The sequence below is a fragment of the Oryctolagus cuniculus genome, chromosome 7 (genome assembly GCF_964237555.1).
Source record: "Oryctolagus cuniculus chromosome 7, mOryCun1.1, whole genome shotgun sequence".
Classification (NCBI taxonomy): Eukaryota; Metazoa; Chordata; class Mammalia; order Lagomorpha; family Leporidae; genus Oryctolagus; species Oryctolagus cuniculus.
This window is the reverse complement of record NC_091438.1, coordinates 8,724,146-8,971,858: the sequence shown is the minus strand read 5'-3', so window position 1 is coordinate 8,971,858 and position 247,713 is coordinate 8,724,146. Positions and strand designations below refer to the sequence as shown.

The window sequence follows — 247,713 nt, the reverse complement described above, 5'->3', positions numbered from 1 at the left end:
AATTCTGCATTTCAGATTTTCTAGGCTCCTGTTGGTTTAGCTGCATCGTGAGTCAGTGCCTGGGTTTGATGCCTGGCCCCAGTTGATTCCACCTTCCTGTGTGCTCCCTGGGAAGCAGCAGGCGATGGCTCAGAGTTGGGTCACTGCTCCCTTGTGGCAGGCCTGGGTGGAGTTCCTGGCTCCCATCTTCTCCCCCTCCCCGGCCACTGCCGTCATTTGGGGAGTTAACTCTTTCTCCCCATCTCTCTGCCTCTCAAGTAAATAAATATTTCACAGAAATAAAAAATGCATCCACACAGTGGCCACCAATGGCCTCAGACTCTCCCGAGGGCAAGTGTTCTCGCGATCTTGGCTGTACTGGGTTTTGAAGTAAATGTAATGTCTGCTTTTCTGAAATGGTATTCACATGGTTGTTTTAAAACGTAATTTACTTCCAAAGAATTTCAAGCTTACAGGAAGCTTAGAGTGGTAACACAAAGTACCCCAACCCTTCCCTGAGATTCCCCAACAGTTACTGCTTTGCCGTATTCACACCTGCACAGGAAACACTCCATTGTATTTTACCCCAAACCCAGGTAAGCATCACTTCACCCCCAACCAGGACATCTACATGATTCCGACATAATAATCCAGGGGCTGCTGGTTTCATGTTGCTGTTATGGCGTGGATTATTACATCTCTGCAAGAGGTGTGTATCTGTCATTTTTTTTTTCATTGTGATATTATGCCCTTGATTTGGTAGTGGATTGGGGGTTGGTTTGGGATGGGGCTAATTTTAGGATATTGGGAACATAACGGTTAGAGTGATAAATTTAGGGCTTAGGAATTAGGATTTACAGAATAGGAGTTGGGGGTTTGGGTTGTAGATTAGGAGCTAAGAGTGAAGAATTGTGGTTAGGTGGCTAGAGTTGGAGAGAGTTAGGGTTAGAGCTGGGGTAAGGGTAGAGGTTACAGATTTGGGGAGGATCACAGTTAGGGTTGTACAGGTTCATTATAGGCAGTATACACGGCCCCCTTGAAACATGAATCAGGAGATAATGTTTTTGTTTGTTTTAAAGATTTATTTATTTATTTGAAAGTCACAGTTATACAGAGAGAGAAGGAGAGGCAGAGAGAAAGAGAGGTCTTCCATTTGTTGGTTCACTCCCCAAATGGCCACAACAGCTAGCACTGGGCCAATCCAAAGCCAGGAGTCAGGAGCTTCTTCCGGGTCTCCCACGTGGGTGCAGGGGCCTAAGAACTTGGGCCATCTTCTACTGCTTTCCCAGGAAACAGCAGAGAGCTGGATCGGAAGTGGAGCAGCCAGGACTCGAATCTGTGCCCATATGGGATGCTGGCATTGCAGGCAGTGGCTTTATCCGCTGCGTCAGCGCCAGCCCAAGAATGCTTTAAAGATGCCTTCTACTCTGTGTCTTCCTAGTGACCAGAACTCGTGGAGCTGTGGCTTCTGCAGGAGACTAGGTCTCCTTGGCCCTGTGCAGTCATTTCTTACCACTGTTTACAGGGACTCAGGACAGTGTCGAAGCCTCTTAAAGGCGTAAATCAGCATGCTTCTCACAGGCTGTGCTGCGCCCCGTGCTTCCTTGGTGAAGCGAGGGCTCTGCCACCCGTGGGATCTGTGATGAGCTTCTCCGAGGCCCTTCCCCACGCTCCCAGGAGTCTACACCTCACACCACTGACAGCATTTGAGGCCTCTTGAAAGCATGACAGCACACGGTTCTTAAAATATGCCCGTGCACAGATATCCTAGCAAACCGTGCACTTTGTCAGCCGCCAGTTCTGTGACGAGGTCTCTTTCAGGGTGCTGTCCAGGAATGCACGTGTGCACAGACAGCTCTGAGAAACATGGGTCAGAGCACACTTCTCCAGAGATACCGTGTGCACCGCACACGCGAGCTTAAATCTTCACCGGACTGTGAGTTCTGGAAGGAGGTCACCACCCCTGCTCCTTTGCTACCATTTCTTAGCACCGGGTACAGAGACCTAAGTTGTGTTAGAGACCTCTGGAGAGTAAGCATCAGAGCTTGTGTTGTCTCCCCCAGATCCATGCAGGTGTCCACGCTCAGAGGCCTCCGTCGCGGTGGTTGATGGATTGAGGGTTGAGGTCTGATGTCATCATGGCGTCTGAGATGGCTCTGGCCGGGGGTTCTTTAGGTCATTGTGGGGGTGGGCCTTCGGAGGGTGGTTCTCACCAGACGGCTGATTACTTGAGTTCACGTTCTGCCCCGCTGTTCTCTGCAGCCTGGCTCATGTCGGATCTTTCCTCTGTGCCGGCCTTGGAAAGCTGTCACCGGACACCAGCTGGTGGGGCCGCCTGAGGCTGCACTGCCCAACTGCAAAGCTGAAATGAGCCTTTTCTTTTCCAATTCGCTTCTCTCGGGCATTTTAGTTACAGTAACAGAAAGTGGACTAATAAAGAAAATTGGTGCTGAGAAGTGGGGTCGGTGCCACTCTCTATGGCTGAAGCTGGAGAGGGGCCGGTGGTGCTGGTTTGCTGGGGAGGTGGGCCACCTGGAGGAGCAGGCTAGGTGTTCCGGAAGGTTCTCACAGGGGCTCAGAGCGCCAGCTGGCAAACTTGGGAACGGAACAGACCATGCTGATGAGGTTTCCAATGGAAAGGAGGACCCTGTTGGGAACTGGACTAAAGGACACCCATGTCACGTGGTGATAAAGAGCCTGGCCGTACTGCATCCCTGTCCTGAGACGTGGGAATATGAACTTTGGACTCACCCTGACCCAAACTGCTGACCCAGGCCTTCAGCCTCCTCAGACCCCTTGTGGGTTTTCATTCCAGACCACTACAATGAAGTCTCACATTATTATTTCAGTTTCCCAATGCATGTAAATTATATTTAGACTATCTTGTAGATCATTAAGTATGCAATAGCATTATTCTAAAAAAACAAAAACCCAACATGTGTATTTTTTTTTAATTTTAAAAATACTTCATTGCAAAAACATGCTGGTGATCACTTTACTTTTCAGGGAGCTCTTATCTCAGTGTCGCCAGCTGTTAATTGATCAGGGCGACGGTTGCTGAAATGTGGCGTAGTTGTGGAAAGTCATTAGAACAGCAGCGAAGCTGGTCACGCCACTTGTCTTCCTCTTTCCAAGTGTGTCTCTACAGCACGCACTGCTGATGGCATTTTACCCACAGTAAACTTCTTTCAGAATTAGAGCCTGGGCCCGCTCACCCTGAGGCTGCTGGGTCAGCTAAGCTTGTCCTGCTCAAATCCGTGTCGTCATTCCAGTGTCCACAGCTGCTTCAACAGCAGTGGCTGCCACCTCAGGACTCCGCCTCTTTGCTCACCTACAAGGGAGGCTGAACCCCAGTACTCAGACATGTGACATGAAGTTCCTTTTTTTTTTTATGATTTATTTATTTGAAAGAGTTACACAGAGAGAGGAGAGACAGAGAGAGAGAGAGAGAGAGAGAGAGAGAGAGAGGTCTTCCATCTGATGGTTCACTCCCCAGATGGCCACAACAGCTGGAGCTGTGCTGATTAGGAGCCAGGAGCCAGGAGCTTCTTCCAGGTCTCCCACATGGGTGCAGGGGCCCAAGGACTTGGGCCATCTTCTACTGCTTTCCCAGGCCATAGCAGAGAGCTGGATCGGAAGTGGAGCAGCCAGGACTCGAACCTGTGCCCATATGGGATGCCAGCACTGCAGGCCGGGGCATTAACCCTGTGTGCCACAGCACCAGCCCTGACTTGAGTTCTTAACTGGTGTTTTAACTGCTAGGATAAGTGCCTGCCCTGTTTTGCTTTTTTTGTCACCTGTGTGTTTACTGGAGTGGTCATCTCGGACTCCCCTGCCCAGGTGTCCAAAGTGAGTCCAGCCGAGGTCTCACGGCTGCCTCCTCTTCCTGAAGCCCTCAGGGAGGGAGGGCCACATCCCTGAGCTCCGAGGCAGGAGCCACCCCTCCCCATGGCTCCTGCAGGAGGCCCCTTCCTCTTCAGCCTGGACTGTACACTAACGCCCCCAGCCCCCTTACAAAGTCCACAAGAGGCAGGCGGAATCGCACATGGCACCGTCTCACTCACACAGGTGGGCGTCTGTAGGACGACACCCAGTATCCCGACCCACAGCAGGGCCCGACGAGAGCTCCCAGGATGCCCAAGCCACGAGCGGCCATGCTGACCAGAAGGGAGGGGCCACAGATACTCATCCCATAGGGGAGGGGAGGCAGGCCCACACTGGGCCACCTGTTCTGCCAGTGTGCTGTGTTTCTAAGCCTGCGCCTGGGCAGGCTGCCCCTCGCCGTCCTCACGCTGGGTGCGCGCGCATGCATTCACGCACTCGTTCATGATGTATTTGGTTCCTGCTCACCGCCAGGCCCTGGCTTCATGATGGTTTCCCATGGGAGCCCCAGCCGAGGAATCCCTGCCTCGTCAGTTCATCCACACCCGACCCAGCACCATGCGCTGCACTCACACTTGGGATTACCCTCCAGCCTGCGATCCGTGAGGACCCTGGGCCAGATGCACCAAGCACTCAATGTGATGCCGGATAAAATACTGTGGAGGTGAAGGGATGGGCAAAGTTCGCCAAGGCCAGGGCTCCATGGCGCCCCCCAGAGGCGGACACAGTTGCTCCTGGGGACACCTGGACCTCGGGAATGGGCGTCTCTGGGGAATGGTACACAGGGTCCCCCGGCTGGCAGTTCCCAGGGGCCCAAGGGAACCTGTCACTCCTTGGCTCATCGACACTGATCTTCAGTTTTTGGAACCTGGCAGGATTTCACGACAGGAGAGCACAGTGATGAGAAACGTAATCTTTATCTGAAAGGCGGGAATTGAGTCAAAGACAGGACAATGTGGAAGCCCAAGGTGTGGAGGAGGCTGCCCAGTGGCCAGGGCCTGGGGCAGCAGGAAGCAGGACAGTGGCGGTGCCCACCTCTGCCGCCGTCCCCCACCCCCTGTGGTCACCACGCTTCCTCTGAGTGACCTGGAAAGAACCCGTCTCCGTGGAAGCGGCAGGCAGACCTAGGTTCTCCTCCTTCAGTCAGATCTGGGGCAAGGCGCGGCCTCTGTTCCTAGCCAGACACTTGGCACCTAACAGCAGGGACGCTGGGCTGCAGAAGCTGCAGGGGGTGCGCCTCCCCCTGGGAGCCTACCCGGGGTCACGGTGAGATGCTGCTGCCGCTGCCGCTGCCGCTGATGGTGCTGTGAGAACCCATGCAGAGTTTTGCCTTAATATGCATTTCCCATGAACCTTTTGAAGGGCCCATGCACACATTTTGTGGGTAGGAGCAGGGTGTTCTCTTTCTTTGAAATGGTTGTATTCTAACCTGACCAGCTATAACTTGAGAAAGACACAGTAATTTACAAACCTAGAATTGGCTACCTGTTATGTAGCTGTCATGAGAACTATGTTTTCACAGAAGGATCAGAAAGACAGGACCAGCATCTTGGCCCCGCAGGTTAAGGCTCTGTGAACGGAGCCCAACTGCTCTGCTCTGATCCAGCTCCCTGCTAATGCATCTGGGAAACAGTGGAAGAGGCCAAGTGCTTGGGCTCCTGCACCCATGTGCGAGACCTGGATGGAGCTGCAGCCAGTGGGGAGTCAATCAGCAGATGGAAGACTTTCTGTGTTACTCTTTCAAAAAATGTATTTTTTTAAAGAAAATATAACCATTCAAATGAGACCTCAATTATACTTCATTAAGTAAACCGTAAGATTACAAGGACAGGTTTTGGTATCAGAAAAAATCTTGGCCAGTGCTGCGGCTCACTAGGCTAATCTTCCACCTGCGGTGCTGGCACACCAGGTTCTAGTCCCGGTCAGGGCGCCAGATTCTGTCCTGGTTGCCCCTCTTCCCGTCCAGCTCTCTGCCATGGCCCGGGAGTGCAGTGGAGGATGGCCCAAGTGCTTGGGCCCTGCACCCCATGGGAGACCAGGAGAAGCACCTGGCTCCTGCCTTCGGATCAGTGCGGTGCACCAGCCGCAGCGGCCATTGGGGGGTGAACCAACGGCAAAAGGAAGACCTTTCTCTGTCTTTCTAACTGTCCACTCTGCCTGTTAAAAAAATTTTTTTTAAATCTTAAACATAGAGTAATGTATTCATGAGTCTTTTAAAGAAAACTTCTTTATTTTAAAGTCAGAATTACAGGGAGGGAGAGGGACAGGGAGACAGAGAATGGATGAATGGATGGATATTCCATTCACTGGTTTACTCTCCAATAATGGAAACAGCCATGGCAGTGCCAGGCCAAAGCCAGGAACTTCTTCCAGGTCTCCCACATGGGTGCAGGGGCCCAAGCACGTAGGCCGTCTTCTCTGCTTTCCCAGGTGCATTAGCAGGGAGCGAGCAGCCGGGACTTGACCTGGGAACCATGTGGGATGCTAGTGCTGCAGCCGGTGGCTTTACCTGCTATGCCACAACGCTGGACCCAGTAGCAGAAAACTCTGACACAGGGCAGTGGCTTCTGATAGGTAGATCAGAAAAAAGTGTCCCATTTCCTTTCTTGTCGTTGTAAAACCGATGCTGAAATTAAAACTACTAAGGTAATGCCAAGCCTGATAGGAGCTCAATAAACACACACTGAATTAACCTTTTACACACACAAGAACCCCCAGGCCCGACCCGCTTAGCTTTGGAGATCCGGTGAGCTGGGGCGCATTCAGGGCGGCGTGGCCTCAGAAAGGCAGACTTAGCCCTGCATCTCACACACCCGGCAGCGGCACCAAGAGACTGATGTGCTGGCGTTTCTTTCGGATGTGTGTGTCTACGTTCATACATGAGACAGGGCCTTCGTTTACGGTGTTAGCTTTGTCCAGGCTGGCACTAGGCTTATGCTGGTTCTATGAAATGAATACCAGTTTTTGTTGTTGCTGTTCTGCTTGGGAACAGATTATGTAGTATAATTATGATGAGTTTTTAAAGATTTAAAAGAATTTTTACCAAAAGGGGGAAAAATATAACAACTCCACAATCCCCCTAAAGGAAAATGTGGAAAATTAGAAAAAGAAATGAATTGGGAAGTATCACATTGGTCATTATTCTCATAAGCTTAAAAAAGATTTAATAGAAATTACCCATATAAAGATACAGGACACTAAAAGCCCTAAGATGCTGGATATGCCTAAGATGGCAAAAAAAGGAGAGTGGTCTCCTAGAATCCCACCTGCTCAGGGTCTTTGTCTCTTGATAGACAAACTGAACTGATTCATGAATCCCTGTGCAACCGAGATGCTGTAGGCATTGTCAGACTGTAGACAGGGGTGTTGAGTTATCTGGTGACTCATACATGTGCACAGCCCAACCTGACATTTGTGTGGGAATGCCTTAATTAGCATGTTCAGACTTAGGCGACAAAGAAAGAGGGTGAGGACCAGAGCTTGTGGTACTGAAAATGAAAGGCCCTCGTGCTTTAGACAGCAAATGATGTTTTCCTTTGTGTATTCAATCTTAGCCTCCCCCTCATATTTTCCCTCAATAAACATAAAGCTTAATACTTAATCATTAATCCAGGAAGTCCTGCAGAAACTACCACAGAGTTCCACAGTGGTAACAAGTGCCCAGCCCTCCTTCATGGAGCTGGAACTACTGTTTCATCTACTTGAGATTCTCTGTGAGGATTAAAAAAAAAAAAAAAAGGCTTATTGCATCAGTCCCATTGCTTTCATGTCATACCTCATATTTACCTGAAGAACAAGGTCACTTACAGTTATTTTTAACTTAGTAAAAGTTTTTTTAAAAAATTCACCATTGTAGTCTGTTGTTCTAAACCCACATACAAGTTAGCACCATGGGGAGCTGTGTTCAGAGAGCCAAGACACCCAGAAGGGAAGCACAGTCACACAGACCATTCACCAGTGACAAAGGAGCCAGAAGACTGTTGGAAAACAGAGAGCTTGTAATAATGAAAAAAGGACAGTTTTGTAACCAATCACTTATTTGCTTTTAAAAACACATAACCACATTAACTTTTTGCTTTGTACAACCATCTAGAAACTATAAAACAGTACCACATTGTGCATTGAACTACTTATCAAGAAGGGAAGTCCACATGGCATAAGAATTCTACCCATATAAGGAGGAAAAAGGAGACAGCTAATAGCATAGTCACAGATACAACAGGAATCCAAGCAAGTGTCAATTCTCTGACGTCACCTTTTCCATTTACCAGAGTGGAGAGTAAGAAAGCAAGGAAGGAGAACGGGAGAGGAAGAAGCATCCAGAGGACTAACCACAATCGAGTTACTCCTGAGAGCACGGCTCAGGGTTCATAAAACAGCATCGTTTGTTGGGGAGCAGGGTGAGGGGAACAGAAGTGGAGGGAGGGAGTCCGAAAAGAAAAACATGTCTCACCCCATTCCCCTCCTCAGTATTCTTCATTAATACAAGGGTCTGTGCTAATCCTGAAAACGGCAAAAAATTAATCTTCACAATGTGATAAAGTTTAAGAGTTCTGTTCTTTTTTCAACTGAAACATGAGTTTCTCACAGTTTTACTTCACAGTTCAAAAGAATAACAATTATCGTGAACAGTGACTTTGGGATTTCTCACGATCGTTCTCCCTACTCCCAGCACGCTGGTGTGGCTCCAGGACGTGAAGGCAGGGCCCTCAGAGACAGTGATTAGGAAGCCTGCTCCTCCCTGAAGTCCACGTCCTGCCACAGGCTCGTGGCGGGACACAGCAAAGGACAGAGGACGAAGCACAGCAGCAGAGTGGACGTCCATCAGGCGGACCGTGTCACTAGCAGACACACGGAATCCAAGGCAAACAACAGATGATTTTTGATTGTCCTCTTAAGTTGATGGCACCAGACACTGATTCAATAATAAAACAAACCAAAGGTGTATGACAAGGAAACCCACTTCAGTGGAAAATGAGTATAATGGTTCTCCTCACTTCAGGGGAAACTTTGATTTTGTCTCTCTTACTTCTTCTCCCTCCATAATTAAGCAAATATATTCTGGAAGGTTGCTTCTGAGGGCAACTCCGTATCAGAGTCTGGACAATTCACACAAGAATTATTACGAGCCACACCAGTCAACAGCCTCCCTTCCGCTCCCCAGCCTCTTGTATCGCTGAACCTAAACTCCAAATCTTCTTCACATTTGTAAGCGGAGCGTGGTGAAGGCTGGTTGAATGGTTGGTCTGGAACACTGAAAAGCACAAACTCCTTTAGCTCTACCCAGCTCTACCCCACATGACCATAGGCTCTAGCGTTGTCTAGACTTACAATGCAATGTAAAATTCTGAGAAATTTTAAGACTCCCTATCAAGACTAACGTCCGAAATGCAGAGAATTACAGTTTTCAACTCTTCTTGCTTTAGTTAATGATCAAATGCAAGAAAAATTTAGACCAGCCAGAAAAAAAATGAACCAAACTGATAAATGGGATTCATTCTTCTCAGGACTGCTGTCTTCACCTGGTCACCACAGCCCTTATCTATGACACTGATTTCTCAGTAAACTTGACAGAAGTATGGTGATTTCTGTTATTGAGGGAGCCATACAATCAAAATGACATTTTTAATCTGAGAAATTATCTTTTCAAGATTTGATTATGTTAGATAGGAAGAAAATACTTGTTTTTTGAGAGGGATAGGCAGATTTCATGGAAACTATTAAAATCCAGTAAGAGAAAACAGTACCAGCAATCTGAAATGTTTAGGAAGCAAAATGAAATGATTTCTAAGAATCCCAATTCTTCGACTGAAGGAATACTATGGGTATTATTTTCCAATAAGAAATAGGATTTTTTTCTAAATTCTTTACATTAGAAATAAAGTCTTCTGGTCACGGCTTAGAAAATCGCATTTGGGAACTGTTTTCTGAGTAATGCAACGTTGAAGGGGGAAAATAAGAACAAAAGACAGGTCTCTCCTACCTGAGGATCCCCCTTCTATCCTTCTAGAAGTTCACATGCTTTCCTAACCGCTCTGCTGGGCTCCTCAGCTCCAGTCTTCTTGCTGTTCTCTAACAGCCCCCAAATCACTTTTCTTTCACTCAGTGTCTGTTCATCTCCTGCCTGTCTGACCCAGGACTAGGTTACTTGTTCCTATTTCCTTGCTTGTTAGTTCACCTGTGCAGAACTGGATGCACTGCCTTCTCTAGTTACTTGGAGTGTGGAAAGACACCCGACTCAGTAAGTCACTTCCAGTAAAACTCAGCTCAAATTGCAGTACTCTCACATTTGCAATACTGGGAAGTCAGGGGTCCTGGGAGCCAGATCCCTTTCTCTTTCTCGAAGGATCTGAACAGGTTGCTGGTCACAGTGTGACTCCTGAACTGGAAGGCGGGCAAGTTGCTTAAGGAGCCTAATGACAGAATGCTTGAAAACCAAGTTGCACATGGATTTTCAATGTTTTTCCAATCTTACAAATGACCTTCCTGCATTATAACCCAATTCATGATGCCTTCATCTTGATTGTTTCATGATCTTTCTTTATGAGGTCGCTAATTGATTCGTCATGATATAGGCAGTCTTAAATACAGGAGGCATTTGTACATGAAGAGCAGACTCACTTTTGTCTTCTAGTTCTCTACACGTATCAATGTTTTCCATATTACTAGAAAATGAAAAATAAATTTTATCCTCTTGGGAGTATTTCAACTTCTACTAAGAAGTTAAAGTGAGTGATTCTTGAATACAAATAAAACTGGAGTTTCTAAATCCAGAATCAGATGAAGTTTTACCTTCAGTGTGGTTGATATTCCTTTAAAGTGACTCTGTGACTCTCATTTCTGAGAGCTCTATTGAGACTCAGTGCATGGAAGACTCCAATAAAACCTCAGGTGGGACCCAGCATTCACAACTGCTAGGTGTTATAAAGCTGAGGAGATAAATATGTTCACTGCTTTGTTCGATGGAAAAAGTTTAAATGTATACTGTTTCTCAAATGTTTTCTATAAGAAAAAGCCCTCTTTTTTCTTTGTAACTTTAAGAACATACAGCTGTGCGTTTAAATATGTGTTTGAGTATCTTTCATGGTCAACTAAAAGTTACAGGAGTCTCATTTTTTAACAGAATATGCCAGCAGGAAAACATCAGAAAAGGAATACATCCCATTGTAGTCTCTATGGAAAGTTAATACTGATAAGGACCTAGAATCGTAGCAGGTGAAAAAGGTCAAAGTGCCATAGGACACAAGGATGTAAAAGCACTGGGGAGTTCAAACATCAGATGCCAACTGTAGGATTCTGAATGTTTCACCTCACAGAGCCACCAATGAGGCTGACAGTTCAAATGGCTCTGGATACATATCAGTGTCACCAATTTTATTTGCATAAGAAATGACTGACCCACTGGACTTCTCTGTACAACTCAGGAATAAAAGGTCACTGCTATTTCGTGACAGACCAGTGAACTTTCCCTCATAGTTCTGAAGTACAAAAACTAGAATAGTTAAGGAAAAAAGAAAAAAGAACCTAAAAAGGAATAATGCAATCTTTAATCTGCCATGGGTCACTAAATTGTTACCACTGATTATTATAAATGACTCAATTTATTTAAACAACAAAAAAAAGAGTAAACGTTTCCCCTTCAGTTTTGGGCCAAGGAATATATGCTTGGCAAAATACAAAAAAGCAACAGAAGTTACCAAAGTGTTATGATTTTTTCAAAAACAAAAAAACACAAAAACCTCAATTCAGAAAGGGAACAAATTTTGGAAGTTTGTCAGAATAAAGAAATAAGTAACCCCTTTAAAAAGAAACTACCTGTCAGTTAATTGGTAGAGTTTTGGTAGTAACAGTCACTTTAATATAATCTGGAGTTATGACAGGGACGTAGTAAGACTTGGATCCAAGGGGGAAGAGCTCATGAGAAGAGGGGTGTGTTAGAGGGCAGTGACCACAAGGTTGAAGATTACGCAAGTGCTAACGGCTGTCCCTTCACTGCTTCCTTCCTCCCTTTAAAATCAAGCTGAAAATGACAGAGGTAAATTTACTTTCATGCATCTACTGATTTAATTCTGGAATATTCATCTGGGTCAGGAAAGTAAAACCCCTTACGGCTTTCGGGCTCATTTGGATGACTTAGAAACTAAGGAAATAAATGAAACAAAAAAAAAAATGGGAATTGTATAGTCTAAAATTTCTAGGCAATATACCTTCTATGTATAACCAAGTTTAGACACTCAATATTTTTAAAAAGTAGATTTTTTTTTAAGCACGGAAGGCAGGAAATGTAACGTTCGCCCTTTAAAACTGCTGAGGGAAATGGCTGTCAAAATCTTTTATACCAGGGTAACTAAGGAGTAATGATAATTTGTTCTATGTGCTCAAAAACCCAACTTCCCCACAACAGACTTAATTTGATCAAATTCTGGCTTTACGTGGTTGAACACAGAAGAAAGACTGACCAACTGGGGGTGTGGAGAGTCTCTAAAGTAGCTAGTTTCTAATTCGGAGTTAGTAAAGATTACACTCTAATTCCCCAGTGAATTTATAACTTCTGTTGTTACAGTTGTAATACGGGCAAATGTATTGCACATCTGTGTCAGAACCTCTTATAAATCTCAGTTGGCGGTGTGGGTAAGTGTGGGATGCTCAGTCATGAAAGATGCTCAGGACTCTAAAGTAGCAACAACTAAAAAGTGAATAATGAAACTTTGGCTTAAAATAAAAGCGCTCAACACGTGAAACCGGTGCAAACTGTCTCCTGAGAGCGGTGCGCGGGCTGACCCCAGCGATGTCATCCAGCATCAGTCCCCGTTTCCTCTGCCATCGTCTTCACTGCAGTGACAGCATTCTCTTACGGTCAAGTTTATAAATAATGAGAGAACTGTACGTAACAAATACATCATATTTCCCACCCACCCAGCACCCCTCCCCAAAATAAGAAAAGTTACATCAAATGAAAAAGTAGCTTCGTGAATGAAGGCACTGCTCTAAGCTGCTCTTTTCCTGCAAGTGCAGCCAGTGCCTTTGCGCTGGGTATGAAGGAAAGGAAATAATTCTCCACAGAAACTGACAAAAATTTAAAAAACCAATGTCCGGTTTCAACCAGTCAAAACCGGACCAAGCGGAAGCCGAGACATCTCGGTACCATCCCATCAGAGGGTCCTTGCAGTGCCTGATCTTCATCGTGGTCGGTATCTGTGTCCTTGTGATTGTAAACAATCCATGAGAGACTGTTTTTGTTCCTTAAAATGTCCTCTGATTGGCAAAATGAAGTATTTGTTTTAAAAATAGAAAATTAAAATTAAACCAGAAGAAAAGAAAAGAAACACAGTGAGCCTGTTTGGAGTCCACAGGATCCGATCTGGGAGAGCTCGGAAGTGTGTGAGGCGATTTCTCCGGTTTTCAGCTGGGAAGGTAGTAGAGGTTGCGTTGGTCGAGGAAAGAAGTGTCGAGTAGGAAAACCCAGAATGTTAGTCTAGACGTCGGAGAAGTCAAGTGTTAGCTTCGTCGTCTGTGTCTTCTATCAATACCTTCGTGTCGCGAGCCTTGGATCTGGCGATAACGGGGAGAAAGCACATTACTAAGACAAGCACATGCATGGCACTAGGTGCATTTCTGATCTTACCACTGTTAAGCACATGTCCTAAACTGGACTACTCCTGGCGTTGTATACTCGATTTCAGGTGACACTGGAAAAATACTAGCAAAGCAGCATGCAACCAGAGGAAAGTAAACAAACAAAACAAGCTCGGAGCAGGGCCAGGTCCTGCAGAAAGGAGAGACCTGAGCCTGAGCACTGACTGACTTTATGGGCATCTCTTTTCCCTGCAAGCACCCATTTCCACCTCTGCAAAGCAGTGCCCCCAACATCCATTTCACTGAATTTAGTAAATGTGCTGCCGAAGCGAGCGCTCTATTTCACTTAGTACCATTGCACCTCATGGAGATGGTCTGCATACCAAGTGAGAAAACGGATATAAAAAGCATCAACAACATACCAAAGAAATAAAAGAAATTGTCATGGAGAGGGAAGAAATACTGTTTCTCCTACTAAAACTAGGAGAATTGGCCAGCAGAAAGTATGACCTGAGGAGAGGCATGCCTTGCTTGTCTTCCAGTCACTGACACAGGATCACACGGAACAGGGAGGTTCCGCGAGAGAAGCAGCTACAAAGAGCGGCTGATGTGGCAGGGAGGGATGCTTCAGCTCAGTGTCAGCTCTCTACCACCACAACTCTACAAAGATAAAGCCGGGGGTCTCACAGAATGATACATCTGTTTAGGAGGGGTCTCACAGAATAACACATCTATTTAGGATGTTGTAGTGGACAAAACAATGGGATTGGGTAACAACTATTTTGCAGGGTGGGCACCTGAGACACCCACATCCCCTATCAGAGAGCTGGCTCCAGTCCCAGTCACCCTGCTTCCAAACCAGTTTCCTGCTAACACAACCTGGGAGGCAGGCGGCAGATGATGCCTCAGCCACACGCAGGTGAGACCCAGATGGAGTTCTGGGCTCGCGGCTTCGGCCTGGCCCAGCCCTGGCTCCTGCAGGCATCTGGGGAAGGACCCTGAGGATGTAAGATCTCTCCTCTGCCTTTGCCTTTCAGGTGGGTGAAAATAAATAAAAATCAACAACACGATGAAATATTCTGCTACTCATGTGCACTATGAAGTGGAAGTAGTATGTGGTGAAACAGGAATTGCCACTCCTACTTGACCTGACTTTTGGAAAGGTTAAGGATGTACTAAAGGTTGCACGAGTCATACAGCTGGTACTCAAAGTCGGATGTTGCTTTAGATACCTTCTCCCTCTGTTGTATGTGACATGCTCCATTACAGAAATCTTCCTCTGGCTGGAAGTCTAGTCTCCCAGCGTTTTTCCACTAAACACCTGAAACTGAACACAAAACCCTCCTGCCCAAAGCCTCCTTGTTTCTAAGCCGAAATAGTGTGTGTGTAGATTGCCCTCTGCTGGTGAAAGGAGACAAGGGCCCCCACACAGCCTCTCTTCAGCCGCTCATGGCACCGGCCTCAAGCTACGTGTCTTCAGCACAGCAGAGCAATGCTTGGTTCTGATGCTCCTCCCACTGCCTGCAGGCCACCCTTGCTCCTTTCCTTACTCTTTTTCCTCTTCCCAGGACTAAGTTCCTTGCTCTGTTTCTTTCTTCAGAAGGAGACAAGCTTCAGCAAATTCTATTCCTATTTCCCTAAATCCTGTGAGTTACCGTCACCTTCTCCTGTTTTTTTTATTTCCTCTAAAATGTCTCCTTACATTGCGCTTAGTCTGTTTTTTTTTTCTTTTTTTTTTTAAGCATTTGTTTCGAATCTTCACTGTCACATACTGACAAACACTGCACAGCCTTCCACTTGGGTTTCTGGCCTTTGGGTTCCCCTTTCCTAATATATCCTGCACAGTTCCACTAACTGTTCCTAATAAACTACTTTGATGCTGTCATTCTTTGATGAACAGAAATACCTGTGAATCCTTCCTACCTGTAAGATCAAGCTCGCACGTCTCAGCTTTTTATAACTGGACTCTCTCTATTCAGCTAAATTTTGGTCATTACATTTCTAAACTCTTTTTCTTTCTGCCACTCTTTTCCACTTTTATGTCTTTTATTGTGTCTCCAGTCTACTCAAACATTCCCTTATCATTAAGAGAACTTGTTTGACTTAAGTCTCCTTCATTCCAATGTACTGTTCTCAAATTTCAAATGCAGCCATGAAATATTCTACATGTATTAATACTTTTAGAAGCATACAAAATCAGTAACATAAAAATACTGTTAAAATATCACTGTAGGTATTTAGTAAAAAGATAGAAATAACATCATATTTATTAAGCCCTTTCTGTGAAAGAACTAGTGTAAGTCTCATGTAATAAGCATTTAATTTACTTAACCATCCTATGAGTAAGAACCATATTAATTCCAAGCCGGCACCGCGGCTCAATTGGCTAATCCTCCGCCTGTGGCGCTGGCACCCCGGGTTCTAGTCCCAGTTGGGGCGTCAGGTACTAGTCCCGGTTGCTCCTCTTCCAGTCCAGCTCTCTGCTGTGGCCCAGGAGGGCAGTGGAGGATGGCCCAGGTCCTTGGGCCCTGCACCCGCATGGGAGACCAGGAGGAAGTACCCAGCTCCTGGCTTCAGATCGGCGCAGCGCCAGCCGTAGCGGCCATTAGGGGGGTGAACCTACGCAAAGACGACTTTTCTCTCTGTCTCTCCCTTACTGTCTAACTCACTCACTCTGTCTCTCTCTTTCTCTCTCTCTCACTAACTCTGCTGGGCAAAAATAAATAAATAAAAATTTAATTCCAATTCACAGATAAGGGATAAAATACAGAAATTAAGTAATCTGGTAAAGGTTATATGGATGATTATAAAGTCATATGCAAGTTATAAGATTATATAAGGCTATGAGGTTACAAGGTTATATAGATGGTTATACCGATTTCTAAAGCTTATAAATTTAGAATTATCTGCATATAAAATATACTGAAGACTCAAGGAAACAATTCTCCAACAAGACTTTTTCCCATTGTACCTACAATGCCAAATTAGTAAGTATGTATTAATGACATTTATTTTATGTACTCATTAAGATATTCTTGCAAGACTAGTACCAAGATCAGAAATATACCCATTTAAAAATTTTATTCAGGCAAAAACATTTATTTTTATTTGTTTTCTGAACCATCCACTGGTTCCAAATTCTGCAACATCCGGGACTGGGTCAGGCTGAACCAGGGAGCCAGGAATTTTGTCTGGGTCTCTCCCATGGGTGCAGGGTCCCAAGAAATTGGGCCATCTTTTGACCACTTTCCCAGGTGCATTAGTGGGGAGCTGGAGCAGAAGTGGAGCAACCGGGAATCGAGCTGGGGCACATGTGGGATGCAGTACTGCAGATGGCAGCTTGACTTGCTGTGCCACAGTGCCAGCCCCAAGCAGGAACATTTAAAATGCTGTCTACTCTCAGAACAAAATTTTAAGTGAACAGTATGATACTGTCCAGTGTAGACACAATGATGGAAGCACATCTCCACAACCTGTCACTCCTAGTTGGAACTTAATGCTTGCCTGTCATCTCATCCTCACTTCCCCTCCCTTCAGTGTGTAATAACCACCAGTCTGCTCCCTGATTCTAGGAGTTTCACTATTTTAAAATTCCTCATGTAACTGGAGTCATTATTTGCCCTTCCATTATCCATACTCACTAAATGTTCAGATTTAAGAAAAAAAAGATATTCTCTAGGTTGGATCCATATGAAATTACAGTTTACTATTACTTTCTATAGCTGGAAAATAGTTGAATATCAGCAGTTTATTTGGTCTAACTTGATAAGCTTCCTAGGATAAATGTTACACGATGCTAAAGCCCAAAGGACATACGCCCTAACGAAGCGGAAGCCGTACGTACTGAGAGGCGAGGCGAGGCCGGCGCAGGGATATGCTCTGGTTGTACTTCCATGACCGGTTCTTCTGCCGGTTCCGTACCCCATCTTCCTGGTCCATCATCTGCTCCAGGAGCGTCTGATCGTCTGCATTCAGAGGGGCCACAGAGATGTCCCGCACAGCACGGAACTCACCACAGTTATTCAGATGTTCGTTCTCCAGGCGAAAGAAATTCCACACAAAACGCCTGAGCAAGATGGGGCACAGCACACAGATTACTTGTAAAATCTGGACATAACATTACTACCTATAACCTACCCAAATACCAAGTGTCCACTCATGGAAACAAAAATGAGGAATTAAAGGCTAGGTTATTAAAATAAATCAGGGGAAAGCGGTGTAGGGGTTGGTGGGGAAGCAAACAAGAAAGGACTCCTGAATGCAGTGTTTGAAGGCTCATTCTCCCACTCTGTTCAACACATATTTACTGAATGTCTACTGTAAGGAGGAAATGCAATGGAGAAAGCAGATAAAGCCCAAGTTCTGGCGGCAGAGACAGCAAAGCAGTGGGCGATGACAGACACTATGAGGCACATCAGGACGAGGGACCGAGCAGTCTCCAGAGTGGCTGGTCTTGGGGACGATGATGCTGTGACCCAAGATCAGAGGACAGCGTGGTTTCTGTGGATGGAGCTACTTGTCAGACATTCCGCGGAGAATTCAGTAAACAGGAACACATGAGTCTGCAGTGCAAGGGTGCAGGGTTGGAAATGGCTAAAGACAGTATTTCAAATCACCGTTTAGGATCACTGTAACTGGAGGAGGGATCAGAGACTAAGGAGTAAACCCTGGAAGACCCCAAAACTCACAGTCTGCTAAGAAAAGAAGGACCAGTAAAGGGATTGAGGGAGACTAGTACATGAGACAAACAATGTAAAGCAAACGCCTGGGGAGAAGTACAGAGAACTGAGCATGAGATTTAGCATAGCAGAGAGGCAACAGGGTCTAAGAGCACATAATCTAAGGCAATATAATCTCAGATCATGGCCCCACCTCTTACTAGCTGCAATGGCCTTGGATGAGTTACTCAGCCTGTGCTTCAGTCATCAGTCAAAGGCATAATAACAGTACCTATCTCAAGATGACTGTGGATTCATAAATAAGTGTAAGGAGCTTAGGACAGTCCTAGATACAGTGTTTTCTGCTATTGCTATTATTATTACAGATAATTAGCAAAACTTTCAGTTGCATTAAAGAGAATGGGGGGTGGGGCAGCGCTGTGGCATTGCAGGTTAAGCAATGTTCACATCCCATATGGGTTCCAATTTGAGACCCAGCTGCTCCACGTCCGATCCAGCTCTCTGCTATGGCCTGGGAAAGCAGTAGAAGATGGCCCCTATTGCTTGGGCCCCTGCACCCGCGTGGGAGACATGGAAGAATCTCCTGGCTTTGAATCGGCCCAGCACCAGCTGTTGCCCCATTTGGGGAACGAACCAGTGGATAGAAGATCTATAAGAGACAGCAGAAAGAAGCGCAATCATTGCAAGGGGACAGTAGAGTCAAGGAGATCTTAAAAAATGGGTGAGAGAACTTGGATTCTATTATTAAGCAAATGAATTTTTTTTAGAAACAGTATGAGTAAAAAAGAATGGAATTTTTAACTAGAATTTTTTTCTTTTCTAAGTTTATGAAGCAGCACATAGGAAAGAGAGAGAACTGGCTGGGGGGAGGTGGTGCAGGGATGGTGCCAGAGTCAGGCAGAGTAAGTGAGCTGACCAGATGGTCTGGAGACATTTCTGATCACTCTATCTTTCAGGTCTACCTTGCTGTTTCTAGCAGCTATGTTATTGGACTGGGAAGTGTTTGTTCATCCTCACTCAGAGGAATGCTGTGTACCTATCTGAAAATATCCTTGTATCGTCTCATCTGTGAGAGAGATTTTCCCTGGGTAGAGTTCCAGGTAGGCAGCTAGTTTCTCTGAAGACTTCATTTGAATGAATTCTCACTTTAATTGCTGGCGCTGAGAAGTCAGCTGTCAGTCTGCCACTTTTCTGAAGGCAATCCTTTGTATTTTAAATAAACATTTTAATTGAAGAATGGCATTAAATGTAGAAAAGCATGCGAATCCTAAGTGTACAGTTTAGTTGTCAGAAACTGATCACACTGTGTAATTATCATCCAGAGATACAAAGCCCATCATCACGTCCTGTAGTCACCTTTAGGACCGACTCTAATGTTCACTTCTGGAGAGTTTATTAATTGGCCTTTCATATTTAGCTCTGCCATCCATCTAAAAACAGGTTCACATACATTAAAGGTAGGATTCATTTTTCTTCTCTATATGGATACACAGTTGACTCATCTATTAAAATGCCTCTAGGGCTGGCACTGTGACATGGTGGCCTAGGACACTGCCTGTGGCATTGGCATTCCATATGGGCACTAGTTCGAGTCCTGGCTGCTTCTCTTCCAATCCAGCTCTCTGCTGTGGCCTGGGAAAGCAGTGGAAGATGGCCCAAGTGTTTGGGTCCCTGTATCTGGAGGAAGCTCCTGGCTCCTGGCTTCAGATTGGCTCAGCTCCAGCCATTGTGGGCATCTGGGGAGTGAACCAGTGGATGGAAAACCTTTCTGTCTCTCCCTCTGTCTGTAACTTTACTTCTCAAATAAATAAATAAAATCTTTAAAATAAACAAATAAAACATCTCTATTCCTCCACTGTTACATAATTATCTTTGACATAAATATATATCTGGATCTGTTTCTAGACTTCTTCATCTGTTCCAGTGGACTATTTGTCTAGCCTTATATTATCATTTTTTAAAATTTACTTCTTTGAGAGGCAGAGTGAGAGAGAGAGAGGAGAGACATTTTCAATCTGCTGGTTCATTCCCCAAATGGTTGCAGTGGCCAGGTCTATCTAGCAGAGGCGGAAGCCAGGAGCCAGGAACTCCATCCTGACTGCCTACAAGGGTGCCAGGGGCTCAGGCAGTTGGGCCATCTTCCACTGCCTTTCCAGGTGCATTAGCAGGAAGCTAGATTGGAAGTGGAACAGCCTGGACAAAACCAGTATCAGCACCACGATAGGGATGCCATTGTCACAGCAGCAGCTTACCCCCTGGACCACAACGCCTACTTCCATAACGTCTTACTTCAAAAAGTTCAAGTTCATAGAAAATGGAATTAAAATGTATTTATTGTGTTGCAAAAATTTTTGGAAATCCACAAAAAGTTTTTACACAAAATGCATCTTCTATGAATTCTTCTATGAACTTTCCTTATTTCACGAACCACACTTGCAGTACGATGTAAAACAGCCATGGTAACAGAGCTCATCCTTGTCTCATGGATGACCTTGAGGGAAAACTTACAGTATTTAACTGCTGAATACGATCAAGATTATGTTTGTTTGCTTTTTTTACAGAAAATACCTATTTTTCTCAGGAGCAGATACTGTTAGCAATTATCTTTTCTACATATATTATACTTCCCTGTTTCCCTTTTATTCAGTTAATGTGGTTAAGTTATACATACTGATTTTTGGATGTTAACCTTATCGTTTCTAAAATGAACCTGATTTGTGATATATTACCCTTTTTATATACTGTTGGACTAATCAGCTAATATTTTGCTCAGGATTTTTGCAACTCTATACATGAAACAGCTTGATGATTTCTGGCATCTTTGTAGATTCAGAAATCACAGTCATGCTGGTTGCATAAAACAAACTAGGAAGCACTCTCTTTATTGTCCTTTTGTCCTTTCTCTTTAGAAATTTTATATAAAATTGATAATATTCTTTCCTTGAAAATTTGGAAGAATTCCCTGGACCTAGAATGTTCTTTGTGGGAAGTATTTTAATATGGATTTAATTATTTTAACAGAAGCTTATCAGATTTTCTATTTCTTCATTACAGGTTTCGGTAAGCTGTGCTTTTTATAGTTTTTTCATTTTATTGAGATTTTTAAATTTACTGGCATAACGTTGAACATAAGACTCATTGTCTTATTTCTTAAAAAAATCTCTAGGATTTCTGATATTTGTAATTTGTGCCTTCTTTCCTTTTTAGTTTGATCAGTCTAACCAAGCACTTTAAAAATCTATTTATATTTTTAAGCTTTATTTATTTATTTGACAGGCAGAGTTACAGATAGAGAGAAGGAGAGACAGAGAGTGAGGTCTTCCCTCTGCTGGTCCACTCCTCAAATGGCCCAAAGGCAGGAGCTGGGCCGATCTGAAGCCAGGAGCCAGGAGCTTCATCCGGGTCTCCCATGCAGGTGCAGGGGTCCAAGCCCTTGGGCCATGTTCCACTGCTTTCGCAGGCCATAAACAGCTAGCTAGATTGGAAGAGCAACAGCCAGGACATGAACCAGTGCCCAGATGGGATGCTGGCACTGCAGGTGGACATTTAACCGACTGTACCACAGTGCCACCCCCCACAACCAAGCATTTTATCAGTAATATTAGTCTTTTTAAAAAATTAACTTTGGCTTTGTTAATATTTTCTAACTTTGTTTTCTATTTCTTTAGTTTCTGTTTTTGTATTTCCTTCCTCCCACTTTGCTTTGGGTTTGATTTACAGTTTTTAGATTTTTTTCTAACTTACTGAGTTATACACTTAAAAAAATGTATTTGTTATTTGAAAAACAGAGTAACAGAGAGACAGGCAGAGACACAAACAGAATGATCTCCCAACTGCTGCTTCAATTCCCAAAAGGCCACAACAGCCAGGGCTGGACCAGGCAAAAGCCAGGAACTCCATCAGGGTCTCCCACATGGTGGCAGGACCCAAGCACTTGGGTAATCTTCCATTGCTTTCCCAGGGAGAGTAGCAGAGACTTGGATAGGAAACAGCAGCCAGGACTTGAACCAGCACTCCAATATGGGATGCCAGTGTCAAGTGGTGGCTTTACCTGCTGCTCCACAACACCAGCAAAATCTTCCATTACAATTGCAAATTCAGCTTCTGGCCTAACTCAGAGACATAGTAGTGTTCAGGAGCTTTGAGGAGCTTGGCCAAGTGGGCCTCATGCCGGCAGGCTGGCATGATTGTACACGTCGTTGATCAGAACAGGGTTTTGATTGATGGTCCCTGCACTCAGAGAAGATAGGTCACGCCTTTCAAATGCATGCCGCTGACTGACTTTATTCTCAAGTTTCCACACAGTGCCCTCCCAGAAATATATCCAGAGCGCCTGAAAGAAGGCAGGCATCAATACAAAGTGGGCCAAGGAGACTGAAGCCAGAGAAAGGAGAGCCAGGAGGACCAATCTTGACTGTTTTCAAGTCATGAAGGCAAAGGGGCTACCCTGTCAGATGCTTGATGCTCTGAGAATTCTGAAACCACTTTATCAGCATTTTTGTTGGCTTCACTGGGCTGAATAATTCGGACTACCAAACTGTAAAAACTGATTTTCAAGAGATTTTAATTTCTGTTCTAAATTAAGCTTTTTTACCTCCCAATGTTTACTTACCACCTTTCCAACGGAGCCCAATTCTAAAAAAGCATATAAATCACCATCAATAGCTATTTTAACTTTGTTGGTTTTTAAAAAAGATTTATTTATTTGAAAGGCAGAATTATAGAGAAGGAGGGAGGGAGGGAAGGAGAAAAGAAAGCGAGAACTCTACCCTCTGCTGGTTTATCCCTCAAAAGGCCACAATGGCTGGAGATGGACCAGACGGAAACCAGGAGCCAGGAACTCCATCTGGGTCTCCCATTTGGGTGGCAGGGACCCAAGTGCGTCGCCTATCTCCCACTGTCCTCCCTGGCGCATCAGCAGGGAGAGGTTTCAGAAGCAGAGCAGCCAGGACTCAGCCCAGCTTCCACTCTACCACAATGCCAGTCCCCGTTGTACTGTGTAAGAAATAACCTCTCAGTCCCTCAAGTAGGATGTTCCATCTCTGGGACTGACAGAAATTTGGGAAAAGCTGGAAAATCTAAGCGTTGCAAGTATGAAGGTATTTTAAAAGGCTTGTGGAAAATGGCATTAAAGATCAGGGTATTTTGGTGCAAAATAATTTTTTTTTAAATATTTTTATTTATTTATTCAACAGGTAGAGTTACAGACAGTGAGAGAGAGACAGAGAGAAAAGTCTTCCTTCCGTTGGTTCACTCCCCAAATGGCCGCAACGGCAGGTACTGTGCCGATCCGAAGCCAGGAGCCAAAAATAATTTTGAAATATGCTCCACAGATGCGTCCTTGTATCTCCATCCCCCTAGCCATGGTCCTTGCTGCAGCCCAATCCAACACGCCAAGTAATTGAGCAGAATATTCCTTTTTAACCTTCCAAGAATTCTGGTTAAGAGTTCTGGGGCCGGCATTGTGGTGTCGCTTGTAAAGCCAATGGCTACAATGCCAGTATGCCGTATGGACACCAACTCAAGTCCCTGCTGCTCCACTTCCAATCCAGCTCTATGCTAATGCTCCTGGGAAAGCAGTAGAAGACGGCTCAACTGCTTGGGCCCCTGCTCCATGTGGGAGACGTGGAAGAAGCTCCTTGCTCCTGGCTTCAGTCTGGCCTAGCCCTTGCCTTTGAGCCATCTGGGGAGTGAACCAGCATATGGAAGATCAATCTCTCTCTGTGTCTCTGCCTCTCTCTTTCAAATTAATAAAAAATACATCTTTTTTTTTTTAAAGAAAAAGAAATCTATGCATATGGAGGGTCTTCAAAATGTTGAACATGTATTATGAAAAAACTATATATAGATTCCAAAAATTTTGTATAACAATATACACGTATTTTTTAATTCCACTTTTCCACATTTGTAATTACCCTTGTGTGTTATCATAAACTAATCTGTAAGTACTATGGCATCATTCAGGTAAGAAGAATCTTTGATAAACTTTTCAGCAATTTGCTCACCGGAAAACCTCAAGGGGTGCAAAGACAGTGGCAATGATGTCTCCAGAATGAGGCAACAGAGTTGTGGAGGTGATGGAGATCTGGATGGTCCAGGCAAAGCGCAGTATCACATCCTCTATGATGGCACAGTAGTAGTAGGCCTGAGGAATGACAAACAGATTCAGTAGGCTCCTGACCACACTTCTCAAAAATAAGTGCTTCTATCACCAGGATTCACAAATTTCTCACCAATAAGCATAGGTTCAAGAGGAAAAAGATACACATTTCATTTGGGGGAGTACATAACTATATTTTAAGAATATTTCCAGGGCTGGTACTGTGGTAAAGCCGCCGCCTACAGTGCCAGCATCCCATATGGGTGCTGGGCCCACGTCCACTTCCATTCCAGCTCTCTGCTATGGCCTGGGAAAGCAGAGAAGATGGCTCAAGTCCTTGGGCCCCTGCACCCACGTGGGTGACCCGGCAGAAGCTCCTGGCTCCTCACTTCGGATTGGTGCAGCTCTGGCCATTATGGCCATCTGGGGAGTGAGCCAGCAGATGGAAGATTTCTCTCTCTCTCTGCCTCTCTTTCTCTTTCTGTGTAACTCTTTCAAATAAATAAATAAATCTTATTTAAAAAAATATTTGCACCAATTTCATTTTTTCTGAAATGGTACAATATTCAAAATGAAGTATTACTGAATTTGAGTGATCTTTAACAAATACACTTCATTCCCTTATTTTAATATGAGGCTCTCCTCTAGGCCCCAGAAATTATGAGCCAGATGGGATCACGGACTGAAACATATTCTAACAGGTATATGATAGCTAATGACTAAAGAGCTAACATTAGAAAAGATAAGCAGACCAACTGGGGAGTGAACCATCGGATGGAAGACCTCTCTCTCTCTCCGCCTCTTCTCTCTTTGTGTAACTCTGACTCTCAAGTAAAAAATAAATAAATCTTTAAAAAAAAAAGAAAAGATAAGCAGATTTATTAACTGTGCTATTTGCACTTATTTATTTATTTCATCTGAAAGGTAGAAAGACAGAAAGAGGGTTCTTCCATCTGCTGGTTCATTCCTGGAATGCCCACAGCAACCAGGGCTGGACCAGGCTAAGCTAGGAGTCTGGAAGTCTATTCAAGTCTTCCAAGTGCGGGGCAAGAACCCAAGACCTTGGGTCATCAGCGGCTGCCTCCCAAGAGCATTTGCACAGAGCTGGACTGGAAGCAGAGGCAGGACTCCATCCCAGGCCCTCTGATACAGGATGCAGTGTCCCAGGAAGGGCCTTAACGTGCTGTGCCAGAACACCTGCTTCTTGCCTTGCTTCCTGACATCAGTGAATGAAATAAAGTGTGGCTATCGCACACGGTTGAACTTAGGAATGTTCTATTTTCGCTAGCGGAAGACGGTGCTCAACTCATACCTCCAGGTAAGAGTACAGACAATTTAGGAGTTGAGTTTTAGCTATTGCAAGTTTGAAGTACATAAGCTGCCAGCAGACCAGAACTGCAATGCATGGTTTTGTTTGTCTAACCTCTAGGAAATCAGCTTTCTAAATATATGTATTTAAAGTTTGTGATATCTTTTTGGAACCAGAATATTTGTGTATTAAGCCATAACACTGGTTTTATTTAAACTAATTTAACAAAGCAGTACTAATCACCGTTAGAGGGCTATTAATTTTTTAAAAAGTAGCCCCTTTACTACTTTCTCTTTTATTCCTAAGAGACAAAAAATTTCACTGTATTTCTTCTGCTTTTTATCCTCTATTTTTAAATAAGATATGCATGCTACTCTATCTTGTAGTCAATTTTAAACATTATCTATTGACTTCTTATTATAATATATTTTATTAGGGTTACTAAGAAGGTTTTAAGACATTGATCAATCTTCCTGTTCCGGTCTGCATCCTCCTAATATGATGATAATGCAATTTTTTCATAAATCCACACTCAATGTACTTATTATTAGGCCTAAACATGCTTTTAACAGTCAGTCTAGGGGCTGGTGCTGTGGAACAGTGAGTAAAGCCTCTGCCTCTGATGTCAGCATCCTAGATGGGCGCCACTTTGAGTTCTGGCTCTTCCGCTTCCAGTCCAACTCTCTACTAATGGCTGGGACGGCCGTGGAGGATAGCCCAGGTGCTTGGGCCCCTTTACTGACAGGAGAGATCTGGATGAAGTTCCTGGCTCCTGGCTTTGGCCTGGCCTAGCCTGGGACATTGTGGCCAAATATTTGGGGAGTGACCCAGTAGATCTCTAACTCTTTCAAATACATAAATAAATCATAAAAAAAGTAGTCTGTGGTTGACGGATGTGGGAATTGATATAGAAAAGTGAAGTTTGAATATGGAGATAATAAAAATGGTTCCTACACCTGGAATGTCCTGCTCAAAATTATGCATATTTCGGCCGGCGCCGCGGCTCAGTAGGCTAATCCTCCGCCTAGCGGCGCCGGCACACCGGGTTCTAGTCCCGGTCGGGGCGCCGGATTCTGTCCCGGTTGCCCCTCTTCCAGGCCAGCCCTCTGCTGTGGCCAGGGAGTGCAGTGGAGGATGGCCCAGGTGCTTGGGCCCTGCACCCCATGGGAGACCAGGAAAAGCACCTGGCTCCTGGCTCCTGCCATCGGATCAGCGCGGTGCGCCGGCCGCAGCGCGCCGGCCGCGGCGGCCATTGGAGGGTGAACCAACGGCAAAGGAAGACCTTTCTCTCTGTCTCTCTCTCTCACTGTCCACTCTGCCTGTCAAAAAAAAAAAAATAAAATAAAATAAAATAAAATAAAAAAATAAAAAAAAAAAATTATGCATATTTAGTCACTAAGAACTGTTGTTGTTGCTTTTTTTCTTTTTAAAAAAGATTTTATTAATGGCTACAACACAAGTGGGACTGGGCCAGGCTAAAGCCAGGAGCCTGGAATTACATCTGGGTCTCTCACATGAGTGGCAGGGGTCCAACCACTTGGGCCATCTTTCACTGCTTTCCTAGGCACAACAGCGGGAAGCTGGATCAGAAATGGAGCAGCTGTGATTCACATAGAGAATTCCAGTGTTGCAGGCAGTGGCTTAACTCGTTTTTCCACAACATCGGCCCCCAGTAACTGATTTTAAGGTTTATATGGCTGTGCTCTTAATTTTTATTTATTCAAAAGGTGTTAAGACAAAAAGAAGAGACAGCTTCTGCTGGTTCTGTCCTCAAATACCAGCACCAACTGAGGCTGGGCCAGCATGAAGCCAGGAGTCTGGAACTCCACCTGGGTTTCCCCTCTGAGTGGCAGAGACCAAACTACTTGGCTATCACCTGCTGCCTCCTCGGGTGCACATTAGCAGGAAGTTGGAAACGGGAGCACAGCTAGGACTTGAGCCTGGGCACTCCAATGGAGGATGTTAAGTATCCTACCAGTGCACCAAATGCCCACCCAATGTGTTCCTTTTTTTTTTTTTTTTTTGACAGGCAGAGTGGACAGTGAGAGAGAGAGAGACAGAAAGGTCTTACTTTACCGTTGGTTCACCCTCCAATGGCTGCTGCGGCAGCGCACTGTGATGATCTGAAGCCAGGAGCCAGGTGCTTCTCCTGGTCTCCCATGGGGTGCAGGGCCCAAGCACTTGGGCCATCCTCCACTGCACTCCCGGGCCACAGCAGAGAGCTGGCCTGGAAGAGGAGCAACCAGGACAGAATCCAGCGCCCCGACCAGGACTAGAACCCAGGGTGCCAGTGCTGCAGGCAGAGGATTAGCCTATTGAGCCATGGTGCCGGCCTAATGTGTTCTTAATTTTTAATGAAGGTCCACTGGATTTCAGGAATACTTTTCAAGCTTAAATGAATCTTATTCCAATATTTGCCTTTTTAAAATAAAAAGGGAGCTGGCACTGTGGCACAGTAGGTAAAGCCTCTTTGTCTGTGATGCCAGGATCCCCTATGGGTGCCAGTTCTAGCCCTGGCTGCTCCACTTCGGACCCAGCTCCCTGCTAATGCACTTGAGCAAAGCAGTGGAAGACGGCCCAAGCGCCTGGGCCCTTGCCACTCACACCAGATACCTGGATGGAGTTCCAGGCTCATGGCTTGCCTGGCCCAGCCCCACCTTTGTAGCCATTTGGGGAGCAAACCAGTGGATGGAAGATTTCTCTTTCTCTCTGTAACTCTGCCTTTCAAATAAATAAATAAATCTTTAAAAAATAATAAAATAAAGTAAAAAGAAGGCCAAGGTTGTGGTGCAACAGGTGCTTATGATGTCAGCATCCTGTATCAGAGTACCAGTCTGAGTCCCGGCTGCTCTACTTCAGATCCAGCTTCCTGCTAATGCCCCTGGGAAGACAGCTGAAGATGGCCCAAGTACTTGGGTTCCTGACACCCACATGGGAGAAACAGATGGGGTTACCGGCTCCTAGCTTCAGCCTGGCCCAGTTCCGGCTATTACAACCATCTCTCGCTCTCCTCTCTGTCACTCTGCCTTTCAAAAAATAAAACAATGAAAAGAGGTGTGGTGATCCAGAAAATTCTTCTTATAAATTTGCAAATTGGCCACCGCCGTGGCTCACTAGGCTAATCCTCCGCCTAGCGGCGCCGGCACACCAGGTTCTAGTCCAGTCGGGGCGCCGGACTCTGTCCCGGTTGCCCCTCTTCCAGGCCAGCTCTCTGCTGTGGCCAGGGAGCGCAGTGGAGGATGGCCCAGGTGCTTGGCCCTGCACCCCATGGGAGACCAGGAAAAGCACCTGGCTCCTGGCTCCTGCCATCGGATCAGCGCGCTGCGCTGGCCGCAGCGCGCCGGCTGCGGCGGCCATTGGAGGGTGAACCAACGGCAAAGGAAGACCTTTCTCTCTGTCTCTCTCTCTCACTGTCCACTCTGCCTGTCAAAAAAAAAAAAAAAATTGCAAATTATAATGTGGGAAAACATATACTTTATATTGTAGGGTCATAAAAGTATGTAATAACAAAGAGACTGGTTAAAGCTTCTATTCATTAATTTGATTACATGGAAGCCAGTAAGTTAGAACTGCTTAAAAGGGGGAATGGAGTAGCATTTCTGTAAAGCTACACACGGTTCCTCCGTGCAGTCCCCGTGCAGGAAGCGTGTGTCCCAGCTCTCACTGAGACAAGAGCAACACGAGCAGCTGGACGGCACACAGTCTGGTAAGCACAAAGGGCCTGCTTCATCTCACCTGTGACCACTATCTCCAATGACTGATTTTCTTCTCAAATGGGCTTCATAAAAATGTGTACTGTCTTGGTCATATAGTCTAAGTGTTCACACTGGGATTATTACATAATGTAAGTAAAAGATCATTAACAAGGAGTGCCCCCATCTCCCTCTTCATTTGCTTACCTGAAGTGACTCTACGTATCAGTCAGCACTCTCCTCTGTCTTCAGTGCTCACACTTGCAAATAGCCTCTCCTACTCAGCAATATTCTCACACTTTACCAAATATATTTTTAAGGATTTGCAGTATTTTGAGAAACTGTAAAATATGATTTATCCAATCTATATCTTCCTTCCTTATCATAGAATTTTAGAACTGAGAAAAAAAATTGGAAGATAATCTAATCTAACACCCTTACCTTATAAAAGAGAATTCACTGTAGTATGAGTGCCTAAAGCTAAATGGCTAGTTAGAGGGAGAGCTAGAATCAGAATTCACATATCAGGATTCTCAGTCTGTTGTTCAATTTCCTTTAAGGTCTAATCAGGGCATTCATCCTTAACTAAAACATTTGTGTAAAGATACTTTTGGTCTTTTGACTTTTTAACTTGGCCTCTCACTTTTTTATTCATGTATACAAAATCCTTAAAATAATTTCTGAATAAGTATCTACATTTTCTCATTGAATTGGCATTTGATTATAACACTGGTTGAAATAAATCAAAGTGGAAGGCTTTTTTTCTGATGCACCCAGCTTGAGTCAGGCACTTCCTTACTTCTGTGAATTCATAATACTGCTCATTCAGCCAAAATATTTAGTCATTCATTTCATTAAGTGTACTACATATCAGGAACTACGACGGACAGTGATAGATATGGACATCTGAACAGATAATTATAAAATAACGTAATGACTGCAGAGTTTATGTAGGGTAAAAAAGGATAGGGACTAATGGCCAAGCATGACAGGAAAAATCAAGGCTTCTTAGGGAGAGTACCACAAACTGGAGAAACAGGCGTTTACACAAAGGAGGGAATGCCATGCTCAAAAATAAATCACTGTTATTTTTCTGTTGGGTTGTTTATAACACTGTGTAGTAATTTATTTAAATTATCTATTTAGATTATAGTTTAAGGTCTCCCTGGGACTTTTTTTTTTATCTCCTGTAAAGCCTAACATATAGTAAATACCTAATACATTTTTGTTGACTGAACAAATTAGTACTTTGGGTAATTAGTGTTCTATTTATATTGGGTTAATATAAGTAGAGGTTGAATCTGTATTGCAGTAAGATTTAGTCAGTGATACAAGTAACTTTAATCAAACACAAACATTCCTTGCACATACTTTTTGGGGGTACACAATCTCCTCCCGGAGAAAAGTGTTTTCTCCAGCATTCTTATCAAAGAGACCCCAGTCCATCTTCAGATCCCAGATGAGGGTATAGCAGGAACTGATGATACAAAAGACAATCCACAGGTAGAAGAACACCATGGTGTCTGAGTGACCTCGTTCTGAAGAAAGAAAAGGGAAAAGAGGCAATTATTAGACTTAAGTAAAATTCTTCATCAAATAAAACTAATTGAAAAACAGACTCTTCTCAGAGCTGCATAGAGAAAGAGGATCTTTAAAGACATTTTTAAAGGATCACTGTCTAAAAAGGTTAAATAATAAAGATGATTCCCCAAAGTCCAAACTGATCCTCAAATATTTGTTGAGTACAAAATATTTGTACAAATGTGCATTTGGAGTTTTGGAGTCTTCACTCTAAATACATAAAAGTTCAAATAATTGTGATAGTTTTACTTTTTTTTTAAGATGTATTTATTTATTTGAAAAACAGAGTTATAAAGAAGCAGAGAGAGAGAGAGAAAGAGGTCTTCCATCCACCGGTTCACTCCTCAAATGGCTGCAGTGGCCAGATGTGGGCTGACCCAAAGCCATGAGCCAGGCACTTCTTCTAGGTGTGCCACGAGAGTGCTGGGGCCCAAGGACTTGGGCCATCTTCTACTGCTTCCCTAGGCCATAGCAGAGGGCTGGATTGGTAGTGGAGCAACCGGGACTCAAACCAGTGCTCATATGGGATGCCAGTACTGTAGGCAGTGGCTTTACCCACTATGTGAAAGCACAGGTCCCAAGTTTTGTTTGTTTTTTTAAAGACTGATTTATTTATCTGAAAGTCAGAGTTAGAGAGAGAGAGAGAGAGAGAGAGATCTTTGACATGCTGGTTCACTCCCCAGATGGTCCCAATGACCAGGACTGAGTCAGGCACTTCATCTGGGTATTCCACAAGGGTGGCAGGGGTCCAAACACGAGTCATCTTCCGCTGCTTTTCCCAGGCCATTAGCAGGCAGCTGGATTGGAAGTGGAAAGGCCGGGACTTGAACCAGTGCCCATATGGGATGCTGGTGTCACAGGCAGCAGCTTTACCTGCTATGCCACAATGTATGTCCTTTTTTTCTCTTTTTTTAAAAGTTTTATTTATTTATTTTGAAAGTAAGAGTTACAAAGAGGGAGAGAGAGACAGAGAGGGAGAGAGCGAGTTTCCATCTGCTGGTTCACTCCCCAGATGATCACAGTGGCCAGTGCTTAGCCAGGCTAAGGTCAGGAGCCAGGAGTTCTTCTGGGTCTCCCACGTGGTAGGTCCCAAGGACTTGGGCATCTTCCACTGCTTTCCCCAGGCCATTAGCAGGGAGCTGGATGAGAAATGGAGCAGCTGCGAAGAAATCAGCGCCCATATGGGATGCTAGTGTCACAGCCAGTGGCTTTACCCACTAACCAACACCGGCCCCTGGAGGTTTGAATATTATGTAAAAACATGTCATTTTAATTTTTGGCCATCAGGTGGCAGCTTAGGGTAAAAGATGAAAAAAAGAAAAATCCCTGAAAAACCACTAACAAGGAATGTGCTATATTTGTTTAAGAAATCTTGGATTGCTTTTAATTTAAAACATTTCCTTCATACATTTGGATCTTGTTAATACTCACTGTGAAGGCAGTCTAGATAAAATGATAGAAAGTAACAGATTGATGAGGAATTTACCCTTAAAGAGTATATGAAAGCAAATGGCTCTCAATTCACAAAGCAAATCATGATTATTTTTGCTTCTTTGAGAGAGTACCTGTTGATATAAAAGTCTAATTTGACTTAGTAGTGGCAATATAATAAGCTCGTCTTATGTTGAGAATATCATAAAGTGCACTGAAATCAGAATAAAACAATTTGCAAATATAACTGTACAATTTAATGTTTTTCACTCTTATGGAAAATATTCTCTAATAAAATTATTCTTTGGTAAGTTCCAGAGTCATGAACAATGATGTATGTGTGCTACAGGTGCAGGATACTGGTATATAAGCGCTAATATGGTTCTGAGTCACCAGGAAAAAGGCACAAAGTATCTAATTCAAAACAAGTTTAAATTTTGGTCTGCTTCCCAAAGGTACAGACAGCAACAGAAGGTATTATCCATAGTCCTTCCTATTAAAATAAACAAATGCTGACAGTCACCTTCAGGTTATTAATATGCTAAGTACAGTATGATTCCAAGGCCCCATCAGAAATTTATAACCTAGTGAATGAAACAAAATTTAGTTATTGACAATAAGTTTGAGGTCACAATGAAGTAAAACGAAGTGCTATGAGAACATCAAGAAATGGGAATGTTTCCCACAGTGGGAACTAAGAGGAAACAGCATCTTAGTTATTTCTAGAAAAATAAATAAGTAGTACTGCAAAATCAGGCAGATGAGGGATGTCACTACGGCTGAAGGAAGGTAAGGAGACAGCATGGGGCACAGGAAAGCACAAGGTGTTTTGAGAAGCTACAAGTCATCTACAGTTAAAATAGGTGACATACAGAGAATGTAAGGAAATCAGTATGATTTGAAATGAGGCTAGAAAAGACATTGCAAAGTCTGACTATACAGTGCCTGCTTATACCTTAGGATCAGATCTGTATTTAGAAACTAGGTATTGGCTGATTTGTCAAATTTTCAGAAATTCTGGAAACTTGTTACAGTCATTAATGAAATTAAATTACATAAATTTACACTTAGCTATATTAAAAACAAAGTATTAAAACTCATCACTTCCTAATTATTTTGGTATGTATCTTTTCCCAACTCCATATTCAATGTTGCTGTCTTTATAGCTTAACATAGACTATGCTGGAAATTATTTACACCACTGGAATCTGCAAACACTACAAGTCAGGGCGCTCCATCCCTACACTCCACTTAAGACCTGGTTTGTTAAACATATCAGTGCATGACTGTTTAGCTTCTTTTCTTAGAAGGTTAGTAGTAGAAAAAAGAAACTGGTATTTTAAAAGGGTGCACAAGTGACTCTAACTGACAGCCCAGCTTGTATATACACATATTTTCAGGTTTAAACTATTTCCACAAACTCTTTTCTTCAGTAAAAGCAAATTGGGGCTAGTGCTGTGGTGTAGAGGGTAAAGCCACTGCCTACAGTGCCGGTATCCCATATGGGCACCAGTTCCAGACCCAGCTGCTCCATTTCCAATTCAGTTCCCTCCTAATGGCCTAGGAAAGCAGCAGAGGATGGCCCAAGTGCTTGGGACCCTGCACCCATGTGGGAGACCAGGAAGAAGCTGCAGCCATTATGGCCATGTGGGGAGTGAGCCACTGGATTGAACATCTCCCTCTCCCTCTCCCTACCTGTAACTCTACCTCTCAAATAAATCAATCTTTTTTGCTAAAAAAAAAAAAGCAAATTGGGTTGAACATTTATAATGAAATACTGTGTCATATGAATTATCAGTTTAAAAGTTCTCTATCTCAGTACAGTCGGATGTGTTCTGACATATTTTTATTTCATTTTGTCCTCAGATTCAGAGTGTACCTAAGCAGTACCATTCAGAAGTACCTAGCATCATGGTCTCATTTAAAAAGTCGCTGTACACTCACCTAGTAAGGTTTAATAAAGCAAATTCAGCAACTCAGTAAAACTCACTTCTCTCATATTCCCAAAACAAGACCACTCAGAAATGAAGACAAGCAATGTAACTGTGAATTATACTAGTAGCTTTCTTAAAACTGGAAGCTTAGTATGTGTTAAGTACTTTACACATATTATTTAATTTAATTTCCCCAACAGTAAGATTTTATTTTAAATGCGAGTAAAAGTGAGACTATGAGAAGAGTAATAGACACATTTAGTAGGAGTAGCAAAATGAGTATATCTCAAGTGACTACAGTAATCAAGTTTTATTACTGAAAGCTAATTTTCTTTCCTTCTTTACTAATTACTAAGAAATGATCACGTATAAATTATTTTATAAAAAGCAAAAAAGTTAAATAAAAAGGGAATTAATAATTGAACTAAAAGCAATGTGCTCATTTTCAGGTATCTCTTCTGAGATATAAATGTAATTCCTGTCCTTGGAGTGTAACTGTTAAAATGGCATAGTGGATGAAGCATCTCCCTCTTTTCTAAGTCTATGCTATTTCTGTGAAGTGTCTATGAGACACACATGAGGATTCAGCATATTTTAAACAAACATATTCTTTCAGAGTATTTCAGAGAAGAGTAATATTTACCTTATGGACCTTCTGAAACAATTCTTAGTATATATCTGGTCTATGAATGCTGCATTTTGGTCTCAATTAATTACCACCCTTATTTGATCTTTCTTATTTCCCAAATGAAGAATGTCTCTCCTTGAAGTCATCTGCCTTCATTGGTATTCAGGAGATGCACTGGAAAGATTTTTATTACTTTAGGCAAGCAATTATATTTTATTCTCTCTTGGTTAGTCCTGGTAGCCCACTTCCGTGATGTTCAGAATCACAGAAAATGAAGTCACTGCTATTCTATGCTAAGGTTTTCTCTTTTATATACCTGCCACACTAGATGCATAACACATAATAGAAATATTTATGGTATTTACCATTACACACACAAAAAAAAACTAAAAAAGTAAAAATAAATTTCTCATACAGCTTTATATCCACAGCCATTGCAGCAATAATAAAGCAAAATAATATGTCAGGAAAACTCCTATGTGAGAAACCAGAAAAAATTACATGTTGAAATTATTGTGAATTAAGTTTTAGGAAGGATATTTTCTATAAGAAAAAAGTGACACCATGTGAAGAGAGAAAATGAACAGTTTTCTTTTCATCTAAAGTCTTTTCAGTCTAATAATATTTTACTAGTTCTTAATCTGAAATTAAGTAGGAAAACAAACAAAATAGATTGAACAAAGCCCAAACCTGTAGAGGTAAGCTTAACTATAACCAAGCTTAATATCTAGCAAATTCTAACTCTATTCCTAAAACCTAAAAAAAAAATTAACCACTGAATTATGAGATTAATACTGTTCTCTGAGCAATGAATGGATATACAGACAGTATCTGACTTCTGCTGGTTTGATTAAATGATTTTCTGACTCCACGGTGAAAAAGCCATCCGCATCCAGTAGGCAGTCGTGCTTCAAATGCGAATCTTGAGCGTCCCCTGGTCAGCGAAGGCAGTGCGATACTGTGCTGAATACATGTCAGTGCATTAGTTATTGCTGGGCAGGGGCAGGGAGCGGCAGCTCTTAGCCACACACTCACGAGGGGAACAATCCACACTCTTCTGTGTGCCGTGTTGCTAAGCCAGGACGTGTGGTAAATTAGATGTATGGGATGCACGTTTTAAAAAATTTACTTATTTATTTGAAAGGCTGAGTTACAGGGGGCAGGGTGTGAGTGGGTAGGGATCTTCCAGCCATTGATTCACTCCCCAAATGGCTCTAACAGCTGCAGCTGGGCAAATCTGAAGCCAGGAGCCAGGAGCTTCTTCCCGGTCTCCCACGTGGGTGCAGGGGCCCAAGCACTTGGGCTATCTGCTGCTGCTTTCCTGGGTACATTAGCAGAGCTGGATCAGAAGTGGAGCAGCTGGGAACTGAACCAGTGCCCATATGGGATGCCTGTGCGGCACACGGTGGTTTAATTCCCTATGCCACGGAACTGGCTCCTGGAATGCACTTCTGATTCAGCATATTTTTAATATTCGAAGGGTTTATCTTACATAAGTTTAATATCTATGAATATTCCCCCTGATTTTTAGACTATTTCAGGCAGACAGGATAGATATTATTTCCATTTTACAGTTAAAGAAACTGAAATTCAGAGAGCCAGTTAATAAGTAGAAAGATAACTGGGTTTGAAGGTAGGCTATTTGGGTTTGAATCCAAACTCTGCTTCTTCTCAATTTGTGACTACTGAAGATGTCATACTCTTAAAATGACTGAGACAAAAACAGAACTCATTAGACCTAAGGATAGACAGGGAAACCAGAAATAGGAATCCTCATCCAAGAACTTCTCATACTAGACACAACTGTTTCTCTATTTCAACTGAAAAATGAAAAACAGTTCCATAAAACCATTGAGTAACAGTAAAAGTATTTCTAAGACAGTGTGGAAAAGTGAAATGTAAAAACTACACATATGTTACTGTTCATACTGTATATAAAATTACACTTATAGAAACAGACAAGAAGAGGTTATCTCACATGAGGGAAGTTAATATTAAAGGAATTCAGTTTAAACTTCAGGTATTTCTGTATTATTTGAAGTTCACCTTTGTAGTGATACATATCTATCGATATTTTGCTTATATAATTAAAAAAAGACAAAAAGAATAGGCTAAGGAAAACATTGTTAGAGTGGTTACATCTTAAATGATTTAAATAACCATTTATTGTTGCTATGTTATTTTTACAATAAAAAATACTATACTAAAATTCTGTTATTCATTCAACAAATATTTACTGAACACATACTATGAGCTGCATTATTTGTTATACAGATATAATACTTTAGATTAGCTCCCAGGAAAAATTTGCTTGTCCATATGTTCAAACACACACCAACTGTCTACTGGATAACCAGGTATATTACAGGGATTGGCTGAAGCTTCACCAAGTGCTAAGTCTAAAAAGGAGAGAGAAAGTAGACCAGAAATGTACAACTGTAAAGTCATACGGTGAGAAACAATCAGAGATCAGGCTTTTGGGAGAAGTGCCCAGGAAAAGTCCCCTGGGGGTACTGGTTGGGCTGAGTCTTGAAAGGGCTACAGTTAAACTGTAAAGGCTTAAGGGGAAAAGAGAAACATTCTGACCAGAGTATAAACCATAAATTCATTCAACAAATGAGTACTTGCTACTTAGCAGGTATTATTCTAGGTACCAGGTACACAGCAGTGAATCTTACTAACAGACATACAGATTTCCTGCCTCAGTGAGCTTACTATTAGTGGGGGTAGACACTTAGCAGATATACAAATAAGCAAGATGGTTTCAGACAGTGAAAAGCACCATGAAGAAAATGGGATGGGGTGATATGACAGACTTAGAGAATTCCTTTAGATAGTATTCAGGGAGAGAAGTTCTCAAAGTTGGTAACTGGGTAATGCTAAGGAAGCAGCCACATGCAAAGCTGAAGAGTTACACTGGAGACATTTGAAAATTTCCCAGGGTGGGTATTCACGTGCTGTGAGTTAAGCCATCACTCGGGGCGCTCACATCCCATATCAGTGAGCTCATCTGAGTCCTGGCTCCCCAGCTTTCAATCCAGCTTCCTGCCAGTGTACATGGAAAGGCAGTGGATGATGGGCCAAATGCTTGGGTCTCTGACATCCATGCAAGAGATCCAAGTGGAGTTCCTGGCTCCTAGCTTTGGCCTGGCTCAGCCCTAGCTGTTGCATCCATTTGGGAAGTGAACCAGCAGATGGAAGACTGATATTCTCTCTCTCTCTCTTTCTGTCTCCCTCCTCATATCTCTGGAACCACAAAAAGTAAGAAAAACTGCTTCTATGAAAAGGACAAGGATACAATGAGAAATAGGAAGTCTTCTATCTATGAAAGGAATCACAGCACGTTTGACTAAACATGGCTGCATTTATCTTTCCCAGACCAAGATCCAAAGATATGAAGCTCTCTTTCATGTTACACATCTTATTCCTTTAAAAGTAAAGATTCTGGGGCAGGCGTTGTGGCATACTTGTTAAACCACCACCACTTGGATGTCTGCATCCCAAGGAGAACCCGGGATTGAGTCTGCCTCTGCTTCAGATCCGAGTTCTTCCTAATGTACCTGGGAAGCAGCACATAACATGTAATTATTTGGGCTGCTGCTACCCACATGGGAAACTCAGATGAAATCCCTGGCTCCTGGCTTCAGCCCGGCCCAGCCCTGGCTTTGCAGACATCTGGGGAGTGAACCAGTAGATAGATGGAAGATCTTTCACTCTGCCTTTCAAAAAATAAAAGTATAAATTCTAATCCTATATTTGTATATGATTTCAAGATTTGTGACTATGTTGCTTAAAATTTTTATTCATTTATTTTCATTTTCTCTGAAAGGCAGAAAGACAGAGATCTTCCATGTACTGGTTTACACAGTGTCCTCAAGACCCAGAGCTAAGCAAGCCAAAGCCTTCACCTGCTGCCGTCCAGTGTGCATGCACTCTAGCAGGAAGCCTCATCAGAAGCAGGAGAGCCAGGACTTGAATCAGGCACTCTGATGTGGCATGTGGGCATCCCAGCAGCAAGCCAAGCACTGCACCAAATGCCTGCCTCTGTACATATGCTTTATCATCTTATAAAATCATTGTGACCACAGGAATGGACATAGGACAAACTACTGTTTGAGAAGCAGAAATGAGAAAAGGAAAGCAGACAAACCAGATGGCTAACTGAGGATAACAAAGTCTTTTTAGGGGCTGGCGCCGCGGCTCAATAGGCTAATCCTCCACCTTGCGGCGCCGGCACACCGGGTTCTAGTCCCGGTCGGGGCGCCGGATTCTGTCCCAGTTGCCCCTCTTCCAGGCCAGCTCTCTGCTGTGGCCCGGGAGTGCAGTGGAGGATGGCCCAAGTCCTTGGGCCCTGCACCCCATGGGAGACCAGGAGAAGCACCTGGCTCCTGCCATCGGATCAGTGTGGTGCGCCAGCCGCGGCGGCCATTGGAGGGTGAACCAACGGCAAAGGAAGACCTTTCTCTCTGTCTCTCTCTCTCACTGTCCACTCTGCCTGTCAAAACAAACAAACAAACAAAAACAAAGTCTTTTTAGGGTATGAGACTCTTTGTTTTCAATGTATATCCCTCCCAAGGACACAATGTTATTGGGTGGAGGCACTCATACATACACACACCCACATGCAGCTCCCATCCGCTGGTTTGCTCCCCCAAATGCCCACAACACCTGGAACTGTCCCAGGTTGAAGCCAGCAGCCCAGAACTCAGTCCAGGTATTTCATGTGGGTGGCAGGAGCTGGAGTTGGTTATTGAAGCCAGGCATCTTAATCAGAGTCCTAACTGCTAGGCCAAATCCCATTCTAAGGTAGGAGACCAATAAGCAACTATACAGGCTAGAAGGAGCCAGAAATGACAAAGTGTTTAAAGGTTTAAGGAAGATAAGGGATGAATGCCAGAGCAAGATTCTGAGATAGGAGGAAATGAGGTCGGAACTTCGAAGGAAGGGCACTTTGTTACTCAAAGCTGGGGAGAATGGAATGAGAAGGGGTTTAGATTAAATAACTGTGCAGGTAGAAGGTAGCTCAAGGAAAATGGGCTCAACTTTCTCAAGAAAGTAAGACACGAGATGGTCTATAAGAATAAAAAGGAAAAGGGAGGGGCCAGCACTATAGCATAGTGGGTAAAGCTGCCGCCTGCAGTGCTGGCATCCCATGTGCTGCTGCACTTCCAATCCAGCTCTCTGCTATGGCCTGGGAAAGCAGTAGAAGATGGCCCAAGTCTTTGGGCCCCTGCCCCTGTGTGGGAGACCTGGAAGAAGCTCCTGCTTTGGATGGGCACAGCTCCAGCCATTGTGGCCATTGCGGGAGTGAACCAGCAGATGGGAGATTCTCTCTGACTCTGCCTCTCAAATAAACAAATAAAATCTTAAAAAAAAAAAAAAGAGGGAAAGGCAGAGTTGAACTTGAAGGAAGCAATGAAAGTTATAAAAGGCCCTTTCAAGTTAACATTCCTGAGGCTCATAAAAATAGCATATGCTGACAAAGGACAAAATCACATATGTATGTTTAGAAAGAAGTTAAGCTCTCCCTCTGTTGCAGTTGATTTCTCAACAATGTTGCAGTGGATTCGTTTCTGAGAGGAGGAACCTGGTGGGGGCAAGAGGCGCGGAGTCACCACACAGACCCCGGGAGTCCCGGGAAAGCAGGCCTGAGGCGAGCAGCCCAGAGACTCGGTTATTGGAGTTAAAACAACAGCTGAAATAGCCAAGACCAGCCAATCCGGTCAAGGGGCAGTCTATGCCCCAACCAATCACAGCCTGTTGCCAGGTAGTTTCCAAAGCCATCCCATCACAGCCTGTTGCCAGTCAGGCTCTTGTGGCCAGGCAGTTTCTGAAACCATCCAATCACGGCCTGCCGTCAGTCAGGCTCTGTTGTCATGTGGTTTCTGAAGCCATCCAATCACAGCCTGCTGCCAGGCAGTTTCTGTTGTTAGCGGCCATCTTGGCATGACCTTTTCACCTCAGTGGCCATCTTGGCATGAACTTTCACCTCATTCCACCACATCCCTCCTATGAAATTCTTTTCATTTTGCTTGTGCTTCCATTGTTTTTTATTATGTGTACAAACATATTTTTCTTTTTCCTTTAAGACTTTTTTTTTTTTTTGGACAGGCAGAGTTAGACAGAGAGAGAGAGACAGAGAGAGAGAGAAAGGTCTTCCTTTTTCTGTTGGTTCACCCCCTAAGTGGCTGCTACGGCCAGTGTGTTGCGGCTGGCGCGCTGCCCCAATCCAAAGCCAGGAGCCAGGTGCTTCTCCTGGTCTCCCATGGGGTGCAGGGCCCAAGCACTTGGGCCATCCACCACTGCACTCCCAGGCCACAGCAGAGAGCTGGACTGGAAGAGGAGCAACCGGGACAGAATCCAGCGCCCTGACCAGGACTAGAACCTGGGGTGCCAGCGCCTCAGGTGGAGGATTAGCCTAGTGAGCCACGGCACCAGCCTCCTTTAAGACTTTTAAAATGAACTTACAGTAGAGCAAACTGTGTGTGTGTATTTATCTTTTCCACAAAACTGTATTGTCTTTCAGGGAAAGTTGTCATATCAGCATTTTTCTAGTGCATGCTCACTATGATATACACAGTAGAGGCTTAATATTTGCAAAAGTGAATTGAGGGAAAAAGCTGTGCCTTCCTCATTCTTGCATTTTCTGCACACCTATCACCTAACAAACATTTGGGGAATGCAACATAGTTTTTGGGCCACCTACACATATGTGTCCCTGAAAACATATATAAAGTTGAACATGAAAAAGTCAATTAACAGATTTATAATATATTGTTTCCTGAAAGCTAAAAATAAATAAAAGGAAACCCTTTATTATACCTTCCTTTGTGGTTCAGGCACAGTTTTTGATGACATATTTCTGGCATTCTTTGTTTTTTCCCTTTAGAACAAAACACAGCTGAACTCTTTAAATCCAATGTGTGTCATATTGATACTTAACAAGCTGCTGCTTTCTGTATAATTAATGATTTCCATCCTTAACTATGTAAGATTTATGAGGCATTTAAAAAATTTTGTGTAGCATCATTTATACTTCTCACTCATTTCAAGAAACATAGACAAAATACAATAAAATACTCAAATAATCACACAAACACACTAGTATTTGTGACAAAGGAGGAAATGCTGCCAAAGCTCACTGTTAGCAGCTGGTGCGATCATGCAAAAGCAGGAAATGTTCTGAATCCAAAAGATGATTAAGACGTGTGTGTTTATATGTCTACAGTCTCATAACATAATACCCAAGCTGTTCAGATTTCAATAGAAAATCAGTCACACAAATAACCAGGACAATTTCATGCTGAATAGAAAGAGATAATCAATAGGTATCAAAACTGAGATGACAGAGATGTTAGAATTATTGGGCAAAGATTTTAAGGCAGCCAAGATAGAAATGCCTCTGCAAACAGTCTCAGCAAAGAAGCAGGAGACAATAAGAAGAACCAAATAACCAAATGGGAATGTGAGAACTGAAAAATACAATAACTGAAATACAAGTTCAGCAGACAGTGTTAATAGCAGAATAGAGACGACAGGGAATGAAACAGCAAACTGGAAGACAGAACAACAAAAACTATGCAATTTGAACAACAGAGAGAAAACAGATTGAACAAGAAAATGGACTGAAACTCAAGGATCTGTGAAACCATCAAAAAGGGAAGAATCAGAGAGAGTATCAGAAGCAGTAATGATTGAAAACTCCCCTAAACTGGCAAAAGACACAAATCTCCAGACTCAAGAAGCTGAGTAAGCTTCCAGCAGAACCATCTCCAAGAAACCCACGGCAAAACACATTGTGCTGGACTTCTGAAAAAGACTAAGAAAAAAATCTTAGATCTGTCTCTCTCTCCTTCTTTCTCTGCTGTTGGTCTGCCTTTCAAATAAGTAAATATAAATATTTTTAAAAAGAAAAAATAAGGGCCGGCGCTGTGGCTCAATAGGCTAATCCTCCACCTAGCAGTGCCGGCACACCGGGTTCTAGTCCCGGTCGGGGCGCCGGATTCTGTCCCGGTTGCCCCTCTTCCAGGCCAGCTCTCTGCTGTGGCCCGGGAGTGCAGTGGAGGATGGCCCAAGTGCTTGGGCCCTGCACCCCATGGGAGACCAGGAGAAGCACCTGGCTCCTGCCTTCGGATCAGCGCAGTGCGCCGGCCGCAGCGCGCCAGCCGTGGCGGCCGTTGGAGGGTGAACCAACGGCAAAGGAAGACCTTTCTCTCTGTCTCCCTCTCTCACTATCCACTCTTCCTGTCAAAAAAGAAAAAAAAAAAGAAAGAAAAGAAAAAAGAAAACAAACCTTAAAAGCAGCTGGGAATATAATTACCGCTTCCTTGTCAAGGGGAAGCAACCTGACTGGGAGTGGATTTCACAGCAGGAATCCTCTGGGGGCTGGCAGGTTAAGTAACTGCCTGTGATGCAGATATCCAGTATGGGCACTGGTTTGTGTTCCAGCTGCTCCACTTCTGATCTGGTTCCCTGCTAATGGCCTGGGAAAGCAGCGAAAAATGATCCAAGTGCATAGGCCCCTGCCACCCATGTGGGAGACCTAGAAGAAGCTCCTGGTAGTGCTTGATGGCCCAAGTACCTGGGTTCTTGCAACCCATGTATAACACATCAAACCTGAAAAAGCCATCTGAAACAATTCTTTTACATTTGTGTTTATTCATTTGAGAGGCAGAGAAAGAGAGGAGCGCTCATTTACTAGTTCACTTCCCAAATGCTTGCATTGGCTGGGATGGCACTGGGGCTGAAGCCAGAAGCTGGAAAATCAATCCAGGTAACCTAAAAAGGTGGCAGGAAACTAACCAATGAGCCATCACCTCTGCTTCCTAGGACCAACATATTTTAAAGATGTATTTATTCGAAAGGCATAGTTATTACAGAGAGGCAGAGGTACAGAGAGAAAAGTTTTCCATCCCACCCGCTGGTTCACTGCCCAGATGGCCACAACGGCTGGAGCTGCACTGATCTGAAGCCAGGCCAGAAGCTTCTTCCAGGTCTCCCACACAGGTGCAGGGGCCCAAAGACTTGGGCCATCTTCTACTGCTTTCCCAGGCCATAGCAGAGAGCTGGATCAGAAGAGGAGCAGCTGGAACTAGAACCAGTGCCCATATGGGATGCCAGCACTGCAGGTGGGATTTAACATACAGTTTTCCTTAGGTCTTCATGGTTTTTAAGAAATTATTTTGTTATTTTCTCATTTTAATGGAGAAGGAGAGGGATTAGAGGAGACATTCCATCTGTTGGTTCAGTCTCCAAATGGCCACAACAGTCAGGGATGGGCCAGGCTAAAGCCAGGAATCTGAAACTCCATCTTGGTCTCCAACATGGGTGGCAGGAACCTAAGCACTTAGGCTATCATCTGCTGCCTTCCAGGTGCATTGGCAGAAGCTGGGTTGGAGGTGGTGCAGCTGGGACTTGAGCCAGCTCTAATATGTGATGTGGGTGTTCCAAGTAGCAGTTTAAGTCAACTGCACCACAACACCCATCCCTGGAACCATTCTTAACCTCAGAGTGGAACAGCCCCAGGCTGTGAAGACTTTCTATACAAACCTTTACATGACACTTTTTCTTTCAAAGTTGGTATTTGAAGAAATAAATTCTGTATTATCCCAAACTTACCAAAAGGATCAAAGTCAAATGCTCTAGGAACCACCTCATGAATTGCAATAACAACCTACTTTGAGATTTAATTAAACATAAAAAATTTAAATTGTCTTTTGATGGAGAGAAATATAAAATCTTTGCTCCGAGGGAATTTTTAGGTTCCCTTTCTTGACATGGTGTGGGCAGACCTCTATTAGAGCAATGACTTCTCATCTGTCCGTGCCCTGCTTCCTCATACCTCCCTAAGGAATTTTACCCTTAATTACTGAAAACCTCCTTGTATCACTATTATCAGGTAACATGCTCAAGATTCACTGATCCAAACCCATGCTCATCTGGCAGGCTTACTGCCTCTCTACCACTCATAACTTGACTGTCTAAGGTCTTCCCAACAGTATGACAGGAGGCAGCAAGCCATCGAATAGATGCCAAAATGTGAGGAGCTTAATAGCATGCTTTCTTTCTACTTTGGAGTGGGGAAAAAAAAAAAAAAAGGAATGAATTCAGAAACTAAGAATACTAGTTTTGCTACTTACTATCATGTGACTGGGCAAGCAAAGTGAGAATATCTCTTCTACTTTCAGAATTCATACCAGTTTCTAAATGAAAATCTATCTGTCAACATGTGATATATTTGCAAATAATTCTATTAGAACAATAGAATGTAAAGATCTGAAGGGGGCAGGGCCAGTGTGGTGGCATAGCAGGTAAAGTCATGGCCTGTGATTCCAGCATCCCATGTGGGCTCCAGTTCCTGTCTCGGGTGCTCCACTTCTCATCTAGCTCCTTGCTAATGTGGCTGAAAAAGCACACACAGCCCAACTGTTTGAGCCCCTGCCACCCACACGAGAGACCCAAATAAAGCTCCTGGCTCCTGGCTTCTGGTTTTGGCCTGGCCCAGCGCTGGCCACTGTGGCCTTGTGGGGAGTCATCCAGTGAATAGAAGATCTCTCTCTCTCTAATTCTTGACTTTCAAAATAAATAAATAAATAAATCCTTAAAAAAAAAAAAAAGCTGAAAGGGCTTCAGAAAGTCTAGTCCAACCCATTTTTGTTTTGTTAAAAATGAAAATGACTTTTTCCCTAATATAAAGGAGAGTAAATCTGTATGCTTTGCATAAAAAACTGATAAATAGGTAAAGTAAGAACGTCAAATTATAAAAGCTGAAATGTTTTTATTAATTTTTTATTTATTTCTTTAAAAAGCACTTTTTTTATTTGACAAGTAGTAGAACAGAATGGGAGGGAAGGGAGAGGGAGTGAGACTAAGGGAGGAAGACAGAATATCTCCTATCTGCCACTTCACTTCCCAAGTGTTTGTAACAACCACAGCTGGGTCAGGCCACAGCCAGGAGCTGGGAACTCAATCTGGATATCCAACATGAGTGGCAGGGATCCAGTTTGCACCTGCTGCCTCCCAGGGTGCACATTAGCAGGAAGCTAGAATTAGGAGTAGTACTATGATGTAAACTCATGTACTTTGACATGGGATGTAGATGTCCGAAGTGGCATCTATACTGCTGTGCCAAATGCTTATCACCTGAAAAATTTTAATATCCTTATTTTCTTTTCATTTTCTAATGTAATAATAATGGTAAGAAAAATGACAGGGGCCAGCACTGTGGCGTAGTGGTAAAGCCGCTGCCTGCAGTGCCGACATCCCATGTGGGCGCTGGTTCGAGACCCAGCTGCTCCACTTCCGATCCAGCTCTCTGCTATGGCCTGGGAAAGCAGTAGAAGATGGCCCAAGTCCTTGGGCCCCTGCACTCATGTGGGAGGCCTAGAGGAATCTCCTGGCTCCTGGCTTCAGATCAGCCCAGCTCTGGCTGATGCAGCCATTTGGGGAGTGAACCAACGGATAGAATACCTTTCTCTCTCTCTCTCTCTCTCTACCCTCCCCTTCCTCCCTCCCTCCCTCTGCCTCTGCCTCTCTGTAACGCTCTTTCAAATAAATAAATAAATCTTAAAAAAAAAAACCATAAAAATGACAAATAGCGATGGCTGTAGACATCCTTAAGTTAGTCTAGATTTTAACAGAATGCCTGAGTTTGCCCTTAATCATGATTCTAGCTGTTGGTCTAAGACATAAACTGATAAATATGTACTTGTGTGTGGTACCTGGGGTGTGTGTGTGTGCGTGTGTGTATATACATACATACATATATATATGGAAAGTTACTTACTTGAAAAGCAGAGTGACAGAGATGGGGGTGAGGGAGACAGAAAGAGTGAGGGAGAGAGGGAGTGGGAGAGGGAAAGAGAAAGACAGAGAACTTCCATCCATTGGGTTCAATCCCTAAATGCTCGTACCATCTAGGGTTGGGTCAGCCTGAAGCTAGGAGCCAGAAACTCCATTTGGATCTCGCACATGAGTGGCAGGGGCCCAAGTACATAGGTCATTATAAACTGCTTTCCCATGTACGTTAACAGGGAGTTAGATTGTAAGCAGAGCACCTGGGACTTGAACTGGCACTCCACTAAGGAATGCCAGCATTCTAAGGGGCAGGTTAACCTGCTACGCCACAATGCTGGCCCCAGTATTTGCTATATTTAAGGAGTATTCTTACATTCTTCAAACAATTAACAAACATTTTCTTGGCATCTAATGAGATGCCACATTTTTTTTTCTTTCAGAAGTATACTTATATGGTAAAATCCATTAAAAATATTTATTTGAAAGTCAGAGATACAGAGAGAAGGAGAGACAGAGATATAGATCTTCTATCCACTGGTTCACTCCTCAGATGGTCACAATGGCTAGCACTGGGCCGGGCCAAAATCAGGAGCTTCATCAGGGTCTCCCACGTGGGTGCAGGGGCCCAACCACTTGGGCTATCTTATGCTGCTTTCCCAGTCACATTATCAGGGAGCTGAGTTGGAAGTGGAGCAGCCGGGACTCAAACTGGTGCCCATGTGGGATGCCAGCATCATCAGCAGTGTTTAACTCGCTACACCACAATGGTGGCCTCAAAATCCAATTTTTAAGGCTTTCCTAATATTTAACCATTTTTATATTCCTAACATACTTCAGACATGTCATGTTACTTTTTTACTACACTACATGGTTCTGCTTAACTAAAAATTTTTCTATGAATACAAGGAATCTTCAAAAAGTTTACAGAGAATTCACAACAAATGTGAATAATTTAATGACTATGCTAACTCCATTTTCCATTGTTTTGAAGTATCCTCACATTTGTAAGTAATACTAGATTGTGGTTTTATTGAGTATGATCTTCTTAAGAAATACTTTGTGTGTTTGTGTGTGGTTTTGTAAAAAGAGGTAAGATGTTTCCTTATTACGTTTTTGAGCAGCTTAAATGGCAGGAACTATTCTTTGCCATTTTGGAAGGTATCACAAAGCTTAACTTGAGAACTCTTTTTGGCCATTTGACACACTGAAGACAACTTTCCTTATTCCCTCAACAGCTGTTAGTCTATAATTTAGATTTTCTGTGTCTCCTTGCATTATTTTGTCAATTTATAGCTTCCTGAAAATAAAATCCAGATGTTTACTCAGAATTATTTTGAATCACTCCCCCTCTGTGGTTACACATATGAGCTTTCACTATGTACATGTTCATCACAGATCATGGAGAGCACATCAACAAATTACCACCAGTTTTCACACGCTTCCATAATTGAATACTCACAATAAGCTTACAAGGTAGGAACTGTTACCTCAGTTTTACTAACGTTTAACTCAAAGTCTAGTCACTTTCTCAGGGTTACATAATTAGTAAGTGGCTATGTTCACTGGTATTAATCTGCCTGATTCCAAAGTCCGTGTTCTTGCTGCCAACACGGGAAGTTCCTTTCATTAAGACTGTGTCCTCAGGTCTCCTGGCACAGAACTTGGTTACACTGAGCTGAGGGAGATAGCTGGCTCTCCGGGTAAAGAAATTCCACTTTCTGCAAAAGTAAGTTCAATGGGAGGCCTTAAAAACGGATTTCAAATATCAAACTTTTTTTTCAGTTGAGGAAGGAAACAGAATTAGTCCATCCGTAAGTGAGAAGGAAGACGACTACATAAAGGTCCTTGACTCTGACCAACTATTTTTTAGTGATGCAGTGATTCATCTTTTTATATGAGCTATGAAATGTGATGTGAGCACTCACTGTTCCACTCTGTTTGGCAGATACTCATTTCCTGTGAGAAGACTTCCTGGTGAGTTGCAAAAAGTCCAATTATGCCTTTAAAAGAAATATGCTCTTGGGTATTATTCAGAGGCAACTAAAAAGTATATTTATTTAGAGAGAGCCCTGTACATGCTACATATCAATAAGATATTTAAATCAGAGGTAGATGTTTTAATTTTCCCTTCTATCTATTAGCAGCACTACTTTTGCAATAAATAAAAGAATATTAGTTGTAGTATAAAAAATTTCTTTGTTGTAAAAATTTTCATGTACCTTTGTACTTTCCCCAAGACAAATTTTTTGGCACCTGTAATGATTTTTACTGTCCTGTCTGATCGTTGTGGTTTTGTTTACTACCATCTTAACAGTGCATTACTGGGAGCAGCTTAGAGCTTTCATTAAACTTAGAAGGCATGAATTCTAGCTTTGTCACCTACTAGTTACTTGATTTCGGAACTATGCACTCTGTATTCTGATTCATATCCTAGGTTTTTCAGCTTCCTAGCTGTATGACTGTAGCAGGTAACTCAACCAGTTTTCAATTTCTTCACCTGAAAAATGAAGATCCATTGGTTAGCTATGACAAAGACTCAATGTTTGACTTAACTCCAGTTATACTCCTGCAAGACCTCTAGACCCCAACTCTGGACTCACCCAGTTGCAGCAAGAATCTTGTACCCAGCTTACAGAGAATCAATCACCTTTGATATCTGATGACCTTAGTCTGCCTTCAACAAGAATCCCTCCTTACCCCTCATGTTTCCTTGTAGTCATTTTCCATCTACTGACTGCCACTGTGTTCCCTGGCTGTAAGTTACCTCTTGTTCAGGCTGTACTAAGAATTGAGCTCAGTTCTAATATGGAGATCACTTTTTCCCAACTTCATACTTCTTTAATAAAATGCCTTTTTAACTTCTGTCCATCTTTGGCTTTAATGCTTTTTAGGGTTGTTGTGAGCATTAAATGAATTATCACATGTTAAAAGTTTAAAAGTGTCTGATCCACAGAAGTATTCAGTAAATATTAGATTTCAATAATATTATTAATTATTAATCTTTATTATTTGTAGGCTTTGTGTTACTTTTGAGAAACAACTGTATAATATTTCACTTGCCACACAGTTATTTTAAGTAAGATAGTTCCTATTAGTTGGACACTTATAGATTTGATTTTTAGTATATTACATGGAGATACACTCATTCCTGCCCACTACTCTACTTAGGAAAAAGCTATGGAAAGAGAGATACTAGGTCAGAAGGTACAAATGATTTTAGAATTCTTAACAGAAATATCAAATTGCTTACCAATTTATGCTCTATCAGCAGAATGAGAGTTCATCTCTCCATATCGATGCCAGCAACAAGCATCATCATTTGGTTGACTAATTTTTTTAATGTTTATTTTCCTCTACTTGAATGGCAAAGTGACAGGGGTAGGGGAGCGGGGTTGTCGAAGTCTTCCATCAGTGTTCACTCTGCAAATGCCCACAATTGCTAGGAGCCCAGAACTTCATCATGGTCTCTCACAGGGATGGAGGGGCCCAGGCACTTGAGTGATCATCTGCTGACTCCCAGGAAGCAGAAGTGCTAGGGCTCAAAGTGTGCACTGGTATGGGATATACATGTCCCAAGTAGGCTGCTGCGCTACGATGCCAACCCTGACTTAACATTTTTCATTTCTATTAGTCATGTTTATTTACTATGCAAAATTAGCTCTTCATGTCCTTTGCCTATTAAAAGAAATCAGTTTTTGGGGCCGGTGCTGTGGCGTAGTGGGTAAAGCCGCCACCTGCAGTGCCAGCATCTCATATGGGTGCCGGTTCAAGTCCCGGCTGCTCCACTTCAGATCCAGCTCTCTGCTATGGCCTGGGAAAGCAGTGGACAATGGCCCAAGTGCTTGGGCCCCTGCACCCGTGTGGAAGACCTGGAAGAAGCTCCTGGTTCCTGGCTTCAGATCAGCGAAGCTCTGGCCGTTGTGGCCAATTAGGGAATGAACCAGTGGAAGGAAGACCTCCCTCCCTCCCTCCCTCCCTTCCTCTCTTTCTCTCTCTCTCTCTCTCTGCCTCTCCTTCTCTCTCTGTGTAACTCTTTCAAATAAATAAATAAATCTTTTTTAAAAAATCAGTTTAAATTGTTTCCTGATTATAAACCAAAAAAAAAATTCACTTCCTTTCTGCCTATCCTTGCTTCCATGATATGAGTAATATATTTTGTGCAAATATTTTTGAAATCCATGCATATATATTATGAAAAATCCATGCATATATATTTCATGAAAAATCTGTGCATGAATTTAAAATATTTTTTGCAATAAACTTATTTTTAATTCTATTTTTCATGAATTTTTTTGAAGTACCCTTTTACCCTTTTATGCCCCAGTGATGTTGGGTTTGGTATACTGTATGGCTTCAGGATGGAAAGACTCTCTTTAGGTCTATACATGTGACTTGCTTTGGGTCAACAAGAGGCCAGAAGATTTAAAGCAAGTAGAGGCTTAAACTGTATTTATGCAACAGCATTTGGTTTTCTCAGTGCCACGTGAAGTGCCCCTGGGTAAATGCTACTCCTTCAGAAGAGGCCTCAAGACAAACACACAGAGACCAGGCCCAAAACCAACCCACAGTGAGCGCCAAGCCCAGCCGAAACATCAGGCTGCCGCAGTGCTGCTCAAATGAACCCTGGCTAGTTCTGTCAATGCCCAGCTGACCTGCAGACACATAAGAGAATAAATCAGAGTTGTTTTAAGCTAATTCCGAGTTGGTTTCTTATGTACCGATAGCTGATGAGTCCACTTGAGAGTATTATAAAACCCTGAAGGAAAGAGATTCACATAATAACCTTATATTTCTATTATATATAATAATCTATTATTATTCCCAGGAGTACCATATACAGCACTTAGCAGGAATTCACAGCCTTATAGTAAATGTCTTCATTTTCTTTTCTTTTCTTTTCTTTTCTTTTCTTTTCTTTTCTTTTCTTTTCTTTTCTTTTTTTTTGCTGGAAATTCTTATAGACACAGCAATGTTCCTGGATGTTTATACTTTTACCAATAACATTTTCATGAAAAATTATATGCAACATAAGTATACAAATTAAAAACTATTTTTAAGCAATTGTTTTTAAATTTCTTTATAATTAGAGAAATTGTTTTAAAAACTGAATTCACAGATAATTCTCTACTTTGCTCATTTTTTTGTCTTTTTACCTTTTTATTCTGTTTTAAACCTTTATTTAATAAATACAAATTTTGAAAGTACAGCTTTTGAGCCGGCGCCGCGGCTCACTAGGCTAATCCTCTGCCTTGTGGCGCCGGCACACAGGGTTCTAGTCCCGATCGGGGCACCGGATTCTGTCCCGGTTGTCCCTCTTCCAGGCCAGCTCTCTGCTATGGCCCGGGAGTGCAGTGGAGGATGGCCCAAGTGCTTGGGCCCTGCACCCCATGGGAGACCAGGAGAAGCACCTGGCTCCTGCCTTCGGAACAACGCGGTGCGCCGGCTGCAGCGTGCCGGCCACGGCGGCCACTGGAGGGTGAACCAATGGCAAAAGGAAGACCTTTCTCTCTCCTCTCTCTCTCTCACTGTCCACTCTGCCTGTCCCTGTCCAAAAAAAAAAAAGAAAGAAAGAAAGAAAAGAAAAGTACAACTTTTGGATTATAGTAGTTTTTCCCCCTATAATGATCCTCCCACTTGCAAACCATCCCATCTCCTACTCCCTATCCCATCCCATTTTTCATCAAGATTCATTTGTAATTATCTTTATATACAGAAGATCAACTTAGTATATACTAAGTAAAGATTTCAACAGTTTGCACCCACACAGACACACAAGGTATAAAGTACTGTTTGAATACTAATTTTACCGTTAATTCACATAGTTCAACACATTAAGGACAGAGATTCTACATGGGGAGCAAGTGCACAGTGACTCCTGTTGTTGATTAACAATTGACACTCTTATTTATGATGTCAGTAATCACCCAAGGCTCTTGTCATGAGCTGCCAAGGCTATGGAAGCCTCTTGAGTTCAAAAATTCTGACTTTATTTAGACAAGGCCATAATCAAAGTGGAAGTTCTCTCCTCCCTTCAGAGAAAGGTACCTCCTTTTTTGATGGCCCATTCTTTCCACTGGGATCTCCCTCACATTTCCCTTTCTTTTAGGTGTTTGTTTGTTTGTTGTTGTGTTTTTTTGTTTTTTTTTTTTTTTTTTTTTTTTTGCCACAGTGTCTTGGCTTTCCATGCCTGAGAAACTCTCATGGGCTTTTTAGCCAGATCCGAATGCCTTAAGGGCTGACTCTGAGGCCAGAGTGGCATCTGCCATTCTACGAGTCTGCTGTGTATCCCGCTTCCCATGTTGGATCATTCTCTCCTTTTTAATTCTATCATCAACTTTGCTCATTTTAAACATCATATATTCTCTCCTAACTTATAAGAAATAAAATGGTATAGACTGATTATAAACTTTTGTGCATGAATGTTTCCAAAGAAAAATAATTTGTATAGTAGTGTTAATGACATCTATCTGTTATAAGAGTAATTAAGAAAATACAGAAGCCACCACCTGTAACACCAGCATCCCATATGGATGCCGGTTCATGTCCTGGTTGTCCCACTTCCCATCCAGATCTCTGCTAATGCACCTGGGAAGGCAGTGGAAGATGGCCCAAGTACATGGGCCCCAACCACCCACATGGGAAACTTGGAGGAGTTCCAGTCTCCTGGCTTTGGCCTGGCCTAGTCTTGGACATTGCAGCCATTTGAGGAGTGAACCAGGGAATGGAAGACTGGTACTTTCTCTCTCTCTCTCTCTAACTCTACCTTTTAAATAAATCTTCAAAAAAAATACAGATGACTAATGAAAGATAATAAAAACAGCTCAGGGTGTGAGCATATGTGTCCTTTTTCTTAGCCATTTCTTTAAGTAACAAAGAAGATAAAAGGAAGCTTAATTTATAAGTTATAATTAATATTTTAAAGCAATTTAAGATAAAATTATAAAAGCACTTAGAATTAGTACGATGTGAAGTAGATAAAAATCAATCATTAAATATTTGTTAAATTAAAGTAAAATTAATAATCAAATAATAAAAAACTATCCTATGTGTGTTATGTAGCCTTATGGCATTAGCAAGTGGTGAGCCAATACATCAACATGAATTATAAGTGAATTTCTTTTCTGCAGTATTAGCCTAGGGAAATCAGAGCAGAATGTATCAAGTTCAAAAGGGTTAAAGATTCAAGCTACTTTCAGTAAACCAAGAACAAGAACATTTATCCAAATGAGTGTTTTTTAAATTTTGTGTATATATTTTTTAAAAAATGAAAACTTCCCTAGAGAATTTACAAAATACTTACTATTTCTACTGTAACATAATGAGACTAATATTTGTTAATTCTGGCGAAACAGGCTATTATTCAGAGTAGAAAAAAGGCAGCAAACCAGCCCCAACCTGGAGAGGAAGCGCTCCAGAACTGAGTGTGCTAATGGAAACAATGAAACGACGACTGCGACGCAGGCACCGAACCACTGCCAAGGAGGCCGGCGCAGGCACCGAACCACTGCCAAGGAGGCACTGAACCACTGCCGGCGCAGGCACTGAACCACTGCCAAGGAGGCACTGAACCACTGCCGGCGCAGGCACTGAACCACTGCCGACGCAGGCACTGAACCACTGCCGGCGCAGGCACTGAACCACTGCCAAGGAGGCCGGCGCAGGCACCGAACCACTGCCAAGGAGGCACTGAACCACTGCCGGCGCAGGCACTGAACCACTGCCGACGCAGGCACTGAACCACTGCCGGCGCAGGCACTGAACCACTGCCGGCGCAGGCACTGAACCACTGCCGACGCAGGCACCGAACCACTGCCGAGGAATCCCCGTCAGAGGCACAGCACCCCTGGGAGAAGGTTAAAACAGGAGAAGATCAAGAAGGGACCTGGATGCTGGAAAGCCATCGCCACACAGATTAAATAATCTCAACTTTAAGTGTGCAGAGAAAATCTCTTTTTTCTAAACGTTTAATAACAAATGGTAATAATAATAATAATAATAATAATAAAAGAAGTCTCGGGTAAAGTATTTTAAAGTTTTTTCCCTCCCTTCAGAAAATTGCATAGAGCTAAATTCACTAAGAATTTATGAGTACTTTAAAACAGAAAATGTAATGAAGTGCTTTCCCTCAATGACCCGTTAGGAAGGAAACATAATGGCCTTTTCTGTGATTGTACCCCCCATAGGCTTTTCCTCACCAAAGCCAAGAAACCTCAAGGACACACAGAAACCATTTAGAACACTCTGCTGCCTCCTCCAGTCCCAGTTCCTACAAGACATTTGCAAGGAATCAGCTTCAAATTCAGTTATATAATAAAACATGAATTTTTAAAATACAGAGGTTGGACACTAGCTAAATTCTTTTGTTTCTAAAAGGAATTATGGAAATAAAATACAATGAAATATTTCAAATTGAGTTTTAGACCAACAAGTGAGCACTGACTGGAATGCTACCATACTCCCTAAATATTATCACACTCCCCAAAATGGTCTACCTAAACTCCTCCCTCACCTTCTAAATGATTCTAAGTGCATAATTAACTCTTATTTCCCATTTTTACAAAGCATGTGGAAAAACTATAAGACATAACCTGTGAAATAAACTTGAAAATTTCCCTAATATAATGCTGTTACTATGGTAACCTTTGCAGGTTGTTTTTGAAAAGACTCAGGTCTCTGAGTCTGAATAATATCATGCTACCTTGTCACATTTTACTCTTTCTTCCTTATAAAACCTTTGCAATAGCACACACACATTTAACAGAACAGTGTCTACCCAATTAACCACACTGAATGTATTCTTTTAACTCAATGATTATTTCTATAGTTTGTTTCCCGATGCCTCTTCTCTTGGAATATTGTCCAAGAATACAACAGAAATCATGATCATCACTCAATGTCAAATTTTCTGTCAATGGCCTTTCTGAAGTGTCTTTCTAATTTTCCCCATTTTAGGCATTTTGGCAAAAATATTTAGTGACATAAAATACTTAATATGTAGCAAATATAAAAAGTATTTTTTAAAAACAACAACCACACTTCTTTCTGATACTTGCCTTGAGAAAACCCCTACCCAAGGTAATCCTAAGGGTTTCCCTTAAAAAAGACTCTCTCTAGTGGAAGGTGTACATACAGCGAGAGCTACAATGGGAACTCTATTTCATTTCATCATAAATTCCATTTATGTAACACGTTAGCTTTTCTAAGAAGATTTACTGTACACTCTCGTACTTAATCCTGGCAATACACCTGTGAAGTGAACAGAATAGATAGGATAACTTCCACTTCAAAGATGTATCTTTTGGGGGCACTAGGCTGAAGAAGAGAACTGGTATACAGTGTCACTACCACCACTCACAAATTACATGGCAGTGAGCAAGGCATACAAAGGGATAAACAGAATCCTAAATTTAAACAAGAAGCTACAGTCTAGATTTAACCTCAGAGATGTCTTCTCCCAGCCGAGTAGAAAGCCTAAGAGGCCGGGTTAGAGACTTGTGTTCTTTCTGTACCCTGCCTATCTTCTTTATAACTAGATTTTAATGCCGCCTTTAAAAAAAAAAAAAAAGTAGTAGAAACAAAATTACATCTAAATGCATAGTTTTGTAGCATTGTTTTGCCTTGTTGTCAACCAATTAATAACTCAGTACCTTTTTACTTGTCTGTGCATTCCCTACTAGATTAAAAAACCAGTGACACCAAGAACTGTTTTCTTTGTTGCTATATTTTTAGTGCCTAGCAGGCCTATTATATAGAATGTTCTTTTTTTAAAAAAATTTTATTTATTTGAAAGACAGAGTTACACAGAGAGATAGAGACAGAGACAGAGAGAGAGATCATCCATTCGCTGGTTCACTCCCCAGATGGCCGCAATGGCTGGAGCTTCGCCAATCCAAAGGCAGGAGCCAGGAGCCTCCTCCGAATCTCCCACATGTGTGCAGGGGCCCAAGGACTTGGGCCATCCTCCACTGCTATCCCAGGACATAGCAGAGAGCTGGATTGGAAGAGGAGCAGCCGGGACTAGAACTGGAGCCCATATGGGATGCCGGTGCCTCAGGCCAGGGCCTTAACCCGCTGCGCCAAAGCACCGGCCCCTAGAATATTCTTAATAAACGCTTTCTAGGGACTGGTGCTGTGGCATAGTAGGTTAAGCCTCTGTGTTGTGCCAACATCCCATATGGGTGCCAGTTCAAATCCCAGCTGCTCCACTTCCAATCCAGGTCCCTGCAGATGGCCTAGGAAAGCAACAGAAGTTGGCCCAAATGCTTGGGCCCCTGCACCCAAGGGAGACTAGGAAGAAACTGCTGGCTCCTGGCTTTAGATCAGCTCATCTCTGACTGTTGCAGCCATCTGGTGAATGAACCAGCAGATGGAAGACCTCTCTCTGTCTCTAACTCCACCTCTCCATAAATAAATAAATCTTTAAAAAAAAAAGTTTTCTAAATGCATGAACTCTGCTTGTCTATCTATACAGCTACTCAGTCACCTAATTCAGAATGAGAACCAAGCACTGAGGCGTTAACGCAGGGAAGTATACACAGATGTCACTGGTTTCCTAATTAGGGACCAAAGATCAGAGTGTCACTCCAAATTATGCTACACTGGCATGAGGATTATTTTGAGTTGAAGGCAACTGAGAAACAACAAAAGCAAGAAGATCTCTACCCATTTCTGTCTAAAAATAGAGCATAAATTCCCTTTATAAAAATAACACAAATTTCCATTTGTAAAGGTGTATCTCTCTTCCATACCAGGAAGAGGAGTAGAATTCTTAATTGCTAGAGATGACTCTTATCAGTGTAGAAGGTACCCAGTTGAGTGTGCATTATAACTTTCTTTCTTTACTTCCCCCATATATTTACTGACCCTAGAGGCCCAAAGCCCCCAACTCTGTTTATTTATTTTCCACAATTTATCCCCTCTTTGTAAAAATGGCCTTTAAGTCCCTGACCTAACCACTTCTTTGGGGATTCACTTATTTTCCATGAAGACCTCTTAATACATAATAAATTCTCTTTCCTATTAATCTACCTTTTGTCAATTTAATTTGCAAGGTCTCTCTCTCTTCTTTACCTTAAGAGGGTAAAGGAAAAGGTTTTTCCTCTTCAACTGATATACTACAAATATTCTCCATTTACTAGATGAGTGTAATTTGTACTCCAAGACTTTTTTCAACAAATATATTTACAGAATGTGATTAGAAGTATTTCATTAAAAAACTGCAATGCTAAATTTCTATTGAACTACATAATGTTTTTAATTTCCACCTGTAATTTGAGTATTTTATGGTAAACAACAAATTAATAATTATATGATGGTCTATTTTCCAGAAACTGAGAGTTAATTACTATAATGACTGGGCAACAAATCCTTTTTCATTCAGTTTATATTCAACTCTGCTTCATCCAGTTTATTTTTAACTGTTTTCAACAAAGGAAACTTGATCACTAAAAATAATTACTGACAATAAACCATTATGCAATTTTTGCCATATAGTTCATAATTCCTCCAAGAAATCAAGTTGACATGATAACAAATTTCCATCCATTCACATCCATGAGATGAGCTATATTAACAGATGTTCTCAGTGTATTCATATAAAACAGAAAAAAAGGGACAGTAATAATATCAATTTATTTCAGTAATAAATGTTTATGTGTAATAAAATTTGTAATACATTTGATCAACTGTAGATAATAAATAAGGTAATGATAATTACAACCCAGTAATCTCAGTACCTCACATGACAGGAAACAAATAACACTTTAATTTCAATTTATATATGGAATTTGCAGAAGAAACTGATTAAAACATAAAGTAAAAATATTAGTAAAATACCAGATGTGAAACAAATGTAAATATTCTATTGTATAACTGTGGGTTTTTTTTTTTCTTTTGACATGTAGAGTTATAGACAGACAAAAAGGTCTTCCTTCCGTTGGTTCACCCCCCCAAATGGCCTCTATAGCCAGTGTTGCGCCGATCCGAAGCCAGGAGCCAGGTGCTTCCTCCAGGTCTCCCATGTGGGTGCAGGGGCCCAAGCACCTGGGCCATCCTCCACTGCCCTCCCGGGCCACAGCAGAGAGCTGGACTGGAAGAGGACAACCGGGACTACAACCCGGCACCCACATGGGATGCTGGTGTTGCAGGCGGAGGATTAACCAAGTGAGCCACGGCACTGGCCCCTAACTATTATTTTTAAAAATAAATCAAAATTAAGTATCAAACTAAAATCTCTATCCTAAAGATAAGCTAACCTTGACTAAGCTAGAGCTGAAAATAACCAGGCATTCTCACAAGCGGACAAGAATCACAACTGATTGGATAAGGTCTATTCCAGGGGTGAACTTTCCCCGAGAATAACCTGGCGCCCCTACACTGCTGAAGCTGGTTTGATGTGGGCTAAGCAGGGAGTTAGAGAGGAACAAAAGAGGTGAGAGGTTTCCACCAGTCTTAATGCTTTGAGCCTGCAAAACAGCAGAGACTGGCCCAACTGCTTGGACCCGAGCATCCACCATGGGAGATCTGGAAGAAGCTTCTGGTCCTGGCTTCTGATCGGCTCAGCTCTGGCCATGGAGGCCATTTGGGGAGTAAACCAGCACAGGGATGACCTCTCTCTGTGTGTCTCTACCTTTCTCTATAATGCTTTCAAATAAATAAAAACTCCACCCTCTTCCACGCCCATTCAGCACCTTCACTTTCCCATTCTGTACCTGAGCCTCCTCCATCATGCAAGACACCGCCATGTTAAGGAGAAAAAGAAGACACCACAATGAACACTGGATGTTGATGCAGCATGGAGACACCATGAAACCCTTCTAGAGGTCATCATGCAAACTCCACCCCATGTGCCCACTCACTGAAGGCACACGTGCGTTACTCATGGCACCGTGAGTCTCCTCATGGGGCTGCTGGCGAGCATGTCTGAGCGTGCACCATCTCTTCACCCTCTTAAAAGAAATCCTGCTCAAATCCTTGCACTTTGTGTCTCTGCTTTGCCTTCACCTCTTACGGGGAGACAAGTAGCTTGGAGTAAGTATGGCTGGGGATCCCAATCCCCACAATAGGTTATTGGATTCATCTTTCTGATGTAGAAAGCCCTAAACCCCCTAACTCTAATACTAAATATCCATCCCCCACTGAACAAGGGATGCATGATAACGTAGTGAGCATATGTGCCTGTCCTCTTTTAATTAGGGACAATTCTTCCCAGAACATCAACAAAACTTAATGAGTATGTATGATTTCCCTGAAAACAAACTCTGTTAAGACTGGTAACACTTCTTTACACAGGGAACCAGGTATCTCATCACACGATCCCTTGTTACTGACTTGTACAACCCATTAAAATTCCTTCCTATTGACAGCTTAAATCATTCTTGTTTCCACTGGCATACATGCGGGACAAGAGCTGTCAGATATGCTGCCTGATTGCAAAACTGTTTCTCATTCAGACTATCTGGATATATTTAGTAGAAACATTTAGCCATTTGCTTTAAAATACAAGCATTTAAAATATACTTCTGGAAAGGATATTGTTGATAATTATTCAAATGTAAGATGAAACATTTCAGCTACAAACACAAAAATATCATGAGGTAATACAGTTTATAAAACTCTTTTAAGGGGAACACTAGCACAAAACATTCTAAGACCACAGTAACATTCAAACCTCCACTTCTCCAGATTTTGCTTGTTAGATTTGGACTGTTCATAGATTTGAAGAATTCAGACTGTCAGCCTCTCACAGAAGGGTATCAGTACTAAAGGTATATTTTGTTCTAAAATACTCAATCAAAAATACAGTACTCATTTTTACAAACAGGAGAAAAGTGAAGGGTTTTTAAAAATTTTGTAAAAGATGTCATAAAATACAAACTATCAAATCAATTCAGAATTATCCAGTAACAATCGTAATTATGATACATGACTGAATCAAAGTGTAACCATAATGAATATATCTTCCTTTTCACATTCTAACCTTGTGACAAGCCAACAATTACAACTGCAATTGTAAAAAAAAGAGAGAGAGAGAGAGAGAGAGAGAGAGAGAGAGAGAGAGAGAGAAAGGAAAAAAAGTACATTTTCCATTCCCTTTCACACAAAAGATAGCTGCTAATCTTGTGGCTGATCAAAACGTTTGCTCAAGCGGATGCAGACCCAATAATTACAGGAGCTGATTGCAGGGAGATGGCTAGAACAGTAGATTCTAGATTAGGGAAGAATTTACAACCAGCAAAACACAGCCAAACTTAAGTGGTGTCAGCACAGACCCTAGAAACCTGTTGGACAATTTCCTCCAACTCCCTTTTTGGTTTATAGTCCTCCTGTTAACCTGCAAATTGGAAACAGCATACCTGGGACTAAAGAAGTCCACTCTTCTCTCCAATGGCCTCTTGAATAAACCTGTTCCCTTGAATCAACCCCTTTGAAACTGAGCCCTCAACAGTGCCTTACACTCTCCCTCCTTTGGAGTGCCCCTGCCCTGCCTTCTGCTCACACTAAAATTAACTCAGTGAATCCATCCCTGTGAGGTTCTAATCACCAGATGCACGAGGTCACACCCTGATGACTGGTAATATCTTGAGGGGTTTTGTTAGGGGACTTCCAGGCCCGGGCAGGGGAATTCTAGGCCCAGGACACAAAGTACTGGGCTTCATAAAAATTCCCTGAAATGTACAGCACTGCTGACCAGGCGGGAACCTGGACACCAGCTGAACACACAACCAGACCAAATAACCACTGTGACTCCAACCAGGCCCTACTGCGCAGCTCCCTCACTCCTGACTCTCCTGTCCCTGGTGCCTTCGTAGAAGCCCCAGAGCACCCTCATCCAGCAGGACAGCAGTTCTGGAGACACGGAAGTCTGCTACCTCCTCACCCACTGAGAGATTACATCTTCTTTCCTTTACCCTCCAACACTGTCCTCCGTATTTTGGTTCGGCACTGGGGACAGGGACCAAGCTTTCAGTAACATCATCTCTTGGTGCCTTGGCTGTCCAGTGTCATGTAGCCCAGACCTAATTTTCACCAGTAACAAGAGCTAATATTACAGAAACTGTGGGGATTTGTTTCCTACACTGAGGGACTTAATTAAAGTACCTGAGAATGCATAGCTGGTAGTAAAATTATTGGCTACACTCATCGATACAGTTCTAACAGCACAATCTGCTGTAAACAGTGTTCCTGTGAACTAAATCTCAAGGTTTACTAAAACAAGGACTGAATCTTTCATGGCCATCAGGCTTACTTCAGCAATCTGTAGCACTGGCTAGTTAGTGAGGCTACTAAAATACAGCCTCTCAATTAAAAAAGTAAAATCACTGAAAAATTCTTACTAAAGTATTTTAAATACTATTGAAATAATCTCAATTAGAAACATTTCTTTATTACCTACAGATAAGAAAGTACAGCATCTAAGAGGTGAGCTTGTATTGATTTAAATAGACAAAGAAGGAATACATTTTAGTAAAAGGAAAGAAGATGGATGATTGATAGTTCTTGGGAAAAGGTTAAAAATTCAAAAGGAGTGACTTCACGTGGTTCAGAACTTAAAAGCTTTTTTTTTTCTTCTCAACAGAAAAGCAGTTTCAAGTAATAACAGGTTGCCATGGAGATGAGAAGCTAGAGAGATCAGAGAACTCAATTTGCAGTTAAATGGGCTGGAAACAATCCTTACTACTTGGTAAGGAAAGAGATTAAAAATATACTTGATTGCCAGAGGGAATCTTTTTCACCTAGCTATTTCTCAACCTCATTAATGAACAAAGAAGTACATAAAAAAAATGAAAACCCAAGGTATCCATAGATTGAACCCATTAAACGTAATTCAAAATTTTAAAATTATCATACATCCTTCCTATTCTGGGTGACTACGCTTCTTTTCAATATTTACTTGCCAGTAAATATCAGAATTAGACTAAATCATGTTCAAGAACAAACTGGTATAATGGAAATGGAACTTCAGGGACAAAAAAGCACAGCAAATAGAAGAGTAACGACAGTTAGGCAAGCAGGTTCTAGAAACCTTCCCCGGCAGTCAGGAGTACCTTTGTGGGTGCTGTACAGGGCTGCGAAGGTCACCGTGAAGAAGGTTGTGGAGTACTTGCCGGCATTCACTAAGTGAGGAAAGGCCCTCCTTGTGTCTCGGTATCGGCGCAGGCACTGGATGAAGCGAAGCCAAGCAGGAATGCACTGAACAATGGCTCGCACCCCGTATGTGTATTTGTGGCAAACTTCTGGTTCTGTGAAGATTTCAAAGAAAAAAATTACAGTTTAAAAAAAAAAAAAAAAAAAAAACCTCGTTCATATAATTGAGCTACGTAGTATAACCACTAGCACGTCCAAAAAAGGTAAAGGCCCCCTTTGCAACCGCTACATTTCCAAGCTTCTGGTGGCTGCTAGGTCAAGGAGGGAGGGCCCTCTCAGATTTCTGGGTGTCTGTCCCGGATCCTTTCTTTGGAGTGTGCAAAAACTACAAGGAAATCAGAAAATGCTTGTATAAATCAAAGAGGAAAACAAGTTACCACCGGTGACTCCAGACAATTTCAGGAATTACAAGACACTAAAACACACTACCCCTCTGATCCTCCTTTACTTTAAACTAAGAATGGACTTTGTGTTTCTTAATAACAGGAATGGAGCTGGTGAATGAGTTTTTCTTTGAATTCTGGTTAGATACTACAATGCAAGTAACCTACAACAGCGTGTGAGCCACTGTCAACCAATGAAAATGTGTCAGCCTTGGCTTCATCCTTGACTTTGGTAAGTCAAACTGTATGTGATTCAGCTAAATTAGGTCTTTGTGATGATAGTAAAACAGAATCAGAGAAAAACAAAATCTCAAATAAGAATTAAAAAGTAATCTAGGGGCCAGCATTATGGCACAGTGAGTAAAGCCACTGCTTATGATGCCAGCATCCCATAGGGGTACAAGTTCGTGTCCCAGCTGCTCCACTTGAGATCCAGCTGCCTGCCAATGGCCTGGGAAAAGCAGCAGACAATAGCCCATATGCTTGGACCCCTGAGATCCACATGGGAGACCTGGAGGAGGCTCCTGGCTCCTGGCTCCTGGCTCCGTATGGCCTGGCCCAACCCCAGCCATTGCAGCCCTCATTTGGGGAGTGAACCAGAAAATGGAAGACCTCTCTGTCTCTCCCTCCCTCTCTCTATAGCTCTGAGGTTCAAATAAATAAATAAATCTTAAAAAAAAAAGTAATCTATACTGACTTTCTCAAAGAACTTCATCTAATTCTAAAAAATTAGTATTTTGATAATGTTATAACTTCATAACATTATAGAACAAAACTGTGATGACAAAACACTGGAATGAAAAGCATTTGTGATATAACTGCCACCTGAAAAACAGTTTTAGAATTCTTTAAGCCTAAGTTATAAATCTTTTGGCAAATGGATGGCTAAAATCATAACACATAATTTAAAACCCAAATTATTTCAGATAAAAAGAATTCTAACACAAAGCCAAGTACATTTAATTAAGTTTATAATATTATAGGGAGAGCTTTCACCATGACCTTATTAACTTTCTCAGTTATCATTTCAGTATTTCTTAGTTTATGGTGGCAAATTTGTATCCTACCTTTTGTATCATTTGGCAACAGGCCCATACTTTTATCCCATTTGAGCTCAAAACTGTAGAAGCAGATCATATACTCCAGGTCCATCAGTATCACTGACAGGCTATTCAGCTGATCAGCCAGCCAGAAATCAGCAAAGCCTACTTTATGGAACGGGGCTGTAAATACTCGAAACTGGGAGGGGAAAAAAAATCAGAAAAGTTAGAAACAAGAAAAGTCAAATTAAATTTGCTAACTTATGTCTCAGAATTCAACATGATTGCTTTAGTTGATAAAATAGAAATCACTGAACCAACCACAGACCAACACAGAGACCTGGCAACAGTGGCTTGGCTGAGAACTAGTAGTTATGTATAGAAGGGATAACTAGGGAAAGTAACAATGTCTAAGAAAGGTCAACCATGGAAAGGGGAAGGGAAGGCAGAAACAGCCATAATTAAAAAACAGAAAGCAAAGAGGTGGGGAGAATTTAAGTGAAAAGCAGGGAGACTGTGTAAAAGGTTAAGTACTAAGACAAAGTCTAACATTTAAGCTCTTAAATAAATTTTGCTGGACAGGCAAGTGCCATAATAATTTCTAGAATGTTTTTCCATCTTGGCTAACTGGATACAAAACTCATCTTTGCCTACAAAGAAGGGAAAGCTGGCATGCTCTCTAAGGCACATCTGATTGTCTAAGCAAGTCACTTGCATTTCACTAATGCCATGGTGATGACTATGTTCATCTTGAAACGGTACCACAAGAATCAGCCCTCTTTCTCATTGTTCTGAGGACAATGATAAATGTTTTAAGGCTCAATGTACTGAGCATTTACCGAGTTTTCTTTCCTCAGTGCTTATGCATGTATTAACTCAATCCTCCTAACAATTCTATGAGCTAGATATTATGTGTGTATGTGTATGTGTGTCCATTTTATAGAAAACCTACACAAACTCAGCCCAAGAGAATTTGTGAAACCCTGTTTACCACTGCAGTGAACAATCCTGGCATTACACAGAAGGAAGCTCTAGATACTAATGTAATCATCAGAAATAGGCTCAAACTGGGCAGACTACCTTGACAAGGCTTTATATGAAGTAAAGATGGAGGAAGGTAGCTTTAATCCTCATTCTCTCAGGCTCCTTCTATCTTATACAAAAGAAAACAGACTCTAGAAACAAGAAATTCTGACTAACTAGCAGGTTTGAGAAATTAAGTCTAAATATCTAGCTTCATGGCCATCTAGCTAAATAAGTAGACATATTCAGCTTGGGAGTCTATGGCTGTCTCTCTTAGACATGGCTAGTTCTTTCTATTCTTTCTCTAGATATTTCCAATATTTCAGGAAGATAAATGGCTATGTTATAAATCAATTCTCAGTGCCAACTATTGATGACAGATGCTACCATGGAACACTGAAAGGTATACTAGTGTCCACAGGATATAATCCAAGTGTTGAGAAGTTATTTTCTGGATCTGATGTGTTTCAGTTGCATCGCTCAGTCTCCTGGTCAGTCGCATACTCTGAGTAAGCCCAATAGACCAGACAGACAAGCTGTATCTTTTGCAACCACAAGCTACAGATACAGCAAACTGCTTGGGCCAGGCTGATCTTAGTTACTCATGCATGCAAAGGTTCTGTCAAATCTCATATTTTAAGAAACTCTAGGGTGCAGAATGAACTTAAAGCATTCATAGAGACAGAGACAAGAGGACAACTTAGAATGTGATACCAAAGGACCAAGAACTAACTCAGTCTCCAATCACAGACTTCTGTAAAGTTGGTAGCCTAGGGCAAATTTCTTCTAATTTTCAATTGGCATTGAACTACTCTTATTTCTTCACTCTGCCAACTCCATCCTTAAAACCAGGCTGATACAGAAAATCTCTGTAAGAGCTGAAGAGGAAGATAATGCATTAAATAGGAAGAAAGGATGTGACTGGGAAAGGGAACGGAATGAAAATAAAAAGGAAAAGAAAGTTTACAGAAAGGAGAAGATGAAAACAGAGAAGTAAATCTTGTCATGTGTAACAAAAAAGTTCCTGGAAAACGGAATTAAAAGATAAGGGTTTTTTTGTTTGGTGCAAGAAACATTAAAATCTAAGCAGTTTTTTCCTAAATCCCATTTTCCATAAACTTTTTGAAGACTAATGAAGGAACAAATATAATTATAATCACTCATGCATTTAACAAAGATTTATTATTCACTATATATCTGTGGAGGTACAGAAATAAAATGTCAATACTCTTAAAAACCTATATCTAGTTGGCCAAATAAATACCTAAAGATATAATTTTAATCACATACGGTAAGTGCTACTATAATGATACATATAAAATACTTTGGAAATACAGAAAAGGGAACAAAGCAGCCTTATCAGAGGTAGAATAAGAGGCAAAAAACAAACATATCACACTTAATTTTCTGATATTTACACACAGTCAAATTTACTTTAGATTTATCTGAATCCCCCCGCTGCGTGAAAACCCTCTAAATCATTCTTCTGTCCTCCTGTTTTAATCTGGCTAATACATTTCCAATTCTACATTTCTATCTTGTGATTTTAATTAAAATGGTAATAACTCTTGAAGTAATAGCATTATAATAGCTAGAAACAATTTCTGGATATCTGATGTTTTATCACATACACAAAACAAGCCACTATTACATTACTACAGGTTTTTTTTTTTTCCCCTTAATTTTTCATTTTATTTGAAAGGCAGAGAAACAGACAAACATCTTCCATCCACTGGTTCACTCCCCAAATGACCACAATGCCTGGAACTGTGTCAAACTGAAGTCAGGAGCCTGGAACTCAATCCAGGTCTCCTATGTGAGTGGCTGGGACCCAGGTAACTTGAGCCATCACATGCTGCCCCCCATGGTGCACATTAGTAGGAAGCTGGACTCAGAAGTAGAGCTGGGACTCAAATCCAGGCACTCTGATATGGGACCTGAGCACCCCAATTGATGTCTTAACTACCGTGCTAAACACCTGCCCCTGCAGTACATACAGGTCCAGTGTCCCTAAATCCAAAATGTTGGGATCAGAAGTGTTCCAAATTTCAAATTTTGTAATAATTACATATATGTAATGAGATATCTTGGGGTTAGGAATGAAAATTAAACACAAAATTCATTTATGCATTTTATATACACAGCCTGAAAGTAATTTTACACAACAGTTTTAATGCACCTGTTTTTTGACTGTGACCCATCATATTAGGTATGGTGTGGAATTTCCAACTCTGGTGTCAAGTCAGCACTCAAAAATTTGGGGATTTTGAACATTTCAGATTTTGGATTAGAGATGCCAGATCTGTACAAAGAATACAGATAAATAGCTAAGAAGAGGAAGTTTTAAATTCTACTGTTTAGAAACCTATGAATAAACATATTCTTTCCAAATTTGATTTTTATATAACATTATGTTGATCTACAACATCAAAGTTAGAGATTTTAAAAGAGTGAGTAACAGGTCTAACTGTTAAACAGAAATATTTAAAAGTACAGATTATGGAGCCAGGCTACATGTGATCATATCCCATCTCTGTAACTTATTGGCTATATGACCTTAAGCAAATTATTTATGCCTATCTGAAGACAGGTATCTCATTCATAAAACAAGGACTGAAAGAAGTTCCAATATTATGGGTTATTAAATAAATTATAAAGTGCATTGTTAAATGAGAACACGTCTCTATTTTTTATAAGTAAGATTAACTTATTTATTCGAAAGACAGATGGAGAGAGAGGGACAGATACAGAGATCTTTTATCTGCTGGTTTACTTCCCAAATGACTACAACAGCCACGTCTGGGCCATGCCAAAGCCAGGAGCCAAGAACTTCATCCTGTTCTCCCATATGGATGGCAGAGGCCCAAGTACTTGGGCCATCTTTCGTTGCATTTCCAGGCACATTATTAGGAAGATGGATTGAAAGTGGAGTAGCCTGTAATCCTCCGCCTTGCGGCTTGCGGGTTCTAGTCCCGGTTGGGGCAACGATTCTGTCCCGGTTGCCCCTTTTCCAGGCCAGCTCCCTGCTGTGGCCCAGGAGGGCAGTGGAGGATGGCCCAAGTGCTTGGGCCCTGCACCCCATGGGAGACCAGGAGAAGCACCTGGCTCCTGCCTTCGGATCGGCGCGGTGCACCAGCTGCAGCACGCTGGCCGCAGCGGCCATTGGAGGGTGAACCAACGGCAAAGGAAGACCTTTCTCTCTGTCTCTTTCTCTCACTGTCCACTCTGCCTAAAAAAAATAAAATAAAATAAAATAAAAAGTGGAGTAGCCTGGACTCAAACCTGTAATTCAATATGGCATGCCACAGGGGCAAGCAGGGGTTTAAACCACTGTACTGAAATGCTGGCCCCACTTCTCCTGTATTCTTGGAACAGAAAGGTATAAAACTTTTACTATAAAACTAAGGAAAATATTGGTTAAAAACTGGTTTCTAAATAACTAAGTAAAAGATTCTAATTTTAAAAGCTTAAGTACCCCATTTTTAAGAATAATCTAGACATTTTGATTAGAAAATTTAAGGCACTCTTGATACTTCCCATCAGGATTTTCAACTGAGGCAACACAGATTGGTAAGAGGCCAACCGACCTAATGAATCCTGACAGAATATTGATATCAAAATAAATCAGTTTTTATAAAAAATACTATGTTTTTGTTTGGGGGAAGAAAGGTAGCATGTATCAATTCAATAGATTCCAATATAAATAAGGATATAGACAGTATTTAATGCCTACCACTACAGCCAAGGATATATGTGCTTTTCGCACTGAAATTTGAGGTAGGAGGAAATGCAGTTTTATGTAAGGAGGAGGCTTTAAAAAACTGTGTCAGAGGTGCAGGCATTTGGCTGAGCAGTTAGGATGCTTGTGTTCTAAACTAGAATGCTCAGGCTCACGTCCTGGCTCTAGTTCCCTGCACAAAATCTGGGAGGCTGTGCTGACGGCTTAAGTAATTGAGTTCCTGTCACCATGTGGGAGGCATGTGGGGAGGATTGTGTTTCTGGCTCCTAGATTCCACCCAGCCCAGCTGTGAAACCGGTAGATGGGAGTTTTCTCACTCATTCTCATCTCTCTGTCTCTTGAAACATATATAACATATATATATATATGTATATACACACACACAAACACAAATATATATATATGTGTGTATATATATATATATAAATGCTATCAGACAAACTTAACTAGAGCAGAAACATTCTTAATTCACTAGAAATAAATCTAAGGGCAAGTTTTTGCAGTGAGATTTTAATTAAAGTCTATAACAGTTCAACTAATATGAAATTGTCTCTAAATGATCACATTTTGCTTGTTTATAACTATTATTACACATCATAATGCTTCTTTACTTCACTGCTTCTGATAGTGCATTATTCTATTATTCCTGCCTGTATCATTTTTGCCAGCCTAGCTCATCAACAAGTCTTTATCTATTTTTTTAAAGATTATTTGAAAGTCAGAGTTACACAGAAAGAGGAGAGGCAGAGAGAGAGAGAGAGAGAGGTCTTCCATCCTATGGTTCACCCCCAGATGGCAGCAATGCGTAGGAGCTGCGCCAATCCAAAGCCAGGAGCCAGGAGCTTCCTCCAGGTCTCCCACGTGGGTGCAGGGGCCCAAGGACTTGGGCCATCCTCCACTGCTTTCCCAGGTCATAGCAGAGAGCTGGCTCAGAAGTGGAGCAGCCAGGACTCGAACCGGCACCCATATGGGATGCCAGCATTTCAAGCCAGGGCGTTAACCCACTGCACCACTGCGCTGGCGCCAACAAGTCTTTACCTATTAACAATACACAGCAGATGCACAGATATATTTCTACTCACTGGGGAATCATTGTGCTAATGAGTAACTGATCACGCATGAATCACAGCTTGCTATTTAAACAAAGGATGCACTGGGGAAATGCTCATTTAGCACACACGTACACAACTACATTATCCTGTAATGATCTAATGATCATGCTAATATCTGAATTTTCTTCTCAGTCTTCTAAAATCTGCTTTACAAATAACTTTTCTAAATGTTTCACATTAATTGTGGAAGAAAACAATAGCTATTTATAATCTTAAAGATATTTCCTTAGGGTCTGAAGAATACTCTATTTTCATGCAAATAACATGGTCATAAAACAAATCCAGTAATAAAATGACCTATACTATCAAATAAGAAAAGTAATGTAATACTGTAACTGGCAATGCTTTTTTTTTTTTTTCAGTATAAACCTCAAGAGAGAAACAATGGCTCAAATATTCCTTCTGTCTTCAAAAACAACTTCCTTCTAAAAGGCAAGGTGATGACAAACATTTTAAAGGGGGTGGTTTCCTTATGACTGATGAAAACACTCTTGCTCATTTAAGTTCAGAAGTCAAACCCCAAGTTAGGTCTAGTGGTGCTACACTTAAAGGAAGCATACATGTTTGCTCATTTGTTTATTTTGTTTTTTCTCTTTCCCAAATGAAATTGGAAGAGGTAAAGCGTCGCTCCCCGTCTTCGTGGAGGAACGACACAGGACCCTGCGCTGTTCTTTTGTCTGCTCGGCCCTCCCCGGGTTTGCTGCTGGTTCTTCCCGGGTTGGCTACCGTCCCTTCTACCTCCGTGGAAGGGCGGTTCCCCCTGCCACTTTCCCCACTTCCGCGGGGGAGCGGCACTCCGCCGGCCGGCTCTCTTGGGGGCTGCACAGGTGTTCCTTCAGATAGATGTTCCTCTTAGATGTTCCTGGTGCATGTTGTCTCTCTCCTCCTTTATAGTCCTCTTCCACCAATCCCAACTCTGCTACCCACACGTCGAGTACGCTGCTCTCCTCCAATCAGGAGTAGGTCCTACAGTTTATTGGTTGAACTGGAGGCAGCTGTGTAGAAGCTGTTTCTCCCTTCTCAGCGCCATATTGTGGGAGAGCAGATGCATAGAATAAGTCTTAATTCCAGCAACAGTCTAGTCCGAGTTGCTCCCCACAGTAAAGTCTTAATTTTTTAATAAAAATCTTGGTGTCAGGTGAGATTCTTACAAAAAATAGAAACCAGGGCCCGGCTTTGTGGCACAGTGGGTAAAGCCACTGCCTGCAATGCCAGAATCCCATATGGGCGCTTGTTCAAGCCCTCGCTGCTCCACTTCCAATCCAGCTTCCTGCTAATATGCCTGGGAAAGCAGTGGAAGATGACCCAAATACGTGGGCCCCTGCAACCACATAAGAGACTCAGATGACGCTCTTGGCTCCTGACTTTGGCCTGGCCCTGCAGCTGGCTATTACGGCCATCTGCTGAGTGAACCAGCAGATAGAAGATCTCTCTCTGTTTCTCCCATTCTCTCTGTAACTCTGACTTGGAAAATAAATAACTCTTTAAAAAAAAAAAGAAAGAAAGAAAGAAACACAAAATTCAATCAACTTAAGAAAAGTCATAGAGATTTGGATCATTTTATTTTCTTTGTTAAAAAATTATTTATTTCATTTATTTTTCATTTCTTGGAAAGGAAGAGTGATAGAAAGAGCAATCAATCTCCCATGTTCTAGTTCACTTCCCATGTGTTCCCAACAGCCAGAGGTAGGCCAAGTCAAAGTCAGGAGTCTGGAATGCCACCTAGGTCTCCCATGACAGTTTCAGGGACAAAAGCACTTGACCCCATCACCTGCTGCCTTTCAGGGTGTACATTAGCAGGAAGCTAGATGGGCAGCAGAGACAGGACCTGTCACTTAGCAGTGGTGGCAAGCGGTGGCTTAACCTGTTGTGCCACAACACCTACCCTTATTTTCTTTTCTTGACTGTTATAAATACTAACCTGTGCTGGGACATAAAATACCCTTTATTTGCTGAGTTCTTACTATACTTTTTTTTAATAGGAAAGCCATATTTTAAATCTTTAGATTAAAAAAGGATTGTCATGTATTACTGAAAAAAAAAACCTACTAATCCTTTTTTTGAATTTATTTATTTATTTGAAATGAAGAGTTACACAGAGAGAAGGTGAGGAATAGAGAGAGAAAGAGGTCTTCCATCTGCTGGTTCACTGGTTCAGCTGAGCCGAAGCCAGGAGCCAGGAGCTTCTTCCAGGTCTCCTGCACATGGGTGCCGGGGCCCAAGGACTTGGGCCATCTTCTACTGCTTTCCCAGGACATAGCAGAGAGCTGGATAGGAAGAGGAGCAGCCGGGACTAGAACCGGTGCCCATATTGGATGCCAGCACTGTAGGCTAGGGCTTTGACCCATTACGCCACAGCGCCAGCCCCTGGCTGCTCCACTTGTAATCCAGCTCCCTGCTATTTCATCTGGAAAAGCAGCAGAAGACAGCTCAAGTCCTTGGCCTCCTGCATCCACGTGGGAGACCCCAAGGAAGCTCCTGGCTCCTGGCTTCAGTCTGGCCCAATCCTGGCGGTTGAGCCCATCTGTAAGATGAACCAGCAGGTGGAAGACTTCTCTCTCTCTGTTTCTCCCTTTTTCTCTGTAACTCTGACTTTTAAATAAATAAAATAAATCTTTAAAAAAATTTTTTAAAAGGACAATGAAATAAAACTACAGTTTCAAGGAGGTGTACTTACATGATGGAAAAAAACCAGAAAATTAACTGTGGCAATTCTGAAAAGTTTATATGGAGACTGAGCAATTAAATCACTGATCTTTATTGTTAGCTATAATTCATAATCTTAAAATTTTCTGAACACAGGTGCCAGCACTGTTGTGCAGTAGGTTAAGCATCCGCCTGCAGCACCAGCATCCCATATGGGCACTGGTTCGAGTCCCCGCTGATGGCCTGGGAAAGAGTAGAAGATGCTCAAATCCCTGGGCCCTGCACCCTTGTAGCATACCCAGAAGAAGCTCCTGAATCCTGAAGGTTTCAGATCGGCCCAGTTCCAGCCAGCGCAGCCATTTGGGGAGTGAACCAGCAGATGGAATAACTCTTTCTCTGTCTTTCCCTCTCTCTGTCTGTAACTCTGCCTCTCAATAAATAAATAAATCTTAAAAAAAAAAAAATCATGAGTGCATTCTCAGTTGATTTCCAACATGGGGCCGGCTTAACTTATGAGCAGACAGAAAAGCCCTCCCAGAAAAATCTTAAAACAATAACAAGAGACTGACATTGTGGCACAGCAGGTTAAGCCGCCACCTTCGACACTGGAATCCCTTCTCAGAGCCAGTTAGAATCCTGGTTGCTCCACTCCTGACTCAGCTCCATGATAACACAGCTGGGAAATATCGGAAGATAGCTGGGCCATGCCACTCACATGGGAGACCCACAGAGACCCAGGGAAGCTCCTGGCTTGCAACTGGCCTGCCCTCAACTGCCCCGGCCATTTGGGGAGTGAACCAGCAGACAGAAAGATTTCTTTCTCTCTCTGTCTCTCTCGCCTTCTCTCCCTCCTCTTCTCCCTCTCCTCGCTTTCTCCCTGTCACTCTACCTTTCAAAGAAAAAAATCTTAAAAAAAAAAAAAAAACACAAAAGATATGGCTATCATTTTCGCAGCTATATCTTACTGCTGATTCTGAATAATCCTGAGATCATTAAGAAACAAGTTAAAATAGAAGAAAAAAGGGAAATTATAATAAGAAAAAATCAAAGTCAGTTTCTCAAATTTGGTTATCTGGCAGGGTATTCCTACCCCTTTGAAAGAACCAGTCTTTCTTAAAATATTTAGTTGACTAGCACTAATTTAACAGGAAATAGAAACAGTTTCACCACTTTAAAAAAAAAAAAACTACAAATCCGTATTTATCATAGCCAGTTAAATAACAGCATAATGAAGTAATAAATGATTATTCAATTTATAAAATCCTTCCAATATTTGGCCATTTCATACTCCATTTTAGGAGGGAAAGAAAGCAGGAACACTTTTCCCAGCTGCCCCACCCAACTGCAGGTGTATTCTTCCCAGTGTATTCTTAGTCCCTGGAGCTTCAATGTGAACAGGGCCCTCAGAAGTTGTACAGCCAGCAGCCTTCATGTCATGTCAGAGGAAGCCAAATGACCAACAGTTTAAAAATGCTATACAAGTATCTCAACTTACCAGCAATTTGAGCAGCCAAAATCTGGATTTATAATAAAAAGTTTTGGTGGGGTTGATAAGAAAGAAAAACATAAATCCATAAAGAGCAAGTGGATACACGTAAGTGGGGATGACACTAATGGGAGCAAAGAAGCATGCCAGCAGGCTCAGGCACCACAATATCCCCAAGAATCCAGCAATCTGGTAAAGGGTGGAAGAGACAAAAAGAGAAAAGGCTGTTACTTTAACTTTTGCCACTAGTCAGAAATACATTTAATAAAACAAACGTAAAAGTTATTCATTATTAAGCCAATAGTCCTCTTCAAGTGGAAGATGGATGCTGGTACCACTAAGCCAACTATACAGCCAATGCAAACTACATTCATGAGAGTCTGTTTGGCCTTGATTACCTCAAAGAGATGCTGATGAGACAGATTGCTTCTTGGATTAAGTTCAAAGATGAGCACATGGTTTACTCCAGCCTGTCTCCAACCATACGTGTTGATGCCCAGTAGAAAAAGGAATTCGATCAGAAGAAAGCCACCCCGATATATTCTTATCAAGGGCCATATACTTCTATTTGTTTCAAGTTTAAATACAGCTGAAAGAATATTAATCCAATGGTTAGTTCTAAAATCCAGAATGTCTCCTTTAGGTATCTTTCCATTCTCAATGGCATAGTCCTAGCACAAGAAGTTTTTTTCAAAATAAAACCTACACCCATATTATTTCAAAGCCTGATAACCTTGGCTCCAGGTTCTTTGCTTTCTTCAATCACTAGAATACTTTCCTAAGCGGAGACTTGTAGCATGCTATTCCACTCGTCCCTTCATTCCTGAGGTGACAGAGCGTCATGGGGAAATGACTTAGAAATGTAACACCAGCGGTCAGCTGGGGAAATCCATCATGTCACAACCTTTTTGACTTTGTTTTCTTGACCAGCAGACTACACAAAGTAATACCTACCTCACAGAGTTGCTGTGAAAATGAAAAGAAACAGTACACATGAGAGCCCTATGAAAATTTAAATGTTTCATAAATAATAATTGTTAACATTTATAAACTACTTACTATCCCTAAGTATCATTCTCTGTATTTTTACATATAATAATGATTCCTTTAATCAAAACAAATGACTCAATGAGTTAAAAAACGATCCCCACTTGATTCACAAGGAAGCCAGAGCACAAAGGTTAAGTAATCTGCTCAGGGTTATTAAGTTAGTCTAAGGCAGAGCCAGGATTTGAACCCAGACAGTTTTGCTCCAAAATTCACACCGCTAAGCACACTCAATTCCACTGCCCACACAAACGTTCAGAATCATGATTCAATAGCTCTCCAATAAAAATGTTCAAACATCTCAGCCTTGAGTATCAGGTTTACAGTTTAGTATCCAAGTCATTTTTCTCTCTACCTCTCTCTTTAACACTGTCCTTCAAATAAATAAAATAAAATCTTTAAAAGAAAACTTCTATGCTTTATAATGTCAAACAGTATTAAGAGATTTGAGAGCCGGCGCCGTGGCTCAATAGGCTAATCCTCCACCTTGCGGCGCCGGCACACCGGGTTCTAGTCCCGGTCGGGGCGCCGGATTCTGTCCCGGTTGCCCCTCTTCCAGGCCAGCTCTCTGCTATGGCCAGGGAGTGCAGTGGAGGATGGCCCAGGTGCTTGGGCCCTGCACCCCATGGGAGACCAGGAAAAGCACCTGGATCCTGGCTCCTGCCATCGGATCAGCGCGGTGCGCCGGCTGCAGCGGCGGCCATTGGAGGGTGATCCAACGGCAAAGGAAGACCTTTCTCTCTCTGTCTCTCTCTCTCACTGTCCACTCTGCCTGTCAAAAAAAAAAAAAAAAAAGAGATTTGAAAAAAAAAATAAGGTAGGAGATAAAATGTTGTATTAGAAGCTATTTTATGTATGATGGCCCATGAAGACTCTAAGGAGATGACATCTGTAGACATCTTAAGGAAGTAGAGCATAAATCATCAGAAAAACTGGAAGAAAAGGATTCTAGGTACAGGGAAAGCATAAAGGGCCCTAAGATAGGTTGGTCCAGGAACAGGAACAGGATGAAGGCCAAGGACACTATGACTGGAATGAACAGGAGGTAAAGTATTGAGTCAGCAGTGGCAGATCAAATAGGGGTTTATAGTACTTTGTTAAGTTAAGCTTTTATTTTGATGTACAATCTGGCATAAGGTTTTGCACTTAAGTGACATGATTGGATTACTCATTTTAAAGGGTCACTCTAGCTATTATGTGGAAAATAGACTACAAGGTAGCAAATCTGGAAGTAAGACTAGTTAGGATGTTATCAATGGAAAATTAAAGTTCTGTATCTTGATTCCCAAGCAAAAGTCATAGGTACATTACAACATTCAGATAAATATAAATCCCAAACAATCCACAAGAAAACTGTAAGAGTTTGTAAATTCAGTAGAGGCAGAATACAAGGTCAATACTCAAAATTCAGTTGTATTTGTATATACCAGCATCCAAAAGAATAAAATACCCTGGAATAACTTTAATCAAGGAATTGAAAGACTTGTATATTGAAAACTAAAACATATTACAGAAAGCAATTAACAATGACTTAAACATATGCAAAGAAATCTCATGTCAGAGGTTGGAAGATTTGCTACTGTTAAGATGGCAATAACATAAAAAGCAATCCACAAATTTAATGTACTCCAATCAATGCCTTTTTTTTTTTAACAGAAATTGAAAATCAATTCTAAAATTACAGGGAATTTAGGAAATTATAAAAAATCTCAAACAGCCAAAACAATGATGAAAAGCCACAAAGTTGGAGAATTCATACTTTGCAGTTTTAAAACTTACTACAAAGCTATATCAATCTAAGTAGTGTGGCACAGGAATATAAACAGATGAATTATATACAGATATATTATATAAATATAATACAGATGAATGGAATATGACTGAGAATTCAGAGATAAACTCACATATCTACAGTCAATTAGTTTTAAAAAATGCTGAGAAAATTCAGAGAAAAAAAAAATGTCTTCAGCAACTAGAGCTGAGGCAACTGGATAACCACACGCAGAAAGCGAAGCTGGATGCTCTATCTCGCATCATATACAAAAATTAGTTCACAACTGGTTGAAAACCTCAATATATGAATTAACATGACAAAAATCTTAGAAAAACAAGGAGTAAATATTCAAGACCTTGGATTTAGCAATGGGTCCTTAGATATGACAACAAAAATATATACAAAAAAAAGAAAAATAGCTAAATTGCACTTCATCAACATTAAAAAATTTTGCATATCAATGAACTATATCAAGAAAGTGAAAAGATAGACTATATGATGGAAGAAAAGAATTGCAAATCATATGACGGCACACCAAAAGGTTCACAGGAAAATGGAATTAAAAGAAACGCTGATTGTGGTGCCAAAAAAGTTTGAAATCCATGCATAATTTACTCACAATTCATTTTTTCCATGAACTTTTTTTTAAAGATTTTTTAATTTATTTATGAGAAAGTTACAGAGAGAGAGAGGAAGAGACAAGTAGAAAGGTCTTCCATCCACTGGTTCACTCTTCAAATGGCCACAACAGCTGGAGTTGGGCCGATCCAAAGAAAGGAGCCAGGAGCTTCTTTCAGGTCTCTCATGCAGGTGCCAGGGCCCAAGCACTTGGGTCATCTTCCACTGCTTTCCAAGGCCATAGCAGAGGACTGAATCGTTAGAGGAGCAGCCGAGATATGAACCAGTGCCAATATGGGATGTGGGTGCCACAGGTGAAGGCTCAGCCCACCATGCCACAGTGCCAGCCCCTTTTCCAGGATCTTTTTTAAGTACCCTCATATACCTGATAAGGGCCTAGCGTCCAGAATAGGTAAAGAATTCATATAACTTAACAACAGACAACCAGGTGGCTGGAGTTTGGGCACGGTAGGTTAAGCTGCCATGCCAGCATCTCATGCAACCGCCCGTTCAAGTCTTAGCTGCTCCACTTCCAATCCAGCTCCCTGGAATACTCCAGGGAAAGCAGTGGAAGATAGCCCAAATACAAGAGTCCCTGTCACCCTCTTGGGAGACCAGGATGGAATTTCTGGCTTCTGGTTTCATCTGTCTCATGCTTGGCCATTGCAACCATTTGAGCAGTGAACCAAAAGATGAAAGACATCTTTCTCTCCCTCTCTCTCTTATCACTCTTCCTTTCAAATAAATAAAATAAATTTAAAGAAAAAAGACAGGAGCCGGTGCTGTGGAGCAGTGGGTTAAAGCCCTGGCCTGAAGTGCCAGCATCCCATATGGGTGCCGGTTCTAGTCCTGGCTGCCCCTCTTCTGATCCAGCTCTCTGCTAAGGCCTGGGAAAGCAGTAGAAGATGGTCCAAGTCCTTGGGCCTCTGCACCCACGTGGGAGACCCAGAGGAAGCTCCTGGCTCCTGGCTTCGGATCGGTGCAGCTCGGCCACTCTGGGGAGTGAACCAACGGATGGAAGACCTCTCTCCCTGACTCTGCCTCTCCAGCTCTTTCAAATAAATAAAATAAATCTTAAAAAAAAAAAAAAAAGACAATCCCAATTATAAATGAGCAAAGGACTTGGATAGACATTTGCCCACAAAAAACATTCAAATGATCAACAAGTAAGTATACAGATGATTAATACGGCCAGTGCCGTGGCTTATTTGGCTAATCCTCCACCCGTGGCACCAGCACCCTGGTTCTAGTTCCAGTTGAGGCGCCGGGTACTAGTCCCGGTTGCTCCTCTTCCAGGCCAGCTCTCTGCTGTGGCCCGGGGAAGGCAGTGGAGGATGGCCCAAGTTCTTGGGCCCTGCACCTGCATGGGATACCAGGAGAAAGTACCCAGCTCCTGGCTTCAGATTGGCATAGTGCCAGCCATATCGGCCATTAGGGGAGTGAACCAATGGACGGAAGACCTTTCTCTCTGTCTCTCTCTCTCTGTCTATAACTCTCTCTCTCTCTCTCTCTCTAACTCTGCCTGGCCAAAAAAAAAAAAAAAAAAAAAGATGATTAATATGATCAGTCAATAGAGAAATGCTAATTCAAACAAGATGTCACCTCATACTCACTTGGATGGATTAAAAAAAAAACTCAAAAAATAACAAGCCTTGAAGAGAATATGCAGAAAATAGAACCCTCACAGATTTCTGGTAGAAATGGAAAATACTGCAGCCTCTAGCTTGGCAGTTTCCCAAGAAGTTATAGAGGTACACAAATCCATGTCAGCAGCACCATTCGTGATAGTCAAAAAGCAGAAACAATCCAAATGTCCATCAATGAATTAACAAATACAAAAATCGTGGTATGCACCTAAAATGGGATATTAGCCATAAAAGAAAGGAGCACTGTCACATGCTATAATATGAATCGACTTTTTTTTAAAGATTCATTTATTTGAAAGTCAGAGTTACACTGAGAGAAGGAGAGAGAGAGAGAGGAGAGGAGAAAGGGGAGAGGAGAGAGAGAGAGAGAGAAGAGATCATTGTCCACTGGTGCACTCCCCAAATGGCAGCAACTGGGCTGGGCCAGGCTGACACCAGGAGCTTCTTCCAGGTCTCCCATGTGGTTAGCAGGGACCTAAGAGATCACAAAACTCCACAAACAACAAAACAAGTAACCCAGTTAAGAAATGGTAAGAAATTTTTCAAACAGATATTTTTCAAAAGAGGAAATCCAAATGGCCAAAAGACACATGAAAAAATGTTTAGGATCACTAGCCATCAGGGAGATGCAAATCAAAACCACAATGAGGTTTCACCTCACCCCAGTTAGAATTGCTTTCATACAGAAATCAACAAACAACAAATGATGGTGAGAATGTGGGAAAAAGGCACCCTAACCCACTCTTGGTGGGAATGTTAAATGGTAAAACCACTATGGAAATCAGTTTGGAGATACCTCAGAAATCTGAATACAGATCTACCCTATGACCCAGCCATTCCATTCCTGGGAATTTACCCAAGGGAAATGTAATCAGCATATGAAAGAGTCATCTGTACCCCCATGTTTACTGCAGCTCAATTCATAATAGCTAAGACATGGAATCAACCCAAATGCCCATCAACTGAAGACTGGATAAAGAAATTATGAGATATGAACTCTATGAATATTACACAGCGGTTAAAACAAATGAAATCTGGTCATTTGCAATAAAATGGATAAGCCTGGAAAAATCATACTTAGTGAAATAAGCCAGTCTCAAAGGGACAAATACTGTATGTTCTCCTTGATCTGTGATAACTAATAGAGCACCTAAAATGTAATCTGTAAAATTGACACTTTGAGAAGCAATGACTTGAACAGCCCTTGTCTTGACTGTCGAAGAATAGTATTTTTTCCTCTTTTTTCATGCTATTTGTTGAACACTTTACTTAACATAGAGCTAATCATTTGTGTATAAAGTCACCTGAAAACAGATCTCAGTAAAAAGTAAGAGTGGAGGAGGAAGTTTTTAACTGTAAAGCTGTATAGTTCTGCATACATTCCTACTGACTTAGTTCTAAGGGCACAGTTTAAAAACTTACCATGGGACCCCAAATCTTATTAAGCTGGGTGGTAAAAATGCCATCTTAAGTGTTAAAGTGATCAAATAGATAGGATTAAGTGTTAAAGGGATCATATAAATAAGATCAAATGGCTGGTAATAATAATAGACAGAATTAAAAAGCAGAGCAGGTTCCAACATTTTCAAATGTAGCCTTTTTTTTTTTTAGCCCACTACAGCCAGGGCTGGACAAGGCTGACGATAGGAGGCAAGAAACTCCACCTGGTCTTCTTTGTGTGTAGCAGGGAATCAAGTACTTAGGCCATCATCTGATGCTTCCCACGTGTACTAGCCAGAAGCTAGAGAAGCAGAGTACATAGTACCTGAACCAGGCACTTTTAAGGGTTGCAAGCATTCCAAGCAGCAGCTTAATCCACTGTGGCACAACACACACCTCTAATGTAAACTTTCAGGTGTTATACACATATAGAAAAGTGGATAAATCATAAATATATAGTATGATGAAAATAATAAAGTGAATTAGTACACAGAACAAAAAATAGTAGCAGCATCCAAAAAACTCCCCACGTACCCCCAGGGCATGCATATCCTAATCGTTATCTAACACAAAGTTTTACCTGTTGTTTGAACTCTACATAAATAGAATCATGTAATAAAGACTGTGTCTACTGCCTTCTGTTACATATTTGTGAGATTCATTCATGTTCTTGTGTGTGGATTTCATTCTCGTAACTATATACTATTTTCACTAGGTACAAGTACATTAAAATTTATTAGCACTGACTAGTTCTAATACTGATGAACATCTGGGTTGTTTCCAGATAGGGAACAATTACAAACAGTACTGTAATTTCAACATTCTCACACATGTCTCTTGGTGAAAACTGTACATAGGCATTCTATAAGAGCGGGGTCATAGGTTAGTATATGTTCAGTTTTGGTAAATATGCTAAATAGTTCTTCAAGGCACTGTGCCCACTTTATTCACACCACTACAACACTCATCGTAATATTCCATTGTATAGGGATAATATAATTTACCTAAACATTCACAGCTGGTGGGTATTTGAGTGGTTTTTTTTAAGTTTTTGCTATTATAAATAAAATGCCAGTGAGTACTCTCCTTGCATATATATCTTTACACCAATGTATACAAGTACTGTAGTTACTGTAAGAAGTAAAATTGCCTGGGGCCTGTGCTGTGGCACAGTGGGTAAAGTCACTGCCTGCAGTGTTGGCACCTCACATGGGTGCTGGTTTCTGTCCAGCTCCCTGCATTATATTGTGCCCATGAAATCCGCAGAACATGGCCCAAGCGGTTGCGCCCCTGCACCTGCATGGGAGACCCAGAAAAAGCTCCTGGCTCCTGGCTTCAGATGGGCCCGGCTCTGGCCATTGCAGCCATTGGGGAGTGAACCGGCAGATAGAAGGCCTCTCTCTCTCTCTCTACCTCTCCTTTCTGTAACTCTACCTTTCAAAAAAATAAGTAAATCTTAAAAGAAGAAGAAAAAGAAAACTGCCTGATCAAAGTGATTGTAAATATAAACACATTATTCTCAAAAGAGATTCTAACAATTAATTCTCTTACTACTAAATACTAAATAGGAAAGCACCTATTTTCACACCCTTAAATTCACTCTAAATAATCAAACCAATAAATGAACTTGATATATTTCAACTGTATTAAATTTTGCTAGTAATCTGTCAAGGAAACAAGTCCAAAAAAAAAAAAAAAAAGCCAAAGCAGGCAACTGTACATCATCATGAAACTGAGTATCTAGAATATGTGATTTTCAGGCAAATTACTAAACATCAGGCCATGTCCCCTTGAGAAACCACAGCAATTATGCACATTTTTATGTGAATGTTTGGGGAAAAAAATCATGCTCATACATGCATTACTACTGCTGTGTTTTCTCTAACTCTCAACATTTATCTTTGAGCACCCACTGGGAGATAAATAAGGACAGATAGCTGGATTTAACAATATTTATCCACTCCCACCAAGTAAAGGGTTCTGAGGTGAGAGAACATAATGCATAATACCAAATGCATAAACCACACATGTTAAAAAGTAGATCAGTCTTTTCACAAAAGCAGCCTATATTTACTAAGGAAAGTACACCTCAATTTACATCTTTTACATATACTACCAAATTATTTTCCACAGAAATTGTAACAATGTATACTCCTAATACTAGTATGCAAGTTTTTTTTAATTAATTCACATTAAAATGTTTATTTTTTCTTAAGTCTTATTTAACAATGATGATGCTAACACCACACTCGTATCTTGGAAATAAAAGATATAAATTAACCTACTCCCTCCTCTTTCATCCTTCTCACCCCATACCAACTGTATCTCTTTGCTCTTCTGTCCCCTTCCCTTAGAACGACTTTCATTCCATCAACATCTTACATAAATGCCATTTCTTCCATAAACCCTTCTCTGGTGCTGTGGATTGAAAGTAACCACTTGTTCCTTTGAACTGCTTAGAACATTTAACACCTTCTTACAATATATCTGCAAGGTGTCTGGCACATAACAAAACTTCCCAGCCAGATGAATCAATTAATTTACAAGCTTTCATTGGAATTCCGCTCTGGGCGAGGTTCACCGGTCCCAACCTCTGTTGGGAGGACTCTTTTTGTAGATACAGGGCGTGGGGGTTAAAGGTTGAGGCGGGTCTGATCCCCACTGGTTGACCTTTAGGCACCTGCAGGGACCCTGACAAGGACTTTTCATCCCCAGAAGTGCGGGTGGGGACTCTCCATTCCCGGAAGTGTGGGCCTTCTCTCCCTGCAGATCCCAAAGCTACCAATATCATTATTATTTTAATATGTACCTTGATTTTTATGGGCTAGTAAATTTCATAAGGAAAGGGATTCTTTTCTACCTTAAGACTCCAGAGTATCAAGAATAATCATGAGATCCATAAAACTTATTTATTGAATCAATCAATGATTTCTAAAGCAACTCTGAAAATTTAAGATATTTAGGGGTCGATGCTGTGGCATAGTGGGTAAAGCCACTGCCTGCAGTGCCAGCATCCCATATGGTCACCAGTTCAAGTCCCGGCTGCTCCACTTTCGATACAGCTCTCTTCTTATGGCCTGGGAAAGCAGTAGAAGATGGCCCACGTCCTTGGGCCCCTGCACCCACATGGGAGATCCGGAAGAAGCTCCTGGCTCCTGGCTTTGGATTGGCACAGCTTTGGCCATTGCAGCCAAATGAGTGAACCAGCGGATGGAAGATCGCTCTCTCTCTCTGCCTCTCCTCTCTCTGTGTAACTCTTTCAAATAAATAAATCTTTTTTTTTTTTAAAAAAAGGATATTTAAGTTCATTAAATATGAGCAGATGAGGAAACTATTTCAGAGAAGTTAAGTTTTGTCCTTAAAACTGCTAGAGCTGGGACTAAAACCAAGGAAGACCTGTTTTTTCCCACAACAACTGGCTAGATAAACTAGGTCAAAGATTTCTTATTGGAGAATTTCCATATACGCTATATAAGTAAAATGTATTCACCCTAAATAAGTAGGAGTATATTTAAAATATGATCATGAATCCTATCAGTAGGAACCATGAAGTTAGGGTAGACAACAATAAAGTTGGTTTTTAGTAACTGGTGGGAAGGAAAATACAAAAACATAGTTAACTATGTAAAATTCATATGCTCTCTAAAAACCATTGTGACTTGAGTTATAATTTCATAATGCTCAAGTTACAGCCTTAAGAAAAATATTTATGAGGAATAATGAGTTCAGTAACTTATTTCTCAGACATCTGCTATATGCTTTGCACTATCTTAGAGAACTGAAATAAAAATGAAAAACTCATCATCCCTGCCATAGAGATAAGCATGTCAATGAGAAAAGCCGCCTCTGTTTGAGCACTATTATGATCACTAAAAGTCCAAAACAAAATATAGTGGGTATAATATGGTACCATGTATTTATAAACCGCATTTCTTTGCAGTCTGGGGCTAGCATTGTGGCACAGTGAAGCCACTGCTTGGGATCCCAGCATCCTCTACCAGAGCACAGGTTTGATCCCAAGCTACCGAACTTCAGTGGATGATGACCCAAGTGCCTGGGCCTCTGCCACGCATGTGGGAGACCATATGGAATTCTGGGTTCCCGGTTTCAGCCAGGGATACCTTTGAAGCCATTTGGGGACTGACCCAGCAGTTGGAATATTCTTCTTCCTTTCCCACTTTGCCTTTCAAGTAAAATATCTAAATAAATAAAGTAACATCTGTTTCTAAATCGTATTTCTTTTCACATCTCACCATGCAGAAATTACTTTTTTCTTAATGATTCACAGTTACAATTATGAGCATAATTATATAAACTCTTAAGGTAAATAAAGATTATCTGTGCATAAAAAAGTTCTTATCTGCAAGAAGATTTGAGACTCTGTTCTGTCTTTTGCCATTTGTGCATTTCCTGTCTATCACTTATTTTCATCTTTTTCCTTCTCTTCCAACCATACAAACATCTCGAGTATTTTGTGAGTCCCTACTATAGTCTAGGAGGTATTCTAGGTGCTGGAGGTATAATGGTGGACAGGAGAGACAAGAGCCTAGAAGTCAAAAAGTTTGCATTCCAGTGGAAAAATAGATAACAAGAAACATAAGTACACAATATAATGTTATGGGATTATAAGCACTCTGAGGAAAACTAATGCAGGCTAAAAAGACAAAAGGGAGTAGAATAGACTATTTTAGGGCAAGGTGATCAGGAAAGGCCTTTCTGAAGGGGCAGCATTTGGATAGAGGCCTTTATGAATAAAGTAAGAGAGTAAGCCCTGCACACATCTTGTGGAAGGCAATGTCTTACACGAGAATGGATCTGGTATATTCAAGGAATAGCAATCACACAAGTGTGGTTGCAGAGTGTGAGGGAGGATGACAGGATATGAAGTAAGAATTCCCTTGGAGATGGAAGGTGAGATCCTGTGAGGTCTTGTAAGCCACGGCAAGGAGTTCACTAGTGGCTGTCAGTGATGTGGGCAGGGAGGTAGCTAGGAAACAAAGAGGAGCTGAGAGACTGCCAGCAGCATCTGGGCCACAGCCTGACTGCTCTACACCCCATCTCCTTCCATGCCTATGCATGGACCTCAGGCCCTCAACACCCATTCTCCATTATGCACTAAGCCTTCCTTTCCATCACATGCTGAGACGTGTTCCCTAGAGATGACCACGTGTGTGCTCAAGCCCCACATGGAGACACCATAACACGTCTGAGACCCCCCAGATAGGAACATGGAAGCAAGTGCCACTCAAGCTCTGCCTCCAACTCCACCCATGTGAGCACTGAATTAGGGCTCTACCCCCTCTCTACGAAAGGACAAGTCCACTTTTGGTGAAGGCTGCAGTTCTTCCTTTCTCATGAAAAGTTCACCACACTCAGGTCTGAGCGTGTACTTGCCCTTTAAATAAATCTTGCTTTCCTGTACACCTTTAAGCTTCTTCCTTGAACTCTCACACGGGGAGGGAAGAGCCTGGAACAAGCCCCACCGGGAGGCCCCTTAACCCACAACGTGAGGAGCCAAGAGGGAATGCAGGGAGAGAGGTTCAGAAGGCTACTCTGGCATGCTGAACAAGAAATGGCTGCTCAGACGGGACTGGCAGAGGGCTGAGGAGTGATCAGACTTAGAGCACCTTTTGGAGACAGAGCGACAGGATTTGCTGAAGGACTGGAGATGGAGTACGAGGAAGAGAGGCTGGAAGTTTTTAGACTGAGAAATGGCATGAAAGATGGTGTCCTATAGAGGACAAAGCATATTTAAGGTAAAAATCAAGCGTTCTTTTGTATATCCAAGTCTGAGATGTCTATCAGACTTCTATCTAAGTAGACAATCAAATGTCATTCAGAGAAGACTGCACTTGGGAGCATTAGCATACAGATGGTATTCATAGCAAGAGGCTTGAATAAGATCGCCTAGGGAGCAAAGAAATGCAGAGAGAAAACTCAAGGACTGAGCCTGCTAGTACTCCTCAGCATCTCAATGTCACAATCAAAGGTATGGCTAGCAAAGGATCCTGGGAAAGAACTGCTGGCGAAACTTAAGGGGAAAACCAGCAGAGCATGGATTTCCAAAAAAAAAAAAAGCCATAAATAAAAGTGTTTCAAGACGTAGTGATCAACAATGTGAAATGCTGCCAAGAAGTATGTCAAATTTTGTAGAAAGTAAGATTATGCCTACCTTTTGCTGTTACATTATTTCTCAACGGGGAAACACTAATGCTCCTAGCAATCCTTCCTCCTTCTTTCTGATTTCTAACTCTCACAGACTACAAAATTATATAACCAAGCTTTCTTAAAACAATATGCAAAGTAACTGTCAATATATTCTGAAAAGAATGTTAGGGTCTCCAATAAGCAAAGTCAATGATTTTTAGTGAATGAATTTTGTAACAAATTATTTATCCTCAACTATGATCAAGGAAGCTGAAGTTCTTGATAACTGAATTCTAAAAAGTCTGAAACAGCACATAAAAGCTGGAAAATGATGAATAAATCACACACTAGCAATGCTTTAAAGTATGACCATATCCAAAGAAGGAAAAAGAATAAACAAAAAGCCCCACATCATTTATAAAAACCAAAAACTAACTCCTTTCGACACCTTTCACAGATGCATGTTTGATTCATTATAGATGGACAGAAGATAACAAAGTCACATTAATATATAAAAATAATCCAAAATTTAAATGACTTACCGGCAAGCACAAGGGTAATATTCAGCACAATGAATATTCCACAAAACAGACCAACTCTAAAAGTAGTCCATGCTGGTGCAGGCTGTGAACAGAAAAACAGCACTTTGGGTATAGGTTAAATGTTATAATATAATAGTAGTGTAGAGCCTCAAAGTTCTATTATGAAAATTTTATTTTATGGTCTGAATTTCTATAAATCTGAACCACAGAATCATCTATCTTTTATCATCCTATAATAACTGTAATAGAGTTGCCAGTTAACTGGATTCTATAGAAAAACCTGAGCCGCAGAGAAAGTGATTTTAAAAACTACTGTTTTCAGCCGGCGCCGTGGCTCACTAGGCTAATCCTCCACCTAGTGACGCCGGCACACCGGGTTCTAGTCCCGGTCGGGGTGCCGGAGTCTGTCCCGGTTGCCCCTCTTCCAGGCCAGCTCTCTGCTGTGGCCCAGGAGTGCAGTGGAGGATGGCCCAGGTCCTTGGGCCCTGCACCCCACGGGAGACCAGGAGAAGCGCCTGGCTCCTGCCATCGGATCAGCGCGGTGCTCCAGCCGCAGCGGCCACTGGAGGGTGAACCAACGGCAAAAGGAAGACCTTTCTGTCTCTCTCACTATCCACTCCGCCTGTAAAAAAAAAAAAAAAAAAAAAAAAAAAAAAAAAAAAAAAAAAACTACTGTTTTCTAAAATAAATAAAATGAAGTATCTTAGATTTTAACCATAAAGGGGGTTGGGGTGTGTGGTACAGCAGTTAAAGCCACCAGGGAGCGTTAGGGATAAAGCCCCACCTCCACTTCAGACAGTTTCCTGTTAACCTGCAACTGAGGAGGCAGCAGATAATGGCTCAAGTAGCTGGGTCTCTGCCATTCATGTGGGAGATCCAGAAGCAGTTCCAGACTCCTGATTTCTGCATGGCCAAATCCCTGCTATTTTTTCCATATGGAAAGTGAACCAACATCAACAGGTAGAAAATCTCTTTCTCTATCTCTCTCTCTCTCACACTTTGCCTTTCAAATAAATAAATAAACTTTAAAAAATTAAAAGGAATGATACACATGAAGAAAGATAATCTTATGGACTTAAGTATTTATAATGAATGTTATAAACATTTTTATTGCTATTAGAGGTGGTACTACATTTCAGGTATTTTAAATGTTTTCTAAAAACTTTAAAAAATATTGAGACTCAATCTTTCTTACTTATTATTATCAATAAAAGGTATCAGATTGAAAACATCCAGAGGAAGATGGCCATGTTATTTTAAACAAATTATCTTTAGTTTCAAAAATTGCATAATTTATCACATACACTAAAAAAATGTATACCAGTGAACTCAGAATGGTAGAAATGAATAGTAACAGAGCACTACACAGTACCTAGTACTCTTCTTTAGAAGCAGAATATGCCCATTAGCTTTGAAGTCTCTACAGCTCCCTGATCCGAAAACCTGCCCGCCTTACCAGATAACCATTCCATGCTTTCTTTACCTTAACACCTCTACATACATTCCTAAATACCTGCATCTTTTAAAATTAGTTATAAGAAGTTTTATTCAGATATAACTAATTATAATAATACATACTTTAAGTATGTAATTTGTTTTTCTTTTGGTTTAGAATTTTTCTTTAATTTACGAAGTTTGACTATGATATGCCTATATTAAAAACTGCTTTACTGATTAAATTGACATAAACTACACATACTGGGTACAATTTATCTATGAAACCACCACCATAATCAAGACAATGAACATACCCATGACTTCCAAGAATCTCCTCACGCCTCTTCTTAGCCTTCCACTTCAAGCCATACTACTCTAGCTCTGATTTATGTTTTGTCACAATATATTAGTTTGCATTTTCCAACCCTTGGGTAGGTGGAATCACAAGAATTATACTGTTGTTTTCTGGGTCTACATTCCTTCTGTCAACATAAGGCATTTGAGAGTCATCCATGTTGCTGCATTATCCGTAAGTTATTCCTTTTATTGCTGAGTATTAAATCATTGTATGGATATATCACAAATTGTTTATCATTCACGTATTAATGGACACCTGGATTTTTAACCAGTTTTAGCTTCTTATAAATAATGCTGCTATGAATGTTTATGTATCCGCCTTTATATGGACATATGCTTACACTTAGGTAAATATTTAGGAGTATAACAGATCATATGTTAAAAGCGTAGTGGCTGCGGCACCGTGGCTTACTAGGCTAATCCTCTACCTGCGGCGTCGGCACCCCAGGTTCTAGTCCCAGTCGGGGCGCCGGATTCTGTCCCGGTTGTCCCTCTTCCAGGCCAGCTCTCTGCTGTGGCCTGGGAAGGCAGTGGAGGATGGCCCAAGTCCTTGAGCCCTGCACCCCATGGGAGACCAGGAGGAAGCACCTGGCTCCTAGCTTCGGATCGGCACAGCGCACCAGCCGTGGCGGCCATCTGAGGGGTGAACCAACGGAAGGAAGACCTTTCTCTCTGTCTCTCTCTCTCACTGTCTAACTCTGTGTCAAAATATAAAAATAAAAAATAATTAAAAGTGTAGTGGTGGACGGCCAGTGCTGTGGCGTAGTAGGCTAAGCCTCCACCCATGGAGCCATCATCCCATACGGGTGCTGGTTCATGTCCCGACTATTCCTCTTGAGATCCAGCTCTCTGCTATGGCCTGGGAAAGCAGTGAAGGATGGGCCCCTGCACCCGTGTGGGAGACCCAGAGGAAGCACCCGGCTTCGAATCAGCCCAGCTCCAGCAGTTGAGGCCATTTGGGGAGTGAACCAGTGGATGGAAGAACTTTTTCTCTGTTTCCCCCTCTCTCTGTCTGTAACTTGCCTCTCAAATAAATAAATAAAATTTTAAAAAATAAAAAGTGTAGTGGTTATACCATTTTACATTGCATCACAGCATATGAAATATGAGAACTCTTGTTCCTCCAATATTTATTATGATTACTTTTTAAATTTTAGCTGTTCTAATAGGTATTATAGCATTACTGGTTTAATTTGCATTTCCCTACCACATAATGATACTAAGCATCTTGTCACATGCTAATATTTTTACCTATACATACTTGATAAAGTTCCTATTTACCTTTTGTAATGAAATTCTTTATAAACTCTTCTTTTTTTAAATAGCATCCACAAAGTAAACTAGTCTGGAGTGCAGATGAATGAATTTTTTTTTAAAGATTATTTTACTTATTTGAAAGACAGAGTTACAGAGAGAGGTAGAGTCAGAGAGAGAGAGGTCTTCCGTTCACTGATTCACACACCAAATGGCTACATTAGCCAGAGTTGAGGTGGTCTGAGGCCAGGAGCTTCTTCCCTGTCTCCCATGTTGGTGCAGGGGCCCAAGCACTTGGGCCATCTTCTACTGCTTTCTCAGCCCATAGCAGAGAGCTGGATCAGAAGTAGAGCAGCTAGGACTCGAACTGGAACCCAAATAGGATGCCAGCACAGTAGGCCGGGACTTTAACCTACTGTGCCACAGTGCCGGCCCCTCTTTATACATTCTTGACATAAGTTCTTTATCAGATATGTTTTATAAAAATCTTCTCCTAACGCTTTTCATTAATTCTCTTAGCATCTTTTTAAGAATAATAAGCTTTTGGGGCCAGTGCTGTGGTGTAGTGGGTAAAACTGCTGCTTGCAATACTAGTATCTCAAATGAGTGCCAGTTGCTCCATTTCCAATGCAGCTCTCTACTAATGGCCTGGGAAAACAGCAGAAGATGGCCCAAGTGCTTAGGCTCCTATTACCCAAGCGGAGATCTGGAAGAAGCTCCTGGTTCTGGCCTGGCTCAGCCCTAGCCATTACAGCCATCTGAGGAGTGAACAGGTGGACGAAAGATCTCTCTCTAACTCTTTCAGACAAATAATCTTAAAAAAAAAAAAAAGAAGAAGAAGAAGAAGAAATAAGAAGAAAAAAGAAGGAAGAAGAAGAAGAAGAAAGGATAGAAAGTTTTTTTTACTTTCATAGGTGTTGTTAGTATTGTCGCTCCCCCTCTTCGCGGAGGAATGACACAGGACCCTGCGCTGTTCTTTTGTCTGCTCGGCCCTCCCCGGGTTTGCTGCTGGTTCTTCCCGGGTTGGCTGCCGTCCTTCCACCTCCATGGAAGGGCGGTGCCCCCTGCCACTTTCCCCACTTCTGCGGGGGAGCGGCACACCGCCGGCCGGCTCTCTCGGGGGCTGCTCAGGTGTTCCTTCAGATAGATGTTCCTGGTGCATGTTGTCTCCTCCTTTATAGTCCTCTTCCACCAATCCCAACTCTGCTACCCACACGCCGAGTACGCTGCTCTCCTCCAATCAGGAGCAAGTCCTACAGTTTATTGGCTGAACTGGAGGCAGCTGCGTAGAAGCTGTTTACTCCTCTCCCAGCGCCATATTGTGGGAGAGCAGATGCATAGAATAAGTCTTAATTCCAGTAACTTAGTCTAGTCCGAGTTGCTCCCCACAAATATCATTTCAAAGAATTTTTTTTTATTTGAAAGGCAGAGAGACAGGAGAGTATGCATGCATGTGTGTGCACGTGCGCGCGCACACACACACACACACACACACCCCCTGAGAAACAGAGAAAGAGATATTCCATCCATTTGTCCACTCCACAGATGGCTACAAAAGTCCGGTCAGGGTCAGGCTGAAGCCAGGAACCAGGAACTCCATCCACATCTCACATAGGTGGCAGTCAACCCAAGTGCTTGAGCCAACTTCTGCTGCATCCTTAGGCACAGCTGTAGGAAGCTGAATCAGAAACAGAGCAACTAGGACTTGAACTAGCACTCTGACATGGGGTACTAGCATTGCAAGTGGTGGTTTAACCTGCTGGGCCACAATACTGAACCTTCTAAGAAATCTCTGAGTAACCAACAGTCACTAGGCTATTGTAGGTTTAGATTAAATTTGGGGATATGGCACATTCAGAATTATATGGGGTGAAGTATGAATAAAAATTATGGTGCTAGGGCATATTGAATCCAACTATTATAGCATCATTTGTTGAAAATACTTTTCCTCCACTGATTTGTCTTATATGTGTACTGAAAATTACTTGCCCATATATGTTAGTCTACTTTTGAACTCTATTCTGTTCCATTGATTATATGCTTATCTTGGCATTAGTACCACACTGTCAAGAGTACTATAGCTCTAATAATAAGGTTTTTTTTTTAATTTTTATTTATTTATTTGAGAGGTAGAGTTACAGACAGTGAGAGGGAGAGACAGAGAGAAAGCCCTTCCGCTGGTTCCCTCCCTAAATGGCCACAATGGCCGGAGCTGCGCCAGTCTGAAGCCAGGAGCCAGGAGCTTCTTCCGGTCTCCCACAGTGGTGCAGGGGCCCAAGGACTTCAGCCATCTTGTACTGCTTCCCCAGGCCATAGCAAAGAGCCGGATCGGAAGAAGAACAGCCGGGTAAGAACCGGCGCCCATATGGGATGCAGGTGCTGCAGGCAGAAGATTAACCTACCTGTGCCTTGGTGCCAGCCCCTATTAATAAGTTTTGATATTAGGTATTTCTTTTCTTTTTAAGATTTGTTTGTTTACTTGAAAGGCAGAGTTGGGGTGGGGGAGGCAATCTTCCATGTGCTGATTCCCTCTACAAATGGCAGAGTGAATGGCTGGAACCAGACCAATTTGAAGCCACAAGCCAAGAGATTCTTTCAGGTCTCACATGGGTGCAGAGGCCCAGGTACTTGGGCCATGTTCCTCTGCTTTCCCTGTCTCATTAGCAGAGAGCAGCTGGGACTTGAACCAGTGCCCATACAGAATACCAGTGGCTTTACCTGCTGAGCCACAGTGCCAGGCCCGCTATCAGTTACTTCCGATCTTTCACTTCAGTTGTTCCAAAGTTGCTCAGGACCTATTCTATTCTATTCTAGGTCCTTTGCATTTTCACAAACAGCTTAAAATCAGCTCAGCAATAAAAAAATGTTTGAGATTTCTGAGTTGGATTGTATTTTATACAAAGATCCATTTAGGATGCAATATATAAATACTGGGTTGGGTTCAGCATTGAGGCATAGCAGATAAACACCAGTTCCAGACCCAATTCCAATTCCAGTCCAGCTCCCTGCTAATGCACCTGGGAAAGCAGAAGAAGGCACAAGTGCTTGGGCCCCTGCACCCATGTGGGAGACAGGGAAGAAGCTCTGGACTCCAGGCTTCAGCCTGACCCAGCCTTGTCTGTTGCAGCCATTTGGGGAGATCTCTCTCTCTCTCTCTCTCTCTCTGTAACTCTGTATTTCAAATAAATAGATAAACCTTATTTTAAAAAATAAAATTGGTTTTATTCAGTATACTCATCTACATGTTTTTATTAATTTTATTTAAGGTATACAAATTTTATGTACTTCATATATACAGACTTAGTAACATAGTAACTTAGTAACATCCCATCCTGCCTTCCCTCCCACCCATGTTCCCACCCTTCTCCCTCCTTCCTATTTCCACTCTTAATCTTTACAAAGATCTATTTTCAGTTAACTTTACACTCATAAGGTTAACCCTACACAAATAGTATGAAGAAAAAAAGATTGTTCCTCAACAGTAGATTCAAGGGCTGCAAACAATCATTGAATCTCAAAATGTCCATTTCACTCCTATACATTACATTTCAGGTACTCTATTAGTTACCACAGATCAGGGAAACTTATGATATTTGTCTTTTGGGGACTGGCTTATTTCACTAAGTATAATGGTTTCCAGTTGCATCCATTTTGTTACAAAAGACAGGATTTCAATTTTTTTTTTACAGCTGAGTAATATTCCAGAGTGTATGTATCCCATAATTTCTTTATCCAGTCATCAGTTGATGGACATCTGGGTTGATTCCATATCTTAGCTATTGTGAACTGAGCTGCAATAAACAAGGCGGTACAGATAATTCTCTCATATACTGATTTCATTTTGTTTGGGTAAATTCCCTGAAATGTGACTGCTGGGTCATACAGTATATCTATTTTCAGCTTTCTGAGGTAACTCCATACTGTCCTCCACAATGGTTGTACCAGTCTACATTCTCACCAACGGTGGATTACAGTACCTTTTCCCCCATATCATTGCCAGGATTTACTGGTTTTTGATTTCTGTATGAGAACATTCTGACTGGGGTGAGGTGAAACCTTATTGTGATCATGATTATGATAGTTCGTGATCCTGAGCATTTTTTCATGTGTCTGTTGGTCATCTGAATTTCATCCTTTGAAAAATGCCTGTTCACGGATGTCCTAAACAGCACTCTGGCCTCAGAATCAGCCCTATGGCCTCAGAATCAGCCCTAAAGGCATTCAGATCCGGCTGAAAAGCCCATGAGAGTATTTCAGGCATGGAAAGCCAAGACACTCTGGAAAAAAAAAAAAAAAAAAAAAAAACAACCACACCTAAATGAAAGATCTCAGTGAGTGAGATCCCAGTGGAAAGAACAGGTCTTCAAAGAAGGAGGTACCTTTCTCTGAAGGGAGGAGAGAATGTCCACTTTGACTATGACCTTGTCTAAATATGATCAGAGTCGGTGAACTCAAAAGGCTTCCATAGCCTTGGAAACTCATGACTGGAGCATAGGGAGATTACTGATGCCATAAACAGGAGTGTCAATTTGTAAAGTCAACAACAGGAATCACTGTGCACTTACTCCTCATGTAGGATCTCTGCCCTTAATGTGCTGTATATTGTGATTTAATGCATAACGAGTACTCAAACAGTATTTTTCACTTTGTGTTTCTATGTGGGTGCAAACTGCTGAAATCTTTACTTAATGTATGCTAAACTGATCTTCTGTATTTAAGAAAATTGAAAATGAATCTTGATATGAATGGAAGGGGAGAGAGAGCGGGAAAGGGGAGGGTTGCAGGTGGGAGGGAAGTCATTGGGGCAGGGGGAAGCCAATGTAATCCATAAGCTGTACTTTGGAAATCTATATTCATTAAATAAAAGTTAAAAAAAAAAAAAAAAGAAAAATGCCTGTTCAAGTCCTTTACCAATTTCTTAACTGGATTCTATGCTATTGTTGTTGAGTTTGAGCTCTTTATAGATTTCGGAAATTAATCCTTTATCAGCTTCACAGTTTACAGATATTTTCTCCCATTCTGTAGGTTGCCTCTTCATCTTGCTGGGTATTTGTTTTGTGGTACAGAAGCTTCTCAGCTTGATGCAATCCCATTTGTTAATCTTGGCTTTGATTATCTATGCTTCTGGGGTCTTTTCTAACTAGTCTTTGCCTAGGCCAATGTCTTGCAGGGGTTCTCCACTATTCTCTAATAATTTGATAGTATCAGGTATTAGGTCTTTAATCCATTTTGAATGGATTTTCGTGTAAGATGTAAGGTGGGGGTCCTGCTTCATACTTCTGCATGTGAAAATCCAGTTTTCCTAGCACCATTTGTTGAACAGACTGTCCGTGCTCCAGAGATTGGTTTTGACTCCTTGGTCAAATATAAGTTGGGCCAGCGCTGTGGCGAAGCAGGTTATCACCCTGGCCTGAAGCGCTGGCATTCATATGGGCGCTGGTTCGAGTCCCGGCTGCTCTACTTCTGATCCAGCTCTCTGCTATGGCCTGGGAAAGCAGTGGAGGATGGCCCAAGTTCTTGGGCCCCTGCACCCACATGGAGACCTGGAAGAAGCTCCTGGCTCCTCGCTCCTGGCTCCAGATCGGCACAGCTCCGGCTGTTGGGGCCAATTGGGGAGTAAACCATCGGATGGAGGACCTCTCCCTCCCTCCCTCTATCTCTTTCTCTCTCTCTCTCTCTCTCTCTCCCCCCTGTGTAGCTAACTTTCAAATAAAAATAAATAAATCCTTAAAAAAAAAAAAAAAAACAAATAGAAGTTGCTTAGATTGATTTCTGGCACTTCTATTCTGTTCCATTGGTCTATCCATCTGTTTTTGTACCAGTACCAGGCTGTTTTGATTATAACTGCCCTGTAATATGCCTTAAAATCTGGTATTGTGGTGCCTCCAGCTTTGTTTTCATTGTATAAGATTGCTTTAGCTTTTTGGAGACTCTTGTGTTTCCACATCAAGTTTAGCATCATTTTTTCTAGGTCTGAGAAGAATGTCCTTGGTATTTTGATTGGGATCACACTGAATCTGTAAATTGCTTTTGGCAATATGGAAATTTTGATGATATTGCTTCTTACAATCCATGAAAATGAAAAATTTTTCCATTTTTTGTGTCTTGTTCTATTTCTTTCTTAATGTTTTGTAATTTTCATTGTAGAGATCTTTAACATTCTTGGATAAATTTATTCCAAGGTATTTGTTTTGCAGCTATTGTGAATGGGATTGAATTTAGAAGTTCTTTCTCAGCCATGGCATTGTCTGTATATACAAAGGCTATTGATTTTTGTGTGTTAATTTTATATCCGGCCATTTTACCAAACTCTTATAGAGTTCCAATAGTCTCTTAGTTGAGTCTTTCGGATTCTAAATATAGAATCATGTTATACTTAAGCTTCAAGTTGTATTCAATTCAACAATATTTCATAGTTTTTACTAGAAATGTCTTGGACATCTTTTGTCAGAATTATCCCTACATATTTCAAAATTTTCATGGTATTATAAATAGCACTGTTTCTATTTCCAACTGTTCTTGCTATTATAAAAACACACAATTGATTTTAGAATATTTATCTTGTATTCTACAAAGAGCTCTTTATTAGTTCTTATTAGTTATTATAAAGTCATAGACTCACTGGATTTTCTACAAAGATCATCACTGTCAATGACAGAAAAATCTCAAAAGTTTTCATCATTTCTAACCTAAATGCCATTTACTTCTTTTTCTTATTTTACAATGATGGCTACCCTCGGCAGCACAATGTTGAACAGAAGTGGTAAGAGAAAATACCCTTTTTGGTTCACAGCCTTAGGGAGAAATTATTCAGTGTTTTACCATTACATATGCTATTAATTATAGATTTTTATAGATGCCTCTTATTAGGTTATAGAAGCTCTTTCTGTTACTGATTTCAGTTCCACTGTAGTCAAAGAATATATCCTGTACAATTTAAGTCCTTGTAAATTTATTGAAATTTATTTATGATACAGAAGATATCACCTAATAGAGTCTTAATAGAGTCTTTTTTTTTTTTTTTTTGGTATAACTGATAGATTTTAGACAATGTTATATTGCAGTCCAACACATACGAACACACTGTATCACTTAAAAATAATCATTTTGAGAAACCAAAACTAGTACATCATTCAAAATAAACAAGAGAGGGAATACAGGCAGGTTAAAAAGAGAAAGTTGGGGTGACATTATAATTCATTATGAACAGAAATCTGGCATCTTATTTTTTAAAATTAAAATAATAACAGTAACAACTACTTATAAAATGTGTCTGAAATTCTTGCTTTAAGGTTCTGAAACCAGCTAAACAGATTGTGCTGATTATTACATAGGCAAAAGCAAACAAACCACTGGACATAATACTAACCTGAGCAGCTCCCAAAGGGGGAACACGTAAACGCTTCATAGCTTTTTGTCTGTCACCATCTTCAAGTTCATTGGTCACTACAGCCTAGAAAGATAAGTTATTAAATTATGAAATGAGTTACACTAAATTTGAATCTTGCATTAATAATTATGCAACATTTGTATGCATTGTTTTGTGATAATCTCTTGATGAGTTTACACTGACAAAGCAAAAGAAAAAAAATCATATTATTATTGTACTGAGAAGCCAGTGTGGTGGCGTAGCAGGTTAAGTTGTCATCTGTAGTGCTAGCATCCCATAGGAGTACCAGTTCGAGTCCTTACTGCTCCACTTCTGCACCCACATGGGAGACCCAGAGGAAACTCCTGACCCAATCCCAGCTGTGGTGGCCATTTGGAGTGGGAAATACTAGATGGAAGATCTTTCTCTCTGTAACTCTGCCTTTCAAATAAATAAAAATTAAATTTAAAAAAAAAGACTATATGTATTGAAAGCTAAAAACTATTTGGAGAATAGGAATGAGGAAGTATTTCTTTAAAAATAAGACATGAATGTGATTGCAGATACATGGTTGATAAGTGGGATTATTATACCTCAGTTTCAGAGATGAGCTGGTTAATTTTCTTGCATGTATAAAATGGGGCTACTTCTACATGAGCCACTCGCCAATCTGCTCCACGAGATGTTTCCAGGATCTTGTCATGCTTTTTAAGGATTTTTCGAAATCCTGTAAAATTCAGATTCTACAGGAAGAAATGAAAAACACAACCATAAAATCTCCACCACCAAAGATGAAAACCAATAAGCACTAAGCTGACTAGACAAAAACTGAATACACTGGGAGATGCAATGCTTCTGAGTAAAGAACACTTCCAGAAAAGGTCTTGCATGTATCACACACTGAATATATTTATTTCTCTGCTTTTTGACGAACTAGCATAGATGTGCATTTTCTCCCCTACCACGCAAGCATGTATGTGTCAGCAAGGAAAACGGAAGATCACCTTTCTCTTCAATGGCATTCTCCTTCCCTTCCTTCTCTCTTTGTGGGTAGTGGTGTGTGGTCAATCAGTAGAAAGGAGTGACTACATTCTGGTTCAGCTAATGATGGCTAGGAACCCTCATTTTCCCTCAGTTTCTACAACAAAATACCATACTTCTGGGGCACTGGTTCGAGTCCTGGCTACTCCATTTCCGATCCAGCTCCCTGCTAATGCACCTGGGAAAGCAGTGGAAGATGACCCAAGTGTTTGGACCCCTACACCTGAGAGACCCGGAAGAAACTCCTAGCTCTTGGTTTTGGATCAGTCCAGATCTTGCTGTTGTGGACATTTGGGGAGTGAACCAGCAAATGGAAGATCTCTCTCCCACTCACTCTCTCTGTTACTCTGCCTTTCAAATAAATAAATAAATCTTTTAAAAATTATACCATACTCTTTACAGCATCAAATTCTATCAGGCTTTACAAAAAAAGTAGGAAGCCATGAACTTGCAAAGTTAAATTACAAACCAGAGGTCTCCCAAGATGACTGACCAAATATCCCTATCAGCAAAAAATTTAGCACTCACTGCAAATAGGCCTTGCTTGCTTCTTTATAGTTTTCCCTCATACTTCACTGAACTTGGAGTGCATGTGTCATAACTTAGAGGCAGTTTTTAATCAATCTTCTCTCATTCTCAAAAGAAACACATTCTTACAGAATAACACATTCTTACAGAATAAACCCAAAAAACATGGAATAGAACATGATTTTTATAGTTAAAAACTATTATTTCTTTCCTAAGGAGTATTTTATAATGATACAAAACAAAATGATAGTGAATTTAACAGGGAATTTCTCTGTAACACACAAGCACAGAGCTAATGAACTAAGAAATGTTAATGTTTTTAAAGCATTATAGGAAAGTGGAATATATTGTTTCCCTTAAAAATTAAATTATAAAACTTAAATTAAAAATTGTAGAGGATGGGAGGCATCATGTTCTTAAAACTGTATATATGAAATAATGAAGTCTGTTCTCTTTATAGAAATATATTTTAAACTATAAAACCATAGATGAAGTTCAAAGAAAAGGAATGTATCATTTTATTATACATATTTTACAATGTTAGTTTTCTATTAAATTTATCTCCCCCGAGTCTGTATCTGAATAACTCTTAAGTTACCAAAGGAAAAAAGTGAATTATTCAAAGAGGAAGACGGAAATACACACATTAACAAATTATATAGTTATTGCAGATATAAAACTTTAGTTACTCTTAATTTTGAAATTCTTATATCCCAGGTATTGCTTTTATAGCATAATTTAGCTTTTTATATGATATATCATCCTACAATGATCCTAACCACTCATCTAAGTAATAATCAAAAGAATAAAATGAAAAAAAAAACAGTATATCAACTCTATAAAGATAAGAAAGTTGTATTTACCTATTTAAATAGCTTTCAATTAAATTCCTAATAAATTTAACTATGTCAAGAAACATGTAAGGAACAAAAAATGAATAAATGTTCTGTATCTCTGTAATTTAGAAAAACTGAAGTTTTAGAAACACTGAGTGATAGAAATAATGGCCTAGATTTAAGTCCTTACACACATTTGCCATATCCTGATTTCTGTTCTTTCTCAAGATCTTTAAAAAACAACAACAAAACAGCCATATTATAGCCTGCCAAGAATAAAGTTGGTAAGGTTCTTTTAGTGGCACATTAAAAAGTCCAGATCTTTTATTAATGTTCATTGAAGAAACTGTAACAATCCAACTGCTTTTGGAAAAATTTTGCTATTGCCTGGAAGGAATATAAAAGTTCTTACAATGCCAGCAATGACTTGGTAGATATGTATTATTTCTTATTTCTCTTTGGCATTATCAGAGTTGCTGCTAAAAATAGGACAAAAATGGCTGCTCTGTAAAGCTACCCCAATTCAGAAATTTTCAGAAAATTAATCTTCAGAAACAGAAGTCCTGTGAGCTCTGTTTCTCTGCCTCTGATACTTGTTTCTTAGCCAGGAAGGGCATCTGAAATCCCAACAAGGACATCTCAGGATCACCCTTTTCCAATGGACCCATCTGTCGAGCTCCAGGTAATTCCATCTCCAGGGACTGCTCAGTTACTTCAAGGAGCCATGCACCTGGGTAAAAACCTCATTACCTGATAGTTCTGCAGCAGGATAAGACTGAGGTAGAACTCGCTGAAGGCCAGTTTAAGGTCTTTAATATTCCTGTGTTGGACACGCTCCTCGTGGGACAGGTGGAAGACTGGTTTTCTACGTTGTCGCAGCGTAGTAACACCAGCAGTTTCCTTCTGCGCATCCAGGGATGACTGCAGCTCATTCTGAAGTGTGGCAAACCTGCGCTGAGCCTCTGCGAGCTTCTCTGTAAGAAAACAAGATTGTCCAATCAGTAAGATGAAAAGGTGATCGAAGTTTTCAACGAGGGGCGGCGCCGTGGCTCACTTGGTTAATCCTCCGCCTGCGGCGCCGGCATCCCATATGGGCGCCGGGTTCTAATCCCAGTTGCCCCTCTTCCAGGTCAGCTCTCTGCTGTAGCCACGGAGTGCAGTGGAGGATGGCCCAAGTGCTGGGCCCTGCACCCCATGGGAGACCAGGAGAAGCACCTGGTTCCTGGCTTCAGATCGGCGCAACAGCAGCCATAGCGGCCATTTGCAGGATGAACCAACGGAAGGAAGACCTTTCTGTCTCTCTCTCTCTGTCTATAACTCTACCTGTTAAATAAAAAATAAGTAAAATCTTAAAAAAAAAAAAAGTTTTCAACAGGGCAGTGGTTAAAAAGCTGACTGGGACTCCCACATCCCATACTGTAGTGCCTGGCTCAAGTTCCACCTCCATTTTTCTGCTAAGTGCACCCTGGGAGGTAGCAGGTGACTGCTCAAGTACTTGGGTTCCTGTCACTCATGTGGGAGACCCAGATGCAGTTCCTAATTTCCAACTCTGGCCAGGCTAGGTCCCAGCTGTTGCAGGCATTTAGGTAGTGAACAAGCAGATGGAAGAAATCTCTCTCTCTCATTCAAATAAAATTTTCAAGTAAAATTTTTAAAATCTATATTAAAAGATCCTCACTGTCCTCTGCCTTTTTACTAATTATTCTAATTTGCTTCTGTAGAATTTCTAAGAAAAAATGTTACAAGTAATATTTAGAACTAGATGCAAAAAATATTTTTGTGTAACATCCTCCTTTTATTTTACCTCACACTTTCCTAACCCACAAAATTTCTAAGGTAAGGCCGGCGCCGCGGCTCACTAGGCTAATCCTCCGCCTAGCGGCGCCGGCACACCGGGTTCTAGTCCCGGTCGGGGCGCCGGATTCTGTCCCGGTTGCCCCTCTTCCAGGCCAGCTCTCTGCTGTGGCCAGGGAGTGCAGTGGAGGATGGCCCAGGTGCTTGGGCCCTGCACCCCATGGGAGACCAGGATAAGCACCTGGCTCCTGGCTCCTGCCATCGGATCAGCGCGGTGCGCCAGCCGCGGCGGCCATTGGAGGGTGAACCAACGGCAAAGGAAGACCTTTCTCTCTGTCTCTCTTTCTCTCACTGTCCACTCTGCCTGTCAAAAAAAAAAAAAAAAAAAAATTTCTAAGGTAACCTTTCCTTTTTTTTTTTTTTTTTCCCAGAAGAAGAAATCAAATGCAAAGAGCTACTAAAAGTGAAAATAAAATGGTACAGCTGCTTTGGATCTTGGAAAACATTTTGGCAGTTTCCAAACGGTTAAACACAGAGTACAATAGGATTCAGTGATTCTCTCCTAGGTCCACACCTAACAGAACTGAAGACACATGCTCACACTAAAGCTGTACATCTAGAAATACAGCCAAACAGCAGAAAGCAAGGCAAACGACCATCAGCCAACAAATGGATATGTAAGACAAGATGGTGTGCACACATGCAAATACACAATGGAATATCAGTCACAAAAAAGAACGAGTACTACTTCATGCTATAATGTGGATGAATCTTGAAGATACTAAGTGAAAGGAGACACAACACACCTCATATGTATGATTCTATGTATATGAAATGTCCAAAATAGGGAAATCCATAGAAACAGGAAGTAGCTTAGTGGTTGCCAGGGGCTGGGGGAGAGTGGAATGAGGACTGACTGCTAAAAGGGACTGATGAAAATGTTCTGTGATTAGATACGGATGATGGCTGTACAAACTTTGTAGAACTGTACACACTTTAAAAGGGTGAATGCTGAGGTGGAGTGCCTGGGTTTGAGTTCCAACTCTGCTCCCAATTCCAGCTTCCCACTAATACCCACCCTGGGAGTCAGTAGGTGGTGGTGAAGTAGTTGGGTACCACAGAGAAGACCAGGATTCAGTTTCCAGCCCCTGGCGTCAGCCTGGCCTACCCCCAGCTGTTACAGCCATTTTGGGAGTAAACCAGTGTGGACTGAAACTCACCCACTGTTTGTCTATCCTCTGCTTCTGAAATAAAATAATTACCTAATTAATTAGAGGGCAAATGTTATGCTATGTGAATACTTCAATTTTTTTTTAAAAAAGCTATTAATCATTTTTAAAAGATTTATTTATTTATTTGAAAGGCAGAACTCAGAGAGGCAAATAAGTCTTCCATCTGCTGGTTCACTCTCCAGATGACCACAATGGCCAGAGTTGCACTGAGCCAAAGCCAGGAACGAGGAGCTCCTTCCAAGTCTCTCATGCAGGTGCAGGGGCCCAAGGACTTGGCTCATCTTCTACTGCTTTCCCAGGCCATAGCAGAGAAATGGATTGAAAGCGGAGCAGCTAGGATTTGAACCGGCACCCATATGGGAGGCCTACACTGCAAGCAGCGGCTTTACCAGCTACGCCACAGTGTCAGCCCCCTAAACATTTTTAATTATACACCTTAGTAGGGCCGGCACCATGGCTCACTCGGTTAATCCTACACCTGCGGCGCCAGCATCCCGTGTGGGCACCGGGTTCTAGTCCCAGTTGCTCCTCTTCCAGTCCAGCTCTCTGCTGTGGCCCGGGAGGGCAGTAGAGGATGGCCTGGGTGACTGGGCCCCTGCACCCACATGGGAGACCAGGAAGAAGCACCTGGCTCCTGGTTTCAGATCGGTGCAGTGCTGGCCGTGGCAGCCATTTGGGGAGTGAACCAACGGAAGGAAGACCTTATTCTCTGTCTCTCTCTCTCTCACTGTCTATAACTCTACATGTCAAATAAAAAAAAATTATACACCTTAGTACAGAAACAAGATTAGAATTGGGGTTTAAATTTTTAGTTCGCTGTATCTCTCACTCCATTTTATTATTTCTCCAATGCACATGTTACAAGAAAAAAAGATTAGCAAATATTTTTATCTACAAATACTAAGTATACCTGAATACTTATGTATTTCTATTGTACTTATACAAGGGGTCTGCAAAAAGATCATGGAAAATGAATATATACTATTAAAACGCCATGCAGGTCTTTCAAAATTTTTTGAATCAAAATAAATTTATCTAAATTCCATTTTTCTGTGAACTTTTGCAGGACTTGCAATAGTGGTTCCTTTGTATCCATGGGGGATTGACTCCAGGATGCAAAACCTATAGATGCTAAAATCCCTTACATAAAATGGCATAGTATCTGCCTGCAATCTATGCACATCCTCCTGTATACTCTAGATTACTTACAGTATCTACCAAAATATGAATGCTATGTAAATATTTGTTACACTGTGTTATTTAGGGAATAATGACAATGAAAAAAATGTCTATGCATGTTTAATATCAACACCATTTTTATCCCAAACATTCACAATCTATAGTTGGTTGAATCCAGACATGTGGAACTCAGGGATACAGAGGGATGACTGTGCTTTAAAAAACTTCTCTTTCATGGTCACAATGTGGTACACTGGAACCAGGCAAATTTGGGCTCCTTTTTTGCCTCATTAGTTCATTGAATGATTTTAACTTCGTTTTTCTGTAAACCATTTAGAGTCTTTCGTTGATGAAATAAAGATAATATCAACTCTCTCCTAAAGTGTAGTAAAGAAAAAATAAAAATGAAGCATAGAAAATGTCAAGTGAGGCCAGTGCTGTGGCTCACTTAGCTAATCCTTCACCTGTGGCGCCAGCACACCGGGTTCTAGTCCCAGTTGGGGAGCTGGATTCTGTCCCAGTTGCTCCTCTTTCAGTCCAGCTCTCTGCTGTGGCCCAGGAGGGCAGTGGAGGATGGCCCAAGTGCTTGGGTCCCTGCACCTGCATGGGAGACTGGGAGGAAGTACCCGGCTTCTGGCTTCGGATCAGCACAGCATCGGCCGTAGCAGCCATTAGGGGAGTGAACCAACGGAAGGAAGACCTTTCTCTCTGTCTCTCTCTCACTGTCTATAACTCTCTCTCTCTGCCTCTCTCTCTCACTGTCTAACTCTGCCTGGCAAAAAAAAAAAAAAAAAGTAAAAAAAAAGAAATGTAAAATAAAAAAAAATACAGCACCCAAAAAACTGATACAATGACAAAGCATTAACAGCTCATTCTTTCTTGATGTTCTCCCATTCCTTGTTTTGTATGTGGTTATATTATACTATTTTATCTTTAGTATTTTTGTCCTGTCTGGCATTACTTCTTCGTGATTCACTGCTTGCTTTTTCTTAGTGAAATTATTTTTAAAAATTTATTTATTTGAAAGGCAGAACTCTAGATAAAAGGCAAGAAAAAGACACAGAAAGAGAGGGAGATACCAATCTTCCATCTACTGGTTCACTCTCCAAATGGCTGGAACAGCCATGTCTGGGCCAGGAGAAAACTAGGATCCAGGAACTCTATTCCAATCTCCCTCACCATCATCTCCTACCAGATTTAAACCAATACTCCATTATGGGATGCCAGTGTCACAAGGGGCAGCTTAACTCACTACACTACAGCTCCAGCCCCTAGAGAAATTATTTCTACAGGATGCTTCCAATCAAGATTCATCTCTATCCATCATTACATGACTATCATTTTCTTACCTTTCAGAATCTCTTTATTTCTTTATTATAATCTCATATGACTTGAAATTTTAATCAAAACCAAAATCATGTTTCCAATCTTGTTTCCAAATGAGTGTCATGAACTGTTGTAGGTCCAGATATCTGCAGTCGGCTTTTAGCTCCTGGACACCACTCTCACCCTTTTCCTTCCCCACCTCCAAAACCACCAGCATTCCTGAGGCCCAGAAAACACTCCCTTCATTAGTTCATACAAAAATGAACATCAGTGAGGAAAACACCTGCGTCTTGAAAAGCTGTTCGCTCTCCACTGCAGACCTGAACTGGCCATGTGATGCTATTCACTACGATGGATTTTGTGATTTCAGTGGAGATGAAAAGACCCTCGAACAAAAGGGTCAGATCGCAGCACTTAACCATCGAAACAAGGTGGGTGCACTTACCACAAAGGGCACAGATCTCAGTCTAGCATCACATGTTTTAACCCACAGAGACTTCAACTGAGGTTCACTGATCAGGCTATGAAATAAATGGGCAACCTATCAGAATACTGCTTGACTGGTGTAAATGACAAAGTGACCAAACACTTGATTTTAGTCACCACAATGGAAGAGTGACAACCTCTCATCTAATTTCCACATTCCTAGAAAATCGAATGACGCACATACCAAGCTCCCTTGTGGATGGTTTTGCAGCACTGCCACAAGTATATGCTGTAAATGTTTTTCCAATGCTTCCTCAAGAGCCTGGTGGCCATTTATCAGGATGGCTGAGCACTGGGATACAGGGACTCTCCAGACTTTTCAAGCATTATTAGATACTGGATTTTGTATACTGCTGCACACAAAATACAAACTTAGTGGCTTCAACCCTGCTTATTAGCCACAGCTGTGTACATTAGAAACCTAAGGATGGCATGGCTAGGCTCTCTGTTGGGCTCTCAAATGGCTAAAGTCAAGGTGTTACCTGGGATGCCTTCTAATCTGGAGCTTGGGTTTCTCTTGCAAGGTCACATGGATATATCAGAACTCAGCTCTTTGTAGCTATAAGCTTGAGGTCCCCACTTCCTTATCAGATGTCATCTGGGGTCTGCTTTTAGCTCCTAGAGACCACTTGTGGCCTTCTCCATCTTCACAGAGAGCAGTGGAAAAACTTCCTCATGTCAAGTCCTTCTCCTTCTTTGAATCTCTTTCCCCGAGGATTAGCTCAGTTCCTTACCAAGAATCTTCATAAGTTAATCTCTCTTTCTTAAAGTCAACTGATTGGAGACCTTAATTACATAGTGAGAATGTAGGTTAGTGCTTCACTGAATAACTGGGAGAAATAGCATGAGGAAAGGACTTTGGAGGTGACCTTAGAATCATGCCTACTACAGCTCTGAAGCGACACAAACTTCTGGAGTCTACAAATACCACCGTGGTCAAGTCAAACTTCATATTTACAGTGTTCACGTGACAGATGGAGTATCAGCTCAGGTTTGATGTAATGGATTCACAGGCCTACTCTACAATTACTTTCTCAAGTCCAGAACAAATAATTGGGATAGACATACTGGACCACTGGTAGAATCTACAACGATCCTAACCCAGAGGTGAGGAACACTACAATACAAAAGGCTAAGTGGAAGTTCCCAGAACATCTATCAAGATAAAACTGCAGCACATCAAAATCACAATGACGTATTACTTTATCCCTATCAGAATGGCTGTTATCTAGGAGACAGAGAACAAAATGTTGGCAAGGATGTTAAGAAGGGCGAACTCTAATACACTGTTGGTAGGAAAGCAACTTAGTGAAGCCACTGTGGCAAACAGCATGGAGATTTCTTTAAAAACTAGATAGGGTGAGCACTGTGGCATAGTGGGTTAAGCTGCCACCTAATGCCAGCATCCCAGATGGGGTACCAATTTGATTCCTGGCTGCTCCACTTCCACTCCAGCTCCCTGCTGATGGCCTGGGAAAGCAGTAGAAGATGGCCCTGGTATTTCGGCACCTGTCACCCACGTGGGAAACCAGCAGAAAGCCCAGCTCTGGCTTCAGCCTGGCCCTGCTCTGACTGTTATGGGCATTTGGGGAATGAACCAGTGGATGGAAGACTCTCTCTCTCTTTCTCTCTCTAACTCAGACTTTCAAATAAATAAATCTTTAAAAAAAGGGGGGGGGGGGCAGCACTGCAGCTCACTAGGCTAATTGTCTGCCTGCGGCGCTGGCACCCCAGGTTCTAGTCCTGGTTGGGGCACCAGATTCTGTTCTGGTTGTTCCTCTTCCAGTCCAGCTCTCTGCTGTGGCCCAGGAAGGCAGTGGAGGATGGCCCAAGTGCTTGGGCCCTGCACCCGCATGGGAGACCAGGAGGAAGCACCCGGCTCCTGGCTTCGGATCAGCGCAGCACGCAGGCCGTAGTGGCCATTTCGGGGGAGAACCAACGGAAGGAAGACCTTTCTCTCTGTCTCTCTCTCTCTCACTGTCTAACTCTACATGTTTAAAACAAAAAACAAACAAACAAACAAAAAAACACCTTAGATATAGATCTTCCATATGATTCAGCAAACTCACTACTGGCCAAACACCCAAAAGACATGAACTCATTGTATCAAAGTTACCTGCTTCACTATGTTTATTATAGCATCACTGACAACAGACAAAATATAAAAGCCACCAAGGTTTGCATTATCAGATGAACGGAGAGAAAAAATACAATAGAATATTATTCAGCTATTAAAAAAGAATGAAATTCTATCATCTGCAACAAAATGGCTGGAAATAGAGGACATCATGTTGAATGAAAAAGTCAGACACAGAAAGACAAATACCACATTCTACTTTATATTTGGGAACTAAAATTTTAAAAAGAAAGCAAAACAAAAAAAGAAATGCTGTGTGTATCAGTTTGCAGTAAATACAATATTTCATCAAACTTTGCTTTAAATATCTGTCAAACTGTTAGGAACTGTTACCACTAGTTTTGATGATGCTGTGACTATCTGAACGCTTACATCCTGGGAGTTAGGTTGAACGTCTTTTCATCTGATCATCGTTACAGCCCTTGTCTATTTTCCTGCCGCACCACGCCATTTTACTTTTTGTTTGCTGAACTATTTAGTGCAGCATTTAAGCCTTAGACTATAATGTAAATTAAAAATATGTAGTGGAGCATTAAGTGTTTGACTATAACATAAATGTAAAATGTTATCTAAAAATAAATAAAACATTAAGCTGAAAAAAGAGATAAAACGTCAAGGGTTAGTGCTACTCCTATAGACAAGAAAAACAAAGGGATGCTGATTGCTCACCCATTTAACTCATCTGTCTACTCTGAACAGAGTGGCTTATGGTTCTGGTACCTTCTTTTATGCCTTTAGTATTCATAAAAATACTTTTTACAATTTGCCTGTTTATTCTGCATGTTTTATACAGCACTTCTGTGTATTGAAGTGAGAGTCTGTTGGAATTTCTTTATAGTCTTTCATATTGTAAGAAACAGCAATTAAGATGTTTTTAAATCTCATTTATTTTCATACAATTAAGTATTTCCATTGCAAATGTGTCCATCTCATCCTCATGATGAAAAACAGTATATAACTTCTAGCTTTTTTCTGGATTCATGGTACACTGAGTGTCTTGGTAATTTTTTCATGACGCTCTCAAGCCAAAAGAAACTCTTAATCCTTCTGTTTCTTATGTAGTTAGATAAAATCACTAAAGTATTTATGTCCTAACCATTTAGTAGCCATTTGAAAAAATGACATATACAGTATGCACTAATATATATATAATGAAAGACTACAAGAACTTATCCAAAGTCAACCATAAATTACTCTAATTAATTAACAGAGCCTGAATATCATACAAATGTATGTGAATGACAAACCTGTTGAAGAATTAATACATGAATTGCTAATTATTTATTTTCCTCAGTTGGAATTGTCAATACATTTGTATTTCTCATGACATGTATATTTAAAGGAAAAGAAGTCCAAGAGGGGCTAGCATTGTGGCACAGTGGGTAAAGCATCATCCGCGACACCCGCATCCCACATGGGTGCTGGCTGGAGTTCAATCTGCTCCTCTTGCGCTCCAGCTCCCTGCTGATGTGTCTAGGAAAACAGCAGAGGGCCACTCTACCCACAAGGGAGGCCTGGAAGAAGCTCCTGGGTCCTGGCTTCAGTCTATCTCAACCCCAGCCATTGTGGCCATTTAGGGAGTAAACCAAAAGATGAAAGCTCTCTCCAACTGTGCCTTTCAAATAAATAAAAATAAACCTTTGAGAAAAAGAAAAGGAAGAAGTCCAAGAAACAAATGGCTGGCATGGTCGCACAGTGGGTTAAGCTGCTGCCTGGGATCTGGCATCCCATATGAGCGCTGATTCAAGTACTGGCTACTCCACTTCTGATCCAGCTCCCTGCTGTTAAGCCTGGGAGGCCAGCAGAAGATGGCCAAGTGTTTGGGCCCTTGCCACCCAAGTAGGTGGTCCTGATGGAGTTCCAGGCTCCTACTGGGCATGGCCTAGCCCTAGCTGTTGCGGCTATTTGGAGAGTGAACCAGCAGATGAAAATTCATTAATTCTCTCCCACTCTCCCTTTCTCTCTCATCCTCCCTTCCAGTAACTCTTCCTTTCAAATATAATAAAATAAATTAAAAAAAAAGAAGTCCAAGATGCGAAAAGAAAGAAGGATTTGTTACTTCTATGTGCCAGCAATGAATCAAAATATAAATTACTTTTCATCTGGCAAACTCCTTATTCATTATGCAAGGTTAATCTCAATCAATGCTATCTATATAAAGTCCTTCTTTCCTAACAACTCTTATCTGCCAGAATGTTATTTATTTGTTTATTTATTTGAGAGGGAGAAAGAGACAGAGACAGACAGAGAGCCTACTTCCCACGATGGTTCACTCTCCAAATACCCTCAATGGCTGGAGCTGAGGCAGGATGAAGCCAGGAGCTAGGAATTCAATGCAGGTCTCCATGTGGGTGGCAAGGATCCATGGCTTGAGCCATAACTGTTGCCTCCCAAGAACATCAGCAGGAGGCTGGAATCAGGAGCACAACTTAGACTTCAACTTTTTGTTTATATGTTTGCTTAAACTTTGACCTCTGAATGCAATGATTTTGTAAACTTTGTGTTTTTTATAAAAAATTATTTTAACACACTCTTTGAATTATAATTTATAAAACAGAATTTGTTGACTGTAAATATACAACTCACTGATTTTTGGTAAATTTATTGAGTTGTGCAATCATCACCAAAATTCAATTTTATAACATTTCCATCACCCCAAATACTTCCATTGTGCCACTTCCTTCCACCTCTCTACCCAAGGCAAACACTGATAATTTTCTTATCTCTATAGATTTGGCCTTTTTTGAACATTTCATATATAGGAAACATATACTTTGTAGTCTTTTGTGTCTGGCTGCTTTAACTTAGCAAAATGATTTTGAGGTTTATCCAACTTATAGCATAACATAAGTATGCTATTTGTTCTTATTTGCTAAATAATATTTCATCATATAGATATACATATTTTGTTTAAATATTCATCAGCTAGTGGATATCTGATATTTTGCTTCTAATTATTAAGTATATAAATAATACTGTTATTAACATCTTCTTACAAATTTTTGTATAGAGTATCACCTTCATCTTTGTCTCACAAAGAGCTTGCATGTAAAGCAGTCCCCAACTTATGATGGTTTGACTTATGATTTTTTAATTTTACAATGTGCTAAAGTGATATGCATACAGTAGAATAATTGTTTATTTAATTGAGAGGCAGAGTTACATTGAGAGGTGGAGAGACAGAAGAGAGAGATCTTCCATCCACTGATTCACTCCCCCAATGGCCACAATAGCCGAGGCCGGGCCAGGCCAAAGCCAAGAGATCAAAGCTTCTTCCAGGTCTCCCACACGGGTGCAGGGGCCCAAGTACTTGGGCCATCTTCTACTGCTTTCCCAGGCTGGTTAGCAGGAAGCTGTACCAGAAGTGGACAACCAGGACTCAAACTGGCACCCATATGGGACGCTGGTGCCACAGGCAGAGGGTTAACCTACTATGCCACAATGCCAGCCCCATCGTTTTTCAATTTTGATGTTTTCCTGGGCTAGTGAAATATAGTACAATACTCTCTCTTGTAATACTTGATGTTGGCAGGGAACAACAGCTCCCAGTTTGGCACACCAACATAAAGTTAAACAATGCCTAGTGTTGTCATAATTTATTGAATATTTCTATCCCAAAACGCTATCAGACATTCAACACTTGATTATTAAATAAACTTCGTAACAAATGATTTTGCCCAACTGTAGGATAAAGTAAGTGCTCTGTGCACATTCAAGGTGGGTAGGTCTAAGCTATGACTTAATTATATTTTCAACGTATGATGGGTTTATGGGGAAGTAACCCCCATCATAAATTGAACAGAATTTGCAGCATGCTCAAAACATGTTTGTTAAACAAACGAACAGGTAAAAGATCTTTCTGGTCATTCATGTTTCAGTGTTATTTGGAATACAAAGTAAGTTTATAAGAACGCTGACCCAGAGTTGGGCATTTTGGTGACAATGGTTTAATGTGCAATGTTACGATGCCCACGTTCCATTAAGTCCTGGCCCTTCCACTCTGATCTTTCCTGCTAATGCATCCTGGGAGGCAGCAGATGAAAGCTCAGGTGCTCAGGCCCCATCACCTAAATGGAAGACCCAGATGGAGTTCCTGACTCCTGGCCTTGGCCTGACCCCATCCTGGCTATTGTAGGCATTTGAGGAATGAACCAGCGGATGGAAGCTCATTTGCTTGCTCGCTCGCTCTCTCTTTTCTCTTTCTCTTTCTCATCTCTGTAACTCTGCCTTCCAAGTAGTGAAAATAAATAAAACAATCAAAAAACATGAAAAAAAATCATCAACCCATCATAGATGATTCAAGGTAGTTAATTTTGTTAGTTTACATCCATTTGTTACACTGTTTTTCTTTGGAATTCTTACCACTTGAAATTTTAAGTCCCAAATACTAGAGACCTAGTAATCTTCTATAACAGTGTTTTTGTTTTGTTTTGTTTTGTTTTGTTTTGTTTTGTTTTTTTACAGGCAGAGTGGGTAGTGAGAGAGAGAGAGACAGAGAGAAAGGTCTTCCTTTTCTGTTGGTTCATCACCCAATGGCTGCAATGGCCGGCGCACCATGCTGATCCAAAGCCAGGAGCCAGGTGCTTCTTTCTGGTCTCCCATGTGGGTGCAGGGCCCAAGCACTTGGGCCATCCTCCACTACCCTCCCAGGCCACAGCAGAGAGCTGGCCTGGAAGACGGGCAACCGGGACAGAATCCAGCACCCCGACTGGGACTAGAACCCGGGATGCCAGTGCCACAGGCAGAGGATTAGCCTAGTGAGCAACGGCACCGGTTCTACCACAGGTATTAGCAATGTTTCTACCACAAAGGGTCTCCCGTTTTCAAACTTCCTCTCTCCTCCCATGGTCTTCAGATATTCAAAGATTTTTACCCATAAATCTAAATAATTGCCAATTTCTTGCTAAACAAAAATATATAATAAAAAAGAAAGCAATAAAATAGCTGGTATCAATTTTTATGAATACTGAAATAGCTTCTGCCTTCTAACATGTAGAATCCTAGAGGGCTGAAAATTAATCTGCTCGCAGTATCACCACACCTGTCAGAATAGCTAAAATCCAAAACGCGGAGAGTAACAAATGCTGATGAGGATGTGCCAAAGGGGAACCTTTACACTGCTGGTGGACATGCAAAGTGGAAAACAGTGTGGAGATTTCTTTAAAAACTAGAAATAGACTCATCATATGACCCAGCAATCCCACTACTGGGTACATACCCAAAGGCTTGAACACAATGAATCAAAGAGATACCTGCACCACCACGTTTACAGCAGCACTGTTCATAACAGCCACAACTCAGAACCAAACAAGGTGTTCATCATCAGATGAATGAATAAAGAAAATGTGGCATGTATGCACGAGGGAATGTTATTCAGCTATAAGAAACAAGGAAATTCTATCATGTGCAGCAAAATGCATGCAACTAGAGGACATCATGTTGAATGAAGTAAGTCAGACCCAGAAAGACAAATATCACATGTTCTCCCTCATATGTGGGAGCTAAAATTAAAAAAAAAAAAAAGAAAGAAATGGTTATGTGTATCAGTACTGCTGCAAATATAGTTTTGTAAAACTTTGTTTTTTATCTCTGTCAAAGCAATGGTTAAGAATGTTATACTACTATAGTTTTAGTGATCTGTGATTACTTTGAAATTTACTGTATATGGGTGAAATGGTCATTTTCCCATGCAATTATTGTTTATACCTGTTGTCTGTATTCTCACTAAACTAAGGTCTTTTTGCTTTTTACTTGTTAAACCCCTTATTCAGCGAAGTATCAAGCCTTTTTACTGTAATGTGAATTTAAAATATGTTATCTCAAAAACTTAAAAAAAGAGAAAGGAAGAAGGAAGGACAGTGGGAGGGAGAGAGCAGAAAAGAGGAAGGGAATATCATTATGTCTTAGAAATGTACCTACAAATCACACTGAATCTTTTAAAAATGAATTAGAAATTAAAATTAAAGTCAAAAAATAAAGTCAAAAGGATGGTAAAAAAAAAGGCTCAAAAATTCAAATGTACATTGTAGACAGTAGTATTTTCATTGCAGAGTTTTTGGTGTGATTAGACATAGACACAAAATACTACAGCAATTTATTTCAAGCATTTACAGGTTTCAGTCAGGAGTTTACCTTACAAATTGACCATGTTTAACTACTCCATAATTTGTGAGATGTAAGTAGGTAGAGGTGAGCTGATAAGCGAACTCACCTCTGTATTATTTATAGTTTTCCATGTGCCCTAGTATCTGAGGACTGCAGTCTACAAGACAATCTGCAGCTAAGTAAGGAGAAAAACGATCCTGTCTAAGACGAGCGCCAGATTCTATTTCTGTCAATCATGTCTTCATGTTTACTCAGCACTCCCTGACCTCGCAAAAAGCAGTCTGAAGACTCTCAGTCTGCACCTACTCTGTGATGACATCAGAGACACGTCCTAACAGTCCTGCCAACACACAGAGCAGTCATTAAGACAGAGCACCCACATTTGCTAACAAATGCCAGGCTAAGATGACTTTTGAGAGGTGAGCTAGTCTAATAAACCATTTTTTTTTATTCTGAGGGTTAGAACCAAATACAGGACTTTAAAACCAATTAGTGAACCATAATCAGTATTTATTAAAAATCAGAAAGAAATAGAGGGCCAGCGCCGTGGCTCACTTGGTTTATCCTCCGCCTGCGGTGCCAGCATCCCATATGGGGGCTGAGTTCTAGTCCCGGTTGCTGCTCTTCCAGTCCAGCTCTCTGCTGTGGCCCAGGAGGGCAGTGGAGGATGGCCCAAGTGCTTGGGCCCTGCAACCGTACAGGAGACCAGGAGGAAACACCTGGCTCCTGGCTTCAGATTGGTGCAGCACTGGCCATAGCAGCTATTTGGGGAGTGAACCAATGGAAGGAAGACCTTTCTCTCTGTCTCTCTCTCTCTCTCTCACTGTCTAGAACTCTACCTGTCAAATAAATAAAAATAAAATTAAAAAAAAAAGAAATAGAAAACAGGAATATACTACAAGTAGTATAAGAATAAATGCTTTCTTGTGAAAAAAGTTCTATTATTTAAATATATTGTATATTCACACATACATGCTCAAACATACTCAGAAATTGAAATTCATGCAGTTTTAAAAAATATGTATTGTCTATACATTTCCTTTATAGCCTTACAGAAATGGATTTCAAAATTTCTGCAACAAAATAAACTTGCATTTTTATTCCATTTTCCATGAATTTTTTGAAGTACCCTCATATACATGTACTAATTCATAGTATAGATTTTAGTGTACCTCAAAAATATTAACAGTATATATAAGTATCTACTGCTGACTACTATTTATTTTTCTTTGAAACCAAGGAGATACTATCCATCCTATCCATTCTTCATGATGTAAATCATCCATTTAGAGTTGGGCTTAAAGATCCTTCCAAAAAACATCACAGCAAAAAAAAAAAAAAAAAAAAAAAAAAAAAAAAATACTCATAACCACAAAAGACTCAAGAATTGCCCAAGTAATCCTGAAGTAGCAGGTGGGGAAGATGCATCAGAATACTTAATTTCAAAACATACAACAAAGGTATAGTAATTAAAACAGTATGGTACTGGCATAAAGACCAACACATATATCAGTGGAAGTCATTAGGGAACTCAGAAATTCATCCATGTAGATACAGCCAACTGATTTTTGACAAAGGTGCCAAGAACATATGTTGAAGAAAGGATAGTCTTTTTAATAAATAGCAATACTGGGTATACATCTATAAAAGAATAAAATTAGACCCCTACCTCTCATCATATACAAAAATCAACTCAAGATGAATCAAGAACCTACATTAAAGACCTAAAACTATGAAACTGCTACACGAAAACACAGGAAAAACACTTCAAGACACTGGTGCAGACAATAATTTTTTGGATAAGACCCCAAAAGCACAGAAAACCACAACACAATTATACAAAAGGGATTATGTCAAACTCAGCAGTTCCTGTACAACAGAGAAAATAGTTGCAAGCCACTTGTCTGACAAAGTATTAATATCCAGAATAATAATTTAAAATTCTAGTTAAGAAATTGAGAAAGGACCTGAATAGACAGTTCTCAAAAAGAGAAATATAAATAGACAACGAATATATTTAAAAATGCTCACTATCGGCCGGCGCCGCGGCTCAATAGGCTGATCCTCCACCTAGCGGCACCGGCACACTGGGTTCTAGTCCCGGTTGGGGCGCCGGATTCTTTCCCGGCTGCCCCTCTTCCAGGCCAGCTCTCTGCTGTGTCCCGGGAAGGCAGTGGAGGATGGCCCAAGTGCTTGGGCCCTGCACCCCATGGGAGACCAGGAGAAGCACCTGGCTCCTGCGTTCAGATCAGCGTGGTGCGCTGGCCGCAGCATGCCGGCCACGGCGGCCATTGGAGGGTGAACCAACGGCAAAAGGAAGACCTTTTTCTCTGTCTCTCTCTCTCACTATCCACTCTGCCTGTCAAAAAAAAAAAAAAAAAAAAATGCTCACTATCACCAGCCACCAGGTAACTGCAAATCAAAACCACAATGAGATAATACTATATCCCGTTAAAATAGTTATTAGAAAATGGACACAGAGTGACAAATGCTATGTGGACAAACAGGAACTCACATACACTGTTGGTGGGAATGTAAATTAGTACAGGCTATGATGGAAAATAGTATGAAAATTTCTTTAAAAACTAGAAGTAAAGCTACCATATGATCCAGCAATCCCAATACTAGGTATATATCCAAAAGACATGGAATCGAAGACATATCCATTCCACCAAGTTTATTCCAAATAGCAAGATTAGCCAAAATTCAATAGCACTTTTCAAAATAGCCAAAATATGGAAATCAACCAAGGTGTCCATCATTGGATAAACAAAAAGAAAATATGGTTTATATACACAATGGAATGTTGTTCAGCCATAAAAAAAAAAAAGAAATACTGTCATCTGTAGCAAAATGGATAGATCGAGAGGATATCATGTTAGGTGAAATAAGCCATTCACAGAAAGACAAATATAGTATATTCTCCCTCAAATGTGGGAACTAAAAGAACGACTCAACCTAAACACAGAATGGTGATTACTACAGGTTGCAAGAGATGGGGAAGACAGAAGGAGTTTAGATAATGGCTACCAAATCAGAGTTAGATCCAAGAAATACATTTCTAGCATTACACAGCAGAGTGAGGAGAGTGGAATTCATAATAATCCAGAAGACATATCAACAAATATAAGAAGTTCCAAACCTCCTATTAAAATGTCAAACAAGGGGAAATGTTTTGGTTGATTGGTACCCATGAAATACATGTACTGAAATATCACACTGTAGCCCATAGATATATACAATTTATTATACAAAAAATTTAAACAAAAGGAAAATACTAATAAACTTGATTTTATGTATTTTCATCTATAATCTTCGGTCAAAGGCTTTCTCAGTCTAAACGTTCCTTCCATCTCAAATGCCCTCTTAATCGCAGCCTCTTCCGTCTCACGGTTGCCTTCTCTGTCTACACTGCTAGGTCCTCTTTTATCTTTCTACTTCCTTTTCATGGAAACCTTTGTCCTTGGACAACAAAAGACACCCTCCTGTGCACGCAGGCACCTTGCTTAATAGCAAGCTTCCAGTGCCTGCCTAACATATTAACAGCCCATAATAGTTATTTGCTACCTGTTGCATACTAACTTGTAATATCATCCATAGTTGTTTCTGAAAAAAAAAAAAAAAGGGAAAAAAAAAAAACTGCAGAGTCCTCTTTTCAGGGTCCCTGAAAACTGGACAGAACAGGCTCCCACCAGCCCTGTAACTGGAACCTGCACCAATCAGCTCAGACTGACCACACAGTTACCATGTGGTCCATTAGAATGCTAACTGACACAGCTCTGATGATGTTTCTACAGCCACCTTTGAACATCTATATACACATAAAGACATGATTTGTCAAGGTACATGCTCGTGCTCGAAGGACATTTCCCACCCCTTTCCTTTCCACCTATCATGCTCTGTTGCTTTGTTTCACCCAGTTCTGCCCCAATTACCCTAACTCCATAAATTCCCAATCCTCTCTCTGTAAAGGGGAGACTGATCTGGGTCTTGACACGACCTGTCTCTTTCTCCTATTGGACTGTAGTAAAAATAAATGCTCTCTCTCAGAAAGTCAATCTAGTGTTTTTGTAACTAATCCGGTATGTGTGAGCAAGGGGCTCCATCTGATAACATCTCCTGTATATTTTTCCGTTGGCTAATCCTCCGCCTGCGGCGCCAGCACCCCGGGTTCTAGTCCCAGTTGGGGCGCAGGTTCTGTCCCAGTTGCTCCTCTTCCAGTCCAGCTCTCTGCTGTGGCCCAGGAGGACAGTGGAGGATGGCCCAAGTGCGTGGGCCCTGTACCTGCATGGGAGACCAGGAGAAGCACCTGGCTCCTGACTTTGGTTCAGCACAGCACCGGCCATAGCAGCCATTTGGGGGGTGAACCAACGGAAGGAAGACCTTTCTCTCTGTCTGTCTCTCTCACTGTCTAACTGCCTGTCAAAAAAAAAAAAAAAAAAAAAACCAACAACAAAAAAACAAAACCAAAACAAAACAAAAAAAAAAAAAAAAAAACCAGGAGTTGATGGCTTTTATTTTTATTTGTAAAGTAGTAGGTATAATGACCACGTTGAAGACAGCAGGAATGGAGAATTCAGGATGGTACACAATATTTAGAGGAAGCACTTTGGAGCATAGAAAAGGACACTCATTAGGACGAACAGATAGCTCTGAGGACACAGTTAAGAATACACTAATGAAGGGCCTGTGCTGTGGCGGGTTAATGCCCTGGCCTGAAGTGCCAGCATTCCATATGGGCACATGTTCAAGACCGGGCTGCTCCTCTTCTGATCCAGCTCTCTGCTGTAGCCTGGGAAAGCAGTGGAAGATGGCCCAAGTCTTTGGTCCTCTGCACCCATGTGGGAGACCAGGAGGAGGCTCCTGACTTCAGATCAGCGCAGCTGTGGCCGTTGCAGCCAACTGGGGAGTGAACCATCGATGGAAGACCTCTCTCTCTCTCTCTCTCTCTGCCTCTCCTCTCTCTGTGTAACTCTGACTTTTAAATAAATAAATAAATAAATAAATCTTAAAAAAAAAAAAAAGAAGAGTACACTAATCAAATTTATAATGGTTTCAATCTGTTCTGCTAGTGTCCTAAGGAGTCCTGGGGGTAGACATAAAAAAGGTAAAGTCTAGAATGGTGGGAGTTTGCTTGGCAATTTCAAGATAAGGCAATGAAGGAGAAGGAATTAAAAGCACAGGAGATAGAATGGTTAAAATGATTGAAGAGAAGAAATTAACTCTGGAAGGACACTATCCACTGGAATCAAAGCAGAGTTAAGGAGACTGAGCTCTGTGAGACCGGAAAACAGACATGAACATGGAGGACTGTAAAAAGCTTAACGTCAACACCAGGGTTTATTACTTTAGAGGGGAGCAAGTACGTGGCAAAAGTAGAGAGGAAATGAAACTGAAACAGATTGTCCACACAGAAAATGAAGTCAACCAGGGCTATATAAAAATGAAGGCGGAGATTTAGCTTGGGAGCCAGAGTCTGAGTTCTCAGTGAGCAACCAGGTTAGGAGATGCACCAAGTACAAGTGGCAGAGGACAAACGCTCTGTAAACTCTGGAGGCTTAGCAGATGACCCACATTTGTAGAAATATGCTGAAATACTGATTTGGAAGATTGATAGTTGCTAAGAAAATGCTGGATTCAGCATCTGTTAGGTTCCTGGCAGTTTCTGTTTACTCTTCTTACCACTCTGCATCTCCCACCTCCCATCTTCCAACACACCCCTAAGAAAGAACACCTTAATGAGCCCCTTTCAGAAGTTGTAGAAAGCTAGGGAAACCATCATCCTTTGGAAAAAAAAAAACTAGCAAAGTAATAAAATTTTCATCCTTAGACTAACTCATTCCAGTATTTGGTTATGACTATGGTACTAAGAGTATGCCATTTCCAAGTCTTTGTCAAGAGATGAGGGTATATTCTTTACAATCATGGTTGATACAAAAGAAAATTAAATTCTCCTTAGATTTAATAGCATGCTAATAACTGGAATATATGCATACTAAATACAAGAAAAATAATATTACTTCATTTTTGCTATTAAATACAATTATGAATTTTTTGAATCCATTACACTACAAAATAAATATATCGCATCCAATAAGTGCTCTAGGTATTAGGTTGTAAATTCAACAGCATAATAAGGATAGTGGAAGGGGTTTGCAGAGTCAGATGTAATGTTTCCCTGAATCTAACTCACTTTGTTCTCATTCTATAGTCATGAAACTCTCTGATTATCAGCTAGGTGTCATTGAATACAGGATGCCAAATGCAGTACTCTAGAGCACAGTTCACAAAATTTTCCATAAGAGGGCACTGTTTTAGTAATCAATGTTATAAACAGTGTGACTTTAAAAAAAAAGAAAAGAAACCTTTTAAAAGGGCGAGACATGGGGCCGGAGCTGTTGCACAGCAGGTAAAGCTGCTGCCTGCAGTGCCAGCATCTCACATGGGCACCAGTTCGCTCGACATCCGATCCAGCTCTCTGCTATGGCCTGGGAAAGCAGTGGAGGATGGCTGGAGTCCTTTGGGCCCCTGCACCCACGTGGGAGACCCAGAAGCTCCTGGCTCCAGATTGGCGCAGCTCCAGCCATTGCGGCCATTTGGGGAGTTTACCAGCAGATGGAAGACCAACCTCCCCCCCCACCCCCCCACCTCACCCCCTCTCTCTTTCTTTCTCTACTTCTGCCTCTCTCTAACTCTGCCTCCAAATAAATAAATAAATCTTGGGCTGGCGCTGTGGCATAGTGCGTAAAGCCTCCGCCTGCGGCACCAGCATCCCATATGGGCACCGGTTCTAGTCCCGGCTGCTCCACTTCCAATCCAGCTCTCTGCTATGGCCTGGGAAAGCAGTAGAAGATGGTCCAAGTCCTTGGGTCCCTGCACCAGCGTGGGAAATCTGGAAGAAGCTCCTGGCTCCTGGCTCCTGGCTCCTGGCTTCGGATTGGCACAGCTCTGGCTGTTGCAACCAACTGGGGAGTGAACCAGCAGATCGATGACCTCTTTCTCTCTCTCTCTCTCTCTCTGTAAATGACTTTCAAATAAATAAATAAATCTTAAAAAAAATCTTTTAAAAAGAAAAGCTAGACAGAACAATAGAAGTTCTGATATTTTCTTTGCAGACTCCAGTGGCCTCCTGTAGTTCTCACTCTATAGAACAGTGCTCTAGAGACAGATATGAGCATTCCTGGCAACTGAAAGGTATAAAAATCATGTAATGGATAAACTAAACCTCAGTAATTCAGCACTAGATGCAGTGATAAAATCAGATATCTGACCCTTTAGGTGCCATATGTGCTCCCATGACAAAACAGCCCTTAAGAGCAATAGGGGTAGGAAAAGTAGGAAAAGAAGCCTCAACCTAAAAATGCTGATCAGAAGTTTAAACAGGCACATGGAACAATTTCTCCTTCCCTAGCAGCAGAAATCATTTCTTGTGGCCACTTACCTGAATAAAATGTGTTGATTTTGGCAAGTTCCTTTTCACAGGTTTGGAAAAACTTTTCTTCAAACTTGGCAAAATACCTCTTTACCGTGTCTTCATCTGTAACTAAAAAGCAAGGAAAACAATATTTAAATTCAATGTCCAAAGGCAGATGGAAAAAATTAAGGGAATAAAAATTAGTTACTGAAGTGGACATTGTGGCACAGTGCATTAAAATGTCCTTGGATGCCCACAACCATGGTTAGAGTGCTTGGATTTGAGTCCAGGCTCTGCTCCAGATCTGAGTTTCTTTTTAATAATGTGCACCCTGGGAGGAAGCAGGGGATAGCCCAAGGACTTAGGCCCCTGCCACCCACGTTGAGACTCAGACTGAATTCTGGGTTCTAGGCTTTGGCCTGGCCCAACCTCGGCTGTTGCAGGCATTTGGCAGTGAACCAATGGAGGGAAGATCTCTATTCTCCCTCTTCCTGTGTTTCAAATAAATTAAATAAATAAGTATTAAAGTTATTCAGTTCTTAGTCTTCGACAACTATATATATATATTTTTCTAAAAAACAAACTGTGACCCATTAAGAAACGGTTAATCAAATGCCACTTCAAAGAACACAACCTTTCTTTAATTGAATTTAACCATAAATCTCTTACTATAATAGATCTAAGTGTCAGAGAAATTCTTCTAAAACTTGGAATGAATAAAAACATTACAGACAGCGGTAATCAAGGAAAAGCCCAGGTGCTGGAAGCTGAGCTGAGCAGGCATCACTCAGCAAGGAGTAGACTAACTGTTACAAGAAAAAAAAATACGGGGTCAGTGTTGTGCAGCAGTTGGAGCACAAGTTCAAACTCTGGCTGCTCCACTTCTGATGCAGCTTCCTGCTAACACACCTGGGAGCCTATGGAGGATCCAGTATTTGGGGCTCTTCTAGCCATGTGGTTACCAGGAAGGAGTTTGCAAGAGCAAACTATAAAGACATGAATATATAGTATGCTTACAGAAAAAAAAAGAATTTATTTTGTCCTATGTTAGACTGTTACCTACTTATTTGTGCTTTAGCTACAGCAGACACAAAGAAAGCAGTGTCTACTGAAGACTGTAAATTAAACGTTCCAAACTTTCAGAAACTGGGAAGGTAACATAAATGAGCTAAGCTGATAACTACACATGTGTAGTGATAAATGGCAACTCATAAAACATCAGGGTAAAGAGTGGTATGGACGCTGGCAAACCAGAAGCATGTATCTGTCTAGTTGCTACCAATGGAGTGCTATGGGGCTACACCTGTCAAATCATCCAGTTTTTTAGGAGAAGCCTTAAATCTGGATATCTTAAAAACATGATGTGGGCCAATCAATATATATTTCTGTAGGCTGGATCTATTTGTGGGTGCTGACACATAATATACCAATTTACTGAATCTCAGTCCAGACAGAAATCCCAGTCTAGACAGAAATTCCAGACTAAAAGTGATATGTTTCTTGCTCAAGTGAGATCTGAATAAACTCTCTAAATGCTAACAATAATAGACAACTATTCCACTTCTGGTTCTCTGTGTCACTCTAAGCTTGAAATGTATAGAAAAGTATAGGTTCCTTTCTGTCTCCCAGATATGCCAAATCTTAGTGCAATCAATCCATGAAGCCCTTATATAATCCACCTTAGGAAAGGAAAATATTATTTCCCTAAATAATATGCAATCACACATGTACATATTCATAGTACCAGCAATATTTTAAAGAAAGACAAAATCTTAAAGTTCTAAAAAGCATGTCACATCTTCATTTTACTTGATTAACACAAATGTAACAAAAAACTGTAAAAAATTTATTTTTATAAATACCTACTTCTCTATCTTACATGCTTTCTACCTGAGCACATGATGCAGGATATTCTATAAATTTTACAGTAAAAAAGAGAAGGCCACTTTAAGTTCCACATGTAAGGTTACAATAAAGGCTGTAGCTGCTCAAAGCTACTAATACTTACTTTTAAAAAGCACAAAATAGGTCCCAGCCTTTTTTTTTTCACAGCTGATCATGCACTAAAGCAAACTCTATGGTAACAGATGTTACTCTCATAACAGAATCTACCTACAGTCGATTTAAAATAAGCTTATTCTCCTTAACTATCTACTTTTTGTATTTTTATTTTATTCTCTATTGTTAATAAAGAAAATCCCAAGGCAATGCATGGACTTGGTCATATTTTCTTTGCTTTCCTATTACAGACAACTTTCATTAAGATAAAGTGATAGAAATGAAGTTGTTCCATAAAGTGATTTAAATATAGTTTCTGCTCTTAAAATAATTTTTAGCATACATGAATGTCTATACAGACATTACACATTCAGCAACACTGACTATATAAAATATTGCCAAAAACTTAGAAACATAAAAACTTCAGGCCTCTGAGATACTGAAACATGTAATAAATTTTATGTATTAAGGCATGAACATTCCGCCATGAACAACTCTCTTACGAATTCATCATTTCCTCGGTTTAGGGACTGGCTTATCTAAAATACCAGCAGCCTATTATCTGTTTCCTAGTTCACATGTAACTTAACAGCAACAATCAGAAGAGGACAGAGTAAGGTTAGAGCAATACTAAGAAATAATAGCTCACAGAGAGAAAGAGGGGAAAAGCCATAAATAAAAACAGCAAATAGCTGCAAAAGAAACTAGATGAAGGACAACATTCTTGTCCTCTCTGATTTCAAGACATGAAAAATTGCTACAAGCAGAAGCTCACAACTGGTAAAATTAGAAAACCACAACAAAATGAACAGAATACAGTCCAGAAGCACCCACAGATTTGCTTATATTATTTAGGGAAGTTCAGACTAAAACAAAGAGGCTTTCAATCAGTGAAGAAAGGAATGGACTGCACAACACAAAGGGATGGATCAACTGATCATCATTTATTCTAAAATGGAGTTAAAGAAATATTATAAAGTACCAAAAATGTAAATAACTCTACACGGGGAACCCATTCTTAAATGCTATAGAGAACACTCATCCCATTTTTTTTTCTTGACAGGCAGAGTGGACAGTGAGAGAGAGAGAGACAGAGAGAAAGATCTTCCTGCCGCTGCGGCCGGCACGCTGCAGCCAGTGTACTGCGCTGATCCGAAGCCAGGAGCCAGGACCCAAGGACTTGGACCATCCTCCACTGCCCTCCCGGGCCACAGCAGAGAGCTGGACTGGAAGAGGAGCAACCAGGACAGAATCCAGCGCCCAGACCAGGACTAGAACCCGGGGTGCCAGCACTGCAGGCGGAGGATTAGCCTATTGAGCCGTGGCGCCAACCACTCATTCCATTAAGATAATGATTTACATTTTCACAAAATGAAAAATCTCCATTCCATAATATACAATAAGCAAAGTCAAAAAGAGAAGCAGAAGATAGGGAAAATACATATATGTAACATTTAAAAGAAAAGTGAAGATGGTCCAAATGTTCACTCATTCGCTCTATCTTCCTCAACACTGGAACTCTTTCAAACAAATAAATAAATCTTTTAAAAAAAGAGAGAAATTTACATGCAAAGCACATTTTTGAAAAATCTTACAAATCAATACTAAAAGATTCTTTTAATTTACACAAGGTGAACACATTTCATGCACTTCAAGTATACAGGTTTAGGAGCACGGGGATATTTCCCACCCTAGCCTCCCTGCAGCCCACACTCCTACCCTCCCTCCTCTTTCCTTTCTTATCCTTTCTTTTAATTTTTACAACCACATAATTTCAGTTTATTTTATAATCCTAAACTTAATCCTCTACTAAGTAAAGAATTCAACAAATAGTAGGAATAAAAACACTGCTCCTCAACAGTAGAGACATGGACTGTAAACAATAATCAATTCTCAAAATGGTAATTTTACTCATATACATCACATTTTTTTATATTCCATTAGCTACCACAGAACAGGGAAAACATTATATTTTGTCTTTTTGGGACTGGCTTATTTTACAAAGTAGAATGGTTTCCAGTTATATTCATTTTGTTGTAAAAGACAGGATTTCATTCTTTTTTACAGCTCAATACAATACAATATTCCATAGTGTATCTACACCATTTGTTCTTTACCCAGTCACTGGTTGATGAGCACCTGGGTTGATTCCATGTCTTAGCTATTGTGAATTGAGCTGCAATAAACATGGGGGTACAGATCACTCCTTCATGTGCTGATTTCAGGATGTCAGGGTCACGTATGATAGATCTATTTTCAGCTTTCTGAGGAATCCCATACTGTCCTCCACAATGGCTGTTCTAGTTTACATTCCCACCAACAAGTGGATCAGGGTACCTTTTCCTCACATCCTCACCAGCTTTTACTGTTTTTTGATTTCTGTATGATAGCCATTCTAACTGGGGTAAGGTAAATCCCTACTGTGGTCTTTATTTGAATTTCCCTGAAGTCTAGTGATCCTAAGCATTTTTTCATGTGTCTGTTGGCCATCTGAATTTCATCTTTTGAAAAATGCCTGTTCAAGTCCTTTTCTTAACTGGACTATTTGTTTTGTTATTGAGTTTCTTGAGCTCTTTAGAAAATATTTCCAAATCATGCAATTGATAAAGGATTAATATCTAGAATCTATAAAGAGCTCAAGAAAATCAACAAAGCTATTTAATTCCACAAGAAAAATGGGCAAATTAGAGAAATTCATGGAGAAATACAAGTAGATAGCAAACAAAAAGATGCTTAATATCCCAGATGCCATTTTAATACAACTTTTAAAACTGAAAAAAAAAAATTAACCATTAGCCTGGGAGCGATTTTAAAATCACAACATCATTTGGCAATGGTCAGGGTAAGTGAACATTTTCATTCCCAGTTGAATGAAACGTAAGTCTGTAAAGCTTTTTAGGAAGACAAATTTGGCAGAAGCTTTCAAAATTTTCAGTCATTTCAATCCTAAATGTAGGAAATATAAAGGAATCTCTGCATAAATGCATGGATTTGCAGTGATGTTTTTAACAGTGACAAAGAAAACAAATTGATGTCCAGCAGAAGGAAATGGTTAAGTAAATTATGATAATATTATTTAATACTATATAGTCAATTTAAATCATAGACATAAATCCTGGTATGTATTAAAAGCTTCTAAGACATACACTGAAGAAAAAAATTAAGTAACAATATATATTACATGATCCTGTTTATTAAAAATTATATGCACAAATTAATACACATATATGCATTCACAGAAAGAAGACTGGAAGGATACATAAATCAAACTGCTACTTATGATGTCTCCTTTGAAAGAGATGTGGGCATGAGAGGGATTCTCACATAGTCCTATCTAAAATTACTGTACTGTTTGACTCCATTATAGTGAAACAGTCAAACAATAATTAATAAAGGATAAATAAATTATATTGAATAAACGAAAGGTATTAACTGGGGGAAGAAAAATAAACAAGTTACTTCCAAACCTTTACACTGTACATGGAAAACACTGTCCAACATAGCTAGTTGAAAAGTTTCGATAAAAGAATCTATAGGTATTTAGAATGACATCATTTCAATGATGAAAGCTAGTAGAATGTTGATTTATAGAATTCAACTTCCATCATAAGATGCTTCCTATAATCTACCTGCTGAATAATATCAGAAATCCATAACTGTGAATTGCAGAGCCACAGAATTTCAGTGTTCAGAAGCCAAGTAGCTCAAATTCCATGTTGTACAGATGAGGAAACAGGTGCAGAGGGCCAAAATGACATGACTTCTCCCCTCTTCAATAGCAAGTAAGTTTTATAGAAAAATCACTTTATTTATTACTACAAAATAAAGAGAATCTACCTATTAACTATATGAAAGTGACGACTAAGGAGAGGGGAAACTTCTTTCTGCCAAGGCCCATTTGAATATTTATAACATCATTCACAGACCATACAAAATTATCAACTAAAAAATTTGTGTGCAATAGATTTACTGAATTTTGAGTCCTCCCTGTGGTTGCCTTGATAGGGCCAGACCAAATGATTCTGTGGCCTTACGCAACCCATGGGCCACACATCCCCACCCCTCAAAGAACTGCATTGTGTCTCTCCCAAATTCATATGCTGAATCTCTAATCCCTAAAATAACTGTATTTAAAGGTGAGGCCTTTAAAAAAGTAATAAGGGGCTGGAGCTGTGGTGCAGCGGGTTAAAGCTCTGGTCTGGAGTGCCGGCATCCTACATAGGAGCTGGTTTGAGTCCTACCTGCTGCGCTTCCGATCCAGCTCCCTGCTAATGTGCCTGGGAGAGCAGCGGAGGATGACCCAAGTCCTTGGGCCCCTGCACTCACATGGAAGAACCAGAAAAGAAGCTCCTGGCTCCTGGCTTTGCCCTGGCCCAACCCCACTTGCTGCAGCCATTTGGCAAGTAAACCAACAGATGGAAGACCTCTCTCTCACTATCTCTACCTCTCTCTCTATAACTACCTTTCAAATAAATGAAAAATAAATCTTAAAAAAAAAAGGCAATAAAGGTTAAGTGAAGCCTTAAGGTTATTGGAGCCTTAATCCAACAGGATTAGTGTCTACAATTTATAGAGGAAGATGCACCAAAGACATCTTTCTTTCCCCTTCTTCCATCACACGCGAAGCAAAGGCCACATAAGGACACAAATCTTGAAGTCTGCTACAACCTTGATCAGGGACTCTGAGCTTCCAGAACTGTGAGAATATAAGTTTCTGTAGTTTAAGCCCCCTAGTCTGTGGTATTTTGTTTCAGTAGCCTTATTCTTAAGACAATGGGTTTAACACGTCTTGAATCCAATAATTAGTAGGCCAAGTTCAAAGAAAGCTAGTCTAAGTAAGTACAAATCTCAGAAATACCAACAATTATAAGATTAGTATTAAAAGAAAAAAAACGGGGGTGAGATTAAAAAGACCCAGAATTGGTGAAGAATGACTCAGAGAGCACTGCCACAGAGATCTCTTTGCTCTGACTTAAGCAAATATTAAGTCAGTCAATCAAACCAAAATACAGAGACAAAGCAGATGTGTCACATCACATTTGCCCTCCATCATGTCTGTGCAAGACAGACCTTTTGTTCTCAATCCCTACCACCACCACCACCAAATACTAAGTTAATAGAAAATGACTCTTCATTTAAGACTATCTATCAAGGTAAAAGATGTCTACGGCATACAGTCAACACCAAGTGCTTTTTTCCAGCAACTTCCAGGAGTATTCTTCTATCTGCACCATAAACGTTTTCTAACCTTCTTGTGCAATCACTGAGTTAGACAGATAAAAACTTAGCCTTTCAGAAACTAATTCTTTAAAACCATTAATTCCATGCTATTGAGCACCAAAGAAAAAGTCTATGCCAAGGATGACAGCAGAAATACGCACATGAATAAAATAATAAGACTATCAAATTTAAGCAGTATTTACATATAAACATAATAATCTCAAAACCAAAATAAATATGTAAAAGAAAAGATTATCTAGCTTAAAAACTAACATAAATATTCTTTGCCCTAGTCAATTTGAGACATTTTCTTAAAAGAATTACCATTGGTCTTACTACTGGGAGCACCAAAGTTGACCTAATTTTTCCTTCCCGGTTGATGCAACTACTGCATTCCTTGGATTCTATGTGTTGCCATAATACCCTTCAATAAATTCCATTTTTAATTAAGTCATTCAGCTTCAATTGTTTGCAATGAAAGAATCCAACTGATAAATATTTCTATATCTAAAACAGAATCTATCATCCATGCATGGAAGTGAATGGATTTTCACCTACATTCAGGCAAAACAAAGTCAGAGTTTAGGGGCGTCAAGACAGTAAAAGCTTAACTTCTACATTTAGGCAACTTTAGTATAAAATTTAGAGCAAAGGAGTAAACTCGTTAGTATAATTTTTTTTTTTTTTTTTTTTTTTTTGACAGGCAGAGTGGATAGTGAGAGAGAGAGACAGAGAGAAAGGTCTTCCTTTGCCGTTGGTTCACCCTCCAATGGCCACCACGGCTGGCGCGCTGATCCAAAGGCAGGAGCCAGGTGCTTCTCCTGGTCTCCCATGGGGTGCAGGGCCCAAGCACTTGGGCCATCCTCCACTGCACTCCCTGACCACAGCAGAGAACTGGCCTGGAAGAGGGCAACCGGGACAGAATCCGGCACCCCAGACAGGGACTAGAACCCGGTGTGCCAGCGCCACTAGGTGGAGGATTAGCCTATTGAGCCGCAGCGCTGGCCTCATTAGTATAAATTATATTCTCGGGGTCAGCACTGTGGCACAGCGGGTTAAAGCCCTGGCCTGAAGCTCTATCCCATATGGGTGCTGGTTCTAGTCCTGGCTGCTCCACTTCTGATCCAGCTCGCTGCTATGGCCTGGGAAAGCAGAAGAAGATGGCCCAAGTCCTTGGGCCCTTGCACCCGTGTGGGAGACCCAGAGGAAGTTCTTGGCTCCTGGCTTCGGATCAGCGCAGCTCCGGCCGTTGTGGCCAATTAGGGAGTACACCAACGGATGGAAGACCACCCCCTCTTTCCTTCTGTCTCTCCTCTCTCTGTGTAACTCTTTCAAATAAATAAATAAATAAACCTTTAAAAAAATGAAATTCTCTTTGAGTGACTTAGTTATTGTAATAATATTCAATTCATCTAACCATCTTTTAGCTTTCTTATGCCAAGATCACAAGATTCTTTATACATCCCTCAATCTCAGATTCCTTTCAGAGTCCTGATGTCAGCGTCAGTAAATCAGAGATCCTAATTGTTCCTTAATCTTAAATAAAATTACCCTTAAGAATTCCAAGTTCCAATCAAGATTGGAAGGTAGTTAAATTAGTTAATCCTGCTTTTGCTTTGTCAACCTTTTTGACTGACTTGTCTCTGTTGCAAACAAAAGGGCATATTTTTATCTATGTATGCAGAACTTCAACTCCATAATCCTCACATTTAACCCTGAATGCATTTTAATATCTCACTGACTCTTTCAAAAGAAAACTGGAATTTCTGGTCAATGTTTAAAAGCTCCAAATTAAGAAAAATGGATACTGTAACATAAACCATTAATACAATTTCTAGGAAGACACAGAATGGGAATTCTTTACAAAAGGATAAAAACTATATAAAATTTTAAAAAAAGAATTCCCAAGACACAAACAAAATCAGAACCCCTAAAACTAGCATTCTTGGCCATAGGTGTCCACATTAATGAAGAAATTAAACTATCTTTAAAATGTTACAGACCCTGGAGACAGTCCACATTATTCTTTTTTTTAACTTTTATTTAATAAATATAAATTTCCAAAGTACAGCTTATGGATTACAATGGCTTTTTCCACCCCCATAACTCCCCGCCCACCCCGCAACCCTCCCATCTCCCGCTCCCACTCCCTCTCCCATTCCATTCGCATCAACAGTCCACATTATTCTTAAAAATGGTTTGTTTAGTAAGTTAAGAACCACTGTTTCAGAATGCTAAAATCTCTAAGTAGAGAGAAGGGCATACACAATAATTCTTCCTTGTTCCAGAATGGCTGGAACAAATTAGTCCAAGCACACTGCAGTTGATTAAACTTATTGAGTGTCAGCCAGTGAAAAAGTCCTGTTTTTCTGAGTTTATTGAAAGCTTTGCTCATAGACTTTTTATTCACATAAGGGAAGTAAAGTTCTTTAATTTGGGTAAGATTCACAGAATCACTATGAATAACAGCTTAGGGGCTTAAGGACACTGAGAAATGGTTCTATTACTAAAAGGAAGGAACCTAACACGTCCAAGAGGTTGGAACAGATCAGTGAAACCTAAAGACTCTAGTTGTAACAGCAAAGTTCATATAATCCTCACACTCAATAGCCCTACATTAAAAAAATTTTAATCAACTTTGTGAATTTACTGTTTCTACATCCTGCATAGTAAAATGGCTAATAATTACAAAAGTCCTTCTCACTGTCATCTTTTCTACAGAAACTCAGGTGGCATTCCCCAAAAATCGGTAACAGAATTAGATGCTACTATGGAGCGTGGGGGTCTAACACAGAAGCATCAACTCTGATAGCTTATTTTGGGCACATAAAATCCAGAAACCTAAGAATCTTCCATGAATGAAGCAGATCCTTCTAGAAGGTGACAAACAGGTCATAATATATACTCTCTAGCGTTTATACAGCTCTCAACCTAAACAAAATTCCATAGCAAATCTTAGTTTTGAATCAATCTTCTGTACTCACTAAATTTAAACAAAAACTTTTAAACTTTCAAGTTTCTTGTGAAATGAGTAATATATTTTCATTATTTTTAGAAAATTTATTTTTTATTTTCATGTACTTGAAAGAGGGTTGGGGGAAGCAAGCTCCCATCCACTGGTTCACTCCCCAAATGCCAGAATCACCCAAGTACTGCACTAGGCCAAAGCTAGAACTCCATCAGGTCTGCTAGATGGGTGGCAGGAGTCCAAGCAGCTGGGCCATCATCCACTGCCTCCAGCATGCTTGAGCAGGAAGCGGGATGGGAAGCAGAGTAGCCAGGACCTGCAGCAGCACTCTGATATGGGATGTGGAGTCTCAAATTGGGACTCACTGGTCACTACCTGCACCTACTACCTTCATGATGAAAAAACTATCAGTACTCCTAACACAAAAACCTCAGCCGCTATTCTGGCATAGTCTTTTCTATTAATATACTTGTAGTATGTGTTCATGCTATATAAAATTGGGATAATAATTTCTGAATGTGGTTTATATCCCTTTACATAATATTATATTAGAAGTACTTTCTCCTGTAATTATATCCTTTATAACCATAATTTTTATGGCTTCATAGTATACTTTCTTCTGAATGTTCTAGAATTTATGTCATATTATCTAGAATTCACATTTTTAGGGGCTACTTTAGACAATGTTAAACACTGTACCCATGTATTTTTTCTCATACTTGATTATTAGAATATTTACAGTCAAAGGGTATGAGCACACTTGCAATTTTAGAAGGAACTCTTCAGAAAACGCTAGCATTTAAGAAGTCATATAATCAATTCTAAGATGCACAACATACTGCCCAAAGTGATAATTTATTCAGTTTATGAAGAATTTATTTAATTTCCTATTCTTTCCTCTTACTGATTTAAAATATTCTTAAATGAAAATTGCACACTGCACCTAGACCTAGAATAATCAAACAATACAATCACAATGGTGACTGAGCCACAACTCTAACACTTAATAGTTATATGAGCTGCAATAAGTCACTTGAACTTCTCTGAGTTTCAATTTCAAACTAAAAAAAAGGGGGCCAGTGCTGTGGCTCACTTGGTTAATCCTCTGCGTGTGGTGCCGGCATCCCATATGGGCACCGGGTTCTAGTCCCGGTTGCTCAACTTCCAGTCCAGCTCTCTGCTGTAGCCCAGGAGGGCAGTGGAGGATGGCCCAGAGACCAGAAAGAAGCACCTGGCTCCTGGCTTCTGATCAGCGCAGCACCGGCCATAGTGGCCATTTGGGGAGTAAACCACCAGAAGGAAGACCTTTCTGTCTCTCTCTCTCTCTCTCTCTCACTGTCTATAACTCTATCTGTCAAATAAATTAAAAAGAAAAAAAGACAAACTAAACAAAAGGAAAGTAATAGTATATGCCTTGGTGAGCTAATAAGAAACAAAGAATCAAATTATAGCTAGTAATATTAAAGAATATTTACCATGTTCTAAGGCAAAATGTGTGAATTATCTCCCTTAACACCAATAACCATAGGGCAGGTAATATTTGCATCCACAGTTTAAAGATGGAGAAATAAGCCTGAAAAAAGTTAGGAAATTTATCCTATGTCACACGGTTAATAAGAGGCGGAATTGGACCAGAGCCCAGGTCTTGAACTGAAACTTTTAATTATTTACAATAACTATTTCTCAGTGTTCTCAATGAACTGATGAATGTAAAAACATTCTTTAAAAATTATGGAATTAATCTAAATCAAATATTATCATCAACCAAATGACCAAATCTTTTGGAAAGAAAGGGAAAAAAATACAGTTATGCCAGACATATGAGAGGGCTTTCCAAAATTCATGGAGGGAAAGGTGTTTGCTCTAGTAGTTAAAACACCACTTGGGGGGCCGGCGCTGTGGCTCACTTGGTTAATCCTCTACTTGCGACGCCAGCATCCCATATGGGCACCGGGTTCTAGTCCCAGTTGCTCCTCTTCCAGTCCTGCTCTTTGCTGTGGCCCGGGAGGGCAGTGGAGGATGGCCCAAGTGCTTGGGCGCCTGCAACCATGTGGGAAACCAGGAAGAAGCACCTGGCTCCTGGCTTCAGATCAGCGCAGCGTCAGCCGTGGCGGCCATTTGGGGAGTGAACCAACGGAAGGAAGACCTTTCTCTCTGTCTCTCTCACTGTCTAACTCTATCTGTCAAATAAATAAATTTTAAAAATTAAAAAAAAAAAAAAACACCACTTGGGATGCCTGCATCTTATTATTAGAGTGCCTGAGTTCTAGTCCCAGCTCTGACTCCAATTCCATCTTCCTGCTTATGCAGAACCTGGAAGGCAGAACACAATGGCTTCAATTTTAGGTCCCTGCCATCCACATGAGGGACCTGGTGTAAGTTCCTGGCTCACGGCTTCAGTATGGCCTACTCCTAGCTGTTCCAGGCATTTGGGGAGTGTGCCAGCAGTTGGGTGCTGTATATGTGTGTGTGTGTCTCTCTCTGCCTCAAAGAAAATAAAAAAATAATAAATAAGTAAAATGTGTTATTCCATTGAAAAAAATTTAAATATACCCATTTTTAAATTTCTATCAGTACAGAACCAGCCTCGTGGCACAGTGAGTTAAGCAGCCACTTATGACGCTGGCATCCCATATCTGAGTGCTGGTTCAAGTTCCGCCTGTTCTGCTTCGGATCCAGTTCCCTACTAACATGCAGGGGAAGGCAGCAGAAGATGGTCCAAGTGCTTGGGTCCCTCCTACCAACATAAGAGCACTGGTGGAGTTCCTGACTCCTGGCTTCAATGTGGCCTACCTCTATTTCCTGCAGCCATTTGTGGAGTGAGCCAGTAGATGAAAGATCTCTGTCTTTCCCTTTCTCTGCCACTCAGATAAATCAATCTTTTCAAAAAATTATAACAGTGTGGACTTAGAGATCCTAATTTTTACAATCATTATTCACTTTGAGGCTTACAATATCCCACATGTGTTCAACAGAAGACGCTTCGAGCTTGCCTCTGTGTCACTTCTGACATGTTCCCATAACACTTCTAGCATTTCTTCATTTCCCAGCACAAAATTTTCCAGGGTCATCATGTACTCTGTCACTTCTCCAAGGGGCTCTGATTTGTTTTAGTGAAGAGAGATTCTATCTGTTCTCCAAGGTGATGCATGAATGAATACATGTTCCTAACAATCACTGCATGATACAAAATCATTCAATAAAACCACAAGGTTTGGAGGAAAGTGGGGGTGGGGCACAAAACTCATAACCTTCATCAGGACACATTAAAATATAGGTAGGAATCTAAGAAAATATGTTATCATAGTTTTATACATGTTAGAAGTTAAAACATACAAAAATACTATAATAAACACGGTACTTATCTTGAGAGAAACATTCCCTGTGGAAATGGGTGTCAGAATGGTTGTAGTTTGTAAACTGTGGTGAAGTAATCAAGAGGGTTACTTATATCAAATTAAAGACACCTAGTACCAGAGGTGAATGGGTGTGACACATAACACAAGCAAAAAACGAAGGTAGCTGCAGATGTTTAAGGTGTATGTATGTAAGAATGTTGTGTATTCTTACACAGCTTGATTCAGCTATGTTCAGTATTTTTAGTTCACCTAGTGTTTGTCAAAGAAATAATGCATACATAAACACAAAATATTGTTTCACACTATATTCCCATGTTTCTTGGATCATACTTGTTTGCAAACAAGTGTTACAGCAGAACTTAGTATATTTAAAAACAGTATCTGTACACCCAATGTGTTCATTATTACTGGAGTGCAGATTTCCAGGCTGTTTCAGTGGACAGAGCTAGAGAAACACACACAAACCGTGTCTATATATGCTATAAATCAAGAGTTTACAGCAGCATCCCCAATATCAACCTAGCACCATAGAAGTTAGAAACCTGGCTCCCACAACTTCAACAGATTTACTTACTTGATCAATCCTCTCCCTGTAACTAATACCTATGGCTGCAGTGATCCACCACTACCAAGCAAATGCTATCCTTATCCGATTCAGGCTCTAAAACCCCATGCTGGGGTTTCAAACTGAATTACTTGGGGGAAAGAAGCCCATTCTTTACAGTTATTTTAAAATATAAGACAAGGAAGGTTACAGGACAAACTTGAGTTTCATGTCATCTTGACTTAAATATCTTTCTGTAATATAAATTTGCTCATCCTTGATAGAAAACATTTTTGGGGCTGGCGCTGTGGCGCAGCGGGTTAAAGCCCTGGCCTGAGGCGCCGGCATCCCATATGGGCACCAGTACTAGTCCTGGCTGTTCCTCTTCCAATCCAGCTCTCTGCTGTGGCCTGGGAAAGTAGTACAAGATGGCCCAAGTCCTTGGGCCCCTGCACCCACAAGGGAGACCTGGAGGAAGCTCCTGGCTCCTGGCTTCGGATCAGCACAGCTCCAGCCGTTGTAGCCATCTCGGGAGTGGGCCAGTGGGTAGAAGACCTCTCTCTGTCTCTACCTCTCTCTGTAAACTAACAAAATATACTAACTTTTTACAGGTGGTCATTTATATAGTATGGGACATACTGGGATCCTGCTTTTAGGGAACTTACATTTCATAGAAAGGAAAAGAAAGCAATTAAATAAATTAGGACATTTTAAAATAATAAGGGCTCTACAGGAAATGAAACTGGGTAATATGATAGCATATCAAGTGCAAGGAGAATGGCTTTAGAAGAGGTGGCCAGATGGGCCACTGAAACTTAAGGAATCCTGGGCTTCTTTGTCATATAATTTCTAGGAAAAAAACACTACTTATGGAAAGATCTCTCCTTAATACAAAATTATTTATTAGTATTTGAATTCTTAGCAGATTATTGAGCTCTTTTCGTGTTCAGTATTTTTTATTAAATTTTAGGTAAGAGATCATATGTATGTCTAAGTGATAAATCAGGGAAATGTAAAATTTGAGTTTGGGGTGCATTTGCTTTTCTTCACAAGTTATCAACTACCTAAAATATGGAAATAAAGGCTTAAATTTAAAAAAAATAAGAAGATGAATCTGAGTTGAGAGCTGAGTGAGAAGTAGGAGTTGGCCTTGCAAAGATGTGAGGGCAGAAGGAACAGACAGCCCAAAGGCTTGAAAGACAAATCTAAGGACTGATAAGTCTGAGTGGCAGGAAACAGCGTGGACTATTAGAGAACTGTAAGAACAGCAACTGTAAAAGTAGAAATAAAAGAGCACCTTCAATGCTATATTTTCCAATGTGTTACTGTAAATAGGAGCTTGTCCATATACTTAGCACTATGTTAGGACAATAGCAAAAATAGAAAACACTTCTGTCTGTCGGGAATGATGATTATATAGATATAAACCAAACTGATAATAACACAACATGACATATAATTGATGAAATGAGTTTAAAAAATGTGACTAGAAAAAAGAAAGTGGTTTTTCTTTCCACTTATTCATTAGTAATAAAACAGCAGTGGCAGTCCTATTTTTAGCACTGCCTCTTAAAAGACGACCACTTTAACAAATACTTTCCAACTGTTTTACTTTTTTCAAGTAGAAATTCAACTTATTTGCCAAACTCCCCAATATGTTAGCTCCTGTGCTGGAGGCCTACACACAGCAATCTTGAAATGTCACACTCCAATGACCATTTTGTACCAAGCAAAGTTAGACTCAAAGTAAAGTGTCAAGGGGCAATCAAGTGACAAAATCAGGATTGAAATCCAGATTAGATTCTGCTACTTATAGGATTTTTTTCCTACATATGTACAGCTACACTATCTTCTATGCTTTAATTCTTAAAAATGGTTTAATACCAGTATTTCTTTAATACATGATATTCCTACAACTTCTAAAGCTTAATGTTGCATTATCAACTCATACAATTAGGATTCTCTCTCTCTCTGTACCTTTGCTTTTCTATTTGAAACAAACATCTTTTTTTAAAAAAAAAAAAAGGATTTATTTATTTATTTGAAAGAGTTACACAGAGAGAGGAAAGGCAGGGAGAGGGAGAGGGAGAGGGAGGGGGAGGGGGAGGGGGAGAGGGAGAGGCAGAGGGAAGGGAGAGGGAGAGGCAGAGGCAGAGGCAGAGGCAGAGGCAGAGGCAGAGGCAGAGGCAGAGGGAGAGGGAGAGGGAGAAAAAAATTCGGGGCTGGCATTGTAGTACACTGAATCAAGCTACCCCGTGATGTAAGCAGAGTGCCAGTTAGTCTTGGCTGCTCCAATTCTTTCCCAGCTTCCTGCTAATACACCTGAGAAGGCAGCTGAGGATGGCCTAAGTTCTTGGGTTCCTGCCACTCATGTGGGAGACCAGGATGGAGTTCCAGGATCCTGGTTTCAGTCTGGCCCAGCTCGGCTACTGAGGTCATTTGCAGAGTGGACCAGCAAATAGAACATCTCTCTCTCTCTTCCCAGCAAATAGAACATCTCTCTCTCTCTCTCTCTCTCACCCTGTCTCTCACTTCCTTTCTCCCCTCTGTTTTGCTTTTCAAATAAATAAATATTTTTAAATTATAAAAATTTTTAACTCTAGATTCATAGTGCTCATCTAAACATTATCAATAATCTGACCTTTATAATTTAGAGTAGAAAAGTACTTCCTAATCCATGGAGCATTTATTTCAAAACACTCCTCCTTAGAGGATGCCTGAAACTAAGGATAGTACCCATGCCCTACATATACTGTATTTTTTCTTATATATACATACATACCTATGCTAGTTTTAATTTATAAATCAGGTAATCAAGAGATTAACTATCTAATAATGAAATAGAACAATTACAAAAATATATTGTAACAAAAGCTATGTGAACATAAATTCTCTCAAAATATCTTATTTATTTTATTTTATTTTTTCTAAGATGTATTTTTTTATTTAAAAGGCACAGTTACAGAGAGAGAGGGAGAGACAGACAGACAGACAGACAGAGAGATTTTCCATCCGCTGATTCATTCCCCACCTGGCCGCAACAGCCATGGCAGAGCCAGGCCCAAACCAGGAGCCAAGAGCTTCATCTTGGTCTCCCACATGGGCAGCAGGGGCCCAAGCACTTGGGACTTCGTCTGCTGCTTTTCCCAGGCCATTAGCAGGGAGCTGGATGGGAAGTGGAGCAGCTGGGACTCAAACTGGTACCCATATGGGATGCTGGCACCTTTCCACTATACCACAATGCCATCCCCACGTCCATCTTTTCTTTGGTATATACAACTGCCAGCATCGCTACTCCTATGCTTTAGGGCCAGTACTAAGCAAAATAAGGGTTACTTGAACACAAGCATTGTGATGCTGAAACAGCAGATCTGATAAGCAAGAAGGGTATTGAGTAACCAAGGAGCAGGTAAGCATATACTCTGGACAAAGGAATGATTCACACGCAAAGCAGGACGCAGCAGGATAGTGGGTGATTGCATCTAGCTACTTGGAATGGCGCACACTTAAAACTTATGAATTGTTCATCTGGGATTTTCCATTTAATATTACTAGACTGCAGCTGGCGACAGGTAACTGAAACCATGCAATGTAAAACCACAGATAAGGGGGACTAATCTACTCCTGCAAAGTGCATTAGTGCTGTTTATGATGATCTAGTGAAAGCCAGGAAGTCTGTGATTTGGAAATTACTGTATGAGTATTTCTAAAAAGAAAATCGAACGTTCAACTCTACTACACATTCTAAACACTTCAAAAGAGCAGCCTGCAGTTGAGTATTCTTCTTCTGGGCCTTATTAAGCCAAAACAACACAAAAAAGATCTCAGTTAACATCACTGCACACTGCAAGTGGTGAGGCTCAATGGGGGAGGCTGCTTCTTGAGAGGCCCACATGCCACATCTGAGTTCTGGCTCAAGTCCAGGCTGCTCTGCTTCCAGATCAGCTTCTGCTGATGAATCCTGGGAGGGAGCAAGTGCTTGGGCCCCTGCCACAGGAGACTTGAACAGATTTCTTGGTCCCTGGCTTTGGTCTGGCCATTTGGGGAGTGAACCAGCAGATGGAAGAACTCTTTCCATCTGTCTCCATCTGACTCTGTTGTTCTTAGAAGTGGATGAAAATAAACAAAACATTTTTTAAAAGATTTTTTAAAGCTACAGTAAATTAAGCCCCAACCAAGTTGTTTAACCAACATGTATAGTCATCAGAAGAACAAAAGTAAAAATCTCTGAAGATCTCCAGACACGTGGTAGTCACATATTAGCAGATGAAAATCACGCAAGTTTCATGTAACTTCAAACATATAAGGTAAGATTTATATAAGGGTTCTTCAAGAAAGTTATTGGAAAATATAATTAAAAGGTAATTTTTGTACAAAAAATTCTGAAGTCCATGCAGAGTTTTTCATAATATATCTTTTCCATGATTTCATATGTAAGGAAGAAGATCTTCAAATAATTCATTTAAAATAAGCTTTAAAAAAGTTTTTATCTTATTTACTTGAAAGGCAAAAGTTACAGGGCGAGGGGGGAGCGGAAATCTTCCATATACTGGTTCACACCAGGTACTGTGGCATAACAGGTTAAGTAGCCGCCAGCAACGCTGACATCCCATATGGGCACCAGTTCTCCCCGCTGCTCCACCTCTGATCCAGCTCCCTGCTCATGTGTCTAGAAAAGCAGCAGAAGATGGTCCAAGTGTTTGTACCACTGCCACGACGGTGGGAGACCCAGATGAAGCTCCCAGTTCCTGGCTTTGGCCTGTCGAGCCCTGGATGATGGATTCATTCAGGGAGTGAACTACCAGACGGAAAATCTCTCTCTCTCTCTGTCTATAAATATATGACTCTGCCTTTCAAATAAATAAATAATTTTTTAAAAAAACATTTGATGAAAAGTTTAGCAAAATATGAGCAAAAAATGTTAATGTTAATGTGGAAAACTAAAACTACACAGAAAAGTACAAACATTCCTAAGACAAACCAAAGAGATCTAAATGAAGAAATATAGGTCACGTTCCTCAATTGGAATACTTAACATTGTTAATATGCCCATTCTCGCTAAAATAATCTATAGGCTCAATGCAGCTCTCTCATCAAAATCCCAGCAGGTACTTTCAACAGATACTGACAAGTAAAATGAAATTTTTAAATGAAAATCCAAAACACTTAACAGTCACACAATCTGGAAATAAAAAAGCTGAAATATTTATATTATCTGATTTCAGGAACTACTATAAAACTACAACTGGGGCCAGCACTGTGGTGTAGTTGATAAAGCCGCTGCCTATAGTGCCGGCAGCCCATAGGGGAGCCAGTTCAAGTCCCGCTGCTCCAATTCCTATCCAGCTCTCTGCTATATCCTGGGAAAGCAGTAGAAGATGGCCCAAGTCCTCAGACTCCTACACCCACCAAGGAGACCCGGGAGAAGCTCCTGGCTCCTGGCTTCGGATTGGCGCAGCTCCAGCCATTGCAGCCAAGTGAGGAGTAAACCAGCAGGTGGAAGAACTCTCTCTCTGCCTCTGCCTCTCTGTAATTCTGCATTTCAAATAAATAAATAAATATTTTAAAAAATAAAGACAACTTTAGCACTAGCATAACAATAAACACTATGGAATACAATAGTGAGCCCAGAAGTAGCCAGGACACAAATCCATGCCCATGTGGGAGGCCGGCACATCAGGCGACAGCTTTACCCACTAAGCCACAATGCTGACCTCGACATGAGATTTTAAAAATGATCCAATTGGGAGCTGGCGCTGTGGCACAGTGGGTTAACACCCTGGCCTGAAGTGCTGGCATCCCATATGGGTGCCAGTTCGAGACCCAGCTGCTCCACTTCCTATCCAGCTCTCTGCTATGGCCTGGGAAAGCAGCAGAAGATGGCCCAAGTCCTTGGGCCCCTGCACCCATGTGGGAGACCAGGAAGAAACTCCTGGCTCCTGGCTTCAGATAGGTGCAGCTCCAGCTGTTGCAGCCAACTGGAGAATGAACCAGTGGATGGAAGACCTCTTTCTCTCTCTGCCTCTCCTCTCTCTGTGTAACTCTTTCAAATAAATAAATAAATAAATAAATCTTTAAAAAAATTTCTAAATTAAAAAAAAGATCCAACTATACACACTGACTATAAAAAACTTACCTTAATTATAACAATATAAATAGTTTAAAAGTAAAAGGATGGGGGCAGGCGTTTGGCACAGGAGGTAGGCTACCACTTGGGACACCTGCATCCCTAATCAGAGCATCTGATTCAGCTTCCAGCTCCTCTAATTCTTATACAATTTCCTGCCAAGGTGTATCCTGGGAGCAGATGATGGCTCAAGTACTTGAGTCTCTGCCACCAATATGGCCAACCGGCATGGAATTCTGGACTCTTGACTTAGATTTGGCCCACGTCTGGCTATTACAACCATTTGCAGAGTTAAACAGCCAATGAAAAATCTCTGTCTCTATCTTTCAAATACAGTGAAGATAAATAAATATTTAAAACAAGAAAAGCATGGAAAAAGATATACCATGCAAACACTTATAAAAAGGGAGATTAGGGGCCAGCACTGTGGCACAGCAGATTAAGCACCGGCATCCCATATGGGCACCGATTCTAGTCCCAGCTGCTCCACTTCCTATCCAGCTCCCTGTTAATGTGCCTAGGAAAGCAGCAGAAGATGGTCCAACTCCTTGGACCCCTGCACCCTTGTGGGAGACCTGGAAGAAGTTCCTGGTTCCTGGCTTCAAATCGGCCCAGCCCCAGCCATTGTGGCCATTTGGGGAGTGAACCAGCAATGGAAGCTCATGCTCTCTCTGTCTCTTCCTCTGTAACTCTACTTTTCAAATAATTTTTTTAAAAAGTGGGAGGGCAGGGGAGATGAAGTTGTTATATTAACATAAAAGTAGTCTTTGCAGCAAGCAAAATTACCTGGAATAAAAGCAGGCATCACATAATAAAAAAGTCAATTCATTAAGAAATCACATAAAAGATAAGTTTATTTTGGTACATAAAAATTTTGAAATCCATGCATCCCAGCATCTCTAAAAGCCAAAAAAAATTATGAAAAATTATGCATGGAAATAAAAACATTTTTGCACTAAAATAAGTATCTGTAATTTCACTTTTCCATGAGCTTACTGAAGTACTCTTGTACTCCTAAATGTGGATGCACCTAATAACTGAGGTTCAAAATACATGAGTCAAAAACAGACAGAACTAAAAGAAGAAATAGTCAAATCGACAATTATACCCAGAGACTTCAACAATTCTCTTCCAGTCACTGACAAAACAATCAGAAAATCAGAAGGAATACAGGGGGCCGGCACTGTGGTGTAGCGGTAAAGCCACCACCTGCAGTGCCGGCATCTCGTATGGGCGCCAGTTCAAGACCTGGCTGCTGGCTGGTGCCTTGGCTCACTAGGCTAATCCTCCACCTGCGGCGCCAGCACCCCAGGTTCTAGTCCTGGCTGGGGCACTGGATTCTGTCCTGGTTGCTCCTCTTCCAGTCCAGCTCTCTGCTGTGGCCCAGGAAGGCAGTGGAGGATGGCCCAAGTGCTTGGGCCCTACACCCGTGTGGGAGACCAGGAGGAAGCACCTGGCTCCTGGCTCCGGATTGGCGCAGCACGCCAGCTGTAGCAGCCAACTGGGGGGTGAACCAACGGAAGGAAGATCGATCTCTCTCTCTCTCTCTCTCTCTCTCTCTCTGCCTCTCCATCTCTCTCTGTGTAAGTCTGCCTTTCAAATAAATAAATAAATCTTAAAAAAAAAAAAGAAGAAATACAGACAAACTCAGTACCAGCATCAACCAAGTAAACTTCATTAACCTTTAAACAACACTGAAATATACTTTTATGCACAGGGAACATTTACCAAGATAAACCACAACCTGAGACACTGAAGCCTCACAGAACTGAAAAGAATTAAATTACACAAGACTTATTTCCCTAAACCAGAAAAGAATTAGAAATCAATTTTTAAAAACAAATAGCAAATTCTCTAAGCACTTGGGAATTAAACATCAGCACATACATACACATGGATTAAAAATTTTCAAATCATTAGAATACAGTAGAAGAAATAATGACACTATTTTAAACATAATCTATTCCTTACTTAGTTACAAGACTATTTTTAAAAGTGCAATACCTCAGTTATTAAGAACATTAATTATCATTATATTGTATAGTTCAAGTTAAGACAATGACACATTTCAACTTTCTCCATCAAATCAATGTATAAAATGCAATCATGTACTATATAATGTCTTGGTCATCAATGAACCACAAATATAATACAGTCCCATAAAACTGTAATGCAGTTAAACAATTCCTATAAATTTAATGACAGTATAGCCATGTGTTTGTGTGGCGATACTGGAGTAAACAAAACCACTCCACTGCTAGTTGTAAGAAAGCACAGCACACACAATTACAAAATATGTATAGTGCATAATAATCAACTATGTTGATAGTTTACATATTCACCATACTAACCATTTAATCATTATTCTGATGTGTACTCCTACTTGTTTAAAAAAAACTTTACTTTAAAACAAAATGCCATGTGAACACCAGCAGCAGCCTCGTCTGTCTTGCATTCATCTCCTCCCTTGATCACATCAACAGGCCACATCAATCGATGCCATCTAGGTCTGTGTGAATACACTCTATGCTGCTCACAGAAAAACACATGTCTCAGAATATACCCCTTTGTTAACAGGTGCATAACTGCACTTCCAGTTCTGGCACAAGGCACTATTACTTACTAAATGTACTTGAAACATGCGTGAAATAAAAATTCTGAACAATATTTAAAAATTTGAAGAATCAAGCTGAATCTTGTCTTCCCAACTGAATTAACAGATGTTGCCTGTTTTGTTTGGAATACATGTCATTTCATGGAATTAATTATTTAGCTAATATTTTTCTTTTTTATACAATCTGGTGTTAATTAGTTTTTCTTATGTCTAAACAAGTTAAACGTCTGGAGAGAGCCATAGTGTAATACCAAATCTGTTGAAAATCACTTACAAAGACACTCTTTGATGAGACAGTCTCAAATGGACTTGGACTATTAAACAGAACAGACACCATTCTGTCTGACAATATGCATTGTGAATCAAGTGTATTTCTCCACTTCAAAAGGCATATTCAATGGAGACACAATAACAGCATATTAGAAACTGACTCTCCCAGCATTGTTGGCATTTGGAGGACAAATAATGGGTTGGGAGCACTCTCTCTGAATCTCTCTGTGCCTCTGAAAAATTATTTTAAAAAAAGTCACTGTGGGGCCAGTGCTATGATATAGTAGGGTAGGCTTCCACCTGGGGTACCTGCATCCCATATGGGCGTTGGTTAGAGTACCTGCTGCTCCACTTCTGATCTAGCTCCCTGCTAATGGCCTGGAAGACAGCAGAGGATGGACCAAGTGCTTGGGCCCCTGAACCCATGTCGGAGACCTGGAAAAAGCTCCAGCTCCTGGCTTTGGATCAGTGCAGCTCTGGCTGTTGCAGCCATCTGGGGAATGAACCAGTGGATGGAAGACCTCTCTCCTCTCTAATTCTGCCTCTCAAATAAATAAATATTTTTAAAAAAAAAAATCACCTACTGGAGCCAGCACTGTGGCATAACATGTAAAGCCTCTGCCTTGGCACCAGCATCCCATATGAGCACCGATTTGAGTCCTGGCTACTCCACTTCCAATTCAGCTCTCTGCTAATATGCCTGGGAAAGCAGCACAAGATGGGCTAAGTACTTGGGTCCCTGAACCCACATGGGAGACCTGGAAGCAGCTTCTGGCTCCTAGTTTTAGGTCAGCTCAGCTCTGGTCGCTTGGGGAGTGAACCAGAGAATGGAATATTTCTATCTCTCTGTCTCTTCCTCTCCCTTTCTCTTTCTCTCTTACGCTTGGTAACTCTGCCTTTCAAATAAATAAAAAATCCTTTTTTAAAAAAAAAAAAAAGTCACCTACTGAGAACATCATCTACCTAGCAGCAAAGTAAGAAAAAACATGCAAACTTTTAGAAATCTTACTTAGACTTAGTGCGTAAGATAAAAAATATCATAAAAAAAGATATCACAGCGTAAAAAGGAAAAGTTTTTGTCGCAACTCAGATTTTACATGACATACTGAAAACAAAACTTAAGAAATCTAAAAAATATGATTTTAAAGTTTTTAGGGGATCGGCGTCATGGAGCAGTGGGTTAATCCTCTGCCTGCAGCGCCAGCATCCCATGTGGGTACTGGTTCTAGTCTCAGCTGCTCCTCTTCCAGTCCAGCTCTCTGCTAATGGCCTGGGGAAGCAGTAGAGGATGCCCAAGCCCTTGGGTCCCTACACCGGCATGGGAGACCTGGAAGAAGCTCCTGGCTCCTGGCTTCAGATCGGCACAGCTCTGGCCGTTGCAGCCATCTGGGAGTGAACCAATGGAAGGAGGACCTTTCTCTCTGTCTCTCCCTCTCACTGTCTATAACTCTACCTCTCAAATAAATAAATAAAATCTTAAAAAAAAATTCTTTAAAAGCTGTAGATCTGTGCTGTCACTGAGTGAATAGAATATGTGTTTTAAAAAAACTACCAAATACTTGAAATGTGGCAGCTAATTCAAATGCAGATGTGCTGTAAGTATAAAAAAGCACATCAGATTTTGAGACAATATAAAACATGTAAATTACTGCATTAATTATCTTTATGCTAATTACATATTAAAATGAGTATAGCTTGGACATAAGTTAAACAAAACATATTGCTAAATTAATTTCACCTATTTTCATTTCTTAAAATATCCATCCATAGAAAATTTAAAACCACATTATGTAGTTCACTTTATATTTCTATTGGAAGTTTTATTTCTATTTCTATCAGATCAATATTAATAATCCTCCATAATTCTAAACTGGGCATAGGTAGAAGGGTGAAAAGCTATATCACAACCACTTTAATTATCTGAATAACCCAATGTATTATTGTTAAGTTAACAACAGGAGTCACTGTGTACTTACTTCTCATGTGGGATCTGTCCTAAGTGTGTTATCCAATGTGAAGTAATGCTATAACTAGTACTGAAACAGTATTTTACACTTTGTGTTTCTGTGTGGGTGCAAACTGATGAAATCTTTCCTTAATATATACTAAATTGATCTTCTGTATATAAAGATAATTGAAAATGAATCTTGATGTGAATGGAATGGGAGAAGAAGCGGGAGATGGGAGGGGTGTAGGTGGGAGGGAAATTATGGGGGGGGGAAGCCATTGTAATCCATTAACTGTACTTTAAAATTTATATTTACTAAATAAAAAAGAAAAAAAATTAATGCAAAGTAATTAATTCCAAAGCAATATATGAGATGTTAAAGGAGCAGAGAACAAAGAACCTTTTGAGAGTGGAAAACAATTCACCAAGGCAAGGATATGTGCATTGGATTTTTAACAAGAACATTTTTGCAAAAGAAGGATAGGGCATGGCACATGTAAGAGGAAGGTGGAAATTTCATTTGCCTAAAGTGTGGAGAACAGAAAACAAAATTTTTCACATAAATTTTGACACCTCTTCTAAATGGCTTCTTGGAAGCAGAACCTGTGTCACAGTCATTTTTATAGTCTGCTGTAGAATACACAAGTTTAATAAATACATATTTGCTAATATACTCATAGATCAAAAAAAACTCTATAAATCTTTTGGGAAAATGAAAAGTCAAGAAATTGAAAATTATTATTTTTACAACTGTAATTTCTTATTCTTTTAATGTATTAAATGGAAGATATTCTTATATCTCATAAGTTATAGTTATGTCTAAGTGCTTGCAAAAGATATATCATTCTTGGGTGCTCCTTTATAATTAAGTTTCTCAAAAACAAGTGCAATTAACTTCAATATGCAATAACTTTGAACAGCCCTTGTCTTGACTGCTGAGGAACAGGTTTTTTTTTTTTCCATGCAAATTGTTGAACTCTTTATTTAGTATAGAGTTGGTCTTCTATGTATAAAGTTAATTGAAAATGGATCTTAGTGGAAAATGGGAGAGGAAGGAAGTGAAGGGTGGGAGTGGGGGTGGGAATGCGGGTATGGTGGGAAAATCACTATATTCCTAAAGTTGTAATTATGAAACACATGAAGTATGTATTCCCTAAATAAAAAGTTTCTTTGGAGAAAAAATAAATATAAAAAAAAATAAGAGTGAAACAAGGCAAATAAATTCTTAGTGCTATTATGTAAATAGTATTGAGTTCCTGTGTCCCCTAAAAGGGTCTCAGGAACCCCAAGAGAGTGGGGAGTCACTGGCCAACATTTCAGGAATTACTGTTTTGCTGAATATTCTAAGCATTATGTTAAATATTTCAAACATACTTCATTTAATTTGTATTATAATATTCTGAAGCAGGTCCTACAGTATCAGGACCATTTCATAGTGAGAGTACTAAGGCTCACGGAATACAAAACCTGCCCACAGCCATATAGCAATGAAGTGGCAGAACCAGGATTTCAATTCTGTATTTCTGACATGGAAGCCCACATTTGTAGCTACTTTGCAATATCCCCTCTCAAATTAAGAGATGCCAGGGAAATGCAGATTAATTTATAACAAAAGTGCTAAATGAAAGATACAATATCCAATTAAGCCCAATGAGCTTATTTGATAAAAACAATTAAGCAGTTACCATGTGCAGTCTTTTGCAAGAGAATGTAGCCATGTTTCTCCTGGAAGCTCATCATTTAGCGGAGCGACCCAGAGCAAACGGCCAGGGATAAATAACGATTCAGCACAGCACAGGACGGGCTGCAGAGTAGTACAGGGCTGACAGACAGAAGTGGGCGTTTATAGTCAGGTCAGGGGGATAGGGCATTAGTGTTTTACCTAGCACCCAATCATTCCACATTCCTCGCCTTCCAAAAATGTCACTCATTTCCTATCCCTGTACTCTCTCAATGCCTTTCATCAGGAAGCCTAGTCAGATTCACAAAAAAATTTTTAAAAATCGCACTAACTTACTTGTTTCCAAACTTCTAAATCTTCAAAAGTAATGTTTAAAATGGATTTTCCAGACTACACCAACTAAAATTCTTATTCAGTAAGTCCTGAATATGGCTTATTAGTTAGTGGTTAAGATATTTAACAAGAAACACCCAGATGCCTCACACAATGTCCTGTGAGAAATAAAGCACTTGAGTGATGCCTCATCCTGTGTTTCTAGTTTACGCCTCAATGGATAAGCCACCTCTCAGGGATCTTCACTGAGCACACTTTTGCAGACTCTGCAAGTTAATATCAGTGAATAAAGTCTGGATCTGAAACGTTCATTCCTTGTTTCACCAAGGAGGTACATTCCACGTCTGTTAAGATGTGGGCTTTACGGCAACAAGCCTGTGGAACCAAGCAGGTTTGCAGTGCTTCCTAGGAACTAGGATGTATTCTCCATACCACATTTCGCACGTATCTGTCACCAAAGATGGGTACAACTTATCATTTGTCTCCGGAAAAGCTAATATTAAAGTGATAACTGAGGAAAGAGTAACACCGGTTCTGCCTCTCAACACAAGGACTACTTCGTTGAGTGCCCAACGGCGTCTCTTGGAGGTGCAGCATATCCCGCAGCTTCTGAGCCCTGGCCAAGGAATTTCTCCAGCTGCTGCTGCGCTCCCCCTAGTCACCGAAGGCAGGAATGAAACCGTACACAGTTAAGTTCCCGAAAATGGGTTGCTGATTTTATTATAAATTTGTTACTCAAGATTTTGCCCATCTTAGCTCCTCACGGCCACCTCTCTTTTCCTTCTCCTTCTAGCCAAGCTGCACCATGACTTTAGCAAGTCCCAGGTACTTCCGCTAAGGCCACACCCTTCACTTAAAAAGACTAAAATTCGTATTTTACAACTGTGTTAGTACAAAGATGAATTCTGGCTGGATTCATTACCACATATTCAACACTATACATGCATATTTTTTCTTGTTTTAAAGCAGATTAAAATAGAAACATATTTTGTAGGTCCCTCGAAGTGTCATGGGCCCAAAGTTCTGTGCTTACTGTGACTAATGGATGGCTGTGCTTCCAAGCCCTGCTCAAATGTCAGCAACTCTAGATAGTCTTTGATCTCCTCTCAAAGTTACCTAAAAACAGAATGTCATCTTCTTACTCTCACAGCACTCGGTTCACTTTTCTCTTATAACATTATCTCATTGAATTACACACAAGAAACTTCTCCCTTAGGAGGAACATGTTTTCTTCACTTTTTTTGACAACCCCATCTACATAACTTGGCATATGATTCCTGTAACCAAGTATTAACAGTCAGGAAAGAACCTCTTCTCTTCCACTTTGATTTTAGAAAGAAGGGTAAAATAGGATTTACAAAACAGAAAAGACTGATGAGTACTAGTAGTCATACACAACATTCAGATACAAAAGATTTCCGCCATGTTACACAAGATCATGAAAAAGCCAAATGTCTCAAGAGACAAGCTAACTGCTTCTCCTGGTAAACGAAGCATCTGAAAGATCCAACAATGAGTTGTTAATTCAGTATAATAAATAACATAATGAAGAATAGAAGTTAACATGACTTTGAAGGGCCAGAACCATGGCATAGCGGGTTAAGCTGCCACCTCCTGTGCAAGCATCCCATATGGGTGCGGGTTCGAGACCCAGCTGCTCCACTTCAAATCCAGCTCTCTGCTATGACCTGGGAAAGCAGTGAAAGATGGCCCAAGTACATGGGTCCTTGCACTCATGTGGGACGCCCAGAAGAAGCTCCTGGCTCCTGGCTTTGCACTGGCCCAGCTCTAGCCGTTGTGGCCATTTGGGGAGTGAACCAGTGGATGAAGATTCTCTCTCTCTCTCTCTCTCTCTCTGCCTCTACCTCTCTGAGCTCTGCCTTTCAAAATAAACAAATCTTAAAAAAAAAAAAAAAAAAAAAAGATGACTTTGGATGACCAGTGCTTAATGAACACAGGAGCGAGAGTAGAGGTTTCAGAGGGAATTAAAGATTTGTAAGGGGGGGCCGGTGCCATGGCTCAATAGGCTAATCCTCCGCCTGCGGCGCCAGCGTACTGGGTTCTAGTCCCGGTCGGGGCACTGGGTTCTGGTCCTGGTTGCCCCTCTTTCAGTCCAGCTCTTTGCTGTGGCCAGGGAGTGCAGTGGAGGATGGCCCAAGTCCTTGGGCCCTGTACCCGCATGGGAGACCAGACAAGCACCTGGCTCCTGCCTTCGGATTAGCGTGGTGCACTGGCCGCAGTGGCCATTGGGGGATGAACCAACGGAAAAAGGAAGACCTTTCTCTCTGTCTCTCTCTCTCACTGTCCACTCTGCCTGTCAAAAAAAAAAAAAATATTTGTAAGGGGAAGAAAAAAGGAGACTACTTTATCAGCCTCTTTATGAATGGGACTTATTAGATCATCTAGTCTCCAATCAAATCGGAACAGGTTCTCAAGAGGCAGAGGTTCCAAAAAGGAATGAAACTAATTCCTACTACAAGGACAAAAGTGAAAGTGGCTGCTTATATAAAGGTTTACTAAAGAAAATCAGCATATTTAGGCTGACTGAAAGAATTGCATTTATTGCTATTTGATTTGATGCCTTTTGCAGCAAAATGGTCCTAATATAATAACTTGAGTATCAAATGTATAAAAAGGTATAAATGTCTTAAAAGTAAAAAATGGTATTAAATCTCAAGAAGATACGAATGTAAATTTTAGAAATATTTATTTTTTATTTTATTATAATTCTGGAATTATAGAGTATAATATGGAAGTTTCAATAATGTATGAATGCGCTAAGTTTCTACAGGTTTAGACTCATTAAAAGCCTATCAAATAGCCAAAACTAGGAGAGCAAAGGATATGGAAGATGTTTATGATTTATATGCTCTTCAATAAGATACAAAAAAAATTTCTAAATTTTCCAATGACAAAGCCATGTGGGTTATCAGTAACCCTAAAACTCTGAAAAATTTCTAATATATAGGACACCTGCTATGATAAAATATAAAAGTAAAGAAAATGCTCTCCATTCACTTACCCTTTTAATCATAAAAAGTGATGATTAAATAAAAATGCATTTATATTAAAGGTCTTGGGGGACACTTAGTAATTCTCCTGATCTGTGTAAACACACCACCTGTCTAAAACACACTAGTCTATAAATAATCATAGCTCTTCCCATCCCCAAAATGGAAACATCATTTCAGGAGGAAAGCAAAGCAAGACAGGCAACTGTGTCAACTTGAAAAACACTCTGAACTCTATTTTAGGACCAGTGTTCTGATGGTCAAGCACTTACCTTTCTTAGGCAAGATTTTTCAGAAGAACAGTCAACTCCCAGGTTAATAACTATAAATTATCAGTTAAAAACAAATCAGGTAAAATTACACTTGGGTTCAACTTAGTTACTCTATGTATCAGATCATTTACCACAACAGGCACATATGAAATACATAACCTCATTTCTTAACTAGTTCTTACCTAATGAAAGTTCTAAATCAAATATAACCAGATGTATAAATTAAAGTAACATTTCAACTGCTTCTAGCTAAACTCTATTCCTTAAATTTTACTGTTTAAATGTTTGTTGTATAAGATGAAACATAAGCTCTATTAATAATGTGTCTTAGAAAGGCACATCTTACATATATTAGAATAATGACTTTAAACCTATGATGCACATAAATGGGTGCAAAATGACAGCTAAAATTCAAGGCAGGCAAAATTTCTTTCCTTACTTCCACTATCCAAAATTATATTCCAGACTAATTTAAGAACTACCAGAGTCTACACTTAGTCTGTCAAACCCAACACTCTTAGACTTACTGGCTCTATGTCAAAGATACCAAAAAAGGAAAAATGGGTTGATAAAATTATCTAAGACCTTGAAATTTTACAAACTGGATTTCTCCAAAGCTAGAGCAGAATAGAAAAATTTTCTTTTAAATTAAAATGACATCTAACCACTTCATGCTGATATTACCCTCTGATCAATTCTTTTAAATTTCATTTTTTAAGATTTATTTATCTATTTATGTGATAGGCGGGGGGGGGGGGGGGGGAGGGGACAGAGACCATGAAGAGAGGGAGATCGATCTTCCAACCCCAAATGGCTGCAACAGCTGGAGCTGGGTGCAAGCTAAAGCCAGCAGCCCAGAACTCCATTTGGGTCTCCTATACAGATGGCAGTAGCCCAAGTACTTGGGCCAGCTTCCACTGCCTTCTTAGGCACATTAGCAAGGAGCTGGATGGAAAGCAGAACACAGGGGACTAGAACCAGCACTTTAATATGGGATGCTGGCTTCCCAAGCAGGATCTTAACCCACTGCACCACAACACTGGCCACATATCTTTCAAACTTCTAATATGGATGGTATTCTGATAGTCAATGGATGAATGGATAAAAAAATCTAGCATATATACACAATGGAATATTACTCAACCATTAAAAAGAACATTTGCAGAAAAATGGAACAGTAAGCCACTGTGTTAAGTGAAATAAGGCAGACACAGAGAGACAAGTACCTCACATTTTCTCTCATATGTGGAAGTTTTAAAAAGTTTATTGGAATTTAGAATAGTGATTACTAGAAGCTGAAAGGGGAGCTGGACGGGTAAGGGGAGGCTGTATAATGGTATTAAAACACAGTTCCACAGAAGAAATAAGTTCTAGTGTTGCACAGGCTACAGTTCACTATTAAAGAACTGGAAGATAGGAGTTGACAGGCTCCAAAGATAAAGAAAATGTAAGAAAATGAAAATACTTTTGCCTAATTTGATAAGCTTATGCTGCATATATGTATTGAAATACTGCACTGTACCCCATTAAGTGTAAAGTATTACATATTAATTAAAAAAATGTTTTAACTCAGACACAAGCATTTGACTAAGTGGTTTAGACACCACTTGGAATGCCGTACCAGAGTGCCTGGGTTCAAGCATCAGCTCTGCCTCTGACTCCAGCTTCCTGTTAATGCATACCCTGAGAGACAACGGAAGATGGCTCAAGAACTTGGGTCCTTGCCACCTGTTACTGAGACCCAGGCTGAGTTCCAAGTTCCCAGTTTCAGCCTGGCCCAGCCCCAACTGTTAGAAGCATTTGGGAAGAAAACCAACAGAGGATCTCTGTCTATCTGGTCTACTTCATCTTTCTCTGTGTGTCTTTCTGCCTTTCAAATACAAGTTTTTAAACTTCATTTGAAAAATATTTTAAAACCTAAAACAAAAGAAATAGTACACTAGTAGTTTGCACAGTAGTTTGAACAATTTCCAACAGATTTCAGGTAAGGTGGTATTTCTCTCATAAACGTAAAACATCCTGCTGCTTCTCCTGTGGCACACCAGGGTGTCTCTGCCTAGTCTGGCTACCTTAGGTATAGTGGCTACATCAGCACTGACTATTCTGTTTAAGGCAAATGACAGAAACTGAACAAGTAACAGAAAGCAAGCAAAGCAAAGAGAGGAAGCAAGGGGCATACAAGGAGAGTAACAGCGAACAGTGGACTGGTAAGAGTGGGGGAACATCAGTGAGCAACAAAAAGAGCTTCTAACAGAAGACAGCAAATCAAAAAGACAAAGGCAAAAGAAACAAAGATGGTCAAGGAGCAAGAGACACACAGGAAAAGACAGAGAGATGACTGGGAAGAGAATAACAGAGATAAAAGGGCAGACAAGAGCACCACAGAGACAAACTAAAAGGAAAAGGGAGACAGAGAAGGACCAAGTGTCAAAGAACAGGAAATACTTGAGGATGGGGAGGTGGAGTAGGGGGAAGGGCTGAACAGATAAACAGGGGCGATACAGGACAGCAGCAGACAAAGGGGAGACACAATTAGGAAAGAGGAGAGGAGAAACTGTCAGGGAGAGAAAGAAAGGCAAGAACAGACACAGGCATGAGGACAAGGAGGCACGAGGAAGAGCAGACAGACAGAGAAGCAGCAGAGGACTTGAGAGAAGGGGTATGGGGAGAAGCTTCCCCCACAGGACCCTAACCCTGGGACAGGGGTTGCACTCATCAATGCAGCACTTGAAGGCATGTTCCCTACAGTCTACTCATACATAAAAAACAACCATGAATTAGCACAACCATTATTAATGTCACGGAACTCTGTGTATAGGGGGATTTTCTGGCCACAGGGAAGACTCTGCATATTATTAGCAAATACAAGCCACATTCTCTCTCTTACTTTAGGTATTAATATTCTCATAGAGAAAATTTCATAGAGCCTTGCGAAGGGTCTCTGCTCCAAGCATCCAATATAATGCCCTAATAATTTGCTTTTCCTGGAAATTTTATGGCTGCAAAAAAATTACATACAAATCAATTTTTTTTTTTTTTTGACAGGCAGAGTGGACAGTCAGAGAGACAGAGAGAAAGGTGGTCTTCCTTTGCCATTGGTTCACCCTTCAATGGCCGCCGCGGCCAGCGCACTGCAGCCAGCACACAGCGCTGATCCGATGGCAGGAGCCAGGTATTTATCCTGGTCTCCCATGGGGTGCAGGGCCCAAGCACTTGGGCCATCCTCCACTGCACTCCCTGGCCACAGCAGAGAGCTGGCCTGGAAGAGAGGCAACCGGGACAGAATCCGGCACCCCAACCGGGACTAGAACCCGGTGTGCCGGCGCCGCAAGGTGGAGGATTAGCCTAGTGGGCCGCGGCGTTGGCCACGAATCAATTTTAAAAGAGGAAAATATCAATCTTAATATGTTAAAATTCAAGACATACCAGCTACCCATTTTCTTTCAATATGTTATAAGACTAGCATTTATTTTTTAGCTTTCATTAAAATTTTAAAGCAAAAAGTATAAGTCCCAAAATGCCCAATGACCAAATTTAGCAATTAACATTTTACCCAAATTATCACATATTAATCGTCAGAAATAAAACTAGAAATCTTTCAATTATTTGACTGTTAATCATTATGAAATTATCACACAAACATTTAACTAATGTTTCCAGAACCAGAACATCTGTTCTCAGATTCAATAAATCTATTTCTATGTACTTCCTGGATATCTATATATCCCAGGATTTATATATACTTTACAAATACAGACTATTCAAAATCTGTTCCAGGAAAATAAAGTGCTACTCAAAATATTAGAATTATGTAATAACCCCAAGTTGGAAAATAGATCATAGTTTATCTAATCCATTTATTCTCAAACATTGCTGTACATCATAATGACCTAAAGAGGTTTAAAATGTGCTGATATCTAAAATGCTAATTCAGACAGTTTGCAGTGTATACAATCTAGATATCAAGGTTTTTTTTTTTCTTCTTAATGCTACTTGGTTGATTCTAAGTACAACCACAGTTAAGAATTACTGATCTAATCTATCTTCCTTCCAAATGCAGAAATCCTTTCAAACATCCTTTATGAAGCAGATATCCAATCCCAAAAATCATTACATCACCATCAGTCTAATAATTTGTGGGCAATTTTAAATACTTGAAAGTTTTAATAAAATTTGCCACTTCATAGCCACTGATACAAATCCTATCTTATACGATCATATAAAACAATTATACTTCTTGTTATTACAATTATGAACTATCCTGTAAACACTCCACATTAAACTCTTCTTCAACCATAACCTTTACAACAATTTTCACACCCATTCACATACACTCATGACTCATTTTTTTAAACAGATTTATTTATACATTTATTTGAAAGGCAAAGTTAGAGAGAGAGAGAAACAGAGAGAGATCTCCCATCTGCTGCTTCACTCCCCAAATGGCCACAATGGCCTGGGCTGGACCAGGCAGAAGCCAGAAGCCAGGAACTCAATCCAGGCCTCTCACATGAGTAGCAGGGGCTCAAGCACATGGGCCATCCCTTGCAGCTTTCCCAGGTGCATCAACAGGCAGTTAGATCAAAAGTGGAGTAGCCAGGAATTGAACAGGTGCGCATATGGGTGGCTGGCCTTGCTGGTAGCAGCTTAACCCACTACTCACAATGCTGGCCCCTGCTCATTTTTTTTAAATATGGTAACTATAACCTTACCCAATATTCCAGAAAAGGACACTCTGATCAATTACCTACACAGTAATATCAACAAATTTTTGTTCTACAAAACTTAATATATAACATTAACTACTTTTAAAAGTTTTACCTTACCACTGGCTCATACCAAACAAATACATAAATCCCCAAATATTTTTATTATTTGTAATCACACTATACCAGTATTCTACCCTACATTTTTTTAGTTTGTTTGTTCGTTTGTTTGTTTTAAACTTCACATCCACTCAACTCTATTAAACTTAACTACTGTAATGGTCAATGTTCTCTGGGGTGATGAGCTGATCTGCCATATTTGCCAATTTCTATAGTGTAAAATCTCACATTATGACCAATTTCAAGCTATCAATACTTAGATGCAGATAATCATCGTAAGTTTGCATGAGTCAACTCCAGACCACTAAATTTATCATTCTTAGCTATAAGTTTTCCATCACAGTCTCTAAAAACACATTTGAGAAGTAACATTTCCAGGGGCCAGCGCTGTGGCATAGCGGGTAAAGCCACCACCTGCAGTGCTGGCATCCCATATGGACGCCAGTTCGAGACCCGGCTGCTCCACTTCTGATCCACCTCTCTGCTATGGCCTGGGAAAGCAGAAGATGGCCCAAGTCCTTGGGCCCCTGCACCTACGTGGGAGACCCGGAAGAAACTCCTGGGTGCGGATCAGCACAGCTCCAGTTGTTGCAGCACACTGGGGAGTGAACCAGCGGATGGAAGACCTCTCTCTCACTACCTCTCCTGTTTCTCTGTGTAACTCTTTCGAATAAGCTAATAAATCTTTAAAAAATAAAATAGAGGAGAGGAGGAGAGGGGAGGAGAGGGAAGGGGAGAGGAGGGGAGGGGAGTGGAGGGGAGGGGAGAGGAGAGGAGGAGAAGCATGTTCCTACTCAATTAGGAAGACTAACTTCAAAAGGAATGAGCTCCAAGATGATGAGCAAACCACTGAATACTCAAAAATACTCCATGTAAGGAGGATCCACTTGTAGGCAAGAAGGGATGGCTGGAGGACAAGGACCACCCACAGCGTGGAAACTAGGAAACTGAGTAATGCACCTAATCCAGCGCCCTGAGGAGAGCAAATGGCACCTGAAGACCTGGAGGCAAAGGACTGAGTTCCAGAGAGGAAAGAATCTTACACAGATGGGCGGACTCTCTATAGCTACTTAGCTTTGCACATGTCCCAGTCTGGTAGTCAAGCATGAAGTCTACAACCTGTACTTGTACATAAAGAAGGCTATATCTATTATATCTATTCAAAAAATTGAACTTATAGTTTGAAAGAAAAATAAAAACCTCTCACAAATAAACTACATGTCCAGATGGTTTCACTGGTGAATTTTATCTAACATTAAAGAATAAAAATACCATGTCTGTGGCCGGTGTTGTGGCACAGCAGGTTAAAGCCATGGCCTGCAGCACCAGCACTCCATATGGCCTCTGGTTCAAATACTGGCTGCTCCACTTCTGATCCAGCTCCCTGGTAATGCACGTGGGAAAGCAGCAGAGCATGGCCCAAGTCCTTGGGTCCCTGCACCCATGTGGGAGACCCAAAGAAGCTCCTGGCTCCTGGCTTCAGCCTGGTCCAACCTGGTCATTCTGGTCATTTGGGGAGTGAACCAGCAGATGAAAGATCTGTCTCTCCTTCTCTCTGTAACTCTTTCAAATAAATAACAAAATCTTAAAAAAAAAAAAATCATTTCTATAAATACTCTTCTACAAAACATACAAGAGGGAGAAACAAGTCCAAAGCCATTTTATAAGGAAAATATAACCTTGATTCCAAAACAGAAGAAGACATTACCAAAAAAATCAAACTAAAGACCAGAGTGCCCCATGAATATGAACACAAAAAAAAAACCTCTGATCAATTTTAACAAATCTAATTTAGCAATACATAAAAAATTATGTCATAACCAAGTGGGATTTATCCCAATACAAGTTTGGGTTTAACAATGAAAAATAAATCAATGTAATTTACCATAACAGCCAATTAAAGAAGAAAAAAACTACCCAATCATCTCAATAAATATGGGAAAATGAATTGACAAAGTCCAACATTCACTGCTGATAAAATCTCTAAATAAAATAAGAATAGAGAGGAAATTCTCAATGTGATAAAGAATATAAACAAACAACTACCCATTCCACAGTGTCTCCACATTCACTTCTAAGACTTTATATTACATAAGTATTACTTCTTCAGAGTATTACTCAGAAAGTACACAACAGATCTGAAAGTCACAGTAATAGCAATAATAATAACAATAAATTAGAATTGCACTGTGTTACTCTGCAAATTGCATCATAATCTCATTTATGGAGCAAACTCATTATTAAGGGTTTAATGTCAGTAAGTCCCCTTATAAATTTTTTATGTTGTTCATTATTCTTTAACACCTCTTTTTCAAAACATTCTGATCTCCTGGGAATAAAGCTAAGACTGATCCCACTCTTAACTCCCAAACCAAAAAGTTTAGAAGGCTAAAAGTAATTACTAGCCTTGAGTGCAAGGTCTTTTAAATCCATCAGGTGCCCTATTGATCAACACAATTAAATCAGTACAAAAGTAAGTCAGTTCACATTTACTAAGTCCTCAAAGCAAATCAAAAGAGATATAATGAATTAAGTTGTGCTGCAACCACTTTCTAAGCCTACAATCACTTGGAAAAACAGTCAAGTATATCTTTAAATACAAAAGGAAATATAATTAATCTAAACCTTCAAAAAAACAAATAAAGAACTACCAAAAATTCAACCCAATCCATTTTACATATATATATATATATATATATATATATATGTTACAAAAGGCCCAATTTACTGATATTTCTCAAAACTGGTTCATCCTGCATTTTTTAGACAATATTGTTTACACCGCTTATATCACTAGATGTTTCCTATTTACTCTCTCATCTCTAGTATATAATTTTATCCATACAATGGCACAGAAAATGATTACCCTTTGTCATAATTTTTCATTGTTTATAAACCATGTATACTTAGATCTACTCAAATCTCCCTATACTTTCATTTATGTTTATCTACTCATGCCTAGCCATCACACTTTCCCTCTTTTTTTTTTTTTTAAAGATTTATTTATTTGGGGGCTGGCGCCGTGGCTCACTTTGCTAATCCTCCACCTGTGGCGCCGGCATCCCATAAGGGTGCCAGGTTCTAGTCCTGGTTGCTCCTCTTCCAGTCCAGCTCTCTGCTGTGGCCCGGGAGAACAGTGGAGGATGGCTCAGGTGCTTGGGTCCCTGCACCCACATGGGAGACTGGGGGGTGGGGGTGGGGGAATCGCCTGGCTCCTGGCTTCAGATCGGCACAGTGCCGGCTGTAGCGGCCATTTGGGGAGTGAACCAAGGGAGGGAGGACCTTTCTCTTTGTCTCTCTCTCTCACTGTCTATAACTCTACCTGTCAAAATAAAAAAAAAAATTAAAAAAAGATTTATTTATTTGAAAGGCAGAGCTACAGAGAGGCAGAAGCAGAGGCAGAGAGAGAGAGAGAGAGAGAGAGAGAGGGAGGGAGGGAGGGAGGGAGAGATGCAGGGATTCCATCCTCTGGTTCACTCCACAAATGGCCACAACAGCTGGAGCTGAGCCAATCCAAAGCCAGGAACCAGGAGCTTCTTCCAGGTCTCCCATGTCGGTAGGTACAAGGGCCCAAGGACTTGGGCCATCTTCCACTGCTTTCCCAGGCCATAGCAGAGAGCTAGATCAGAAGTGGAGCAGCCAGGACTCAAACTGGTGCCCATATGGCATGCCAGCACTGCAGATGGCAACCAGACGGCAGCTTTACCCACTACACCACAGCACCGACCCCCCTCTAACATGTTTTAAGTGCATGTATACTAGTATCATTCTCAGGACTTTTCTGTGGGTTGACCTAATCTAAAAGTTCAAGTAACAATATACAATCCTCTATGCTTTGCCTGTCACTTTATTTAAGGATTAACATGAGTGGCTGAGTAATATGTGACCAATCCAGCTACATAATGGTACCCAGCAATTTTATTCAAACATTTTCTTTCTTTTTTTTTTAAGATTTATTTATTTATTTAAAAGTCAGAGTTACAGAGAGAGAAAGAGAGGCAGACAGACAGGCAGGCAGGCAGGCAGAGAGAGAGAAAGAGAGGTCCTCCATCCACCGGTTCTCTCCCCAATTGGCTGCAATGGCCGGAGCTGCGCCGATCCGAAGCCAGGAGCCAGGAGCTTCCTCTGAGTCTCCCACGTGGGTGCAGGGGCCCAAGGACTTGGGCCATCTTCTGCTGCTTTCCCAGGCCATAGCAGAGAGCTGGATGGGAAGTGGAGCAGCCAGGTCTCGAACTGGCACCCACATGGGATGCAGGTGGATGCGGCTTTACCCGCCACGCCACAGCGCTGGCCCCTCAAACATTTTCTTTTAACGTTCCATCTACTATGTATCCAAAATTGTATTAAGAAGGTTTGTGGTGCACCAGGGTAAGCCACCACTTCCTATGCCAGCATTCCTTATCACGGTGCTGGCTAGAGTCCCAGCTGCTCTGCTCCCAATCCAGGTCCTTCCTAAAGTGCCTGGGAGAGCAGCACAATTTGGTTGCAGTCCCTGGGCCCCTGCCTCCCACGCTGAAAGCCCAGATGGAGTTCCGGGCTCCTGGCATCAGCATCTTCTTCTCACTCTGTCTCTTTCCCTCACTCTGTTACTCTTCCCTCCAAGTAAATAAAATAAATCTCAAAAAATAAAAAAAAAAAAAAGCACCAATACAAGGTTGAATAAATCGAGCTCTACCTTGAAAGTATTCTTGGGTTATCAGGACAAAATGACAAGTAAAAAAAAATATGATACAATCAGAAGTGTAAGAGATATAAAAAAGTTTCAGAAGAAGACAAACGAAGAATGACCAGAAAGGAGATGACATTTACCTGTTTTCTTATGCCAGTTGCATTTTAAGAGAAAAGGCATCCTAAAAACACAGAACTAGCATGTACAAAATCAAAAAGTAAAACTAAGTGGTTTCTCCAGTGAGCACAAGTGAGATGCTGACTACATCAAAGAAAGACTTGCCTGAATTTAAAATAATCTAATCAAATGGGCAGTGGCGCCTCCTCAGTGCTCCAGAGTTATGAAGTCGTAACTGTCTCTTAAGGAGGTGCACATACTGAAGATATATTTCCCCATGAAATTAAAAATAAGTTAAGTGACATCTAGAATGCCCAGAAAATGTTTTCAGTAATTCATATTGGAAATATTTTTAGATATATTAGTATAATTATTTTAGTAAAGCAACATGCATTTTATTTCTTCTTCTTCATTGTAAAGAGAAGCAGAAAATACAGCCTCCAAAGACAACTAACTTTGAAAAAGGGCTACATTCATGTCTCTAAGATCTGCTATCCACTCCACCTTCATCTCCTTAAATCAACCATGCCCTCCTATCACATTTCTACCGTTCCAAGCTCCTAACCAAAATTCTCACACGTCCCTTATGTTAGATGTTGGAAAGAAAGTAAGCTTAGAATCATATTTCACTTCGTTAAAAGTTAAAAAAAATAAAAAGCATTCACACACATCTCAAGGCTTCCACTACTCTGAGGCAATGTTTTTTAACTGCAAGCAACTGCTGGTTAGAAGCACCATACCAGGGTATTTCAAAAAGTTTGCAGAAAAATAAAAAATTACAAGGTGAGTTTAGGGCAGGTATCTGGCCTAGCAGTTAAGATGGCTGTGCCCACATCAGAGTACCTGGGATGGATATCTGGCTGCAGCTCCTGACTCCAGCTTCCTGCTAATGCAGACCCTGGGAGGCTGTGGCGATGGCTCAAAGAACTGGGTCTCTGCCACTCATGTGGGAGACCTGGATTATTTCACTAGCTCCCAGATTTGGGCCCCACTCCAGCTTCAGGCATTATGGGAATTTAGGGGGTGAACCAGCAATGAGAGCTCGCTTTCTCTTTTTCTCACTGTATTTCTCTTTTTTCTCTCTCTCAAATAAATAAATAATTCAAAAATCAACAAAACTGAAAAAAACGTTAAAAGTGTTTTGAAATTCTTAAAGATAAAAGTCAAAATACTTGTAATGTATTTACACTGAAAACAACAAAACATTGTTTACAAAGGTTAAATATATAAATAAATGGAGAAATACATACCATGTCCTTACACTGGAAGAAAAGTTCTAAGTTGTCATTTTCCCCAAATGACATATGAGGAAAATTTGTGGAGACCTGGATTACTTGGGGAGCAAACCAGCATACAGGAGCTCACACTATGTCTCTCCTTTTAACAATTTTTTTTACAGGTCAGTTTGCTTTCATACCAAAAAAGTCTGAAATCCATGCATAGATATTTCATAATATGCATTTTCCATGAATTTCTGAAACCTTTCATATATTTATTTACTTTTCAGCTGGTAAAAAGAAAAGCTTGGCCAGCGCCGTGGCTCACTAGGCTAATCCTCCGCCTGTGGCGCCAGCACCCCGGGTTCTAGTCCCAGTTGGGGCGCCGGATTCTGTCCTGGTTGCTCCTCTTCCAGTCCAGCTCTCTGCTGTGGCCCAGGAGTGCAGTGGAGGATGGCCCAAGTGCTTGGGCCCTGAACCCCATGGGAGACCAGGAGAAGCACCTGGCTCCCATCTTTTGGATCAGCGCAGCGCCGGCCATAGCGGCCATTTGGGGGGTGAACCAGCAGAAGGAAGACCTTTCTCTCTGTCTCTCTCTCACTGTCTAACTCTGCCTGTCAAAAAAAAAAAAAAAAAAAAAAGTAAAGCTTAATTTTAAGAGAAAAAAATATTTGACAAATCAGATAAAACCAAAATTTTAAATGAACCTTAACCATGTAAAGGAATGACAAAGGTCTAACAAGATGGCAAAAGTGGAGAGAGAATAATGGGTGAGAGGTAAGGAGAAAGAATAACTGAAAAAGAAATATGTCAAAAATTCTCTCTCTCATAGAAGAGCCCTGTAATTGATCAGAACTGGGATTTCTCTTACCCATCACCTAGTGACCTTGATCAATCTGATTCAGCTCTCTGGGTCTCAGTTCCTCATGTTATAAATGAAGGGGAACAGACAAGGTTAGTTTTTCCCAAAGTGCTTCATAGAGCATTGGTTGCTTAACAGTCAGCCTTTCCCAAATTATTTCACAGAAAATTAGTCCATTGAAGAGAAAAAAAGGGTTCTATGCTCAAGTAAGTCTGGAAATTGCTGAATATAACATTTCCCTCTCATGGAGAACCATAGTGTACATCAACACAATAAGAGAAGCCCGAATGTCCTCTAATTTTTAAATGACAGTAGCATTAATAAAAAAGGAGAAATGTCCTATATATGTTTTGCTGAATGCTTCCCAAACTCATTTGGTTAATAAAACACACTTCCTTGCTCAAAAATAATAAACCATTTGATGTAGAGACTACTCTTTATGAAATAGACCAAATAATTTCTAAAAGTCCATTACTTAGTTCTATGAGTTTAAGTTTATATTTATTATACACATCTAGACATGTAAGTGAATGGTAAAGACACATTAAAAACAATGAAACTGGGGTGGCATTGTGGCGTGGCAGGCTAAGCCTCCACCTGAGGCATCGGCATCCCGTATGGACGCTGGTTCAAGTCCCGGCTGCTCTACTTCCAATCCCGCTTCTCCTATGCCCCGAGAAAGCAGTGGAAGAAGGCCCGAGTCCTTGGGTCCCGGAGCCTGCGTGGAAGACCAGGAAGAGGCTCCTGAAGCTCCCGGCTCCTGGCTTCAGAGCAACTCAGCCCTGGCCATTGTGGCTATCTGGGGAGTGGACCAGTGGATGGAAAATCGATTTTCTCTCTCTCTCTCTCCCTCCCTCCCTCTCTCCCTCTGTCTGTAACTCTCTCTCTCAAGTAAAATAAATAAATATTAAAAAAAAAAAAAAGAAAGAAACTGAGGATGGAAGTTGGGAAGGTTGGTAGGAACACAAACACTCTAGACGAAAGAACGTCATCATCTAAACAAAGAGAAGAACCTGTTTCTTCCTATAAACTAGAAATAATAAATCATCTTAAAGATCTTATGTGCCATCCAGAGAAAAAAAAGAGAGAGGGAGAAGAAAATGGCCTTAATGTGGGCAGGAAGAAGTAACCTGCCTTAGTAATGCAGCATGGTGCTTGGATCACACAAATCATCCCCTGGGAATTAATTCCAAAGTGATGGCAGTAGGACTTCAGTACTGGGGAAACTGACATCAGCGCAAATGCTCATACTGGTGACTTTGACAGCTACCAAAAAACACATATTTAGACAGAAAGAAATCTACAGCTGACTTAGCCCAAGGTTTATTTGATAATCTATGATAATCTATGCATGCAACATTACACCCCAGGGACTGTCCAGCTGACAGACCACCTCCAAGCATTTTACATGGACAGTTAAATATTTGTTAAGAGTAAAACAACTGGTAACTTGATAGCTGGTTATACACCTTTTCTCAAACATGATTTGAAGACCTCACAACAAACCTTTTCTGATTCATATTTTGATGACAAGATAACTCAGTGCAAAGAATGATGAAATGATTCCCAGAATCTGTGTTAACACTAGGTAAACAGAGACCGCTCAGGCTCAGGTTTCCTAAGCTAAAAATAACACAAGCTTTGAGACCCATAACCTACAATTCCAAGGTGCATCATGGCAGGGTTTGTCCACTTGCAAATCTGCTTCCTCTGGCTAAGAACTCAAGTATATCTAATCCTTTAGTGAGTGCGCAGAATTAAATTCAGGATTCCAAAAAAAAAGGTCTCTTCAGAAAAGACAAATGAAATTATTACATTCCTTTTTCTGAATACGATTCTTATATTAGCAAAGGACATAATCAAATTAGATTTTCATAGGCAACACTGCATTCAAGCAACCATAATTAGCATTTAGGCACTGTGGATGCCACTAACTACATTTAACAAACAATGGACTAAAAAAGTTGCTCTCTTTTATCACATATTTCTCCAAACTGATTTTTGGAACTTAGTATAGGATATGAGATTTTTCTTAATTATTTTCCATCTTTATGTATTTAGGCCACCACCCTACCCTCTTGAATGCTAATTAACACTCCAAAATATTAGCTATTCTTTCCAGCTCATGAAATAATAGGTTCTAAATAGTATACTACAATTGGTATTCTCATTTAAAATGCTGATAAAATCTTGATTAGAAAGGCCAATGACAAGAAAAAGGTAGCAATGGAAATAAAGCTTCTACCTTAAAAAAACTAGAAAAGAGCAAACTAAACTCAAAGCAGAATAAATAAAGGAAATAATAAATCAGAAATCAATTAAATAGAAATGTGGGGAGGGGAGAAAAAAATCAATGGAACTAATGGCTGGATCTTTGATGAAAACAGTGAGATCCATAAAACTTCACCAAATGAATGATGATTACAATGGAGTGAAAGGGAAGAGAAGGGAGAGAAGAAGGCTGGGGCAGCGACAACATAAATTGTGAACATGACAAATGGGAGAGGTGACGAAGCTGCACATTTTATTGCTATTAAAAGATAATAAGGGAAATATCTCTGTGAGGGACATCCCCGTGGAAAGAAGGAGCCATCAAAAAAGGAGGTACCTTTCTCTGAAGGGAGGAGAGAACTTCGGCTTTGCTTATGGCCTTGTCTAAATACTGATGTAGTTTGTGGACTCAAGAGGCTTCCATAACCTTGGCAGCTCATGACAGGAGCCTCGGGTGATGACTGATGTCATAAATAAGAGTGTCAGCTGGGTGGTAAAGCCACCGCCTGCAGTGCCAGCATCCCATATGGGTGTTGGTTCGAGTCCCAACTGCTCCACTTCCAATCCAGCTCTCTGCTATGGCCTGGGAAAGCAGTAGAAGATGGCCCAAGTCCTTGGGCCCCTGCACCCACATGGGAGACCCAGAAGAAGTTCCTGGCTCCTGACATCAGATCGGCGCAGCTCTGGCCATTGCAGTCAACTGGGGAGTGAACCAACAGATGGAAGACCTCTCTCTTTCTGTCTCTCTCTCACAGGAGTCACTGTGCACTTGCTCCCCATGTAGGACCTCTGTCCTTAATGTGTTGTACTATGAGAATTAATGGTAAAACAGTACTTTATACTTTTTATGTCTGTGTGGGTGCAAACTGTTAAAATTTTTACTCAGTATAGAGTTAATCTTCTGTATATAAAGATAATTAAAAATGAATCTTAATGAAGAATGGGATGGGAGATGGAGCAGGAGGTGGGATGGTTTGGGAGTGGGAGGGCGGGTATAAGGGGAAAAACCGCTATAATCCAAAAGTTGCACTTAAAATTTATATTTCTTAAATAAAAGCTTTTTATAAAAAAAGATAATAAGGGTACATTATTAACATCTTTATGTCAATAAATGTGTCAATTTAAGTGAAATGGACAAATTTCTTGAAAGATACTATCAAAATTCATTCAAGAAAAATTGGATAACCCAAATATTCCTATTAAAATCTTCCCACAAAGAAAACTTTATGTCCAAAAGACTTAGGAGTGAATTCTACCAAATATTTAAGGAAGAATAATATCAACTAATATAAACTTTTCAGTAAAAATTAGGAGGAAAGTTTCCCCAACTTATTCAAGAAGGTCAACATTTACCTGATGGCAAAACAAAGACAAACATACAAGAAAACACTCCTTGGATAAAGAATGTATCAGAATATAGATGTAAAAATCCTAGTAAATTCTTAGTAAATCTGATTCTGAAATACATAAAAAGAATAGGCAATAACCAACTGGGGTTAACTCAATTTAGCATTTGAAAATCAATCATCATAATTCACCATACTTACAAACTGAAAAATAAAAGCTTTATGATCATGTGGACTGAACAAAGTCCAACATCTCCTTACTCGTGATAAAAATTCTCAGGACACAAGGACTATAAGAGATGTCCACTTTGCAGCATTAGATTCTTCCTAGTTATACTGGCAGTATAACTAGGCAAGAAAAACAAATAAAAGGCATCCAAATTGGAAAAGTAGAGATAAAACTATCTTTTTAACAGATTAGCAAGTAACACAATCAGTGGTCATCATGGAAAATATGATAGAATCTACCTAAAAAGCTACTAGAATGAGCAAGTTTAGCAAAGTTTCAAGATATAAGATCAATAAATAGAGGGCAGCACTGTGTTACAGTGGGTTAAGCTCCCCCCGCAATGCCAGCATTCCAAATGAACACTGCTTTAAGTCCTGGCTGTTCCACCTCTGATCTAGTTCCTGCTGATGTGCCTGGGAAAGCAGCAAAAGATGGCCCAAATACTTGGGCCCCTGCCACCCATGTGCAGTTCCTGACTCCTCACTTCAGCCTGGCCCAGCCTCAGCTACTGCAGCCATTTGGGGACTGAACTAGCAAATAAAGATCTCTGTTTTCCTCTGTCTCTCCATCTCTCTCTTTTACTCTGGCTTTCAAATAAATAAATAAATATTTTTAAAATTAATATATAAAACCGAATTATACTTCCATATGCTAGCAATAAAGAACTGGAAACAAATGAAAGTCAACATCATTTAAAATAGCATCAAAAAGTATTAAATTTGTACTGATAAATCTGACTACAGATGTGGAAAACCCATATATCATAAACTATAAACCATTATTGAGGGGCCAGTGCTTTGAGTTAAGATGTCATCTGCAGTGCTGGCATTCCAAATGAGTCCCAGCTGCTCCACTTCCAATCTAGCTCTCTGCTAATGCACCTGGGAAACCAGTAGAGGACGGCCCTAAAAGAGGATGGCTCCTGGCTTCCAATCAGCCCATTCCAGCCATTGCAGCAGAGAGAAGATCTCTCTCTCTCTCTCTCTCTCTCTCTCTCTCTCTCTCTCTCTCTCTCTCTCCTTCTCCTCCTCCTCTCTCTATAACCCTGCCTTTCAAAAAATAAACAATAAAACAAAAAAACTCTTAAAACTCAGAAAAGAAAAACAATGTAACTTCTTAAACAGGCAAAATATTTTAACAGGCATTTCACCAAAGAGGAGATTTAAATGGCAAATAAAATGCTCAGTATCATTAGTCATTTTGAAAATGCAAATAAAGCCATAATGAGTTATTACTACATATGTCATAACTTATCAAACTGTACACTTCAAATACATGCAGTTTAGGGACAGGCAATTGGCACAGCAGTCGAGATGAAAGTGGGGATGCCCACGTGCCATACCACAATGCCTGGGTTTGAGTGCCGGCTCTACTTAGATGCCAGCTTCCTGCTAATGGGCACCCTGGGTGACAGCAGAAGATGGCTCAAGTACTTGGGTCCCTGACATGGGAGACTTGGATTGAGATTCAGGCCCATGCCTCTAAAGGCCAGTCCTGAGGCGTTAGAGGCATTTAGGGAGCAAATCAGCAGACGGAAGGTATCGCTATCTCCGTCTCTGTCTCTCTGCCTCTCAAATAAAATGAAAATAAATAAAAATTTCAATGTGAAAACATGCAGTTTATTTACCTCAGTAAAGCTGTAAAACAAAATCTGCTATCCAGGGAAAAGAGAAAAATTGCTTTTCTTGACATTTTAGATGCTTGTGAAGAATACAATATTTGAAAATACTTCATAAAGATGTAAACATTATCCTTGACAACTGCAAGGTAGACATTTCATTTGGGAGGAAACTTTTGTTTAAAAACAAATATTTCGGCCAGCACCACGGCTCACTAGGCTAATCCTCCACCTGCGGTGCCGGCACACCGGGTTCTAGTCCCGGTTGGGATGCCGGAGTCTGTCCCAGTTGCTCCTCTTCCAGTCCAGCTCTCTGCTGTGGCCTGGGAATGCAGTGGAGGATGGCCCAAGTGCTTGGGCCCTGCACCCCATGGGAGACCAGGAGGAAACACCTGGCTCCTGGCTTCAGATTGGCGCAGTGCCAGCCATAGCAGCCATTTGGGGGGTGAACCAACGGAAGGAAAACCTTTCTCTCTGTCTCTCTCTCTCTCCCTCTGTCTAACTCTGCCTGTCAAAAAAAAACAAAAAAACAAAGATTTCATTTTACAACATACAAAATTAAAGATTGCCTTTATGAAATACTCTGTTATTTTTAATTGCATATTTCAAAGAATACATGATTTCACATATTTATGGGAAGTAAACCACTTTTTCTATTTTCCTGGTTTTTTGAAATAGTCTTTTTTTTAAAGAATTTATTTTATTTCTTTATTTGAAAGGCGGAGCAAAAGAGGGAGAGAGGGAGAAAAAGAGAGAGCGATATCCTCCATCTAATGATTCACTCACCAAATTGCCACTACAGCCAGGTCTGAGCCAGACTGAAACCAGGAGCCAGGAACCCCATCTGGGTCTCCCCCAAATGTGGTAAGGAGCCCAAACACTTGGGCCATCTTCTGCTTCCCTTCTGCAATAACAGAAAGCAAGACTAGAAATGGAGTAGCCAAGACTCCAAATGACAGTTTAACACAATGTCACCACAATGCTGCCCCTGCCTCTTTTTTTTTTTTTTTAACATGTAGGGGCAACAGGCACCAGTTGCACAAGAAATATAGGATTAAAAATCATCCTGCAAGCCAGCGCCGTGGCTCACTAGGCTAATCCTCCACCTTGCGGCGCCGGCACACCGGGTTCTAGTCCCGGTCGGGGCGCCAGATTCTGTCCTGGTTGCCCCTCTTCCAGGCCAGCTCTCTGCTGTGGCCAGGGAGTGCAGTGGAGGATGGCCCAAGTCCTTGGGCCCTGCACCCCATGGGAGACCAGGAGAAGCACCTGGCTCCTGCCATCGGATCAGCGCGGTGCACCGGCTGCAGTGCGCCGGCCGCGGCGGCCATTGGAGGGTGAACCAATAGCAAAGGAAGACCTTTCTCTCTGTCTCTCTCTCTCTGTCCACTCTGCCTGTCAAAAAAAATAAAAAATAAAAAATAAATCATCCTGCAATAAATTCTACAACTGAAAGGAAAATTCCTACAACTTAAAAGGAAACTTCTCTGAAACTTTGTATTTACTGATAAGATTTCTCTATTCAATTTATTTGAAAACCAAAGAGACAAACAGAAGACAGAGAACATTATAGACTGGTTCACTCTGCAAATGTATGTAATAGCCTGGGCTGGACCAGGCCAAAGCCAGGAGCAGGCAGCTAGGAGCTGGAAGGCTAATCCAGTTCTTCCACGTGGGTGGAAGGAACCCAACTACTTGAGCCATGCCATCCCCGGCTGCCTCTCAGGGTGTGCATTAACAAGAACTTGGAATCAGGAGCAGAGCACAAGTTTGAACCCAGGCACCTCCATAAGAACTAGGAGTGTCCCAAGTGGCATCTTAACTGCTGTACCTAATGCACACCCCTATACTTCAAAACACACAATGTATGTAATCACTGTTTATTAAATATACCAAAAACAGGAAATCAAAGACAGTTCTTCAGACCAGTCTTATAAATCACAGCTAAATGTGAAAGTCAGATGCTACTATCCGGAACAGTATGGGAAAACTCCTGGCTAGTCATTCTATCCATCTGATAATTCTGAAAATTCATTTTGTAATGTACATGAAATTAAATTTAATTTATTAACCTAAAAACAGTATCCTAATGACCAAATATAATGTCTTAGTCTGTGTCGCTTTTCTAAATTAATTTGACCTAATTGTTTTATTTAAACTTCTCATTACAAGCTGTAAAAGATCTAAATAAGAAATGCTAATTAGAAATTCCTCTGCTATCATTATCATGTTACTACTTTAGCATCAACAACACCACCACCACTGCCAGGGATAGAAAAGGAAACCATGAGGAAAAAACACAATATATGGATACTGAACACATCAATGAGAATTCTCAGAACAGTGAAAAATCTCTTCTATAAACAGAAGCTAAAATCTAAAATAGTTTGTACAAATGCCTGGAATTTATGTTTACAACAATCAATACTTTCCTTCTGTAAGGGTGTTTCCAATAAACATTGTGTAGGTTTACTGGACAATTTCATTAAAACCAAAAAAGGAAGCCAGTGTTATTGTACAGTAGGTCACACCACTGTATGGGGCACTGCCGTCTCCTATCAGAGTGTCAGTTCAGGTCCTGGATGCTGTTTCCAATCCAGCTTCTTGCTACTGTGCCTGGGAAAGCAGTGGAGGATGACCAAGTCTTTGGGCCCCTGTACCCATGGAAGAAGCTCCTGCTTCCTGACTTTGGATCGGCTCAGCTCCAGCCGTTGCAGCCATTTGGAGAGTGAACCAGCGGATGGAAGACCTCTCTCTCTCTGTGTCTCTACCTCTTTCTGTAACTCTTTCAAATAAATAAAATCTTTTAAAAAATTTCTGTAAATCATGTTTTCAGCTTAAATAATTCCCAATGAAGAATGCTTCTGTGTCTTGAGAAGACTGCCCAAGACTGTGAACATACTAAACACCACTGCATTTCAATGCACTTTAAATGATAAATTTTATATAATGCGAATTTCATGTATAAAAATGCTCCTATGCATACTCAGGATCGTATAGCTAATTAAAAACTAGGAATCTAGTTTTTCCAATATTCCTGAAGGGAACGTGTTCCTAAGTGTTGCCGGCATACAGCTGGGGGCCCCACACGGGAGAGGACCCAGCTCTGAGCATCACAAGAGAAAGCACAGTGCAGGCTCAACAGTGGCAGAAGTCGGCATCCCCCGGACGTCCCCCTGTGAAATCACCGCAAGACTGCGTCAAGCCCGGGTCTAACAAGGAACTCAGCTTACTAAATTCAATCTGCTTTCAGCTAGTAACACTGAATGCTGGAATAGACTGTTATACTAAAGGAAGTGCAACTTTTTAATTCATCTAATTCATCTGAAGTTTTCTACTGACTCTCCCCTAAATGTCTCATGTACTTGCAGTCTTTTGGTTTTGTCCTGTTACTTCTCTGTGCCTACAAAGCCGTCTACTTCAGCTATATAAATATTAACCGTGCTGCAAGACCTAATTCAAATTCCATCCCCTCCATTTATCACTCTCTTACACTTTCATTTATGAAAACTCTTTTTGGCTACTGTGAATTAACTGGTCCTTGAGGTATCCACTTAATACAAGTACATTGTGTTATTTTTATATTCTTAAAATTTTATCTCTGCTGTAAATTTATTTTTTAATTTTTTTAAAGATTTTTATTTTTATTTTTTACTTTTATTTAATAAATATAAATTTCCAAAGTACAGCTTATGGATTACAATGGCTCTTCCCCCCCATAACTTCCCTCCCACTCACAACCCACCCCTCTCCCGCTCCCTCTCCCATTCCATTCACATCAAGATTCATTTTCAATTATCTTCATATACATAAGATTAATTTAGCATATATTAAGTAAAGATTTCAAAAGTTTGCACCCACACAGAAACACAAAGTGTAAAATACTGTTTGAGTACTCGTTATAGCATTAATTCACAATGTACAACACATTAAGGACAGAGATCCTACATGAGGAGTAAATGCACAGTGAATCTTGTTGTTGACTTAACAAATTGACACTCTTGTTTATGGAGTCAGTAATCACCCTAGGCTAGGAGCCAAGTGCTTCCTCCTGGTCTCCTACATGGGTGCAGGAGCCCAAGCACTTGGGACATCCTCCACTGCCCTCCCGGGCCACAGCAGAGAGCTGGACTGGAAGAGGAGCAGCCGGGACTAGAACCCGGGGCCCATATGGGATGCCGGCGCCGCAAGTGGAGGATTAACCAAGTGAGCCACGGTGTCAGCCCCTGTCTGCTGTAAATTTATTTACATGTCAAGAGTAAATCAGGGGCCAGCGCTGTGGCACAACAGGTTAAGCCTCTGTCTGCAGTGCCAGCATCCCATATGGGCATTGGTTCTACTCCTGGCTGCTCCTCTTCTGATACAGCTCTCTGCTATGGCTTGGAAAGCAACAGCAGATGGCCCAAGTGCTTGGGCCCCTGCACCTGTGTGGGAGACCAGGAAGAAGCTCCTGGCTCCTGGATTTAGATCAGCTCAGCTCTGCCCATTGCAGCCATCTGGGGAGTGAACCATCAGATGGAAAACCTTTCTCTCTATCTCTCCCTTTCTCTGTCTATAACTCTCTCTCAAATAAATACAATCTTTTAAAAATAGAATAAACAACTTAGATTTACAAAAAAGAGTAAATCATACTTTATTTTTCAAGTGGAAATTAGCTACAGTCTTTTAGAGGGATGATGATACACTGTTTTACTAACATGCTAGAAATCTCCTACAGAAAAAAAACAGAAACAAAAATAATAAACCATAAAACATAATTTATCTTACTGTGACCTATCTTTGCAAAAGCATTCACAAAATCAGTTTCTTCATTTTCTTCTTGTAATCACCTAAAGATTGCTGTGAAAAGCCTAGTAAGAACATATTTTGGAACTGCAAAGCAATTGTGGAAAAACAGAAACTCTTAAATATATTTAATCATATTAGATTTCCAATGCCTTGTTTCAGAGTACAGACATTTCAGTCTCAAAGATTCATGGGCCTCAAGTGTATATGCAAAAGTAATTGCATGTGACAACCCACCACTATAAATTCAATTTCCTTTTCCAATCTCAATGATTGCACCTCTTGTAACAAGCATATAGCTGGTCAATTTCTCATCAGGAGCCACAAATTGGCACTCAGTCTCCTAGGTGATAAACAATGTTTCACCTCTCAACCTTCAGCTAAGAAAATGAAATTTTAATCAATACAAGTAGATTCCCTACCCCCACACTCTAATCCCAAAGAGGTTTATTTGTGGCTGCCATGAAGATTATTATTCAGTCCCAAGAATCATCACAGTTTACCTTTTCAGATAGAGCAAAGTGTACTTGCTAAAAATCTAGGCTTTTAAGAATGAAGTACTTTATCTTTAAACTTGTGGTGTTACCTTAGATAGGAAAAACCTGTCTTGCAATGTAATTAAGGATCTCGATATCATCCTGAACTACCCAGGTAAACCCTAAATCCAATGAAGAATGCCCTTAGAGGAGGACAGACAGACAAGGCAAAGGGAAGAGGCGGAGACTGCAGTTCAGTGGTCACAAGCTTCTTGCCAACTATCAACAGAAACCCAAAGAAGAAAGAAAGAAAAAAAAAGAAGATTGTCACCCCAAAATTCTAGGACTGTAGCAAAAATGGTAACTTTAGATTTCTAGGTTCCAGAATTATGAGAATATTTTCTGCTGTTTTAAACCATAGGTTTGTGGTAAACTGTTACAGCAGTCACAGGAAACTAGTAGACAGGTGGGGTGTCAGGTAGGGAACAAGAGAGCTGGAAGACGTCCTGCAGTCTCTGTCTCTCACTCTGCACCCTAACTCCACCCCCCTGCATGCCAATTCAACACACCTATCTTTCCATGATGCACACCTAACTCTCCTGCAGCAAGAGGACCACATGACAAGCACAGGCACCCAGAGTTCCAAGTGGAGGCTCCATGAAAACTTTCCCAAAGGACATCACATGCACTAAACCCTGCTCAAACTACACCTGTTTGTGTATTCAATTAGGGCACCACCCCTACCCAACAAAGGCGTCCACAAAACTGGAGGGCATTCTCTCTCGCTCTTTGTCTTCCAGGCAGATTCTCCTCCTGGCATCCTCTCCTCACGGGCTTTCCCACACTCACTCTCCCTCTTTAAATAAATCCTGCTCTCATTGTTGCACTTTACTTATATCCCTACTTTGAATTCCTACCTCATGTTGGGGCAAGAAACTGGAATAAAATAGCCAGGAAACATATTCCCACAACAGCATGAGGGATCATCTACTTTTTCAATTATTGACTACATCTTCCCTCCTCAAAATGCTTCAAATGATTAGAAGCTGTTACTACTTTAAAAGATTTTAGGGCCCATTTTCCATCTTCTGCAATGATGCACACGTCGTGCTGGATAACGCCTATGCTCCAATTATACCTTCCTATGCCTCCTTCTGCCTGTCTCCAGGCCATTTTCTTCAGTAAACAGTTAAAGGCACCCACCCTTGTGTAATGACAAAGGGCACAAAGACAGACTTTCCTTACTCTAAATCCTGTCAACTTCAAGCTTTTACATACAGTCCAAATCACTTGTTTGAGAAATTCTATCTGAAATCATCAGATTCACTCATCTAGTGTATTATTTTTTTCTCTACATTGTAAAGTCTACACCAATAATTCTCATAATTTTTTTATTTATTTGACAGAGTTACAGACAGTGAGAGAGAGAGAGAGAGAGAGAGGTCTCCCTTCCGTTGTTTAAGCCCCCAAATGGCCACTACGGCCGGAGTTACGTCGATCCGAAGCCAGGAGCCAGGTGCTTCCTCCTGCTCTCCCATGCGGGTGCAGGGCTCAAGCACCTGGACTATCCTCCAACTGCCTTCCTGGGCCACAGCAGAGAGCTGGACTCGAAGAGGAGCAGCCAGGACTAGAACCGGTGCCCATATGGGATGCTGGCACCGCAGGCGGAGGATTAACCAAGTGAGCCACGGCACTGGCCCATAGATTTTGTTTCATGCTTTTTTTTTTTTTTGACAGACAGAGTGGACAGTGAGAGAGAGAGACAGGGAGAAAGGTCTTCCTTTACCGTTAGTTCACCCTCCAATGGCCACTGTGGCCGGCGCACCGCGCTGATCCGATGGCAGGAGCCAGGTGCTTATCCTGGTCTCCCATGCAGGTGCAGGGCCCAAGGACTTGGGCCATCCTCCACTGCACTCCCTGGCCACAGCAGAGAGCTGGCCTGGAAGAGGGGCAACCAGGACAGAATCCGGCGCCCTGACTGGGACTAGAACCTGGTGTGCCAGTGCCGCAGGCGGAGGATTAGCCTAGTGAGCCACGGCGCCAGCCGTGCTCTAATGTTTTAAAATTGCCCCTTCCCTAGTTCATGATCTTCCCTCAAACATAAAAAAACACACTTTAAAATTCACAGTGACTACATTATTTTTATAAGCAAAAAAAATTTTAAACACCGAACATAAATTAAGTACTCTACAGTATCACAAAGATTCTAAGTTTTTCTTCAAAACATTTTTTCATATCTTCCAGCTTCTTACCTGTATGCCATTCTGTTGTATTTATTTTTATAACAATTTTACTACCTGTTTACACCATTACCTAATGGCCTACGAATAAACCCTAAATTACACCTAATTTTCTTTCAGTGAAACAGCAGGGCTATCTTCAACTCAAACAGGAAGACTGCTTGCTCTTCATAAGCACAACTGTCCTACTAGTGAACACGACTGAAGTTAGTGGCATCTTCAAAGACTATGTCTGCTTTTGAAAGTAGCAATACTGGGGCCGGTGTTCTGGCGTAGTGAGTAAGGACGCTGCTTGTGGTGCCAGTATTTTATATGGACACCTGTTCACATCCCAGCTCTCTGCTGGTTCACCTGGGAAGGCAGCAGAGGATGGCCCAGGTACTTGAGCCCTCGCACCCACATGGGAGACCCAAAGGAGGCTCCTAGTTCCTGGCTCCTGGCTTCAGCCTGGCCCAGCTCTGGCCATTGCAGCCACCTGGGGAGTGAACCAGCAGGTAAAGGATCTCCTTCTGCATCTCTCCTCTCTCTGTGTACCTCTGCCTTTCAAATAATTTTTTTAAGACCTTAAATATTTATTAGAGAGGCAGAGTTACAGAAAGAGGGAGAGACAGACAGAAAGACTTTCTATGTGCTGGTTCACTCCCCAGATGGCTGCAATGGCCAGACCTGGGCCAGGCTGAATGCCAGGAGCCAGGAACGTCCTCCAGGTCTCCCACGAGGGTGCAGGGCCCAAGGACTTGGGGCATCTACTGCATTCTTAGGCCATAGCAGAGAGCTGGATAAGAAGAAAAGCAGCTGGGACTAAAACCGGCACCCGTATGGGATGCTGGCACTGCAGGCAGAGGCTCAACCTACTGCACTGCAGTGCCAGCCCCAAAAATAAATCTTAAAAAAAAAAAGTGAAATCTCAATGTTCTAAAAAAAAAAGAAAGTAGTAATGTGTTATCTGCGAGTTGCGATTCACCCAATACAAATGAATATGCAATCCTTTTCCAGCATAAACATGAAACTAGTGATCAACAAGGTACTTCCTTCAGAAATAACTCTATTAACCTACCTGACTTTAACCGCAAATCACTTCCTTACATTCTTTTTGTTTCTAATTGTTTTTGAAGACAGAGAGAGAGTAACACAGGGAGAAATCTTTCATTCACTGGTTCGTTCCCCAAATGCCCACAACAGGGGCTGGGCCAGGCCAGAGAGAATTCAACCCATTTCTCATAACTGAGTGGTAGGGACTCAACTTCTTGGGCCATCACCTGCTGCCTCCCAGGGCAGAAATCAATAGGAAGCTGGAATTAGAAATGGGGCCAGGACTCAAACCCAGGCACTCCTATATGAGATATGGGTGTCCCAAGGAGCATCTTCACCACTGTGCCAAATCCCACTCCTCTTTTCATTGTTTCTAAAGGATTTTTTAAAATATTTATTTATTTATGTGAAAGCTACAAAGAGAAGAGGAGGAAGAGGAGGAGGAAGGAGGAAGGAGGAAGGGAGGGAGGAGGGAGGGAATCTTCCATTTCCTGGTTCACTCCCCAAATGGCCACAATGGCCAGGGCTGTGCCAGGTCGAAGCTTCATCTGGCTCTCCCACATGGGTGCAGGGGTCCAAGTACTCAGGTCATCTTCTGCTGCTTTTCCAGGCACATTAGTAGGGAGCTGCATCAGAAGTGGAGCAGCCAGGGGGCCGGCGCCATGGCTCACTTGGTTAATCCTCCACCTGCGATGCCAGCATCCCATATGGGCACCGGGTTCTAGTCCCAGTTGCTCCTCTTCCAGTCCAGCTCTCTGCTGTGGCCTGGGAAGGCAGTGGAGGATGGCCCAAGTGCTTGGGCCCTGCACCCCATGGGAGACCAGGAGGAAGCACCTGGCTCCTGGCTTCGGATTGGCACAGTGCCGGCCGTGGTAGCCTTTTGGGGGGTGAACCTCTCACTGTCTATCTGTCAAATAAAAAAAAAAAATCTTAAAAAATAACAAAAAAAGAAGTGGAGTAGCCAGCATTTGAACTGGTGCCCATATGGGATACCCACATCACAGGCAGCTTAACTAAGGTAAGCCACAATGCTGGCCCTATAAAGAATGTTAAGGAAGAGCAAAATATTTCATTCTTAAGGAGATAACAATTACGCCAGCGCTGAGGCTCACTAGGCTAATCCTCCGCCTGCAGTGCCGGCACACAAGGTTCTAGTCCCAGTCGGGGCGCCGGATTCTGTCCCGGTTGCTCCTCTTCCAGGCCAGCTCTCTGTTGTGGCCCGGGAGGGCAGTGGAGGATGGCCCAAGTGCTTGGGCCCTGCACCCCATGGGATACCAGGAGAAGCACCTGGCTCCTGCTTTCGGATCAGCGTGGCGCGCCAGCCGCTGCGGCCATTGGAGGGTGAACCAAAGGCAAAGGAAGACCTTTCTCTCTGTCTCTCTCTCTCACTGCCCACTCTGCCTGTCAAAAAAAAAAAAAAAAAAAAAAAAGAGAGAGAGAGAGAGAGATAACAATTATCTTGGTGGCTAGGTTCTTGTCAACCTCCACACACTTAGCCGTGTGTGTGTGTCTGTCTGTCTGTCTATGTATGATTATATTAAACTACTGAAAGACAGAGAAACATTCATTCTTCTATCTGCTGGTTCACTCCCCAAATGCCATGACAACCAAGGCCGGACCAGGCCAAAACCCGGAGACTAAAATGCCATCCAGGTGTCCCGTTTGGGAGGAAGGGGCTCAATTGCTGCAGCCATCACCTTCGCCTCGCAGGATGCACTAGCAGGAAGCTGGATCAGAAGCAGAGGAGTCAGAATTCGTCAAGCATGAGGATCTGGGACACAGGCATCAGAAGCAACAGCCTAACCCTCTGGGCCAAAATGCCCAGCCTCATATTTCTTTAATGGATCACAGAGAAGGTTGCAGTGGCTAAATAGGAATCTAGTACTTCATTTTGAGGTTAAATTCATCATTAGTATCCGGTATAGTCCTCTCATGGAACTCTTCCATGAAACAGTATTTGAGGGGCTGGCATCGTAGCCCAGCAGGTGAGGCCGCTGCTTGTGACGCCAGCATCCCATGTGGGAGTGCTGGTTCAAGCTCTGGCTACAGTTCCACAGCAGCTTCCTGCTAACGTGCCTGGGAAGGCAGCAGAACATGGCCCAAGTGCTTGGGCCCACGTGGGAGACCAGGATGGAGTCCTGGCTCCTGGCTTTGGCATGGACCTACCCAGGCTCCTGTGGCCATCTGTGGAGTGAAACAGAAGACAGATCTCTCTCTATCCCTCCCCCCCATTTCCAAACCCTCCCCCCCCACATTCATTCTCTCTCTCTCTTTCTCTCTCTCTGATGCTCTGCATTTCAAACAAAATAAACAAACCTTTTTTTAAAAAGGATGTTTAAAAATAGTTTGTTAAGACACCATACTGACAAAACAACACTAACAGAAAAGCTGCTTTCCAGTCATTGACCAGCCTTAAATGTAGCAAATTAAATAAATATAAAATACATTTATTTCTAGGTCATAAACTCATGTAAAGAGTTTTTTTTACAGCTCTGCTTCTTGGCTGGCCATGTGATATTTCCTCCATATACACTCTACCATTGCCATCCACTACCCTTACAAAAGCCAAACCAATGGGGACACCAGCTTTGGACCTAAACCTCCAAAACTGTGAGTTAAATAAACCTTTCTTTTGAAATTGTTTACAGATAATGATGCAGGATAACCAAGTGAGAAACTGGGGGGAGGGGCAAGATAACATTGACATGTTATGAATGCACAAATTGACAGTAATCCTTCACATTTAAAAACTGCTTCATGAATTTTAAAAATAACAATTCAGTATTCCATCCTGCAGAACTAAAAAGCAAGCTCACATCTGTTAAAACAACAAAGATGTGGGGACAGAGGTAAGATGGAAGAAGATGCCTGAAGTGGACCCTGTCCATTCAAGCATATAATCAAAATGAATAATTTACCAGCACACTTTCATCTTCAATGCCACTAAGAACAGAATTCTAAGGAGCTCAGGGAGACTGTGACACAGCTGTTAACCAAGTAAAATAAGCAGAGAGACCCTAAACCAAAATCTTTCAACAAAACCTGTTCACAAGATTGGGGAGGTTACAGGGAGACAAAAAAGAAAAGCAATAGTCAGTCATTGTTCTTAACTATCTCTATTAACTCAGTTTCAGAAAATCAGACAGCTGTATTAAGCTAGCTCAATCGGAGTCATACTGAGCTAACATTAGCTATGTATCAAGAGGAATGCATTATAGTAAGAGAAGACAGGGAAACCAGCAAGCATTAGGTCTTTGCATTTTAATTCAAATAATTTTTAAAAATATGTTCCACTGAGGAGACAATGCAAAAAAAATTCTTCACCAGTTCACATATACCTTCTAAATCTATGCCTATTTCATTTATCTTTGAAAAAAGGCACACCAAACATGTAAACCACAAAAAGAAGCTGTTTGGCATCTTGTAAAATACATATACTATGCTCAGTAGTTTATAAAATATGATTTCTCAGCAGGACAACACAATGCCACAAAAATACATAATCTCTAAAACTAGGATCTCATATCATCTGCTTCCCTGCTTGTTTTAAAGAACGTTATGTATATCACTTCGGAAAGACTCTTTACAAAACTGTGACATCAGCAATGTAAAAACAACAACAAACAGTATGTAAAATCATTTACCCAGCAGGTAAAGTTCTATATCTAAAGATGAAAGATGAGGATAATTAAAAAATTTACATTTGTAGAAACACACACACACACACACACACACACACGTGAAGCATGCTGGGTTAATTTATTCCTTCTTTTTATTACTTTGGATTCAAGGGAGATTTGAGGTAAAGATTCACTTTTATTCTTACTCATTGCTGCGCCCAGTAAATAAGCTATGTGCCTGTTTTAGGTACTAAAGATAAAACAGTACAAGAAAGACAAAATTCACAGTCTCAAGAGACTTAGAGAGAATTTAAAAATCAATGTTTTAAAACCACAAGATACCAGAAAATAATCAATGTTATGCAAAGAAATAAATAAAATAGGGTGATCTAACATAAAATAACTGAGTGGCTACATTAGATTGAGTATTCAGTAGGCCACTTAAAAGTCAACAGCCATGGGGCTGGCCCTGTGGCTTAGCAGGCAAAGCTGCCACCTGCAACACCAGCATCCCATATGTACATTGGTTCAAGTCCCAGCTGCTCCCCTTCCAATCCAGCTCCCTGCTAATGCATCTGGGAAAGCAGCAGAGGATGGCCCAAGTGCTGTACCCATGTGAGAGACCCAGAGGAGGCTCCTGGCTCCTGCCTTGGGTCCAGCTCAGCACTTGCCATTACAGCCATTTGGAGAGTGAATCAGCAGATGGCAAATCTCTCTCTCTGTCTTTCCCTCTCTTTCTCTGTGGCTCTATAAAATAAATATTTGGGGGGAAATTTTTTCCAAATATAAATAGTAACACAAAAATATGGTTTATATCAAAAAGTTTCTATTCGCATATATCAAAGGAGATTAAACTGATAAGAAAAGGCAAACAATAAGTCTTTGAGTATTATCTACCTTATTTCTGAATATAGGCAATCCATAGTTATAACAGGACACTTACTTCAAATAAAAATAAAGACTTTTGTACAAGGTGACAGAGTTGGATCTGGCTCCCCAAACATACGCAGAAATTTAAACCCCAAGTCTTATGTTCATCAGTTAATGCATTGATCTTCATGGCTGATGGAGAGCAGAGGCTTCCCCTAACCATAGTGTCTGGGAGGTGGACCTTGTGGGAGTCCCTTCAGTCACTGTGGGCTTGCCTTTGGAAGGCCTTGGAGGATTGATTCTATCAACTGAGTTGTTTGCTGACTCTGCTCCCCGGGCTTGCCATGGAATCATCCTTCCACCATCCTGCAGCCTCATCATTTGCTTGTACCTGTTGGTACACCTGATGTTGTACTGTGAACCTCCCCCGATCTATCTTAAGCCAAAATAAACCCTTTTCCTAAGAAGTTTATCTCAAGTATTTGTTGCAACAACAAAAAGCTAACTAATAAATGCAAAATGGATTCAGGAAATTCACTCTTGAGGGAGGAATGAAATAAAATAACCATGAGTCTGAATGTATTCTGATAATAAAAATCAACATTCCGAATTTTCCAATAAATTGAAATTACTTTGTTTTACTGATTTGCTACTAATTGAGAAGTCCATTTTATTAATGAGCAAAAAGGTACCATCTTGAAATGTCCTACTAAGTTAAAAAAAAAAAAAAAAAAAAAAAACACCTCACTTGTGTAAAAAAATTGTCGGGGCCAGCATTGTAGTGTAACAGGTTAAGCCGCCACCTACAACACTAGCATCCCATATATGGGCAAGAGTTCAAGTCCCGGCTGCTCCACTTCTGATCCAGCTCCCTTCTAATGAGCCTGGGAAAGTAGCATAAGCAGACCTGGAAGATGCTTCTGGCTCCTAGTTTCAGCCTGCCCCAGCCCTGGCTGCTGCAGCCATTTGGGGAATAAACCAGCAAAGGAGGACCTCTTTCTCTCCCCATCTCCCTCTCTTTCTCTATAACTCTTCCCTTCAAATAAATAAAATAATTTTTTTAAATTGTCTATGTTCAACTTATCAATTAAAAAAAACTTGTGCATACTGTGACTTTTTACTTTTTTAATTTTTATTTTTCATTCCATTTGAAAGGCAGACAGAAATGGAGATCTTCCATCCGCTGATTCACTTTACAACATCCCGGGCTCCAAGGATTGGCCAAGCCAAAAGCCATTGCTAAGGTACAACCAGCAAGTTAAAGGTTAGGCAGGCTGGAACTCTGGAACTCTTGTACCCCTCAATGTAACCCTATCTCTTTAACTACTGGTTGGATATATCCATGCTCCGGGGATGCACCTGTGACATCCAGGAACAGGGCACATGCTCAGATTTCACCCCAGCTGTACATCTGATTGGGATACTACCACCTTCCTTATAAAAAGAGGCAGAAGGCAGGAGAGAGTTCTCTCTCCACAATGGCCATTCGTGGACAGACTACTCCCACTTTCACTTAAAGGTACTAATCTCGGGGTTCTTTCCTCTCTCTCTCTCCCTCTTTCTCTCTCTCCTGTTCATCGGTAACAATTTGGCCCACTCATGTCAGATATTTCTCTGTGTGGGGTGGCCCATGTTAATTCCTTCACTGTTAAATAATTCTGTTCCTATCTGCACAGGATATAAGTCTCTGCTTACAATTTTTTATCTCTGTGGGAAACAAAAACCTGGATTGGAAATTAACATGTATTACCCACATCACCAAGAGTCCAAAATTCAATCTGGATTAACCACATGGGTGGCAGGGACCCAGTTATTTGAGCCACCATGTAATGCCTCCCAGGGTGTACATTTGCAGGAAGCTAGATCAGAAACAGAGGTACCTGGACTTAAACCATGCACTCCTGACATGGGATGCTGATGTACCAAGTGGTGGTTGAACCCACTGAAGCAAAACACTTATGTTTAATTTTCTGTTCATCATTGGATAGCCAGTAAGTTTACAGAGTTCTTAAGATCATTAATAAGTTGATTATTTTATTACTATAAAGGAGAAGTTTTTTGTTTACACTCAGATTACCTAGAGGTATTTATTTATTTGTTTGAAAGGCAGTGTTACAGAGAGGCAAAAGCACACAGAGAAAGAGAGATCGATATTCTAGCCACTGGTTCACTACTCAAATGGCTGCATCATGCTAAAATCATGCATCATGCTAAAATAAGTGTCTTCTTCAAATTTCACACTCTTGAAATGGATTCTCTGGACCTCTGCCACCCACATGGGAGACCCAGTTGGAGTTCTAGTCTTCTGGTAAGAGAGAATCCCAGACCTGGCTGTTTGTACTCATTTGGAGAGTGTATCAGTGGAAGGAAAGCTTCTCTCGCTCGCTCGCTCTCTCTCTCTCATCCTGCAAATAAATACTTCTTTAAAAAAAAAATCTTAAAATTTAAAACCAACATATGTGGCATTTGGTTCACTCCCCAAATGCCTGCAAAAGTCAGGGGATAGGGCCAGGCCCAAGTCAGGAACCAGGAGCTCCACCTGGGTAACCCACATGGGCGGAAGAGGCCCAAGCACTTGAACCATCATCTGCTGCCTCCAAAGGTGTCCATTTGCAGGAGCTGCATGCTTTATTATTTTTTTTAATTTATTTTTCCCCAAAGAAACCATTTATTTAATGAGTACAAATTTCATAAGTACAACTTCAGGAATATAGTGATTCGTCCCAACCCCACTCCCACCCCACCTCTTCCCCTCTCTCCCAGTCCCAATCTCATTCTCCATTAAGAAAAGAAAAAGAAAAACTGTTCCTCAACAGGCAAGACAAGGGCTGTTCAAGTCATTGCTTCTCAAAGTGTCAATTTCACTTCTACAGATTTCCTTTTAGGCGCTCTATAGTTATCACAGATCAGGGAGAACACATGATATTTGTCCCTTTGGACTGGCTTATTTCACTAAGTATGTTTTCCAGATTCATCCATTTTCTTGAAAATGACTGGATTTCTTTTTTTATGGTTGTGTAGTATTCCATAGAGTACATATCCCATAATTTCTTTATTCAGTCTTCTGCTGACAGGCATTTAGGTTAATTCCATGTCTTAGCTATTGTGAATTGAGTAGCAATAAACATGGGGGTGCAGATAACTGTTTTATTTGCTGATTTCATTTCCCTTGAGTGAATTCCTAAGATGGGATGGCTGGGTCATGTGGTAGGTCTATATTCAGACTTCTGAGGTATCTCCAAACTGTTTTTCCATAGTGATTTTACCAGTTTATCATTCCCACCAACAGTGGATTAGAATATCTTTTTCCCCACATCCTCGCCAGCATTTGTTGTTTATTGATTTCTGTATGAAAGCCATTCTAACTGGGGTGAGGTGAAATCTCATTGTGGTTTTGATTTGTAACTCCCTGATGGCTAGTGATCGTGAACATTTTTTTTTTTTGTACCTCTTGGCCATTTGTATTTCCTTTTGAAAAATGTCTGTTTAAGTCCTTTGCCCATCTCTTAACTGGTTGTTTGTTTTGTTGTTGTTGAGATTCTTGGTCTCTTTTTATATTCTGGTTATTAATCCTTTATCAGTTGCAAATAATTTCTCTCACTTGGTTGGCTGCCTCTTCATTTTCCTGAGGGCTTCTTTTGCAGTACAGAAGCTTCTCAATTTGATGTAATTCCATCTGTTGATTTTGGCTTTGACTGCCTGTGCCTCTGGGTTCTTCTCCAAGAACATTTTGCTGTGCCAATGTCTTGCAAGGTTACCCCAATGTTCTCTAGTAATTTGAAGGTATCAGATCATAGATTTAGGTCTTTAATCCATGTTGAGTGGATTTTTCTGTAAGGTGTAAGGTAGGGGTCCTGCTTCATACTCCTGCATGTGGAAATCCAGTTTTCTCACCACTAGTTTTTAAAGAGACTGCTCCAGGAATTAGTTTTAGCTTCATGGTCAAATACAGTTGCTTGTAGATGTGTAGACTGATTTCTGCTGTCTCTGTTCTGTTCCATTGGTCTATCCATCCGTTTTTGTACCAGAACCAGGATGTTTTGATTATAACTGCCTTGTACCATGGCTTGAAATCTGGTATTGTGATGCCTCCAGCTTTGTTTTTGTTGTATAAGATTGCTTTAGCTATTCAAGGTCTCCTGTGCCTCCATATGAATTTCAGCATCATTTTTGCTAGATCTGAGAAGAAGGTCTTTGGTATTTTGATTGGTATCACACTGAATCAGTAGACTGCTTTCAGAAGAACAGACATTTTGATGATATTGATTCTTCCAATCCATGAACATGGAAAAATTTTCCTTTTTTTTTTTTTTTGTATCTTCTTCTATTTCTTTCTTTAACGTTTTTAATTCTCATTGTAGAGATCTTTGACATCCTTGGTTAAATTTCTTCCAAGCTATCTGATTTTTTTTTGTAGCTATTGTGAATGAGATTGATCTTAGAAGTTCTTTTTCAGCCATTGCATTGACTGCGTATACAAAGGCTGTTGATTTTTGTGTATTGATTTTATATCCTGCTTCTTTTACCAAACTCTTCTGTGAGTTCCAATAGTCTCTTTGTGGAGTTTTATAGATCCCCTATATATAGAATCAAGTCATCTGCAATTAGAGATACTTTGACTTCCTCATTGCCAATTCAAATCCCTTTTATTTCTTTTTCTTCTCTAACGGCTCCAGCAAAAACTTCCAGGACGATACTGAATAGCAAAGGCAAGGGTGGGCATCCTTGTCTGGTTCCAAATCTCAATGGGAATGCTTCCAACTTTTGCCCATTCAATAGCATGCTGGCCATGGGTTTGTCATATAAATTGCCTTGATTTTGTTGAGGAATGTTCCTTCTAAAACCAGTTGCTTAAGAGTTTTCATCATGAAAGGGTGTTGTATTTTATCAAATGCTTACTCTGCATCCACTGAGATAATCATATGGTTTTTGTTCTTCAGTTTGTTAATGTGATGTATCACATTGATTGACTTGTGACTGTGGAATCATCCTGGCATACTAGGGATAAATCCCACGTGGTCCAGGTGAATGATCTTTCTGATGTATTGCTGGATTTGATTGGCCAGAATTCTGTTCAGGATTTTTATATCTATGTTCATCAGGGAAAGTGGTCTGCAGTCCTCTTTCTCTGTTGTATATTTTTCAGGTCTAGGAATTAAGGTGATGCTGGCTTTATAGAAAGAATTTGGGAAATTTCTTCTCTTTCAATTGTTTTGATTAACCCCAGCAATGTCTCTTGCCAGGTAACCCAGGAGTCCTGATCCTGTGGAGCCTCCCACAGTGTCCCAGCCACACTCTGAGTCCTCCCACACAGCCTCAGTGTGTTTTCACAGTCCTGGCACACAAGCCTCCCACACTCACGAGCACCCAGCCCTTTGTCTGTTCTCCCTACCAGACTCAGGAGTCTACACTTAGCTAGTTGCAGACACAAGCTAGCACATCTGTTACATATGTCCAAAATGGCACCTGCTCTCTGTCAGCTTGTTACAGGACTCCTTTGCAGGATAACTGGAGAGAGAGAAAATATGAAAACCCTTTGTTTTTTATACTCTAGTCTAGTGGGTACACTGTCCCCCGCAGGGATCCAAGCCAGATTCCCTCTAGGCTCCCCCTGCAGCTTTTTCACCAGTGGCTTGGCCGGCTGCAGTCTGGTCTCACCTTGCTCTCCAACGCTGGTGCCAAGACTCTCAGCAGGTGGATACGAAAGCTGTACACATGATTGCCCTCCATGTAGGTCCACTGTGTTCCTCCTTCGAGTTTCCTCCACTTTTTCCTCCCTAACTCTTCCCTGAGATTGCACTCTTTCTTCTTTTGACTCCAGCAGCAAGCTCCCTCCTTACTCTGCCATCTTAATCCACTCCCCCATAATGCGGGACCTGAATGTTTAACGGAATAATTCTACCTAGGTAAAAGTTAATTGGTTTGTGGGTGGATTTTTTTTTAGTGTTGTTTTTTTGAGAAACTTACCTGTCCTCTTTTCCCAGGATACTTCTGAAATTAGATATATATTATTTATACACTATAATTAATTAGCCAATTTTACTTTTTAGTTGTGAATTAATTTCAAGGGAAGCTTAAAACTTCATTTTACCATTTTTTAATATAGTGCCTTTTATTTAGAAATATTTCTGGCCAGCGCCGCGGCTCACTGGGCTAATCCTCCACCTTGCGGCGCCGGCACACCAGGTTCTAGTCCCGGTCGGGGTGCCGGATTCTGTCCCAGTTGCCCCTCTTCCAAGCCAGCTCTCTGCTGTGGCCAGGGAGTGCAGTGGAGGATGGCCCAAGTGCTTGGGCCATGCACCCCATGGGAGACCAGGAAAAGCACCTGGATCCTGGCTCCTGCCATCGGATCAGCATGGTATGCCGGCCGCGGCGGCCATTGGAGGGTGAACCAACGGCAAAGGAAGACCTTTCTCTCTGTCTCTCTCTCTCACTGCCCACTCTGCCTGTCAAAAAGAAAGAAAGAAAGAAAGAAAGAAAGAAAGAAAGAAAGAAAGAAAGAAAGAAAGAAAGAAAGAAGAAATATTTCTACCATTTATTTATTTATTTATAAAGATTTATTTATTTATTTGAGAGGCAGAGTTACAGACAGAGAGAAAGAGTGAGAGTGAGAGTGAGAGGTGAGAGGTGAGAGTGAGAGGTGAGAGTGAGAGTGAGTGAGAGAGAGAGAGAGAGAGAGGTCTTCCATCCACAGGTTTACTCCTCAAACAGCTACAGAGGCCAAACTGGGCCAATCCAAAGCCAGGAGCCAGGAGCTTCTTCTGGGTCTCCCATGTGGGCACAGGGGCCCAAGGACTTTGGCCATCATCTGCTGCTTCCCCAGGCCACTATCAGAGAGCTGGATCAGAAGAGTAGCAGCCAGAACACGAATCAGCATGGCAGGCAGAGGCTTAACCTACTACGCCATGGTGAAGGCCTCCTCTACCATTTATTTCTGATGGAAAAACATGAGAACCTTGACAGTTAACCTAGGTCACAGAATTAAAAAATCACTGGCATCTACTTCAAAGGGACATTTAAAGATCATTTTGCCTAAATGTCATTTTAGATTTGTGTGACCTAAGACCAATTTAAAGTATGACTCAACAGTGACAATCAGAATGACCAATGCACTATATGATAAAATGGAATTCCAGAGATTAAACTAATATTAAAACATAAAACATCTTAAAGATTACAGACTTATAGGTGAGCTGAGTTGTTGAGTTAAATGGGAGGCAGATCCAAGAACCACTAATTTATGGTATACTTGATTTTTAAAATGAAAAGAAACTTAACTAGCATGAAATGTTTTAAGTGTTAAAAGTTTAACATCATCCTATCTTAGATTTGGATAAATCTGCATGTGTTCTATTATTTTAAAATAAATGCTAAACAAAAGTCTAGAAATATAAACTGGTAAACAAAGATAAAATACAGAAATTATCACTTTAATGTAATACCATTCAGAAGATATTAATATAAAATCACAAAACAAATGAGAAAACAATTAGGTTTTTTAGTAACTTTTCCTAACCCCAATATTATACAGCACATTCCCTTAAACATTTTCCAATACTTTCAATTGTCTATTGCTTCAAAAAGGTAAAACTCATGTTAAAAAGAATAAAAGCCACATGGCTTTATGGTATGTTTTTCATGAAAGTAAAAAGAAAAAACAAGTACAGAATCATCCCTTATGAAAGCAGCAGAAGCTCCTACATAATCAACCTATAAAACTCACTCTATCACAGGGTTCAAAGAAGTTAATGCCTCTAAGCAAAGAGATAAAGAAAATTCTTAACTATAAATAGCTGTCATTTTGAAGATACATTCCCAGAATTCAGTTTTTCTCTAATAAGAACAGAAAGTAAATGAAAAAATTATTTGGAACATGCTCCAGCATGGAGGGGATGAATAAATATCATCATAAGTTTCAACAGAGGGCATTTTGTTTACAAACCAGATGATAAGACTTTAAAAATAACAATAACAGAGATAAGTAGCCCTACCTTGAGAATAAAATTAAAAGAACCAATAGTAAAGCAACTTATGAAGGGCAAGGAATCAATTTAACTACCATGTAATTTCATTTTTCTTATATTCTTAAAGGAAGTATTCTTTAGGGCACATAAAATAAGAGATAACCCAATAAAGAACAAAGTATTTTGATAAATCTTATGTGTCTCACACTGAACAGCAGAGAATTAAATATAGCATAGTACAAAATTCAGCAATACATTATAAAGTTAATATGTAAATACCAATAACCTGGTTTAAAGTGGTAAGGGGAAAGATTTTATGTTAGTAAAAATCACATTTTTAATTCAAAATGGTTTGATGGAAGTTGTATATTTCTTTTAGTTTTTTTAAAGATTTATTTACTTGAAAGGCAGAGCAACAGAGGAAGAGACAACATGAAAGATTTTCCATCCACCAATTCGCTTCCCAACAGCCACAGCAGCCAGGACTAGACCATGCTGAAGCCAGGAGCCAGGAACTCCACCCTGTCTCCCATCTGGGTTACAGGGCTCAAGTACCTGGGTCATCATCCACTGCCTTCTTAGAGCCATTACAAGAAAGCTGGATGGGAAGCAGAGTAGCTAGGACTTGAACCAGAGCTCTGATATGGGATGCTAATGTGGCAAGCAGCGGCTTAACCCACTGCACTACAATGCCAGCCCTGGAAGACATATATTTCTATGTCACTGAAGACATAATATTTTTAAGTATAGGTCTACAGTTTTATTAAACAACTTAGACATATCTTGTATGTCTTAAAAATAAGCCTCTTATAGCTTGTCACTACAATGATTTCAAAAACTACTAGTTTGATAGCGCATAAAGTTATTACTCAAATAAAAATCTAAAATACATTTGATGTACACTTTTTCACATTCATCTCCCCTGAAAATATCTGATGCAGAATTTTAAAAGAACATCCAGCCTCAGAGGCAATACTCCCTCAAGAATAACTGGTAAAGAAGGAGCTAGTGAGCAGAAGCTGAGATAACAGAAAAGGTAAGATCAATAAAGATAATTGAAGAGATAACAACTGCCCCCAGGTCATTGTTTTAAGATGGTCAAACTGTGCGCATGCATACATAAACATTCTTAGATGGTGCACACACATGCCCACACACACACAAACATGCTCCACTGAATTCTAAAGAAATGACATCAATAGAAAGGAAAAGCTATGTTAAGAAAGGAAGGAAAGGAGAAAATAAAAATACATCAGAGGAAGAAAGCAAGTCACAGAAAGAAATCTGACTGCATCAATATGTGTGATTCACAGTCTTCAAGTGGCATTAACACATAATAAAAGATTTATTATAGGTAAATGCAAGCTAGACAAAAGAAAACTATGAGTTAAAATATAAAATAATTGGGGCCGGCACTGTGGCACAGCGGGTTAATGCCCTGGCCTGGAGCATCCCATATGGGCACCAGTTCTAGTTCCGGCTGCTTCTCTTCCAATCCAGCTCTCTGCTGTGGCCTGGGAAAGCAGGAGAAGCCCCTGCACCAGTGTGGGAGACCCAGAAGAAGCTCCTGGCTCCTGGCTCTGAATTGGCGCAGCTCTGGCCGTTGTGGCCAGTTGGGGAATGAACTATTGGATGGAAGATGGATCGATCTCTCTCTCTCTCTCTCTCTCTCTCTCTCTCTCTCTGCCTTTCCTCCTCTCTATGTGTAACTCTGACTTTCAAATAAATAAATAAATCTTAAGAGAAAAAAAAGTCTTTATATATATATGTATGTATGTATGCATATATAGAGGCCGGCACCGCGGCTCACTAGGTTAGTCCTCTGCCTGCGGCACCAGCACCTCGGGTTCTAGTCCCGGTCGGGGTGTCAGATTCTGTCCTGGTTGCTCCTCCTCCAGTCCAGCTCTCTGCTGTGGCCCAGGAAGGCAGTGGAGGATGGCCCAAGTGCTTGGGCCCCTGTACCCGCATGGGAGACCAGGAGGAAGCACCTGGCTCCTGGCTTCGGATCGGCGCAGCGCCGGCCGTAGCAGCCATTTGGGGGGTGAACCAATGGAAGGAAGACCTTTCTCTCTGTCTCTCTTGCACTGTCTAACTCTGCCTGTCAAAAAAAAAAATATATATATATATATATATAAAATAATTGTAATACATATTATCCACTATGGCACAGTGCTAGCCCTCATGTAACATATTATCAAAAACAAGAAAGACCCATATAATATGGCAGGTGTTCATAATAGTTTTATACTTCGTAGTTTAAAATCTTTCCTTAAAAAGTGGTTTTCTGTGACTGAACTTGGGAGTTGATTCATCTTACCTTCCACAGAAGGTGCCTGGTCCTGAGCTGAATACAGCATATCCTTGAAAGCCTATTTAGAAAGAGAAAAGCAATACATATAATCCTAAGTAAACTTTATATTGATGGCATTTGAAGCTAAAAAATTCCATTTTAATATCCAAAGACTACATATTGCATCCTGCATTGAAAATTTAATTAAATACTTTAGTTTTAAGAAGCTAAAATCCAAATATACTTTCACATCAGTCCAGCACTATCTAAGATGGAAGCTATAGGGCAGTTAGTTGGCACAGTGGTTAAGCAGCTACTGGGGACACACACAACCCATATACAAGTGCCTGGTTTGATACCCACTCTGCTTTCAATCCAGCCTCCTGATAATATGCACCTTTGGGAGGCAGAAGGTGACAGCTCTGGCAGTTGGGTCCCTGCCACCCATACGACAGGCTCAGATAGAGTTCTGGGCTCCTAGTTTCAGCCTGGCCCAGCCCAGGCTCCTGCAGGCCTTTAAGGAATGAGTCAGAAGAGAGGATAACTCTCTTTCAAATAAATAAAAATAAATTATAAAATTTTTAAATGGGGGGGGTAATTTGTATACTTTAAAAAGTAAAGGTCACGTGGATAAGGATGAGATAGCATAAACTCTTGACTAGGAAAAAATGGTGCAAGAAAATGAGAACAAAGTTCTAGAGAAATTCAACAGCACTTTTAAAAGTTCACAGAAAATGAGCCGGCGCCGTGGCTCAATAGGCTAATCCTCCACCTTGCGGCGCCGGCACACCGGGTTCTAGTCCCAGTTGGGGCGCCGGATTCTGTCCCGGCTGCCCCTCTTCCAGGCCAGCTCTCTGCTATGGCCAGGGAGTGCAGTGGAGGATGGCCCAGGTGCTTGGGCCATGCACCCCATGGGAGACCAGGAAAAGCACCTGGATCCTGGCTCCTGCCATCGGATCAGCGCGGTGCGCCGGCTGTGGCGGCGGCCATTGGAGGGTGAACCAACGGCAAAGGAAGACCTTTCTCTCTCTGTCTCTCTCTCTCACTGTCCACTCTGCCTGTCAAAAAAAAAAAAAAAAAAAAAAGTTCACAGAAAATGAAATTGAAGATAAATTCATTTTAATGCAAAAAAATTGAGAGCCATGCATAGTTTCGTCATAATATGCATTTTCCATGAACTTTTTGGAAGTATAATCCTGTAACAGACTCCTGCATTTAAAAAAATGAAGAAATGAATATATGATTTAAGTATAGTTTACCATTATAGTGACATATAGATAACATAAAATTCATCATCTTAATTATTTGTAGGTGTATATAGTTTCTGTAGTGTTAAGTACTTTCACACTGTGCAAGCAAGTTCTAAAACTCTTTTTCATCTTGAATACAAACACAGGTTGAGTTATACCTCATTCAATTTGCTTAGAAAGTGTTTCACATTTGAGTTTTTCAGATTTTTAGTATATTTTCAGACTTTAACAGCTGAACAACCCTAAAGTAAAAATCCAAAATCCAGATGTCCCGAAATCTAAAACATCATGATGATCGTCATGTAGAAGTACTGTGGATTTTAGATTTTCAGATTAGGGTTACTCTATCTGTACTTCTCAACAGACATCTGGAAAGCGTAAGAGTTTAAGATGAAAAAGAATCCAAATTTTTATTTCTCCCTCACCTAACCCATACAGATTAGCTAACAACACATATTTAGGCCATTTGGATTGTTGGAGTCTGATCATCAGTAAGCAGTTGGAGACAGGATGAGAAAAATTCTCCATATCAATAAAAATAACACCCCAATCTCCTAAAGAAAAGGATTCAACCTATGTATTTAAGAGGCAAAGAGAGAGAGAACAGGCTTCCACTCACTGACTCACACAAAATGACAGCAACAGCCAGGGCTGGGCTGGGCACAGAAGTCAGAAGCCTGGAGCCAGAAATACAATCTAGCTTCATCACATAGGTGCAGGAACCTAACCACTTGAGCCATCACTGTTGCCTCCCAGGAAATGCACTGGCAAGAAGTTGGAGGTGGGAATTGAATGCAAGGCTCTCTGAATGTGGGATGTAGATGTCTTAACTACTCACTGCTCTGCAACCCATTTTTTTTTTTAAAGATTTATTTTATTTATTTGAAAGAGTTACAGACAGAGGTAGAGACAGAGAGAGAGAGAGGTCTTTCATCTGCTGGTTCACTCCCCAGATGGCTGCAACAGCCAGAGCTGCACCGATCCGAAGCCAGGAGCTTCTTCTGGGTCTCCCACATGGGTGCAGGGGCCCAAGGACTTGGGCCATTTTCCACTGCTATCCCAGACCACAGCAGAGAGCTGGATCAGAAGAGGAGCAGCCAGGACTAGAACAAGCGCCCATATGGGATGCCGGCACTGCAGGCTGGGGCTTTAACCCACTGCGCCACAGAGCTGGCCCCTCCTCAACCCATTTTAATCCTAGTTAACAGGGTTGGCGCTGCAGTGTAGCGGGTAAAGCCGCCTGCAGTGCCGGCATCCCATATGGGCACCAATTTGAGTCCCAGATGCTCTTATTCCGACCCAGCTCTCTGCTATGGCCTGGGAAAGCAGTAGAAGATGGCCCAAGTCGTTGGGTCCCTGCACCCACGTGGGAAACCCGGAAGAAGCTCCTGGCTTTGGATCAGCGCAGCTCTAGCCGTAGCAGCCAATCAGGAAGTGAACCAGCAGATGGAAGACCTCACTCTCTTTCTCTCTCTATCTCTTTCTCTCTCTGCCTCTCCTCTCTCTGTGTAACTCTTTCAAATAAATAAATAAATCTTAAAAAAAAAAAATCCTAGTTAACATCAACCAGTTTTCTTCCCAGGTAGCGAATCACAGACGACTGGCTGAAGATACATTCCTGTGGTGAACTCCCTTGATAAGAAACCTAGGGCCCAACCTGACTGAAGCTGGGTTAAGAATTCTGCACAAGAACAGAAATTGTATCTTCAACTTCCCCTTTCTGACATAAAAAGGCAAAATCCCTGTATATAATATGGAGAATCTCCACCTCCAAATGAGTATGCAGCACATGTAACACACATGATACTTAGTGGGTATGTGTGCCCACCTTCTTTCAAGTAAGCATGCCCTTCCCAGAACTTCCTCAAAACTTAATAAATATTAACTTTCCTAGATGCAAATCCTATGGAACTGATGACTCCTAACTCTTCAGGGAGCCTGATTTTGTTCACAAAATCACCTTGCTAAACCAAGTATCTTTTTTTCTGTTCACAGCTCAAATTGCTGTCTGTGTGCTTCCCCTGCACACATGCTATATAAGAACTCTCTGTGGGAGACCAGGAAAAGCACCTGGCTCCTGGCTCCTGCCATCGGATCAGCGCGGTGCGCCGGCCGCATCGCGCTGGCCGCGGCGGCCATTGGAGGGTGAACCAACGGCAAAGGAAGACCTTTCTCTCTGTCTCTCTCTCTCTCACTGTCCACTCTGCCTGTCAAAAAAAAAAAAATAAATAAATAAATAAAAAAAAAAAAAAAAAAAAAAAAAAGAACTCTCTGGTTTCCTTCCTGATTCCACTAGAGTCGATTAAGTTAAGGCTCCAGGGCTGAAGAGTAGGTCATAAGCTGAGGTGACTATTCAGTCCCATAGTTTCAGTTATCATCTAAACAGTGGTGATTCCCAAGCTGACCCACAACAAGTTTCTTCAAGTTTAGTACAACTGACATTTGGAACCAGATAATTCCTTGTTACAGGGTGGGAGTGCTGTTATTTGCAATACAGGATTTTTAGCAGGATTCCTGGCCTATAGAGACCCATTAGATAAATATCCCCTGGGAGGCAAAACATCTATCACAGGCAAAGAGTTGGAGCAGGTTAAACCACCACCTTCAATGCCAGCATCCCACACTGGTGCTGGTTTGTGTCCTGGCTGTTCCACTTCCAATACAGCTGCCTGCTAACGCACTCGGAAGAGCAGTGGAAGATGGCCCAATTGTTTGGACCCCTGCACTCATGCAGGAAACCCAAATGGACTTCCAGGCTTCTGGCTTTGGCCTGGCCCACCAGCCATTTGGGGAGTGGAAGTGAACTAGCAGATGGAAGATATCTCTCTCTCTTTCTCTGTAACTTTTTCAAATAAATAAATAAATCTGGGGCTGACACTGTGGCGTAGTGGGTAAAGCTGCCCCCCTGAGGTGCAGGCATCCCATATGGGCGCCAGTTCGAGTCCCAGCTGCTCTACTTCCCATCCAGCTCTCTGCTATGGCCTGGGAAAGCAGCAGAGGGTGGCGAAGTCCTTGGGCCCCTGCATCCGCATGGGACACCTGGAGGAAGCTCCTGGCTCCTGGCTTAAGATTGGCACAGCTCCGGCCATTGTGGCCAATTGGAGAGTGAACCAGCGGATGGAAGACCTCTCTCTCTCTCTCTCTCTCTCTGCCTCTCCTTCTCTCTCTGTGTAACTCTGACTCAAATAAATAAATAAATCTTAAAAATGATTTAAATAAATAAATATTTTTTAAAAAGATTTATTTATTTGAAAGTCAGAGTTACAGAGAGAGAGGGAGAGAGAGAGAGAGAGAGAGAGATCTTCCAGCTGCTGGTTCACTCCCCAGATGGTCACAACAGCCGGAGCTGTGCCAATCCGAAGCCAGGAGCTTCTTCCAGTCTCCCATGCAGGAGCAGGGGCCCAGGGAGTTGGGTCATCTTCCACTGCTTTCCCAGGCCATAGCAGAGAGCTGGATCGGAAGTGGAGCAGCCAGGACTTGAACCAGTGCCCATATAGGATGTCAGCACTGCAGGTGGTGGTTTTACCTGCTACACCACAGCACCGGCCCCAATAAATCTTTAAAAAAACAAAACAAAACAAAACAACAACAAAAAAAAAAAAACAAAAACCCACACTCCTCTCCCAGAACCATGAGCTTACAGCCATTCAACATATAAATATCAAAAGTGAAAAACCAGAAGCCAGAGTAACCCATACTTTTTTAAAAAGAGTATTCAAGTCTTAGTAAATGATATTGTTACCATTATTTGCTTTGCTTAGTGATCAATAAGCTAATCCCATGACTAAACAAATCTAACATCAAGAAAAAGGAAAAATTAAAATTTTAAATACACTTTTGTTCATTTTAGCCTATGTTTTACAAATGTTTGTAGGAAAATTAAATACATATAGAAAATTTTAATATCACATATGCTGAAATTCAAAAACATTCACTAACATTCACCATTTATATATGTAGATTCTGGGGCAATACAGTAATAGATTTGGGATATAATAAAAAATAAACATTTGGTTTTTGGGTTCGGTTCCTGGCAACAGAACTCCTAAAACTTTTGGAATTTACTATCTGTTTCATGCTAATGAGAGGGTTCAGTAGGGAAAGTGGGGGAAGGAGTCTACATAGTTTCAGGATAAGGCCTGATCACCAGAAAAAACAAGTGCCAGGTGATTAAAGGGCTGGACCTGTAAGTCCACCTCCAGACATCCGGGAGTGGGGGACAGGCTGGAGGCGATCATCAATGGAAATGACTTACTCAGTTGTGCTAGGTAATGAAGCCTCCACAGGAACCCTCAAGCATCAAGGTTTGGAGAGTTTCCAGGCTGAACACACGGAGGTGCTGGAAGCAGTCAGGGAAGCCCTGTGCCAGCCCCATCCTCTTGCTTTGCACTAGACATCTCTTCCATTCAGCTGTTTCTAAGAGGGCTCCTTTGTAATCAATCTGCAATACTAAGTATAATGCTATCCTGAGTCCTGTGAGTTACAGAAATAAATCTACTATGGGAGTAAATAATATCAGACACATGACTGAATGAAGTTTTCTACTTTGGGATATAATAAGAATGTGTATCAAAATTAAATATTATCAGGAACCAAATAAACCCCAATGGGCAGCAAAGTGATCTGCACATAATAGGAGCTCAATAAATCATTCTTGAATTCAAAAGGGTTTTTTCTCTAAAGAAAATTACTTTAAAGATGATTAACAAAGCACACTGAGAAGAATCACTGACAGGCAATGAAAATAAATTTGCAAAAAGAAAGCTTAGCAAATTAAGTTTTTAAAAAATGAATTAAAATTATATAAAGAGAAAAGTGATGATAGTCTTCATTCTGATTATAAAATTGAATCATGATTTCATTTAAACCAAGACAAATCTTAACAAAATCATGGGCAACTCCTTTAGCTTCTTACTGCTTAGTTTTCCTCTAAGACCCTCCAGGGTTTTGGTATTACTAGTCTTTAGAGAACTCCATAAATAGGATCCCATTCTATGCCTGTGTAGAGAATAGCCCTCAACCAGGAACAATTAAAAAGAAAAAAGAAAAGAAAACCCTAATAAGTAATGTCTACATTAGTACCTATGGATCCTTTGTGCATTACCAAGCACGCTTTCTTGGTTTCATAGCAGTACATCCAAATAACAAAAAAATAAACTCAGGAAGTCTTTTCAATTCACACTACTTTACTAGAAAGAAATCCAATACTTTATAGAAAATTCTAAATTTGCATAATAAATAAAAATATGTTCATGTACACTGCAGAAGACTTCATTTCCAAAGAATTGAAAACAATTCACTATACTGGCATCTTTACTACAATTTCTGAATGTCAAATTATTTTTGATATGTTGTGGAAATATATGTAAACTAGAACAAAACTAGAACTTCAAACAACTCATTAACAGTAAAATCTTAAAAATTAAATCCAAACATAACAGCAAAGCCAGTATTATTCAACCAACCATAATAATCCATTAGATGCCAAGTTTTAAATTCTGTGAATATTTCAACAATATAATATTTATTTCAAAGTTACCATAAATGACATTTATTGCTCAATTTAAATTTTATAGGTGTCCTATAAATAGGACAATAGGACATAATAGGCTAACGTGACAGGGGAAAAAACGCTATTTTGCCAAAACAAAATCTGATCTTGTAACAAGAATATGGAGTTGACTGATAATATACGTATTCTTTTGAGCTTGGAATGCTTATCTCACTTTGTGCTGGTATGATGTGATGCAATTCTTCAAGTACTTGTCTCTACACAAACACAGCACAGCAAAGTAGGAGTTATGGCATGGACAGTATACATGAAAACCAACTATAACACTTACTAGCTGTGTAATCTTGAGAAAATTAACTTCTCTGTACTTCAGGACCCTCTTCTGTAAAATAAGAACTGTGGTCACACTTATCTTAAAAGTCTACTGTGAGGTTAAAATCCCTTAAAATATAAATTCTAACATGAATTTTCATTATGATCATATATGACAGTACTTAGAACTCTACACAGAACAGAGAAGATGCTCCAAAAATGTTAGCTTATAGCATGTGAACTACCACAAAATTTACATCAAAAATTGGGCTATAGCCACATTTGGCCCTCTACCAGACTACATCAAGTATGCATCACATATTTAACTCAACACAAAGCACTGTAGTTCTATCTGGGGCCAACGAGACCAAATAAGCACAAATAGAGTACTGCAATCTCCTGGCATTATCACCAGTTTACAGGAAGTTCATCTTGATAATCTAGAACATGCTCCTATTTTATTTCTAGCTGACTGATGATGAAAATACACAGTATCTTTAATTCTCACTGGAAAACTACAGGCTCCTAAGAAAGCACAAATATAAGCAGATCCCAGTTAGAGTACACTTTAAATAACAAGGTCTCTTAATTATACTAAATTAGCCAATCTGAAAAGAATACTTCAGGGCAGACATTTGAACTAGAGATTAAGAAGTCAGGATGTCTGTGTCCTGTATCAGAGTACCTGGTTTCAAATCCTGGCTCTGCTCCAGATTCCAGCTGTCTGCTAATCCGCACACTGAGAGGCAGCAGACAATGGCGCAAGTGGTTGTCTCTCTGCCACTCACATGGGAGACCTGGATTGTGTTCCTTCCTTCTAGCTTTGACCTGGCCCAGTCCCAGCTACTGCAGGCATTTGGGGAATGGGCCAGCAGATGGGAGCTCTGTGTGTGTGTGTGCGTGTGTGTGTGCGTGTGCATGTGCGTGTGCATGTATGTCTGTGTGTGTGTGTGAAAGAAAGAGATAGTATCCCTTTTTGCCTCTCAAAATAAAAAAAAATTTTTTTTAAATATACAACCAGGTTACAATTCACAATAAAGATGTGCTCTTGATTAGAATACCAAAATCTCTTACATTGTTAAATTTTAGTAAGCCACAGTAGATCATCTCTAAGTCATTTCCAAAACAGAGATGGGTTTTACAGACCATTTAAAAGATGTCAGAAGCTAGAAAAACTCATACTTCCAAACAGCTAACCATTCACCTAAGACCATACTATAAATATGACCATCACCATCTATACAATATCTAACCTATGTTACCCTTATTCATTTCAACATTCATTCAAAGTCAGTACAAGGGTTGGCACTGTGGCATACCAGGTAAAGCCGCCACCTACAGTGCCGGCATCCTATATGGCGGCCAGTTCGAGTCCTGGCTGCTCTACTTCCAATCCAGCTCTCTGCTATGGCCTGGGAAAGCAGTAGAAGACGGCCCAAGTCCTTGGGCCCCTGCACTGGTGTGGGAGACGTAGAAGAAGCTCCTGGCTCCTGGTTTTGGATTGGCACAGCCAACTGGGAAGTGAACCAACAGATAGAAAACATTCTCTCTCTCTTTCTCTCTCTCTCTCTCTGCCTCTCCTCTGTGTAACTCTGACTTTCAAATAAATAAATAAATCTTTTAAAAAAAATTCAGTACATTGCAATCTGTTGGATTAATAGACAAAAACATAAACACAGGCATTTAAAGAGGAAGAGCAAAGAATATTTGCTCTCATAAATCTTTAGTTATAATCATTATTAACAACGTTCATAACTGGATAAAATTTACATTAGCCAGTTTAACCTAAACAACTTTTCTAAATGGAATCCTTAAATAAAATTTACAGTCTTAAAAATATGAACTTTATGTGCCTGAGAAACACTCTCATCTCTTTTTTTATTTATTTTTATATTTTTATTTTTTTGACAGGCAGAGTTATAGACAGTGAGAGAAAGACAGACAGAGAGAAAGGTCTTCCTTCCGTTGGTTCACTCCCCTAATGGCCGCTACAGCCGGCGCTGCGCCAATCCAAAGCCAGGAGCCAGGTGCTTCCTCCTGGTCTCCCACACGGGTGCAGGGCCCAAGCACTTGGGCCATCCTCCACTGCCTTCCCGGGCCACAACAGAGAGCTGGACTGGAAGAAGAGCAACCGGGACAGAATCCAGTGCCCCGACCGGGACTAGAACCTGGGGAGCCGGCGCCACAGGTGGAGGATTAGCCAAGTGAGCTGCGGCGCCAGCCTCACTCTCATTTCTTTTTCAATTTCCACTTCTTTTCTACATTTTATTTTTATTTATTTCACCAGAAACAATGGGAAGTCTGAATAACGGGCAAGTTAGTTACATCTGACAAGGTTTCTATGTCTCATCATCAAGAAATCAGTAATGATTTCCTGATACTAAAATGCATGGAACATTTCTATGAATCAAATAATAAACCTCAAAAGAAAGCATCTAGCATTCTCAGGTAACTGAATAAATAACCAACATCCTAAATAATCTTCATTTCTATCCCTATATAGAAATAAACTAGTCTACCTTTGTTTTTGATGACAAAAATAATTTCAGTAAAACCAATAAAAACTCTTATACAAGTTCTACTACATTTAAAATTTATGTACTCTTTGGAGGCCAGCATTGTGGCATGTGGGCTAAGCCTCTGTCTGCAGCACCGGCCTCCCATATTGGTGCTGGTTAAAGCCCCCACTGCTCCAGTTATGATTCAGTTGTCTGTTAATGGCCTGGGGAAGCAGTGGAAGATGGCCCAACTGCTTGGGCCCTTGCACCCACGTGGGAGACCTGGAAGAAGCTCCTGGCTTCTGGCTTCAGCTTGGCCCAGCACTGGCTGTTGTGGCCATTTGGGGAATGAGCCAGCAGATAGAGACCTCTCTCTCTGTTTCTCTCCCTTTCTCTGCATCTCTGACTTTCAAATAAATAAAATAAATCTTTTAGAAAAATAAACTACTGTACTCTGTACATATGTAATCCAAAGACTATATTACATTAGAAGCATTATACGTAACTCAAAATTTTCTTGGAATCAAAGTATTCAGGCAGAGGCAATTTAATATACAGAATTTGTTACATTAAATTTTAATGTAATATAATGTTACATTAAATTTTTACTGTTTAAATATATATTAATGTATGAAATATACATAATCTATAAAATAAGAGGAGCTAATTTGGAATATGTCAGGCTATAATCGTATTTATAAATATGCACTAACATACTCTCACATCTGTTGATAAGGCTTTTGCTATTTCCATATGGACATCTTGATGTATATCCATGGCTACATGTCTGGTAACACAAACTCAAGATGTCAAAATTCATTTAATTTTCTTCCCAAAGCCTGCTTTTCAGAAACATTCCCAATCTCAGTCACCACCTCACTCACTCAACAAATATGAATTAGGTACCTACTACGTGCAAGCACTGTTCTGGACTCCTGGGCTACATTATGAGAAAAATTAAAAGCCCTATACTAGTGGCGTTAACATTCTTATGTTTTCCTTCTATCTACCATGCATTTATATAAGATCTAGTTTAGCCAAGTCCACTACTATAACTTCTTTTGCACTCATTCTCTCCTATTCTTTTCCCTCTATTTTTTTTCCAACAAACTCAACTAGTTTACCCACCAAACAGCTGTGAAATCAATACTGTCTGGCCAGCGCCACGGCTCAACAGGCTAATCCTCCGCCTTGTGGCACCGGCACACCAGGTTCTAGTCCCGGTCGGGGCTCCGGATTCTGTCCCGATTGCCCCTCTTCCAGGCCAGCTCTATGCTGTGGCCCGGGAGTGCAGTGGAGGATGGCCCAAGTGCTTGGGCCTTGCACCCCATGGGAGACCAGGAGAAGCACCTGGCTCCTGCCTTCGGATCAGCGGGGTGCGCTGGCCGTGGCGGCCATTGGAGGGTGAACCAACGGCAAAGGAAGACCTTTCTCTCTGTCTCTCTCTCTCACTGTCCACTCTGCCTGTAAAAAAAAAAAAAAAAAAAAAAAAAAAATCAATACTGTCAAAGCAAGTCTGATTCTCCATGGCCTCAAAATAAAGTATGCTAGCTTCTAAACACAAAATGATCCAATTTACCTTTCTAGGTTTATTTTCCAAACTGGAGAAAATCCCTTTCATTTGTACAACCTAACCTCTCAAGCCAAAATGAATTACTTCTTATTTATAAAAACTTCAATACTTCTTTTACATCTCTGCCTCTTTTAACAACGGCTGTCTCAAACTGGAATTCCCTCCCATACCCTATCTTTTAAATCTAACTTCCAAATCTTAAATTTAAAGGATTATGCTTTCTTGAGATTCTTTCATCTTGAAATAATTGCTCTCTGGTTTGAAGTCCAGTAATACTCCATTTGAAACCAGTGATAGCATTTAATATTTCTACCTTATGTTTTAATTATTTATCTTGTCACTATTTCCTCCCCAATTTGACTGTAAGGGCAGGGTTTTTCCCACCTTGCTTATACTTGTACAAAAGAGGCACACCATAATTATTTACAGATTTAATATAATCACCGACAATATTATTAAGCTTTATTCACTCAGACATCATTGGATATCTACTCTGTGTATTATGTTAGGCTTCAAAGAAACAAAGCTAATTGAAACAAGAGAAAAATAGATAAATAGGGGCTAGCATTGTGGTGAGCGAGTTAAACCACCACCTGAAATGCCGGTATCTCATATGAATGCTGGTTCCCGTCCCAGCTGTTCTACTTCCCATCCAGCTTCTTGCTAACATGCCTGGGAAAACAGCAGAAGGTGGCCCAAGTACTTGGGCCTCTGCCACTTACATGGGAGACCTGAATAGAGTTCCAGGCTCTTGGCTTCGACCTAGCCTAGCCCAGACCATTGCAGTCATCTGGGAAGTGAACCAAGCAGATGGAAGGTATTACTCTCTCTCTACACCTTTCCACCCTTCCCCACCTCTACCTCCCCAATCCTGCCGCCCATAAGTCAGCCTTTCAAATAAGTAAATAAATCATTTTTTAAAATAGTGGGGCCGGGGCTATGGCGCAGTGGGTTAACACCCTGGCCTGAAGCACCGGCATCCTATATGGGCACCAGTTCTAGTCCCGGCTGCTCCTCTTCCGATTCATCATTCTGCTATGGCCAAGGAAAGGAGTAGAAAACGGCCCAGGTCCTTGGCCCCTGGCACCCACGTGGGAGACCCGGAGGAAGCTCCTGACTCCTGGCTTCGGATCAGCGCAGCTCCAGCAGTTGCGGCCATCTGGGGAGTGAACCAGCAGATGGAAGACCTCCCCTCCCCTCCCCTCCCCTTCTCTCATCTCCTTCTCTCCCCTCCCCTCCTCTCCTCTCTCTGTGTAACTCTGACTTTCAAATAAATAAATAAATATTTTTAAAAAATAGTTAATACGGGATAGCTCTGTGGCACAGTGGGTTAAGCCACAGCCTGCAGTGCCAGCATCCTGTATAGGTGCCGGTTCAAGTCCTGGCAGCTCCACTTCCGATCCAGCTCCCTGATAATATGCCTGGGAAGGCAGCAGAGGATGGCTCAAGTCTCTGGGTCCCTGCATCCATGTGGGAGATCCAGAAGAGGCTCCTGGTTCCGGGCTTCATCCTGACACAGCTTTAACCATCATGGCCATTTGGGGAGTGAAGCAGCAGATGGAAGATCTCTTTGTCTCTCCCTCTCTCTCTCTCTGTAACTCTTTCAAATACATAAACAAATCTTTTTAAAAATAGCTAATAAATTAGAATGTGTTCAATAATAAAATGAATGATCAAAGCATAATAAAGGCCTAAACTAAGAAAAACCATAAAATATGGGAAAGAAGGGAATTACCAAGAAGAAAAATAGATTAGAGAAACACCTAACCATAAGCTAAGAAAATTAACAATCTGCAAGATACATTTATTTGAAAGGGAGATCTTCTATCCACTGGTTCACTTACCAAATGCCCACAACAGAAGCAGGGCAGGCCAAAGCCAGGAGCTAGGAATTTTATCTGGACTCTACATGGGCGGCAGGGACCCAAGTCCTTGGCTCATCATCTTCTGCCTTCCTAGGCACATTATCAGAAACAGAATATCCAGGCCTGGAACCAGCACTCCAATACGGCAGCTTAACCTGTTGCAATGCAACACCTGCCCTGGATTTCCAAGGTTTTCATCACAGGTATCTTGGTTCTTTTAGGCTATTTCAACTGGCACCTTGATCTTGGACTTCCCAAACTCCAGATAATGAGAAATATATTTTTGTTGTTTATAAGCCATGTAGTCTAGGACATGTTTGTTATCCAAATACAAACAGACCAAGACACCTGGTAAAAGAAAGCTGCTTAGTGATACTAGTAATGATTAATCAGGAAAAACAAAGAAAAATCTTGGCCAAAGAAAACAAAGGAGTCTGGATTGACAGACCACCTCAGATATCCACAGGACAACTGAGATGGTCAGCAGACGGATTAAAAATAGAAAACTACAATTGGGAAGGCAAGTCAGAACTAGCAGTTGACAGCTGGAAACCAGCCGGCACCGTGGCTCAATAGGCTAATCCTCCGCCTGCGGCACCGGCACACTGGGTTCTAGTCCCAGTCAGGGCGCCGGATTCTGTCCCGGTTGCCCCTCTTCCAGGCCAGCTCTCTGCTGTGGCCTGGGGGGCAGTGGAGGATGGCCCAGGTCCTTGGGCCCAACACCCCATGGGAGACCAGGATAAGTACCTGGCTCCTGCCGTCGGATCAGCGCGGTGCGCCGGCCGCAGTGCACCAGCCATGGTGGCCATTGGAGGGTGAACCAACGGCAAAGGGAGACCTTTCTCTCTGTCTCTCTCTCTCACTGTCCACTCTGCCAGTCAAAAAAAAAAAAAAAAAAAAAAGAGTTGGAAACCATCTGTATAAAGGTGATTTGAAACTGCTATGTTTGAGGAGAATTATATGTCTCAGAAAGTAAGAATTGGGTCGAGGAGAGAATCCTTTGGAATACAAAGCAGCAGAGAAGACAGGAAGAAAAATCGGGCATGTCCAGTGTCACAAAAATTAAAGCGCAGAAGAGTACTGTGAAAAGATGGCAGGGTAGAAAGCACCAGGACTCTATCCAATGAAACTATTTTGGAAATCTGAAGGCTTCACTTTTATCTGCGGAAGCTGTCAGATCTCCAGGGAATGCTCAAAGAGTAAACTGGAATTAGTCTATTTCAGCTTTCAGCACAGAAGCTGTTACCCTCTCTCACATCCAGCAGAGAACTGTGCACGTTTTCCTGGAGTAATCTGCACAGTCTTTAGGACCCCATCCTCCCAATGTCAGAGATCTGTACAGTGATCACTGGGACTTACGGAATACTTTCAAGCAAATCAACATATACTTTGTGGGAGTTTCAGAAGAAAAGGAAAAAGAGAAAGGGATAAAGAAAATATTTAAAGAATTAATGGTGGAAAACTTTCCAAATTTGATGCTAGAGATAAATATAAACATTCAAGAAGCTCAAAGAACTCCATGAAACATGAACTCAAAAGAATATACACCAGGGCGGTGATGGAGCGCAGTGGGTTAATGCCCTGGCCTGAAGCGCCAGCATCCCATGTGGGTGCCGGTTCGAGACCTGGCTGCTCCACTTCCGATCCAGCTCTCTGCTGTGGCCTGGGAAAGCAGTAGAAGATGGCCCAAGTCCTTGGACCCCTGCACCCACATGGGAGACCCAGAGGAAGCTCCTGGCTCCGACTAGCGCAGCTCCAGCCGTTGCGGCCAACTGGGGAGTGAACCATCATATGGATGACCTCTCTCTCTCTCCCTCTCTGCCTCTTCTCTCTCTGTGTAACTCTTTCAAATAAATAAATAAGTCTTAAAAAAAAAAAAAAGGATATACACCAAGATACATTATAATCAAACAAAATTTTGAAAGAAGCAAGAGAGAACTGCTTCACCATACAACCCTCAGTAAGATAATCAGCACATATCCCATCAGAAACTTTGGAAGCCAGAAGTCAGTGAGCCAATATACTCAGAGTGTTAAACGGAAAGAAAAAAAAATTATCAGCCTAGAATTCTACACCCAACAAAAAGGTCCTTGAAAATTTAGAACACTGGCCTAGCAGTTAAGACCCCACTTAGGATGTCCACGTCCCATGCCAGGGTCCTTACAGGCATTTCGGGAGTAACTCAGATACTGGGAATGCTTTCACGCTTAGCGCGCGCTCTCTCTCCCTATCACTTGCTGTCTCTCTCTCTCAAATAGTTTTTTTTAAAGATTTATTTATTTATTTGAAAGTCAGAGTTACACAGAGAGAGAAGGAGAGGCAGAGAGAGAGAGAGGTCTTCCATCCACTGGTTCACTCCCCAGTTGGCCACAACAGCCAGAACTGGGCCGATCTGAAGCCATGAGCCAGGAGCTTCCTCTGGGTCTCGCACACAGGTGCAGGGGCCCAAGGACTTGGGCCATCTTCCACTGCTTTCCTAGGCCACAGCAGAGAGCTGAATTGGAAGCAGAGCAGCCAGGACTTGAACTGGCGCCCACATGGGATGCCAGCACCACAGGCAGCAGCCTTACCCACTATGCCACAGCGCCAGCCCTCAAATAGTTTTCAAATGAGAGAGAAATTAAAACATTCTCAGCTAAACAAATATGAAAGTTACCATTAAATCTGCCATGCAAGAAATTGTTAAAGGAATCCTACTAGATGACATAAAAGAACATAATAATTCAATACTATGTGAAAAAATAAAGACCTCAAAGATAAACACATGTGCAATTATAAAAGCTAGCATTACTCTAACCCCACTTTTTGTTTTCTAAGTGATCATGCATTTAAAAGAATTATTTTTAGTTTTGGGCACACACGTAAAAGACAATTCTGTGACATCAACAACTGAAAGGGCTGAGGATAAAGATGTAAAGAGCTTTTATATGTTATTAAACTAGTATAAATTCAAATTAGAATGTTAAAAAATAGGATATTAAATGCAACCCCCACAGTAACCACAAAGAAAAGAGCTACAGAATTATACACAGAAGTAAACAAGAAATTTAACCATTTTGCTAAAACAAAAATCAATTAACACTAAAGAGGGAAACAGGGACAAAACTGTAAAGTATACAAAAAGCAACCAGTAAAATAACAGAAATCTCTCCTTACATTAATTAATACAGTGTGAGTGGATTAAACTCTCCAATCAAAAGACACAAGTCAGCAGAATAAATAAAAAGACATAATTGAGGGTGGGCATTCAGCAAAGTGGTTAAGATACTGCTTGGAATGCCACATCCCATACCAGCTTCTCCATTTCCAATCTAATTTCCTCCTAATGTACTACTAATGGCTTAAGTAGCTGGCTCCTTGCTAGCCACTTGGGAGACCTAGAAAAAGTTCCAGGTTTCTGGCTTCAGGCTGGCCCAGCCATGGTTATAGCAGGCATCTGGAGAGTGAACCAGCAGGTGGGGTATCTCTCTGCATCTGTCTTTCAAAAAAAAGTCTTTTGTTGGCTACAAGAGACTCTCATGAGATCCAAACAGATCCAAAGAGATGCTACAGGCAAACTGTAACAAAACAGACTTTAAATCAACAAGGCTTACAAGAGACAAAGAACAGTCAATATATTTTAAAGGTTCAATACAAGAAGAAATGAAAACTTTTATACACCAAAAAACAAGATGTCAAAATATCTTAAGCAAAAACTAACAAAATTAAAGGGAGAAATAATACAATAAAAGGTGGACAATTTAATTCACTCCTCCTTATAATAGACATAACACCCAAACAGAAAACAATTATGAAAAAAAACACAATAAACACAGATTTAACAGACATACGCAGAACACCCCACCCACTGACAACAGCATATACATTCTTTTTGAGTGCACAAGGGATAGTTGCCAGGACAAATCATCAGTTAGGTTACAAGTTATATCTCCAAAGATTTCAAAAGATAGATATTAAATAAATTATCTTCACTGATTACACCAAAATAAAGTTAGAAATGAGTAACAGAAATAAAACTGGGAAACTTACAAAACTGCAGAAATGAAATAACACTCTTAACGATCAAAGAAAAAAATCCCAAGAAAATTACAGGTGAATAAAAACAAAATACAATATAAAAAAACAGTCTACAAGCAGAGCTAAAAAGGAAATTCATAGCTACAAAAGTTAAAAACAATCTCAAATCAACACCCTAACATTACAATTAAAGGAACTAGAAAAACTAAGCCAATGCCAGCAGAAGAAAGACAATAGATTTGTGCTGAAAAATAAAACAAAAAGAATCAAATGAAACATAGAAAACAAAAGAAAAAACTACTGAAACCAAAATTGAGTTTTTTCAAATAATAAACAAAATCGACACACCTTTAGGGAAAACACAGAAAAGACTCAATTACTAAGTCAAAAATGAAAGCAGGGATACTACAATGAATTCTACAGAAATAGAAAGTATTATAGGAATTATACCAACAAACTGGGTAAGCTAAATGAAACAAATTCCTAGAAATATAAAACCTACCAAGATTAAATCATGAAGAAACAGAAAACCTGACTAGATACATAATTACTAGTAAAAACACAAAATCAGTCATCCAAATCCGATCGGGCAAATTCTACCAAGCATTTAAAGAAGAATTAACACCAATTCCTCTCAATTTTTCCAAGACTAAAGAGGAGGAAACACTTACTAAGGCATTCTTTGAAGCCTGCATTTATCGTGATACATCAAAGTCAGACACCACACAAGAAACTGGAGCTTAGTACGTCTTATGAACACTGATGCAAAACTCTTCAGCAAAACACTAGCCAACCAAACTTAGTAGCATATTACAAGAATTATATACCATGACCAAGTAGGATTTTTTCCTAGAATGAAAAGATGATCAATGCAATACATCACATTAACATAATAAAGAGGAAAAAAAAATCACAAGTCACCTCCACCGAAATAGAAAATATGGACAAAATTAAACATTCTTTCATGATTAAAAAAAAAAAAAAAAAAAAAAAAAAAACACTCAAAAAACTAGGAACAGAAAGAATCTACCTCTGGCCAGCGCCGCGGCTCACTGGACTAATACTCCACCTAGCGGCGCCGGCACACCGGGTTCTAGTCCCGGTCGGGGCGCCGGATTCTGTCCCAGTTGCCCCTCTTCCAGGCCAGCTCTCTGCTGTGGCCAGGGAGTGCAGTGGAGGATGGCCCAAGTGCTTGGGCCCTGCACCCCATGGGAGACCAGGAGAAGCACCTGGCTCCTGCCTTCGGATCAGCGCGGTGGATCAGCGCGGTGCGCCGGCCGCAGTGCGCAGGCCGCAGCGCGCCAGCCGTGGCAGCCATTCGAGGGTGAACCAACGGCAAAAAGGAAGACCTTTCTCTCTGTCTCTCTCTCTCTCACTATCCACTCTGCCTGTCAAAAAAAAAAAGAATCTACCTCAACAAAACAAATGTCATTTATGAAAAACCCACAACAAACATCATACTGAATAGTGATAGACAAAGTTTTCCCTCTAAGGTCAGGAGCAAAGTAAGGACACCCACTGTCACCACTTCTGTTTAACAAAATATGTAAGTTCTAACAGCATTTAAGCAAGAAAAGGAAATGAAAGACAACTAAATTGGAAAGGAAGAAGTAAAATTACCTCTGTTCAAAGATGATTTTATATGTAGAAAACTCTAAGGATCTAACACATACACAAATTGTTGGAACTAATAAGTGAATTCAGCTGAGAAGCAGACTACAAAGTCAACATGCAAAATTCAATTGCATTTCTAATACACTAACAATGAGCAATCTGAAACAGAAACTACAAATTCAAAGAACAACCTGAAAACAAAAATAAAATTCTACTTAACAATAACATCAAAAAGAATAAAATATTCAGGAATTAACCAAAGACATGAAAGACCTATACAATGAAAACTACAAAACAATGCTGAAAGAAATTAAAGACATAAATGGGAATATATTTGGACCAGAAGACTTAATATTGATGTCAATAAAGAAGCCAACATTGTGGCACAGGTTAAGCCCCAGCCTGCTACGCCAGCATCCCATATGGGCACCAGTTCATGTCCCAGCTGCTCCACACTTCCAATCCAACTCCCTGCTAAAGCACCTGGGAAAGCAGCAGAAGATGGTCAAAGTCCTTGGAGACCTAAAAGAAGTCTAGACTCCTGACTCCAATCTGGCCCAGCCTCAGCAGTTGTGGCCATTTGGGGAGTGACCAGCAGATGAAAATCTCTCTCTCTCTCTCTCTCCCTCCCTCCCTCCCTCCCTCGCTCCCTCCCTAAGTTACTCTGTCTTTCAAATAAATAAATAAATCTTAAAAACAAAAAGAATGTTACACTGTGTGTCCTGCCCTCTCCTTAAAAAAAAATTTTAATACAACCTAAAGAGACCTACAGATCCAATGTGGTGCACAGTTGTTCTGAATGAACTGGGGGAATGTGTAAAGAGTAATCCATCCCTGCCATCCTCTACTGAGGCCTGGACAGGTCCTAACACCATGATCACACTCACCATCCTGTGGTCAGGCATCATGAGAGTCTGCTCAGCGCTGAGTCAGTACGGAAGAGAACTTGTGCCCACCTCTTTTCTTCTTCCCCCAAGTGTACAATTACTCCTTCCACGTTGTTCTGCCTTCATTTGGCAGAGAAGTAGTGTGGGCAGTCCTGACGCACCAACACCACAATGCTAGATCATACCTGGAGTCTACAACCAGAGAGACCAGCATGTCACGGGGTAGGACCAAGGACCACCTGCTCTGGGCTACCTGCTGCTGAGAGGAACCTGCATCCTGAGATCACTGCAACCAGTCACGTAAGTCTCCTCACATGGGGCTGCAACCTCCACCAGGCACTGAGATGGGTCCACATGTTTGCAGACACTGTCCTGGGCACAAGAACTGTTAGGATCTACCTAGTGTTAGGTGTTACAAACCTGGTTCCAAGCTCCAAGACACATTCACTTTTCTGCCCTACTCCTCAAAAGATGGCAGACTGGGGTTTTTTGTTTGTTTGTTTTTTCTTACCTTTTGTTTATTTGAGAGGCAGAAAGAAAAGACACAGAATTCTCAATCACTCCCCCAAATACCTGTGACATCCAGGGCTGGCCCAGGCCAGAGAGCCAGAATTCAATTCAGGTTTCTAACACAGGTGGCAGGGATCCAATTACTTCAGCTACCCATCAGCTGTTCCTCCCAAAGTACATACTAGCAAGAAAATGGAATCAGAAGCAGAGCTGGGACTCAAACCCAGATAACCTGATGTGGGATGAATATGTCCCAAAAGACATATTAACCATTAGGCCAAACACCCACCTGTAGCTGGTGTCTTGCTACTCACTCACTGTCTGCCCAAGGATGTGAACAGGGTGACTGCTGAGACTGACACTAAGCTGGGTTACATCTCAGTTTCACAGACCCAAGGACCTGCACAGTCTCAGAGGTAAACACCAGCAAGGAGTGATACAATCCAAAACATGAATCCATCTCACCAGAGCACAGGTTTCTACCTGATACCAGGACAGGTCGAGAAGCTCTGTCTGCAGGCCCTAGCCTGGATAAGGGCCTTTGGTCTCTGTTTGGTGCTGAGTCTCACTCCAACATTGTGTTCCAATGCCTACTTTCCCATGGCCGGAATCTGACTCCCCACTGTCAGCCCAAGAATGGAAGAGAAGTGGAAAGCAGCAGAATCCTGACCTCCCAGGCTGACATTAAGCTGGACAGCAATTGGTTCATGTTGCAGTCTCAGGGGTGTACACCAGGCCAAAGCTGGCAGCAAAATGTATATCCATATAACAGAATAACATTCAATCTAAAAGGGAAGGAAATTGTGCATTATGCTACAACATGGGTGAACTTTAAGGACATTACGCTAACTGAAATAAGCTGCCACAAAAAGACAAACTATAGGATTCTACTACCAGAAGTACTTACCGTAGTCAAAATCATAAGTGCTGTGGCATGGCAGATGGGGCCATTGTGGTCTGGGAGGGTAGTGGAGGACAGCCCCTGCACCTGCGTGGGAGACCTGGAAGAAGCTCCTGGCTTCAGATCGGCACAGCCCTGGCCATTGCAACCATCTGGGGAGTGAACCAATGGATGGAAGACCTCTCTCTTTCTCTCTCTCTCTCTTTTCTTGCCTCTGCCTCTACTTCTCTGTAACTCTGCCTTTTGAATAAATAAATAAATCTTTTTTAAAAATCATAAAGGCGGGGGCCAGCACTGTGGCACAGAAAGCTAACGCCCTGGCCTGAAGTGCCTGCATCCCATATGGGCGTCGGTTCTAGTCCCAGCTGCTCCTCTTCCGATCCAGCTCTCTGCTATGGCCTGGGAAAGCAGTAGAAGATGGCCCAAGTCTTTGGGCCCCTGCACCCACATAGGATACCCGGAAGAAGCTCCTGACTCCTGGCTTCGGATCGGCGCAGCTCCAGCCATTGCGGCCATCTGGGGAGTGAACCAGTGGATGGAAGACCTCTCTGCCTCTCCTCCTCTCTCTGTGTATCTCTGACTTTCAAATAAATAAATAAAAATCTTTAAAAAAATAGTAACGACAGAAAGCAAAATAATGTTTTCTAGGAACTAGAGAGAGGGAGAAATTGGGAGTTGTTTAATAGAGAATTTAAGATTAAAAAGAGAGATGGATTGTGGAGATGGTTACATAACATGAAATGAATGTAATTAAGTGTCACTGAAGTATACAACTAAAAATAATTCAGCTGGAGTGGGTGTTTGATGCAGCAATTGAAGACACTGCTTAGGAAATCCACATCTGAATCACAAAGTACCTGGGTTCAAGTCTTGACTCCACTTTCAATCCAGCTTCCTGCTAACACACACCTTAGGAGGCAGTAAGTAAGAGCTCAAGAACTTGGGTTCCTGCCACCTGCATGGAAGACTAAACTGAGTTCCAGGCTCCTGGCTTTGGTCAGGTCTAGCACTGGCTATTGTGAGCATTTGCAGGGTGAACCAGCCAATTGAAGATCAATCTCTCTCTCAAATAAAATGAAAATAAACAGTTAAACTGGTAAATTTTACATTATATGCATTTAACTGCAACTTAAAGGGGGGGGGGCATTTCAGGAAAGAAAAGAGATATTTAAAAATGATCAAAAGCTGCTTAGCTACCAAAGATGACTGAGAAGAGGTGATCAGATCTAAGGATTGCTGCTTTCTGCTGACTTTCAAGAAAGTGGTTTGTGGTTTCAGTAGAGTACTGGGGCTAGGTCAGACAAGGTACTGTGATTTTCATCCTGTTCTCTCTGGATCACTCACTGAGGGGGAAGCCAGCCACAAAAAAAACCTCGAACAGCTATATGAGGAGGTCCACATGGTGAAGAAAACATGACCTCTTGAAACAAATCTGTGAACCATTCTAGAAGCCCCAAACTCTTGAGATGATAACATCTTGGCTGCAGCGTCACAGACAGCCTGACCCAGAACCACCCAGCTAAGCTGTTCCCCAACTGCTGCCACACAGATATGACGTGAGATAATAAATGTTTATTTTTTTAAGTCACCAACTTTGGGAGATAATTTGCCATACAGCCATAGGTAATACATCAAACTAGATATGAAAAACATATTTATGTCACAGAATTTACATGTTATTAGATCAAAAGCAACATTTTTATGTTTAATGATTTTAATGTTTTAATGTTTAATGATTTTAAATGTCCAGCTACCATCATTTGCTTTATGACACTGAAAAGGGGCTTTTGTTCAAAAAGACTAAGTGCCAATACCCTAAAATAAATGTCTACTGAATAAATAGAAGTTATTCTATGGCTTATTTCTAAGGATGGTAGAAATTAACAGCTACAATTTATCAAAAAGTATCCTCTATGGACCAAGCACCTGCAGAACTTAGAGATATTATTATATCTAATACTCATAACCTGACAAGATAAGGATTACTCCCATCTTACAACCAAGAAAACTAAGATTCAGAGTGACAAAAATAACAAATAAAGGAAGAAAATGTAATTCAGGCAATAAATTTAATTAAAATTAAAGCTACTTTCTCTACTATATTCAAATACAAATAGATCTTGTATCTTGAAAGAAGGTTTTGTTCCATTCTACTTGTTACTAAAGGTTCTACCCTACTCTCCTCACTCTGCTACTAGCCAAAGTTCTCAAAGGAAAAGAACACATACGTTGTTTCAATGCCCTTAACATCTTAAAACCTGGAAGTTACCAAAAAACAATTTATGTTCCGAATTCACTCATGAGTTGAGTCAGGTGTTTGGCACCGTGGTTAAGATGCTGCCCGGGGGCCGGCGCCATGGCTCACTTGGTTAATCCTCTGCCTGCGGCACCAGCATCCCATATGGACACCGGGTTATAGTACCGGTTGCTCCTCTTCCAGTCCAGCTCTCTACTGTGGCACAGGGGGGCAGTAAAGGATGGCCCAGGTGCTTGGGCCCCTGCACCTGGCTCCTGGCTTCCATCAGCGTAGTTCCGGCAACAGCGACCATTTGGGGGGTGAACCAACAGAAGGAAGACCTTTCTCTCTGTCTCTCTCACTGTCTAACTCTGTCAAAAAAAAAAAAAAATTAAAGATGCTGCCTGGGATACCTTTCTCCCATAGAGGAGTGCCTGGTTCCAGTTCCAGCTCCATTCCAGTCCAGCTTCCTGTTAAATGCACACCCTGGGGCACATCAGACAAGGGCACAAGCACTTTTCTTCAAACTGTATAAATTAATCCTTTCTTTTTCCATCAATAACCATCAACAAGCAACAAAAACTTTTCATTCTACACAACACCAGATTTTTTTAAAGAAATAAATTTTCATCTTTTCCTTTGTTCAGTAGTTGAAAGAAGAGCATTTTAGAGTCTTAGTAATTAAAAACTCAGTGACCCCTTCCCTCAGCTGTCCTAAGAGTAAATGAATCAACCAGGAAACTGCTCAAATGTGGGGTTCAAGCCATTAGGGGCCAATCTGAAGCAATGGCTAACGGTGTGGTGTACTTATTACTGCGAGACACTGTTCTAAGTGTTTTACATTTTTCATTTCATTTCACACAATCTTTAAAGTAGGCATTAGTACTATCCTCAACTTAAGGATGAGAAAATTGTGACACAAAAAGGCAAAATGAGGGGTAGATGTCATAGCACAGCAGGTTAAGCAGCTGCTTGGGTCACCCGCATATCATATTAGAGTGCTGGTCTGAATTCCGGCTTTTCCACTTCAGATCCAACCCCATGCTAATGTGCCTGGGAAAGAAGCTAAAAGATGGCCCAAATTACTTTGGTCCCTGCCACCCAACATGGAAGGCCAAGTTGGAGTTCTGGGCTCCTGGCTTCAGGTGTTTTCGATATTTTGGGAATGAACCAGCAGATAAAAGAACTTTTTCTCTCTCCCTTTCTCTTTGTCATTTTGCCTTTCAAATAAATAAATAAATCTTTTTTTTTTTAAAGGCAAATGATTTCCCAAAGCTCAGAGATACTACAATTTCAATGGAGTCTAAATCATAATGTTTTCTAATTCACTATTCTATCTAGAACTGAATTTTTTTTTTTTTTTTTTTTTTGGACAGGCAGAGTTAGACAGTGAGAGAGAGAGAGAGAGAGAGAGAGAGAGAGAAAGGTCTTCCTTTTTCCATTGGTTCACCCACCAAGTGGCCACCACGACCAGCGCATTGCAGCCGGTGCGATGCGCGAATCCGAAGCCAGGAGCCAGGTGCTTCCTCATGCAAATAAATCCTAGAGAAAAAAACATTATGTGGTCCTTTGTAGTAAATATCTAATGACAGCATAATTCAAAATACTCATATTTCTTTTTTAATAGTTAATTTATTTAAAAGGCAGAGATACAGAAAGAGAGGGAAGGAGGGATAGAGATCTTCCATTTGCTGGTTCACTCTCCAAATAACCACAATGGTCATGGCTGAGTCAGGCTGAAGCCAAAACGCCAGGAGCTTCATCTGGGTCTCCCACAAGGGTGCAAGAGTCCAAGGGGCCGGCACCACGGCTCAATAGGCTAATCCTCCGCCTGCAGCGCTGACACACCAGGTTCTAGTCCCTGTCAGGGTGCCAGATTCTGTCCCAGTTGCTCCTCTTCCAGTCCAGCTCTCTGCTGTGGCCTGGGAGGGCAGTGGAGGATGTCCCAAGTGCTTGGGCCCTGCACCCGCATGGGAGACCAGGAGGAAGCACCTGGCTCCTGGCTTCGGATCGGCGTGGTGCATCAGCTGCAACGGCCATTGGAGGGTGAACCAACAGAAAAGGAAGACCTTTCTCTCTGTCTAATTGTCCACTCTGCCTGTCCCAAAAAAAAAAAAAAAAAAAAAAAAAAAAGATCCCAAGGACTTGGCCCATTTCTGCTGCTTTTCCAGGCACATTAGCAGGGAGCTGGCTCCAAAGATGAACAACTGGACTCAAACTGGCACCTATATGGGATGCTGGTGCTGCAGGTGGTGACTTAACCCGTTACACCACAATGCGGGCACCAAAATACTTGTATTTGAAGCTGTAAGCTTATTCTACTAATGAAGAAAAGGTTTAATCAAAAAATGTATGAGCTATTTAGTTATATGTGGAGACTCAGCTGCTTAACAACATTTTTGTTACCTGCTATTTTTAAAATTATTGATGGAGCTGGCGTGGCATAGTGGGTTAATCTCCCACCTGCGATGCCCGGACCCCATATGTGTATCTGTTCCAAACCCAGCTGCTCCACTTCCAATCCAGCTTTCTGCTAATGGGCCTGGGAAGTAACAGAAAATGGCCTAAGTGCTTGGGTCCCTGCACCCACACAGGAGACCTGGCTGGAGTTCTGGGCTCTTGATTTCAGCCTGGCCCAGCCCTGAAGTTGCAGTCATCTGAGGAGTGAACCAACAGATGGACGATCCCTCTCTCTCTGCAACTCTGCCTTTCCTAGAAATAAATAAATAAATTTTTAAAAAGGAGGAGGAGAAAGAGAAGACAATGACGACAGCAGTAGACAAACTATTTCAATAAATTTTTAGAAGACAGAAAGTCATGCGCTGACTTAGACAAGACATAAACCTTAAAATACCTTCAGAGGAGGATGCCAACAGGAAGTGAGCCAATGCTAGCCTTTGAACTCCAAAACAGTTCAAGAAATTTACATACCAGAAACTAGAGGAGGCAAATTCAAGGGGTAGGGCTAAATATAAGATGACTGGTTGAGGGTTGGGCATCTCAGAGCAGTGGGTTAAGTCCCCACTTGGGAGGCCAGCTTCCCATGTAGGAGTCTAGCTACTTTCCTTCCAATCCAGCACTCCCTGCTAATGCATGGGGAAAGAAGCAGCTGAAGGCTCAAGTACTTGACTTCCTGCCATCCACGTGGGAGACCTAGACGGTTTCCCTGGCTCCTGGCTTCAATCTGGCCAGCCCTGCCTGTGGCATTTAGGGAGTGAATCAAGACCTCAAGACTTCCTTCTCCCTCCCTCCTCCACTCCTTTCTTTCTCCCTGTGTCACTCTGCCTTCCAAATAAATAAATCTTAAAAACAGTATTGGTTGAAAATGGCAGCTAGAAAGTCCAACTCCGCCTCCCACCACTCCTTTCCCCTTCCAATCCCACACTCATGAACCTACACTTTGTCTCTGGGTAAGGACTAGGGAATGCAATTCTACACTAAGCAGCAGAGGTGAGAAGCAGATTGAAAATAAGTTAAGTCTGCATATGAAACAGGATCCACAGCTCCCTTTCTTCCTCCATCTAACTTCTGTATCACCCACATCTAGGCATATGCCTGTTAAATATAACTGCAGAAAAATCAGGATACTGTCTGTTTAATATCCATTATTTTAAAAATGACACTTGATTAAGGTGGTAATAAAGACTGCCCTCAACAGAGTATTTGCATATATCATTTAACAGTGATTTCTCAAGTTAAGTACTTAACATTTATATAGGGAATTCCCCCCAGTTTATTTTAGATCAGTTACACAACTTTATTCTTTAATCAAAGTAGAAAATGGCTATGAACGGCCGGCGCCGTGGCTCACTAGGCTAATCCTCCGCCTGCGGCACCGGCACACCGGGTTCCAGTCCCAGTCGGGGCGCCAGATTCTGTCCCGGTTGCCCCTCTTCCAGGCCAGCTCTCTGCTGTGGCCAGGGAGTGCAGTGGAGGATGGCCCAAGTCCTGCACCCCATGGGAGACCAGGATAAGCACCTGGCTCCTGCCATCGAATCAGCGTGGTGCGCCAGCCACAGTGCGCTGGCCGCAGCGGCCATTGGAGGGTGAACCAATGGCAAAGGAAGACCTTTCTCTCTGTCTCTCTCTCACTGTCCACTCTGCCTGACAAAAAAAAAAAAAAAAAAAGAAAGAAAAAAGGCCATGACCTTATACTGGAAAATGTTCTCAGGGTTAGTTTCACAAATAAAGTAGAGATTTACACTCTTTTCATAAACAAAGAAATTGTGAGAAATACAATGTAATTTTCAGAAATCCAGTGCATGAGCAACAAAAATTAAATCCTCAAAAAAGATACTAATTGCAAAGTACATACATACAAACTAGAATAACAAATAGTTAAAAGATAAATCTCACTGTCATACTTATCACAGATAAAAAGAACAGATATAACCAGTCTAGTAATCAGAATCACCTCAAGATCCAGCGCTCTGCTAATGTGCCTGGGAAAGCAGCAGAAGATGGTCCAAGTCTTTGGGTCCCTGCGCCCATGTGGGAACCCAGAAGAACCTGCTGGCTCCCGGCTTTGGACCAGCCCAGCTCCAGCCTTTGCAACTGTTTGGGGAGTGAACTTGAGGATGGAAGATCTCACTTTCTGTTTCTCTCTCTGTTTCTCTCTCTCTCTCTCCTTCGTTCTCTAACTGTGCCTTTCAAATAAATAAAAATAAATCTTAAAAAAAAAAGACTTAACAGTGACAAAACCTACAGCAGCCAAGCGCCTGGCCTGATTTAATAATAATATAATATATAATAATTATATATTATGTAATATAATAATATACTATCATTGCCTACAACATATAAGCTAGTTGTTTTGTATCCACGTTATCTCAACATCACAATGACTGAGAAAGTCATTTCCACTGTTTTACAGATAGAATCTGAAGCTCAGAGAGGCCTTACATTATAAATAATGAAAGCAGAATTCAAATTAGTCTGTAGGAATCCAACTAAAATAAAATTAACATACAGTAGATCAAAGATACATGGAAAGTTAAAAAGTAGTCATTTGAGGTGGCATTGTGGCACAGCAAGTTAAGCTGCTGTCTGCAGTAAATGCATCCCATGTGGGCACTGGTTCGAGTCCCAACTGCTCCACTTCTGATCCAGCTCCCTGCTAATGCTCCTGGGAAAGCAGTAGAAAAAGGCCCAACTGCTTGGGCCCCTGCACCCACGTGGGAGACCAGGAGGAAGCTCCAGGCCCCTGGCTTCGGCCTGGCTCAGCCCTACCCACTGAGATCATTTGGAGAGTGAATCGGTGCATGGAAGATTTCTCTCTGTGTATAACCCTGCCTTTCAAATAAATAAAGTAAATCTTTAAAAAAGCTAGTGATAGACCAGTGTAGGTATTATTTACATTATTTTTTTAAAAAAAGGAAATCAAAGGAGGGGGAAAGTTAGCACCAAAAATACAGGAAAGGGAAAGTCTCAAACTAAAAACAATGGCAGCACACACAAGTAGCATCCGAGAAAGAAGACACCCCTAACCAAGGATTTGACCCGTCCAAACACTAAAGGACATTGGCATGATGACTCCTCCTGATGATGTTTAATCAGTCACTTTCTAGTTGTATTTTATCCTCTCTCATAGCTTGGTTACAGGGAAAAACCTATTTTAGCTTAGAATGTGAATGCTAGGTACATTTCCCATTGTAAATTGCTCATTTGATACCTAGGAGTTCATGTATCTATCTCTCCTTATGGAACTTCTTATATCAATCAATCAATTATATATTATCGACCAAGCCCCATCAATCCAAGGTCACATGAAAAGACTAAATTCTCATCAGAACTTGGACCACAGTGAATTCATCAAGGTGAAGACATTCTATGAGGCTTTTTGCCAGCCAATGGTGTTCCCAAGCAACACACTGACCTTGAATGCACCTTCTATTCAAATTCCACCAGCATTTATTAGTCCTTGGAGCAAAAGTCCTAACAATTCTATCTACCAAAATGCTTTCAAATCTATCCTGCCACTTGCGTCCTTTTCCTACCTCAGCAAAATCATAGTATAGAAAGTAAATAAGTTCCCAAAATAAGATGCTAACTGCAAATGTGGATATATAAATGAGAATAACAAATAGTTAAAAAGATATATCTCACTGCCAGGAATTCAATCCACGTCTTCCACATGGGTGGCAGTAACCCAATTACTTGGGTCATCACCACTGCCTCCCAAGGTATGCATCAGTGGGAAGTTAAAATTAGAAGCCAGGGCTAGGAACTGAACCCAAATACTCAAGTATAAGACCTAAGCATCTTAACTATTGGGCCAGTCTTTTAACTGGCATTCACAAGAACTATATACAGTTATTAATATGATTTAACAGTCTGAATTCAGATAAATGTATTAGTGCAGAGTGTTGAATAATTATTAACAACATTTACAACTCTATTAACCCTTATAAAAAATAATAATTCTTGGTGCTGGTTTCTGTGGAGCAGCAAATTAAGTCACCTCTTGCAATGCCAGCAACATCATCAGTGCTGGTTCAAGTCCCAGCTACTCAGCATCCAAGTCAGCTTTTTGCTAATGAGCCTGGGAAGGCAGAAAAAAATGGCCCAACTATTTGTGCCCCCCACCCAACCACCCATTTGGGAGACCAGGATGGAGTTCCTGGCTCTTAGCTTCAGACTTGGCCAGACCTGGCTGAGGTGGCCATTTGGAGGATAAATCAACTGATAGAAGATCTCTGTCATTCTGTCATTCTGCCTTTTAAATAAATACTTTTTAAAAAAATTCTTAAAATTTAAAAGCAATGCTTTTTGGTGTGTATGCTTGTTCTTAAGATGTATTTATTTATTTATTTAAAAGTCAGGGCAACAGAGAGAGGGAAAAAGAGAAAGAGAATCCTCCATCAGCTGGTTCACTCCCCAAAAGGCCACTACAGCCAGGTCTGGTAGAGGCCAAAGCCAAGAGCCAGGAACTCCATCCAGGTCTCCCAAATGGATGGCAGGGGCCCAAGTACTTGGGCCATCTGCTGCTGCTTTCCCAGGTGCATTAACAAGGAGCTGGATAGGAAGCAGAGTGGCCAGGACTCAAGTTGGCCCTCCGATATTAGATGCCAGCCTCGTGAGTGGCAACTTAACCTGCTGTGCCACAACATCAGCCCCAGAAAAGCAAAGAAATGTTTACACAGCAATAATAAGTCTCGGAAAGTTACAGTAATGACCAGAAGGACAATATTCCTGTTCTGGGCCCTATCAGCTAGCTGTGAAACTCTGACCACATTCATATTGTGGTCTCTGCTCTCAATTTATCATCGGTAAAACACAGGGGTTAAGAAAGTATTTTTGGCCGGCACCGCAGCTCACTAGGCCAATCCTCCGCCTTGCAGCGCCAGCACACCGGGTTCTAGTCCCGGTCGGGGCGCTGGATTCTGTCCCGGTTACTCCTCTTCCAGGCCAGCTCTCTGCTGTGGCCAGGGAGTGCAGTGGAGGATGGCCCAAGTGCTTGGGCCCTGCACCCACATGGGAGACCAGGGAGAAGCACCTGGCTCCTGCCATCGGATCAGCATGGTGCGCCGGCCATGGCGGCCATTTGGGGGGTGAACCAACGGCAAAGGAAGACCTTTCTCTCTATCTCTCTCTGTCTAACTCAGCCTGTCAAAAAAAAAAAAAAAAAGTATTTTTAACTCTAAAAGTAATTATAGGATTAAAAATTTTCACTAGAAAACTGAAAAATAATTGTTCTCATCTGGTTTTCTTCCTATACAAAAAAGGTTGAGAATTTATTAAGACAAATACCACAGATAATAAAAAATTAGATAAAATTAACAAGGATCAAAAATAAAAGTGAACATACCACAAGGGATGAGTTTTGAGGCTTAGTTTCCCTCACAAAGATACTGTTAACCAACTGTTACCTAGTAACATTGAGCTCTACTGGAAAAATAATTTTAACAGCAAATATATAGTTCTTTTTTTTTTTTTTTTTTTTTTTTTTTTTTGACAGGCAGAGTGGACAGTGAGAGAGAGAGACAGAGAGAAAGGTCTTCCTTTGCCGTTGGTTCACCCTCCAATGGCCGCCGCGGCCGGCGCGCTGCGGCCGGCGCACCGCGCTGATCCGATGGCAGGAGCCAGGAGCCAGGTGCTTTTCCTGGTCTCCCATGGGGTGCAGGGCCCAAGCACCTGGGCCATCCTCCACTGCACTCCCTGGCCACAGCAGAGAGCTGGCCTGGAAGAGGGGCAACCGGGACAGAATCCGGCGCCCCAACCGGGACTAGAACCCAGTGTGCCGGCGCCGCTAGGCGGAGGATTAGCCTAGTGAGCCACGGCGCCGGCCAAATATATAGTTCTTACTGTGTGCCAGGCACTGTTCTAAGCACTTTTCATAACTTAACTCATTTAATCCTAACAGTCCCCCTATAAATACTGTAGTATTATCATTTCCACTGAAACATGGAGAGGTGAAGTAATGTGCCTGAAGTCACTCAGCTAGTCAGCTGGTAGTGCTGGAATATGATCCTAGCAGTCTGGCTTCAGAGTATGTCCTGTGTATGTGTTATTAACATAATAGCTCATGATATAAAATAATGAGCAATAAACTCAATCAGAATGATTGTGTTAACGCAGCCACTATCTAACCGATGTGACATCAATCACTTAACCTCTCTGACTACATTCCCACTAAGTCAATAAAGAAACTGGGCTAAATAATCTGTAAAGTCCTTTGTAGGCTTAACATTCCATGACCTATTATCAAGAAGACAAATGCCACAACTGTGGCAGAGTATCAGCTGTATCCACTCTTATCTTCCTCTTGTAACTCCAACACTGTTTCTCATTACTTTTTTGTATGGTTTATCTTCATAAGGTTCTCTACTTACCAGCTGCTTGTCCAGTAACAGTTACGCTGATAATCTTGAGGGAAAATAAATTATCAGAGACCAATCTCCTCTACCACCAAGCTATGCAGACTGAAACCTCAAACTAAAAATAGATCAGTAATTACTACACCATGCTGTAGAACAGAGCAGTGGTGCTCACGACGGGTCAGATCAAGCTTAATATATGTATGTATAAATGGACAGACTTATTCATTTTTCTTAAAGCAGTATTATGTAGGAATTCATCAGTTATTGGCTCTAAGACTCAGTCTCTCCCATCTATAAACAGAGCCAGCAACCTACCTAAAAAGCCTGCTATAATAAAGAAAAAAGTTTTTAAAGTATTTATGATAGTGCCTGATGCAGGAGCACCTAAAAAACAAGAGTTGCTGTTATTGCCACTATTACCAACGCTGTGGTCATTTACAATTCCTGTACAAAAGCAAGAGCTCCACATTCTGACAAATTTGATTTCAAACTCTGGCTCTATTTACTAGATGTACAGCCTTGAGCAAACTGACTAATCTAAGTCCAGGTGTCTTCATTAGTAAAATGTTGACGATAAATCACTGTTGTGAGCACTTCAGAAAGTTCACAGGGGCCAATGCTGCAACACAGCAGGAAAGCCAACGCCTGCAGTGCCGGCATCCCATATGGGTGCTGGTTCAAGTCCCGGCTGCTCCACTTCCGATCCAGCTCTCTGCTGTAGCCTGGGAAAGCAATGTAAGACAGCCCAAGTCCTTAAGAAACTCCTGGCTCCTGGCTTCTGATCAGCACAGCTCCAGCTACTGTAGCCAACTGGGGAGTGAACCAGCAGATGGAAGACCTCTCTCTCTGCCTCTGCCTCTGCCTCTCTGTAACTCTGCCTTGAAAATAAAGAAATCTTTAATTAAAAAAAAAAAAAAAACAGTGCATGGAGGGGCTGGTGTGTGGCTCATCAGTTAAGTTCCTGAATCCCAAATCACAGTGCCTGGTGCTAGTCCTGCCTACTAGGCTTCCGCTCCTGTCTCCCACAGATATGCATCCCAGGAGGCAGCAGGTGATAGCTCAGGTACTTAGATCCTTGCCACTCACATCGAAGACCCACAATGAGTTTCAGGCTCCAAGTTTCAGTCTGGCCCAGCCCTCAATGTTGTGGGCATTTGGGGAGTAAACAGCAGATGGAAGATCTCCCTACATCTGTCTGTCTTTCTCTCTCTCTTTTAAATAAAATGAAAATAAATTAACAAAATTAAAAGCCTGTAGAAAATGGAACTAAAAAAAATGGTGTATTTTCCAAACTTCTTTCTTGAAAAACTGTTGTAAAGATTAAATGAGGTAATGCATGAAAAGCAACTGACACTTAGTTCCTAACTGCTCAGTGAATGTTAATTCTTTTCTACTTGAAAACAAGCTGACCACAATTCTACTAATTGAATTCAAATAAACATCTGTGGAACTAAGACTCCCATGAAATCCAAGTAAGGTAACTTTCTTTTCTGCATTGTCCTTCAGTGTGGAGCAGCACAGAAAATCCTCAGCTAAGAGACTGCTTTGTCTTGTGTGCTTTCCTGAGACCAGAAAGCCTTTCTGCATCCCATCTCCAACTACGCTGCAAGAAGCCCTGTGTTCCATGAAAGCAACTCTCAGAACGCACACAGGACCTCTAGGGGCATCCAAAAACCCTGTAGGCAACTGAGCGGTCAAAGCCATTCTCATAACACCAGACTTCAAATGCTTTTTCCACTTGTATTCTTTCAAGAGTATAGAAAGGAGTTTTCTAGGAGCCACAAAACATGTGACATCAAGTCTCTCTCTGATGGCAAGCAGGTGTGCTTGTATATACTCATGTTTTAAACATTCTCAGTTTTAATTTCTATTATAGGTTATATCAGAAAACATTGGAACCCTCAATAATTTTTAAGAATTTCAAGTGTTTCTGATACCAAAAATTCAAGAGCCACTACATTATTGTATAGAAAAAGCCCACAAAACACAAGGCTTACTCTGTGAATTTCAACTTTACCAATTTAGCCTAACTCACAAAATCTAAAAACCTCTACTCTCCTCTATGATTATATTTCAGTCCTTCAATCTCAAAAAAAACCACTTGTTCACTAATTTATGTATAGCCAGTTGCAGAATTGGACCTTAAAACTTAAAAGCTCATTATTTCCAGCTTACAATCTCTTTAATACTGCAGGTCATCCTCAATAAATATGAGATGACTATGTTTTTTCAACACACTAATCCTCCTGTTACAGAAAATAGGAAAATAACTTATATTTACAGCAAATTAATTATGCTTTCCTCTGATCTCTAGCAAATAATTTTTAAGGGTTTTCTGATCAATCCCTGTAGAAACCATACTTGCTTAGTGATGGAAGAAATAGGTGACTAAATTTCAGTCTAACGAAACAAATCAGATTGAAAAGGTATATAACATAGGTAACACTGACGTTAGTGAGCCAATTTTTAAAAATTTTATTTCCTGGCCAGCGCCGCGGCTCACTAGGCTAATCCTCCTCCTTGCGGCGCCGGCACACCGGGTTCTAGTCCCGGTTGGGGCGCCAGATTCTGTCCCGGTTGCCCCTCTTCCAGGCCAGCTCTCTGCTGTGGCCAGGGAGTGCAGTGGAGGATGGCCCAGGTGCTTGGGCCCTGCACCCCATGGGAGACCAGGAAAAGCACCTGGCTCCTGGCTCCTGCCATCGGATCAGCGCGGTGCGCCGGCCGCAGCGCGCCGGCCGCGGCGACCATTGGAGGGTGAACCAACGGCAAAGGAAGACCTTTCTCTCTGTCTCTCTCTCTCTCACTGTCCACTCTGCCTGTCAAAAAAAAAAAAAATTATTTCCTTATGTTTCATTTTATTTGGAAGACAGAGAGAGACCTTGCAACCACTGGTTCACTGCCCAAATGCCCACAAAAGCCAGGGCTAGGCCAAGCCCAAACCAGAGGCCCAGAACCCAATAGGGTCTCCCACACTGGAGACACAGACCCAAGTACTAGAGTCATCACCTGCTGCTTCCCACTGCACATTAGCAGCAAGCTGGAATCTGAAGCACAGCTGGGATTCAAACCCAGGCACTCTGATATGGGATGTGGGGGTGCCAAGTGATGTTTATCCTCTGACAAACCTCAACCCCTAAATCTGTAACTGTATTCCAAGGTCTCAATCTGCAATTTTCCCTTCTACACCACTTTTACTTGTGAGAGCAGTATGTTGACTGAAACACAAAACCAAAAAACAACACAAAGATTGTGAGCTTTTCATTTTTTTCCTTTTTTAAGATAATGAAAAAGAATTGAATGACAAACCTGTAAGTCTACAGCAAATAGTGGGGCCCCAACAAATATTCATTGAATGAATAAATTTTTTAAAGCTTTCTTTATTAATTTGAAAGGCAATTAGAGAGAGAGAGGAAGAAGAGACAGAAATTGTCCATCCATTGTTTTACTCCCCAAATGGCCGCAACAACCAGGGCTGGGCCAGGCCTAAACCAAGAGCCTCATCCGGGTCTCCTGCGTGAGTGCGGGGGCCCAAGGACCTGGGTCATGCTCCGCTGCTTTCCTAAGCACATCAGCAGGAGCTGGCTCAGAAGCAGAGTAGCCGGGACTCCAACTGGCGCCCATATGGGATGCCTGCACTGCAGGCCGTGGTTTAACCCACCGCACCACAGAGCTGGCCCCGAATGAACAAATTTTTAAGAACTTGTTTTGTCTACTTGGCTTCTTCCCACATTTACTAGGTAAGGAAAACCTGGAAAGACAAACACACTGGGCAAGCAATCTAGTGAGTTCTGACACTCTTTCAATCCCAAAATTTAGTTTAATGCCAGGCAACCCACAAAATCAGCTTTGGGCAAAGTCTTCCAAATTCTTTCATGACACATCCCTACTGGAAAAAAAAAAAAAAGTTTACTATATATATTCATATATACAGAATTATACCCATGTCCATTATAACAGAGAAGTTTGATATATTTTTAATTAATTAATTTGAAAGTCAGAGACAGGAAGAGAAGTGAGAAAGACAGAAAAAAAGAGCACCCTTCCACTGGCTCATGCCCCAAATGCCCACAATGTCCCAGGCGAGGCCAGGCTAAAGCTGGAAGTCAAGAATTCATCATGTGAGCCATGACTGCTGCCTCCCAAGGTCTGCATTAGCAGAAAGCTGAGTTAGGGGCAAGAGCCAGGCATCAAACCCAAACACTCCAACATGGACACCGGTGCCTTAACTACTAGAAACACCCACCCCAGATTTCTTTAAATGAAAACTTTAAAAAGATGAGACAAGGGTGGAATAATTTTTACTTTTCACTTTGTGTTTGATCTAAGAAATTATCAATGCTTTTACAGAAAAACATTAAGAAGTTCCACTGTTTCTAAAAAAATTTTTGTTTAACAATTTGTGACACAGTATTTCAAAGATTTTGTTCAGAAACTTAACCATGAGGCTATAATCTGAAAAACAGATCTCACAAAGACAGCACACACATAAATATATAACATACACTAAGGGTGAAATTCATTGTGGATGACAGTAGCTATGAAACTTTATTTCAAAGAGTTATTTAATAACCTAGAATTTGTTTGGCAGACCTTCTTGCCAGGCCCATTAAAGTGTCATTGGTTTTAATTTGTAATTTAGTTTACAAAAACCTAGTTCTTGAAGTAGAATTGTCAGCTCTGCCATTCCCTTGTCTTACTGGTGCTTGCCTTACTGGTATTGCTACAATTGTTACAGATTCTTTTAGATTATATCCATTTTATAAGGCTGGTTTAATTAAAACCAGATCATATTTATAAATTCACTTAACTACCATGTACCCATAACTACACTAATTGCTATCTGCTGAATGTGAACAAGTGAGAAAATGGCAATCCTGTTCTCCTCGGAAAGGAAATGGCCTCCTTAGGAACAGCACTTCATCTTTCTATCAATTAAGCATTAGTAAAACTTCGTTACTTCATTTTCTTATGCATAAGATAAATTAAGTTTTAATATTATCTTCTGCTGTTCCATGGCAATTTGGGGTACACTCAAATACACATGAAACTCCTAGCCAGAACAATTCAGTCTCTCAAATGCTTCCTGGATCAGAAATAAATGTGAAGTCAGGACTAATTTTCCATGGTCACCCAGGTCAAATAAAATTCTTAGGTTCTTCTGATCTGGGCCTGCACCCAAAAGCTGATCCAAAAGCAACCTTCAGGGGTAGATGGACAAATACAATCTTACCAGGATACTCACCCTAACACATTTACAGAGATAATGAAGGACAGTTATAGTCCCCTATATTTACAACTTTTATTACTCATTTATAAAAAACATTTGCAAATGTCAAGCATCTCACTGACACAATCATTTACAAGAGATATCTTAAATATATTCTACTGTTTTTTCATTTGCAAAAGTGACTGAAAGAAAAAGTGTGATTTGTGCCCCATCGGGTGGCCAAACTGGAAATTTCAAACAAGTTCCAGCAAGGCAAGTTCCCTAACTAATCAAGATAATACCTTCGGGAAACTGGAGCCTGCAACAGTGTTCTCATGGGAGAGCTCTATAAATGAAAATCGTAATAATGTCACAGCAATGTTTCCTTACACTTGGAAAAAAAAGGGAAGCACAACTTAGAAGAACCTCTTTCTTTCCAAATCCTGCCAACAAAAAAATTAACACATGACCTCACTTTTTATTTAAATAAAATAAGAGTTTTATTGGGTTAATTTTCTATTCACAGGTCAAACCCTCATCAAAATTTCTGACAGGATGTTACTAATGTAAAAGAATGTTTTAATAACAGCCCTTTGGGGGCCAGCACTGTGGCACACTGGGTTAAAGCCCCAGTCTGCAGTGCTGGCGTCAGAATGCCGGTTTGCATGCCAGCAGCTCCACTTCTGATCCAGCTCTCTGCTATGGCCTGCGAACCGGCATCTGATGCCAGCTCCACTTCCGATCCAGCTCTCTGCTATGGCCTGGGAAAGCAGTAGAAGATGGTCCAAGTCCTTGGGCCCCTGCACCCACGTGGGAGACCTGGAAGAAGCTCCTGGCTCCTGGCTTTGGATTGGCACAGCTCCAGCAGTTGCAGCCATCTGGGGAGTGAACCAGCGCATAGAAGACCTCTCTCTCTCTCTCTCTGCCTCTGCCTGTAACTCTACCTCTCAAATAAATAAACAAATCTTTAAAAAATAATAACAGTCATTTAAATTCTGTCCTCCTCATAAATCAAATTAAAACACTTAAAAGCACAGAAATTTAGAGTTGGCTGAGTCCTCAATAAATATAGGGTTGTGAGTTTACAAGCCATCAAGTTCAGGCTGGCGCTATGGTGCAGCAGGTTAAAGCCCTGGCCTGAAGCGCCTGCATCCCATATGGGCGCCGGTTCTAGTCCCGGCTGCTGCACTTCCTATCCAGCTCTCTGCTATGGCCTGGGATAGCAGTAGAAGATGGCCCAAGTCCTTGGACCCCTGCACCCACGTGAGAGACCCAGAAGAAGCTCCTGGCTCCTGGCTTCAGCACAGCTCTGCCCGTTGCGGTCATCTGGGGAGTGGACGAGCAGATGGAAGACCTCTCTCTCTGTCTCTACCTCTCTCTCTAACTCTGTCTTTCAAATAAATAAAATAAATCTTTAAAAAAAAAAGAAAAGAAAAGAAAAACCATCAAGTTCAGGTTCTCTGACATCCAGATGGAGAAGTTTAAATGCTAGAAGGAGGAAGTGATTTCATCAGTCACACACAGCTGGTGTGACCTGACTCCCAATGCTTACACATGCAGTGCTCAAGAGACTAGCCATATATATATGCATAAATTCAATTAACTGCCATGTACCCATAACTAGACTAACTGCTCCCTAATTATTAATATATACTCATATTGCTAGACTAATATACATATATATTCCTAAGCAAGTGCGCTTACTCACTCTGGACCTTAGTTTCTTGACTCAAAAAACCGAAGATAGAAAATATTTAAATTCCTCTCAGCTTTAAAATCCTGTCATTTTTTTAGACTTCATTATTTTAGTATCTCACAAAACCACAGCATATACTGAAAAAATCATTCCTAGTTCATGAGAAACCAAACAAGCTCAGGACCCCAGGGAAAGAAAACACAAGTCTGCAGCCTAAGGTACCAACTGACAGTGTGCTTTTTTTGTTAATATTCTGTAAAATTTTTTTAAAATGCTGTAAAATATTAACATGGTCATACTAGTCTATCTGGTTGAAACTGCTCTAAGTTAGTTTTGATTAATCAATTATAGAGCTCTAAAATATACAGTCACCATTTTTAAAAAGTATTCTTATAAAGATTTATTGAATCTTTAAAGTCCAGGAATTTCAGCCGTTTAAAAACTCTGGGGGAAAAGGATATCCATCAAAAATCTGTTAGCCTTTGCTAGAGAAAAAGACCTTGTATTACATATGCCAAGATTTACAATCAAATAGATCACTGGAAACAGACACAGCTCTGTTCATTTCTGTTTATGGTCTTTGTCAAAAAAAAAAAAAAAAAAACCACACAACTATTTACACATGGATTGAACAATTTTTGTATGATTTCTCTCTGTTGTTCTTTTATGCTCCTAAGCTTTATTATACCACCTATGTGAATCCATGACCTCCACAAATTACTTTTAAATTAGAAACTGTAATAGTTTTCAGGATACAATAGGCTACTATCATTAATAATTTTAACAAGTCAAGAAATAAAAGCACTAGAAGTTAAAAGCTTACAAATCAGAATAAACCTTGGAAGGCTCTAGTCCTGCATCCTTTTTTTATAAAAGAGCAAAGAGCCTTGGAAAGGTAAGCACATTGTCCCTGGTCTCATGGGCAACACATACAAAAACTACCACTTACTGTGCTACCATGTACACATATTATTACATAATTAAATATTATGCACAATTATAGATGTAAATCAAAATTTTCAGCTTCTAATTAATGCTCTGATTAACCCAAATAATACTTGATACAGCAAAATGACATAAAAGCCAATTAGGAGAACAGCTGGTATTGTTTCACAGCACCAGCGAGCACCCTAGGCTACCACTGAAGGGTAAGACACCAAAATTTCACCACCAGTGCCTGAAAAACCAACCCAACTGTCTGTTAAACCAACAATGCTTTCCACAGCATCATCTTCATACATGAGAAATTACATTTTATTGCATTATAAGAAGTTCCTTTCCTCTAGCAAAGGCTAACAGATCTCTGAATTGTATGTCCCTCTTCCCCAGAATTTTCAAATGGCTGAAATTCCTGAACTCTAAAAACTCTTATTTACACCTCTTTATTATTTTTAAAGGAACGGCACCAACTGTTTGGCAATGATACACATAATGCAAAGGCTCCAACCTTATAAAAATGTCTTTAATGGTTCTGACTTACAAAGAAAGGAGTCCCTTGTTTAATTAAGTCTTGCAATCAATAAATTTATCCAGGACAGGAGTCACATAGTAGGACTCTGTAGAATCAATTCCATTATCTAAAATAAAATGCATAATTGGCCCAAGAAAGATAATGCAGTCAAACATACACTCAGGAATGTTATCTGTGTCACCATTTAGGAATGACATCCCAATAGGCCATGGGAAAGCGGAGTCCCCAGAATCACTGGGGGTCCTCCCGTCACAAAGCTGACATTACAAATCAAGAGGGAACTGCATTTCAAACCACATCTTTAGCTGTCCCTGCCAGTCACAGGTATAGTAAGCGAATACAATGCTCAGAACAGTTAAGTGTGGAAACATTTAACATGAATCCCAGCACACACTGAGCCACTGATGCGCTGCCCGGGTCACGCACTGCACACTACCTAACAAGTGTTAGATGTGCTTCAGCATGCTCCAGCCCCGTGCCTCTCTAAAGAACTGGCAGTGGTGCTGAAAATCACTACTAGACAGATGAAAGACCAATTGCCTTCCCTCAACAAAAACCATCCTCTGGACTCCAGCCAGGGTTTAAACCTGACCAAATGTTATTAGAAACCATAAATCAACAACTCTACAGGCTGTTCTGCTAGTGCCTTATTTCATTCTTACAAAACGGGCTGCAGAACACTTTCAGCAAATTAAGTGACAAGAAAGCACTGGGCATTCTAGGCCTTTCATTTCCAGCAGTAATCAAACACTGCACCTTACAAGGGAACGAACTTTGCCTTCTTCACGATGCCGTGTAAGGTACCTACCTACACCCCTGTCCCCGTCCTCAATTCTCACAATGGCCGTACCAATGCACAAACTAATTGCTAATGCCTAAACACTTCTCACGAAACTCGCATAAAATTGAAACAGAGAGCTAAAGCAGATGAATTTACGAAAGCCTGTCATGCGTGTGTTCACACGGAGTTTCTCCTCTTTGTTCCCGCATCGACGTGAATCTTGGAGACTGCACACAACCTTTCTTGGCTGAACCGCCAGTTACTGAGAATAACCTATGCAGCGCCTAAAGGCCACCGGGCAGCCTGCCTGCTCAACACATAAATGGGTTCATTACCTTTACTTGCCCCTCTATCAACCTAATATTATCACTGTCTATTAAATATCTTCCAGGAGCTGTCACAGAAATCGGGGGAGGGTAAGGTATAGTGTTTACAATAGGGTCATTCTCACCCCAGCCAACAAAAACTTAGCACAAAACCTGAAAATTCAAATCATTCTCTTCCCTCCATTCCAAAATAATAGAAGAGCCGATACCAAAGATGCGATTATTCAGTAATACTTCGTGCAATCAGTAAGAAGACAAGTCACCGTGTTACCAAAGCCGAACAGCCGATGACAACAACACACTGGCAAACCGACCCCGCTGCAAATACGATGGACATTTAAATCAAGTTGCAACTCCGCTCCAAAGCCTTTGTCAACACGGGGCAAGTGGGCAAGAGCCCCCAGGGCTCTGCGGAACGCAAGCAATCCCTGAGGGGGCTTCGCCCGCCGGAGGAGGCTTCCCGGGCAAGAGGTGCCAGAGCCACAAGCCCTAACCTTGGCGAGGGGGCGCTCGCCCGGGGCCGGGGCCGGGAGGTCAGGGCGGCCAGGGCGGCCAGGGCTGCCAGGGCTGCCAGGGCGAGGGGAGGGTAGCGCCCGGCCGCCGCGACCCCGGGCCGCCCACCTGCGGCTCGCCGGCCCACCGCGCCCGTGCCCTTCCTCCCCGCCCGCCGCCCGCGGATCCGTTACCCCGGCGGCGGCGGCGGCGGGCTGCGGGGGAGGGGAGGACCGCGGGGCCCGGAGGGGCCGGCCGCGGCGGGGATGCCGCAGTGGCTCCCCGCGGCGCCGGGTCGAGGTCCGCAGGACGGAGGGCGGCTGGGGAGGCTAGGACGCGCGAGACGGCGGCCCCTGCGAGTCCTCCCACACCCCGGCCGCCGCCGGTACCTCATACTGGATGTACTGCTTCCTCCACTCGGGAGTGATGTGCGCGGAGAGGTGCTCGGCGAACTTCATCCTGCCGTCTCCCCCTCACTCCCACTCGGGTCCGGCAGCTCCAGGCGGCGGCAACAGCGACTCCGACTCCTCCCCACATGGGCCCCGGCGCGGCGCGGCGCTGCGCTTCTCTCCTCCTCCGCCGCCGCCGAGGTCTCCTCAGAGCCGCCCTCCCGCCATCTTCCTCCTCCTCTCCATAGCCCCGCCCCGCCCCGCCCTCTATACGTCATCGCCATGGTAACCGCCTACGCCGCAGCGCCGGAGGGGGGTAGGGGCGGGGTTTGGGAATCTGGGTCCACCCCTTAGGACTCCGCCCCTTTGGGGGCGGGACGTGCTGGAGGCACCTCCCCTGACCTCTTCCGTCTGCTCCCGGTGGCCTGCAGCTGCTCCCTACCGCCTGCCTGAGAAGCAGCGCTGTTGTTAGTGCAATTAATATTAATACTGTAGCAACGACAGTCCACGCAAGACATTCATATTTGCAGAGAACTGTGCAAATATTATTCCATTTTAATATTTATTTTTCATAAGACCCTTCAGGGTGGATCAGCATTAATCCAAATTGAGTAGCTAAAACAGATCAATAGGGCCAAATGTATTTAAAGGAACAGCATTTGCAGGCTGTATGACTGGGTGCTTAATAAATGCTTGTTTAATTTAATTAAAGAGGCCGGTGCTGAAGAGATCCTGCCGCTTCTGAATTTCAGTGTAATTTTCTAGTCCCACAGTTACCAGAAAGACCGTTATCAACACTTAAACCCAAGTCAGGACGAGGGAGCACCAACTGGACTTGTGACTGAGCCTCTTGGGGGTTAGAGGTGAGGGTTGGGAGGAAAACCAGTGTGAGGAAGAAGGAGACTTTCCTGCAGGTACAGCACCAAGCCCAGGGAAACCACAAACAGGCTGAGCTGTCCCGAGGGGGGGGGGGGGCAGAGGAAGAGATCCCTGAAAGACCTCAGCACTACATTGAGTGTGGGAGTGCTTGTCCTGGAGGGCTCGATTTGATTCAGAAACCTAGCCCCTGTGCTGGTTGGAGGAGCCCTGAACAATAACAATAACTCCTATTTCTTGATCACTGTCCCTGTAGCCAGCACCGTCTAAATCCCTTATGTGTACTTTGTTCTTTAACTCCCACGGTGTTGATGAGACTTGAAGACTGACGAGGCGATTACTGTGCCTGGGACAGTATTTCTGGGATACCAAGCTCTGCTCTTGGATTTTTTTTTTCCTCTCTTTGTATTTTTACCTTTTCTCTCAACTTAATTTATGCCAACGGGGGTTCTGCAAGGCTTCCGTCAGAAGAGGGATGAGGCATGATAGAAAGCAGGCAGAGGCTATGAGACCTGGGTTTTGTTGTACAAAAGCCTCAAGCTCTGGTCAAGGGTACTCAGGGCCTCAAACAAAAAACGAGGAGGAATGCTTCACCTCTGTCCCCTACCCCTCGGCCCACCATAAAGATTCCCTCCACTGGAAGTAAACAATGCCGGGAGAAGGACACAGATGAAAGAGAAGGAGGCACAACCACAGAGTGGAAATGGCTACATGGTGTGCCTAAGGAGATGGGACAAGAGGCAGCCGGGAGAAAGCTTCCTGGGCCTTTCGCCAGACAGGGTCTAGAATGGTAGACTCCTGGCAGTGACCCCTGCAGACCAGGGCATGGTGCCCCCAGCAGATACGCCTTACTGTGCACAAGAGTCTGAAGCCACAGTCCAACCCAGAGAAGAAAGGAAATCTGCAGTATGAGCTCTAAAACCAATGATTTTTCCATTTTCTCATCCTTGATTCAGAGCCCTACTACCCAAATGGACATGAAAATCCAGCTCCCTGCTAATGCACCTGGGAAGGCAATAGAAGATGTCCCAAGTGCTTGGGCCCCTGCACCCATGTGGGAGACCCAGAAGAAGCTCCTGGCTCTTGGCTCCTGGCTCCAGCCTCGCCCAGCCCCTGCCATTGCAGCCATCTGGAGAGTGAAGCAGTGGATGGAAGACCTCTCTCTCTCTCTATTTCTCCCTCTCTCTCTGAAACTCTCAAATAAATGAATAATGGCACAGCAAGTTAAGCTGCCACTTGCGATGCTGGCATCCTGTATCAAAGTGCCAGTTCAAGTCCTGGCTGCTCCACTTCCAATCCAGCACCCTGCTAGTGCACCTGGAAAGCAGTAACAGATGGCCCAAGTGCTTGGGCCCTGCCACCCACATGGGAGACCCAGATGGAATCCTGGTTCCAGCTTGGCCCAGCGCTGGCCATTGCAGTCATTTAGGGAGTGAACCAGTGGATGAAAGGTCTCTTTCTCTCTGTATCTGTCCCCCACTGAATCATTCTGCCTTTCAAATAAATAAAATCTCAAAAAAAAAGGGAAAGATAGACCCACAGCTGGGCTACAATGTGACACTGTTGTAACTGCAGTATGTACAACAAAACATCCAACAGATGGGACATTCATAAAGGATGGTGTCACGGAGAAGCTGATTTTGAAACCCAGTCTTAGACAGCCTTGTGGCAGGGGAAATGGCAACCCAAGGATCTCAACGGCAAAAAGCAGGAAGTCAAGATTGTTTAAAAAAAAAAAAAAAGACAGGAAGTTGTTCAGTTGTGATCTCCTCCCGGGCAGCTAAATGTCCCCTTCTCAAAGAGCCTCTCTCTCTCCTCCTCCCGTGCTGTCTCCACCCTGGCTCCCACGTTACCCTCCTGCACTGAACGTGAGCTCCTGGAGCACCAGTCACTCATTCCCCTGGTCCTCTCCAGCTTCACACAGTGCCTAGCACTCAGGCATTCGGTAGATGTTGAAGGAACGAAGGAAAAGAAGCGAGGGAGAGATGAAAGGAGAAGGGAAGGGCAGGCCGCCTGGAGGGAGGTGGCAGGAAGCACAGAGTATGAAAGACCGAAGGACCGGTCACACAGCATGGGCAATGCCTGTGGGGTCCTGGAAAAAGCCGAGGCTGCGAGTGACTGACTCAGTTTGAAAAAGCTGTGCATATCACGCAGCTTCCTAATTTTGAACACTGGCTTGCAAGACTACACAGATCTGAGTTAAAATCTCTACTCTGGCATTTACAAACTGCGCAACCTTGGACGAAATGCATTAGCTCTTAACTCCTCTCTCAGATGGGGTTTAGAATACCTCCCTCACAGGTTACTGAAAATCAAATGCGAGTGTGCATATAAAGCACTTAACTCAGCGAGTGCCCTCCCCAAACACTCAATAACCTCTGCCGTGTAAAGGAGGGACCACAGCAGGGACAAACCCAGGACCAACTTATTAACACGCACCTATGCAGCACTTAGTATGTGCCAGCCATCTTTCAGCGGATTGAAGTAATGCTCACAAGAACCCTAGGAGGTCACTATCCTTGTTTTAGGTCTGAATAAACTCGGAGGGACTCAGCATCACCTTGCTCACCTAGTAGGTGGTACACCTGGGTTTGGACTCAGGCAACCCAGCTCCAGAGCCCTTGCTCTTGAGCAGCAGGGCACGTTGAACGCTGAGGCAACAACTCCAACCAGTGACGATAAGGAGCCACAGAGACTGTGACATCCGACCGTAACTCTAGTGCCAGGGGAGGTGAAGCCGTCATGAGCCAAGGAGTGCAAGTAGACAGCAGGTCTGGGGTGTAATGGGACTTGTCAAGTATGTAGGAATCTGGGGGACGCGCGATACTCCAGTTGGATATACAGATTTAGAGCTCTGGAAAGAGAAGACTGAAGACTGGGCAGTCATTCACATTTAAGTGACAGTTAAGTCTGATAAGCCTGTGCAGGCAGAGAGAGTGAGCACAGAGTGAAATGGAAGAGAAGCCGAAGGAACATCCTGGTGTGAGCTTGATGAAGGCGGGTGAAGGAAGGAAGCTGAGATGTAGCCGAGTGACAGCAAGACGATTAGGAGAGAGCAGTGTCAAGGAAGCCAAAAAGGGCCGGCGCCGCGGCTCACTTGGCTAATCCTCCACCTGCGGTGCCGCACCCCGGGTTCTAGTCCTGGTTGGGGCGCCGGATTCTGTCCTGGTTGCCCCTCTTCCAGGCCAGCTCTCTGCTGTGGCCAGGGAGTGCAGTGGAGGATGGCCCAAGTGCTTGGGCCCTGCACCCCATGGGAGACCAGGAGAAGCACCTGGCTCCTGCCTTCGGATCAGCATGGTGCGCTGGCCGCAGCGGCCATTTAGGGGGTGAACCAACGGAATGAAGACCTTTCTCTTTGTCTCTCTCTCTCTCTCTCTCTCTCTCTCTGTCTAACTCTGTCTGTCCAAAAAAAAAAAATTAAAGGAGGAGGTATTCATCAACAAAGGCAGATGTCACGGAGAAATTGAGTAGGGTGACTTCCAAGTTATTGGATTTAGTATGTAGAGTGTCATGGGCTCTAATGACATGCAGGCTGCAAAAGGCCAAGCAATGAACAGCATTTTGCTTCTGCACATCCTAGATTGCAGTTATTTAGTGTGCACATTGTAGGATGACCAGGAGTGAGCATCTAATACTGTACTCAGCAATTTATCTGGGAATTTGCAAGTGCTGAGTTAGAACGCTTTATATTTATCACACGTAATTCTAAGTTTTACAACAGTTATACTTACCACAAACTAACTGTTCTAAAACTTAGAATTACATGTGATAAATATAAAGTCAAACTGTTCTTGAGAAAACTAGACTGGTGATCATGCTAAAAGGTGAGGAACCGGCCTGCAGAGAGGTCAAATCTGCAGCTACACTTCTCACTGAAGCAGAACAAGCTAGATGACACAGGACTAAAGATCATATTCCCAGCATAGGCCAGACTCAACTCTGCGGGGCCCACGCCAGCTTTTTTTTTTTTAAAGATTTATTTATTTATTTGAGTTACACAGAGAGAAAAGGCAGAGAGAGAGAGAGAGAGAGAGGGAGAAAGAGAGAGAGGTCTTCCATCCACTATTTCACTCCCCAGAAGGCCGCCACGGCCGGAGCTGTGCAGATCCAAAGCCAGGAGCCAGGAGTTTCTTCTGGGTCTCCCACATGGGTGCAGGGGCCCAAGGACTTGGGCCATCTTCTACTGCTATCCCAGGCCACAGCAGAGAGCTGGATCAGAAGTGAAGCATCTGGGACTTGAACTGGCACCCATAGGGGATGCCGGCACTGCAGGTGGCAGGTTTACCCACTATGCCACAGCACCGGCCCCGACCAGCTTTAAAACATGATAGACTTCTAGACCCAACAGCAGGTCCATGTATGGGCTCCAGATGCCTGTGATCTCCCTAAAATCACATGTAACACTGTTCAAATATTTTTTCTGAGAAAGGCTCCACATCACTTCTCAAAAGTGTCCATAATCCAGAAACATTCAGAACTACAGCACCAGGGCAGAAACTCTCCTGCTGCCACCACCACCCCCTCTCCACCTCAGCTCTTCTAGGAATGCTTTTTATTTTGACGCACTCTCCATTAAGTACACCTTGCACTTGCAAGTTACAAAAGAGCATTTCTAACATTCGTTCACTCAGCTACTGCTTCCCAGACACTATTCAGGGTACTGTGGATAGATCAGTGACTTAAACAAAGTCTCTGATCTCATGGGGCTGGTTGCCAAATGGGAATATACAGACAACAGATAAATAAGCCAGTAGACGATCGACTAAATGAGAATCATGTGTGGAGAAAAAGTCAGCAGGGAGATGGACAAAATGAGACTGTGTGATTTCACATACAGCAGTCAGGACAGGACCAGGAAGAGAACGAGAGAGCTATGGAAACATGAGTTGGGCATGGGAGTGGGAGGTGGGGGTAGGATTCAGAGCAGAGGAATCAGCAAATGCCAAGGCCCCAAGACTAGAACGTGCTGAGTGTGTTGGAGGAACGGCAAGAATGCCAGTGTGACTAGAGAGTTCCAGGGAGAGGGAGAATGTCAGCCTGTCAGCTGGGAGCCATCCTCGCATTGCTCAGTCTTGTGCCTGACGATAAGACCTGGGCTCCGAGTGAAACGAAGCTTTGGGAGGTTTTTTTGGTGTCTGACTTTGGCTTTGCCTTTACGTGTTGTAATAACCAAAATTGTTCTTCCATGCCTTTTTAAAATTGTAAATAAATATATGTAACAGAAAATTTGCCATGTAACCATTGTTAAGTATTCAGTTCAGTGGCATTAGGTACATTCATAATACGGTACAACATTGCCACTATCCATTTCAAGAACTTTTCATCACCCCACACTGAAACCCTGACCCCTTAACCAGAACCTTCTCCCAGATCCCTCCCCTCATGCCCTGGTCATCTCTATTCCACTGTCTGTCTCAGTGAATTTGCCTATTCCGGTTCCTTCATGTACGTGAAACCAAACAATATTTGCCCTTTTGTGTTCGGTGTATTTCCTCTAGGGGAATCTTTTCAAGGTTCACCCACTTTATAACATGTGTCAGGATTTCATTTCCTTTTTAAAGATGAATAATACCCCACTGTATATATGTATAATTCTGACTTTCAATTCGAATGCTGATGAATATTTGGGTTGTTCCTACCTTTTGGCTGTGGTGACTAAAGCTGCTGCGGACATGGAAGTCCCTGCTTTCTGTTCCTCTGTGCATATAACTAGCACTGGAATTGTTGGGTCGTCTGATAATTCTATATTTAACTTTCTGGGGAAATGGGGGGGGGGGTTGGGTGACATCACCAATCAGATAAATCTACTGCGTGGAAAACAGTCTTCAGGAGGGAATATGAAGAAGCAAGGTGTCTTAGTTTCCTGAGTTACCTTAACAAATGAACCACAAACTGAGTGCCTAAAACAATGGAACTGTCTTCTCTCTCAGCTCTGCAGGCAGGAAGTCCAAAATCAAGGTTTCAGCGGGCTGTGTTCTCCCAACAGCTCTAGCAGAGCATCGTGTGCCATTCTCTCAGCTTCTCTTGTTACTTGTCCTTGATATCTCTTGTTTATAAGGACTTGTTTATTCATTTGAAGGCACAGCAAGGCCCCAAATGGCCACCACAGCCAAGTCTGGGCGAGGCTGAAGCCAGGAGCCAAGAACTCCATCCCGGTCTCCCACGTGGGTGGCAGGGACCCACGTACATCAGCTGTCTTCTGCTGCGTTCCCAGCTGCATCTGCAGGAAGCTGGATCTGAAGTGGAGCAGCCAGGACTTGAATCAGCCATAAGCCCCTGCTTGACCAGCACAGGCCCCCCACCTCAGTGTTTCTTGGCTTACAACTACATAACTCGAGTCTCTCGCGCTGTGTGCGTCTGTGTCTTCGTATGGTGTTCTCTCTCCTTGTGTCTATTTCCCCTTCCTGTAAGGACAACAGTAATATTGTACTAGTGCCCACTCTCTGCCAGTAGGAATTCATCTTAACTTGATTATGTTAGCAAAGACCCTATTTCCCATCAAGATCACATGTAAAGGTGCTGGGGATTAGTATTTCAATATCTTTTTGGTGGGGGAGGGAACAAGTCAACCCACATCACAAGGAGGTAGTAAAGATGCTATGAAACCAACTCAAGGAAGAGATGATGATGGTCTGAAGTGGAGGTGATGAAAAGCAGTAGGAAATATTTTGAAGACAGAGTGATGGATTCGATGTGAATTGGAGTAAGGGAGGGTGACTCCGAGATCTTTCGCTTCAGTAACTAGAAGAATGGGGCTGAGGAATACTGCAGAAGCAGCAGGTTTGGGGTGGAGGGGAGAGCTTAGGAGTTCGGTTTTGACTGTGTTATGTTGACAATGCCTGTCAGACACCCAGGTGGAAATATCCAACGGCAGTCTGGAGTCTGGAGGCCAGCGGAGAAGGCTTGGATGAAGATGTAAGTTCATGAGTCCACAAGATAAAAATGGCATTTTGTGCAGGCATGTGGCCTAGCAGTTAAGATGCCTGCATCCCACATCCGCGTGTTGGGTTCAATTCCCAACTCCACTCCTGATCTCAGCTTCCTGCTGATGCACACCCAGGGGAGGCAGCAGGTGACGGCTCAAGTGGTTGGGCTCTGCCACCCACACAGGAAACCTAGGTTGGGTTTCCTGGTTCCCAGGTTTGTCCTCACCCAGCAACAGCTGTTGCAGACATTTGTGGGAGCGAATCAGTGCCTAGGAGTGCTTTCTTGTTCTCTCTCTCTCTCTTTCTCTCAAATAAGTAAACTTTAGATGGTATTTAAAGCCACGAGGCTCCATGAGCTCACCCGGCATGTGAGAGTGGACAGAAGAGAGAACTCTGAAGACAGATGGCTAGGGTTGGGAGGATAAGAAGGCATCTCGAGAGGAAGTCAATGGAGTGAGATGTGATCATTCTTTCAGAAAATGTTTTCATAAAGGGGAGCAGGATAATACTGTAAGAGCTGGACTAGAATATAATACTAGAAAAGTTTTTTTTTCTTAAAGGCAAGGAAAAATAACAGAATGCTTATATTCGGATGGGAATGATTCAGTGTAGGAAAAAATGACTATACAAGAAAGAAAGGAATCATAAATATCCTCTCTGTAAAAGCAGGCATAAAAGATATATATATATATATATATATATATATATATATATATATATATATGACTAGTGAGACAGGCCCAGGACAGATGATCAGGACGGTTAGCTCTGGTTTAGAAATTTCGAGTGATTATCTTTCTCTGGTGTCTTGAATTTTCACAAAGTGCCCTTATCGAACCTATGAAAACAGTGTGTTCAGTTTTAACAATCCCAGAAGCAGTGAGGTCCATTGAATGTGAAAGGCATCATATTCGATACTGCAAGCCACAGGGAAGAAACCAGTGGACTAAGAGCCATAGAAAACCCATGGATGGGGGCTCCAGACAGGGCCCAGGCAAGGCAAAACAGTTCAGGCCAAGGGAGAGGTTAGCCCTTAAAAAGAGGAGCTCAGGCCACCACCTGAGACTGGGGAGTGGAGGCGACGATAATAATGGAGGAAAATATGGCCGGCGCCGCGGCTCACTAGGCTAATCCTCTGCCTAGCAGCGCCGGCACACAGGGTTCTAGTCCCGGTTGGGGCGCCGGATTCTGTCCCGGTTGCCCCTCTTCCAGGCCAGCTCTCTGCTGTGGCCAGGGAGTGCAGTGGAGGATGGCCCAAGTCCCTTGGCCCTGCACCCCATGGGAGACCAGGAAAAGCACCTGGCTCCTGCCATCGGATCAGCGCAAGCGTCGGCTGCAGGGTGCCGGCCGCGGCAGCCATTGGAGGGTGAACCAACGGCAAAGGAAGACCTTTCTCTCTGTCTCTCTCTCTCACTGTCCACTCTGCCTGTCCAAAAAAAATAATAATAATAATAATAATAATGGAGGAAAATACGTGTGAGCCAGTCAACAGGTAAGAGGGAAGTCACTCCCTCTGGAGGGGACCAGCTACTCCATTTGCTCGGGGAAACAGGAGCAGAGGTTGGTAGGTGTGTGAGGGAGCCCCCAGGGCCTCCTGAGGCAGAAACTGTTCATTTACGGCAGAATCCACAGGGATGGTTTTACCAGTTATTCCAGCTGTCCAGACCAGGAGCTGAGGGAAAAGGTAACTATACAGACATTGAAATGATAAGAGATATACTAACAGCAGCTAAATTTATTGTATTTTATATGCATTATTTAATCCCCATAGCAATGGCTGAGAATAAAAAAGGACATCAGGATAAAACGTCGCAGCAGATCAAGGATCATGAAAGGGTATCATTCGCTCCATTGTGCAGGTGAGAAAACGGAGGCCTATGGGATATGGTGAACATCTGTCAGATGTGTGCTGTCTGCAGTGTCAGCTGTGGGATCTCCTGTATCTTAAGTCGTCACAGGAGGCAGGACCCTGAACTAGGCCTGAAGCCGTGGCCTATAGTTGGCCAAGCAGTGACTCCTGCCAGGGATTTTGCCTGGAGTGGAAGGACTCAGCAGCTGGCAGAGTGTCTTCCCCAAGGCTGCAGCAGGCTTCAGAGGCCAGCAGTGGTAATAACACTGTCTAAAGTTGGACTGCCAAAGGCGGGGTCCTAACCTCACTGCTGCTCTTTTCTCAGCCATGAGCCTGTCTTCGCTTCTGCCTTTTACTTGGGTTCAATTTACATCGACAATGTGGGCTACCCAGAGCTATCCAATAGAAGCGATTTCTGTCTAAGTTAACCAGAGTCAGGCTGTCACGCTTGTAGCCAAGAACCCTGCATGGGTCACAGGAATTAAGAACTTTTCCCACACCCGATGCCAGGGGGATGCTTGAGAATCACATATGCAGGATGGTGTTCTGTGGATGGCAGGCAGCCTCTTGCCCCAACCAGCATGGGGCTTGGCTGATGGGTTCATGAACAAAGCCACCATGGTAGCAGGGATGGAGGCTACACAGGGGCTCAGAAACACTGTCTTTCCCTCACCAAGGCTGATCTGCAGCCTGAGACAGAGGCTGAGTCCCTAACATGTTACCATAGTTCAGCTGCAGGAAAGACCAGTATGAAATATGGGGGCAGGTTAGTTACATGGATCTCTTTCCATCAGGGAGGTGGGAGAGAGAAGCAGTAACTTATCCTCACTTGTTCCAGATGTGATTTGCTTTCTCTGCCAGCTGCTCTGTCTGCAAAACTGTGACTGCCTTTAATCACCATTCAGTATTGCTTGCATTCAAGTAAGAGAGAGAAGATGGCCGTGGACTTCACTGGTCTCACCACACATCCCGCCACCTGCAAGCACGTGCTCTTACATACAGAATAGCGGAATAAGCTATGGAACGCTTGTTCCCAAACCTGGAATCAGGTACTGGTTGCGAGGGAAGCCAAGGACTCAGAGGATGAAGATTTGGGAAGAGAAAGGGACAAAGTTGATTGATGATGCTCACGGAAGCGCCTCCTCATCCCACTCCTCCACCCAAGGGAAGTGGGTCAGCACTTATATACAGGGAAACACAAATTTATCTACATGACTACATTCATGCAAGCAATATGAAGGGGGGAAGTAAGGTCTCTCAGATGTTCCATCCCTAACCGGGTCCTTATCATGTGACCTCTTTGTTAGCACTCAGGCTTCAGAGAAATGCACACCAAGTAATCTAAGAGTGAGTAGGGGTTCTGGGTCAGCTCTGGGTCACTCAGGTCTTCTAGTCCTCAGAATGGCATGTCTTTAACCCACGTTACAGACTCGTTGTGATACCACCTCGGCCACATCGTCCTGAGCAAATGGGGTCCTACCCTGTAGAATGAGGTCATGCTCCAATCAGTAGACAACACACGGTGCTGCTTCACCCAGCCAGATGGTAGGAGTCCAGAAGGGAGTGGAATGGAAGAATCACTCCCTTTGTTACATGTAAAGACCCAGTCACCACGGTGTGGGGTTTTTTTTCGTTTGTTTTGCTTTGTTTTTTCTTTTTGTAACGGTTTCTCATGGCTCTCTGATGGTTTAGAGAGAAAGACTGTATTGACATGGGGATTCAACAATGGCTCAATTAAAGTTGAAGTGGAGACAGGCATTTGGCCAATATGGGTTCTTCATGATGCTGCTTCAACAAGTTCCTGTGTTATTGGAGAGACCGATCTTGAATTTCAGCAGGATACGGAGGATGGGTTGGAGTAAGTCATAACCAAGGGGAACCTCCAGGGAACCCCTGGTGCTGTTCTCTGTGCCATGGTAGAAGTCCATCAAATATGTCTCAATCCACCACGAGTTCAGATCCCATAGAGTGAAGGGTTGAGTAGGAGCTGGCTTTATGGCAGAGGAGGAAAAGCTACCACCTGCAACGCAGGCATCCCTTATGAGTGCTGGTTCAGTTCCTGGCTGCTCTACATCCCATCCAGCTCTCTGCTATGGCCTGGGAAAGCAGTGGAAGATGGCCCAAGTCCTTGGGCCCCTGCCACCCTCATGGGAGACCCAGAAAAAACTCCTGGCCATTGCAGCCATTTGGGCAGTGAACCAGCGGATGGAAGATCTCTCTCCTTCTGTCTCTCCCTCTCTGTAACTATGCGTTTCAAATAAATAAATATTTTTAAAAAATAGAATGAAAGATTAAGCGAGTGGTGGGCCTTGTGACGCGGCTAAGTCACCACTTGGGACACCAGCATTCCATACTAGAGGGCCGGACAGAGTCCCAGCTGCTCCACAAATGATCCAGCTCCCTGCTAATGTGCCTGGGAAGCAGCAAAAGATGCCTGCCCAAGTACTTGAGTTCCTGCCACTACATGAGAAACCCAGATGGAGTTCCTGGTACTCAGCTTCAGCCTGGCCCAGCCCTGGCTACTGCGGCCATTTGGGGAGTGAGTCACTAGATGGAAGATGGATCTCTCTCTCTCTCTCTCTCTCTCTTGCTCTCGCTCTCGCTCTGCTTTTCAAATAAATAAATAAATCTTTTAAAATTGAGTGATGGCTTGAGTTATCAGGAAACGAAACATGACCATGGTATTATGAATAAACTAGAAGAGAAAGTAACACGCCCTCGGAGCCTCCCACTTCGCCAGCCCTTGTCAATGAATTTCCAAGCACCTCATTCCCTGTAGTCTTCCCACTTGAAACCGTGAACCCCTGTGATCCACACCTGAGCCCTGACCTAAAAGCAAAACAAACAAAATAACCCTGCAAAGAAGAAAGAGATATAAGATAGGCTTGTTCTGTTACTGAATCAAGATGATTAGAAAATGGTTGTTTAGATTATTTGTTTTGGTTACTTAAGAGAGACTCTGCTTTTTATTCAGGCAAAAAAAAAAAATTGCTGCAGGCCATTATGTAGCTCACTTTGACATGGCTTTGTCTTTTATCAGCCTCCCAGATGTCTGGATCAAA

The 247,713-nt window shown here is 41.6% G+C and overlaps 1 protein-coding gene and 2 long non-coding RNA genes across 6 annotated transcripts; 2 read left to right on the top strand and 1 right to left on the bottom strand.

Annotated features, from left to right (window-relative positions):
- Nucleotides 1-7,839: 7,839 nt before the first annotated feature.
- XPR1 (xenotropic and polytropic retrovirus receptor 1) lies at nucleotides 7,840-235,266 on the bottom strand. Its single transcript, XM_051857042.2, has 15 exons — nucleotides 235,001-235,266; nucleotides 192,673-192,724; nucleotides 121,899-122,000; nucleotides 100,949-101,172; nucleotides 98,387-98,536; nucleotides 97,794-97,877; nucleotides 87,377-87,458; nucleotides 74,561-74,751; nucleotides 74,172-74,351; nucleotides 64,184-64,355; nucleotides 62,634-62,828; nucleotides 30,589-30,755; nucleotides 24,122-24,261; nucleotides 17,282-17,503; nucleotides 7,840-13,413 (listed from the first exon to the last, which is right to left on the bottom strand). Exons 1-15 carry the CDS (start codon nucleotides 235,067-235,069, stop codon nucleotides 13,353-13,355), a joined length of 2,091 nt encoding a protein of 696 aa, XP_051713002.2. The 5' UTR covers nucleotides 235,070-235,266; the 3' UTR covers nucleotides 7,840-13,352.
- LOC138850472 (uncharacterized) lies at nucleotides 30,752-54,922 on the top strand. Of its 4 annotated transcripts, XR_011390267.1 has the most exons (3): nucleotides 30,752-48,287; nucleotides 48,370-48,561; nucleotides 53,940-54,922. It is a non-coding gene; the product is annotated as an uncharacterized lncRNA (long non-coding RNA). The 4 variants fall into 4 exon arrangements; XR_011390264.1 differs by having other exon boundaries at nucleotides 30,752-48,561; XR_011390265.1 differs by having other exon boundaries at nucleotides 30,752-48,561; nucleotides 49,022-54,922.
- LOC108177632 (uncharacterized) lies at nucleotides 62,868-73,608 on the top strand. The gene is made up of 3 exons (XR_011390270.1): nucleotides 62,868-63,348; nucleotides 70,393-70,725; nucleotides 72,833-73,608. It is a non-coding gene; the product is annotated as an uncharacterized lncRNA (long non-coding RNA).
- Nucleotides 235,267-247,713: the final 12,447 nt, after the last annotated feature.

Coding starts and splice junctions, on each gene's coding strand:
- XPR1 (XM_051857042.2), bottom strand. CDS start 235,069: ATGAAGTTCGCCGAGCACCTCTCCGCGCACATCACTCCCGAGTGGAGG. Junction 74,752..87,376: donor TATTACCCTTGTGCTTGCCG/GTAAGTCATTTA, acceptor ATATTCTTTCAG/CTGTATTTAAACTTGAAACA. Junction 64,356..74,171: donor TTTGGCTGCTCAAATTGCTG/GTAAGTTGAGAT, acceptor TTCCCCTCCCAG/TTTCGAGTATTTACAGCCCC.